The 248,501-nt window shown below is 38.7% G+C and overlaps 2 protein-coding genes and 1 long non-coding RNA gene across 10 annotated transcripts; 2 read left to right on the top strand and 1 right to left on the bottom strand.

Moving 5' to 3' along the window:
* Positions 1 to 91,868: 91,868 nt before the first annotated feature.
* Positions 91,869 to 97,645, bottom strand: Amigo2 (adhesion molecule with Ig like domain 2). Its single transcript, XM_021726111.3, has 2 exons — positions 97,513 to 97,645; positions 91,869 to 97,152 (listed from the first exon to the last, which is right to left on the bottom strand). The coding sequence occupies exon 2, from the start codon at positions 97,087 to 97,089 to the stop codon at positions 95,524 to 95,526; it is 1,566 nt and encodes a 521-aa protein (XP_021581786.1). The 5' UTR covers positions 97,090 to 97,152; positions 97,513 to 97,645; the 3' UTR covers positions 91,869 to 95,523.
* Pced1b (PC-esterase domain containing 1B) lies at positions 97,640 to 230,422 on the top strand. Of its 8 annotated transcripts, XM_078014830.1 has the most exons (7): positions 97,640 to 97,768; positions 123,263 to 123,337; positions 184,819 to 184,940; positions 188,189 to 188,291; positions 189,334 to 189,434; positions 204,094 to 204,270; positions 228,798 to 230,422. In XM_078014830.1, exon 7 carries the CDS (start codon positions 228,855 to 228,857, stop codon positions 230,118 to 230,120), a length of 1,266 nt encoding a protein of 421 aa, XP_077870956.1. In that variant the 5' UTR covers positions 97,640 to 97,768; positions 123,263 to 123,337; positions 184,819 to 184,940; positions 188,189 to 188,291; positions 189,334 to 189,434; positions 204,094 to 204,270; positions 228,798 to 228,854; the 3' UTR covers positions 230,121 to 230,422. The 8 variants fall into 8 exon arrangements, with proteins under 8 accessions (XP_077870956.1, XP_077870958.1, XP_077870957.1 ...); XM_078014832.1 differs by lacking the exons at positions 188,189 to 188,291; positions 189,334 to 189,434; XM_078014831.1 differs by lacking the exons at positions 184,819 to 184,940; positions 188,189 to 188,291; positions 189,334 to 189,434.
* LOC144364856 (uncharacterized) lies at positions 170,001 to 174,778 on the top strand. Its single transcript, XR_013422956.1, has 2 exons — positions 170,001 to 171,702; positions 174,545 to 174,778. It is a non-coding gene; the product is annotated as an uncharacterized LOC144364856 (long non-coding RNA).
* Positions 230,423 to 248,501: the final 18,079 nt, after the last annotated feature.

The following is a 248,501-nucleotide window of genomic DNA, read 5'->3' as shown; positions in this document are numbered from 1 at the left end:
AGCCCCAGTGGCCAAGGTACAGGAGCCATGAGAAGCAGAGGTGGGTGAGGGACTGGCTCTTCTGCCGCTGGAGCAGAACCCAGGGGAGACTCAACTGGTACAGATGCCCAGTGCAGACGTGAAGTAACTGGGCTCTGGAGGTGTACTGATTTAAAAGCTTCACCAAACATCATTCCCTAAAGTACCATGGTCTAACTAGACCCAAACCCCACCTGGGAATCCTTTCACAGAACTTTACAGTGACCCCCCTTGCTGTGAGTGGAATAAACACCACCCTCCAAACTGCCCCATCTAATACTGCTGAGAAGGGAAACTGAGAACAGACAACAATGATGAGATGCACAAAAAGAAGGAACTGACAGCCCCTGACTACTATTCTTGTTCACAATTCATATATCCCAAGAAAAGATGGAAATAAAGGCAATTGGGAACGGACAATCAACATAGGATATTATAGACAACTTTTTGACCATCACAAAAAAAAAAAAAAAACAACAATCTTTTACTCTTTCATCAAGAACTTTTTTTTTTAACTTTTGTGTGCTGAATGGCCCATGGACATCTGAACATATACATATTTGCCTCACTTCTTATCTTCTTATTTCAACCATTATGAAAGTAATTATTTTCTTGACTCTGCCTTTTGAGGACTAGGGTTTTTCATTAGTATCCCTTGGTTTTGTTTTACATTGTTTTTTGTTTGTTTTATATTGTTTTTCTCCTATTTCCCTTGATTGTCTTCCTCTTTTTTTCACTAACAGCCAAATTCTATTGTTCTCCTTTTAACTCTTTACTACTGCTCTCTTTCTCCCTCATCTCCCTCTCAAGTATTTCATCCTACATCTCTGCATTCTCCCACTTCACCCTTTTGAAAGAGCAAACACTTTTGTAAACATATCTCTACTGTAGGCAATTGCCTACAATACCATTTCTGTTTATACTGCTAATTAACATTGCACGTGCCAAAATAGGAACTAAGCATTTAGTTTAATGCTGAATATCAACTGTATTGGTTGTTGCTATTATTATTATTAATATTATTATTATTATTATTATTTGCCTCCCCCTAAAATTTGAGGTACTAGAAGTCTTCAGGAACACTATAAACTCATAAGGTAGAAGTTCTGCCACCTCAAGTTCTTAATGAAAAAAAAAAATAGGTACACTTACAAACATGAAAAAGCAAGAGAATAACCCATCCCAAACAATTCAAAACAGAATCATTAACAGAATCCAATGATGTCACAATGGAACAAATTTCAGAGAAGAAATTTAGAAAGTTCATAGTTAAACTGATCTGCGAGGTAAAAGACAACATAAGGAATGAAATCAGAGAGAAAATCCAAGAAATGAAAAATCACTTTATTAAAGAGATAGAAATCCTGAAGAAGAATAAATTTAAAATTCTCAAAATGAAGGAATCCAAAATAAATAAATAAATATTCAATGGAAAGCATCACCACCAGACTAGACCACTTGGGAGATAGAGTTTTAAGCAATGAAAACAAAATATGCCATCTGGAAAATAAAGCTGAACATTAAGAAAAGGTATTAAAAGTACATAAACAGAACTTCCAAGAAATATGGGATAATATGAAAAGACCAAATTTAAGAATTATCAGGATAGATGAAATTTTAGAGATAGAAAACAAAGGACTGCACAACCTTTTCAATAAAATAATATCAGAAATTTTCCCAAATCTTGAGGTTGAAATAGAAAATGAAATACAGGAGGCATACAGGGCTTCAAATATACAAAATTACAAAAGAACAACACCAAGGCACATTATTATGAAAATGCCCAACATACAAAATAAGGAGAAAATTTTAAAGGCTGCTAGGGAAAATGACAGGTAAAATATAAAAGGAAACCAATCTACATCTCAGCTGATTTCTCAACCCAAACCCTAAAAGCTAGGAGGTCTTGAAATAATATACACTAAGCTTTGAAGAAAAATGGATGTCAACCAAAAATACTATATCCAGAAAAATTAAGCTTCAGATTTGACAATAAAATAAAAGCCTTCCACAATAAACAAAAGAATTCACAACTAGAAATCATACAAAACAAAATACACTCAATAAAATATTTCATGAAGAAAAAAAATGAAAAATAAAATTGAAAACCAGTAAAGGAAGGAGCTTCACTAGAAAAAGAGCCAATCGAAGGAGAAACTAATTCAAATTAAAACCCAAAATAGTTCAAAATGACAAGAAATAAAAATCAATTCTTAGTAATAACATTGACTGTAAATGGCCTAAACTCAGCAATCAAAAGACACAGATGCCCAGGCTGAATTAAAGACAAGACCCAACAATATGCTGTCTCCAGGAGACCTCATATGCAAAGACATCCACAGACTAAAGGTGAAAGATTGGGAAAATTATACCATTCACATGGATCTCATAAACAAGCAGGGGGTTCTATCCTCATATCAGATAAAAAGGACTTCAAACCAGAGTTAATCAGAGGGATGTCATTTCATACAGTTTAAAGGAATAATATATCAACAAGATATAACAATAATAAATATTTATGCCCCAAATAATGGAGCATCCATGTACATCAAACAAACCCTTCTCAATTTCAAGAACAAAACAGACCACCCTACAATAATACTAGGTGACATTAACCTGTTTCTCTCATCTTTGTGATATATCATCCAAACAAAACTAAATAAGGAAGCTATAGAACTAATAAATACAATTAAAAAACTTAGGCTTAACACACATATATACAACATTTCATCCATGGATGATTGAATACACTTTCTTCTCAGCAGGGTGACAAGCACCCTGTGGGGATAGGTTCCTGCTCAGGAGATATGAGCCATCTGAGAAATATAAAGTCCAAAATAATTAGTAAGAATTAAAGACAGAGCCAGAAATTAGATAGAAAGGGGAGTATCTGAATATATATGGGTCTTCCAGTTCTCATGGGAGATGGAACTGAACAAATGCTCCAATTCTTTATTTAAAGAGGATTACATCAAAGGCAGGGATAAGGTTTTAGTGGGAAAAGCCTTGCTTCTCGGTGTAGTAGGCATCTTGCAGTAAATAGGTTGATTGACAATTTGGCAATTCACATCCATCTCTGAGAGGCTGTGTGGCTCCAATAGGTCACCCCATCTCTGATGCTGTGCTGAACTTGTGATGGAGCTAGATAGAACACATGAACCAGCCATTCTCAAACCAGCAGGATTGCTGCTGGGAGTTCCCAATACCATACTTTCCTGCTCAATAGTTTCAACATTGTTTTAGTTCATGCAGAGTTCACAGATGGCTTCCTACAGCACATGGTTCATTTTCTAAAATAGAACAAAACTTAGACCACAAAGCAACTCTTAGCAAGTACAAAAAAAAATAGAGATAATACCTTGAGTTCTATCAGATCATAATGAAATGAAATTAGAAATCAATGATATAATTTTAAAAATGGAAGCTACTCTAACACTTGGAGACTAAATAAGGTGCTACTGAATGACCAATGGGTAGCAGAAAAATATCAGGGGTGAAATAAAAATAATTAGAGATAAATTAAAATAGTGATACAACATATTAAAATCTCTGGGACACTATAAAGGAGGTCTTAAGAGCAAAGTTAATAACACTATACTCATTCATTAAAAGAATAGAAAGTGACCAAATAAACTAACATTATATCTCAAGGCCCTGGAAAAAGAAGAACAGATCAACAATAAAAGCAGCAGAAGATAGTAATTAGTTAAAATAAGAGTTGAAATCAATGAAATTGAAACAACAACAACAAAAAGAAAAACATTCAAAAAATCAACAAAACAAAAAAATTGGTTCTTTGAAAAAAAAATAAATAAAATTGATAAATCCCTAGCCATGCTAACCAAGAAATAGAGGGAAAAAAGTCAAATTTGTAAAATTTGTGATGAAAAAGAAAACATCACCATGGACACTACTGAAATACAGATGATAATCAGAAACTATTTTGAAAACTTATACTCCAATAACATAGAAAATCATGAAGACATTGACAAATTTCTAGACAAACATGACCTACCCAAATTGACCCAGGAGGACACAGAAAATTTAAACAGATCAATTTCAAGCAATGAAACCATTCAACAAATAAAAGCCCAGGACTAGATGGATTCTCAATCGAGTTCTAACAGACCTTCAAAGAAGAACTAACACCATTTCTCCTTAAACTACTCCTTGAAATAGAAAAGGATAGAACACTTCCAAACTAATTCTCTGAAGCATTAATTTCCAAGATATATAAAAAACTCAAATGACTTATTACCAAAAAGCCCCAATTAATAAATGGGCAAAGCAACTGAACAGACACTTTGCAGAAGAAGAAATAGAAATGGATAACAAATATATGAATATCTCTAGCAATTAGAGAAATGCAAATTAAAACTACCCTGAGATTTCAGTCTCACTCCAGTCAGAATGAATACAAGTAACAATAAATGTTGGCAAGGATGTGGGAAAAAAGTCCCACGTGGCTTGTGGAACTACAAACTGGTATGAACACTCTAGAAAGCAGTATGGACATTCCTCAGAAAACTTGGAATGAAACCACCATTTGACCCAGTTATCCCATTCCTTGATATATACTCAAAAGACTTTAAAACAGCATAGTACACTGATACAGCCACATTAATATTTATAGTGTAGCTCAACTCACAATAGCTAAGCTATGAAAGCAACCTGGGTGCCCTACAACAGAAGAATGGATAAAGAAAATGTGGTATATATACACAAAGGATCATTACTCATAAAAAATGATTTATAATATTTGCCAGAAAATGGATGGATCTAAAGACTATTATGCTATGAAATAAGCCAAACCCAAAAAACAAAAGGTCAAATGTTCTCTGATATGTGGATGCTAACACACAACAAAGGGGGAGGGAAATAATAGAATTTCAGTAGATTAGACCAAGGGGAATGTAGAGAAGGGAGTGAGGAAAGGAATAGGAAAGACCATGGAATGATTCTGACATAATTTCCTGTGTACATATATGAATACACCACAGTGAATACCTGTACCATGTACAACCACAAGACAGGGATCCTAATTAGAATAAGATGTACTCCTTGTTTTTATAAATAAGTTAAATTATACTTTACTATCATGTATAACTACAAAGAACAAAATTTTTAAAAACATGAATAGTCTATTTCTGGAATTTTTCATTTATAAATTTCCAGATAATGATTGACCACAGATAGCTGAAACCGTGGAAAGTGAAACAACAAATAAGAGGTGACCGCTGTACTAAGAAATATATTTTCAATATACATGGCAGAAAAGTTAATTTTTTATATACAATGAACCATCATGAATTAATACAAAAGAACATACACATTCAATCCAGTGCTGTGGCTCACATCTGTAATCTCTGTATTTCAAGAGGCTGATTAGGAGGATCATGAGTTTAAAGGCAGCCTCAGCAAATTAGCAAGGTCCTAGTGAGACCCTGTCTCTAAATAAAATATTTTAAAAGGGCTGGTGATATGGCTCAGTGGTTGAGTGTCCATGGGTTCAATCCCTGATAACAAAGAAAGAGGAGAAGTAGTAGGAGAAACATATTCACATGGAAACACACACACACACAAAGAATATATATCAATTCTGAGTTAATTTATAATACCTATTAATATAAGATATGTGAGGATTCAGTGAGATAATTTATGTGCCAATTTTCCTGGTCCAAGTAGAGATAAAAGTTGTGATCACACAAGCATATGAAGTATACTAATCATCTTCTTAGCAGTTACTCCACTTAATAAAAAAGGAAGTAAAGAAGGAAGAGAAGAAGAAGGGAGGAACAGAAATGAGAGAGGGGAGATGGAGAAAAAGATAGATTGAAAGAAAAAAGAGACAACTATTCTTGTAGGATCTTTCTCTCAATTAAATTTTTTTTTCTTCTGGATCCTCTCTGAATCCTAGCTCTTGCCAGTGAAGGACTCTAACATGGACCTCAGACATATATGAAAAAAAGCAGAGAACAGGGAACACTAACCCAGTGATTTGTGAATAAATTATTAGCTTTTGTAAGGTAAAGAAGTAAATTAAGGGCTGGGGTTGTGGCTCAGTGGTAGAGTACTTGCCTAGCATGTGTGAGTTTGATTATCAGCACCACATAAAAAATAAAAATATTGTGTCCATCTACAGCTAAAAATATTTTAAAAAGAAGAAGAAGTAAATTAATTCCTTTGAAAATGCTTACCTTCTTTGTGAAGTTTAATTCTGTCCCTAATTGTCTAGGCAAAAATCTTTCAAAGTTATGTCCTATACAAGGCTGATTCACTTTATTTAGTGTTGCAGTTTGGAACTGGAATGCCCCCCAAAATCTCATATGTTCAGAGGCAGGCTTTAGGGGAGTTATTTGGATCATGAGGGCTTGGAGCTCATCAACGAACTAATCCATTGATGGCTGAATGGACTCCTGGGAGGTGGGACCTAGTTGGAGGAAGTAGGTGTTCACACAAAATGGCTAAGCAGGGTGCAAACGTCATGGACCAGCACAGACTTTATTTAGCAGTGGAGTCATGTCCCAGGTGGACCCACTTTTCTGATGGAAAATGAGCCACTGACTAAAGGGGGAGCCTGTGCTATATATGTTACCCTGAGAGGTGACTTAATTATTGACAGAGCATGTCAGTTGGAGCACTCAGGAAACAGGTTTGTGAGAATTTGAATTTATTTTTACTGTGCAATATTTTTACTTGGAGAAGAATGGAGGATCTGAGGTCAGCATTCAGTGGGTATCTCTTTCCCTTCAGGGCCCCATTGTACTATCACTGGGAAAGGATTTATTGGGGGAAGGATCAATGCTTTGGCTTCTTACCAGAGACTGTCATTCAAGGCTTGATGGACATATCCTTCCCAGGGATTGATTTGTTACTGGATGATGTTTTCTTCCTTTTAGAGATTTCCTGACACTGGGAAAGGATCAATGTTATTAGTATGTTGCCTTCTTCCTCACTCCCTATTCCCAGGCCACGTTATTTTGGGGTTTGTCATTTTCCATATCTTATAGTATGTAACTAGAAGTATTTGTCTGTTCTCCAGTCTCTTCCTGCCCCCACCAGGCCCCTCTCTCTTTCCTGGCTGCCATGAGCTGAGCAGCTTTCCTTTGCCACCTCCTTCTTCCATGATATTCTCCCTCACCTCATGCTCATTGCAATGGGGTCAGTTAACCATGGACTAAAACCATGAGCCAAAATAAAATCTAACTGTTCTAGTCCAGTATTTGAGTCACAGTGATGAAAAGCTGACCAACACACTGAGCGTGAAAAATACTGGTTCGCTTCATATTCCTCTACAGGTGGTTTATAGTTCTTTGTAACTGAGGAAATTGGATTGGGGAAGCTTTGAAGAATCTAGGAAGAATTAATTACTCTTTAGCCGCCTCCATTTCAAACTATCTAACGTATATCTAAGATGTCTCAAGTTTTCTGAGCCCTGGGATAACCCATATAATTTCCTACATTTTTCACATGTGAGGGATGATGGATACAATTGATTTAAATTCGGTAATTAGGTTACATTATGAGGCAAGGTGAAAGGGTTTCACTGGTGTAATTAAGGTCCCTAATCAGTTGACTCTGCATTACTCAAAAGGGAGATTATCCTGGGCAAGCCTGGGTTAATCAATTGAGCTCTTTATAAAAGGGCTCAGGCCTTCCCTAAGAGACTCAAAGCAGCAGAGATGCTCTCCTGTTGGACTGGAAGGAGCTCTCTGATATGTGTAGAAAGAGTCATATGTCAGGAAACAGCAGGCAGCCTCTAGGAATTTAGGGGCCGAGACCTACAATGGCAAGGAACTGAATTCTGCCAACAGTCTCTGATCTTGGAAGAGAACTCCAAGTCTTGCATGAAATCTTGGCTTCAGCCCACACCATGATTTTAGCTTATGAGACCCTGAGCAGAGCACACAAGGAAGCCATATGTGGACACAACAACAGAAGCTATGAGATAATAAATGTGTGCTAGTTAGAGCTGCTAAATTGGAGATGGTTTGTTATACAGGAACAGAAAACTAATATACAAACACTGCAGAATTTACCTATTTTCCTCACTAAACATACCACAACCGTGATATTTTTATTTCTGCACATATCATTAAAGCAAAGTCCTGGAATAAGGACTTACTTGCTTTGCATGTCTGTGTGGTTCTTTTTCCTGCCCCAATCTTAGATGCATAGCTTGATTGATGATGGTTGCTCTTGATCTAAGAGGTCCTGTGATACTCACTACTCTCTTCCCAACCCCCTCAAATGCTAGAATCATTCTAGAATACTTTTTAACCTTCCTTCTGTCCCCAGATTAAGATATTCTAAAGTCCTTCAATCCATCTACAAAGTAGTCCTAAATCATGTGATATTTTTTCCCACTGTGATCACAAAGAGTGTGCACAGAAGCCCAAAGGAGGCTGGTCTTTGTAGCAGGTAAGGTCTTCCACTACTGCCCGTGTACTGAATGGATGCCCACTGATACAAATTTTCTCCAGATCCATTCATAAACTCAGTATTTTAGTCATCTTTTTCATCAATGTGACCAAAAGATCCAACAAGAACAACACAGAGAGGGAAAAGTTTATTTAGGGCTCACACAGTTTCAGAGGTCTCAGTCCATAGACAGCCATTTCCATTGCTCTGGGATTGAGGTGAGGCAGAACATCAAGGCCAAAGGGTATGGTGGAGGAAAGCAGCTCAGGATATGACAATCAGAAATATATACCCCAAAGGCAAGCTCCCAGTGACCCACCTCCTCCAGCTGTACCTTACCTGCCTGCAGTTTCCAGCCAGTTAATTAGATGATCACTCTCATAACCCAATCATTTTACCTCTAAACTTTCTTGCTCTATCTCACACATAGTGAGAGCTTTTGGGGAACATCTCAAATCTACACCATTACACAGTTAACTTTCCAATACAAGGTGGCCTCTGAGACCTCAGCATCCACCCTCACACAAGCAGGCCGGTGACTCTGTTTTGGGATTTACATACACAGAATGTTGGGTGTTCACCTTTCTTGACCAACTGAAGGAATGCCATTGAGGTGCTGCGGAGGGGGGAGGAGTTGGTGTACTCTGCAACACTTTAAAGGTGTTCACCAGCCTTGGGAGGATTCAAGATCACCCACAAGCATACACCCCTGCATGTGCACGCACACACACACACACACACACACACACACACACACACACACACTTTGGAAGGCCATCACATCACAGATTTATAGCCCCGTGGCTGCCCTTGAATGAACCCAGACTCTAGCAGGTATTTTGAGAAGCAGGGAGAAGAGGTGAATTGCTGTCACATGCATCATTGGATTGGGGCAATTACTTTTAATTCCCATAGTAAGAATGGTTATTCATATTTCCCTGTTGATACAACTCTTTCGTCTACTTAAATGGATAGCCAAGGACACTATTAGTCAATATTCAATTTAATAGTCTTATTAAAAAGACAGTAACAAAATAAATTTTAGTCAAATAGATGGCTTCATATAATTGGTATCTCCAAAATCTTCAATAACTAGACATATGATATATGAAGCTCTCCTAGTTTTCTTTAAAAAAACAGAACCAAAGCAGCTTTATCTGTAACACCCTACCCAAGAGTGCCAAATAATGGTGGTAAAATTACATCCCCTCTGGGTATGCAATAGCTCATTTCTTGTTTTAGATAAATATATCCTCATTTCACAAGTATTTTAAAAGCATTTGCTTGAAACTAAAATCTGAAAAATACCGTCAAGCAGGGATAACACCTGAGTGTCACCGGCACTCTCCTGGAAACTCATCTGCATATAACCAATGAAATCTCACTGGAGTGCAGAATATACTCCTAGAGAAAAGCAGAATGCAAAATGATATTGTGATCATAAACTGTTTCCTTTTTGTTTAAAAAAAATATGCTTTTAGAAGTGCTTTGTTGTTGATATTTTAAATGAGGAAATAAGGGCTTGAACACATGTAAACACTGCAGTGCTGGCATTGAAGATATCTTCCTTTGTAAAATTTATTTATTTGCATCTCTCTGGTCAAACACACTCCAAGTGGGGTAGTTGAAGAGGGTGGGGTGAAACAAAGCTGCTCACCCTATAGGTGGCAGGGAAGGAAGGGGTGTGGGTAGGGACTGGGGACAAGAAATACCCTTCTTGCAACCAGACTCCATCTCCCAAAGTCTCTACCACCTGCCACTAGTGTCACAAAATGATCAGAGATCAGAGCTCTCATTCTCCAGTCACTTCCCACGGCCACTTCTGAGCCTTGCTGCACTGGGGACCAAGTTTTCAGCACATGCACATCTGGGGACAGCCCAGATCCAAACCATAACACTGGGTCTGAAATAAGTCAGGCTCAAATTTCAGATATGAAGACACAAGCAAGATGCCTGCAGTACAGCAGCACCCTAAGGGTCATGGAAAAAGAAAGCCAATATGGAGAACCTGTGGAGGGACTTTAAAGTAGCGGTGGTTACATTTTATTTTTCTTGCTCATTTTATAGTCCATTCCATAATCTCCAAGTTTCCAATGAGGTTTTCTTTAAAAAAAAAAAAAAGAAAAGAAAAAACTAAATAGCTATGCTTTGGAGAAATGAAGACCCAGACCTCATTGTGGGGTGCAGTCGTAAGGCAGAAACCACCACAACCTGCAGGTGCCAGTTTTATTTGAGAGTGGAGCCACAGTTTGGTGCAAGATGGAGAGCTGAAGTGAACTACGTGGGGCTTTCTGGGACATGCAAACATTCATTGAGAACTCTCAGACATATTTGGTGAGGAGAACCAATAACTAAATGCAGTTGTTCAAGTCAGGGTCTTAATTAAGCTAGTTGGTATTGTTATGGTGAGATTGCCATAAATCACCAAGTCATTCTTAAGCAGGAGACCGAATTGTCTTTATTCACCAGCTGGTGGGCCACCAGCTGGCAGGACGAGGGCAGCCTGCAAGTCTGCAATCCTCGACCCCCTTCAGGGATTAGAGCACACCTTTTATACCCTAAGTAAATCATGTCAGTATATTAATCATAAGTGTCTATTGTTATGATTCAAAACTACAAACAAATATTATGAGATCTAAAATCCTAAGCAGAAGGGGAAGTAGGTCAAAAAGACCCTAGTTGAGTTCGAGTTAAGGAATGGTTACTAACATCTGGACAATCAATCTCTGACAGGGTACATTGTCCCAGAAAAATGGGAACCAAAAAGAGAAAAAATTTCACATTGTATAAGAAGAGCAGAACATTTGGGTTTCAAAGCAGGATGTGCTAAGCAGGATCGACCTGGCAGAGCCGAACTTTTCTCATGGGAGAAGCTTTTCTTAAGTGACATGGAGTCTCAGGGAAAAATGGAGTCTGTCTGGACATTGCCCATATAGCCTGGCAATAACAGTATCAAGGTTGACCCTGGGAGGTTAGCAGCCATGGGGACATGTGAGGTGCCCAGGGGAGAATGGAGGGCTGGATGAGAAAGGAACCTGGCATTGCTGCCTCCTGGTGCCACAGCAATTTCTCTCTTAACCCTAAAAGGAAAACCTGACAGTTCCGTACTTACAAAGGCAAAAGCATTTTGCCAGATGTAACCTCATTTTCATTTCCTCTCTGTTGTGTCTGAAATACTGATTATTTGTAGACATTTGTGAGAATAATTCATATTCAGATACTTTAAGAATTAAATATTTTTATAAATTAAAATATATTCTAGTGTGGAGGCAAAGAAAGAAAATTTAGATATTTTATTCTTTTTTTCTATCACTCTTTAAGTATTTGACAAATTCCCTACATGTTTTCCTTTCTTCCATTCCCCCCCTCCCAGTACTAAGAATGGAACCCAGTGTATGGTATATGCCAGGTAAGTGCTCTACCACTGAGCCACATCCCTAGCCCTTATCTTCCAGTTATGTTAACTCAGTTGCCTACAAAAAGCTTTTAATGTGGAAAGCAAATTTTTTTAAAAATCCCACCTCAGCAAATTGTATATCATTTGATTTAAAATGACAGTGTATGCTACTTCCAGATGGTCAGGTTTACTAACCCAACCAGAAAAAGCCTTACTAAAATAATGGCATAAAATCTGAAAAAAGAAACAAGATGTAAAAGCAAAAAGGCTATTTATTAGAATTACTGGTACATAATTTCCCTGGAATGCTAATGATCTAAAGTAATCTAAGGAAATGTTTATTTTGGTCTACTTGCAACTTAATATTACTCTAAGTATGTTGATTTGAAATGTTGAAACTGAGTCAATAAAAGAAACATCTGTGATGAAGTCATGGGTTTGCTATTTCCATTACAATTGAACAATGTGCAGAGAATTTCACTTTTAAACATCACCACCATGCCTTATGGGGACCACTCATTTCTGTGTATCTATAACCTCCATAATGTAACATAAATTGTAGGCTTTAGACAAGCTAATATTTTTAATAAATGAGAATCGAGAGGCGAACAAGGCAATCAAAGAGTTAATGAAGTCACCAACACATGTGCAAATTAGCCCCTTATGGAGCACTCACTGAGTGCCTTCTATGGGAGGGCACAGAACCAGAGTGGAAATGTGGTCAGGATGTAAGCCGTGTTGCCTTATAAAGCTGTTTAACCTGACATGAGGCAAATAAATAGCAAGTTACACAAGAGCGTATGGGTAGCCCAGATGTGTGTGGGATAGTAAAAGAAGCATAGGTGAGGTGTGGGGCAGCCTCAAGTGCCCTCATACTTGTGTAATTGGAGTACCTAAAAGAGGAGAGACATAATAGAGATATAATACCAGGATTTTTAAAAATTTGATAGAATTGTAAACACACAGATTCGGGACATTCAGTGAGGAGGGAGGGGAATCAAGTAAGGTTGATCTTTGGGTCCTGGAGTTGCATTAGATAGGCCTAAGAAGCTCTGGTGTGCTATCACACCAGAGAGGGACTCAACAGCCATTATGTCCTGTGTAATTTAAAACCAAACAGAAAGGATTTTGAATACTTTCACCATGAAGAAATAAAATTGTTTTGAGGAGATGGATATGTTTAAGCTAATTTAAACATTTCACAAAGCATACATGTATTAAAATATCACATGATACACCATTAGTATGTATGCATTTTATGATTTATGTATCAGCTATTTTTTTCTTTTTTTCTTTTTGGTACCAGGGATTGAACCCAGGGGTGCTTAATCACTGAGCCACATTCCCAGCCCTTTTTTATATTTTACTAGGGACAGGGTCTCGCTGAGTTGCATAGGGCCTTATTAAGTTGCTGAGGCTGGGTTTGAATTCACAATCCTCCTGCCTCAGCCTCCCCAGTCGATGTGATCACAGGCATATACCACTGCAGCCAGTTGCATCCACTATTTTTAAAAAACCCAGTCTGCAAGCACAAAAACCATGAAGAACACCACAAAGGTATATGATAAAATTTTTAACAAAGAAATGAAAAAGAGAAAATTTTTTAAAACAGTCAAGAAGTATGGAGAGGGGCACTATCAATAGAGATAAAGATGACCACAAGTTGCTAGTCAGAAACACCCAAGCCAGCAGAGTGGGGCAGTATCTGGAAAATTCTGGAAGGAAAAAAACCCTATCACCTGGACATAATTCTATATTCAGTGAAAATATTTTTAAAAATGAAGGCAAAATAGGTTTTCAGACCCACAAAAGATGAAAGAATTTTTCACCAAGAGACTGGTACTACAAAAAAATGTTAAAAGAAGTCCTTCAGGCAAAGGAAAAATTATACCAGATATCTAGATCTGCACAAAGAATGGAGAGTCCTGGAAGTAATAAATCTGTGGATGAAAACAGCATTGCTCTTATGAATTTAATCTCTTTAAGAGATAAGTGGCTGTTTAAATAAAATAATAATATATGTTTGGGATTACAAAATATGTAGAAATGAAACCTATGAGAACAATAGTACAAAGGAAGGGAGGGGAGAAATAGAAATTAATAGTGTATTGTTCTTGTATTTTACATGAGGTGGGATGACATCATTTTAAGATAACTTGTGATAAGATGAAGTTGTATACTATAAATGCTAAAACAACCACTAAAACACAATACAGAGGAATAGCTAATGGACTAGCAAAGGAGATAAAATGGCATCATTAATTTAAAAAATTAATCCAAAATAAGATAGGAAATAACAGAGAGAAAAGGAAAAAAGAACAGATGGAACAAATAATAAAAACAAGATGGTAGATGTAGTCATAACCATATCCACAACCACATTAAATTTAAGTGGTACACACCTCCTAAATTAAAGCCAGAGATTGTCAGATTGAGTTAACACAGTAAAACCCAATTATATACTGCCAACATGAAATACACTTTAAACATAGTCAGAGATAGATTGACAGTAAAAAGAATGGGAAAAGATATACTATACCATGCTACCACTGTCAAAAGAAAGCTGTAGTTTATTACATTAATACCAAAGTTGATTTAGGGGCAAAGAATATTACGTGATAAAGAGAGTCACTTCACATGATAAAGAGGTCAATTCAGTAAAAGGAAATAGTGATCTTATGTATTTATGCATTAATGATAGATTCAAAATACTTGAAGGAGAGAGGATGAGAATATCAAACAGAAATAGAGAAATTCACAATTACACTTAAAAATTTGAAAAAAAAAATCATCAATCAACTCTACCTAATTGACTTCTCTATAGCATTCCACATATTATCAACAGAATAGGTATTATTTTCAAATACATTTAGAATATTTTTCAAGATATATCTCACTGTGGGCCATAAAACAAGTCTCAATAGATTTCAAATCATTGAAAACACATGTCACCAGAGGGTCCAAGGAAGTCCTAAAGTAGAGAGACCTCAATTTGGAACCATTCAGGTTCTCAACATTCATCACAAGACAGAATTTCAGGACACATCATAAGCAAGGAACAGGTAAATAATTATGTAAGGACAGCAATGGAATTCACACTCAGAGAGTGTGGGTGACCTTCACCCTTCAGAGAGAAGAAAATGAGTGATTTACCCAGGTTTGAGATCTCTGATGATATGTGTGATTTGGGGTGGACAGGGATGTGTGGGATCCTAAGCAGATGAGCTGTTGTTAGATTTTGCTGATTTTGGAAAATGCCTACAAAAGTCTCCTGGAGATCAACTCCCTTGGCAAACATACTGTATTGGGAGGTCAAAATGTTCCTCTTTAGTCAAAGTCTAGCCATTAATCACTTTTGAACACATTGTGTAAGATTCTCAGGTGGGTAATATTTTAATTAATATATGCCTAATCTCTTATCAGCATGGATTGAAAGTTCTGTTTATCTCTAACCAAAGAAACAAGCTTGACATAACTTCTTATTTTCAGAGGTCTCTATTATTTTACCAAGGGCCCTCTATATGGGCCCATTTAAGTTTACCTATCTCACATAAGTCTCTTTTCATGATAGAATTCAATTATAAACAAGTAACAAAAACATATTTCAAAAGTTCTCAACTATTTGGAAGCTAAATAATATACTTTTAAATACTTCATGAATCACATAAGAAAGGAAAAGGGGATTTAGAAAATATTATGAATTGAATGAAAATGAAAAGACATGATACAAAATTTGCAGGAGGCAGTAAAAGCAGTACTTAATGGAAATTTTATAGCATTAAATGCCCTAAAAAATAAAACAAGAAAGGCCTCAAAGAAATAACCTCAACTTTTACTTAAAACAAAAAGAAACAAATGAACCAAGAAAAACAAGTATAAATTAAACTCAAAGAAAGCAGAAGACAACTGTATTTATGTGGTTTTATCTCTGTCTCTTCTATTTTGTACCATTGATTAATAGACTAATCAGGAAAACAAAAATGAAGTCACCAATTACCAATATTAGGAAAGCAGGTGACATTACTATAGATACTAAGAAATGATAATAAGAAAATATTATAAACAATTTTACATCAATAAATCTGATAACTTAAATGAAGTAGACACATTACTCTAAGCATACAAACTACCAAAGCTCACTCAAGAAGAACTAGATAACCTGAAGAGGATCATACCCATCAAAGAACAATTTTAGTTAACAATCTTCCCACAAAGATAATTTCAGGATTAGATGGCTTACTGGTAAATTCTACCCAAATTTTAAATAAGTAATAGCAATTCTGCACAAAATTCTTCAGGAAATGGAAGACATAAGCATATTTCAAACTCATTCCATGAGGCTCAGCTTACTTAGTCAGGGATACTATTAAGACATTATATCCCTCATCAGCACAGAATAAAAAATAACCATAACTAATTAGTGCTTATTCCAGGAAATCAGTATGGTTTCACATTCAAAAGGCTACCAATATAGGTCTGGGCTGTAGCTCAGTGGCAGAGCGCTTGCCTATCACGCAGGAGGCACTGGGTTCATCCTCAGCACCACATAAAATAAGTAAATAAAATAAAAGTATTGTGCCATCTACAACTAAAAAAAAAAAGTCTAATATAATTCTATTAACAAATTAAACATGAAAAATCATGATTATCAGATAAATGTAGAAAAAAGGACTTGACAAAAAAATCTAACATCTACTCTAATTAAAAATAAAATAGTCTTAGCAATCTAGGAATAGAACTTCCTTAATCTGAAAAAGAGCATCTACAAAAAACCCTACAGTGAACGTTGTACTTAATGGTATATTACCCCCTAAAATTCTCACCTAAACAAAAAATCGACTAAACGGAGGAAACTCTGACCTTGGCCACGTTCACTTTGCCTCCCGACTCCACAAAGCCCCTGGAACAACCAGGCTCTGCCCTTCCCTAGGGCCCCCTTGAGGCCTTAAGGTGGGGGCACACGTGGCCCTGCAGAGATGAGTGGTGCAGGCTGGCTCCCTGTCCGGGGTGAACTGAAGTAAGAGTACTCCTAATAGTTTTTAAAGTACTAAATATATCTCTTTCTAAAAAAAAAAGGGAGGGAATAAATAAGGCAAATGGAAAGAACATAGTATGAAATGTGAAATCTAAATATATAGATTTCATATTTATGTATGTTTAAAGTAAGGTGGTAGTTACGAAGGAAGAAGGAAGAAGAGTTCAGGGTGCAGAGTTGCAATTATGTAAGACAACTGCATATCTCTAGGATTCAATGTACCATACGAGGACTATATTTAACAGCATTATATAATTCAGTATATAATACAGTATGTAATACATTATATAATACAGTATATATACTGTATTATATTCTGATAATTAGCCAAAAGAATAAAATTTAGGTATTCTTACCACCAAAAAAAGGAAAAAGACAGAAAAAAATAAGGCAAGAACTCAAAACTTTAGCGTCTTGCTAGTGAAATAAAGTGATAAAAACAAATAAAAGACATCCAGTTAGTAAAGGAAAGTTATAACTATCTTTGGTGACATGACCATCTTTGGGGAAAGTGTTGTCGAACCAGCAAAAAAGCTACTGTAACTAATACATGAATTTAGTAGGTTTGAAAGATACAAGATCAATTCACAAAGTCAATTGTAATTCTATATACTAGCAATGAACACTATTAAAATGAAATTAAAAAGTAATTCATTTAGTAGAGGGAAGGGAACAGGGAAGGAAAGAAGAAGAAGGGAAAGTACTGGGGACTGAATTAGAACAAATTACATTCCATGTTTTTATAATCATGTCAAATGAACCCTATTGTCATGTATTACTAAAAAGAACAATACAATTTTAGAAAGAATAAAATAAATAAATACAAAGTTTATTTTAAAAACTATTTTTTGTAAAAAATTTATTCATCTTAGCAAAAAGAAAAAAAAAGAATAAAATATTTAGAAATAAATATGACTAGGGAAAGAGTTGTACCCCAGAAGTTACAAAACATCATTGATAAAAAAAAAAATAAAGAAAACCTAAATAAATTGAGGGCTAGTCCATGTTTATAAATAAGCAAACTGAATGTTTTTAAGATGTCAGTTCTTCCCAAATTGAACTATAAAATTAGTGCAATCACAATCAAAATCTTAATAGGCTTTTTAAAATAGAAATAAAGCTGGTTCAAAATTCACATGGAAATGCAAAGAGCTTTGAATAACCAAACAATTTTGTAAAAGAATCACAAAGTTAAAGGACCTTCACTACCTGATTTTCAGACTATAATAATCAAGACAATAGGAAGACAAATAGATCAATGAAACAAAATAAAGTCCAGAATGGATTCACAGAAATATAATCAATTGATTTTTGGCAAAGGTGAAAAGACAGTCCAGTAGAGAAAGGATGATCTTTTCAATAAATGTGCTAGAACAATTAATTATCCTTACCCAGATAAAAAAGAAAAGTCCAAGGTACTTTGATTGGTTCTTTGTACTATATACAAAATTATTTCAAAGCAGGTGATAGACTTAAATTTAAAAGCCAAAAAATATATGCCTAAGGAAGAAAACATTGGAGAAAATCTTTGTGATTTGGGCTATGTAAACATTTCTTTGACCTTGCACCAAAAGCATGATCTATCAAATAAGAAATTAATAAATTAGTGATTACTATCCCTGCCAGTTTTCAGAGATTAAATTCCCTAAAGTATATAAATATTGATAAACTATCCTCTAGAAATGTGCCATCCTTAACAGACAGTGTCTCTTTATTGTCCTCTTTTCTTTATGGATGATCTCATTTAATAAAAATATCTGCCTATTTAAAAAGGCTTATTCGGGTACCTCAGTGTTGCTTTAGCTTGTTTAAATTACAGTAAGAGTAGCTTTGTATACCTGTTTATTATGCTTTGGTGTTTCCTTTTTTGTCAATTTTCTATTTATGTCAAAGATTTAAAGTGACAATAGTTAGCCCCCAAACAATACTGATTTTCAGATGGTGGGAGTGGAAAAAGCAAAGTTTCATGAACTAGAATTTAAAATGTCCCCTTTCTATATTTATCCTATGTCCCCTTACTATATTTATCCTATTTAGTAACTTCAATACAGTTCAGTAATTTCTACAATAAAAAAGATCTTTAACCCAAACTCTTTTGGACAATTACTCTGATTTTTCTTCCCTATCTCTGCTAACACTCCAAGAAGGTGGAAAGTTTGATTGACCTCAGGCAGAGGGAATGATAAAAATGTGGCCCCAGGCTGTTTGACCTGCTCTGCTCTTCCCAGTGTTCATCATCCCCTGCTTGGTTACTTCTCACTCTTCCATTGCCTGCAGCTGAGGCACCACTGGAGTTGGGTTTGATTAGGGCCAGGTGGTCCTCTCTGTGACTCAGTCCCCAGTAATAACAGGTGTTGGATTTTGGTTATGGCTCCCATTCTGTCTCTAGCCCTGATAGTCCACCTTACTCGCCTGACCTGGTTGTCAACTCAGTGCACCATCATAATCCATTCTGGTTAACTTCTGAGTCATGCTCCCAAACAACTTGCATGCCCCGCTTCTATGTTCCATGCCTTATGGGTACCAAGAGCTCAGAGTTAAACAATCGTCTCTGTCATTACTTGTACTTGTAGACATCATTATTATGATGCAGCCTGATAAACCCACACCTTTGAGTGTCTGAGATATTATGGTGACAAGTCAGCCCTCAGCATATCCTTTAATCTACCTGAACACATTTCTATGCTGTGGGACTCAGAACTCAGCTATTAGCAAAATTACTCCCCTACACAACTCTCCTTTGCTCTTTCCCACAAGCTCCAACACCGAGAAAGAGGTGTAGTTTAAACCAAGATCACCAGTTAAGGCACAATTTAAACCAAGATCAACTCTGATCCAATTGGATAAGGCTGCATTTTGGTGTGTCAGAGGAGGAGCTCTGCCACATAGATATTTCTCTTTTAGCAAGTCCCCACTTTTGACACCATAAAAAAAAATCTAAAGATGCAAGAAAAGTAATATGGTTTGAGTCACAAAACTAATCAATTTATTTATTTATTAATTCATTCATCCAAGAAATATTTACTATTGGGCTGGGATTGTGGCTCAGTGGTAGAGCACTCGCCTAGCATGCGTGAGGCACTGGGTTCGATCCTCAGCACCACATAAAAAAAAATAAATAAAGTAAAGGTATTTAAAAAAATAAATATTTACTATCAACATTACCTTCTATATACTGAAGTACAATGGCATACAAGAAAAAATAAAGAAAGAGAAGACCTCATAGAGCTTATGTTCTAGTATGGAAGGTATAGAATACATATCATCAAATGTTAACCTAAATCCAAATGTTATAAGTTTTATTAAAATAAACAAGTCAGGGTAAGGTGGCAAAAAACAGTAAAAGAGGAAATAAGTGGGGCTTTATTTTTTTGTTTTTGTTTTTAAAAGTGTGATTCAATAAAATCTGTGTGAGATAAAATTTAACCCAATATCTAAAGGAGGTGAAGGAGAGATCCAAGCACATATCTAGAGAAAGCAATTTTGGGTATGGGAACAGTAAGAGAAAATGCAATGCCCTGAGGTGGTAACTTGCTTGGAGAGTCCAGGGACCAGCAGGAGACCTTTCTGGTTAAAACAGATAGTGAGAAAGAATAGAAATTGTTATGGGCAGAATTGGAGCAAGACATAGGAGCTAGCGCATGTTGGACTTTGTAGACCCACTGTTTCTCAAAGCATGGTCCTTGAGATTCCCCGGGTGTTCCACGAAGTCTTCCTTTTTCCAAATACTTTTTTTCTATAAGGTTAGATTTTCTTAATATAGAGCTATATTGCAAAATGTAGAAGCAAATGTGCGAATTCAGATGTCTTTAATAAAACCAGTTTTCTTTAAAAAAATTATAAAAATGTAAAACCGTGGTATTCTCCTCTTCTCATTTATATATATAAAGTATATCTATTTTTCATAAAAATGTTATTTATACTAATGTAATGGGTTTATAATTATCTTTTGATTAAAATAAATATTTTAAATGTTCCTAATTGTTATTTTCTCATTTTATTTTTCCTTTGTAGATTTGATAGATAGAAAATAGCTTTAGTTTTTAATAAATTACATATTGATTTATTACCCTCAATGAATTTGAAGAGTGAAAAGAAGTACTGAGACAAAAACTTTTTGATAGGACCCATACGGAAGACTTGAGCAGGACCCTGATAGAATCTGACTATTGCTTTTAAAAACATCCATCTGACTCTTGAGTGGGAAATTGACTGTAGGGAAGGCAGAAACGAGGAAGAAAACGCTAGCAGTTTGTTTTTGTTAGTCTAGGCAAGAGACCGCTGTGGCTTACTTGGCCCGGGATGATGTAAGTGGAGATAGTTAGAAATGTCAGATGGTTGATTGTCTTGAAGGTGGAAGCAGTAGAATGCGTTGATTAAATGGATATGGGGGATGAGGAAAAAGACCCCAGACTGACTCCTAGACTGACTCCAAGCATTCTGGTCTTGCACCTGGTTGAACAATAGTGAAATCTACTGAGAAGGAAAAGGAGTTGGAGCACAAAGCCTTATGAACCCATCTTGCACTTTGAAAGGGTACAAAGAAAAAGGGAAAAGGTATTGTTGAATAATTACAAAATGTTATCCTCTGCTACATTATACATACTCCCTACTAAACTATGATTTTAAAATGCATAGAAAAGGCCTGGAAGGAAATACCAAAATATTAACGGCAGTCATCATTTATTAGAGGTAACTAGAGGATTTAATTTTTCTCTTATGTAGGTATCTGTATTTTAAAAACATTTTATGGTGTTTATTGCTCATCTACTCAGAAGTACAATTATTCTTTAGACAACCACTCAAAGCTCAGAAGCAGTGTGTGGTATCTATGAATTTGAAGATTCTATTTGAAGTGAAGGCATGAATCAGTGGAAAATGCTTTCTTTATACACCAAGCATAATTTCCACCCTGTTTCGTCTGGGGTGTTTATGCCTTTAAAGAGAATTATTTTCCGCCACAATAGTTTCTTCAACTTTTAAAATGAAAACTCAACACAGTTTAGATGTGTCTCTTCTGGGTGATAAAGGAGAGTTCTTTATCAAAGACTCTGAAGCTCCTGATGATTACAGCCCCAAAGAAGTGTCAGGTGGTGCAAATTTGACCTCTTATTTCTTATGTCCCCATGACTGCAGAATAATGCCAGGTTTTAGGGAAATCTATCTTGGAAAGAAAACACATTTATCAGTGGGACTATAAACGTGACACTTAAATAAACAGAGAACAGAGAGAAGTGAGAACAAGGGTCTCACTGATGGTGGAGAACTGGACGTCCTAGTGAGCATGTCCCGACCCCTGGTTTTGATAAGCTTCTGATTATAAACCTTCACCTGGTGGCTGCTGCGATCAGAGGTCAAAGTGAGAGCGCAGAGGAAATGACTTCTGCACAGCTGATGAAACTCACTTTTCTTGCTTCCCTTCATTATTGCAAAACACCGTCCAAGTAATTTTTTTTTTTTTTTTTTTGGTTCTCAACTAAGAAAGCCTTCAGCCACTTTAAAGTTAACAAGAGTCAGGAAATAATTGCCTCTCAAATCTCCATCAGGGTCTTTAGAGTCAGGGAACATTGACCATGACCTTCTTTATAAAAACAGCCTTGGTTCACTGAGGTGATGCTGAGAGTTTACACATCCTTCACAACCTCCTCCTCAGGAACAGAGACTTCTGGAATTTCCAAGAGGTGATGAGAGGTGTGATGACTGCCCTGTGGAGCAGGAGGACAGGGTGGGTGGTCTTTGCACAGCCTCTCTTCTCCAGTGAGACCCACTCTGATGTCTGTCTTCTCCTTCCGTTTTTTTTCCGAGAAGTAATGAATAGCTGGTTACCTTGCCAACTGACCACTAAGGGAAAATGGAAGATTTTTAGAACATATGTAGAAAATGTAGGCCCAAACACCTATGCATGTCAAAGCACTTGATCTTGTCACTCTCATTTTTTGTCAGAGTTCACCCAACCCAAGCCATCTTGAGGTCCCCTTTTGTTTATCCGCCTGGCTGTTGTCCCAATGCCCATTCAGTCACTTGGCAAACCTAGAACACTCTCTCTCTCTCTGAACATCTGTCCTAGGAAAAAAAGTAATGAAGAGGAAATTAAATTAAATTAGCAAGACTATATGTAAATAAAAGGAACAATCACAACCTTTAAAAATTTCAGCTGAAATAAATGTCCAAAGAAATTTTTATATGTTATTTCTGCATTTAATTAAGAAAATAAGAGGTGCAGGCCTGGTTTTCTTGATCTAAGGCATTCACTCAGCTGCAGGAAGAGGCTTGGGCAAGAAGTTCTCTTTGGGTCTCTTTTAGGGCTGTGGTTTTATGTTTATACTGTGGAATTTGATCCCACCATTTGATCAAATCATCACAATGATGTAGTGGTAAATAAAAGTTTCATTTCGGCTAAAAATGCAGAAAGAAAATAAGTAAGGCTGCCCTCTAGAAGGGAAAAAAATGGCCTCATTTACATGAAATGAATGAGATCAGTCATCATGGAGATAAATCTGGAACTTAAAAATGTTGCATTGAAAAGATTTGACAGCAACCGAAATTCCAGCCAAGAGCATGGTGTGATCTCTGGAGTCAGAATCATAATAGAAATGAAAATCTAGTCAATTTTACTTACTCTACTATAGACCCTGTAAACCATAGAAAAGGAAAACTCAAAAATCATAATATTTGTCCAACTACCTCCTATGAAGAATTTGGCTGAAAACAGATGAAATTATTTAAATGCACATGCTCTGATGAGGCAGGAGTAATTCAGCCTCATCTCCCAGTGAAATATCCTCCTAACTTACCCACAGTCTTTTCCATTCACTATATCATTTATAATGTGACTTTCTAAGTGCTAATTCAGGTTCCCAGTTACCTCAGTATTAACAGAAGATATCCCAGATAGAAACACAGTCTGCTATTTGAATTAAAAGCTCTCATTTGAATAAAAATAAAATTCTTCTGTGGTATTTGTGGATAACAACGCAGACATCCAATTGGTTGTATGAAGATAAAAAAATGCAGACTATATGCAATAGACAGAACATTGAACATTTTTTATTCCATTCAGCCAGTCAATTATTCTGCTTAATTGATCATTCTTAATCATAAGCAAAATCAAATGACTTAGGTAAACTTTGAGGTTAATGAGGCATCCAGTTATCAATACCTAACAGACTTCCTTTTAATTTCCTATTAAAATACCCATGAGAACATATAAAAAGATGAAAACTGGCACAGGTATAATAAACTAAAGAGAAGAAGTTGTGTCAGGATTCCGGTGGACTTTCTACAAACTGCATCATTAGTGGAAAGGGATTGAGAAATATCTTTGTGGATGGCACAAACACTGCCCTTTGAACAACAGCAGCCAGAACACAACCCCAAGCAAGGGAAAGACTTTGACTCTCCCCACTGCCTGCCCCTTCACTCCAGGACAAGGGATGGCACTGACCAGAAAAAAAACAGGAGCCAGCCCCACTGACGTAGTTACCATCTGAGCCAGCCAACATCACAACCTCTCTTTCTGTCTCTCTTTAATTCCCTATCAGCAATTCCATTTCTATGTCTCTTCAGAGACCAGATTTCCCAGTGAGCAGTCAGCCTGAAATAGATGGAGCTGGATAATGGGGTAATGAGTACCAAGTAGGAGTTCCCAAGTAGGGGGCAACAGAAGCACTCAAAACTACATGTGGTAAAATAGTGGGGATAAGACAAGGAAGTGTTGTCATTCAAGTATCACAATTTCACAGGAGTTGAGCTTCAATCATTGTCAGTAATTCCAACTCCTTCGAGCAGATGTGTGTTGTGCCCATGAAGTATCATAGAACTTCCAACCGCCTTTGGCTAGATCTGGGAAGAAAAAATAAACAGTGCTTCAGCAAGCAGCAAGGGAGTGTAAGGCCACAGCACTCATCTGTCTGTTAGTAATTCAAAATTGGACCTTTGAAGCAATTTTATAACATTAGAAAATGGAATATTTATACTGGAGACTCAAAAGGGAGCTTATTTTTTAAATTATCACTGTAAAGGCAAATAGAACAATTCTTTATTTATTAAGCAATTATTTCAACATTTTTACTTGCTAAAACTTCTCAGGCTGTGGATTTTTCCTGGTTGGTTCTGCTCACATGGGTTGTTTTGGTCATAGTTTTTCACAAAAATTCTCCAATATAGACAATTAACTATCACAACTATATCACCTTTAATAGGTCTGTCAACGGGAATATAGCAGATATAATTTTCCAGCTATAAGATTGAATGTGTTCTTAGTTTGAAAGTGAAAAACAAATAGAAATCCCTGTTATGTTCAATAATGCATTAGACACAGAAAGGGTTGTTACCAGAAGGATTTTTTTTCTGCTTTCTCTTCAATAAGTCATGTTGGAAGAACAACTATAATATTCCAAACGGTTATATTACAGCAATCAAACTGGTGCTGGAGAGGTTTAGAATCTGGATATTTCCTTATACAATAACAACCTGAACAAATGAAAGGCAATTTAGAACTTACCCATTTCTCACTTTAACATCAAGGTAGTAGATAACTACATTGCTGATCCTTTATTTCTGCTCCTAAATTTAGATATATAATTTAATATATAACATATTAACATATAATGTTTTAGGAATATGTTAATGATTAAGAGATTCCACCCCCCCCCATTTTGTACCTTTAATGATTTCCCTTCAGGAACTGAGAGGTGGCAACATGGGTCACAGCTGACGCTTGCTGGGCATGCACTTACCACATGCCACACTCTGAGCTCAGCATTTTATATACTCCATCTCCTACCATCTTTATATCATTCTAGAAAATAGGAACACGGTTATCCCCATTCTACAGATAAGGGATGTGACCATCAGATGTCTGGAAAATGTTCTTCCAGAAAGAATATCTGTAAGAGTGGAAAGGTATTGGTTCACAGAATGCTGTGACAAATCAAATTTTACCTGTAACCAAGAGAGTTTCTACCCTAATCAATTAATTAAATTCAACAGGTGTTTACTGTGTGCACATTACGATACTCTTTTTAGGCACTTAGGGCTATGGTGTGGCCTACTTTGCCCAGGCCATAAATAAACAGAGGAACAAGCAGTAGGTTCTAGGAAGAAAATTGAGACAATAAGAGATTTGGCAGTGATAGGGAATACTCAGAGACAAGATGGAAGGTGTGGAAATAGTGGCTCTGGGTGGTCATTCTGAGAAGGTAGCTTTTAAGTAGGAAGTTCAGTGATGTGAGGGAGTGAGATGTAAGAAAATCAGAGAGAAAGTGTTCCAGACAGAATAAACAGCGGTTGCAAAGTCCCTGAGTCCAATATAAAGAAGGCAGTGAGGCAGGCCTGAAATCAGCAAAGGGAAGATTTAAGAAAGTTTACAGATGTGGCTACAGGCCCGACTTTGTAAGGGCTTTACATGTGGTAAGGATTTTGGGTTTACTCTGGGTGAGATGAGATACTTGTGAGGTATCCATCCTGATCTCTGTTCTCTATTTGCTACACTTAAGCAAGACCAAATTTCACAGCCTACATTGCACCTAGATGTGGTCGTGGGCTAGAGAGAAATAGCCAATGTAATGTGAGTAGAAGGGATGTGCACTGCTTCCAGGACTGAGATCCACCCATGCATCTCTATGCTGCTTCTTCTTTCATGTTCTTGGGGATGGAAATACCAGTAGCAACCTTCAAATCCATGAGTTGGATATGGTGAAGCCTGCATCACCTTGAATCCTAATAACCAAATTGAGAAAAGTCTGACCAACAACCAATTCAATCACCCAAAAAAAAAATACGTGAGAAAAAAATGACTTCCATTTTGTTAATCTATAACATATTTGGGTCTGTGTATTACCCTGACCGAATCTACCATAATACTCCCAATGTCAATTCTCCCCTTTTTGCTGTTGTAATAGAACTCAATTTCCAGCTCAGTACATGATTACATGTAATAAAGATCACCTTTCTAAATCTCCCTTATATTTAAGTGTGGTAACACAACTAATTTCTGTCCATTGGGTTTTGAGTGACAATGATATGCACATTTTCAAGCTTAAATTCTTATGGGAAGGGACATTCCCTCCTCTTTCCACTTCCCACTGACCTGAAAGCAAATATGGTACGATTGATGCATCTTGAACAATGTGGAAAGGGTTATGCACTATATGGTCAAATAGGGGTAGCCTGGCCCCTGACCCATCATTTACAGCCCTTCTAATTTGTTAAACCTGTAGTTATTGGGGTTTTTGATTTCAAGTTAACTGTGCTAAATAATCTAGAAGTTACCAGGAAGTTTTAAGTAGGAGAGACACAACTAAATATCATCTGGTCTGTATTTTGGAACTCTGGCTGCTGGATGGAGAATAAACTGGGGAACAGAGCAGAAAGGGGGGGATCAGTTAAAACTCTTTCCATAGGCTAGGCAACAAATGAGAGAGAAGACTGAGGGGGAAGAAAAGTGTAGGATTCAGGATATTTTTTGGAAGTTTGGCCAGTGATACCTGATATAGATTTGGAGTAAGGTGGTTGCCAGAAATAGAAGGAATGTCTCCACAGTTTCTGGCTTGAGCAGTTGGACAAGCGATGGTGCCACTAGCCAAGATAGAGAAGATTGGAGAGGAAGCAAGTTTGGGAAATGAAGTCAGAAGTTCTTTTTTGGTTGATCATACAAGTGGAGGTACCAAGTGAAATTCTATGGCGTTTAAGAGTTTTCAGACTAGAGTTTAGGAAGATTGGGGCTAGAAACATAAATATGGGAAAATCGAATTAATAAATTTATAAGACAACGTCATAGCATAATCTCAAGGCACCTTGTTTATAGCAAGAATCTAGGTAACACAGAGGCAATGTCATGTGGGATTGGCTCAACCTAAGATTGGATGTTTTCCTAGTTGGAAACAAAATAGGACTTCATGCTCACACATTTTTTTGCTTATTTTAACTGGTATGTAGAAAATTCGATATCCAGCTCCTTTAAAATATGACATAACATTAAAAAACATTTAGAGGAGGAAAAAGAATTATGGGTTTGATATTTTTTGAAAAGACCATAGTAAATTGTCTTCTCCTGGCATTTTTTAATCGTGTGAACTGTAGAAGCATCCCTGTCCATTTTCCATTATTTGTCTAACAAAGGAGAGGGAAAGCCTACTTCACAGGGGAGCTATACCTCCTGAAGAATGAAGAAAATAACATGTGTACCTCCCCAGGCACAAAGTCCAGGAGGCACCTCCCATTGCTTCCCTCCTTTGTCATCTCTCACCATTTTTATGAGCACTTATTCTCCACATAGTTGTTGACTCTTTTTCCTGTTTGATATTAGCTTCAACACTAATCTCTAGGAAGGAATTGAAGCACAATGCTGTCTTGAGGTTTCAGGACTCTCGTAAACCTTACCTACACAATGGGTTTTACTGTCTACACTTGAATGAACTTCCCTAGTTAAGGGTTAATGTAAATACCATTTACAAGCCCTGCACAATATTTTTGAAACAGTTAAAGATGTGTAGAGAGACCTTTGAATAGTAAATGACCAAAACAGCCCATTTAGTTGTGAGTGGCAAATTTCTATTAAATTCTTGAGTGACAAAAGGTGTCCTACATGATTTTCACTAATATTCTCTCTCACTCCCACATTCAATCCTGCCTTAATTACCTGAGTTATTTTATAGCACCTAAATCAGTAGGTTTCTGTATTAGTTTCCTAGTGATGTTGTAATAAATTACAGCTTAAACAACAGAAATCTATTCGCTCACATTCCCGGGGGCTATAAGTCAGAAATCAAGGTGTCTTCAAGGACACATTCCCTCTGAAGCTTTGGGGAAGAAGGTTTCCTTGCCTCTTTTAGCTTGTGGGGGAGGGGCTATAGGTGTTCCTTAACTGTGTCTTAATTATATCTACAAAGACTCCTTTTCTCAAAAAAACAAAAACAAAAACAAAAACATGCTTATTATTTCCAGAAATTAGGACAGGAATATATTTTGGGGGAGCCACCAATCAGTTCATTGCAATCAATCAGTAGACTCGCCCCACCTTCAGGCATTCTGGTTCCATGGACCTGGTTTATGTGCATGTTTGTGTTTAATGGTGGGAGATGTTAACTTCACCTGGGTCTATATTAAAAATCTCTGGGTGATTCTGATGGCTGTCATTCTTCATTCAAGATCTTGATTGTTGAAAATGTCATTTTTATTTGTTATATCATCAATGCAATACAAGACAACATGATATCAGGAATGGCCAGATGGTGCATGGGAATTTCTGGACTTGGGGATCAGCCAAGCATGAGTTTGAAATTTTGGATAATTACCCAAATTATCTGAGCTTCAGTTTTTTCATCTATGAAGTAAATGTTTACATTATAGTGTTATAGTAATAACTAATAGATAACATATATAAAACCCTAGCATATGATCAGTGATCATTTAAGTGGCAACTATTATTAGCAGAATGTGGATACGGTAGACTACTTTATTTCCATATAGCCATAAGACACTTATCCAAAACAACTTATTAATTGAAAGTCATAATTTGTATAATTTTAGTATACAAGAATAGTCTTTATCGTTTTGGGTATTAGGGATAGTTCCACAAAGCAGTAAAGAAACATAGTAGGAGACATTATCTCCTTATTTGCTATGGTGATGGTTTTCTAACTTCTATATAATTTCCAAAATCTTGGAAAATAAAAAATCCCTAGTGTTTGATTCAGTGACTGTACCTAAACCCCTGCTATGAATTGAATTTTGTCTCCCAGTTGGATATATTGAGCCCTAACACCCAGTGTGACTGTGTCTAGAGATAGAGTATTTACCAGGTAATTAGACTAAGTGAGATTATAGGGTGGGACACTAATTGGATAGGACAGCAGTCTCATAAGAAGAAGCGTGGGATCTCAATCTGACTTTGCCATGTGAGGACACAGTGAGAAGGCAGCAATCCGCAAGCCAGGAAGAGAGCCCTTATCAGTCCACCAGAAACCAAATCTGCTGGCATTTTGACCTTGGACTTTACAGCCTCCAGAAGCATGAGAAATAAATTCTGTTGTTTAAGCTAGTCAGTGGCACTTTGTTATGGCAGCCCAAGAAGACTAACACAACTCCTCATCTAGCCTGTACTCTTTTTAAGCATGATTCTAAAGATATGTCCTCAGAGTCCTTTCATTACTTCTTATTTCTGCTAGGTGGAATAAAGACAATAGAGGTTTAATGATAATCAGCAGTGTGTTTTCTAAAATGACTTCTAAGAAGTCAAGCTCATCAAGCATAAATTAAAGTCATCATTGCTGATTTCTCTAATGGGATTATCAGAGCCATAGTTTCCCTTAAATCAGAATCAGCATTTTCCCTGTGTAACAAATTTATTTTTTCTATGAGTAAATTCCTTGACCACCTGGATAGATGGATTGTTCCCCCCCACACACACAAAAAAAAAGCTTTGATATTCACTATTATTTTCAGAATAGTTGGAAAACTTGCCAACTCACAGTTTGGAGGACCTACCATGCCTTAGCTCCTACTCCTCTTTATGTGAACCCTCCAACAGGTCAAACTGGTGCACCCATGTCCTACTACTGACCAACATTGTTCTTCCACCTCCACACATTTTTGCATCTCATTTCCTCAGCCTTGCAGGCCCTCAAGCATAGCTATCCAGATACAATCTAAACAACCCTTCTACTTCACCTCCTACCTGCTCTGCGGAAAGATTTGCTGACCACTCCAGGCAATGACTCAGGACGTGGTGGCTTTCCTCTTGTGGTCTCACACTACTCCCAGCACTTTGCACAGGCAAAATTTAAAAAAAAAATCTAAATGCATTTCTCTATGTAAAGAGCCCTTGAATTTCTAAGGTGCTTCCTATCTATATGAGTTATTTGGAAATGAACCATGAATCTTCTTAGGACATTCCACATATATTTTTGTGACCTTTATTTGTATTTTCTCTTGTTATATTTTTTTCCCCATCGAAAGCTTCTTGAGAACCACATCCCAGGGATGAGATATCATTCAGAGCACAGGTTCCAGCCTGGATATTTCCACCTGCTAAAATTGCACCATTAAAAAGTTACACCTCACAATAAATTTTGTTTGTAAGTGGAAATTGCAATACCTACATCACAAGATTAGTTGATATACTATCAAGTGTCTAGCCTACATCTGTCTCATGGTAAATTATCATTATGTGGAACCTTTATTCTTGTGTCCTGCCAACCCCACACTTTATACAGGGTATAGTTTTTAAACTGTTCATTTAAATATATCTCTATATAAGGATAAAGTGGGAAACAGAATGACACATTTAAATTGTCCTGCAAGGCCTCTTCTAACTCCAGATTCCCTGACTTCCTGAATTTTCGAGTGTATGAAAACATTGCACAAAAGGCAGCTCAGGGGTGAACAATACTGCTCTTTAAAGAAGCTGCTGCATTTCCCACATTTCTTTTATTGTTCAGAAAATGGCTTGATAAGCCCACGAAAGCATTTGGAATTCTACTAGATCTTGTGAGCCCATTGTTTGCAATTCTCTAGTTGACATTTTACAGTCACTTTGGACCTAAAGGATACAGTCTGAAAATGTATTTGGAGTGATGGAAATTTCCAGTGGTGGAGCAGACTCCGAATAACTCAGAAACATCTCATTCCTGGAGATGTCTCAGTGAAAGGTTAATGTGAATGTAATTGCCTGTCAAAATTTCCCCATTATAGATTTGTTACTAGTTAACTTTTCTTAAAGATAGCAGAAGTCAGTTGTATACAGATTCAAATTAATGTTTCATTTAGATAATTTTTACCATCAAAAACAGAGTTCAAAGTGAACTGTCTTCTCGATTTAAATTTGAATATTCTGCTAGTTTTAGTTCTCCTTTGCCTATATTGATTCCATGACTGATGGGTGAATACTTCTATGGAACAGAGACGTGGAGTGATTTCCATGCTGACATCACAGGACACAAGAAGGCAAAGGGATTTCAGAAACAGCAAATCCCTATGTCACTCAAATATAATCTCTTCTGGTTTTCATTGAGCCTCAAGTTTCTACCTCAGAGTCATATTTAATATGGCAATATATTTTATACATTTGGTTTTTACAAAACAATGAATACACTCACACACATAGGAACACAATGTCAAATTGGAAACAGATATGGAGACATAAAAGGCCTACAAAGTAGTCCTGAAAAGAGCAAAAATAAGTAAAACTTTAAACTCCTGGTTGAAAATTTCATCTGGTACCACCCCCATGTAAAACCCCAAATCCTTTAAGTCAAATATCCTAAAACCCAAAAGCATGAGTCTGTGCTTCCGTGGGCTCATGGTCTTGTAGGTAGCTGTCACTCTTATGAACAAACTCTGCTTTTGCCAGACATCTTCATTATCTTGTTTCACTCGTATGCTCAACTTCTTTGTTCAGCTTAGTAGCTCTTGTTAGAATTTTAAAACATCTTCTTCTCTGATTTCCTGCTCCCCACTTTCTTCCATTTCCCTCCAGGGTTATACTGTAGTACAATAGTTAAGAAAGTTAGTGCCCCAGCAATGTCCAAACTCTCTGTTGCTACAGGAGAAAGCCTCAGCTCCTTGGTGTGACCTTCAGGCCCCTGTTGAAGGGTCTTTGCAGACCCATCACCTACTCTTCTCCCCAAGCACCATCCTCCAACCACACTCTTAGTCCACCTATTCCTTAAGGAACTCTCAGACATTCATACACACACACTCTCCACTCCCCAGATGTCCCTCCTCCTTTCCTCCCTGCTCAAAGCAATCAAATTCTTCCTGACCATGCTCGGCTAACACAGAGATGCAATGGGCAGACTCCGGTTACCACCTAGATGCCTATGACTCAAAGTTCAATTTTTTATTCCTACCATGTTACCTTCTATTGGAGTGTGGAACGCAGATTAAAGCTCAGTGAGACCCTGTCTCTAAATAAAATTCAAAATAGGGCTGGGATGTGGCTCAGTGGTTGAGTGCCCCTGAGTTCAATCCCTGGTACCCCCGGCCCCGCCCCCTGCAAAAAAAGAAAAGTCTCACTTTGTGAAATGTTTGTTTCTCTAAAACTGGTTTTCAACCAGAAGTGATTTTTACTCCCCATGGAATACTTAACAATGTCTGGAGAAATTTTTGTTATCTTGCCTTGAGGGGAGTGAGGGTTGATTACTGGCATCTGGTTAGCAGAGACCAAAGATTCTGCTAAGCATTCTATAACATGCAGGACAACACCATCACGGTTTTTAAAACTTCTCCTAATATTTAAAGTTGTTGCCAAACAGATTTTCCTAAAGCAATGGTTCATGTTGTTTGACTGGAAAAAAAAGATTTAATAATACCCTCCCCTTTGCCTAAAGTTCCAATGTCTAAGTTTGGCATTTAATGTTACTCTTGATCTGGAATCTAACTCATCAGTTCCATCTTTCTCTTTTTATCTCCTATGTAACCCAAAGTGACAGCCAGATTTAAATATTCTAGAATGTCAAATGACTCTCATATTTTCCCTATCAGTCTTTGACTTACTCAATCCTCTTCCCAGTAGTGATGTAAAATGTTCAAAGTCAGAAATTGCCTACACTCAAACAGAATTACCCAACAGCATATACTAAAGCTGTACTAATAAGTAATACCAACTAGCTCTTGAGGTTGAGAAGCTAAAAAATGGTAGCATGTAAAAATCATTTCAGAGAGGTTACCATTATGATGTCCATAGTACATACTAGCACTTAATACACAGTCTGTCTTTCCCTAAAATGGAAAAGGCACTCTGGTGGTTAAAATAGCTATTGTAAATAAATTAATTAAGGTAAGGTATTACTCCTTCATGACTTACACTGCAGAAACTTATTTCTCACTCTCATAAATTCCAAAACAATCATCCCTTATTGGGAGGCAGTGGAAGACAGGGTGTGAGCCTGAGCTCACACCCGTCACTGGGAATCTCTGCCACCTTCCACGTGTAGATTCTAAGATCAACCTGTTGGTCAAGATCCAGTTTGCAGATAGGGAGAGAAAGCCCTGGCACTGGAACTTCCTAACCATCTTGGCCAAGTAATGACACACATCATTTCAGCTCAGAGTCCACTAGCAGGAACTAGTCTCACAGTCCCACGTGCATGCAAGGGAGAACGAGGTTAGGAAACATGGACCCCTGCTCGCCAGGGCCTCACAGCAACAACTTTATACTATGAAAAGGAAGTCAGCCATCTCTGCCACAGCAGAGCACAGGGAGAGAGATGAAGCCCATGCACAGAGCAGGGCTAATTAAAGCAAAAGTTATCACAAATGCATGGCCAAAATAAGAATTGTAGTTTTTATACTAAGATTTTATCTCAAAATGGCAATTATCAAGAATACAAGCAAAAATAAATATTGGGGAGGATGTGGGGGGAAAGGGACATTCATACATGGCTGATGGGACTGCAAATTGATGCAACCACTCTGGAAGGCAATATGGAGATTCCTCAAAATACTTGGAATGGAACCACCATTTGACTCAGTTATCCCATTCCTTGGCATATACCTAAAGGACTTAAAATCAGCATATTATAGTGACACAGCCACATCAGTGTTCTTAGCAGCTCAATTCACAATAGCTAAGCTAATGGAACCAAACTAGATGCCCTTCAACAGATGAATGGATAAAGAAAATGTGGTATATATACACAATGGGATATTACTCAGGCATAAAAAAGAATAAAATTATGACATTTGCTGGTAAATGGATGGAACTGGAGACTATCACGCTAGGCGAAGAAGCCAATCCCCCCCCCCCAAAAAAAAAACCACAGTCCAAATGTTCTCTCTGATATGCAAATGCTGAATCACAAAAGGTGGGGGGTTAGGGAGTCGTGGAGGTTCATGGGATTGGACAGGGGGAATGGGGGAAGGGTGGGAAGATGAAAATGGAAAAGACATAGAATGAATCAAACCTGACTTTCCTATATTCATATATGAATACCTGACGAGTGTAACTCCACATCATGTACAACCACAAGAATGGGAAATTACGCTCCATGTATGATATATCAAAATACATTCTATTGTGGGCTGGGGATGTGGCTCAAGCGGTAGCGTGCTCGCCTGGCATGCGTGCGACCCGGGTTCGATCCTCAGCACCACATACCAACAAAGATGTTGTGTCCGCCAAGAACTAGAAAATAAATATTAAAAAAATTCTCTCTCTCTCTCTCTCTCTCTCTCCTCCCTCACTCTCTCTTTAAAAAAAAAATACATTCTATTGTCATGTATAACTAAAAAGAACAAATCAAAAAATAAAAGAAAGGAAAAGAAAGGAAACTGCTTCAGTTTTAAAAAAATGGAGTTTTATGGCAGGTGAGGAAAAGTTAGGCAAGGACAGACCACCAGAGAGTAGGAGACCAAGGACCCCGTTACTAGGAGCTTTGCTTTGGTTTAAGAAACAGCTGTGAATTAGACCTTGAAGTCTATGATAAACAATGAAGTTTAAAGTAAGTGCTGGAGCTCAAGAAAAAAAAAATGTTAATTTCATTATAAAATCTTGTTTTTTATTTCAGACATACTTTCTTTATATGGAAATTCATAACTTAAAAAAAATGAACGCTTGAATCATTAAGGATTCTCTTCACAAAATTCTTGTATCCCTTCCAACAACTAGTTTCAATCAATGTGTGTTCTTATTGCTTCAATTGCTTCTATGGGTTTGCAGAATCTGCTGCTGTGTTTGTTCATTTGCTATTTTGCTTTAATTACTACCTCCGCTGTGTTTGCTTCTCCTCCTTTCTTTTGGCTCAGACTGTTTATCTCTAAAACCCATCAGCATCCAGTGGGTGTTAGGATTCATTTCAGAGCAACTGAAGGAAATTACATCTGGCTGATTTTCAACCTATGTATTTGGTGTCGTTAAAATGTCGTTTATTTCTCAACATTTATGTGATGTTGTACCAAACATGAAATTAATCTTAAGTCTACAACATTCACTTTTGACATTTCAACACCTTTATTAAAATGTCAAAATAGAATTTTCTTTTAAATGTGTCAATATAAAAGAGTTGTTGCTCTCTTACATGATAATTTACTATATCGTCCACATCAATTTTTATTATTTTGAGAAATACATTTTTGATTTTACAATAAAAGTCAATGGGAGAAGGAATTTACTACATATAAATTCACATTGACAGTCAACTTTTTGGTGCATTCATTTTTCTCAGTAATACCATGTATACTCATGTAATCTACTGCTTTAATTTTCTGAAGATTTCAAAAATGTTATTTTTCTGCCTGATACTAGAGTATCACTGCGATTAGCATGCCATCTAGTGGCTTATGTTGTGATATTTTCTATTCTTTGTTGAGGCAGAAGAGGCTTTAAGTGTTATATAGAAAAGTCAAACAAGATTCACTCTTTGGAACAATACAAGGATAAGATAATTACATAAAATAGGCAAAGACAAAATGTAGAGTCTTCCAAAATTTCACAGATCATGTATAAATTCTTATTTAGAAATGAAGCTTCTGGAACAATTAAATCTATTTGTTAGCTAATTGTAAATCATGATACATAAACCATATGGGCTTTAGCAATATGCCCTAAGCCAGAATACAGTAAAATGCATTTGACTCTAAACTCAAATAAGATTTAATTTTATTCTTATTACTCATAGATCTATACTTTAAATATAGATTCTCATTGTATGGTATTAAAATTTTTTTGAGTTTTCTGTTTGCTTGGATTTAAAATTAAAAGTGATTCTGTATCTATAAAGAATCAAACCACTAGTACAAGTTCAAGCATAAAGACTAAGTTCAATTTTCTAAGGCTGCTAAATCTCTGACAGCATCATTGCATTTATTGACTAATCAGCTATGCATCTGTGTTGCACACCTTTGGGATTCTTGAAATATGGCACTAAATTTTATTTATGTAAGCTGCTGTTTGTAGAAGTTCTTATTACTTGTAGCCTTCTATATTAGGTTAAAATTCATGATGTGACCATTTGGGGAGTTGAAAAATGTTGAAGATCAGCAAATTCATATGATTTAGCCAATTTTGTGAGTTGATGCAGAATTCAAAACTATTAGTGTGTGACAGCATGTCCATCATTTTCATTGATGCTCTTATAGAATTATAACCATAACTACATGATCTTATATATTATCTTATTCATAGTGAATATTACATATAGATTGAGAGATAATAATAAAGATTTTTGTCTTTTGATTATATAATTACCGACATGATCCTATTTTCTAACCATCTTAAAGTGAAGGAAGAGATTTATTTAATTATTGCATAATTTTTCATGGATAAGTTATGGGAATAAATTGATTTGCTATTAAAGATGAAAGAAAAAAAGGAAAAATCATGTTCTCCAAACATATACAGATAGTATTGGAAAGAAGTACAAGAATTAGCTATTGCACATTTGCCCTTGGAAACGGTTGTTATGTTGTCATTATTTATAAAATCTTGTTATATTTTTATTATGAAACCAACAGTTATCACAAATGCATCATTTCAGAAAAATTTTCTTTAAAGCAGACATCAGAAAACAGAATCAATATCCCATTTCTACATATTAAGTTTTTAATATGTATTAAGTGCTTTATATACTTTGCCCCATTTAATTTCTTCAACATTAAAATTATTGTTTTACAAATGAAGCAATTGAGTTTGAGTTGGAAAGTAGCTTATTCAAAATCATATTGCCACTAAATGCTCACCTTTGAATCAAACCAAAGTGTCGGCTTCTGAAGCCCATGCTTATAAACATGACCAAAAGTACTTTGTACCCGTGTTATAAAAACATGCATTATATGTAATCCTCTACCAAGCTCAGCCAAAAGCACAGCAGATGAGCATTCTCTCCTATTTGCCGTAATCAAATCAATGTGAAAGTGAAGCATAAACAGTGGTTAACTCAGACTAGACTGTGACTTGGGACCGTAGAGTGGCTGACCTGCCATTACTGCCGAATCGAGACTGACAATTGTTTGGGTAACATGATCCTTAAATGTCAAGGAAGGTAAATGCCTTGTGGGAGTTTTTAAAGGATATAATCTTCACCACAGAGGAGTATATTTACTCCTTCCAGTTTCCTCAAAATGACCAGCTTTAGGATCCTTATTCAGAATTCTTACAACATACATCACCTTATATCATTACCTTCTCTCAACAATCTATTGGGCCAAGGTGCCAGGTTCATGATTTTATCTTAAGTCAAGGCTCCTCTCAATCATTTTTCAAGTTGTAAACAGACCACTGCGCCACGTAACGACCAAACTATGAAGGTGGAGATTTCAGGAATAAATTTTAATGCATGTGATCATATAAATTTTGCAAAACTTACTCATTTTTACTGCATACTTTCTTGAGCTTCATGCTAATTAGGCACAATGCTAAGAAACTAGTGTGAAAGATTAAAAATAACTTGTAGTACTCTGAAATAGCTAAACCGAAGGAAATGGAAAACCTCCTTAGAGTTTGTTGAAAGCCTCCTGAAGCTCTTTGGCTTCCTAATCCAAGGGCATTTGATAGATTCCATTTGTTGTCCTTCCTATCTCTGCTCAGTCTCCCCTCTCCCACCCTGTGGAACCTTAGCTTGTGCAGATAGCTGCCAAGATCTCATCTCATCTGGGAGAGTGGACTCCAGTGGACCCCACCCCAGATGCCAAGACTAATAGTGATTGATCTAAACCTGCTTAGTGATGTGTTCATCTTTGTCTGGGAGTGACCATATGACAGGGACTACTCATTTGGCCAATGAGACAGAAATGGAATTTATTGGGTGAGATTTCAGGGAAAACCTTTGTTTTCCTGATTAACATAGATAAACTTGCAGAAGATAGATTTTTGCCTTTCTGTGCTCTTCTGCCTAGTACAAAAGCATGGCCCCTGGAGGCACAACAGACATCTGTGACCATGAGGTAACAAGCATAAAGACTAAGTTCAATTTTCTAAGGCTGCTAGGTCTATACCAGCATCATTGCATGTGTTGAATATCCAGCTATGCATCTGTGTTGCATACCTTTGGGCTTCTTCTTATATGGCACTAAGTTTTATTTATGTAAGCTGCTGTTTGTAGAGGTTCCTGTGACTTGTAGCCTTCTATATTAGGTTGACATTCATGATGTGACCATTTGGGGAGTGCAAAAATGGTGAAGACCAGCAAATTCCTATGATTTAGCCAATTTTGTGAGTTGATGCAGAATTCAAAACTATTTCACCTCTCTGGCAGTCATGACCACTTCTCTCTATCCCTGCCACCCACCACCACCCAAAGCAGATTTTTAAAAACATATATTTCTGATATTTGATTAATGGTGAGCTGGTAAACTAGCTTGTGGGAGAAATGAGCCTTAATAAATTGATTTGTGTACTACAAATTTTTCTTCTATGGCCCATCTTAAGATACCAACTTGAGATCCTTGAATAAGAAGTTGGAAAGGGATACACATACACAACCATATCTTGTGAGCTGGTTCTGCAGCCAGTTCCAGAGCACCTCGCCTACACAGTGGCCTTGGCTTTTGGCTATAGTGTATTATGGGCTAATGTTAGAAAGTAATTTTGTATTCTTGCTATTATTTTGCTTTGTAGGATTAAGACAAAGATATGAAGGAAAGGATATAATTAGGACTTGGAGAAATTGACAATAGAAGTGTATGTCTTCCCCTTTGATTCATTGAGATCGTATAAGAAAAAGTAATAAAACTATGTAACACTAGTCACCAGGGAAACATGAAATAACACTTAATTGACATGAAGTTTTACAAGCCAGCTCTTCTGTCACCTAAATCTATTAGTTGTCTCTAAAATAATGGGTAAGAAAACCAAGATATTCCTCATTGGTATTCATTAAAAAAAAAAAAAAGAAAACAAAAAGCAGCTTTTTGCTGCAGTTAAAAAATGAAGCATTTAACTTCCATTTGGAGCAGTGACCTTTATAAATCATCCCACGCACATGTACAAACACATCATTTCCTCCAGCGGTTACATGCCAAATAACTGTCTAGTTTTCAAACACTGACTTTTTCATTAGTTTAGATAACTGACCCATGAAATGACTGAAATTCTTCCCAGTTCAAACCTAAAGTACTTGAAAGGACCCCATTACCAAGCCAAAGTCTCTGTATGCCTTGTCACTTTTTGCCTGACTTTGTCTTTTGTCATATTAACAATCCTAGTATCCTCAAATGAAGTAGAGCAGAATATATCAATAGTTATCGCTAGGACTGAACTTTTTTTTGGACTGGACTTGATTTATACCTTTGAACAGATTATCAACATAAGCTATCTTGTCTGAAGAGAAAATTCTACAATAGCACAGATTCAAGCATGCAGTGATCCCATCCAAACCTGATACAGCTGAGCATCTCTAATCAAAAAACCTGAAATCTAAAATGTTCCCAAATCTGAACCTTTTTGAGTGATATGATGCCATGGTGGAAAAATCCCACCTGACTTCATATGAAGGGTCACAGACAAAATGCATGTGCACTAAAAATATCGTAAAATTACCTTTAGATTATGTGTATAGGTGTATATGAAACAAAAATGGATTTCATGCTTAGACTTGGGTCCCATGTCCAAGATATCTTGTGATAGATATGCAAATATTTCCCAAAGTAGAAAAGATCTGAAATCCAAAATACTTCTGGTCTCAAGCATTTCAGATACTCAGCCTGTACTTTATGAAGTCAAATAACTGTGAATCAATCTACCTTCCTCCTCTCAATCAGGTTTAATCAGTTAATAATAATAACCAATATTTACTGAGCACTTCTACTATATGACAAGCAGAGGGCTGAATGTTCTTCCTGTGTTGTTTTAATCTCCACAATAATACTACTTCCATCTTACAGGTGAAGAAGCCGAATCCCAAATAAGCAACTTATCCAAAGTCATACTGTAGTAGGACGGCCTAAAAAGTCTGAATCCAAGCAGTCTGTCTCCTGAGTCTGCAATCTTTACTATTACTCTACTATGTTAGCAAATTATAGTAGATTCTCCTGTTTAATTATTTCTCAAATACTTTTGTCCCATACTCAACACAATTAAGGATTATCATCAGATCTTCTAGATTTTCTGCGAGAACCTCATAACTGACCTCCCTGTCTGGTTTATTCCCTGTTCTCTAATGCATCCTCCACCCAGCTGACAGTGTTTTGGCCAAAGTACTTCTGATCAAGCTCCTCCTTCTTGTAACTTTCCGGATAAAGCTGAAGCTTCTTGCCTTAGTAACCCTGTCTCTGTGTACTGTGGACCCTGCCCTCCTCCATCCCACTCCCCTGCACTTCTGACAGCAAAGTCCTATTGATTCGCCTCTATTCTTCCAAACACTTCGAAGCTTTTTACAGCAACTCTTTGCCTTTGGGTGTGCCTTGCTTTCTGCTTGGAATGTTCTGACTCTATTAATTTCACGTAGATAATTTGTACTAGTTCTTCAAAACTGTTGTTCGGGGCGGGGGGGGGGCACCACGCAGCCCTTCCTTATCTCTCACAGTGTCATGGTCATAGCCCATATCATAATGATCCTTTGGGGGCTTGTATTAATAGTCAACTTTCCTCTCTGTGACCAAAATACCTGACAAGAACACTTAGAGGAGGAAAAGTTGATTCTGGCTTATGGTTTCAAATGATTTTGTTCATAGTCAGCCAGCTCCAAGGCAGAAACCTCATGGCAAAATGACATGGAGGAGGAACATTGTTAACTGAGTAGTGGAGAGTGAGAGCCAGGGACAAGATATACTCCTAAGGGTACACCCTTAGTGACCTACTTCCTCCAGCCATGCCCCACCTTCCTGTACTTACCACCCAGAAGTCCTCTCAAATTGCTAATCCATCAAATGGATTGATCCACTGAGGAGGTTACAGCTCTTATAATCCAATATTATAATATCTGAATATTGCTGTATTGCCTAACACATGAGTTTTGGAGGGACATTCTCTCTAGATCCAAACCATACGGGAATTCTTAGTGCAAGAGGCAGAAAACAAATCAATTAACCCAAAGAAGTGGATGACCCTTGATTTCAAGTCACGGGTCTTGATATTCCATGATGCATAGTTTCATAGCATTCACAAAGAAAAACACTATTTGAATTGCTTTGCTTTAAATGTGAAAGATGCTTTGACTAGTCAGGAAGTCTTAGGCATGATGGGTGTTTCTAGATGCACCTGTGCAATTCTCCCCATTTGTCAATTCCACTGGGAGGAAAACTGTAAGGTCTTCTAACAGCAGTGGTAATATTTAGCTTTATTTCCCTTGCAGTTGTGGTTCTTTGTGGGGGTTTATTGATTATTATTATTTCTTGTTTTTTTTCTTTGATTTTCTAAAAATAATGAGGTTACAAAAATAACCATAACCAATGTCAGAAGACATTTTAATTCCTTAAATAAACTAAGTGCTGCCTATTGCTCTACTGTGTCATTATGGATATTGGACCCTGAACAAGAAGCAGGGAAAGGAAGTGGTTGATTGTAGGAGAACCAAATGCATTTTGGGGGGTCAACAGTGCTGGAATAAGATGAATCAACAGTAAATGAACAGTAAGAGAGACCAACCTGGAAACAGGGTGTGAGAGCAACGTAAGCTCCTGGGCAAGGTGATGAGCCACCCCTGTGCAATGTTTCACACTGTTCCACCTCAGTAGTCATTTTAATATTTTCTTGTGCTGCTAAAATGCCAAGAAATACAGGTTGCACTATACCAACACCATAACCTGGGTTGAAGATCACCTAGACACAGACTGTCCAAAATATTTGTTCTCAGAGTATATTAAGAGAGTAAGAGGCATGATAATGGATAAAAATTGTAGAATTCTTTGGAAGTAAAGCAAAGAATAAAAGCAGAGGTTAGCAAACTGATAAAAATCATAAGTTTTCCCATAACATAGGATGTCCGAAATAAAATATTTATGAAATAATGCCAAAGTTCTTCAAAAATATCTAAGTCTTATAACTCTTTGCAAGACTTGCAACCTTTTGAACACATTTGGACTGGATATTAACTATTGGTATTTGGGACCGACTGTGTATACCCTCTGTATCCTAACAGCTAGAAGTCTGACCATATGTCTCAAAATCACCTAGAGAAAGCTTTTAAATGTGAGTTGGTTTCTGCTAATGATATGTATTTATATAGATCTATAAAGCAGACTTGTAAGGAAACCTACTTTTGCAGTTATAAAACCCTGACAAGCAAGTGCACCAAAGCCTAAATGTGTGTGGAACCTGGACACCAGGTCTCTCAACAGTTCTCAGCTTCACCGATGTGAGCACTTGTGACGTGGCGGCTGTGCCTGCATTAGCTGTAGCAGTGGTGGAGTTAGACCTGAAGCTAGTCTCCAACACTCTATTCATACACTAATTCTGACATAACATCCAAACAACAACCTGAGAAAGCCTGACGCATCAAAGAAAAGACCTAGAATTCTACATCTGTGACTAATTCTGTTACACCCTTACTGCACGAGGTCAGAAAATAGACCCCAAAACTGGAGTCAGGGTTACGTGGATCCTGATCACGTGGTACTTCCATATACATTCTGTGAGTTAAAGTATGGGAGGCGGGTCACCATGATGGCACATGCCTGCAATCCCAGCAGCTTGGGAGGCTGGAATGGAAGGATTGTGAGTTCTAAGCCAGCCTCAGCAAGGGTGCCGCGAGGTGCTAAGCAACTGAGACCCTGTCTCTAAAGAAAACACAAAATAGGGCTGGGGATGTGGCTCAGTAGTCAAGTGCCCCTGAGTTCCATCCCTGGTACCCAAAAAACAAAACAAAACCAAAAAGTATGTGAGGCAGAACTGAGGAATCAATTGACCCAAAGGAATCTGTCTGTGGAAAGAGTGGCATCTGAACAATAAAAGGCCATTGTGAAACTTCATTTCTTATGGATCATTAGTGGCTTTTCCTCCTCCTCTCCCTTCATCCTCTCCTCCCTGGATTCTCCTTTTCCAGATCCTAACTGTTGAGGCATACCAGGGCCCACACCTTGGGTGTCTATCTGCACCTGTCACACTCCTTCCAGGTGAGACTGGTTATGTAGCTTTAAATGCCATTCTACGAGGATGACACCCTCAAAGTTCTTGCCTGGTGAGTTTCTCCATGGACGATCCATGCTGATACTCAGATGCTTTGATTCTTTTGGACTCATACGACTAATGAACAGTCCTCTAAAAGCTGTCCACTCTCTGAGGTTGGGAGGTGCACTCTAATTACACAGGCACTTCTTGTATGTTTTTAAAACAAAGGACAAAAAACAGGTTATGAAATTGTGGTTTGCCAAGGAATGATGATTGATCAATTGTTCTTATCATTTCTTTAGGCTCCCAAGTCCTGCTGCCCAGTCCTGGCTGAAAACTCATATTAAGAAGTACTGGGCAGGGACCAATGCACCCAGCTCTGGTAAACCAGACAGATTGTGCTCACTCGGAACAAAAGGAAGTAGAGTTGGGTTTACCACAACTGGCCTTCCTACCCTCTCCCACACATTTGCAATGTTAGCATCTTCCAGTATGCCAATTCTTTGACTAGGATTCCCTCTGAACTAAATTTAGTCAGGCTTCTCTGACTGAAGTCAACATGTTCTCTTCTTACTGCCTCTTCCATACTTTTTTTTTTTTTAACATTTATTTATTTTTTCTTAGTTCTTGGCGGACACTACATCTTTGTATGTGGTGCTGAGGATCGAACCCTGGCCGAACGCACGCCAGGCGAGCACACTAACGCTTGAGCCACATCCCCAGCCCCTTCCATACATTTTTTATTGGTTCTTTTTAGTTATACCTGACATTGGAATCTATTTGGATAAAATTATATGAGGCACTGGAATATATTTTATTCTAGTTAGGACCCTACTTTTTGGGGTGTACAAAACACAATGGTGGGATTCACTTAGGTATTTTCATATATGTACAGAGAAAAAATATTTTAGATTCATTCTACTGCCTTTCCTATTCCTATCTTCACACTCTTCCCTTCATTTCCCTTTGTCTAACCTACTGAACTTCTCATCCCCTCCCTGACACATACACACCCTTTTGTGGTTTAGCTTCCATCTATCAGTGAAAACACTCCACCTTTGGTTTTGGGGATTGACTTATTCACTTAGCATCCTAGTCTCCAGATCCATCCATTTACTGGCAAATGCCATAATTGTATTCTTCTTTATGGCTGAGTAATATTCCATTATGTATATATGCCACAATTTCTTTGTCCATTCATCTAAGTTGGATCCATTAGCTTAGCTATTGTGAATTGAGCTGCTATAAACATTGATGTAGCTGTGTCACTGTAGTATGCCAATTTTAAATCCTTTAGGTTTATGCTGAGGAGTGGGATAACAGGGGCAAATGGTGGTTCTATTCCTAGTTTTTTGAGGAATTACCATACTGCTTTCTGGAGTGGTTATATCAATTTTCAGCCCTACCAACATTCTTTAGCATGCACAAAATACTAGGCTGGGGAATCTTTTGTATTCTGTCTGGCAGCCCCTCTACCCTGAATTATTATCTATGAAAATTATCTCTCTTCATCATCAAAGCATATCTAATCTGTGTCTCTTCCACTGTCAGTGGGAATATAAATTTGTAGAGCCATTATGGAAAACAGTATGGATGTTCCTCAGAAAGCTAAACATGGACCTACCATCTAATCTAGCTCTTCCATTATGGGGTATATATCCAAAGAAAATGAAATCAATCAATCAAAAACACACCGGCATTCCCGTGTTTACTGCAGCACCATTCATAATAACCAAGAAATGCAATCAACTGTGGAGCTGCTACCACTGGTTACCAGTTACCTTGACGAGTCCCGCTTCTTCAAATGCTGAAGTATAACACTAAGAAAGCATGCCAAGACAAGCTTAGAGTAGAAAGTAAGGAGCTTTATTAAAACATGGTAAAACAGGGCTCAGATTGTGTTTCAGTGGCAGAGTGCTTGCCTCACACATATGAGGCACTGGGTTCGATCCTCAGCACCACATAAATGTAAGATAAAGATACTGTGTCCACCTAAAACTAGAAAATAAATATTAAAAAAAAAGAATAGTAAAACAGACTCCTCACAGGTAGAAGAAGGGGACCCAAAGGTGGAATCTGTGGGATGAGGAATTCCTGTCCCTTTTATACATCTAAAGTTTCCCTTGTTCTCCTGCCTTCTTCTCCCTGATCTTGTTCATTTCCCCTTCATCCTGCACCTGTGTAGTGACTGGGGGATGTTGGTGGAATGGCAGGGGGTGAGCAGGTGGGCTGGAAGGGCCTAGGTAGAGTGCTAGGCAGGAAGGGAGCGGCAGCCTACAGGGCTTTGATTAGCAGCTCCCTGTCTGCTCAGGAGCTGCTTAATTAACAACCTTTTGGGGAGGGGTAGTATCAAAAGGCTTTGGAGACAGGAACATTCCATGGGAGCTGTCTCCATCTTCCTGGACTGAAATCGGACTTCATTTTCTCCATCAGACTCTATTTACCTAACTACACTGATTACCGTCTTTAAATCTGGCTTTAGTGCCATTGACAGAAAAACCCTGGGGGGAAATAGGGTCCAGATTTGCAATGGAACAGTATTCTGCCATAAAACAGAATGAAGTTGAAGCAACACAGATACAACTGGAGGACATTGTGTTAAGTGAAATAATCCAGGCACAGAAGCACAAATACCATGTGTTTTCATGCAAATGTGGAAACTAAAATGTTGATCTCATAAAGGAGTGGCGGAGGGGGGAGGTTAGATAACAGGAATCAAAATAAATTCAAAATAAATTGATACAGGAGGAATAGATTTTGGTGTTCTACAGTACAGCAGGGTGACCAACTATAGTTTACAATTTGTTTATTTTTATTTTTTGTTGGACACAATCGCCTTATTTTATTTATTTATTTTTGTGTGGTACTGAGGATGGAACCCAGGACCTCGCATGTCCTAGTGCTTTACCACTGAGCCACAGCCCAGCCCTTATTATATGTTTTATAAACAGCCAGAAGACAGGAGTTTAAAGTTTCCCAACACAGAGAAAAAAATTAATGTTGGAGGAGGTGGAAAGACTAATTACTCTAGTTTGATTGTTACGTATTGTATACATGTATCAAATGATTTACACTGTACCCCATAAATGGGTACCATTGTTATGTGTCAATTAAATAAAACTCTATTCCTTCAGGGAACTGTTGCCATTTAAATATCCTGAAGGGAAGCAATCAAACATAGTCACTGTAAAGAATGAAATACTTTTAATAAATTAATGTGTCCTTTTTCTTGTTATTTGCATGTTTAACAGGAATCGCTGTCTGACTCCCAGGAAGCATTTTTTTTTAACTAATAACACTTTCTTTTTCAAGTCATCATACATGTACTTTGTATAATGATGAACATCACATTCTACCATCCCTGCCAATCCCCTTTCCCTCCCACCCCTCTTTCCTATACAAAATTAATCTAATCCTCCCATGCTCTACCTCCCTGCCCCACTATGAGTTACCCCCATTATATCAGAGAAAACATTTGGCATTTGTTTTTTTTTTTTTTTTTGAGATTGGCTGACTTCATTTAGCATTATCTTCTTCCACGCCATCCATTTACCAGCAAATGCCATGATTTTGTTCTTTTTTAATGCTCTGTAATATTCCGTTGTGTATAAATGCCACATTTTTTTTATCCATTCATCCATTGAAGGACATCTTGGTTGGCTCCACAGTTTAGCTATTCTGAATTTTGCTGCTATAAACACTGATGTGGCTGTGTCCCTGTAGTATACTGTAGCTATTCCTCTTCTCGGACTATACCCAAAGGACTTAAAAACAGCATACTACAGGGACACAGGAAGCATCTTAATTGTGGAAGTAACATAGAATTGAAGCTATCTACCTGATACTGTAAACGGGGTCAGAAACTCCAGCGCCTGTCTATGTTCCTGTGGATTTACCATCCCTCCATCTTCATCAGCGTGGCTTTATTTGTCCAGAAAACTCTGCTTAGGCAGATGGTTTGATTGCTTATTATAGGATGTTCCCAGAAGACCTGATTCCTCCTTGGTACCTCAGTGGAAAACCCTGACTAACAATTTGCACCTAAAATTCTTTGAATTCTTTTTGAGGGGGTAGGGAGGGAGGGAGGACTACTGGGGATTGAAATCAGGAGCACCCGACCACTGAGCCACATCCCCAGCCCTGTTTTGTATTTTATTAAGAGACAGGGTCTCTCTGAGTTGCTTAGTGCCTCACCATTGCTGAGGCTGGCTTTGAACTCGCCATTCTTCAAGTCTCAGCCTTTGGAGCTCCTGGGATTATAGGCGTACACCACCACCAATGGGTTACATTCTTTGAATTCTTGGCTTTGATGGTTTTACCAATCTTGACCATTAGATTCTGATCCCTATCCAATGCTGAGCCCCAGTTTGAAAGACTCAATTCAAATCACATGTCCAAATTCTCAGTAAATTCTGACTTTGCCTTCTCCTGCCTGAGATGATACCATAGCTGTGTGAGCAATAAACTCAGGTTTGTCTTATCAGAAAGTTGTATTGGTGATACTTAGGAAACCAGCTTTTGAGAGCCCAGGAATTTTGCTGTGGGAGAAATCTTTAACTATACCTTAAAATCATTAGGCCCTGCTGAAACGTGAGGACTGTCTTAGACCGATTTCTTTCAAACTGAACATTGTAGATAGGTGCAAATACTGGGAGCAGGAAATTCTTAGTTATCAGGAAAGACTAAAATTCCATTATCAATCTGCCAGATGCCAGAATTCCATCTTTCCCTCAAAAATTCAAAAACACACAGGTTATTGCACAGTCTACACTGTTTGAAAGAGAAGGCAAATAGGGTAACTTTTCATTTTGGAAGAAGAGAAAGGTTCTATGACATACTTGTGGTATATATGGAGATATTACAAGTATCTCATATATTCTTATTTCCAATACTGTTTTTAAAGCTTCTAAGAGGATAATTTGCAAATGTATAGAGATGATATTTTGGGTTTTTTTCTCCTCTGCCGCTTGGAGGTAATATTTAGTATTTTATATTTAAAAATAAATAAATAAATAAAACAGGAGAAAAAGCAGCCACTAGATGGCCCTAAAGCCCACCTTATTAAAACATACACAGAGTTATTATACGTATATAAAAACAGATCAGAAGCAGAAGAAAAAACTAGCCATTTGACGGTGAGTGAAAACTAGAAAATAGATATTTAATACATAGACATAAAGTGTATCCAGTGTTTACTTCATTGATTAAGAGAATTGTTTGTTCCTTCAGCACACTAGCATTTTTCTTTCTGGGTACCCACAGGTACCAGCTTCTCCCCACTCTGGCTGATTTCTGCAGATACTAACATATAAGTGGTTTGTTTTCCAGTGTTGACCAAACCATCAGAGTTTCTAAGCATGAAGTCTATACTAAAAAAAAAAAAATGAAATAATCAAATTCAGTTGGTCCACAACTCAGCTGAGTTATTCCATCTGCATAAGAAACAGTGCTACTCAGATCTTTCACAACCCTGTGCCAGCACAGTGGACAGAGCATCCTGGCTCCCATGGTCCGTAGTACTATATAATAGTCCCCCTCCTCAGGTTTTTGTTTTGTTTTGTTTTGTTTTGGGTACCAGGGATCGAACCCAGGGGTTCTTAACCACTGAATCACATCCCCAGCCTTTTTTATATTTTATTTAGAGACAGGGTCTCACTAAGTTACTAAGAGCCTTGCTAAATGGCTGAGGCTGGCTTTGAACCTGCAATCCTCCTGTCTCAGCCTCCAGAGCTGCTGGGAATTACAGGCATGTGCCACCCTGCCCAGCCTCAACCGTTCTTGACGGCCTATCTCCTACCCTCCAGGAAAAGGACTGTGGCTCTCTGGTTCAAGTTTACCTCTCCTTAAAGTTTTCTCTCATGACAGTGCCAGGCATGGAATAGGTGCCAACATGTATTCACCAAGGAAGCTTTTCCAGGTCCTATATAACTGTCACATGTTACTTCTATCTAGTGCCAAACATGAGTTGATTTATTCAAAGCAAAAATACAAATGAAATGACAGATTCACAATGACATTGATGCAACATAGAGATAAGGTTTTAGAACAAGTACAGCACAGAAAGCACAAATTCATCAGCATAGGAAGCAGAAGCCAGAGGTGTCCATGAGGACGGCAGAAAATCTCCTGGGAATTAGGAGAAATCCTAGAGAAGATGCTAGATTTTCCACAGGGCATGATATGGGTATCTGTGCCAATACGAATAAACTCTTCTGGGGTCAAAAGACCCTAGAAAATCCAACATTTTTACATAAGCATTTTAAAATAGAAACCAGGGAGGGCAGTGGGCAGCTGAAATGCGAGCGACAGAAAGGCTCTAGGTCAATTGGCTCAGTAGCCTAGTGATGCTGAAGGAAATGAAATCTGCCACAGGCAAAGGAGAAGGCAGATGAGGAAAGACAGTATCCTGAGGAATAAGCTTCGGCAAGCACATCTGTGAGGGGAGACAGCAAGCTGAACATCCCCTGCATAAAGCTGATAAGGTCAAGAACGCACATTTCTTAATCAGTCATTGCTCCGGATGATTTAAAATGAAATGCATGGATTCCCTGGCATAACAAAGGTCCATTTTGCACATGAGCAACCAGGTTAATAAAGGGAGAAAAATTATTCTGCCTTTTTCTTTTTTGTCATTCTTATTACTCCTTCTTCTGTTAAGGCTAATTCTATGTCCCAAAAGAGTGAATGTTTTCATTATCTAGTGAAAATGTCTGGGTTTTTCCATTTATTCACATACTTAGTTTTTATCATAATGCATCCAGAAATAAAAGAAGGCAGAAAAGTCATTCCTGGCTCATGAGCCTTTTTATTTATTTTTTCCAGATGCACCTGGTTTCTTTACAGGAGCATCACTTTGTTCCTGACCAGAACTGACATCTAGGGAATTCTTTCTATAGCACCAGGTTCTGATTTGCAAGTTCAATGATCACAGTATATTGGAAAGGATTCCCTCATCAAATGCCTACTGAGTGCCTATTATATACTGTAAATATAGAAATAAGTAAGCCCATAGCCCTACCCATAAGGAACTAAGATCTAGTAGAAGATAAAGAAAACTAATATTCATAAAATACTGTGGTATTACAATAGAGACTCTCACAATGTAAAGTTTTAGGTTAATCAATATTTATTAGGAGTGACACTAGTCAGTTTTTTGTTACTATGGTGTAAACACCCAGCAAGAACAACTTAGAAGAGAAAAAATTTTTAACTTTGGCTCATGGTTTCAGAGGTCCATGGTCAGCCAACTCGTTACTCTGGGCTCAAGGTGAGGCAGAACTTCATGGCAGAAGATTATGGTGGAAGAAAGCTGTTCCAAGAAGGGGGAGGGGGAGAAGGGAAAGGAAAATGTGGAAGATGAACACTTCCAGAGCATGCCCTCCATGAACCAACTTCTTCAACCTGCCCCACCTGCCCAGTAAGTCCATTCAAACTAATCATTTCACCTCTTAATATTTCTGCATTAATATAGGAAATTTGGAGGGACACCTCATATCCAAACCATAACATTCCACCTCTGGCCCCCAAAAGATCATATCCATCTCACAATGCAAAATGCATTTATTCCATCTCCAGGAGTCCATGCAGTCTTAATAGCTCCAGCATTGCCCAAAAGTCCAAGTCCAAAATGTTCTCTGAGACTCAAGGCAAACTTAGCAGTAAGCCCCTATAATGATCAAAAGCAAGTTACATGTATATGCATGTATATCAAATATACAATGGCATGAAGTAAACATTCCCATTTCCAGAGGAAGGAATAGGGACATAGAAAGAAGGTGTGGGACCAAAACAAGACCAAAATCCAACCAGGCTGATATGAGGTCCTGCAGCTCCACTTCCAGCATCTGGGGCACTTGGCAGTGAGATGCTCTCTCCAAAGGGATTGTGCAGCCCTGCTCCTTTGAGCTTTCTGATTGCAGCATTCATGCCCTCTCTCTTAGCCTAACTCTCCAAAGCTATTAGTGTCTTTTGGCAAACACTCCATGTTACTGGCATCTCTTAATTCCTAGGATCTCTATTCCAGCTTTGGCTTTACTTTCACAGCTTCATGAATCTCCTTCTCAGGGGCAGTCTGCAGGGATTCCAACTCTGCTACACTTTTAGACCTTCCTTTGAAATCTCAGTGGAAGCCTCCATCACCCCCCTAACTCCAGCACCTGAATTGTTGCAGAACTAGCACATGGATGACACCAAGGTCTACACCAGTTCAAGCAGTAGCTGGGCCCTCTGAGACCATGCCTGTAGCAGCCTGTAAGTCCCTGGGTAGCTGGGAACAGTGAAACAACTTCCCAGACCCTCCTATATGAGCAGAGTGTCCCCATAGTCTCTTCTCAAAGGAATTTTTACTTTTCCACCCTTCAACCTGTGATGTTTGTGGTCTTGCCATTTCCTGAGATGCCCTCAAGGAGTCTCTCCTGTTGTCTCTGTGCAACACACTTTACTTCTCCTTACTGGTGGTAATGCCTTCAACAATCACACCACCCTTGGTCCCAATGTTGCATATACATCCTGAAGGCTATGCTGCCTTGAAATTTCCTCTGCCAGATTAATTAGTCCATTACCTTTAAATTTGGCCTCACATAAAGTCTCAGAACATGAGAAATATAGAAATAAGTTCTTTGCTAGAATGTAACACAAAGGACCTCTAATTCAATTCCCACTTGAGTCCTCATTGCTCTCTGAAACTTCCTGAGCACAGTCTTTGCCGTCTACATTCCTATTGGCATTTGGTCAGCTGAAGTCTTACTATCATCACCCATGAAGCTCTGCTTACAAGCATTCTAAGGCTTCTTCACCCTACATCACTCAACTCTCCTGAACTCCTCTTGCAAACCAGTTCTAATGGCTTCTCAATCACATGATCAGGTTAGTCACAGCCGTGACACCACTTGTCGATACCAATTTCTGTATTAGTCAGTTTTTCATCATTGTGACCATAATGCCTGACAAGAACAACTTAGAGGAGGAAAAGTTTATTTTAGTTCATGACTTCAGAACTTTTGTCCATGGTCAACTGACTCCATTGCTCTGGGCCCAAGGTGAAGCAGAACGTGGTGGAAGGGTAAGGCAGAGGAACACTACTCACTCCTGTAAACCAGGAAGAGAGAGGAGAAGGAGCTACATGGAAGATGAACGCTTCCAGGGCATGTCCCCAGTGACCCACCTCTTCCAGCCACACCCTATCTTTTCAGTGACAATCCAGTTAGTCCATCAACCTAGTATGGACTGATTAAGTCACACTTCTCATAACTCACCCTTTTACCTCTTAATAGTGCTACATTAACACAGGAGCTTTTGAGGCACATCTCAAATCCAAACCATAACAGAAGTCCACTCAAAGGCAAGAAAACCCAACCAACAATCTCCTGAACAAAAAGGAGTTGGTCTCCTTTGTGTGTGTGTGTGTGTGTGTGTGTGTGTGTGTGTGTCTTACACAAAAGGCAGAGGTGGGTGGTCCAAAGTTGGTGCGGTTTCTGTGGGATGCCATCAGGAACCCAAGCTGATGGGTCCCTGAGGCAATCTTCCCTTCCTTCCTTAGCTGGGAAGCGTCTGTCTTCATATTTGTTTCCTTCTGGTTGTAAGATGACTACTATACCTTGAAACAGCCCATTTGTCTGTGTTCTAGGGGAAAAAAAACAAAAGAAAAAATGTGCATGCTAGCTCATCCTGTCTCTTTTTTAACCAGAAAAGCAAACTTTACCAGAAATCACACACTTGGATGTTCTCTTACATCAAATCTGTCAGAGATTTGCCATGGGGTCACCTTGGCTGGAAGGTGGCTGGCAAGAAGGGGGCGTGGAATAGGAATCAGGTTTGCAAACCCACCGTGTGTGACAAAGTTCTCTATTGCTCTTTTCCACTCACTCAAGCAACCATTGTCCTAGCAATAGTCCCCAAATATTGCTGATGACTGTTTTTTCAATACAGTTCACTGAAGTAAGGTGGTAAGCAAGGAAGTTTATCTTTTGGAGAATTTCATCCTGTTTACATTTAGTCTTTTTGAGTAAGAACTGGAAATTGAAAGAAGAGGAATCCCTGTGTCTCTTTAAATACATACACTCTTGGCCCTCTCTGGAGCTCATTATCTGCTTTCGGCTGATGGGAATTCAGTAATCCCAACTCCATTTTCAGATGTGGTGACTGAAACCTTATCCCTTCATTGGTATTCCCACCAGTTACAAGAGAACTGAATATCCCCTCCGCAAGGCAATCCTCTGCAGGGACTCCAATTGGCCCCTTACTGCTAAACAAGTAAATAGCACTCATCATGGGCCAGGTTCTATATTAAATTCCTAAAATTTTCAACAACAGTCTGTGAGGTACCGGTTTCATCAATTTAATGGTAGAGAAACCCAGGCACAAATAAATTAAGTCACTTGTCCCAGGTCACTAGTAAGTAGTGAAGCTACTTTGCCTTCTGTTGGGAGCTGAACAGAGGCTCTTAGGACTAATCACCTCTCATAGGCATACACTCTACCATTAAGTCACATCCCCAGACTGACACCCCCTTTCATTTTATTTTGAGGAAGGATCTTGCTAGGTTGCTTAGGCTGGCCTCAAACTTGTGATCCTCCTCCCTCAGCCTCCTGAATAGTTTGGGTTACAGGCATGTGTCCTGGTGCTTGGCAATATTTAAACCCTCTGAAGTGTTGAAGCTAGCTAGCTCTACAAAGAAGCTGAAGGGAGAGAAAAGAATGTTCTGAGTAGTAAGTGTGTACGTGTTTGTGTGTGTGTGCATGTGTGTGTGCATGTGTGTGTGCGTGTGTGTGTGTGTTTGGTGAATTGAAGTAAATTACAAAATGCCTGGGCAAAAATTTAAGGAGACCAAAAAGGTGGGCAGGGTGGAATAATGAGGAGCTCTCTGACCTTCTGAGTCAACTTAAGGTCAAGTGTTTTGTTACACATTTAGTGTTTTTTTGTTTTTGCTTTTGCTTTTTTGTTTTTATATTTGGAATCATAATGTAACTAGTAAACACCCTAATGTAGCTCATGTCATCTCTGTTCCTAAGTATCTTGTAACTTCATGATGTGAGCATTTAAAAATGAGATTTTTTTTTCTCATTAACTTTAAAATGCTTGGAAATGAAATGCCTAAATTCGAAAGCATTTCCTATGTTTTAGATAGAGGAAAAATAGGTGAATATCTATTATCTAGCAAAGCACTGTGGCCTTAGCTCTCTTTGGTTCATGATTACTGATGAAAGATGAACATACTCGACTCTTCTAAAATTTATTCAGAGGCCACTTTCAAGGGTAATTTAAATAAATTTAAAATAAATATAAATAAATTTAAAATAAAGCATAAAATAAATTAGAGTTCTTGCCAGAACATGGGATTCTGGACATTATCGAGATGGCTGATAGTCTCTCTGCTTCTTCTCCTTGCCCCTTCTTTGGCCCCTGGGCATTTGTACCCATTGTGTGGTTGCACTTGTGGCCAGTCAGCAGTGCTATTGCTGTGCAGAATCCTGGATACAAAATATAAAAAGCCCCAACCTTCCATCCCTTGGAGGGGTGAAGAATAAGTGAGGAGGTAGAGCCGTGAGAAATAAAGAGAGAGGTCTGATTTCTAAGTTATGTGGGTATATACTCTCTATGAAGGGGGATGAATGTAGTGTCCAACCTTGGGGTGATGTGGAGCTCCACCCCAGATAACCAGGGGCTCAGAGCTCTCTATTCACAGGCAGAATAGAAGCTGTCTAATTCTGAGATAACTCAGGTAAATAAATATGCCACGGAGACATGGTTTAAAAAAAAAAAAGAAGACAAAAATCCTTGCCTTCATGAAGCTCACATTCTAGTGTTGCAGATAGAATCTAGTAATATGTAAAACAAAGAATGTATTCTGCTACCACACTGCGTTTATTCCAAAACTGTTATCTTCAATTTTGGTCTGACATGAAAAAGAAATTAATTCATAGTAATTCATCACATTAACAAAATGAAAGATAAAAACTATATATCATCTCAGCAGTTACAAAAAAATATGTTTGGTAAAAACTTAATCATGAGTTTTAAAAAAAAATAATAGGAAACTTAGACTACATAGGAACATTCTCAACCTAATAAAAAATATTTACAATACAAAACAAACTTTGATAAATGTCAGACTTAATGGTGAAATGATGAAAGCTTTCTCTTCAAGATCTATAACAAACATTGTGTTTATTACCATTTATTTTTAATATGCAACACTGAAGGACACTCAAACTTCCAGTTGATGCAGTATGGAAAGAAAAATAAATGTCATATTTTTTTGAAAATTAACAAATAAAATGTCCTTATTCACAAGTGATATAGTTATGTATGTGGATAATTGAAAAACAAAGAACCTACCACCATATTAAGATAATAAATAGTGAATTTAGGAAAGTTACTAGAAAATATATTTAAAAATTTGTTTGAATTTTTGTACACTAGTAAGAAAAGAATCAATAAAAATATTGCTTGTAACTTGAAAAATACCAAAAACCTAAGAATAAATCTTTTAAAGGATATACAAGACTCTGTGCAGAAAACTGTAAAACATTGTTAAGATAAAATAAGTTCTTAATAATTGATGGGACATTCCATGTCCATGGAAAGAAATCATCAAAATTATAAAGAATAATTCTTTCCAGATGGATCTAAATATTTACTGTGAACAACTTTATTATTATTTTTGTTTAAATATTTTTTTAGTTGTAGATAGACACAATACCTTTATTTTATTTATTTATTTTTATGTGGTGTTGAGGATCAAACCCAGTGCCTCACACGTGCAAGGCAAGCGCTCTACCATTGAGTACAGCCCCTGCCTTTATTATTCTTTTTTTAATAAATGAAATTTGGCATTTGACTCTAAATTTAGTTAGAAATTCCAACATCAAAGAAGAACAAAACAATGTTTTCAGAAGAGAGCTGAATTTGTGATTATCAAGAATATGAAATTACAATGGAAAGACACTGACTCAACTTAATAGAAAGGGTCAATGATAGACAAATAAGAAAAGAACCCAGACTTAACCATGCTTGGACACTTGATTTACGAAAAAGGTGGCATTATAGAGCAATCAGGTTAGGGAGGTTCTCTTTAATGATTAATATTGGGAAAATTAAGTATCCCCATTATATATTTAAAAACCTTGGCCTGTAGTTGAACATTATAAACAGATATTAATTCCAGGTGTTTTTTTTTTAGAGCATAAATGTGAAAGAAAAAAAAGGAAAGAATTTTAAGAAGCTATGACAGTAGAATACCTTCATGAGTTTAAAATAAGGGAAAACTTTTAAATAGGATACAAGAAGTACCAATTATAAAGGTACCACATATTTAATCACATTGAAATACATAATGTCTGTGTAACAAAACATACCTGTGAAAGAGAAAAAAGAAGCCCAGATTACGAAATTATTTACAAAACAAACAATAGTCAAAAGGATTTTATCTCAATAATACAACTTCTACAAATTTTCTGCAAAGTAATAAGAAAAAGACAAACAATCCAATAAAAAAATGATAGCAAATCACAAAAGAGACACACAGATGCCCATTCAATTTTATGAGATTAAAATTCCTCACAAACAAAAAGCAAAATTCAACACAGTCCAGAAGACTTAAAATTGAGAAGCAAACAAATGAGAAGGAAAGAAAGCTTTGAAGAGCTTTGTGAGGGGGCACCAACACATGAGCTAAAAGAATTTGGGCAATATTCAATAAAACTCCACTATTTTTAATGAAGATTTTTGGGACCAGCCCTTGCTGTTGGAAAGTTTATCAGTTTTCAGCGATTCTTCAGATTCTCATCAATTTTTTCCCCTATTTACCTTATGCCATTTTATTCCAAATGGCTTCAGAAGCACTATATGGAAATAACAAATGACCACAGATCTATAACTGGTATAAGTTCCATTATAACTTTATATGTAAGGGTTATTGGTGAGGTGGAATCAGTATGCATATTATAATATTAAATAAAATGCAACCAATCATTCTTTGAAAGATCCCAAATAATGTTGTGAAAACTTCAGTTCATTTATGTATTTCAAAATGTTTTCCATAAAATAGATAAGATTTAAAAAAATGTTTTCTAAGGACCAATTTTGAGGGTGATTCAATTGGACTTTATTATGGAAAATCAATTCTTATGCATTACCTTAATATTCACATCAATATATCATAATAGCTGTAACTTTCAACACTGATTTATTCATTTTATTGGAGAGTAAAAACTAAAGCAATCTAAAATAAAATCAAAATTACCTCAGTGAAATGTCCTATTATTTTTTTCAATTTTGTAAATGAATGCCACAGGAGAATGCCAAACAATAGAAAATTTATTAGGGTAATGAAAGAAAAGTAAAGTATTCCCCTGAGCTCTCAGAAATAAGCTATGAACTCCAACTATTTTAGAACGGAAACTTTAAATTGGGTTTCGAGTTACAAAAGTGCATCTTAATTAACAAAAGTGGGGAAAATATAGAGAATTCTTTGTTCTAACTCCAGAGAATACTGGTATAGTTATGAATGAAAACACTGATATAACCATGCATGTGGCACACACCTGTAATACAATCTCAGGAGGCTGAAGCAGGAAGATCCTGAGTTCAAAGCCAGCCTCAGCAACAACGAGGCACTAAGCAACTCAGTAAGACCCTGTTTCTAAATTAGAAAATACAAAATATCAGGGCTGATGATGTGGCTCAGTGCTTGAGTGCCCCAGAGTTCAGTCCCTGGTAACCATCGCGCACCTACCCCCCCCCCCAGAAAAAATAAGAAAACACTGATAGGACAGCACTTTTTCCCCACATTAACTGACACTTGCAAAGATAATAGTAATGTATATAGGACTCTTGGGTTACCAAGATCTTACTGAAGTATCTGGGCAAGGCTGGCTTAGTGGATGTGTGGCTCACACACCTGCATAGGATCCCAAGCTTAGAAGGGCCCTGTACTTGGTTTACGGTTCTGCTGTCATTGTCTTAAAATTCTTAAAAATTTTTTAACAAAAAGTCCCATAGTATTTTTTAGTGGAACCCACAAATTATGTAGCTGGTTTCTCTTTCGTTCCTTCCTTCTTTCCTTCCCTTTATGGTTAACACTGGGGATTGAACCAGGGCCTCACATATGCTAGGCCAGTGTTTTACCACTGAGCCACAGTACATTCCTGTCTCTTTCTTATTTGGAAAACTGAACTGTGGCTTGGTCATCCTTTATATGCCCCATTCCTAAAATATTAAGGAAAACAGTTTTGACGTGGCCAAATGTAAATAGAATAAAATCTTCTATTTTCCCTTTCTTTCTCCTCTTCCTTGGGATTTTTCTCTTGTATTTGACATTGACTATTGTCTACGTGTATGTCTTTCTGAACTCTCTATTGTGCTCCATTGATTTATCCCTGTACCATAAAACACATTTTATTACTATAGCCCTAAAATAAATTTTAGTGTTTATACACAATCCCATCTTTTCTTCAGAAGTGTGTTGGTGATCATAGGCCCTTTGCTATTTTTTATCAATTTTAAAATCAACTTGTGATGCTGCAATTTTAGAAGTGCTGATTAATCATGGGACTTGACATCATCACAACACTGAATCTGTTTATCCATAATGTGGTATATCTCCCCACATATTTGGGTTTTATTTAATATCTTTTAATAAAACTTCATAATTTTCTACCATTATAGTGCTTTCACAGCTTCCATAGATTTATTTACCTGGATATTATATGCCTTTGTTGTAAAGTAGTATAAATACTTTTAAACTTTCCTATTTTTTAAATATTTGTTTACAGTTCATTTTTAGGTAAAATATACATATAGTAAAACGGACAAAACTAAGTATGCAATTTGATGCATTTGAACAAATTTAAACACAGAGTCTATACCTCCAATAAGAACATGTAAATGGAATAATTTTAAAAATAATAGTTTTAGATAATTGCTTGTGTATAAAAATATAATTGGTTTTTAACATTGCTTTGTAACCCACAATATTAAACTCTCTTATTGATTCTAAAAATATCCCATTGAACTCTTGAATTTTCTAAGTAGATATTTATGCCATCCAAGTAATGACAGCTTGTTGGTAATTATTTATTTTATTTCTGTTCCTGGTATAACTAGAATATTCCAATCATTTAGTAAAATTTTGAATATATATAGTGATAATGAACATTTTTTCCCTTTTTTATGTTAACTTTACACTTTTCTCTATTAGGTATAATACTACTGTAGGGTTTTTAATATACTATTGATCTGATTAAATAATCTTAATTTTATTGTCAGTTTTTGGCAGAATTTTATTTTTTTATTTTTTTTTGTTTTTTTGTTTTTTTTGAGTTTTATTTTTTTTATTGGTTGTTAACAACATTACAAAGCTCTTGACATATCATATTTCATACATTAGATTGAAGTGGATTATGAACTCCCAATTTTACCCCAAATGCAGATTGCAGAATCACGTCGGTTATACATCCACAATTTTACATAATGCCCAATTAGTAATTGTTGTATTCTGCTACCTTTCCTATCCCGTACTATCCCCCCTCCCCTCCCCTCCCTTCTTCTCTCTCTACCCCATCTACTGTAATTCATTACTCTCCTTGTTTATTTTCCCATTCCCCTCACAACCTCTTATATGTAATTTTGTATAGCAATGAGGGTCTCCCTTCATTTCCATGCAATTTCCCCTTTCTCTCCCTTTCCCTCCCATCTCATGTCTCTGTTAAATGTTAGTCTTTTCTTCCTGCTCTTCCTCCTTGCTCTGTTCATAGTTGCTCTCATTATATCAAAGAAGACATTTGGTATTTGTTTTTTAGGGATTGACTAGCTTCACTAAGCATAATCTGCTCTAGTGCCATCCATTTCCCTGCAAATTCTATGATTTTGTCATTTTTTATTGCTGCATAGTACTCCATTGTGTATAGATGCCACATTTTTTTTATCCATTCATCTATTGAAGGGCATCTGGGTTGGTTCCACAGTCTAGCTATTGTGAATTGTGCTGCTATGAACATCGATATGGCAGCATCCCTGTAGCATGCTCTTTTAAGGTCTTCAGGGAATAGTCCGAGAAGGGCAATAGCAGGGTCAAATGGTGGTTCCATTCCTAGCTTTCCCAGGAATCTCCAAACTGCTTTCCAAATTGGCCGCACCAATTTGCAGTCCCACCAGCAATGTACAAGAGTACCCTTTTCTCCACATCCTCGCCAGCACTTGTTGTTGTTTGACTTCATAGTGGCTGCCAATCTTACTGGAGTGAGATGGTATCTTAGGGTGGTTTTGATTTGCATTTCTTTGACTGCTAGAGATGGTGAGCATTTTTTCATGTACTTGTTGATTGATTGTATGTCCTCCTCTGAGAAGTGTCTGTTCAGATCCTTGGCCCATTTGTTGATTGGGTTATTTGTTATCTTATTGTCTAATTTTTTGAGTTCTTTGTATATTCTGGATATTAGGGCTCTGTCTGAAGTGTGAGGAGTAAAAATTTGTTCCCAGGATGTAGGCTCCCTATTTACCTCTCTTATTGTTTCTCTTGCTGAGAAAAAACTTTTTAGTTTAAGTAAGTCCCATTTGTTGATTCTTGTTATTAACTCTTGTGCTATGGGTGTCCTATTAAGGAATTTGGAGCCCGCCCCCACAATATGTAGATCGGAGCCAACTTTTTCTTCTATCAGACGCAGAGTCTCTGATTTGATATCAAGCTCCTTGATCCATTTAGAGTTAACTTTTGTGCATGGCAAGAGGAAGGGATTCAGTTTCATTTTTTTGCATATGGATTTCCAGTTTTCCCAACACCATTTGTTGAAGATGCTATCCTTCCTCCATTGCATGCTTTTAGCCCCTTTATCAAATATAAGATAGTTGTAACTTTGTGGATTAGTCTCTGTGTCCTCTATTCTATACCATTGGTCCACTCGCCTGTTTTGGTACCAGTACCATGCTGTTTTTGTCACTATTGCTCTGTAATATAGTTTGAAATCTGGTATCGCTATACCGCCTGATTCACACTTCCTGCTTAAAATTGCTTTTGCTATTCTGGGTCTTTTATTTTTCCATATGAATTTCATGATTGCTTTATCTATTTCTACCAGAAATGCCGTTGGGATTTTGATTGGCATTGCATTAAACCTATAGAGAACTTTTGGTAATATTGCCATTTTGATAATGTTAGTTCTGCCTATCCATAAACAGGGTATATTTTTCCATCTTCTAAGATCTTCTTCTACTTCTCTTTTTAGGGTTCTGTAGTTTTCATTGTATAAATCTTTCACCTCTTTTGTTAGGTTGATTCCCAAGTATTTTATTTTTTTGGAGGATATTGTGAATGGAGTGTTTTTCCTCATTTCCGTTTCAGAAGTTTTGTCGCTGATATACAGAAATGCCTTTGATTTATGCGTGTTGATTTTATATCCTGTTTGGCAGAATTTTAAACCCTGAATAGTTATTACATTTTATCTAATACTCTGTACCTATTGAGATAATCAAATGATTTTTCTCCTTTAATAACTTAATAAAGTGTGAGGTGTTTAGCCAGCTGTATAGTTTGAGGAGACACTGTCCACACAAGACCAGTATCACTTCTGACAGCAATTGCAAGTTTGTGGGCTTCCCAAGACCACCCTCAGTTTTGATGATCTGTGAGTACTCATGGAACTACTTAAGAGTTGTTATACTCAGAGTTGGAGTTTATTACAGAAAAAGGATATGAATTTAAAAATCAGTCAAAGTTGGAAGCACACAGGGCCGAGTCAGGAAAAGTTATCAAACTGTTTTGTTCTTCTCCCAGAAATTATGGACACGTGAATTTCCAATATCAATGTGTGACATGCCCAAGCATGGCCAGCAGGGAGGCTCACCTAAGCCTGGTGCCCAGACTTTTCACCAGGACCCCATGACACAGCTATGATTGCTGTCCATGTGGCTGATTTCAGTCTCCAGTCTCCAGCTCCCCAGGCAAAACCCAAAGCTCCTACCCTAAACCAGATTCTTGGGCTTTTGTGATGCAGGATCCTACCCTAAATCCTATTGTTAGAACATCCAGTTACCCAGGTCTGCCAGGAAAACAAAAACATTCCTGTTGAGCAACATTCCAAGGTTTTAGAGATTACCTTGATGGCCAGACTTCTTGCAGACAAGATTAAATTACTTACTACAGATGAGGTTAACAACATAATTTTACTTTCAAATATTAAATCCCCTTGGTATTCATGGAATGAACTCAGCTTAATCATAAATTATTTACTTTTTTATACTTTATGCAATTTTGTCTTATAAAATTTTCTTAAGGATCTTTTCACCTATGTTCATGAATGTAATAGGTCTATAAATTTTCTAGTTTCTATTGTTCTTGTCTAGGTTTGTTATCAAGATTTATGTTAACTTCAAAAAATGGTTTGGGGAATACCCCCTCTTTTCCGATAATCTAAGAAGATTTTTATAAAATTACAGTGATCATTTATTAACTACTTGGTTGAACTTGTGTATAATAATTGAAAGAACATGTTGAAGTTTTTCGTAAAACTCCAAAATGAGTTGACTTTCTTCTAATACTTTTTTCTCGTATCTATCAAGATTAACATATTTTTTTCTCTTTACAATGTGAATGTTATTTCTAATGTTGAACAATTTTCTATTTTATTTTGTATGTTGTTGGATTTGATTTGCAAATATTTTTATAAAATACTGTTCAAAGTATGATTAACTTGCTTTTTTGTTTTGCATTACTCTTATTTGGATATCAAGATTATACTAAATGTAAAAGTAAATTAAATAATTTTTCCTGTTTTTCTTTAGCTTTCATAAACTATTTAATCTAAATTAAATAGTTTATGAAAGCTAAAGATGATCTGTTCTTTAAAGTCTTGGTACAATTCACTGAAAGCAAAAATGACCAAAACAGGGAACAGACCTCAACAGATCAGCAAGCTTTCTTTATTAAGCAGTGGAATGCTACATATTTAGGAGAGAAAATGGTAATTGATTACAACCAGAATCTGATTTTTTTTTATTTGCTCTACTTAGTTATACATGACAACAGAATGCACTTTGATTCATTGTACACAAATGGAGCACAATTTTACATTTCTCTGGTTGTACACAATGTAGGATCTCATTCGTGCAATCATACATGTACCTAGGGTAATGATGTCCATCTCATTCCACCATCTTTCCTATCCCCATGCCCCCTCCCCTCTGGCTCTCCCTTTTGCCCAATCCAGAGTTCCTCCATTGATCCCATGCCCCTCCCCCCATTAGGAATCAGCATCCACTTATCAGAGAAAACATTTGGCCTTTGTTTTGGGGGATTGGCTTACTTCGCTTAGCATGATATTCTCCACTCCATCCATTTACTTTCAAATGTCATAATTTTATACTCTTTTAATGCTGAGTAATATTCCATTGTGCATATATACCATGGTTTCTTTATCCATAGGATCTTATTTTTATAAAGTTCAAGAGAGATTGGAATCATGACAAGTGAAATTTGAATTATGGCAAAAATACATTGGTTAGGTAGTCAAGGAGAACAGTTGTGCAACTTCAAATCAGAGGACACAATTGCAAAAGTTTGAAACCCATTGTTGCTGGGAAAGGGTGAGAGCCCACTGTTTACCTTCTCTCCCAGGTCACATTGTCATCTTCTCTCCCTGGGGGTTAATATTTCCCATTTTCTTGAGGGTTGTTATTTTTCATCCTTCACTCACTTTTAAAACCTACCAGATCTGATGCCTTTTGAGGAGGGAAAGTTTTGACCATAAATCATCACCAATGTATATTGGTATTTTTGTACTTATAAAATATATCTTTCTTGAGTCTGTATTGGTTACTTGTATTTTCTTAAAAATACTTATCCCATCTATGTTTTACCAAAATTATTTTCATAACTGTCATATGATGTTCCATAATTTTAAAATCCCTAATAGAATTTACTCCTTTTTAATGCCTAATATTTACTCCTATCCTGTATCTTTTTTCTTGATCAAAATTGCCAGAATTTTTAGTCTTTTTAACTATTTTTATGTTGATCATTTCTCTATGAGTTTTTAATTTAATTTATTGTTATTAGTTTTTATTTTACTGCTTAAAAAAATATTTTGGTTTTTCTCCCTACCTAGTTAAATTTTAACTTGAAAGTCATTCATTTTCTATCTTCTTATTTTCTATTATAGATTTTTTTTTTAATTTGTTTGGTTTTGTTTGTTTTATGGTAGTGGGGATTGAACCCAAGACTGCACTACTCAGAGCCACAGTCTTGGTTCTTTTTATTTTGAGATAGGGTCTCATTAATTTGCTTAGGGCCTTGCTAATTTGTTGAAGCTGGCCTTGAACTTGTGATCCTGCTGCCTCAGCCTCCCGATTCGCTGGGATTACAGGTATGTACCACCATGTCTGGCCTATTATAGGTGTCTTAATGTATATTAATATCCAAATACTACTTTACCTATATTCCATGAATTTGAACATTTGTTTATCCCCAACAAAAGTAAACCCTCCAACTCATAAACAAGCATGTGTTTGACAGCAAGGAGGGCAGTTTGATGGGAACTCAGCACTAAAGAAGGACCTGGGTCAGATCAGGTAGGGCCGTATAGGCCATTGCAAAGATAGGCTTTTATTCAGAGTGAGATGAGCAGGCTGGAAGGATTTTGAACAAAGAAAAGATATAATCTGACTAGCTTTAATAGAATCATTCTGGATATATTAATTGCATATATGAATTTTTAAATAAAGTCTAATAAAGATGGGATAAAATAACCTTACTATTTTGTTAAATAGGTCTGTAACAGTATAGTAATCCCCCTTTTATTTGCAGAGGATATATTCCCTCAATGGATGCCTAAAACATATATATATATATATATATATGAGATTTTTTTTCTTCTACATATATTCATATTTTTCCTATACATAAAAAAGCTTGATTTATAAATTAGGCACAGTAAAAGATTAACAACAACAACAATAATAATATAGAACAATTATAACAAATACACTGTAATAAAAGTTATGTGAAAGTGATTTCTTTCTCTCTCAAAATATTATTCTATGTTCAACTTTCTTTTTATGATGTAGTCATACTAGGAAGGCACTAAGTAACTAATGGGCAAATCCAAACACAGTGTAGATGTACAAGACAAAGATTCAAGTCTCAGGAAGGAAGGAGCTGAACTTTATGAGATTTTGTGATACTACTCACAACAGTGAATTATGAATTGTTTATTTCTGGAACTTTTCATTAATATCTTCAGACTTCAGTTGGCTGCAGGTAACTGAAACTGGAAAACAAAATCACAGATAAGCAAATAGTATGTTTTCAAAATCATCTACTCCACACACACACTAGGATCTTTCAATATGATGACCTTGTACCATTCAAACTGGGACACTTTAATGTCACCTACATCCCATGAGGGCTACGGATTCAGGGTCACTCTGCATGAATTGGGCTGGCAATGTAAAGACCACACAAACACAAAATACATTTTTCAGGGGTCAAGGATGGCTCTGAGACCTCAGGTGTCAGCTCCCACGCTGGAGGGCAAGAGGAGCAAGGGAGGCAAGAGAGCGAGTGCCCCCAAATTCTCCTATTTATTGGGGAGAAGACATTCGATAGAATATTCCACCCAAATAAGGTAAGGGATAGGATTTCAAAGAGTGGAGTCTTGCTTAATGATGTCTTGTGTTCAACAGATTGACTGACATCTTGGCTAGTCACACCCCATCTCAGGTACTGTTTGGGACCACAGGCAGAGTGGGAGGAAGGCACACTTGGGGCGCACAACCCAATCTGCACAACACCAGACCAGTCCCTTCATACACTCAAATGCGCATAGCTCACACACACAGCTGACTCATAACACTTTAAGAATGAAAGAGGACACTCTTGGTAATTATATCGGAAAAACAGAAGTGAACAAGGACTGCCCAGGGTCATGCTATCTGTTCAGCACTTAACTGTGACTTACCATGTGCCAGTCACTCTGCTGAGACTGAGCTTCGCTTGAGAATGAGAATGAGAATGGGCCCTCCCTGAACTTGAGGACAAATCATTCAACACTGTGTGATCCGTGTGATGGAGAATAACAGAACAAGACAAGTGGTTTCTTCGTCTTCAGAGACTACTTATGAAGAATAGCATCTTTTAAAAATTAAAGCACTGCTACCAGCAACATACTTTCAGATCTAGTAGCATCTTCCAGTCAATATTTTGTTTTAACTTTTCTCCATGTATCTTGTTTAATTAGCACACCACTTACTGGTAAACATGATTTCTCATCTTAAATTGTCTTTATATTGCTATATTAGTTTCCTAGGACTACCATAACAAATTACTATAAACTTGGTGATTTATTTTCTCACAGATCTGGAAGCTAGAAGTCAAAAATCATGATGTTGGCAGGATTGGTTCCTTCTGGAAGCTGTGAGGAAAAATCACTTTATGCTTCTCTATTACTATCTGGCGGTTGCTGGCCTTACTTATTCCTTCTTAGCTTGTGGTGACATGATTCCAATATGTCTTAATTTTTACATCCTCTTCTTTCCTGCGTGTGGTCTCTCCATGCCTCTTCTCTTCTTGGACATGAGTCGTTGGTTTTTAGAGTCCAATCAAAATCAGGATTTCATCTTGAGATCCATAACTAATTAAATCTACAAAGACCTCATATTTTTAAGCTCTGAATGGACACAATTTTTAAGGGAGTCTATTCAATCCACTCCAGTTGCCTGAAATACACAAAATATACCAGCTAGAATCCCAAAGTATAAAAGAAAAAAAATCCAGCCTTACTATTTCAGACTATTGAATTGCTTGGCACTTTATCATGTAAATGAAGTGTATTTGAGGTGGAATTGCTTTAAAAGTACTAAGTTGGAGAAAAGTAGATGGGTCAAATAAGAGTGTTAACAGCTATAGGTGGTGGCTTTGGGGGAGGAAAATTACTTATCAGATCATTATTTATCAAACCTGCTGGACAGTTTAATGTGCAAATGTAAATACAACTGATAATATCTCCATGGAACACTTAAAAATGCTTATTCAACATTTACTCAATATTGGGTGCTTTAGTATGTTTTGTGCCCATACTTGAGACTGGGTCAGTTATGAAAAATAGAATTGGCTGGGAATACAGCTCAGTAGTAAAGAATTTGCCTAACATGCATGAGGCCCCGGGTTCAATGCCCAGTGCAGCAAAGCAAAACAAAACAAATCACAGATTTATTTCTCACAGTTCTGAAGGCTAAGTCCCAGAGCAAAGCCCTGGAAAAGTCTGGTAAAGGCCTAGCCTCTGTTTCCAAGGGGATGCCTTGAATGCTACATCTTCTCGAGGGGAGGAACACTGCTCCTCACATGACAGAAGAGTATGAGAAAACCTTCTCTTGTGAGCCCTTTTCATAGCAGCATTAATCCATTTATGAGGGCAGAGACCTCACAACCTAACACCTTCCAGTAGGCACCACCTGCCAATATCATGGCATGAAGCTGCTAACAGAATTTGGAGGGAAAACAAACACTCAAACCATAACATTTGGGTTTCTGATGAAATAGTTAAGTGTAATAACTTCAGTGGTCATAATGGTAAATGTATTAGCACCAATAAGCCCTTCACTAAGTCAGCCTCAACTCTTTTCCATTGTAGATGATTAAGAGTCATTTGTTGGCATGATTTAACTTTAATCAGTGCTTGAAACATTAGTATTCAGTTCTAATTTTGATAATATATTTTAAAATATAACTATACCAACCACCTAGGTTAATGTCCCTTGTTCAGTGTATTTCTTTGGAAACAGTTTTCTTGGATTTCATGAAAGGTCCTTCTAGAAGAAGAAGTAGACTAGAGAACAGACTTAGAATAATAGGGGCAAATTACAAAGAGACAGAATAGAAGACTGTCTCAAAAATTTCCATTTACAAGAGCTTCCAACCAAGGAACTGCTGAATCTGAAAACATCTGAGCATCCAAGGGGATGCTATAAAATGCAGAATGTTGGTGTCAGTCTTTCTTAGAATTTCTAAGAGTCTATGATGTCCCTGAGCTTTGGGAAAGAGAGCTGAGTGTTAAGGTCTGTAAACAAGTCAAAATAACACCTGGCATTTTGCCAGGGGAATGTTAGAGTTGGTAAACAAGTGAGGATGGTGCCTGGCAAAATGCCAGAGGGAGTGGTTTGAGAAGTAACAAAAGCAAGCCATTAAGTGTGGAGATTCCTTATTGGTTGACTGATGTATCTAGTTTATGCTAATTAAGATAAGCTGTGCAAAATGTATAAATAGCTCTGTTGTCCTACAATAAACGGCTTCTACTCCTGCTGTATCAACGTACACAAGTTATTCGTCACCCCCTGGTTATTTTGCCCAGCCAGCCGGACTGCGGCAGCTGAGAATCAGCATGCCAAGTGAATGAGACTAAGACTAATGGGACTAAGGACTTAGCAGTGTGGAGGATTTTGCTTCGAGATCTTGTTTGAAATCTCTATCCCAAGCCAAAAGGTGGCCTAGGTAACAATAATCCAGAGTAACATAAAGAAAGTTACCATCTTTACAGGCAGCTAGATCTTTGAATCCTAGCTTCTCCATCTACAGCTCTGCATGTGACTCTGTTCCTTCATGTACCTCAATTATAGCTCAAATAAGATGAAATATGCAAAGAACCTGAACATTAGATGCACTACAAGTTGTAAGTGGTATTAATTCATTACCGAAAACGATGAAAGAAACTGCCATATAAATGGCAAAGATCCTAGTTGTCAATTAAAACTATTTATGGAAAACATATATACTTTGAAGATTTATGATATTTTCTTCTATCAGAAAGAGTAATTATATAACCTTAAAAGTGATCACATAGCCGGGTGTGGTGGCATACGCCTATAATCTCAGCAGCTCAGGAGGCTGAGGCAGAAGGATGGCGAGTTCAAAGTCAGCCTCAGCAAAAGTGAGGTGCTAAGCAATTCAGTGAGTCCCTGTCTCTAAATAAAATTCAAAATAGGGCTGGGGATGTGGCTCAGTGGTTGAGTGCCCCTGAGTTCAATCCCCAGTACCCCTGCAAAAAAGTGATCACATCAAGGGATCTATTTACACACATCAACATGGAAACTTCTCCCAGTGTGTGCTGTACATGAAAACACATGCAGTTGCTGAAAAATTGGGTAATTACTGGCTCTTTCCCTCCATTTCATATTCCAAATGAGAAAATATTTCATGAGCACTTGCATGGAAAGGAAAATATCCTTTCTTTGGAAGAATGAAATTCTTAGAAAAAGTGTATTCCCATTGTTTTTTAAAATTGTAATGCTCTCCTTGGTGTTGAGTTATTTTTACTGGAATGGATTAGAAAAACAGTTCTCTTGCTGAAAGCCTTAATTGAAACAAATGAATTGGTGTCTGAGTTTTCAGAAGCTCAGTTATCTTAGGTGCTTTAAAAATATAAAAATAGCACAACATTAGATGACTTGAATAGGGCAGTTTTCATGGATCTGTACTGTTGGGAGACAATTTCCCATGAGTCTCTCAACATTTTGGCACATCTTGCAGAAGCACCGATTTCCTTGGGTTAGGGACTATCTTTTCAAGGACATTTGTATAGAGAACAACCTTGACAGACAGAGATAGGATTTTCCCTCTGGAACAAAGGACAGGCTTGTCTGCTGTCCAGTATTATAGCTATAGAATTTCTCTATGGAGTAAAGAACAAGCATGCTTACTGCTCATTATGAAAGATTTGGGTCAGATTTCCTCTTTTTTAATCCAACTCACCCCATGTACAAGTCTTATCTGGCCATGTTTTCTCCCTCTTGGATGTTAGGGCTTTGGGGAACTGGTAAAAAAAAAATACTAAGATTCTGACCACTACTTTTGTTATGAATAATAAACTTCCCTTTGTCTCTGACTGAGGAGTCTTTGGGTCTTCTACTGGTATCCATGAGACCATAGTAAGTTAACTTGTTAGCTTATAGATCAGGTAAAATCTCAGCCTCTTTGCAGTTCTTAACATGCATCTGAAACTTTCATTTGATCCCTAACAGAAGGAACTAAGGGAAGACACATAATCTTTCCGAAAACCATATGGTTCTGGTTTGGGATATGAAGTGTCCCCCTCAAAACCTCCTGTGTTAATACAGGAATGTCCAGAGGTGGACTGATTATCTTATGAGAGCTGTAACCTAATCAATGGAAGGATCCATTTGATGATGAATAATTTGAGTAGACTAACTGGGTAGGAACTGTAAGTAGGTGGGGTGTGGCTAGAGGAAGTAAGTCACACAAAGGGTGTGCCTTTGGGGTTTATATTTTGTCCCTGGTGCCTCACCTTCACTCTCAGTCTCTCTTCTTTCCTGTTGCCATGGACGAAACCACTTTTCCACACTTTGCCCTTCTGCCATGATATTCTGCCTCACCCAAGGCCCACAGTGATGGAGTTGGCAAACCATGGACTGAGACCCCTGAAACTGCGAGCCCCAGATAGACTTTTCCTCCTCCAAGTTTCTCTTGTTGGATATCTTGGTCACAGTGATGAAAAGCTGAAAAAACACAGTCCTAATAGAGTGAGCAGGGACCTTGGAAGTTTCTATGTTGCAATGTTCACACTGAGAGAAATATCTTAATTATTTCTATTTCTTTAATACTGAAGGCCCTGGAAGAGGATTAGGAAAAAAAGAAATTTACTGAAAAGGCAAAAAAAAAGAAGAAGTCTTATTATAAAGAGTTTTGCAATCGGAACTGAGAATTTCAGGCCCGTGGATTTGAATTGTACCCCTGCCAATGGGGCTTTGGAAGAGTCATTTAGCCACACAGGTTGAGTAATGTGACTTTTAAAGTCCCTTTCAAGTTCCAAAGTTGTGATGATCTACAGTCCTCCCTTGTTATTCTTGAGATGAAGGGGAGAGGGGTTTTATTCTAGAACCCCTCTTGGATATCAAAATCTGAGGATGCTCAAGTCCCCTATACAAAATGGTATAGTGTTTTCGTATAACCAATACAGAACCTCCCAGATGTTTTAATCATCTCTAGGTTACTTATAATACCTGTTACAATGTAAATGTTATGTACACAGTTTTTATATCACATTGTTTAAGGAATAACAAAGAAAAAAAGTCTATATATGTTCAGTACAGACAATGTTTTTTTTCCCAAACTCTTTTGATCCACAGTTGGTTGACTCTATGGATACAAAATTCAGGGATATGGAGGGCTCCAGGTATTCTGAAAAGAGATTTTTGGCTTTCAACTTTTGTGAAAGTTACATCTCAATCAGTTGAAGTTTTGATGGCTCAGTTCTTAGAGTGACTGTACCTGTGACTTTGCTACTTACACAATGCCTTCAACATGAAGCCATGTACATGTACAGAGTTAGGTGTGGAACTGCCTGAGTCATCTAGCTGCAATTATGAATATCTGCATTTCTAAAGGATAGCATAGCTCAGTGGTGGAGAGTATATATGCTATGAAGCCAAAATACATGGCTTCCTAACTTGGCTTTGCCACTTAATTACTGGCCAGCCAACCTTGGGCAGATGACCTAACCTCCCTGTGTTTCAGGTTCTTCTACTTTATAGTAGAGACAGCTATTATACTTACCTCACATAACACATCAAGAACAGGGCATGGTACAAACTAATTGCTGAGTCGATGTTACTTCTCTTCATGAAACCATGTGACAGGAAATAATTAGTTCTAAACTTTGAGGGGAAAAAAAAGGCACAAATCAACAATTCCCCTGGGTAGACCCTTGAGCCATTGATTTCTTTCTCAAAAGCTGATAAGCCTGAGGGGATGAAGAGACCTCTTTCTTTCCCACTTTTGCAGCCACCTTAAGTGAAAGCCAGATTAAACCTGGGGAGTTTTACAAAGTTTTGAGAACAAAATCATTTTAGTAAGCTCTGGATGAATGGAGAGAATCAGCAAGGGGCCTTCCTTTCCCATCTAAAACGTATCCACAGAGAAATGTTTCAGAGCAATAGAAGGAAGCTGCTGCCTTTGTGATTCTGTTGATCATTAAGACTTAAGGTCACACAGAATTATGGGGCCACCTCCCATACCCCAGGACAGCATGATAAATGCAATAATAGTACAGCAGGCATGGCAATTTAAAAGATCATTCGTATGTTTCTCATTTGAGACTCACAACCACACTGCGAGGCATAAGAAGAGCATGTGACTTGAAGTTCCTGTTCCATTGTTTGGTAATTCACCAAGAATTTTCTAAGCTTCCAGTATGTGCCAGGCAGAGCACTAGGTGATAGAAATTCCATAGCAACCAAGATTTCCTTGCTGTGTGATCTATGGCTAGGCAACCAAAATCTCTGAGCTTATTGCTAATGCACAGGATTAATGCAAGCAACAAATGAGAGACTAGAGGGGGAAAAAAAAACCTCCTTGCAATTCATAAAGCCGTAAGATAATGATGGCTATGATTATTAGCCATGGATGCACAGGATTAAGTGCATTATGTTTTGTTTTGGCTTGTTTTTTTCCATGTAATTCTCCAAGAAGAGAGTACCATGACCTAAATTTCCAAGACAGGGGACTCAGCCCTTGCACAAAAGCACACAGTACTGTGTGGTGTTACTATTTAGAGGACAGACAGATGAGGAAGGTGGGAACACAAGGATAAGAGAATAATTCTATAAAATGGGCCCACTGTGCTGACCCTCACATGTTTTCTTTGCCAAAAATACTTTGCCTACAGCTCTGCGTGGCCTAAGTAGACAGGGTATGTCACATGCCTCAGCCAGCTACCTGTTATCTGCAAGGAAATGATAAAAGGAATCCAAGTTACTTTGAAGGGAGAAACTTTTGTGACCATTTTTACAGGCCAGATTTCGGAAGATACGGATAATTCCTCCTAACCAGAAAACCTGTCAAAATGAATAAGAATCCCATTAGCATGGCTGAGCATGGGCCAAACCTAGAATTGTTCATGTCTAGGTGCTTGAAAGTCTGTTGTCACCCTGCTGTCAGTCAAAAGTCAAGTGGCGGACCTCGTTGAGACTCTCTAGAAACTTCTCTGGGATTCCCAGTAAAGCTGGACAGCAAGAGGGGTACCCCCTCTCTCCCTTAAGAGTGTCCCATTTTCCTTTTCCTATCCCTTCAGTAAAATTCATGCCTGTTACTGAGCGACAGGTCTGAAACCTTTCTGACTTGAAAACAAGAATCGGGGTGGGAAGTGGGGGTCTGCCTCAGTTTCTCTGTAGGCCCCAGCTCTGTGACACTAGGACTCATGTCAGGTCTGAGGGACTCCACTTCCCAGGCTGTCCATCATCTAGAACACTGGTGCTTCTAGGGTCCTTGTCAGTGAACAGATATCCCCAAATGAGGAAGGATCTCAGGGAATGTATGATTTTCCCATAACCCATAACTGAATGTCCAAACCAAGGCTTTTCATTCAAATACCCAGATCTGGTAGTCTCCGCTTTTGCTTGGTTAAGAGCTCGTTCTTGTTCTAACCTTTTCTGACTAAATAGCTTTGATTGCAGAGGGATAGTAGTGGGTGTCTCTAAACACAGATGGACTGGGGACTCTGTAGCCTTCTAATTATGATTCTTTTCTGTGGGACATTTTTGTTAGTAGTGTGAGGATAAGATGCATAACTCAGTGACTAATTCACATTCTAGGATGCCTAGAGCAGACCAGTAAAGTAAATGTGACAATTTGTAAAGTTGGGTGTATGTATGCATGTGTGTGTGTGTGTGTGTGTGTGTGTAATTAATTATATATCTTTAGAAACCAGAGGATGTATAACACTTCCTATAACCTAAGATCTTTCTGAAACAAGGAATTGGGTAAAGTGATATTTAATATCGACTCTTTTAATTCAAAGAAATCAAAACCATAGTCCATGATATTTAGACTAATCATAATGAGAATGTTATTCCTGAAAATACATGAGAGACAATAACAACTACAAACCAATAAATAATTTTGACTCCCATATGGATTATTAGCTCTAAAATCAGCTCATAAAATGGAAATCACTTAGAGTAAAAATGTATTTTGAAAATACGCTCGTAGAGTATATGAATCAAACAGATTTTTCTAGAAACAGTGCAGTTCATTTCTTTGTCGATGGTTATGACATGTTTAAAACCAGTGTTCTTTCTCCTGAGTTTTGGAACTCTTACAGATGTTTTTCTAACTTTACTGCATCCTCTAAGGCATACATGGGATTGGTAATGCTGAGGAATGTCCACACAAGCATATAAAGCTGATTTAACAACTTTGAATATGCACAAGAAGTGGTTTCAATGTACACTTAAATACTTTTATTATTAAGCCAGATGAAAAGTCAATGTGATGAATTAAAAAAAAAACAATTTAAAAGAACTTAAAAATAGGAACAAGAACATAATAAGGCTAAAGAGAGATGTTTAAAAACGATTAGAAAATAAAATTGGTTGAATTAGTAAATAAAACATCAGGCTTTCAAAGTAACAAAAAATAACATGGAGAAATTCTTAGAGATCATCAATCCACTAATGTCAGCTCTATGAAGGCACAATGCCTGCCTGCACTAAACACTCAATAAATATTCTTTAAAAGAATAAATAAATTAAGAACACAGAAGACTGAAGAACAAATTGCATAAAAATATTGACATTTGCTTATTCTTTACACAAATGAGAGAGAATGGATGCAGTCTGATGTTGATGGACTAAAGGTGGTGAACATAATTTTTGCACATATTCGAGGGGCCAGGACCTAGTCACTTGGATCTCCTGGGGGCTGAGAAAGTCCATCTTTCTGTTTCCTGGTAGAGAATGAAATAATTTTGGTTTCTCTGGGCTGGACAATGCTTGGATATTGTCTTCTTTCCCTCCCACCTCTAAATATACATATTCCTTGTCTCTACCTCTGTTGGCCTTCACCACATGATTTCCTGTGCATCTTTTTGTGCCTTGTCTTTCCCAACCAGATGGTAAGATGGAGAGAGGACAATCATGTCATGTCTTAAACTTTTTATACTAAACAGTACCACCCCCAGCACGGGGCCCTGTATGCTCAAAAATTCCTCACTCCTACAGCATGCATTTCAATTTACAGAATGTCTTCACAGATTTATCTCATTGTTGGTTGTTGAAGTGAAAGACCAATATTTCTGACTTTATGATATATGAATGTTTGGATGAGCTGCAGAACATTGAGCAAAGTAAATGTTTCCATTCCATCCAGTTCAGCCAGGCCCACATAGGCATAACCTTTCTTTTTCTCTCCTAAAATAAACTCTCTGGGTCATGATATATTGTTTTATTACTGTTGAAATTTTATTTTATTTAAAGTTTTACCTCTATGTTCCTCAGTGTGTTTTTTTTTTCTTTTTGTGCTATCTTTTCTAAGTGTAGTATCAGAGTCATTTTAGTTAGAAACAAGTAACTCCAAGATGGCAGATCCATGCACCAATGGATCCTCAGTCTCTGAGTCTTTGCTTAGAGGATAGCTGCTAACCTGAGGTGGACTGTGATATGCATGAAAAACAAATTTCTGTTGGGGCAAGCCCTTGGAAATGTGGGGTTCTCGTTACAGCATCAAACCTTGCTTTTCCTGACTCACATCCTTGTCATCTCAGGTCTTGCCATTACCCCAGGTAGCATCTATGTCCATACAGATGACCCTTCAAAAGCCTTAGCCTCACAGTTCTTCCTACCCTTGTCACTGCATTTCCTTTATCACCCTTTAGCCACAATCCTAGAGCTGGTCATTCTGTAGAATACCCCAGCTACACTGGTGCTCCAGCCTCATCAAGTTCTCTAATCCACTTTTCTGTTTTCCTTTTCTGCCTTCAATTCCTTCCCTACTCTCTTTCTCTTATTTCCCAAATCTTCCCCACTTTCTTTTAGGATCTTCCCAACATTTTGGTTCCCCCTCATTCTCATCAAATGACCCCCTCTCTGTTTCACAGATGAGCACCCGTCCTCTCCCCTTCTTTCTACTCTGAAGAGCTCTCCTGCCTTCTTCCCATGCACTCATGGTCTCCCTTCCTGCTATGACATGCCTTTGCGTGCCACATCCCCAGCCCCTTTTTTATGTTTTATTTAGAGACAGGGTCTCACTAAGTTGCTTAGGGCCTGGCTCAATTGCTAAAGCTGGCTTTGAACTCTCAATCCTCCTGCCTCTGCCTCCAGAGCCGCTAGAATTCAGGCAGGTGCCACTGCCCGGAGCTTGCTTCATTCTTTCTGCCTGGTCTTAGCTAGATCCTCATTCTTGTCTTCCCTTGACTTCTCCCCGCTAGCAGTAGATATACCCAAAGCTTCAGAAATTCAGCAGCCCTCCCTCTATTCCGTGCCTCTCTGCAAAGCTCAGGCTCTATGTCTTGTTTTCCATCACTCCCATTCTAACTCCTTAAAAGAGATGCCTGCACTTCCTCATTTCTCATGCATTCCTCAACCCACTGCCATCTGGCTTACTCCTCCACTCAACTACTGTGCCAAGGTCACCTGTTCCTCAATCTAGAGAACATTTCCAAGCTTTCTCTTCCTTAATCTCTCTGAAGTGCTTGGCCCTGCTGGACACTGTCTCCTTGTCTACATTCAGCTTCACTAATTCAATTCTCCCCATGCTTTTGCTCCCTCCTTTTCTGGAGCCTGCTTTTCCAACTACTAAAATATTGCTGTCTCTGCTGTTGCATCCTCTTCCCCCCCGCACCCCCCCACATATTTCCTGATTTATTTTATCCACTCTCGGGGCTTTAACTCCTAACTAAATTCTGTTGACCAAGCTCTAAATCTCCAGCTCAGGTTTTCCTTCTGAGCTCCAGGCGTCTGCATGTATCTCTGTGCTGAACATTTCTTCTTTAATGCCCTGCAGGCTGCTCAGACTTAGCACATCGAAAATGAAACTCACTTTCTTCTATTCCCTATCTTGGAAAATGACATCATCCTTCACTGCCCAAACAATAAGTTGGAAGGGTCAGCCATGGTCTCTTCTATGTTCCTTCACCTCATCAAGCACCAGTCTTGTCAATCCTGTTATCTTAGCATCCCTCTAACACATCCCCTGCTCTGTCTCCATTACCACATTTCAGTTCAAACCGTCATCATTTCTTCCCAGGTTACCCTTATAATTAATTCACTGACTAGTCTGCAGCTTCTTCTTTACTACAGACAGAAAGCTCTTCCTAGATTACTAATCCATTTATTTATCACTTCAGCTGCTGAAATCCTTTACAAAATGACTCCATAGCTTTCAGAATAAGGCTGAAATGATGTGAGGTGTTACATGGGATCGTGGGTCATCTGACTTCCACCAGCTTTCCAGCTTCCCCTCTGCAGTCCCCACCTCTGCCTCAACTATGGTTCTGACAAAAGCAAACTACTTGCAATTCACTGGATACACTGAGATGTCTCCAGTCTCTCATCTTTAACCTCCCTACTCCCTCCAACTGGACCGGAACTCCCTTCTCCCACTCCACTTTGCCTTACAAAGTCAACCTTCAACTTTGCCTTGGGAGACTTTGCCTTAGGAAGCTTTTCTGGATGTATAGCACCATGCCTATCTTTGTTCCCTTGTAGTACCTTCTCCATATTTTTATGATTGCCTTTATTTATTTATTTTTTGTAGTTTGTAGTGATACTCTGGATTTCAGAGTATCTATCTATCTATCTCCTGTGACATTTTCTTTTCTTTTCTCTTGTTATATTTATTTTGGTTTTCTCTCCTTTTCTTCTGGTTATTTTAGCTAGTGTTTGTCAATCCTGTTTATCTTTTTAAAGATCTAACTTTTTGTTGACTTGATCCTGTCTATTTTTGTTATTGTTGTTCTTTTTAAAAATTTTTTATATATAACAGCACAATGCACTACAATTCTTATTACATATAGAGCTCAATTGTTCATATCTCTGGTTGTATATTCACACCAATTTGTGTCTTCATACTTGTATTTTGGATAATAGTGGGGGTGGCCAAGGACCTAAAGAGACACTTCTCAGAACATGATGTACAATCAATCAACAAACACTTGAAAAAGTGTTCATTATCGCTAGCAATCAGAGAAATGCAAATCAAAACCACTCTAAGATTTCATTTCATTCCAGTCATAATGGCAGCTATTATGCATACAAACAACAATAGTGTTGGCGAGGATGTGGGGAAAAAGGTACACTCATACTCTGCTGATGGGACTGCAAATTGGTGCAGCCAAAATGGAAAGAAGTTTGGAGATTTCTTGGACAATTGGGAATGGAACCACCATTTGACCCAGCTATCCCTCTCCTCAGACTGTAACCAAAGGACTTAAAAACAGCATACTATGGGGACCCGGCCACATCAATGTTTATAGCAGCACAATTCACAATAGCTAAATTGTGGAACCAACTTAGATGCCCTTCAATAGATGAATGGATAAAAAAAATGTGGCATCTATACACAATGAAATATTACTCAGCAATAAAAGAGAATAAAATCATGACATTTGCAGGTAAATGGATGGAATTAGAGAAGATAATGCTAAGTGAAGTTAGCCAAATCCAAAAAACCAAATGCCAAAAGCTTTCTTTGAAATAATGAGGCTGATTCATAGTGGGATAGGGAGAGGGAGCATGGGAGGAATAGATGAATTCTAGTTAGGGCAGAGTAGTGGGAGGGGAACAGAGGGGGCATGGAGTAATTAATTATGATTGCCTTTATGCAAATTTGATAATATCTAATTGCAGTCAGTTTCTAAGTTCTAAAAATTATGACTCTTTGTTATATATAGAATCTTCCCTCCTTTTGCTCCTGGGCCACTGTAGAGACCCCCTAATTGGTTTCCCTCTATGTGAGTTAGCGTTTCACTTTTGTGACCAAATACCTGATTAAAACAATTTGGAGGAAAAAAAATTTATTTGGGCTTTCAATTTCAGTCTATGGTTAGCCAGCTCCATTGCTTTGGGTCTGAGGCAAGACAGAAAATCATGGTTCAAGGTTTTGATGGAGGTAAGTTGCTTAGCTATTGACAGCCATAAAGCAGAGAGAGTAGAAGAGGCCAGGGACAAGATATTGTCTCTAAGGGCATGCCCCCACTTACTTACTTCATCCAACCATGCCTCACTTGCCTACAGTTTAACACCTCATTCCAGTATCCATTCAAATTATTAACCTAGCTGGGCAAGGTGGTACATGCCTGTAATCCCAGTGGCTCGAGAAGCTGAGACAGGAGGATCACGAGTTCAAAGGCAGCCTTAGCAAAAGCAAGGCACTAAGCAACTCAGTGAGATCCTGTCTCTAAATAAACACAAAATAGGGCTGGGGATGTGGCTTAGTGTTTGAGTATCCCTGAGTTCAATCCCTGTACCAAAAAAAAACAAAACAAAAAATAACTTTAGATTATTAACCCATAAAATGGATCAATTTGGGCCAGGGTTCTGGCTCAGTGGCAGATCACTTGCCTGGCATATGTGAGGCACTGGGTTCGATCCCTGGCACCACATAGAAATAAACAAATAAAACCAAGGTATTGTGTTCATCTACAACTAAAAAAAAAAATAAAAATTTAAAAAACGGATCAATACACCAATGAGATTAGAGTCCTCGTGATTCAATACTTTCCTAAAAACCTCCCTCTGAACATTGCTGCAATGGGGATCACACCTTCAACATGTGAGATTTTGAGGACATTCCAGATCCGAAGCATAACACTCTGCTTTCAGTCCAACTCTCTCCGGTCAAAACCAATCTCAATATTATTGCCAGAGGTAGTGTTTTCAAATGCAAATTGAATTAATATGTTTTCCCTGCTGAAAGGGGGCTTTTAAAGACAATTTAAATCAGAACAGGTAGATGTTTAGAAGGTCTTACTTTAACTTTGAATCTATGAAGGAGGTCAAAGATGGCTTCCTAGAAGTGGGACTTATGCTAGGCCGTTTAGGACTAATACACTATTGTTTGTGGTTTGGATCTGGAATGTCCCCAAAAGGCTCATGTGTTGAAGGTTTGGTCCCCAGCTGGTAAGGCTACTGGGAGGTGGTGAAAGCTTTAGGAGTTGGGCCTCGTTGGAGGAAGTAGATCACTGGGAACATATTCTTGAAGGGTATATCTCACCCTTGGTCACTTTCTCATTCTCTTTTTGCTTCCCAGTGGCCATGAGGTAAGCAGCTTTGTTCCACTACACCTTTCTGCTACAATGTTCCGCCCTAGACCATGAGTAATGGGGCCAAGCAACCATGGACTGAAACCTCTGAAACCATGAGCCAAAATAAACCTTTCTTCTCTTTAAGTTTATTTTCTCAGGTATTTTGTTACAGTGATGGAACACTAACTAACACAGACTATCAATCAATGTAAAATACTAAAAAGAACATTCTTTAAAGAACATTCTTTAACATTAAGGATTCTGAATAGGCCAAACTGAAATGGTTTTTTAGATTAAAAAAATGGGGGGAATGAACACTGTAGTAAAGGTTGTCTACAGTCAATCTAAGGAGGATTTTGAATGTAATCATAAATGATTGTGCCACAAAATGTGTTCTATGAAACAGAAAATTCAGTTCTTTGTCTAATTTTTCTACTTAAGATTAATGCACTTTAGGAAGTTAAATAGGAAAGGAAAGAAATGTTTATTAAGTGGCAGGTCATAGGCAGTGTCTCAAAAGACTGACTACAAACTCAATGTCATAGCAATGATAGAAGAATCCAAGAAGGACTTTGGGAGAAAAAAGGGTTGAGGGGTCAGATACATATACTTTTAAGAGATTTAATTTTAATGCCCTCATATGAAAATAACTGATACAGACCAATCTAGGGGGAAAAAAAAGTTTAGAAGAAAGCCATTAGTTACTGTAGTATTAGACCAAAGCAAGCACCTCTTTAAATACTTAATATTTAAGTGTATATTAATGTTATATGATAAAGGAAAAAATGTTAGACAAAGTACATTTAACAGAGTTTGAGCAAAAATGATTCACAAACTGACAGCCCTCAGAAGAGATCTAGAGAGCTCCACTCTGCAATGTGGGAAGTAAGTATTTATAGACAGAAAAAGGCTGAAGGGAGCAATAGCAAGCAACAATAAGTGGATCTGTTGTTTCAAAGTTACTTTCCTCATAAAGATCAAAGCAGAGGGAATTTTCTTATTATGATGGCTAAAGCAGGCCTATCTGAGGATTGGCTACTCTCTCTCTCTCTCTCTCTCTCTCTCTCTCTCTCTCTCTCTCTCTCTCCTGATTTCTCAGAAAAATAACTTAGTTTCTACTTGGTGATGGGGAACTTTAGTATGACATTTTGGTTGGTCCTCGAAATTTTACACATATACATATTAAAGAGGATGAAAAATATCTTTTCCTCTGCCATTACTAGGTTCATAGCTGAAACTCCTAATAGAAAAGATAGATTAACAAAGAGCACACAAATTTACTTAATGTATTTTATACAACTCAAGGCCTTCAGAAATGAAGACCCAAAGAAGCAGGTCAGCTTGTGTATTTTTACATTTAGGCTTGAAGCAGAGGCGGGCAGTTGTAGAGAAGTATGGTTGGACAAGTGGTGTGCTCTATGGATAATAGACTGGAGGAACGCAGCGAGGTCTGTTTGTTTAGATTCTTCTCTGATCCTCTGTCTTTGGAGATAAAAATGTTCCTTTCTTCCAGGAATAAAAGAGGCTGCCTCTGAGATGAGAGTTTCTCTTGGGGGATGAAAGATGAGAGTGACCTGCTTTGCTGTTTCCTCCAATGCCAAGGTGCCATATTTTGGGATAGCACATTCTGAACCCCAGTACTATTCAAAACTGATCTCACTTCCATGGAAATAATTCAGCCAATGAGAACAGACAATAACAACAACAACATTGCTGTAATTTAAGTAGAAAAAATGCAGCCCAAACGTTTTTTTAAGAGAGAGAGAGAGAGAGAGAATTTTAATATTTTTTTTTTTTAGTTTTCAGCGGACACAACATCTTTGTTTGTATGTGGTGCTGAGGATCGAACCCGGGCCGCACGCATGCCAGGCGAGCGCGCTACCGCTTGAGCCACATCCCCAGCCCAACAACCCCAACTTCTTGCCTCCAAAGAAAATGATGGTTTGTTTAAGACTATGTGTCTGTTGGGTAGAAGTTTGGTTGTCAGATTCAAATGCTTCAGAGAAAGAGTTTTTATTCTGTTCACCACAAATAAATTGTTCTGCATTATGGAAAGTTTCTGCTTAGTGTTATGAATCATCTTTGGCTAATAATTAAACTATGTGTGGTTTAGGGGTTTGGCTTCTTTCTCTCTCTCTTTTTCTTTCTTCTCTCTCTCTCTCTCTCTCTCTCTCTCTCTCTCTCTCTCTCTCTCTCTCTCTCTTCTTCTTCCTTCTTTCCTTCCACTGAGGATCAAACTTAGGGCTGAACTCATGCTATATATGTACTCTGCTGTTCACCTATACCTGTACCCTCAGCCCTAAACCATTGATTTTTAACCTTTTAGTCTACTTGAAAACTGGAAAAGATTAAATTAATGTAGTTTCTGCTATTATTTTTTAAAGTAAAAAAAAAATAGATTGAGAACAGGAACACTTGGATTAAATACCCCGACCTACAATGACCTTCAAACTTCATACTCATGCATTATATCACCAAATATGTGTGTCGTGCTGCTCTAGTTTGGATTTTAACTACTTACCAAAGGCCCACAGTGGCACTATTGAGAGGTGGCAAAACCCTTAAGAGGTGGGGCCTAGCAGGAGCTCTTCAGGTCATTGAAGGCATGCCCTCCAAGGAGATCAGGAGACCTGAGACCCCTCTTCATCTCTTTGCTTCCTGGCTCATGAGATAAACAATTTTTCTCCACCTTACTCCTTCCTTGATATACTTCCTCACCACAGGTTCAAACAAAACAAGACTAACCTACCAAGGGCTAGAACCTCTAAAATTGTGAGTCAAAATAAACCATTTCTTTCACAAGCTGATTATCTCAGGCATTTTGTTATAATGATAGAAAACTGACTAATACATTTTCTATTAAAGAAAATTTTAATTAGATACATATTTTGCAAACCTAGATTAATGTTGCATAATTATTCCTCAGAAACATTAAATATTAGCTATCATGATTCTGAATGTGAGTTGTGACATTATTATATTATGGAATACTTTATGACACCTAACATAACATTTAAGAGAAGATGAAATAGAGGTTTGGTGTTTTGACTGAGATTATCTCCCTCCCTCCAACAGATTGACATTCACTGGAATGATGACATCCTTAGAAGTAAAATAAAAAGGTAATAATCCACTGGTTATGTACCATTTAAGAAAGACTGGTGATAGCAATGATTTAAATTTAATGTTAGAAATTGAGCTGTATGATAAAATGTAATGTGTTCTCAGACTCCAAAGAGCAAATTCCAAACTGTGAGATGGTAAAGACTATTTGAGTCTATGAGAGAAGTACCAAAGCTTTTCTAGACTAATATTTAAATTTTTAGACTTTTATACCACTAAAATTATTACAAAAATAGGTAGAGATTTAATAAAAATGAAGGAAAAAAGATAGAGTAAGAGAGAGATAAGAGAGAAGGAGAGAAAAGGAAAGAAGGAAGAAAAGATGGGAGGGAAGGAGAGAAGAAATATGAGAAGAAAATTAAAAGGAATTGTCTCGATAGTTGGTGCCAGATTCAGTGGGATATTTTTCCATTTGAATGAAAACAATCGTAAAACTATAAACATGAATAATATATATGAATATCAATTCTGTGACTCCTGTCAAAACAATAATGCAGCTTCTATTTTCAAAAATATTTTATTGGATACATTCTGTTACTTTTATCCTGCTGTCAGTAAGTACTTTCTGGAAATTGCCAGAAAATGAATGGACGTGAGCATTTTAAACAGTGAATAAAGTCATCTTACTATATCTTTGAGCCTAAGGAAGAGGAGGTGGGCCAAATGCCTTCAGCGTCTGTCATTTTGGCCAAGGTGTCCAGGTGCCATCAAACTGGTATGTGTAGGCTATGCTCTTGGAATTGTTTTTCCAACATAAATGTCAGATTTATGGTGGGTATCTTCAGTCTTAAGGGTCTTCCTAGTGGACAGCGGTAGCATTCTTTTCTGAGATGGTTGGAGGGGATTCCAAAGAACCAGCCTGCTGTCTGTAGCAGATTGATTTGATTAAGCCCAGGAAGGAATCTGGCTTTGAGCTCACACTCACTCCTCAGTGGAGTGACAATCATTCTTAATTCTTCATTACAAAATTTTAGAATGTGCAATTAAGTTTTCTAGGTACCTATTAGCAGGTGGCTTTTGCATTGAGCCCTGCAAAGAGCACAGGCTTTGAAGTCAGGGATGTGGAATCAGATTCCCGTTTTGGCTACTACTAGCTAAGTTATATAATCTCAGGCAATTTTCCTACCTGAAAATGGGTCTATTAGTACTCATCCCACAGGGACGGCAAACCTCTTTGTAAATTATGTAAGCAAAGAACCTGGGTCTGTGCCAGGCCCACTGGGTGCAGTCACAGGGCCAATAGTGGTCGCTCCTGGCAGCTCTAACGTGCTGCTGCTCAAATCCTGATGCAACATCTATCTTTTTAAATAAAGCTAAAAATTATAGGATCTTTACGTAACATCCAGCAATCTCTAGAAGCCTTCTTCCAGCAATAGTTATGGTCATTCTGAATTTAGAATTTTAATAATGAATAATAAATCAAAAAAGAGTGGGCCTTACCCAAGGAGCACAACCAAGTGCTTTGAAGCCAGATAAACATGAGGTCTAATCTTACTGTCCTACTTACGAGCCACATGGCCTTGGTTGAGAACTTGATCTCTTTCAATTTTTTTATATGTAAAACGGGCAACAGTGCTTACTTCAGTGTGTTGGTGTCTAGATTAAATGAAGCAACCTATATGAACCCTGGCCTTGCCGTTTACCAGCCACGTGGCTCTGGCAGATTTCTAAATCTCTCTGTGCTTTGGTTTGTTCCTAGGTCAGGTGAAGCTCACAGTAATCCTAGGTCAGGGGTTGTCATGAGTGTCATGAGGGTTATCTCACAGAGCACACTTAGAACCATGGCTGCTTCAAGGCAGTGCTCAATAAATGATAGCTATTCCTTTTCCATTGTCACCTCTTCCTCACTGGTTTTATTGTTGATAGCCAGAAATTAGGTTGATGAGATGACAATGGCACAAACTTAAAAAAAAAAAAAAAAAAAAAAAAAAGATGGCTTGCTTTTTTTTTTTTTTAACAATATGGAGTATAATATACCAAGAGGATCTGCTTCCTGAAAGTGGAGTGCTGTCTACTGTTATCTTGGGGTTAGTACTATAGAGAAGCTCAATGGAAAGCAAAGACGGGTAGAGACTGGGGACAGAAACAGCAGCTACTCTGGAAAACACTGATAGAGTGAGATGGACACTCCTCAGTGCTGAGCCCCCTCTTGCCCCAAGACTGGCCCTGGCTACCGTCTTCGATGGTCATCCTCCTCTTGCCTTTCACAGTTCACACAGCACTTGCCATCCACTGTCACATGCCTACTCTCCCCATGCACCCCCACCCCGCTGTGGGTGTATATTGTGAGAGCCTGGCCCCATCCTGCCACCCCACTCAGGTTTCTTCTCTTTCTGGGTTTTTCTCTATGATAATGCCAGCTTCTCCTTATTCAGGAACTTATTCAGAAAATACGTTGCCATGGAAGTTTCCACACATTGACAGGAGAAGAGTTAATTGGCCCGTCAGACTGCACACCCTCCAAAGAGGTCACCTCTGATGGCACATCGGCTGTGACTGTGTAAACACTGCAGCTCGGCTGTTAATTCACTAAAGCAGCCAGAATTCCTCCTGACAGAACTAGATTCCTCAAAACCTGCTCCAAAGGTGGGAGGCATCTTATTAAATTTGTGTCAGGCCTACTGCCTGATACCTTTTAAGCCCAGTCTCATTCCTTTCAGGCCCTTGACACATGCTAATTAGCATTATTCTGTTAGCAAATGCTGTGAGGAGACAGGCAGGGGCTTCCTGCTTCTCCTGTACTCTGCATGACATCTTTTCATAAACACCAAATGGGATGCCTTAAACAAGTGGGAAGTATATGCTAAACGGGTACTTAGAGGTATTTAGACAGCTTATTCATCCCTGGATATGGCAAAACTCCTGGTGTGCTCTTTTGGAGGGTAAAGAAGGCTATCACAAACTGTGGGGCCAAGCAGAAAGCATGCCACATGGAAGTATTGCAAGCAGGACTGCCTAGGTGGCCTTGCTTCTGCTTCTGTTCATGACAGTGGGCAGCCATACAGGTTTAATTGGGTGCTCCTTCATTCACTCATTGATGAATACTTATTTGCTCGGCCAGGTCCTGTTTTTCAGCACTGGGAAAACAGTAGCAAACAAATGGACAAAAATCCCTGTCCTGTGGAAATCACACAGTAAATCAAAGGTACAGTATGTGCCTGTCAGATGGTGCTGAATGCCAAGGGGAAAAATAAAACAGGAAAGGGGGCTGGGCTGGGCTTGGGGTGAGCAGGGTTTTCAGCTTGCCTCCCTCCCAGGACATCTGAGCAAAGCCTTGTAGGTGGGGATCAGGAAGAAGATAGAGAAGCACAAAGCCCCTGAATGGGCATAGGGGCCAACAGACAAGAGTAGAGTGAGTGTGGGTCAGAGCCCTGGGAACCAAGGCTGGAGAACAAGTTGGGTGGGTAAAGGCTGAGACACCCCTGTGAGCTTTTAAACTAAGTGAATCAGAATCTCCAGGGTGGAGCCACACCAAGGAATGTTTTTGAAATTTCCATATATGCTTCCAGTGTGAAGCCAAGGGATTGGAAACACTGAAGTCATAGGTTGTGAGCAGAGGAGGAACCGTGAGCTGGCTTATACTTCAGAAGGGCTGTGATGGCTACAATTTTAAGGACTGCCCAAGGAGGGAAAGGGTGGGCATAGGGGGACCAGTTGGGCTACTACAGTCACGCAGTGAGGGAGGCTGGTGGCTTGAGGCAGGGTGGGCTGGAAGTGGTGAGAAGGAGTTAGACTCTGGGCAGAGTTTGAAGGCAAAGCCAAGGGAATTTCCCTGTAGGTTGCATATAGGATATAAAAGCAAATGGGAAGTCAAAAATGATACCAAGGTTTGGGACCTGAGTAACTGGAGGGGTGGAACTGCCATTTGACCAAGATGAGAAAGGTCATAGGAAGAACCAAGAAGGCATTTCTAGATCAAATACAAAACACCAGTGCCCATAGATAGCAGAGTGCTCAGTACCGGGCACTTGAAGGGTTCACTGATGCTTTTAAGAGACTATGGGGTGGGGCTGGAGAGTGAGTATCTATAGCTAAGTGTCTTTAAGGTGGTTTAATAATAAATAATAAACATGTATTCCAAGCATTTTTCAGGAGTGAGCAGAAGAGATGAAGATATAGTCAGGAAAATCTTCCCAGAAATGACTCTGCCTCCATCTCCTCTAAATCTTTAGACCTCGTGGGAAGAGACTTCCTTGTCACCACCTCTAAATTCAAGAGAAGTACAGGATGCTTAATCATGGTAGGTGACACTCCCACCTCTCAGTGTGCAGTACTTTAAACTGAATATGCTGAGAGATAAATGGCAGGCAGTCAGCTAGCCAGCTCACGATTATAGAAAATCCCCGTAGAGCAATGCCCGAGTTGAAGACTGGTCTGGAAAATCTCAGGCCCTGAATGGGGCTCCCTGTGATTTCATTTTTAAAAACACTGCCAAATTCTTAAGATGCTTAATGTCAATCAATTAAACAAGAAATAAAGGTAATAACACATTTGTCATTCATATCACTACAAAACTTAGCTAATTAAGGTCCTTGTTACAAATTGTATATAATAATCAATGATATGCTTTTCCAATTGAGTCCTTTTGTGAGTAAGATTTATTAACACAAATAGTTCCTGACAAACTTGGCCCAGGATCAAGGACTGTATTTCCTCTGGGTTTTGGGGAAAAGTCAAAGTTATTATAAATGGTTGCCAAGGGGAGATATTTGCTAGTTTCTCCACTGATTTGAAGTCAGTCCAATTGAGAGATGAAGGTTTCCCTAAGGTTGTAATTAAGTATGAATATTAAAAAACTGAGATTAAAAAAATAAACGACTTAGGCTTTCAATTCACTGATATTTCATTGTGTTTCCACCTCAGGCAAGATATTTTCTTTGGAAAAAGGAATACAGTTGAAAAAAATAATTTTTTAAAAAGTGTGCAGCAGCTTTACAAAACTAGATTGAGAAAAATTCACTCAAGCACACATGCTTTGGAGACGTATCTAACCAGGCAGAGTTGGGGCAAAAAAAGTGCAGAGGAATGGTCAACATGAGCCTGATTTTTTTTTTTATTTAATTCTGCAGGTCAGTCTGATATTTTTTTCTCCTTGAAAATCACATCTTTCTGTCTCTTCCCACCCCAATCATTCACTCTTATTAAATCGGCTTAGTCAAGTCAATATGTGGGCTGGCAATGTAAATTTAATTACAGTGAGGCTTGGGTAAACATTCGCTCTGAGACATTTCTTGGTCTATAGAGTGATAACTGAATTAAGTAGGATTATTTCATCATTATCGTGTTAAGCCCATATTGTTACACAAGAGAAGCTAATATTTCCAACTCTTTTTAGCCTAGCAAAAAATACTATAAGCATTTACATAAGCCAATTTAGTACGTTTTCCTCCTTGAAGAGCTATATAGTAGGAATACATTGCCGCTACAATTTCAATGCAGAGAGAGAGAAATGAGGAAGCTTCGCCCTGGACCCCATCCAATGGGACTAGTGATCAAACTGCTAAGAAGCCTCATTATAAGACAGTGTGTGGAGGCCTGCACCCTGGTTTCCTGACAGCCACCTTACTTGGATCCCCATGGGCCTGGAGCACATTCACAGTCGTACTTTCCAATGTGTCTGCACGTTTAAGCTGTGGAAACCAAACAGGAACTCTAAATGTGTGTTCCTCCTTCAGGAATCTTTCACTGATCTGTCTTTGGGTATTTCTACATCAGGGCACTTTCCTCATGATAAAACTGTATTTCTGCCTCTCAGAAACCTGGGAACAGCTTGATCATGGTGATCTTTGGACATAGTGATTGGCACGGATTAGGTAGGTGTTCTATACTGTCTATGAGTGAGTGAATGAATGAATGAATGAATGAAAGAAATTGAACTGCCAAGGCATGAAAGCACCTCCTATGTATTAGATGCTAATCAAGAGGAGATAGATTCTCTAGAAGTTGAGGACCTGGGTCAGGGAAATGAGGGATGAAAAGAGTAGCGGAAAAATAAAAGCCAATACTGGTTGAGGGCCAAAGTGGTGATCTGCCAGGGTTGGAGGAGAGCTGCAACGGAAGGGCACAGATTGGAATCTTGAAAACAGAACCAGACTATGACCGGAAGTTCACCTCCAACCAAGTAAAAGGGTACAAGAGAACCAAGGTGATAGGATGAGTAAAGCCCTCTTATGGAGATGAAAAGAATTACAGTTTAATATACCACAGAATACACATTGTAAGAGGACTGAGCTCTAAATCCACACGAAACCAGGTTCAAATTCTGACTCCCTTCCTACATGTTCTTTGGGTAAATTGGTTAGCATATCTAAGCCTCAGTTTCTCCATCTGTAAAATAGACATAAATAATAATCTTCTCATAGGAATGAGACAAAATATATAAAGCCTTTAGTATGGAGCTTACATATAAGAAATGAAATTATTGTTCTTATTCTCCTTCTTCATGGCCTGGCTAGGACACATTTAGAAGGCTCATCCCAACTGTGATGGAGGTAAGGTTGGACTGTGAGTGTAGATAGAAAACCAGTATGAAATTTTAAGTCCCCTTTCTCCTCTAGAATGGATCACATCAGTGGAACTTTTAAAAGAATTCCTACACTCATTTCAGAGCACTATGACTTGCTTGAGCTATCTCCCATTGGCTTTCTGAAGTTAAGGATCCTAGCAAAAGTAATATTCATGGGATAATTATCTATGATTAAGTCTGTGCCACATTAGCCTGGAAGTTGGGTATAAATAAGAATATTATCTTGTTTCCACCTCTGTTGACTGTTAGAGTCACTAGCAGGCAAATCAACTCTGAATTACTATTGAATTGCTGTAAGTTTTTTTTTTATTACCCTCCCTGTACTATAATGCCCTTTAAGAGGACAGTGTAGTTATTGCACATCATTTATGGTCTCCATAGAATCTAGCAATGCTCCATAATCTGCTCTTGGTTACTACTGGTCATTTATCACCAAAGTGATAAACTTCATCTTATGATTCTATGAGAGTAAGCTCCTATGGACACCTACAAAATTCCATATATATATTTTTTCTACTCTCTGGTAACATATTACCTTATAGAAAACTTTAATCCAGGAAGCTAGTGAGGCTGCCTTGTGAAATAATTGTTTTAAAATTCACTTGAGATATCTAATTTTAAAATTAGTTAGAAAAAAAAATCTCCCATGAGGATTGAATTATCTCTACTGCTGTTCTGGAAATGAAAAACAAATTCTTCGATCTCCCTCAAACAGAAATTTTTTTCCTCTATAAACTTGGGTCATTTTTAATTTTAAAAATATTGAAAATAATAATTTATTCATTTATAATGATAAGACAGATATTTACCTGGCATATTAACACCTTTCATGTGTGAATTGCAGCAGACTAAACAGTGGACTAGAGGAAGCCAGTCTACCAAACTCATACCTCTCTAGGGGGGTTCCAACTTTGCCACTTGTGATCCATCATGTTTTATAAGGAAGAAAAAAAATCATGTCACCCTTTATTATGATTTAGGATATCCATTTCCATTTCTCTTCTCCTCAGACTTGCTGTGAGCATTAGTTCATTCATATTCTCACATTTGCAGAGAGTTCACTTATGACTCAGGCTTAAAAAAGCCATTCTATTGATAAAACACCTATCTGAGTATTGTGGATATTTTTAAATGATTATCACAAAAAAAAAAAAAAACAGCTTATCAACTAAGTCACTTGAATTATTTTTCTTTTTTGAGTTTCTTTCCCCAGCTGCAACAGGTTAATATTACCCATCCTTGAAAGTTTTTGCGATGAAGAATAAAAACAAATAAATGCTACCTCTGCTTAACAAGTTAAAGCCAGTGTGAAGATCATGTGTACATTTTACAACTTACTACGTGTCTGTTTATCCATGTTCTGTTTATTCTGGTCCTTAGTATTAAAACAGCTCCCTTCCCTGGAATCTGTCCACACACAACAATGCCCCTTAAGCAGTCCTCTAAATTATTCAACAAGTTGTTATAAGAGTTTTTAGTTCTTTTTATGTATTATCATCCAATAATGATTACAAAGGCAAATAAATCATCATCTTTCCACACTAACTTCCATGTTATACTAAGTAAGAAATTCGAGTTTGGGGGTTGGCTCTTGAGCAGGGAGGGATGAGAGAATCATGAAAAGAATTTTAGTTCTTCCTTTAAAAAATATTTTTCTACTACCCACTGGAAAACAAAGACGTTTGGTTCTCTGTAGATGAAATCTGCTCTCAAATATCCTTGGGATATATCCTCACTTTACTATGATCTAACAAAATTTGAAAGCTTCAAAGCTCATTGTTATGAATCTGATCTGTTGTAGCTGCTTTCAAACTAAAAATAACTTTAAAAATATGAAAGAATCAGGGATTTAATCATCTCAAAGTAATTTTAGATTTCATAATTTAGAAAAATATAAATCAGAAATTATACACAACAATATACTGTAAGGTGCATTTGGTATCAGTGAACCAAACTCTTGAGTTATTTATTTGGGTTTTAAAAATATATATAATTTTTTAGAGAACTAGAATATTCTTTTTATTAATAAATCCATTAGCAAGTAAGAATAATGTGCTTTGCCACAGCCTCAAACACAAGATTTGCTATGGTTCCATTTCAGGATATGTTTCATCAAAATAGGGAAAATCAGAATTACATGGCAAATGAATTTAAAAAACAATACAACAGGCACATAGTATCTCAAACTCCCTGAAGCAGAGTCTCTGGTAGGAGTGTGTGAAGGGGTAGCTGCTGGAAACTCTTGTTTATTACATTTTCCCCTGAGATTCTATTGAGAATGCTGTTTTGGGACTTATTGCTAATCACCCCATAAACTAGATGACACTGAAAGGTGGCAATAACCAGGCAGCAGTTATGGTAAAGGAAAACCTGTGATGATGAAGGATGCTCAGGGTGTATTCTGTTTAACCAGTGCATAGAAGGGTGATTGATAATCGAATGTCGTTCTGAAATTTGGATAGTGTCTGCCTGTTTCTCTTATGTTTCCACCCCCAAAAGTTTCACCTATGTCCCTTTCTGAACATTTTAGAAAAATGTTTATTTAGAAAAATAAAAACCATTCTGTGCAAATAATTCAAACAATTAAAGTTAAAAATAAATATGCTAAAATGTATTTAATCCAGCAATGAGGACTAATACAGAATTTAAGTATAAATAAGAAAATCTTTTAGGCCATTCTTTCAGACTATAAATCTTAAAGGTGAATTTTAAAAATTTAACTCGCAATTAATTATAGTTATAAACATACAGAAAATAGTGGACCCAGCATCTTCATTGTAGTGAAAAAAATATGCTAAGCCTGGGAAAACTTCACTTCTCTGATTGTTGCTTCATTTCCCCTATTGGGGAACCTACAACATGAACAATACTGAGCGGCTTAAAGAACAACCCAGTTACATAAATCCAGATTAGTACTTGGAAGAAAAGTTACATGAAAGGTTTGAGTGAGACAAATTGATAAAGCATATATTAATTTTGTTCCTATATTTAAAATACATGAGATCAGGCTCCTGCTAAAAAATAACTGATACACCTAAAAACTAATAATTCCACAACATAACATTCAGTTCCAAGGTGTTTTTTTTTATCGCTATATCTTCCTATTTTTACTCAAGACATAGCTTTGTTTTCAGTATTCAGGATCTTTTGTTTTCTCATTTTGATTTTAAGTGTTTTGATTTCTATCTCAGCTCATCCTTAACTTTAAACTGGTGTTAGTATTAGGATCAGCCATTGAGCTCTAATACTGCCGATATTTCCCTGCAAATGCAACACTTATTTCCTAGGTTCAAGGGTTAGCTCTGCCCACATATGATATATGTCTCCCATTTTCTTTTCTTTTCTTTCTTTTTTTTTTTTTTTTTTTTTGTGGTGCTAGGGATTGAACCCCGGGCCTTGTACATGTGAGGCAGACACTCTACAAACTGAGCTATATCCCCAGCTCCCATTCATTTGACCCTTTTACCATTGCTATGGAAGTGCTGAAGCTCTTCCACCCCTGACACTAGTTCATAGTTCTAGCTTAGACAACATATGACCCTCTCTGGGCCTCAGTCATGCCTGAGAAAAGGGAAGGAACTGGACTTGATGATCCAGAATTGTCCCTCCCAGTTTACAATGCTATGCTAGTCTAGTTTAATCCATCCATTTTCAGAGATCTCAGTTTCAGAAAGCCAGTGTGAGCACAGGTTGGAGCTAAGACCACCAGGAAATCACAGATTTCAATGTGGGAAGAAAACTTAAACATCATTTGGTCCAACACCTTCATTTTACAGCTGAGAAAACCTTGGTCCAGAGAAGGTACTTGATTACCTCAAAGCAGAGATGGAAATAATGAGGACATCTCCCAGGCTCTCATCTGTAGCAAAATTGAAATTCGAGTATCTTCCTGATTGAAGTGCATAATGATATCAGAGTAAAATGTGATACAGAAAGCATAAATTGGTCTAGAACACATTAAAGCATTTTCTCCTTCTAAAAGATAAATTCTCTATTATAACTACAAGAATTTTGGAGAGAAATTTGCTATTGGTGGTGTTTGACACAAAATAACACATATCATATCACATAAAACATCTTAGATTTATGCTTTTAAATAGCCAAATAAAACAAAACATCAAGTCACAGAATACATATATTTACATTAATTTAAATGTCCAAAGCACACTACAGCAGGGTCTATTTAATAGATTATATAATTTAAGATTTACATATACACAAGCCTATGAACAAATATTAGTCTTCTAAAACAAAGTTTTAAGAAGTTACTCTGACATTTTGGTATTAACACATATTCTTGTCAACAAATGACGACTTTAAATTTTCAATGAGATCCTTTGTACAAGGATACAGAACGGAAAGAATGGAAAGAAGACAGTTAAACAAATGTACCTTCCTTGCACTACTTACTTAACACTGTAGAAAATATGGCATTATCCAGTAAATTCTATCAGTGCAGTTAGTTCATTCTGGTCTGAAATGATGATTTTGGCTACTTCCCAAATCTAATTTTATGCTTTATAAATCATTGCTGCTTGATGCTTCCTTTATATCTTTTGAAAAATAAAGCAGGACACTAATGCTTTTCCTTAAAAAATAAGTTAACTTTGATCCTAATAAGTTAGCAAAGTCTACTTTTTAAAAGAGCACTAATATATGTAGTTCATTTTTTCTTTTTAAGAGTCCTGCATAAAAGGATAATATCACCTTGGGCTGGCTTTGGCATTATCAGTGATGCTAAAGATTAAGATACAGTTATCTAGAACTTAAAACTTTGGAAAACAGTCCCATCTTTCTCTGGCACGTTGTGGGAACCAAAGTGCTTTACCTCATTTCCTATCAAGCATTTAATAGACTGTTATTTAGTTTGATCTCAAACAAACTACAAAAAAAAAAAAAGTCCTCCCACAATTTCTGCCCTACTATTTATTTTGGAGACTACCACACACAGTTAAATATGGAGAGATTAAATTATGACATCATACAATTACAGGCACACAATTAAGAAGAAGCCACAAAGGGTGTGTCTGAGAACACTGAATTGACTGAATCTGAGTCGGATTTCACCCTCGTGGACTTTAAGATGCCCTCCGCCATCACTGCCTCACTGGGAAAGCGCCTGACTTTCCCATTCTGCCCTGCTGCAGCATCCTTCAGAGGCTCCAGAAACACCACTCTTCTACCTGCACCTGCCTTCCGTTCATCAGCGGAGGCATCACTAGCAGGGCCGGGACTGAGAATAGATGAATGGGCATTGCTTTGGTTTAGCATATTTTTCTGTCTCTTGGTTTTACACTTGCAGGGACACGGTGTCAGATAGAGGTACAAGAGTACCAAAATGATACTGGCCACACAGGCAGCAAGAGTGGTAAAAGCTGTGTTAAATGCCTCATGAGCATGGGATCTGTTTACAGTGAAATTGCTCACGTTTATTGTGACATCCACAGTCTCATTTAACAGGCGTTGCCTATTCATTGCAATACAGGAATACACTCCAGCATCCTCAAAACGAGGATTTTCTATAACCAGACTTCCATTGTGAAACACATGAAAGTTTTCCACTTCTTTATCTGGCTCCAACAGTCTGTTATCTGGACCAACCCAGATGAAATCTGTATTTCCACTACTAGTCTTGCTGTCACAGTGGACAATCAGCCTTTCCCCGACCTGAGCCTCATGAATAAAGCCAAGTGCACGGAAGGAACCATTGATGACACTGTCAGAGCAATTCATAAAGCTATCTTGGAGCAGAAGCAGCTGATGGGAGTGCTTGGAGTCAGACCACAGGCGACAGGTGTAATCATTTTTAAAATCCATCACTGAACTAAAGTGCCTACGATACCAAAAAATCAACAATGAGTATAGGGAACAGTCACAGACAAATGGATTTCCATGAAGGTAGATGCCTCTTAGCTGTTTTCCTGACACTAAATTTATACGATGCATTGGAATGGAAGGGATCCGGTTATAAGAAACATCTAAAAACATCAGTTCTGGCAGCTTGAACCTTCCAACATACAAATCCATAGGAAACTGTGTGAGAAAGTTTCCACTTAGGTAGAGTTTTTGCAATTGGGAGAGCCCTCCAAACGCTGAAGGATCAAGATAGGAAATGTGATTGTTGTACAGCAGGAGCACTTCCAGAACCTTCAACTCCTGGAACACTGCGCTTTTCACTGTCTTCAGCTTATTGGATGATAAGTCAAGACACTTCAAATTTGGAGTCGTGGAAAAACTGCCTGTGGAAATGCTGGTGATGTTGTTATGACGAATAATTAGGGTGTTCAGCTTGACAAACGATACTGGAAGCCACTCAGAATCCAGAAGCCCAATTCTGTTATAGCTGAGATCCAGTCTCTTAATCAGTCTGAAAAGGTTTCCGGGCACCTTGGACAGATTTTTGTTGGTGCAGCTGACAATGTCAGTGGCACAAATGCAAGCGGTGGGGCACACCCCAGAGGCACCAGGGCTCACGGTCACTGTGATCACCAACAAACACAGCAGCTCTCTGCAACCAGGTCTGACAACTCCAGGCAGGGTGGGCAGTGTGCGTAACCGTAAAGACATTATGGTCGCCTCTGCGTCTTTTCCAGGAGTCTTTTTCTCCAGTTCAGCCTCCCACCAGTCAACCTGGTAAATAATTAATATGTAAGAAGGGGGGGAGTATAAGTTAATTATCGCTGGTTAACCCTCAAGAGTCATGCTATACTTTCCAATAACTTTTGAAATGGGGTTCATTTCATACTAGGGAGCTCTATGCTGCCTTTTTACTACTAAATGCATTTTTCCCTAGGTTATTCCTGCTTATCGACATTACAGGCACATTGTCTCAATATAACTGTCTCACCATCAGAAACTCAGTGGTTTTAAAGGGGTGCATCCTGTTCTATTCTTAACTCCCTCTAACAAACACAAAAAAATACACAAACGCATCCTACGAACAATTAAACGGAAATACTTAGCAAACCCCCGTCCAGAAAAACAACTCACAGAGCTGGGAAGCCTCACGGGTAGCGGAGATAGGACGCCGGCGGCGGTGTTTTCTAAAGGTCTGCGCGTCTGTTTGTCCGTCTCTGGCACCTTCCGAGATCCTTTCCCTTTTGCTCCCGGCGGGAGGCAGCCTCTCGCTGTCTGTCAACTTCGGGAGTTTCAAGCAGCCGCGGCGGCAGCAGCAACCCCGGGCGCAGCAATCTTCTCGGCGGGCTCCACTTGGTTCTCCCGGGCTTTTCTCATCGCACCGCTGAAGGTACCGCCTCGGCGCTCTGGCCACCCTGTGCCCGCGCGCTGGGCGCCCCGCTCCCGCAGCCCCGTCCAGGAGGCGGGGGCGCGGGCGGCGGGTCGGGCCGGCCCCACCTCTCCGCGCTCGGGAGGCCCCAGGGCCTGAGGTTCCCGCGCCCGCCGCCGGGGTTTTATCCCCACGCGCCCGGAGTCGGGTGCGGGCGCGGAGGTCGGTCCCGCCCCTGCGCGTCCTTCGCTTTCGCAGGACCCCACTCGGAAGCCGCAGGAGGGAACTGCCCGGCGCTCGGTAGGGGCCGCGGAGCTGGAGGGGGCGACGGCGCAGCCAATCGGAGAGGCGGCCGGCGTCCCCCTCACTCCCACCCCGCCGCCGCCTCCCGCCTCCCTCCTCCGGCTCCCCTCGACCCGCGGAGCGGCTTTGCAACGGGGATCCACACCGGAGGCCCCAGCTCGCGACCCTGCACTCTCCTGTCCGTTTGTCCAGCCCCAAACAGAGTGGTGTTGGAGTCGGGAGAGGCTCAGGGGGAGACGCCCAGTCCAGGAGGGAGGGGTCGCGATCTTGGGGACCCACTTCGCCGTGGCCATGTAGGTAGCATCTCTCCCTCACTAGTCCACGCAATTCCCGGACCTCTTCGCGCTTTGCCTTGGGGCGAGGGCCAAGGAAGCTTTATCAGCGCTAAATTCAGTTGGCATTAAAGGTTTACCAAACAGAAAAGCTGCCTTCGTCTCCGCCCTCATTTGGGGGAGGAGGCGGGGGGATGGGGGCTCGAGCACGTTTCCTCCTCCTGGGCGACCAGAATCTTTGCTTTGGGGAAAGAATGGAGAAGGCACAGCGAGGACACCCCTCTGCTCCCTGGAAAAGTTCTATCCCTTTCCTAACTCAGAAGGCGGCATCAGGGATGGTGCCCAAATCGGAAGGCGAAGGGCAGGAAATATGGTTCAGAGCGGACCTTCCAGCTTGAATGCAAAGATAAGAGCATTAACCTTAAAGAAAAAAATTCCAGAACCAGACCGATTCTTGCTTGTTTTGTTTATTTACTTATTTGTTTGTTTTTGACAAACTGCTGGCCACTCTGTCCGGACCAGGATCAGGACTGATCCCAGAAGGGGTGTCTGTGCTGGGGGATTTAGTCCCCTTTCAGAGACCAAAGTCCAGCAGGCATGGGAAGGTACAAGCTGGACAAGGCCATGCAAAAAATGAGGTAGAGGGCATGAAGCTGATGAGCTTTTCGATTAAAAACCCATTTTTGCTTAATTCCAAGATTTAACGATGGGATTTGACTGAGCCAAACGACCCATTTGGCCATTATATCCGGATTAAAAGAAACAAATTACTACCCTAACAGAAGATGCTAACCACAGCAGAAGCAATAGGGAAACCAACTGAAAAGCAGACTAAATTGAAAAAACAAAAAGCAATTGGAGTAGGGCACATAATATGTAATATTACATAAAAATAAAAACAATGACAGTGACAACCAATTTCCTCCACCCCACATTCAAACAACCTTCAGTTTAGTGAAAAGTTGTCCATCAATGAATTGGTGTGCTAGCACAAATCTTAGAGGCCAGTGCCTAATTTAAATGGAGTCATGTGCATTGTTTACTTAACTGTGGAATAAACCCAGAATAGCACTGGTAAATTCAAAGTGTTTTCAAGTGAGGGCAATTTGATTCAGATTAATTTCAGTTTCATGGAAAGTTGAATTTTATCACAAGAATGCAGCCTGAAATGCTTCATGAAACCATTCTTCACTTCCAGAGGAGAGGCAGAGGTTGAGGTTTTCTTCTAATAGGTCACACCCCCTGGAGTTTTCAAAAAAATTTGGTCTCTAGTTCTTTGTTTTTCTAGGATTAACATAGTTAACCAAAAAATAGAATTAAAATTACTCACAGTGCTCGAGTACTTTTTAAATGACTAACAAATGACCAGGTTTTTGCAGTACTTTCCTGAGTAACAGCCCATTCAGAGAAAACCATGAAGATAGGAGAAAGACCTGTGTTTAATACAAAAATGCTGTAAGAAGAATAAATGACTTTAAAAATGGAAACAGAAGATTATGTTATTATAGCTGAAGGCATACCATGGAAACATGCAGTGATTGCACAGCATAAGTAAACTAAATACACTCAAAATCCACAGACAAGGCTGTTTAATCACTGGAAGAACTGATAATTGGGTTCCCCACCTGTTAATGGGAAAGAAGATATGAAAGAGGTGGGTTTATTAAAGATGGAGAAAAGAAAACTGACTTGACCTCAATAATGATATAAATATGTCCTTATTTTATTTTTATCTTTCTGGTATCTTTTTAACCTTCTTCATCTTTTTTCTAACAGATTGCCTTTATACTAGTCTGTTTTCTATCACTATAACAAAATATCTGAGGCTCTGTACTATATAAAGAACAGAGTTTTATTTAGTTCACATTCTTTGAGGCTGAAAGTCCAAAATCAAGCAGCCCTATCTGTTTGGCCTCTGGTGAGAGTCCCCTTATTTGGATCCTGGATCCAGTAGTGCCTGAAAACCACTACACACTTATACTTCTTATTTGATTACATTCTCTTCTTTTTGCCTAAATGATTTTGAGGTGTGTTGTGTCACTTGTGAATGACAGAGTGTGGTGGTAATAAATATATATTGGGCCATGATTACATGCCAGGCTCTCAGTTGTGTGTTCAACATATATTACTTCATTTTCATGTTCACGCCAACCAAATGGTAAACAACTGTTTCAAATTATTTTAAAAAATGGAGTTGAAATATCCTTAAGGTTTCATTTGAAGGATTTAGATTAAACAGAATAAGAACGTTATTGCCAGAGTGGTTCCAAACCTGAATGGGTACTAAGACAGATGGTCAAGTTGCCTTTCCAGGAGTTTAAAATAGGACAGAGAGCTATTCCTCAGCCCTCTTCCACATGGTATAAGCTACTGGTATTCTGACCATTTGATAATGACTCTAATGGATAATAGAAAGTAAATTGACACTGGGCTTGATTTTGGATCTGATGTGCTAGGCAGGTGTGGTCGTGTGAACATCTCTCTGTGTTTGGAACAGAGGCAGTGATTTGAATGAAATCTCAGGGGTTCTTTCAGGCCTGTGATTTCCAGAATTTCTTAGGTTGTATTCCAAGACTTAAGGAATTAGAACTATGAGACAAGAAATTGTTACAGCACTAGTTTGACGATTCTCAGTCATCTTAACCAATAATGAACACCTTAATAGAACTTTTTATGCTATGAAGGACTTCCACTTTTTTTTGTCGTGATTGATTTTAGCAAGTATCCTGCAATCTGTAATTTGGATACCAGCCAATAGCTAGTCCCTCCCTCCCCCACCCTTCTTTTAAACCCAGGGACACTTTGGCTTAAGTCAGGAAATACATAGTTTTGCCCGCCAGTTCTGGAAGTGCCCCAGCAGCCCGTCCTTCTCTAGGCCTGCTTCAGCAGGTTTTTCTAAATTGCCCAAGAATTGCTATGGAATGAGATCTCTCACTCATACTATGTCTCCAAAACTATGGTCTCCAAAATATTTGTCTCCAAAAATATCTTCAGAGGAGACTCGGACTCCAGCCCCTGAGTTCCATGAGGTGTTTGTCAACTTATAGCTTATTTCTCGGGAAACTCCTTTACTTGGCTGGAAGTGATCAGAGAGGAGGCAGGTTCCTGCCCCAGGTAGAGCTCAGGATGGAGCAACTCTTTAATCAGTTCCCACCCACCCATCTGATTGGTCTGTCTCTTACCTTCATTAGCATAGGCTAGATACATTTGCTTTAAACTCACTTGAGATAAATAAAATCACATGACATAAAATGCACTATCTTAACCATTTTAAAATGTACAATCTAGTCACTTTTTTTAGTCTATTCACAATGTCGTGCAACCATCATCAGTGTGTGTGTGCTATTTATTTATTTATTTTGTACTTGGTATTGAACTCAGGGCATTTAATCCCTGAGCCACAGCTGAAACTGCCATTGAACCAGCAGTCTTGCTGCCTCAGCCTCCTGAGCCGCTGGAATTACATGCGTGCACCACCGATCCCAGCAACCACCCTTAAATTCCAGATTGTTTTTCATCATCCTGAAAAGAAACCCCAGACCCATTAAGTAATCATTACCATTCCACTTCCTTGCAGCTCCTGGTAAGCAGTAATCTACTTTCTGTCTGTATTTGCCTTTTCTGAACATTTCATATAAATGGGATCATGTAATATGTGGTCATTGATGTCTGACTTCTTTCACTTAACATGTTTTTAGCATTTGGATAGGGATTTTTAGCTAAGGGTTGCAGAACTGTTTGAGATCATCCTGGTGAAAGTCCTGCATATTTGGTTTAGTTGCACTTGAATTAGAATGTGGCTCAGGGCGCCCAAAGTCCCATTTATTCAGAGTCTTCAATTATAAAAGTATTAGACCCAGGATGAGTACGGAAATCTACTAGAATCACAAGGTGAGGAGACCTAAGATTTAGACTTGAGTAAAAATCTGTTAGCTTCCCACAATCCCAAGTGTTCATTGAGGGTGACGATTGACAATTTCTAAAGTTCCTTCCAATTCAAAAAATTAATATGATTTTTTTCATAATGATGTGTCCGCTGTTGCCCAAGCCCAGGAACAGACTAACCAATTAGAGCAGATCTAGGTTTGATTTCTTGTCTGAGTCAGTTTTTACTACCCTGGACACACAGGCTCCACTCTCTCATGTGAATGATGTCAATCCATTACTTCATTAAGAAAAACAACTTCAGGCAAGTTCTCCAATGCTGGGAGATTACTTTAATCTATTAAGTATTCAATTATAATGGGGGATCACATTTTCATTGCACTATCATTTCCAGCAGGAAAAAAATTAGCACATTCTTAATTTTTCACAGGGATTTTAGCAAGTATTCTGCAATCTGTAATTTAGATACCAGCCAATAGCTAGTCCCTCCCTCCCCCACCCAACTGGTACACTATAGTGCTCTTCAAAATAATGTGGAAGGGGAATATCTGGTGAAATAGCAAAACATTATAAAATGAACCAATTCTAATTTTCATAAAATAAAAATATATTTGTATATCAGTTCTATGGTATGCATAGATAGATCATAAAATATTTCTTCTTTCCTCATCCGTGTGTTATTCTATAATATTTTTGTGATGAGAAAAGTACAGTGACAACTTCTAGTTGGTTAAAGTCATGGGCATCAGCTTTTCATGGGTTTCTGCTTAATTGTGATTCCTACTTGGTGATTAAGTTCTATAGTTTCAGAAGGCACAAGCCTCCCTGGCTTCTCAGGCAGGAAATGAGATGGCCTCCGTCCTGAGGAACAATAATTGTTCTCCTACCTTAGCACAGGTGCTTATTTGGCAAATAATTCCTAAGTGCCTACCACATGTCAGTTGCTCCTCTTTAGTCTGAGAGTTATGTAAGTGCTATGACAACCACACACTCCTGGCTAAAATAAAGTGTATAAAAGTCACATGCATATTTCTTAGTGACCAGTAGTCCACATCCCAGGTTTCAGATTCAACCTCCTTGGTTGAGACATAGCTGTGGGTTCTTTCCAAAGGCATACCCTTAAGCCAGCCTTTGGTGAGGTAAAGTGCTTCCTGTTCCATTGCTCCATTTATTTTTTCAATGACAAACAAAAATTACTAAACACCTTTTTTCCTAATTTTAAAAGTATTGTGTGCTTAGTGTAGAAAAACTGAGAGGTATATGAAAAATAGGTAGAGTCAGAGAATGTCATCCATAATCTCACTGGTAAATTACAGTTTCTGCTCAAAGAATAAATCTACTGAAGTGTGGAACCTGAGAAGTTTGCAAAGGATGTTTTTTTTTTCCTCTGTCCTAATTGTGTAATGATAGAAACAAGCAAATCCTTTTCTTTAATACTCCAAAATTCTCAGCCTTAGGAATGAAATACTCAAATGAGAATTTGTTTTTAAAAACTCGGTGTGTTGAAACCATGAAACAAACCATTATGGTTACCTCTTAAGATTTTGGTCATAAACAGTAAGTGCTCTAATTTTCATTTTGCTCATTATTAGCCTGAAGAGATCATCTAATTGAATTCCTAAATGCTTTTCTATCCCTCAAAACTGGAGTTAATTTTATCTCTCTCATAAATACAGATAATATTTAACAAACCTGGTTTAGAAAACGACATGAAGCATTCAGACTCCTGTTTTATGTCTTTTAAAAATTGGATTTTCTGTTGAAGTAATTAATTTATCTTTGGTTCATAACGGTGAATCTGATTATTCAATCTGAAGCAATGATTATTCACCAACCACCATCAAGATAAAATAAAATTGAGAGAAAAAAAGACAAGCTCTCCCCACTAGATAGTCAGCACTATCTCAAATACTTAACTATTTTTAGCAAACATAAAGCCATTTTTGCTGGCTACTCCATGGGCAATTTGCTCTGGAACTCTGACCTTTGAGTTTGTGACAGTGAAAAGAAACATCATGTTAATACAGGAAATGGACTTCTGGAAAGATCACAGAAACCAGTCTTTTTAATTGCAAGTGGTCTCAGTCACACTATATACTAAGCTTCTCGTTTAATAATGTCTCCATTATCTAATGACAGCCATGGATCTGAACTGGTGTATGTAACTTGCCCAACATTAGTGGTAGATCTAGCTCTCTCACCAAAGCCTGCCTTGCTCTGGTTTCATAATTAACCATTAGTTCTAATGCTTCCCATTTAGGGAGTAGCAGGGTTAGCCATAATTTAAATTCCATTCAGCAAATATTGTTAGCCTTGGCTACACTCCCAGGGCCATAACATGGTTGCTCTTCTCTAGGAATCTGTAGTATTATTAGAAATAAATATCGGATATAAGACAATCACAGAATTCAGTTCCAAATTGGAGTTAACCAAGAGCCAAAATACCTGCAACAGACAATATGTACTTGGGGTATTCAAAAATTCCAAATACCTGAAGAATTTTAGATCTTACTCATTTTGTTGACTAAATATCTGATTCAGCAAGGTAAATTACATGCAAATCAAAACATAAATTAGGGAAAACAGTTAAATGGTCAGAGATGAAAATTCTTTCTATGAATTAAGCAATGATAACATGAACCCTGTGATTCATCTTCTCCATGGCAATAGCAATAAAGATTTATAAGAAAGGAAAGTAGTATCTCTCTCCTGGCATGCACCAAGGGTCTGAAACACTCTAATTAAATGCAAAATGGCAATGTCTAGAAAAAAAAAATGGTGATATGGCAAAATAGAGCATTGAAATCCCTGCAGTTTGGTCCCAGAATTTTTTGTTTATTAACTATGGGATATTAAGTGACTCAACCTTTCAGATTATCACCTTCTCCATTCATAAAATGGAAGTGCAGTAATAACGCATGCACTGCTTGATTCCACAAGATTGACTGAGATGAGAGATAAAAAGTGCTTTGAGAAGGAGAAAGTTGTAAAAGAGGATGTCTTGTTGCCCTTGTGCCTTGGACATGGCCTGATAGAAGCACAGATGTTTAATAAATGTTTGTTGAACCTAATGGCTGGGTTTATGTACAAAATAAACAAAGCTGGAGAGGTGCCTCACCACAATATGTTTATGCTAACAAAGTACAGCAGATCCTCATTTGGCTCAGCTCTGCCTTGCTCTCTGTGGTCCTCTGTCTCAGCAACTGCAGGCTGGAGTAAGTCCACCAGTCTGCATGCCTGGGCTTCTCCCAGTGCCTGGGGACTTGAAGGTGACACGTTGTGGGGAGCGTCCTCAGTGGAGACCTTTAGTTAGGAATGAAGATGGGCAATCTCAATACACACTGGAGAGTACCCAAAGGGGTTTTGAACTATAGGAAAAAGCAAAATAAAACAAATAATAATAATAATAATCACTCTCTCCAGTGAGCAATTTTGACATGCTGCTACATGCTTGTTACATTGTGATAAAAATACATGATAGGAAACCAGTGTAGGTTTCCTTGGCAGCTGTTGTGTAGAAGAGGTCAGGTGCCAATCTGAACAAGTTGCTGGAGGATGAGTCTGCTCACTGACATTTCCTTTTTTGTGGAAACAGGAGGATGATGGAAAACGTGCTTCTTGTGGCAGTTGTCCACATTTATTTTGAAGTAAGAATTTTCCATTCACTCAATTGTATTTATTAAAATGAGTCTACATATTTATTCTTCTTTTTTTAAATCCCGTTTGTTGGGTAGACACTGATACCTTGGTTCCTTGGCTCTATTTTTAGAAGCAGACTATCCATTGACCCAAGGAGTATTCAAATGTTTGCTTACTGGTTTTTAGGGTGAGCCTTGGAAAAATTGGGCCCTGGGCTCTCCAGGCAGGACCTCCTTGGTAGCTTCAACATAGCTCCTTTGGGCAGATCCAGAAACTTGGTATTTGGGGGTATCTGTTCATTTTGAACATGGAAAATTATTTGAAATATAAAAACAAAATAACACCTACTTATCAATTTAAAGTAATAATCAAGTGGATATGAACTTGATACTGGCCTAATCATTTTTCTCTAAAAAGCCAAATTTATAGATGCAAATATGCTTTGTAAATGTGGAATAATAAAGGAGAATAGTTTGTTTAATGGTTTCAGGCTATTATAGCATGACAAACCCATTGACATAAGAGGGATCTGTCTGCAGATTGGCTGCATGGGGTGTTGTCATCCCTGGGCAGAAGGTACAAAGCAGGTAATCAGTGGCACCCTGATTTTTTGCCCCAATGAGAAAAGTTTTCTAGTAAGATAATCTCTTTCTTTTCTTTTCTTTTTTCATTAGTATAATTACAGAGCACAGAAAGGTAGAGCAGCACCACATATAAGGTAGAATAATGATCATGCAGAAAGAAGCCAAAAGGACAAAGAGTAGAACGTGTGTCAGAAAAACATTATCAGAAAGCTCCTTGGAGAGAAAAGCCAGTTCCCTGAAAAAAAGTCATTAGAAGCCGGCATTTTGCAGAACCTCAACAAAATACAATTATAAATACGTATATTGAAAATAAACTGAGCAACATAAGCAGAAATTGAATTCTGTCCAGCTATTCCGATGAGAAGAAAGTTCTGGCAAAGAGAGTTATGAGACAACGTATGTAGCAGGCATGGAAGAGGATTATCAGAACAAGGGCTCCGTGCCCTTGTAACTGTCACCCAAGTGAAGAATCAGGACATTTACTAGCCCTTTAAAAGCCCTCATGAGTTTTCCCTTCCAGTTGCTAACCTTCCAGTGGCAACATTCTCCTGACTTCTAACCACAAGGATTAGTTCTGCCAGTTTTTATACTTTGGACAAATGGAATGAATACTCTTGGGTCTGGCTTCTGTTGGAGAAGTTCAGCTGATGTTTTGTGTGTCGTTGTAGATCTATATGCCTGAGAATGCACTTGCTGAGTCACAGGTCACATACATGTTCAGCTCCAGCATTAAATGCCAATTTTCCAAAGTGCTGTGCTGATTTATTCTCTCACAAGAGGTATATGAGATATCATTTTCTTCACATCCTTGTCAACACTTACTATTTTCCATTTTTTCTTTTTTCTTTTTTTTATTGGTTGTTCACAACATTACAAAGCTCTTGACATATCATATTTCATACATTAGATTGAAGTGGGTTATGAACTCCCAATTTTACCCCAAATGCAGATTGCAGAATCACGTCGGTTACACATCCACAATTTTACATAATGCCTAATTAGTAATTGTTGTATTCTGCTACCTTTCCTATCCCCTACTATCCCCCCTCCCCTCTCCTCCCTTCTTCTCTCTCTACCCCATCTACTGTAATTCATTACTCTCCTTGTTTATTTTCCCATTCCCCTCACAACCTCTTATATGAAATTTTGTATAGCAATGAGGGTCTCCCTTCATTTCCATGCAATTTCCCCTTTCTCTCCCTTTCCCTCTCATCTCATGTCTCTGTTTAATGTTAGTCTTTTCTTCCTGCTCTTCCTCCCTGCTCTGTTCATAGTTGCTCTCATTATATCAAAGAAGACATTTGGTATTTGTTTTTTAGGGATTGACTAGCTTCACTAAGCATAATCTGCTCTAGTGCCATCCATTTCCCTGCAAATTCTATGATTTTGTCATTTTTTTATTGCTGCATAGTACTCCATTGTGTATAGATGCCACATTTTTTTTATCCATTCATCTATTGAAGGGCATCTGGGTTGGTTCCACAGTCTAGCTATTGTGAATTGTGCTGCTGTGAACATCGATATGGCAGCATCCCTGTAGCATGCTATTTTAAGGTCTTCAGGGAATAGTCTGAGAAGGGCAATAGCAGGGTCAAATGGTGGTTCCATTCCCAGCTTTCCCAGGAATCTCCAAACTGCTTTCCAAATTGGCCGCACCAATTTGCAGCCCCTAAGGAGAGAAGTAGAAGAAGATCTTAGAAGATGGAAAAATATACCCTGTTCATGGATAGGCAGAACTAACATTATCAAAATGGCGATATTACCAAAAGTTCTCTATAGGTTTAATGCAATGCCAATCAAAATCCCAACGGCATTTCTGGTAGAAATAGATAAAGCAATCATGAAATTCATATGGAAAAATAAAAGACCCAGAATAGCAAAAGCAATTCTAAGCAGGAAGTGTGAATCAGGCGGTATAGCAATACCAGATTTCAATTTCAAACTATATTACAGAGCAATAGTGACAAAAACAGCATGGTACTGGTACCAAAACAGGCGGGTGGACCAATGGTATAGAATAGAGGACACAGAGACTAGTCCACAAAGTTACAGCTATCTTATATTTGATAAAGGGGCTAAAAGCATGCAATGGAGGAAGGATAGCATCTTCAACAAATGGTGTTGGGAAAACTGGAAATCCATATGCAACAAAATGAAACTGAATCCCTTCCTCTCGCCATGCACAAAAGTTAACTCTAAATGGATCAAGGAGCTTGATATCAAATCAGAGACTCTGTGTCTGATAGAAGAAAAAGTTGGTTTCGATCTACATATTGTGGGGTCGGGCTCCAAATTCCTTAATAGGACACCCATAGCACAAGAGTTAATAACAAGAATCAACAAATGGGACTTACTTAAACTAAAAAGTTTTTTCTCAGCAAGAGAAACAATAAGAGAGGTAAATAGGGAGCCTACATCCTGGGAACAAATCTTTACTCCACACACTTCAGATAGAGCCCTAATACCCAGAGTATACAAAGAACTCAAAAAATTAGACAATAAGATAACAAATAACCCAATCAACAAATGGGCCAAGGACCTGAACAGACACTTCTCAGAGGAGGATATACAATCAATCAACAAGTACATGAAAAAATGCTCACCATCTCTAGCAGTCAGAGAAATGCAAATCAAAACCACCCTAAGATACCATCTCACTCCAGTAAGATTGGCAGCCATTATGAAGTCAAACAACAACAAGTGCTGGCGAGGATGTGGGGAAAAGGGTACTCTGTATATTTTCCATTTTTTCATCTCAGTCATTTTAGTGGTAGTATTATTCCCTTGTGGTTGTAATTTGTATTTCCTAATGATTAATGAACTTGGGCAATTTCCCATATGTTCTTTTAGACATCCTCTTTTCTGAGTCTTTTGCCTGTTTTGCTGTTGAGCTGTCCATCTTTTTCTTATTGACTCTAAGACTTCTTTATATATTCTGGTTTGTGATATTTTTTAAAGTCATATACATGTGTGTAATACACATAAATTAATATGGAGATTAATATTTTCTCCCATCTGCAGATTGCCAATTCAGACACTTTGGGTGAACAGAAGTTCCAAGTCTTATCAAGTTTATCCCATTTTTGTTTTCCTTTCTTTTTATGTTTTTTTTTTGTTGTTGTTTGTTTATTTGTTTTATTTTCTATTTAAGAGAGAATTGCTATTCCAAGTTCACAAAGGTGTTTTCCTCAAAAATCTTTATTGTTTTACTTTCCATTTATTTCTGCAATCCATTAGGAATTGACTTTCCTGTGTAGTGTGAAGTAAAATCAATATACCTTTTTCCATTTACATATCCAATTGGCCACCACCATTTATTGAGAAAACCACCCTTTTCTCTACCGTGTTGTAAGGTCACTTTGGGCATAAATGTGTGATCCTATATATGCAGGTCTGCTTCTGTACTCTTTCTTCTGTTCCACTAATACCACTCAGTTCTGGGTATCATAGCTTTATAATCAGGGTTCCTGACATCTCATAGGGCAAGTCCTCTGCATTTGTCCTTCAAGAGTGCCTTGGCTCTTCCTAGTACTTCACATTTCCATATACAGTTTAAAAGAATTAGTCAATTTCTGAAAACAAAGAAACCTAAAAGGCAGACTTTGATTATGGTTGCTGGAAGTGTATATTAATTTGAAAGAATTAACATTTATATAATATTGAGTCTTCTAATCATAGCCATGTGTATACTTCCATTTATTCGACTCTTTAATTTTTCTTGATGCTATAATTTTCAGTCTTGTACATCTTTAGTTAGATTTATTTCCAGGTGTTTTGAGTGTTTGGATATGACTGTAAATAGATTTTATTTTCTCTTTGTTTATTGTCAGTATATACAGATATGAGTAATTTGTAGAAATTTTGTATGGACATGATCTTATTGGTTGGAAACAATGATTTTACTTTTTGCTTTCCAATTTCCATGACTTTCATTTCTTTCTCTTATAGATCCTCCAGTTACAATGTTGTGTAAAAGTGGCAACAATGGCCAATCTGGACTTGGTCCTAAGTTTAGGGAGAAGGTTTAATATTCTGCTATTAAGAATAATGCTTGCGGGCTGGGGATGTGGCTCAAGCGGTGGCGCACTTGCCTGGCATGCGTGCGCCCCGGATTCCATCCTCAGGACCACATACAAACAAAGATGTTGTGTCCACCGAAAACTAAAAAATAAATAAATAAATAAATAAATAAATAAATAAAAAGAATAATGCTTGCTTATACATATTTTATAGATTTTTCTGATCAAATTAAGAAAGTTCTATTGGTTAAATGTTTTCATCACAAATGAATATTCGATTTATTGGATGCTTTTCTGCATTTGAGATAACAGTAAGATTTTATTCGTATTTCTGTTATTATGTTGAATTATGTTTACGATATTTGAATTTTAAACCATCCTTGCATATCTGGATTAACCTGCCCCCTCAGTTTACAGTATCAATGGATTTGATTTCCTAATATTTTGTTAAGAATTTTTCAGGAATTTTTATGGAAAGTAGATTTGTAATTTTCATTCTCACAAAGTATCTCAGAATTTTAAAATAAAAATCATGCTATTCTAATTTTTAAAAAATCTGAGAAGCTCTTCTTTTATTTCTATCATCCTGCAAAATTACAAAAGACAGGCATTCATTCTTCCTTAAATATTTGGGAGAATTCATTGGTAAGCTATCTTAGCTTAAAAGCCAGGGCTTTTCTTCTGGGAAAGTTTTTATTTTTTAATTATGGGCTGAGTTTTTTAATGCCTATTGAAATATTCATGTTTTTTATCTCTGCTTCTGTTAACTTTGGTAAATCGCATTTTTCAAAGAATTACCCATTTTTTTATCAACATAAAGTTGTTTTTAACATTCCTTAGTAATCTCTTTGATATTTGTTTGATCTATAGTGATGTCCTCCAGGATATCATTGCTATTGTTGCTAATTTGTGCCTTCCGTACTTGTTTTTAGTTTTTTAGTTAAAATCGATCTTGTTAAAATTTTATCATTCTGTTAATCTTCTCAAAAAACTTACTCTGGCTTTTTTGACTTTCTCTAGTATGTGTTGATTTTTTATTTCCTTGATGTCTGCTTTTGTCTTTATCATGTCTTTCCTTAGGTTTGGTTGCTATTCTTTTTCCACTTTCTTATGATTAACACTTAAATAGTACATTTTCACCTTTTTTATTTTATAATACACATTTAAGGCTACACATTTCCTTTTGAGCACTGTTTAAGTTTGGTCCTATAAACTTTGAAATGTATATTTTTGTCATTCAGTTTAAATTATTTTCTAATTTTTGGGTTATCCATCTCATGTACTGTTTAAATTTTAAATAAAGTTGGGCTTTTTTCTACTTTTATTATTAATCTTTGTTACTGATTTATTTCACAGTAGTAAGAGAAGATATTCTAAAAGATTTCAATATTTTGAAATTGTTGAGACTTTAAAATATATCAATTTTAACAAAAAGTGTTTCTTTTGAAATGAGTATGAGTTGGTCACTAGTGGGTACAATTTTATATACATTTGATTTTATTATCCCAAGTAGTTATCCTAGAGATTACAACATATAACCTTGATTTATTACAGAATGGCTTAGTCTATTTGGGCTACTATAACAAAAAACCATAAATACATAGCTCAAACAAAAAGTGTCTTTCTCACAGTACTAGAGGCTGGGGAGTCCACAATCAGGGTGCCCACAGATTCAGTTTCTGGTGCGGGTCTGCTCCTCATGGATGGTGCCTTCTAGCAGTATCTTCTCATGGCAGATGTAGCAAACAAGCTCCCTACGTCTCTTGCATAAGGTCACAAATCCCATTCATGGGGCTCTAGCCCCATAGTCTAGTTGCCTCCCAAAAGCTGTTCACCTCATTGTCATCCCTGTGGGGTTAGAATATGCATATTTGGGAGCATAAATATTTAAACTACAACAAATCATTATTTTGTCATTCTTCTGATACTTGTAGACCCTTGGACCTTTCAAACTATTGACCCCTAGCAGGTGCAGTGACACATACTAGTAATCCCAGTAACTCAGGAGGCCGAGGCAGGAGGATTGCAATTTTGAGGCCAGCCTTAGCAATTTAGCCAGGTCCTCTGCAAGTTTCTTTCAAAAGAAAAAACAATGAAAAGGGTTGGGATGTGGCTCAATGGTAATGCCCTTGGGTTCAATCCCCAGTACTACTACTATGACGACGACGACTACTATTACTACTACTACTGCTACTAATAATAATAATAATGACAGTCTTCATACCAATAATAACAGAAATAATAAACTATGTGCCCCTCATAATTTTTGTATTCTTTTTGCCATGCAGATAAATTGTATATATTTATTTTATACTATAAATGACATTACAATTACCATTTTGTGTAGTCAATTGTAATTTATAAATATCTATTTATTTGCTCTTCCAATTTTTTTCCTTCCTGCCTTTCCATATTTCCATCTGAGATTATTGTTTTCTGCCTGAAGAATATCTTCTAGTTAGTCTGAAACCATTTTTATTCCACCTTATTTCTGAAGGATGATTTTGCAAGCTACAGATCTAGGCCAACAATCATTTTCTTTAGGCACTTGAGGTTTAAAACATTATCTTCTGGAATCCATAATCTCTGTTGATAAGTCAACTGTAAATCTTAGTATTGCTTCTTTGAAGATAGTGTCTTCTTTTTTCTTTTCTTTCCTTGTCATTCTGGCTGCTTTTAGGATTTTCCTTTTTATCTTTGGTCTTCAGTTTGTGACATGATTATTTGCAATTTTATCCTACTCTTGAATCTATGTAGTGAAGACTTTGTCTTTGAAAAATTCCTCTTCATTATCCCATGGCATGTTGTTTTTCTCCATTCGCTCTCATTCTGGGACCTCCGATTACATGTGTATGTGAAATTCTTCAAGCCTCAAGGTCTAGCTATTGTTTTTATTCTTTGTGCTCTTCCTTTTTGCTTCAAAGTCCTTTCCATTAATCTGGTTTCCAACTCACCAATGCAGCTCACTATCCTGTAGCTATTCTGTGTTCAATCTGTTGTATAACTAGTCCATTTGGGTTCCTAGTTTTAGATATTTTCAGATGTGACCAGAGGAATTAGCACAACTGTTCCAAAGCACGTGAACTACTTTCCCAAACCAATAGCTTCCTTTGCTCAGAGGAGCATGGGGCAAGCCTTACTTGGACAGGGCAAGACTGTTTGCTATGGCATAGAGCCAAGTTAAATAGTTTTTGGAGTATCTGCTTCTCCATCCTTTTTCTCCTTCTACTACAAATTTCACAAAAACCACAAACCATTAAAACAAACCACTGTTTTAATGGTGGCACAGCCACCACTCTGAATCTGTGAACAGTGTGCATCAGGGGACAGATCTAGGGACTGAGATACTTTTCATTCATTCATTCATTGGACTAATTTTAGCAAGCACCTACACTGTGCTTTGTGCCAGAAGATTCTTACATTCTCCAAAAGACCATTTTACTAATTGTTCTTTGGCACTTATGTTAGCTGGCTTTCCACTGAACTGAAAGTTTTTCACTTTCTAGTGATGTTCTCCTTTGTGTTAACCATTTAACTATGTTCTTTATCCTATTGGGGGGAGGCAGGGAGTGAACCCAGGAGTGCTTAACCACTGAGCAACATCCCCAGCCCTTTTTTTAATCTTTTGTTTAGAGACGGGGTCTCACTGAGTTACTTAGGGCCTAGCTAAGTTGCTGAGGCTGGTTTTGAACTCTTGATCCTCCTGCCTCAGCCTCCAGAGCTACTGGGATTACAGGTGTGAGCCACTCCACCCGGCTTCTTTATCCTATTAATGGGTATTTTATATTCCTTTTCTGGCAACTCTAATTTTTGGCTCATCCCTGGGTCAGACACTAGAGAAGCTTAGTCTCCAGCAGTATTCCAGGGCCTACACTTAACATCTACATCACTTGTCAGGAAGTAATTACATAAATACTCTCTGTATTTAATGCCTCAGTTTAGGAGGATGTTTATAGTACTGGTTTCTTCTTGTTTCTGAGCCACACCCTCATATTGGAGACAGGAGCCTAGAGAGTCACTGCCCAGACATTTCTGAGCAATGCACCTGCACTTTGACCCTCTGGTCTTGGAAAATCCATTTCTGGGCAGCATTATATCTGATCATTTGAAAAATTTTAGAAACATTTTACTGTCACTGCCATTTAGAGTCTATATCATATATTGGGCATTGGATGAACATAACTCAGTAATAAAAACATTATTTAGCTAATTGGATTAACTCATTTTAAAGATCTGTTCATCTTTAAAATTGATGTTGCCTTTACTTTAGAACAGAAGGATTAACTACTTATCAACTCTGTCAATATAGGGCCATGTTGATAGTGATGTAATAATGCATAGCTATACACACAAATGAATTCATCTCCATGTATTTAGGTTCCCTGTATCTTGTCCTTTTAAGCTCATTAAGGGTAGAGGCAGTTTTCTTATATTTTCTCACTCTTTACAGGTCCTAGCATAATACCTTGCATTGTCTGGATCAGAACGTCTATGGTTTGGATTTGTTGCAAAATCTATCCCTTGCTTTAAGAGAAACCAATATTTAAAAATCAGACTTTTCATTTAAAGGATATTATAGTATTTCATATTTTTAATAATTATCTGCTTTGGAGATGTATCTGCTTTTTAACAAATGCTTGAATTAGTTTCTGTTGTCTACTTTAGAAAATAAGCTTAGAGCACAGCCACTATGCAAGTTAATTGTGTTGGTTTAAAATATATTTGAGGGCTGGGTAAAGTGGTAAAGCACTAGCCTAGAATGTTCAAGGCCCTTGTGTTCAATGTCTAGCATCACAGAAAACAAACAAGCAAACAAAAAAATATATATACATATATATATACATACAAACAAGCAAACAAAAATATATATACATATATATATATATACATATATATTTGAGATAGAATTTAGTTAAATAATTATAAAAACTTGATGATGTAAGTTTGCACAAAATAACTTCAGTAGCAAGGCCAAGCAAGAATATTGATTTTTCAATAAAGTCTTGAATTTATTTGGTCAAATTCAAACACTTGCTGAATGGAATTTTTAGTTTTCAAAGAGCACTAATATTCAGCCTCTTGGTGAAATATTAATAATTTGAAGAATTAGGAAAAAATGAGAGAGAAGCAGAGGATCACGGGAAGCAAGGAACTTACATATACACTTTTTATAGGCAAAGGGAATTCAAGTCCTCTGATGGCCAGTTCAATTCCCTATCTGCATCAGCTAAAAATACCAAAAATAAAGTCTAAATACCTAAAAATAAATGTCTATGATTGTGTCTCTAGAAAGTACCTCCCTCAAAATTCACAGCTTAATTATAACTTCTTAAATGATCAGCTCTTCTCTTTCTTTTTCTTTATGGTTCTATATCACTAGATTTGGAAGAAATCAAAACACGTGTAAACATCTGTCCAGAGCAAACACAGTGAGTTTCCTGGAACCTCACATTAGAGCCATCAGTGGGGAGAGGAAAGCTAGGATGATAATATTATGTTTATTTTAGCCCTCTGCTTAGTTTTTGTTTCCAGGCACTGAACTGAACGTAGTTTCCAGAGCCAGAAATTATTATTGTTTATGTATCTGAACTTATTAATATTCTGCTTTTAGAAATCTTTAAGGTACAATAGATTCCAGGAGTATTTTAGGAACTTCTAAGTGGTGAAATTTAAATTGTGGTTCAGTGGAAAGCCAGCTAACACAAGTGCCAAAGAACAATTGGTAAAATGGTCTTTTGGAGGATGTAAGAATCTTCTGGCACAAAGCACAGTGAAGGTGCTTGCTAAAGTTAGTCCAATGAATGAATGAAAAGTACCTCAGTCCCCAGATCTGTCCCCTGATGCACACTGTTCACAGATTCAGAGTGGTGGCTGTGCCACCATTAAAACAGTGTTTGTTTTAATGGTTTGTGGTTTTTGTGAAATTTGTAGTAGAAGGAGAAAAAGGATGGAGAAGCAGATACTCCAAAAACTATTTAACTTGGCGTTATGCCATAGCAAACAGTCTTGCCCTCTCCAAGTAAGGCTTGCCCCATGCTCCTCTGAGCAAAGGAAGTTATTGGTTTGGGAAAGTAGTTCACATGCTTTGGGACAGTTGTGCTACCTCCTCTGGTCACATCTCTGTGATCCCTGCAGTTCACAGTCTCTGCTGGAAGGGCAGGCCTAAGTGACCCTGAACCCACCTTGCATCCCCTTTGCCCCAGTCTGATTAGGCCAGGGGTACTCCTGGATAGCAACATCAGATTCTGTCTCATGATTTTGATTCAAGTTACAGATTACAAGTTACAATCAGTGGTTGTGGACCACAGCTGAGAGCCTGCGTTCAGTTAGGGACAAGGTTGGCATCTGTGAAAACCCAAGTCCCATACAGCCAAACCCACTGGAGAGCAAAGTTATCATCAGAGGAAGCCAAAAATCTATGGGGAGAAGAAATGAGACATACTTTTAAAAAGTATGAGTCCCTGGATTTGATCCCCAGCACTGAAGGGGGAAAAAAAAAAAAAAGATCAGAATCAAAGAGAAAGAGTCAAAAACAAAAGAAAGAATAACAGAGAGAACCAAGACCAACCGGCCTGAAAAATCTAGCTTTCTATTTCCTAGCACTGGTCCTCTGAATCTAGTTGGACTTTGTTTCCTGCTCATGGATGTCTATAAAATCACATCTTTATCTTTACAGAGAATTCATCATTTAATTTCAGTTCATTGGAGTGAGACTTGATTCCTAGCAACCAACAACCTCTGTTGAAGGGACTTATCCCCCTCCTTGGGCACCCGGTACTTTGGTTCAACACTTCTCTCTGCTGTAAGGAAAGAAAGGCTCTGAAAAACACTCACTATCAAATACTTAGTTTGCTGACTCTTCGTGTAGCATCTTGGAAGAGCATAATGACGAGAAGGCCACATGAGACACAAGGAATAATAAGAATTCATGATGCCTTGCTTTGGCCTCAGCTGGGATGTATTGTAGGAGGAGCACCGAACACCTCCTGTTGTCACAGTAGCCGACAACACACACACTGCCTGAAAGGGCTACTTACTATCACACTTACACATTCCCCCCACGTCCCACACACCATCTACTACACCACCTCTTCTATCAAAACATAAATGACTTGAAAACAAAGGTGACATCCCCATATTATATGCTGAGCACCTCCATTCGGTGTCTAAGAGTTATGATGTTCTTTTGGATGGATGCATATCCTACGTATAATCTGATCTGAATATTCCGAGAACTTTAGGCCTGATGTGCAGAAACCCTTCTTTCCCTTTTTACCATTCCTTCTGGACTCCATCCACCTTTGAACTTACATGAGCTCTGCTAGAATTGTTTGAAGCCCATGAGGAAGATAAGAAATCATTATTAGCTTTTACTTAGCCCAGTGGGAAGGGAACCGGATTAGAGTTGGCCCAGTCACATCTATAAAGTGGTGGTTAAGGGAGTCACTATCTTTCTGCACCAGCACACCCTCCTATTCTATCTGTGCACTCCCAAACCAGGGTGCAGGATTCATCCCATGCCAATCACAAAGCTGCCTTTGCTATGGAGACCCAGCAGGCACACAGCCCAGGGCCACCAGGGCAGGACTGGGTGTGGGAGCCCAGATTGCCAAAGGCCCATGTGGTACAGTGTCCAACTATTCACTGGGAAGAGGCCATTCTCACAGACTCAATCTAAGGCTAATGAGGAAAGTAAAGGAACTTGGGACTATTCATAAATACTGTTTTAGAAAAATGATTTTCATTCATAAAGGAATGCTTTTTCTGACAGACTATCATTAACATCTTCTTTCCCTTTTCTTTATCATCAAAGACAAGAGTAATATTCAGAACACTGAAAAGTCATACACAGAAATAAAAGAAAATGATGTTTTGGCATGCTCGGTTCTCTACCATCTTATGTTCTTGTCTTTTCTGGTACAATAGTAGGATTTATTTGCTAAACATTCCAATTTTGCAGAGTGAATCACTGTTAAGGTAGAACCAAGCTGAATCATTCATCCTTCTGTCAATCAATTCCTTGTTTTCATTTTTCTTCGGTGCATTTATCATTGTACTAGAAAAGGTATTAGGAATCCTTCTATTTCAAGCACTTCTTCCTTTCATTTATTTGGTTTAGTTCACAAGTAGTACAGTAAAGCTATCCTGAACCTGTGTTGGTTCATATTCCTATTTAAAATGTTGGTTTAGAAATTTGAATCAGGCACAATTTTCAATATATCAGATCTAGTACCTTTTATATGGGAGGCAAGTGTTATCTGGAAAGGTAGGATGGAAAGGTCTTTTCTCACCTGGAGAAAGATCAATGACTATAGATTCTGATGATACACCTATGTCTTCACTTGTTTAAGTAAGGTTTGTTTTGTTTGAATATGAAGAATCCAGCTTACTCTGTCCCAACTTGAGTTCATTGTGATATGCTATTTTTAAGGCTCATCTTTTATTATTTATACCAGATACTTTCAAGAAAAAGAAGTATTAACAGTAAGGAACAAAATATTACTTGGAACCAAACTGTGATTTTGGGCGGGGGTCAGAGTATGGGAAGGAACGCTTGTCCAAAAGTCACAGAAGCTGAACACTGGTCACTGACAGTGTTTGGCTCACCATGAGGTGAATGGCTGCCACTCATTAGGGTTTTTTTGTGCTCCATCATCCCCCTCAATAAAATGAGTGCCTGATATCTCATTCTAAGACTCATTTACTGACCCATTTCTCATTGTTCATCATCGGACTCAAAACTTTTAACAAAATCTTCCCAAGTATTATGCATTTAACAATCCACTGTTCAGGATCCATTATATTTTCAATGCATAATCATCATTAGCCCTTTGAATCTTTCCTATTTTAACTAAATCGATGGAGAAAACTATGAATCAAAGGCAAAATTTGAATTTACTATGTATTATTTCTGAGAGAAGAACTTGGAGATATAATTTGTCCTAGATAGTAGCTTCTCTCTAAAGCCCAGTGATCAAGAAAGTAAATTCAAGTTATCCTTTGAATACATCCCTGGTTGCAGATTCATAGGCTACCTGCTTGTTAAAACACATGGTGTGGGGCTGGGGTTGTGGCTCAGTGATAGAGCACTTGCCTAGCACCTGTGAGGCATTAGGTTTGATGTCGATGAGCACCACATAAAAGTAAAATAAAGCTATCATGTCCATCTATAATTTTAAAAATATTAAAGAAAAATACATGGTGCATCAAAATAACATTTCAGCATCATTAGCTTTTCAGTACTCAAAATCATTTCAGTGCTTGGGAAAATCTGGTGAGCATGCTTACATGTGAGCATTTGATAGGATGTATCAAAAATGTATGTATACTATACTAAAGGATTTCTGGCATGCTTTGCCATTTTTTAGTTCAGTTTCACATCATGTCTTTTTCTATAATAATGACAATAATGGGTGAAAGGATAATAGATTACATAGCCATTCCCTCACCACCCCCACCCCAGATTATGTCACAATCTTCCAATCAAGGTGCTGCCAGTTTGTAAAGAGGCTTCATGACATCAGGAGGAGAGTCTGGGTGTCCTTGCAGGGTTGGTGCTTTACAGCATTAGGCTGAACCAGGATGATGCCATTATGGGGTCAGAAATAATGGATTACTGTCAGTTTCATGTGGCTCAAGCTATTTTGGGTTTGCTTTTCAGTCCTTAAAATCTTTTGTGCATCAGGTCCATTACCTAACTAACTGCTGAGCCTTGGTTTGTGACAGGAACGCAACATGTACTTTGCAGAGTTGCCACAAGGCTTAGCTATGACATGTAGAAGTATTCTGTTCGGAAATCCTAAATGTTCTGGAAATAGTTAATAATAGAAGGTTATTGTCCATATAAATAAGTTAGAGGATTTCCTCATTTTCTCCTCCAGCAATTCTGCATGTATGGCATGGATGATGGTTGCTATGGGAAAGAGAAATGGAAAATGTTTGTTGGCCCAACATGATTTTTAAAACCCCAATAGCTTTATAGGCTTTCTCCTTCTGTATGCTCTGGTATGTCCTAGTAAGGTCACAGATAAAGTCTGACATACTTGGTGAAGTATCTAAATAGGAAATGTACTGAAACAAACCAAGAACAGAGTTAAAAAAAAAAAAAAATCAAAGCCCTGAGCAAACATTCTGAACTTTTGGCAGCAGAATTGGGCTGCCCGAATCCCCATGACTCTCTGAGTTATTAATAGTGACTCACTTTGCCATATTTTGAGCAGATATATATTTATAGGTTATACAGTGTCTGTGTGTAGAGACTTGCAACATTTGATGGCCTTCTTGAAAAGTGTGTTGTCCCGGGAGAGAGTGAGACCAGGGTGCCGTCTTGTCATCTGGGTAGCACCTAGCTCGTTAAATGCTACGGGGAAAGATGGGTGCTGCAGCAAAGCCTGGAACACGGCTCCCATCTGCTCTGCCAGAAGCGCGATGAACTCAGGAGTTGCACAACAGTAGTAATTCGCAGCTATTTATGACCATTTTCATAGCGAAAGGTCTAGATTAGAAGGCTGTGTTTACATGCCGAGCAGCAAAAACGGTTCCATGAATCATCCCACAGTAACTTTTGGTCAAACCAATCAACCGAGTAATGAAAAACCAAGCAGCTGGTCTAGAAGCTGTGATGAACACACCTCATAGTTGCCTCCACCTTCAGGATGCTCTTCTGAATCTGAGATCAAATGGACTCCCACCCCCACAGGGTGCTGTGCCCATCATTAAGAAAACATATTTTTAGCCCATGTTTATTTTCTCCTGGTCATGGCTCCATTAGGTGACTTCAATTAGTGACCCCATGACTCATTTGCATCAAGACCGGTAAAACCCTTTCATTTGTCCATTTAAACTGACTTGAGGTTTTAGTTAATTACCACTTCCTGTCAGCCTGAAGGTCAGACTATTTCCCTTTGTTTCACTCAGCAGTTAATCCCCTCATTAAGGGCGATGGGAAATGAATAATTAAACATGTGCCATTTTCATAGTTCAGGTAGTGAGAGGCCCTCAGGTCCCAGAGGATGCTCCCAGAGAAAAAGTCAGGAAAGTGTTGAAGACCCTGTCTCCCCCAAACATGCAAGTTTCTATCTGCCTCCACGAAGGCTTTTCCCCTAAATTGAAGCAAAATGAAAACAGCAGTTATGGGGCAGGGCTGTGACCCTCGCTAGCTGTGGGACTTGAGGGGAAGAAGCTCACCTTTGACACTAGAGATTTTCTCCATTATATAATGGGAGTGATAATGGGAATTAAAAGAGCTTATGATGGTGGCTGCCACATAGTAGGAGATCAGTGAATGTTAGCTACGTGTGCTGTTCTCATCATCACGTGGGCAGTCACCTTCTGAGTGCTTGTGGGTTTTAGGCCTTAATCCAATACCCACTTGCAGAGTGTTTGGATGTTCACTGGGACAAGGATCAAGGGTAAATTTTGTTAGTTTCTGGAGAAAGAACAGAGGTAGCCACGTCTCTAGGGTGATAAGGAATTTAACTCCTACCAGATTAGGGCTGGGGATATAGCTCAGTTGGTAGAATGTTAGCCTTGCATGTATAAGGCCCTGGGTTCTAATCCCCAGCACCACAAAAAAAAAAAAAATGACCATTAACTTCAATCAAAGCACTGGAAAAATTTCTACCAAACTTCTGCTAGTTACTCTAACAGGGTATTTTGTATTTTTGAGGGTGGAGGCCTATAGGCAGAAGAAAGACAGTAGATGGGATCCAGAAGGAAGGGGAAGCCACCCATAGAAGCTTCCACTGGTGCAATCCAAATTCCTGACATAGAAGCCAGGTCCCACTACCTCAGCCCTCCCACTGCTTCTCCATTTCAGGAGGTCCCCCAGGGCCCAGCCAAAAGTAGATTGAGGAAGTCCTGGCCCCATCAAGAAATGCCTCTGAGTCTACCTTGGTCATTTCTTTTGCCAAGTCAGTCAGGGAACTGCACATAGTAGGGATGCCTACCTTCAAGATAGAGTTCAGAGAAAGCTCTATAGAGGAAAGTGGGTCTTAGCTGAGTTTGGAAGGAAGACTAAGACTTGGTTGGCTGTTAAATAGGAGATATTTCAAGTCAGTCAGTTCAAGAGCAGAATGGGAAGGGTCTGGGGTGTTCTTAAAATAGGAAACCTGTGAGACGGAAACAGGCTGCCTGTGGGATTGACATTGGCCAAGGCTGTTGATGAGGGTGGGAAGGTTGGATGAAGCTCTTGGACTTTATCCTGCCGTTGATACAGATGATAGAGGATGGAGGAAGGATTCTAGAGGGAGAGCGTAGTACTGTGCAGGCAGAATTGGTAGGGAGAGGCTTAATGAGAGAAAGATTAGTTCGAGGTCAAGGGCCTGAGATAAAGGGAAGCTGAGAATGAGAAGGAAAATACAATGAATTAGAGCAGCTCTATGATTATTGCAAAGGAGGTGGAAACTATTGCTCATTCCTGAGTCTTAAAATTCATTCTGTCATTGCTTTACCCCAAATAGTCATTCCTAGCTGGATTTTGGGGGGGGGAAATATTTTGCCATTTTAAAAAAGGTTCTAGTAAGAAGTAGCTTTGAAACTGCTCATGGAAGAATAAAAGTCACTGGGGGAGAATGAACAGAGTGTGAATGATTGAAGAGTGAACATGCACGGGAATTGATGCTCAATGTGACAAACACAGTCTCACAGCTACTTCAGTCCCCATCAGTACAGAGGAATCCTTTCTAGATTGTCCCAAAGGGGAGAAAAATATTATAATGATGTAGTTAACAAGTTGTATGAACTTGTAATTGAAAAAAATTATATCAGAAAATTAAACCTGGAGAACTTAAATATTCTTTTATCATTTTATAGAGGAATGACCAGAACAAAACAGTGAAGAAACACCCTGAGTCACCAGCCCATGAATATTGGATCTATTGCCAGAAGGTAAGTGTTTGGACTCTCAATCTAGTGCTCTTTCTGGTTGGCCACAAAAGTCCAGAGAGATCATTTCATGGCTGAATAGAAGACTTTGGTGGTTTGCCACAGTCTGGCTGGGCACAAAATCACGAGCCACTCAAACAGGAACAAACTTTATTTTTGAAACTCCCGCCAAGGCCTGTATGCTCCTGGGAAATTTGCCAACCCACACAAGCGGCATTCTCCAGGACACACACACCAACAGGAAATCCCTCCTCCGGAATTCCCTCCTACCGCACTTCCCCAACCAATGGGAACTCTCCAGGAGTCCCATAGCAGGCCGAGGTGGACAGCAGGGGTCTAATATCCATTTGAATGCAGATCTTAACATAATCATATCATCTCAATGGCTTGCTGGCGTCACCTTTCAACTGAAAATGCCATGCATCATTTTTACTTGGCTGTGGCTCTTAGCAGTGATTTGCATTTTCTCCTTTCAAAGTCAAAAATGTTTTGTTAGACGCATTTATGTCATTGCTCCTTACTGCATTATTTTTTCTTGTTTGTAGCATTAAATCACTAAGTGTGAGGTAATTCTTGTGATGAAGATAACTCCATCCAGGGTGTGAGTTGCACACACCTCTAGGCAGCCTCTGGCTTCCTCAGATGCATCCTCTTACCTCTTAGGTGTTCAGGGTAAGGTGAATTCCTGAGAAGCATCAGCAAACACCATCTCGGATCCCGCATGGATAGATGTAGAGCCACCTGCCAGAGTCCACAGGGTCTCTGGGTACCCCTCCCCTAGGTCAGAACCCCTCCTCCATCTTGGAGGGGGCCTCTCCCCAACAGGGCACACATTGACCTCAATTCCTGTTTCTCTGCTTTAGTTCCTCACTTATCCTGAGCAAAAGTTTAAAACAAACAAAAAAGCCTATCCAATCAGAGCAGGTTTCTTTTTCCTCCAAACCCTTTTTCTGCCTCTGCCTTTCATACAAATAATGGAGGGTAGGTTAGCGGGAGGAGTAGGAAGAGGACCCAAACATTCTTAGGGGCCTGCTCCCTTGTCTCCAGGCTGTAGCCTTCTCTCTAAGGCACCTTCCCCCCCCCCCAGACCTGTATGCTAAGAACTTTCGCTGGAGATGGTACACCCCAACACCCACCCTAGGTCACTGTAGACTGTTTTCCCACCATGTTAGTGATGTGCCCAAACTCCGACACAGGAAACCTTGATCAGGAAAGCTACAGAAACTCATTTGACAGAGGCTCAGACAAAGTGTTCATAAAGCAAGAGCATGTGCATCTGAAAGTCTGTGATTTTTAACATAACCCATAACATACTGAAGCAGGGGGATTGTCATTAGGATGTTGTTCCATTAACAGGGCATTTAAGAGACCTCTCTGGATGTCTCTGGCTTGATGACATTTCATTTTGAAATTGGGTCAAATAGAAATACAGTAATAGGTGGCAAGTGTCTTAGACTCAGTGTTGAAGTTTGAACATTGGAGAAACATGCCAAGGCAAGCATATAAAGCAGGGGTAACACAGACTTCTCCCAGGAGGGAGAAGGGGGCCCATAGCTGGTATCCTGGTATCCCAAGAAGTGAGGTGTTCTGCCCTGTTTATGTGTCCTCGGCTTCCTTTGTTCTCCTGCCCTCTTCCTCTATCTTTCTCCTTCCTGTGTGTGTGACTAGGCCCAGGAATGCTAGATGGGATGGGCCAAAAAGGTGGGAAACAGGTGGGCTGAAGGGGGAAGGACAGGATGGAGCAGCTCAGGACACATTACTTAACAACCTTATAGCTCCCCGTAGGGAGGGGCAATTCCTGAGACTGACCTTAGGGCTGCTCTCTGTTAGTTCCCTCCCTGGGCCAAGGAGAAGGGAAGAATAGAGTTTCTTCCTCTCAAGGCAGAGTATGTGCTGCTTCTATCCATTAGACCCGCTTGGGAAGCCAAGAAAATGGTCTTGAATACAAGAAGGTAAATTAAGGTGAACTGTTCATGTTTTTCCTATCTTTCCAGAAGAAGCAAAAGGTACCCTGGGTTAAAGTTAGAGCACTCGGGAGGGCCGGGGCAGAGTGTTTGACACCAGCCTGGGCAGAGAGACCAGATCACAGAAGGTAGTGGAACTGGCAGCAGAAACCCCTTCCTCAACTGAATCTGCAGCTGAAGTGGCACAAGGACCAGCGTGCAGACTGCTGGCAGTGAGCCTGGCAGGGAAGGCGGCGATGCCTCAGGAATGAAAGGAGCCTCAGGATTCAGGCTCAGCCTCTGGAGTCACGGGTTCGCCTCTCACACAGGAGCCTGTTCTGCAGGATCTGTTCAGATCCAATGTTCCCTGGAAGAGAAAATGGGTGGGAAAGTATGTTTTCACTCCCAAAACTTCTCTCACAGAGATGAGACTCCCAATGCAGAAAAATCAGGACTGTGACTGCCAATTGCCGGCTGAGTGTCTTCAGGAAAACCACTTAATCTTTCTGAATCTCCGTTTCCTCATCTGTAAAATAGAGTTAGAGATAATAATTACTTTCTGGGGTCGATTGAGGGCAAAATGACTATTTGAGAAAATGAAAAGCTATTCCGACCCCAGCAAGCACCCAATAAATGGCAGAGAGACACGTCCGGCAGCCCTGCAGTGGAAGGTTGTGATGGAGTAAAGGACTCACTGACCGCCCTGGCCATGAGGAATTCAAGATGGAGTGGATGGATGGATGAGCCTGGCTTTTCTTAGTTTGAGAACACTGAGATCTGGTGCTGAGGTGGGGACTGAGGATAGGACAGAGGACAAAAGGCAACAAGAGCAGCCCAATGCTGCTGAGCTTCTCAGGGGCCAGTTCCAAAACTGCCCATGTACAGACCTAAACATGCAGATTCAACAACCTCAAAGGAAAGGAACAGGGATGGTGAAGAACAGCAGGTCTTTTCTGTGACTTCCTCTCCTGCAATCTTTTGTACCCTGCACATTCCTGATGTCCAGATTCTGTCTGGAAGCTGACACAATTGCCACTGAACATTCCTCACATCTTTGTCCAACCTGGATAATCAACTTTTTACTTCTTGCTGCTCAGATAAATCAAATTGTCACAGATTCCTTCCCATTTTCCCGACCCCTGGTGAGACTGAGTGTCTTTTTGCATATTTATTGGCCAGTGGCATCTTCTCTTACATCTCCATTACTTGACACTTAAACAGAGTGGAATCATCTTTGGGATCAGTCCAATTGCTTTATTTTGTTTACTTCTGTACTTCATGCCTCTGATTAGTCCATTTAATTTTAGAAATGTATATAACATGTCCATGCACACACAGACCTTGTTAATCTTCCTTTGGCAGATTCCTGACAAGAGGTAGAAAACTCTTTTATCTTGCGGATTCATCATGTTCCGATCTGGAAATGAAAACTAAAGTAAACTTTTCACTTTGTCTTCCAACTCAACTCAAAATCATTCTAGGTCCAGTGAAAATCACCCAGTTGATAGTTTACTTCTGTTTTTGCACTGTCTAAGGAATGCTTTGGAGACTGAGTACAAAAGAAGGAAGTTTCGAGATGTTTCGCAAACTGGATTTAAAGTTTTAAAATCCCTACTTATCTCCTAGCAATCTTCATGCCTCTTGTAGCAAATCATTTAGCTTTTCTTTCTCTGTAAGTGGGGGGAAGGCGTTGATCCATGTCAGAGTTTCTTGACCCTGCCTACACATTAGAATTAGTTGAAAAAAACATTTTTTAAAAAACATTTAAATTTTTTTTCTTTAAAAATTTTTAAAGATGACACTGTAGACCAGTTAAATCAGATTGCAGTGTGTTTTTTTTTTTTTTTAAATGCCTCAGCTGGTTTTCATGTGCAGCCAAGAATGGGCGTCACTGAACATGATGATCTCTGATATTCTCTCTAAAGAACATCTCTAAGATTCTAAAGTATGTTAAGTTCGGACAATTTATCATACTCTTCAGTAATTTTTAACCTGTTAAAACGGAGATTCTGTTTTCCCACACAGTGCAATGGAGTTTAGAACTGGCCTAAAAGGTTGACCAAGAAAATGCTTGCTGATAGTCCAAATCATTCAAGAATTTTCCTTCTTCTCCTCTGATATTCATCTCTAAATGAAACATTATAATGGGCTTTTTTGTTGTTGTTATTGTTTAAGATGAAAAGTAGATGAGCAGAGAAAGGTAAGTGAATGGACAATAAAACATGTAAATGCTAATCCAGAGGATAGCCAGCAACCATTCTGAGGTTAAAAATAAAAAACATTGTGTGTAGAGATATCAAGTGAGCTTTGTAGACATTGCCAATAAAGATGAAAGAACAATGGAATTACAGGAAAACCCGCTTCAGTGGACAATTTTTTACTCAGTAGCCATTCAGTCAACTAGTTATGAACTGTAAACATATTTCACCCAGGAAGTGTTTGATGGCAGTTTGTGGTTGACAAGAACAAAAGGTCCAGCATAGGACCTGGCTCAAGTTTAACAGAGTATAATATTTCTGCTTAACATAGGACTTCTATTATTGAAGGGTCAAAAACCCACAAAGATACTGAATGTTATTGTTCTTAAATACATGATAAAGACCTCAAGTGCAAGAGAAACAGACTTACCTTGAACTTCAAATGATAAATGTCTGTCACCCTTCAGCAACATCATCACTGAAAGGGTCTGAGGCTCCCTAAAAATCTGCTTTGATCATGAAAACATGAGTTTCATTTTTGGATCAAACTGGCATTTTCCTTTAGGTGGTTATTGATCAGTCTCTTCTCTGCTGAGTCAATAACAGACACATACAGAGGTTGGTCCAACGTGAAGTTTGATTTCTCAGGCCACAAATGCAGAGAGCCACGAGGTCACAGCACCAAACGTTTGAGCTTTTCGGTTCAAAAACCATAGGTGGCATTAAAGAAGGTACTGGTGTTCTTTGAAGTTTGATTTATGTAACTTCAGATTTCAAAAAGAAATACGTTTCCCCTCCCACAGAATTCAACTGCTTTAGAAGTGTGGTTTTTAAACTGTGTGTGTGTTTTTTTTTTTTAATTGATTTTTGGTAAAGTGAAGAGTCCATTTAACATTTGAGTTGTCTTGATAAAAGGAAGCCCAGGGATGCTGTGAACCTCATGTTTCAAGGGCCTGTGCAAAGCTACAAGGACACAAAGATGAGGCCAACCTCACTCTGCCTGAGTAGTTCACTTGCTTTCCAGGGAAACCCAAACCACCAGGCAAGAGGATTGTGGAAGACAGCCTTCAAAAGGCTTCGTGACAGAAGGAACATCTCCATGATTTTCACTGACCCTCAGAAGAAATAAATGCTTGTCAGATTTTTACATTATTTATTTCTATACTTTAAGATTGTGACCGAATATTAAAAAACACAGAATTTACCATCTGAACCATTTTTAAGTATTTAACTCAGGGACCTTAAATCCACTCACGCTGTGGTGCTACCGTCATCACCAACCATCCACAGAACTCTTTCCATCTTGCACAACTGTAATGCCACACACACACTGAACAACAACTCCCCATTCCCCTTCTCTTTAGGACCTGGCAACTACCATTCCACTCTGTCTCTGTTGACTCCTCTGGCTACCTCATATAGTGGGATCAGCCAATACTTGTCCTTTTGTGATTGGCTTACTTCAGTCTTCAAGGTAGATGGTGTTTTTAAGAACTAGTACTTTGAAGTGTCTCATAAGCAACCAGTTGTCCTTGTTCTAGCTGAGGTATCCCTGTTTGTTATAAAGCTTATTAGAAAGTGGTTTCTGGGGGTAAAGGGAACTGATTAGATGTCACTTTGCACTCAGAGTTGTAGGAAATGAGCATCATTCGCGGATTGTCGGGACCCTTCTATGAGCTGGAAGTCCTGCAGCTCTCCCACCAAGGGGCCAGGGGGGAAGGCAACCGGCCTGACTTGGAGCTGCCTCCAGCCTGGTTCACACACCCTCTGCATTAGATTAGCATGCATTTCCATCTGGTATGTGGGTTTAGCAGGCAGAATGCAAGAATCAGGCTCTACGTGTTACATGTTGCTCTTATTTTATTTAACACTTGTTATATGGCCAGTGCGGCACCAAGCACAGCATAAAAGCTGGAATTATTTGATACACACTCTCTATTATTCAAGGGATGCATCTGCCAAGCTTGCTTCAGGGGATGCCTCCCAGTCCACTGAAAAGTAGCTTTATTTCCTAATGCCTTTCAAATCCAGAGTCTCGATTGTTTAAAGTCTAAAATCTGTACTAGAGAAATTTTTATTTTAACTAAGCGCCATTTCAATAAGAGCCTTAAGGCAAATTTCTCCACGCTTCATTATGTTTTTATTTTGGAGGAAAATATATATCTCCATATCCTATGGTGTTAGTGTGGGAAATGAAGCAACCATTTCCACTGATTTTCCCCGATTGTTTTTATTTCACAAAACAGTGATTTTAGCTGGAGGTTTGCTTGTGATCTGGACCTTAATAAAGAGAAATTTGAGAGTTTGTTTTTCATAAGGACACAACTTCCAAGGTGCATTATTTTACTTTTATGATTTACAATGTTGTAATCTTTTAACAAAGTCACATCGCTTGCAAATGTTTGTCATACTCATAATACCTGCCTTCTTCTTATCTCTTTAAAAGACTTCCCATTTCTCCTTTGGGCTCCAGGGTGCACTGGCATAATTCAAGCCCCTCCTCCCTTTAGCAAGTAGACTAAAGTTTATTTCTCTGGAAAAGAGTGTCAAGCTGCAGGGAACAGTAACAGCATCATGGTCATGGAAGTGACAGTCATGGACCTGCCCCCTTTTATGTACTGCCATCCTGCTGGGCGCAAAAGCACATGCAATTCCATTAGCTGATATCCTCCACTCTTGGGAGGTAGTCTGTTATATAAAATGGGCCAATAGAATTGACTTTGGCTTTTGTCCTTGACTAATTATTCTAGACTTTAATTTCTTAGGTGGCTTACACCCTCCTGAGCAGGAAGAAGAACCCTCTAACAAGATGGGGTGACCTGCTGTAGCCACACAGGACCTCTGAGATGGGTGTGACCTGCCAAGATGCCAATTGACCTGCTGACTGCAAGACATAGATGTCTTTAAAAGTGTACACAACCCCCTCCCAATTAGAGATACCTTCTTCATTCATTCTGGTGCCCAGAGTCACCAGAGAGGATCCTTGTCCTGAAGGAGTAGGGGAGAAGAATCACTCAATTACTATAGTACAAGTCAAGACAGAATACAAAATAGAAGCCAGTGGGAATTCAGAAGATGGGTAAATCTCTGGATTTGGAAACCACAGAGAAGGAATGAAAATGTCCAGAGCCATCCATGGGCTGTATGTGGACTACTATATTGGCATCGCAGGCAGTGAGTGGGTAGGTCTGGCATTGGGAACTTTCCGTGGCACCCCCATAGGGATAGACCACCTGATGCAGGTGAACTTCCCCCTCAGCTCTGCCAAAGGTCTCCCACAGCACTGGAGATGGGGTGACCTGATGTAGCCACACAGGACCTCTGAGATGGGTGTGACCTGCCAAGATGCCAATTGACCTGCTGACTGCAAGACATCATGAAGCAAGACTCCACCCCTGAAACCTTACCCCTGCCTTTGATGTACCCCCTTAAATAAACCACAGGAGCCATTGTCTAACTCCAGCTCCTGTGTGAACTAGACCTATCAGGGCTCCATCTTTTTGAAACTATCTTTCTGACTTTGGCTTTTGTTCTTTACTAATTATTCTAGACTTTAATTTCTTAGGTGGCTTATACCTTCCTGAACAGGAAGAAGAACCCCTAACAAGGTGCTGGCTGCCTCCCCTACCTTTCTTGAACACATGTTGGATAGCTCTGACTGCCCGGCTTTGTGCTTACACCGCACTATTCCATACTGATGACACTTTCAACTTCATATTCCATTCCCATGTTCTACCCTGACCCCACTACCCCAAAAATGCTTCTGACAACCAGTTTTTACCAGATTTGAATTGCCTAGAAATTTGTACTAAAAATTTGAAGGACATGTGTATAGACCAATATATATATAGGCCCAAAGGGTAGCCCAAAATGTGATTCTTTTAAAAGAATAGGGTTTTGAGAATCACTAGTGAAGCCCTTTGTATGATTGCATAATTCTTTCTTCCTTCTGTGGCTCCCAATGGGAAAGGAAAAACAAAAAATATCTAAGTTTGAGATTTTCTCCTGCTATCACTGGATCTACAGAGCTTTCTTGAGAAAGCACATGTTCCCATCCCAGAAGGCTTAAGGTTGCTGGACCAAGCCCTCCAGCTGAAGCAGGGATGGAGGCCTCCATATGGAGACCACCACCAAGGGACAGGCCTCAAGTGAGCCTCTGCCTCCTGAGCTGCTGGGACTACAGGCGTGTTCCACTGTGCCTGGCTTGCTCCATGATTCCTATTAGTACATTTTTTTTAATGTTTTGTCTCAAAATAAGATAGTATTGTCATAAATGTTTCTACTTTAAAATGACCTTCACTATTAACATATTCAGTTGCGTCTACATGAAGCCACATTTCCAGAAAACAAATACAAAATTTTATAATCTGAATAGTTGCAGACACACCCACAACATGATGAGTCTTGATTACAAAAGAGAGGTTGATAAGCTCTATCCACACTGATAATTACCAGTTTCCTTTAGAGAGCCATGCAGGCTGTCAAAACACTTGAATTATTTCTACTCTGCAAATAAGTCTAATGGAACAAATGGTTTTTAGGTCACAGTGTGGCAAAAGGTAACATCTTTATCATGAAAAGAGTGAAGGTTTGATTTTTAATCAGTATAATAAAAATAGATTGGCCTATATTTAATATTTCTTCCAGTTCAAAACTTGTATGATTTATTTTACTTTGAGATTTTGATATTCAAATTATAACATCAGATTAGGAAATGAGTCTTATATTTATCATCTACATTTTATCCTAAATAGTAAATAACACACAACTTTATAATAGTTTACTATTGGCGTAATACAAGCCAAAAAAATTAGATAAATTAGACTTCATCAAACTAAAAATTTTTGTTCTTCAAAGGATGCTATCAAAAAAGTGAAAAGACATACCATAGAATAGGAGGAAATACTTGCAAATCATATATCTGGTAGGAAACTATTATGGTTTTCAGAGGCTTATGTGTTGAACATTTGGTCACTAGCTGATGGTGCTATTGGGAGGCAGTGAAATCTTTAGGAGATAGGACCTGGTAGGAGGAAGTTAGGTCATTGGGGGTCATGACCTTGAAAGGTATATTGGGACTTTGACCCCTCCCTTTCCTTCTTTGCTTCCTGGCCATCTTGAAGTGAACAGTTTTCTCTGTCACCATTATGTTCTCCTCATCACAGGCCCCCAAAACAACGAAGCTAAAACCCACCAACTGATACCTCTAAAGCCATGAGTCAAAGTTAATCTTTCCTCCTTTTAAGTTTTTTTTTTCCTCCTCAGGTATTCTGTTACAGCAATGGAAAGCTGACTAGCACAGAGACTTATGTCCAGGGTACATGTGAACTCTTACAACTCAATAATAAAAAGATATATAGCCCAGTATAAAAAATAGGAAAAAAGATATGAATAGATATTTCTCCAAGCAAGTTATACAATAGCAATAAGCACATGAGAATGTGCTTAACATTATTAATCATCAGAGAAATGCAAATCAAAACCATAGTAAGATACCACTTCATGACACCTAAGATAGCTAAAATTAAAAATGCAAATAATAAATGTTGGCAAGGACATGTAAAGTTAGTGGGAATTTAAAATGGTGTAGCCACTTTGGAAATCAATTTGACAGTTCTTCAGCTAAATAAGGAGTAGCCTCATGACCCCAGCAATTCTACTCCTAATTATATACCTCCAAAATTGTATGTGAATGTTTATTAGCAGTATTATTAATTATTAATAATGCAATGCAAATGTCCATCAAATGATGGACAGATTGATTCATACAGTGGAATATTTTACAGTCATAAAAAATGAATTACTGACAGATGCTACAACATGGATGAAGCTTAAAAACATAATGCTAAGTGGAAGAAGCTAATCACAAAGGCCATGTATTTTAAGATTCTCTTTGTATGAAATGCCCATAACAGACAAGTCTATAAAGACAAAAGGTAGATTCATGGTTTCCAGGGGTGGATTTGGGAGCATAGTTAAAGAGTCTGGGGTTTCTTTTTGAGGTTATGAAAATGTTCTAAAATTGTGAGTTTCACATATCTGTGAAATACTAAACACCATCAAACTGCACATTTCAAAAAGATAAATTGTACACTATGTGAATTCTGTCTCAATAAAATTGTTAAAAAAATAAAGATGGGTTGGAAGTGAGGCTCAGTGGTCCTTGGTTCAATCACCAGCACCAATGATAAAAATAATAATAATAATAACAGTAAGGAAGAAAAATTTTACTCTTTAAACACTGGGAAGGAAATTATCACGATGATATGTTGGGGGTGGTTTATAGGTGAGATTTTGGCAAGAGGCAGGTGCTTATCTCATGGATTTGCAAGATGCCTTTCATGACTGCAAAGTTATGAATCATTAGTTGATACCACTAGGGTAGAACCTGCCCTAAAAATACTGACTCTTTAGAAACCAAACTACTTGACTTCGTGTAAAAATTAAAAGCAAAATGCATCCTGATGTAAATTGAGTTTTTGGATTAATTAAAAATATTGAGAATTAAAAAATTTTTCCCTTGCAATTTTTATTCAATGTGTAGGAACAAGAACACAAATTTAACATGTTCTAATGCATTTTTAATAAAATAATAAACTGATTCATTGTCCAGTCAGAGTTTTTTAGATGTTGACATAAGTTATTTAACATGCCTTAGAAAGCTCTGGCTGACTGGGGTAGTAAAGAAATGGGTAAGAACATCATAGACTCTGGCTTCTGTCCTGACTGTCAAAAGATACTCCAAACTTCCCTTTCTTCATCTGTAAAATGGGCATAATTATAGTTCAATTCTTGTGAAGTTATAAAGGCATTTAGTATATAATAATCACGCTAAATTTATACTTATTATTGTTATAATTTTAAATTAGGCATTCATCACTTGGCCTAATAAGAATTCTATCAGTGGAATATATTCAATCAATGATTTACTGTGGTCCCTTCTTTTAATTAAACACCACGGCAGATTTACCACTGTCTAAGTATTTATACCTCAGAAAGTTTTCTTCATTTGTAATTGCAGCCAATGTGATGTTTACCTGAAGATGGGCAGAAACAAGTGGATCCACACACATTCTTTAATCCAGAAATTGGTATTTCATGTTATCTTTGTGTGACTATTATCATAATTGCTCACACTGCATTTTGTCCTGTTAGAAGTAAATAATTTCCTTGTGTCCTCAATAATAGAGAATCATTAAACATTTTGCAATCTCTCTCTCTCTCTCTCTCTCTCTCTCTCTCTCTATATATATATATATATATATATATATATATATATATATATAATGAAAGACTAGGTTGATGGAGCCTCTCTCTTTTCAACTTCTATTCTCTACACCTACCCTTCTTTAGAAAACAAGCATTTTCCTCAAGACACTAAGAAGCTTTTCTGTAGGCTTTAGGAATGTCCTTCAAATCTGGAATGCAAGAATTTGGAGAGGGGTATAATCTTTGGAGCTTGAATTAAAAAATGATTTTAAATTTTTAATTCAGTTTTACATTTGATCAATGATCAATTTTGTTACACTCACCAAGTTATGGAATTGTTCCTTTTTGTTCTTTTGTTATTTTTTCTTACACAAAGATAACAAATTGTTCCATTACCATTTATGGAAAGAGCTATCCTTTCTCTAATGATTTGCCTTTGTACTTCTGTCAAAATTCAATTGACCATATATCTGTGGGTCCGGACTATTTGGACTTACCTCTTCTCTTCCATTGATCCATTTGTCTATCTTGATAGAAATACTGTGCTGTTTTGATAACTACTGCTTTTTAGTATGTCATAATATCAGGTAGTACTAGCCTCCACTTTTGTTCTTTTCCTTTTTTTGGTTACTGTAGGCCTATTGAATTTTCATATGAAGTTTAGAATTTTGGAAAAAAAAATTAAAAACAGAGCTTGCTGGAATGTTGAGATTGTATTCAATCTACACATCAATTTGAAGATAAGTAATGTCTTAATCATATTGCATCTTCTTACCCATATGTATGGTATATTTTTTCACATATTTAACTCTTAACTTTTCTCAGCAGTGTTTTATAGTTTTTAGTATAAAGTCTTGCACAGCTTTAGACAGTGTTACCCTTAAGAGTTTCATTATTTAATGCTACTATAAATGGAATTGCATTTTTTATTCAATTTCTGATTGTTCTTTGCTCTTATGTAGACATAGAAGTGACTTTTGCACTTTGGTATTGTATTCTAAACTTTGCTAAACTCATTTATTAGTTCTCATTATTTTAAAGTAAATTTCATAGAATTTTCTATATAAACAATCATAGCCAATCTGCAAATAAGTTGTTTTATTTCTTCCTTTACAATATTTTTTAAAATTATTTTAAAAGGACATTTTTTTTTCTTTTCTTATTTCATTGATGAACTCTCTCGTTCAATGTTGAACAAAAGTAGTGAGAGTGGACATTCTTGCCTTGTTGTCAGTCTAACAGAGAAAATATTCAGCATGTCTTTCATCATTGGGTATGATAGTAAATGTAAATTGTTGGTTTTTTTTTTTTTTGTAGAAACCCTTTTCTTGATGACTTTCCCTTATATTCCTATCTTACTGAGAATTTTTATAAGGAAGCATTTTGGATTTTACTTTCTCTGCATCTATTGAGATGATCACACATTTTTCATTTTAATTTGTTAACATGGGTAATTACATTGATTAGTTTCCTAGTGTTAAATAACCTTGCACTCATGGGATAAACCCAACTTGTTACAAAGTATTATTCTATAATTTTGGATTTAATTTGCTAAACCTTTGTTAAGCACCTTTGCATTGGGTTTTATGAAGGAAATTGGTACACAAGATTTTCTTTTCTTACAGTGTCTTTGGTTTTCATATTAGGATAATGCTCATCTGCCTGACTGAGATGAAAAGTATTCATTCCTCTGTAACTCTCTTGAAGAATTTTATAAAATTGGTATTTTTCTTCCTTTGCTATTTGTTCAGATTTTCCACGGAATTTTTGAGCCTGGAGTTTTCTTTGTTGGAAGATTTTAAATTCTACTCCTATTCCTTTAACAGAAAAGGATTATTTTAATAGTTGCATCAGTGATATCCTGAAAATTTTGATGTTTTGTTTGCATTTACAATCAGTTTGGAATACTTAGTAATTTCCTTTTAATTTCTTCCATTACCCAAGGGCTATATCAGAATGTTATAGCTTCCAAATATTTGGAAATTTTCTGGATTTTTTTTCTATTATTGATATATCATTTATTTCCATTGTGATAAAAGAACATACTTTATAGACTTAAAACCTTTAAAAGTTATTTAGATACATTTTATGGCTTAGAACATTGTCTTGGAAAATGTACCATGTGTGCCTGAAAGAGTAAGTATACATATTGTTGTTGGATGTTCTGTAAGTGACAATTAGGTCAAATTAGCTGAGAGTGGGACTGGGGTTGTGGCTCAGTGGTACAGAGCTTGCCCACAAGTTCAATTCTCAGCACCACATAAAAATAAATAAAGGTGTTGTGCCCATCTACAACTAAAAAAATATTTAAAAAAAAAAACCTAGCTGAGAGTTTTCTTCATCCATTGTATACTTACTGATTTTCTGTTAACACAGTTCAGTTATTGAAAGAGTTCACATACCATTTTGCATCATGATACCTTTTAATGTTTAATTAATACTTCATGAGAGAAGGATGCTGTGACTGTCATCTGGAAGATGTATTATTGTTGATGCATGAGAGCATCCTTCATTAATAGCAGCAGCATAAAAACAGTACTTAAAGAAGTTGTTCTATAAATTTAAATCTTGAAATGAAAAGTTTAAGTTTTTGACTGATATTCCAGTTGGCAGTTTCAATCAGATCAATCTATGATACACCAGGGTCCAAACTCTAATGATAATGCCCATAATTTCAACTTACTTTTTTATTTAGTTATAGAGAACTTTCCTTGAATAAAATGTTACCAGGCGTTTAAATATGTGTAACCCACAAAAGTGTTTTATCTGTTTAAAAGTGTTGAAGGCACAAAGGATAGAGATGGGCCATCTTTACCTGGACTCCAATTGCTTAGCCTCATTTGGGGTATGATTCTCCTTCTCTCAGAGACAACGCTGGAGGCACTTTAGCCAACGCCTAAGACACTGTGGAACGTTGAATTCCACAGATTTGCCCCAATACTCTGATAAACAGAAAGATGATCCCAAAGACTCACTGGAGTAGAACGGTAAATATATTTCAACCCTTGTGTCAACCATATGAATTGGCAAACTGCCTAGAGAAGTGTTTGAGAATGTTTCTGAAGTAAAAAAAAGAATATGCTGGGTGTGTAGTGCACATCTGCAATCCCAATGACCGCGGCGGTTGAGGCAGGAGGGTCACAACTTCAAGGCCAGCCTGGGCAACTTAGTGAGACTCTGCTCAAAATAAAATAATAAACAAAGTATGGAGATATAGCTCAATGGTACAGTATCTTTGGGCTCAATCCCAGGAACCATAAAAAATAAGTAGATAAATAAATAAATAAATGACATAAGAGAAGTTGTTCAATTATCAATGTCAGGAATTCCAATGTCATGCATCTGGTATTCCTGGTCTTGAGAAACATACCAATCTGATATTCAAATCTAGTTTCACATGATATCTGCAGGATTGAATTATATGTTTGATAAATTAGGAAAACTATGCAATGGAGTTAGTGAGGCTTTTCCAAATTGAAATCAACGGAGAATGCTTAGGTAACCACATAGGAGACAGATTTTTTTAAGGACACCTGGGAAAGAGGCTGTGCAGGAAACCGTCTCGGAGTTTCCCTGCAGGTGAGCTGGTGAGCTGGCCAGGGAACTCCAAACAGCCCGACTGCTGCTCTCTCTTAGTGCTTTGCTGTTGTTTTGACTCAGCTTCTCTCTCCTTCTCTTTTACAGCTTCTGCCATGACAAATTCTAGTTCTTTTTATCTCAAGGCTTCTGCTTTCTTTCTTTATGTCTCCCTGCTACTTTCTTCTCTATATACCTCCAGTTCAAATTCCCTGCAGAGAAAGTCAACCTTCCAGAATGGAGTGCCCCCTGGGGAAGAATTTTTATGCCATGTTTCTGAATCACCACTTGACAGCTCATAGAAAGCTTCATTAGATCAGGTGCCCACCCCTAGTCCAATCACCTGAGCTAAGGTGGCCGAACCACAAGGTACAGAGGATGGAGAAGGGACGCCTGTGTCTGGAAGGGATGCTGATGAATCCCAGCAGGGGGCAGTGTACCTGTCAGACATGGACATGGCCTGTCCATCACAGTGATCTTCAACAGTATAGTTATAGTTGTACACTGCCTGGACTTGCTTCCTATCAAATGGAGACCAATTTTCTTATCACCAGATAACGCTATGGTTTTCAAACTGCTTGGCAAAAAGTCTTGAACTCTGCCCAGAAGAGAGACTCAGTAGTATGTAGGACTCAAAGCTAGGTGTGCCCATTTTCAACCAGAGTAGTTTCATGTGATTCACTTTTATTAATTGGATTTTCAAATAAAATTTCACTTGGTGATGACATTCTACTATTCAAAAATAGTTTGAGTACCCCTGAGCCAGAGGAACAGAAAAACTTTTGTTTGGATAATTAAAAAAAAAAAAAAAGTAGAGTCATACGCTTTTTAAAAGAGAAATCAAATAGTAAAAAAGAACAAGATACACAATGAAATATGAAATATATTTTAACCAGTTTTCTGTAAGAAGATTGGGGAAAGGTAAACAGGTAAGTCAAATAAGAGTATTTCACAACATAATAGTCTTCATTACAATTGCTTTAATGTTTTAGATGTCCTCAAGGAAAATTACTTGGCTGTGATTGTTTATATATGCTTGTTCAGTAGGATCAATATTTTGATAAGAATGATCAGATCATGGGCTGGATTGTAGCTCAGTGGTAGAGCACTTGCCTAGCATGTGTGAGGCCCTACAAAACTAACAAATCCCAAAAAACAAAAACAGTGAATCAGATTAGAAATTCATAAGAGTTAAAACAACATGTCATTGGGGTTTATGTTTGACTCTGTTCACAGACACAGAACACTGCCACTTCAGGGTACAAGTCATATTAATTAGCTATTTATAATGAACTGATAGACTAAGTTGCATCATAGAAATTGCTTGTGTCTTACAGGTTAGGTCAATACATAATTGTTTTTACCATAGGAACCATATTCAATGCGCTCCGTCAACTGCCAAGAACAGTTTTTAGAAACAGAAGACATACCAGACATGGTGGTGCACACCTGTAATCCCAGTGACTCGGGAGGCTGAGGCAGGAGGATGGCAAGTTAGAGGCCAGCCCCAGCAATTCAGTGAGGCCCTGTCTCAAAATAAAAAAGGACTGGAAATATAGCTCAGTGATAAAGCACCCCTGGGTTCAATAGCCAGTACCAAAACAAACAAACAAACAAACAAAAATAAACACGGAGGACATCATGATGGTATTTACAAACCTGAGTTATTTTTGTAATTGAGGAAACATATCCTTATTCTAGAAGCTGGCACAGCAAATAAAACTATGGAAACATGTTGGGCATTTCACTCCTAGGGCTAAGGAAATCTACCCCTAGTCCATCCTGAGAATGCCCCCCAAGGTGTTCCTTGTTAGTGCCAGGACATTGGGCACTTTTCAGAGTCTACATGCATCCATGATTTAAGCAGATAATTGTTCAAGTAGTCTTACTTCCCAGAAGAGTTGTTAGATTGAAAGTGTAAAAATTTGCAACTTAGCTGTAAAAACACCCAGATGTGTACATGGTGGTCCCTCATCAGTCCTGGCTGAGATTACTCCAGAGAATTCTCACTGTTGACATCACTGAGCACTAAAGGGAGAGGGAAGGAAGTTGAAGGGAGCGACATGATGTGGGAGGTTTTCTGTCTTGCGTCTTTTAGAGTTTGATCCAACAGCCTGATTGGGCTGACATGATGTCAAGTTTGGATTCCTATTTGCATAAAAGGTGAGGCAGTTGGAATGGAAGCAGATGTTCGGGCAGTTAGAAAAACTCTACAAGGCAAGTCATCAACATCAAAGTCAACTAACAATGGCGGAAACACTACAATATTCCCACTTTTTTTAATAAATAAAACAATAACTGGCTTCCAGTACTTACATTAATAAGTAGTAAAATGCCCCTTCCCTTTTCATCATCTCTCTAGTTTGCATATGGACATCTAAACAAGTCAGTTGAGATGGAACTTTAATTTATTTAAATGGATGTGCTATAAACATAGTTATGGGGGAGGAAAACACAATAAAAACATCATGTTAATTAATTTTTATGTTTATGTGTTCTTAAGCACTCTGGAGCTTTGATCCTGTTTAACCAAACTAAAGACCCTGTTATCATTTGAATATGACTTAATCCTCTGAAATAAATCAATGTCTCAATGCTATGGAAGAATTAAATGACTTGCTCTTGGATGTATAATTCAAGGCTTAAATGCAGTCTTTATGTTGTTAGGAAAGCAATCCATCACATCTAGCATTGTCTCTGGCAAGTCTTTAGGCCAAGGGGCAGGCTCCATCCATGGTGAAGTTATGTTAGTGGTTGACTGAACATCTAAGTCAAGTTCCAGATGACCCTACTCTTAGCCCAGCTCAGCTACTTCAAATACTGTTGTCAGAAGGGACGCCAGAGGGAACACTATACATGTTCTGTCCAAATGCTTTGTGATTACTGGAGTAAAAGCCAAACCATGACTTCCTGTGGTTGGAGAGCCATAGTCTCTTAAAGTAACAGTCTCCAGCAGCATTACTACTAAAGAATGCAAATATTGATACCCAATTCCCCATTTATGGATTTCCTTTTATTTATGTTACCAATTCCCTGCTGATAGGAATTGGTTGTTTGCAGTTTATTGCCACAAATAAAAAAAAATGGGAAATAATGCCATAATTAATGTTTGGTATCCATAACTATAGATCTAGGTGGATTTCCATGACTATATCTACAAAATAAATTCCATACAATGGACTTAGTTCTTCAAAGGATATTCACAATTATGATTTTTATAGATAATGAATTTACATTCCAATTTACATTTCTACCAGTAGGGTACAAGAGCCTTTTTTCTTTCATCAATACTGAGTCCCACACAACTTTTTTGTTGTTGTTTTATTTTGCCTTTTTTTTTTTTTTGCCAAGTTGGTATATATGCATATATATCGTATTTTGCTATTTAATATATATACATGTGTGTATATATATCATTTTGTCATTCATTTCTTTTTTGTAAGCATCTTTCATGTCTCTATGAGCTATTTGAATTTTTGTCTTCTAACAATATCTGCACTGCTGATCATGCATCTTGTTCATTTTTCTATGATTTGCTTGCTTTTCAGCTCATTTCAATGAGCTCTTTGTAAAGCAAGAATATCAAGTGTCCATCTGTCAAAAGTTTTTAGTGGTTGAAATAAGTTATTTTCTTCCCTTTGTCTTAACAGATGGAATTCTTAAGCCCTCTTGTATGAAGAATTTCAGTCTGATTCTATTAAAAAACAAGATATAGGAAGTGGCAAGAGCCAAACTTTCACCTACATTAAAGGACAAGTGAATTGTAAGAAGGCAGCATGATGTACCCAACGGACACTTGAAATGCTCATCGTTGGGGAAAAAAGCCAAACATTCATGCCTTTGAAATCTGCATAAAACCTGCATGCCAGAATTCAAAAAACTCACTCTTTCAAGTAGCTGTTTAATATCTTTCAAAATGCTGAATCTTCCAAATTTTAAAAGATGCTGCTCACAAATTCTAAGGACCATTTTGAGCATCTAACACCATTGTGAAATAACACTGAGCAAATCTTTAAGTTGGGATCTGTCAATGTATCCTACAAGATAAGTCCCAATGCAGCCAGGGCAGTGTGTGCTAGAAAGGTTGTAAAGGTTGGTGGACTCCAGATGTGCCTTTTTCATTTTATTGCCGTATAAACTCAGATGACTCCCTCACGGGTCCTATGGCTCAGTCTTTTCATTTACAAAACGAAAATAATAACTTTTCTAAGCTGTCAAATAGGTTGTTTTACTCATGAAAAGAATTCATGGTAAAGCCTTTTTTCTAATCATACAGAACTCTCAATTACTTTAATTGTTAGGAACAAGACTTCTGTGGATTATTTTCAGCAATGTCTTTTGGGTTCTCTGTTTTCCAACTTGTGAAATGTTGTGAAGTACTTTTGACAAAAGCTAATATGAGAATTTACTATGAAAGAGGTGTAAACATATCCTTAATTTCATTTTATTTCCTTTGTATTTGAACAATGTCACATTTTGATTAAACTGGCACATTTTAGCTTCTTATTAGGTCATGTTCAATGTGTATCTTAAAAATATAAGAATGAACAGAATTGGTATCAACAAATCCAAAACAATCCTTTGCCAAAAATGACATATGTACTATGGGAAATAAAATATTTAAGGTATATAAAGTAAGATCTAAAAGAATTTGACTAGAGAGATTCTTATATAAGTGTTTCAAATGTGTTTCTCTCCTAATTTCTAAACATTTGGGGAAAGTTTTGTTTTTTTTTTTTTTTTTTTTTTTGTCTTTCAAAAGAGGAATTGTTTTAATGCTTAAAATTCACAACAGTTATATAGTCCCCAAATCCTCATTCCAAAGTTTACCTCAAATCTGAGAGGCCTGAGCCTCTTCAAAATGACTGGAACTTTAGACATAACCACTCATACTTTTCACTAAAGAGGGTGCTGTTATCATTTATTATTTAATTGTTGAAATTGCCTGTGAGTGGCTCAGATGATCTGAAAAGCCACCCTTATTCTGGAGCTTTACATAAAATAGGAGCCCAGGTTATCATTCCTAAAAGAATTATTTTTTTAAACCCATGAGTTGGGTTAATTGTACCAGACCTGGCAGAAAGGATACGCTGTTGGACATGTGGCATGACTCCAGAACATGTCTGCTCTTTTATCTTTCACACCCACATACCCAGACATCTCCATTTGGTGACTCCAGCACGAGAAGATAGAGAGGGTTTTGAGATCCTGAAAGGTTGTTTTCCCAGGAAATGGTGCTTCTCGGGTTATATTTTTTTATTAGTTGTAGATGGACAAGATACTTTTATTTAATTTAATTACTTTTATGTTGGTGCTGAGGATGGAACCCAGTGCCTCATACGTGGTAGGTGAGCTACAATCCTAACTCCCCCCACACACACCCCGTTTCTTTTTTTCTCAGCTCTAGTCTGCCTTTCTCAGCTTTTATTCCTTGGCCTCATCTAATGATGGCACCAGTGGACTTTTATCTTTCCAGAATAAGTAGAGATTGGGACATTCTTAGGTAGGAAGTCTGATTTTCGTCTTGTCTAGTTTGTAACCACTTTTGACTTTCTTTCAGTAACCTGGCTCCCATTTTTAGGTTGCTCATTACTTTCTCTGAGGAAACTGTATGTTTCTGGATTTTAAGTTTTCATTAGTCACCATCAGTAACTGACATAAACAAGAGTACCCAAGCTTTCTGATGGTTCATTGTGCACAATGCTTTGAGTGAATTTGGGTTCATATTTACCATTAGCTTCACTACAGTTATTCCTACCACAGAGTCATCACAACACATATGGGCCTTTTACACCATTTTTGCCTTGAGCCTGGACTCAGAAACTGCCTTCTTTTCAAGTCCGAATGACTCCCTTGCTAAATCTTCTGCATTCACATGCCAGCCTGACACTTGGCTACCATCTTGAATAAACAATATTTTAATATCGGGAGATTTCCAACCACGTTCTTTTGGGATAGTGTTTTTGCAATCATTCCTGGCTTCTTATTTCTGCCTCTGTTTTCCTCCCTGGGCTTTTTGTTTGTTTTGTTTTATATCATCAATCATTGTTTCAAATTGCACTATATATTTATTTTTGTCAGATTCTACCTGAATAGAATGTAAATTTCACGGATTTGAAGCTCTTGCCCTTATTGTTCCCCTCTGATACCTGGTATCTAGAATAATATCTAACATATTATAGGTACCTATTAAATATGGTTTGTGTGTCACAGTGGATAAATAGTGATTTCTATAACCTTGGGCAAGATACTTCTTTTGAGACTCCCAACTCACAGCAATATGAGGATTTAGACTAGATTAGGTGATTTCTAAGAACGATTTACATCTTATGCTTGATTTTCAGAGTGTAGGTCAGAAGAATGAGAGGCAGGAGCAGGCTGTCACAGAGACTGAGCTTTCTTAGGGCTATTCTAGATTGGCAGAGGGGGAAAATAAGAAAAGGGATTTTTTTAAAGGAAATGGAGCTTTCCGATTACATATGCAGGGAAAGAGAAGTTCTGACAGAGAGGACTACAAATGCAAGAGCCCGAAGGAGGAGTATGTTTGATGTGTTCAAGATCTGACAAGGAAAAAGATACAACTAAATTTAAAAAGATACAATGAGAAAGGGAAAGAGGATTGGAATCAAGATCAGGAATATAGCAGGTGGCCCGACTGTGTTTGTGTGTGCTTGGTATAAGAGAAAGTATGTGTGTGTGGTATGGAATGTATATTACATACATGGTTAAGTCTTGTATTTCTTTCACATGTGTACATAAATAGTTTGTGTATATGTGTGATATGCTATAGTTCGTGTGTTACGTGTATGCATTTGACATAACAGTATATGTATGTATGTGATGGTGTGTGTGGTATGGTATGGCATGTATGTATAGAGTGTGCTTGGCAGAGAGAGGAATATATATAAGGTTTGGTGTATATGTGTATAGCATAGTGTGTAGATGGTATGTAGTATGAACATGAATACTGGGTGTGAGAAGAGAGTATAATGGAGTGGCATGTGTATGGTGGTAAAAGACTCATCCTGCTAGCATGTTTGAAAAGAAAGGAAACATTCTATTTTTTATTATTTATTTCTGAACAAGTTCCTAGAATTAAAATACCACCATGCATATGTTAGTTTACACTATTAAGGAATTTTGCCTACTGAATAATTTAGGTTTTTAATAATGCATAGATACTTTCTGAAAAAAAAAGAACATTGTTTCACATCTACTAATCATCATGATCTTGGAAATCTAATACCTTTCAATATCATTAATATGTAATGCAACAAAGCATAGATTCCAGAACAAATCCATAACACATTTTAAGTAACTCTAGAGTTTTAATTTGCTCATTTATAAATCTGGTTAAAATGTAGGTTTGGAAGTCCAAGGACTCCTGGTCTATATTATCTAAGTCTTGAATGCCCCTGGTGCCTTGGGCTTCCAAGAAGTGTGGATGAAGGACAGCAAAATATGTTGTGATAATTTCAAATGTTTTATGAATTAATATCTGTATCTAAGCCTAATTCAATCGGTGAATGATATACCATCTCCATCTTGACCCACATAGAAAACACAACCAAAAATGAAAAACTAATGACTTGTTTTTCACAACCAATATTTCAGTTACCTCAGGAGTGGAAAATACTTCACATATTTGGCAAAAAAAAAAAAATTTTAAAAAATCTCCCTAATCATGATTGTGTTGGTTGTATACAAAAAAAAAGAAGAAAAGAAGGATATCCAAAATACAATGTATAAATAGGGAAAGGAAGCAAGAAAAGCAAACTTCCCTCCTCTTTTTAGTGCTGTTTGCTAGTTTGCCCCTAAATGCACAAAGATGTATTTGCTTACTAAATATCCTGAGCAAGAATAAAACAAAACCTTCTTAAGTTGACTGGTGTATTTCCTGAAGAGATCTTGTTCTAGGGATAGTTTGTGCGTCAGCTTTTCATCTTTGTGTCCAAAATACCTGACAAGAACAATTACAGGAAGAAAGATTTATTTTGTACTCACAGTTTCAGAGGTCCAATCCATGGTCAGATGGCTTCAAAGCAGAACATCATGGTGGAAGGGCATATTGATGGCCACCAGAAAGGGGGGAGAGAGAGAGAGAGAAAGAAAGAAGAAAAAGGAGAAAGAGGAGGAGAAGAAGGAGGGAGAGGAAGAAGAATAGGAAGAAGGAGAGGAGGAGGAAGAGGGGGGAAAAGAAAAAAGAAGAAGAAAAGGAGGAGGTGGAGGAGAGATAGGGAGAGAGAAAGAGTGAGAAAGAAAGAATCCAGGGACAAAATTTTGTGTATAATGGCATGCCCCTAGTGACCTACTTCTGCCAGCCAAACCTCCTCCCTAGTTACCACTCAAGAATCCATTCAAATTATTTACCCATCAAATGGATTAATCCACTGATGAGGTTATAGCACTAATCACTGCTGGAAAAACCCACCTCTGAACCTTGCTGCATTGGGGATCATACTTTGAAAACATGAGTTTTTCAGAGAAGATTCCAGACCCAAACCATAACAGTTACTAAGGCATTCTTGATGCATTCATACTTGAGAGATGGAATTCACTGGAAATACTTAAAAGAATGGATTGTATTGTGTCACTTGGCTACTTGAGCTCAATCAGAAGACTGTGGCCTGAGCCCTATGCTCTTTACTAGCTATAGAGCCTTGGAAATGTTGCTTAATTTCCTCCTCATTAAGTTTCTATTTAAGATAAACAAAGAAAGCAACATGGTGGCATAAGAGCCCTCTCCCCATTCATATTCTCTGACAGCATTAAGAATTTGGAAGTCATCAATGAACAAAAGTGCCTTTATGGAGGCTTTGGGACTTGGAAAGTTGAAAAGCCCAGACAGAGAACACAAGACTGAAGAGGGCTGAGCAAAACAAAATGAAGCTCAAAATATTGAGTGGACAGGCTCATGCCTAGGCAGCAAACTCACAGACCATGGTTCTGGCAAGAGATCCTTAAATGGCTCCATTCCCATGTGGACTTGGCTATAGCCCATGTGGCTTTGATCCTACCACCAGAACCATTCACCAAGAAGCAAGGTAGAGCCATACCTACCCAAAATGCCTCAAATTTTGGACTCACCAGCTACAGACCCTGAAGTGGCCTGTGACCTGGCTCCAGCCACTCTGAGGTTCAGCCTGAGAGCAGTCCTGCCTGCCCAGAGATTTTCCAGGCAATAAGCTCTATTGTAGTGACAAGAGGCAGGCCTATTGCTCTTGGTTCCATAGAAATGACTTGACTCCATTTCCTATCAGCTATGGTCTGGATATAGTCTTGCCTACCAAGGGACCTTCCAGGAAACACCTTCATCTGTGCGTTGGTGACAAATTCACCAACTTCATTCTCATTGCAGATCTTGAAGTGGTCCTAGAACCAACTTCATTCTCTTCCATCTGTGATCCAATAGCAGCTCTGACCTCCCAGAAATTCATCAGGAGGCATACTCATTTATGACCTGGGAGGCTGATCTTCGGAACTTGCTCCAAGATACAGACCCTCTAAGCAGTCCTATAATTTCAGTTGTAGTTTCTCTCTGCTATGATCCATGGCTAATTCTTCAACTTAGGAGCCAAATCAATGGTCTAGTGTGAGCCCTTAGAAAACCCAGAGGGAATCATATTAATTTGCACATTAACAGGTCTGCCATCTGCAGACAAAACTGCAGACCCTAAAGGAGACACTTGTCCCAGGATAAGCCCTACTGACCAAGGCCTTAAAGGTAATCCATTCTTTACCAGAACCTGTGTATCTATGCACAGTCTACTCCCTATTAACAGATTCACCAGAGTAAGTCTCTACTGCAAACCCAGCAGCAATCCAATTCCAACCCCATTGGCATATAATCCTGCAGGCTATCCCATCAGCTTGCAGAGCCAGTGGGAATAGTCCTTACCTGCCAAAATTAGTCAGTGAAAACTGGAAGAAGTTTATGCTCTTCAAATACAAAGACACCAATGCAAGGCTAAACAGATTATGATGAATCAGGCTAACATGTTGCCTCCAAATGAAACTAATAAAGCTCTGGTAATTGACCTCAACAACAACAACAAAAAAAAAAAACCTGGAGACCGATGAATTACCTGTCAGAATTCTAAATGATATTTTCTTTAAGTTCAATGAGATGCAAGAGAACACAGACAAATAAATGAAATCAGAAAAATAATGCATGAACAAAATGATCATCTTAATAAAGAAAGAAAAACCATAAAAAAGAACCAAACAGAAATTCTCATGCTGAAGAATATAGTGACAGACCTGAAAAATTTAACAGAGAATTTCAATAGCAGATTTAATCATGCAAAAGAATCAGCAAACTTTAAGATCAGTTGTTTGAAATTACCCAATTAGAGTGACAAAAATAAAACAAAAGGATGCAGAAGAGTGAGGAAAATATAAGATACCTATGGGATAACACCAATGAATTATGGTAGTCTCAGAAGAAAGGGAGAGAGAGAGAGAGAGAGAGAGAGAGAGAGAGAGAGAGAGAGAGAGAGAGAAGCAGAAACTTTATTAAAGACATATGACTGAGAACTTCTAAAACCTTGAGAGATGGATATCCTGATTCTTGAATTCCCAGAAACCTCAAGAAAAACTAATTCAAAGAATAACTCCCAAACATTATAATCCAACTGTCAAAAGCCAAAGAAAAAGGAAAAATCTTGAAAGCAGTAAGACAAAAAAGAATCATCACATACAAGGGAAGCTCCATAAGATAATTGGCAGATTTCTCAGCAGAAACTTTATAGGCCAGGGGGAAATGGGATGATATATTCAAAGTGCTAAAAGAAAATTCTGTTACCAAGAGTACAATATGCAGAAGAATTATCCCTCAGAAATGAAGGAGCAATAAAGATAGTCCTCAACCTAGGCCAAAATAACTCATAACCACTAGTCCTTCCTCATAAGAAGTTCTAGAGGGAATTCTTCCCATTGAAACAAAAGTATGCTAAATAACAATATGAAAGTATAAAAGTTACGGGTCAAGGTAAACAAACATGCAATCAAATTTAGAATACTCTAATACTATAATGGTAATGGGTAAATCATGTTTAACTCTAGGATAAGAGTCAAAAGACAAAAACATTAAAAATACTTATACAATAATTTGTTAATAAATGCATATTATAAAAAGATGATATTGATACCATAAAATGCATATGGAAGGAAATAGAGGTATAGAGTTCTTATATCTGATTGAAGTTGTTAGCTGCTTAAAACAGAATACTATAGCTATAAGATGTTTTATGAAAACTTCATGATAGCCAGAAAGAAAAAGACTCTGTTGAATTTCTGTTTGGTTCTTTTTTATGGTTTTTCTTTGTTTATTAAGATGGTAATTTTGTTCTTTTTTTTTTCTCGTATATATACAAAAGTTAAAGAGAAGGAAATCCAAGTATAGCACTTAAAAAAAAAAAAGAAGGAAAATAGCACATCACCATAGAAGACAGAAAAAGAGGAAGAAATAAAAGAACTACAAAAGTTAGAAAACAATTAACAAAATGGCAATCATAAGTCCTTTTATTATTAATTAATTAATGTCAATGGGTTGAATTATCCAATCAAAAAGAGTGACTGAATGAGCAAAAAAATAGATCAAATAATATGGTACCTACTAGACACTCGCTTTAGCCTTAAGGACACAAATAGGCTGAGAGTGAAGGGAAAGAAAAAGAGATTTCAGGCAAATGCTAACCAAAAGAGAGTAGGTGGAGGTGGCTATATTAGCCAACGTAGACTTTTGGTTAAAATTTTTCACAAGAGACAAAGATTATTGTATTATGATAAAGGGATTAGTTCATCAAGAGGTTACAATAATTATAAATACATATGTACCCACAATGGAGTACCTAAATATATAAAACTAAAATATTAACAGAACTGGGGAGTGGGGAATAGCAATACAGTAATAGTTGGGAACTTCAATACCCCACTTTCAACAGAATATTGATAGAAAATCAATAAGGAAACTGCAGACTTGAATAACATCATAGACCAAACAGACCTAACAGACAAACACAGAACATTCCATCCAATAGTGCCATACTACACATTCTTCTCAAGTTTATATGGAACATTCTTCAGTGTAGATCACATGTTAGGCCATAAAACACCTAATGGGTCAAACAATAAATTAAAAGGGAAATTAAAATGTATCTTGAGACTAATAAAAGTAGAAACTCAATATACCAACAAGTGCAGTAAAACAAGTTCTGAGAGGGACGTTTATAGCAATAAATGTCAATATAAAGAAAAAAAGAAATATCTCAATAAATAACCTAACTTTACATCTTAAGGAATTACAAAAGAACAAACTAAGCTTAGAATTATCAGAAGGAAGGAAATAATAAAGAGGAGAAATAAATAAAATAGAGACTAGAGAGATAATAGCAAAGATCAATGAAACTTAGAGTTGCTTCTTGATAAAATAAACAAGATTGACTAACATTTAGGTAGACTAACCCATGAAAATAGATCAAAATAAGTAAAATTACAAATGAAAGAGGAAACATTACAACTGACAGCAGAAATGCAAAGGAGCACAAGAGACTATGATAAGCAATTATGGACCAACAAATTAGATAACCTAGAAGAAAGGTCTAAATTCCTGGGAAAATATAACTTACAAAGAATGAATCATGAAGATGTTGAAAATATGAGCAGTAGGAATGAGATTAATGTGTAAAGAGATTGACTCAGTAATCAAAAACATTCCAACATAGAACACCCCAGGACCAGAAAACATACTGAGCATTTAAAAGAAGAGCTAACACCAATCTTTTTCAAATTCTTAAAATATTGACGAGGAAGGAACACTTTCAAACTCATTTGGCCAGACCAGCATTACTCTCACACCAAAGCAATAGAAGGATTCTGCAAGGCAGGATAATTAAATTACAGGTCAACATCCCTAGTGAACATGGATTTCAAAATCCTTAACAGAATCCTATTGAACCAAATTCAACTGCACATTAAAAGGATCACACATCATGAACGAGTGGGATTTCTTGCAACTGTGGTTCAACATGCAAATCAAAAAATGTGATGTGTCACATTAACAGAATGAAGTATTAAAATCATGTGATCATCTCAACAGATGCACAAAAATCAACTGAAAACGTTCAACATATTTTCATGTTAAAAATTTTAAACAAATTAGGAAACAATGTACCCCCAACATAATTAGGCCATATATGATAAGCCCACAGCTACCATATATGATAAGCTCACAACTTAACATCACACACAATGGTGGAAGACTGAAAGATTATTTTCTAAGATCAGAAACAAAATAATGACTCTTGACACATCTATTCAACACAGTGCTAGATGTTCTAGCCAGTGCAATTAGGCAGAAGAAAGAAGGCAGGTAGGCAGACAGGTAGAAATGGGGGGAGAGAGCGGAGAAATTCCAAGTTAGAAAGAAAAAATTCAAATTGTAGAAAACACAATCTTATATATAGAAAAAGGAAATAAAGAAACAATCCCATTTACAACAACATCCAAAAAAGTACTTAGGAATAAATCTATTCAAGGAAGTGGAAGATGTATACCCTGAAAACTACAACTTGATTAAAGAAATTGAAGACATAAATAAATGGAAAGAGGGGCTGGAGTTGTAGCTTAGTGGAAGAGTGCTTGCCTCGTATGGGTAAGGCACTGGGTTCGATGCTCAGCACCACATATAAATAAATAAAACAAAGGTCCAACAACGAAAAAGAATTTTAAAAATAAAATAAAAAAATAAATGGAAAGATATTCTGTGTACATGGTTGGAGGAGTGAATATTGTTAAAATATCCATACAAACCCAAAGTAATCTATAGGTTCAGTGCAATCACTATCAGAACCCCCAGTACTTTCTTTGTTAAGAAATAGAAAAAAAAATCCTCATATTTGTATGGAAGCACAGTAGACCCTAAATATTTAAAAAAAAAAAAATCTTGAGGAAGAAGAACAAAGCTGGAGGTGTCACACTTCCTGATTTCAAATCTACTACAAACATATAGTAATCAAAACAGCATGTACTGGGCGGGTGGGAACAACTCAATGGCACAGAAGAGAGCACTTAAAAATAAGTCTACATCTTGATCCCATTTATAGTCAACTACTCTTTGACAAGGACACCAAGAAAACACAAAAGAAGTGTCTCTTCAACAAATGGTGCTGGGGAAACTGGATATCCACATGTAAAAGAAGTTATTGGACTTTTATCTTATACCATATACAGAAATTAACTCTAAATGGATTAAAGTCTTACATGTACTGCCTGATACTATAAAAATCCTTAAAGAAAACATAGAAAGAAAGTACTTTGACATCGCTCTTAGGTTTGATTTTGTTAAGAATATAATACCTAAAGCACAGGCAACAAAAGCAACAGCAAACAACTGGGACTCCATTGAACTTTCTGTACAGCAAAGGAAACAATTGACAAAATGAAATGCAACCCATGGAATGAGAGAAAATATTTGCAAGCTATGCATATAATAACAGGGAGTGTTAGTCAGCTTTTGTCACTGACAAAATTACCCGACAAGAACAAGTTGGAGAAAGAAAAGTTGGTTTGGGGCTCACAGTTTAAGAGATCTCAGTCCAGGGTCAGCTGACTCCATTGCTCTGGAACTGAGCTAGGTAGGACATGGTAGAGAAAAACTGCTCAGTTCATAGTGGCTGGGAAGAGGGGAGAGAGAGAGAGAGAGAGAGAGAGAGAGAGAGAGAGAGAGAGAGAGAGAGAGAGAGAAGAGAGAGAGAGAAGCCATGGGCAAAATGTATTCCCAAGGGAAGACCCCCAATAACCTACTTCGTCTAGCCAAGCCCTGCCTACCTATTGTTACCACTCAGTAATCCATTCAAATTATCAATCCATGAAATGGATTAATCCACAGCTGAGGTCATAGCTCTCATAATCTCATAAATTCATTTCTGAACATGGCCTTATACATGAGCTTTTCTAGAGACATCTCGTATCCAAGCATGGAGGTTAATATCCAAAATATGTAAGGAATTCATACAACTCAACTGGTGGTCTTGGAGACCCTCATCACATTTAATGATTCACTGGAATGACTCACAGAAATCAGAAAGGCTGTTATACACGTGGTTATGATTTATTACAGTGGAAGGAGTCATATTAAAATCAGTAAAGGCAAAGTGCATTAAGCAGAGTCCAGGAGAATCCAGGCACAGGCTTCCAGTTGTCTTCTCATGGGGCAGCTGTACAGACAGTGCTTAATTTTCTCAGCAGCTATGCATGAAAACCCATTCAAAGTATTATTGCCAACCAGGGAGCTTCAGTGTCTAGAGTCTGAGCTTTGTTGTCCAGAGTTGGTATTGAAGGTCAGGCAGGTAAGCCTGGAATACCTGAGTGACTGTCCTTAGTGCTCCATCTCCATGCCTCCATAGGCCAAACTGATATAGCACACTTCAGGCTGCAGGTGGACAAACCAGCTTTCACCATAATCACATTATAGCCCAAATTATCTACCATGGCGTAGTTATATAAGGTTTCAGTTAGACACTGATGCTCTCATCAGAAAGGATGTTCTGTGGGCCCAGTCAAGGGCCAGTTCTTTCTTCAAAATAGGCAAGGTTTGAGCATCAGAGTCTGTTGAACTAACCCTTTCCTACACATGGCAGCTATAGTGCCTGGGAATCCTGAAGACACCAGAACACCGTAAGAGATGTAGAGGCAGACCCAGCCCAAATGTGACCCTACAAACTAATTTCTAAACTTGATCTATATATCAATCCTCAGACAGACTCTGCACATTTCTACTTTAGAAGGATTGATATTCTAAGAGTGTCACAGTCTGCCCACTCTAGGAGTTCTCCCACAGAGTAAAAGGGAGAGAAACCATATTGTCACTCAATAATCTCCACTGAAGTAAGAGTTTTATTGCTGGCATATTGAAAACTTCATTGTAAGAGAAAGACAATGAAATGTGTGGGATTCAGGTCATGGAAAACTCAACTCAGAATGGCTGGAACAGATAATGGATTTAGTATGTCACATCACAAGATGTTCCAAGATAGTAGAGCCCCAGGGTTGTTCAATTCAGCACCTTGACAACATCATCAGGAACACAAGTTCACTCATTTGCTCCAGCATTTTGAGAGTATTAATCTCTTTGGTCCATACAACAAAATACCATCAAGTGCTTAGTTTATAAACAATAGAAATTTGTTTCTTACAGTTCTGGAAGCTGGGAGGTCCAAGATTGAGGCCTTGGCAGGTTCAGTATCTGATGAGGGCCCACATTTTGCTTCCTAGGCAGTAAGATCTTGCTCTGGCTTCACATGATAGAAGGGGCAGGGGATTCTGGGGCCTCTTTTAAGTACACTGATCTCATTCATGAAGGCTCTGAACTCATGACCTGATCATATCCCCCCAGGCCCCACCTACAATCATCGCCTTGGGAGTAAATATTTCAACATATGAATTTGGAGGAAAAACAACTATTCAGACCACAGCACGGAGTATATTAATTAACTTTTCTTGTAGCCAAAAAAAAAAAAAAAAATGGTGGCCGCAGTTCCAAGAATCATGTCTTCATACTCTATTATATACAGGGGGTGGAAATGAGAATTTTTTTTTCCTGTCTTATTTATTTATTTTTGAGATGGGATCTTACTCTGTTGCCTAGGCTGGCCTTGAACTCATGATCATTCAGCCTCAACCTTCCAAATACCTAAGATTATAAGTGCAGGACACCGCACCTGATTCTTCTGTCTTTTTAAAAAAGCTAAGAGGCCTTTCCTAGAATCCTCCTCTGCTAGTTTCCCTCCTGTCCTCCTGGCCAAAACTGCTCTCCCAAAGCCAATCATTAGCAAAGAAAATGAAATGCTCATCTTTAGGTTAATATAATCAAACTTCAATGCTTAGAAATGGGAATGAGACTGACATTACCTAAAGTTCATGATTTCTTGGAAAAATGTGGATATAACAAATTCAGGTCTTGAGAACAGATGAAGCTGGTTGGGTAGGCAACCAAAGGTGTCTTGGGTTGCAGACACAGGCAGAGAGGAGCACCACACCAGAAGGATTCTCCACCATTTCTGAAACCTGTCCTCATGGGAGCCTCAGTGTTTGTTTCTGTACCAGTGTCCTGGGGTTAAGTAATTTCTAGTACAAACAACAAAAGCCTAAGAGCTGTATTTAATGTTCCTATAAGCTCTATTTTCCCACATTTTGTCCGGATGTTCTCCACAAAGCCCTCTACTCTAGAAAAGAAATATTCCCTTTGTTTCACAAATTTATGCATCATTGATTCTTTAATTTGCCTCCAGAGTTTGAAGATACTAATTAGATCTTCTTAAATATCACTTAAATCTGATTCCAGAGAGACCACACCTGTTTTTTCAACATTTGTCACCCGTAAGTCTTTCCTGTATCCCATGGGACTCTCCAAAATTAACTCTTTCTGTCTTTCCCAACTCTCAGTCTCAGGGCCCACAGACCTCCAGCTTGGTAACATTCCAAGGGAAATGGTGCTGCTGAGATTCTTCCCCAGAAAACCCAGTGGAAGATTCCATTATCCTAACAACCTCTTTGGCTAGTTCCAGTCTTCTCATTTTACAGGAACAAATCTATGCTTTCCACTGGAAAAACAACTTTCTAGCTACTATTTCTTAGTTTAGACACTCAGTTTCTTTCATAATTTGGTATCTTGTATCTGGCTTTTAATACAAGTTCAACTTGCCTTAAAAGCTTGCCCTCCAGAGTTTTTACCTCCTTCATTGTGTTAAAATGCAGGAAAAAGACATTGACATCCTGACCCCACTAGAGCTCAATCCCTTTTTCTTCTCACCTCTCTGTCCCTTTGCCAAGTTCCCTGAAAACCAGCACAATAATGACCTCCCATTTTCAACCACCTGTTGTTTCCTTCTTCTGCCTGTTCCTGTTAAGTGATTTGGGATAACTGTCTTTTTGAAGGTTGGCTTACATAATAGTAAATAGCTTGTCTGTAGGTGCAAATATACTCTGGGATAATTTTTTTTTTTTGAAACAAATACTTTCCAGTTGACAGGTTCCAGAATCAACTTTGATTTTGGAGCCTGTCAACATGAAAGATCCCTCTGGAGAATGAAGAATGAGAAACAGTATCACAATGATTCAAGGGTAGGCGAAGACTTAGGCTTTAACATATGAGTGTGTTGTTTTAATAGTTTTTGCTTCTTCTCTGATTATAAAAATAATACTTATTCATTGTAGAGTATCACAGAGGGGAAAAAAGTGTTTGCTTTATATAAGGGCAGGCAGCTGTTAGAAAAGATATGGAGGAGTATGTTGAAGGCAAACATTCTAATGAATAGACTGAATCACATACTGTACTTACAGTTGCTGTAATATGAATCCAAGGGAGAAATACAGATTGTTGGTCCTTATGTCGACAATTTGTTATCAGTTAACACTTACCACCAACATCTAAAACATTTAAGATATTTCCTACAGAAATATGAATCAGGTTAATTCAACAAATGTTTGATGGTAATGAGCTTGAGTGTGGTAATCATTTTACAACGTGTCTGATATCAAATCATCGGGTTGCGGCCCTTAAATATATACAATTTTTATTTGCCAATCATACCTCAATAAACTGGGGAAAACCCACTCTCTTTATATAGAGATGTATGTTTCTATATATTTTATATATGTATGTATGTGTATTTATTTATTTCATCTTACTAGCAATAGTTCCAGGTGATGTTCTAGATAAGAGAGGATGGCAGAGAACAAAACAAAGTTCTTATGGAACTTACTTTCTTATAACTAAGACAAAAAAACAAATGTATAAGGTGCCTCTTGAACAGAATTCTGAAGGAAGTGAGAAACTTGGTTACCTTGATATCTCGGGGAGAACATTCAAGCCAAGGGATGTGTGATATGTTAAAGGAATAGCAAAGAGGTCAGAGAACCTCGACTGGGGTAAGCAAGGGATTGGGTGTAAGGAGAGGAGGTCAGAGAGACATAGGAGGCCAGATCATGTGAGGCTCAGACCCTGAAAGGACTTCTAATTTGATCCTGAGTAAGATAGAAAGTCTTGGAAGGTTTTGTACACATACAATCAGGCTTAAGTCTTAAGATATAAATGGTAAACAATGAACCATCACAAATTAGAAACATAATCCCAATGAAGGGGATACAAAGTAAAAAGACTAAGTAATTTTGGGGAAATAATCTTTTCTTTATTTAATATGTATTAGTCTGTGTTCTCTGGGAAAATGAAGAGATTCATTATAAGGAATTAGATCATGTGGTTATGGAGATCAAGAAATCCCAAGATTTGCTGGAGACCCAGATAAACCAATGGCATAATGCTAGTCTGAATTTGAAAGCAAGAGAAGCAGGAAAGTTGAAGATTTAGTTCCAGTCCAAGAACAAAGGCCGGAGAACCAGGGGAGCTGGCCATATATGTTCCATTCTGAACCCAAATCTAAAGCAAGAGAAAATCAATATTCCCACATGGGGACAGTCATACACAGAGAAAGGATTCTTTTTTTTTTTTTTTTTTTTTTTTTTTTAGTTTTTTATTCTATTCAGCACTTCAGTCAGTTTGATGAGGCCCACACACATTGGGGAGGACAATTAATTCAAATGTTCTCAGTTCTCAGGCAAATTCAAATAATCTCAGTCTATTCATTCAAATGTTAATCTCACCCATAAACACTCTCTCAGGCATGCCAGAAGTAATATTTAATCAAAAATCTGGGTACCCTCTGGCCCAGTCAAGTGGCACATAAAATCACCATCACACATTCCAAGGCTAAAAACAAAGAGAAATATTTTTTTTTCTAATTAGTAAGTTTTCTCAGAGGTACGAGTTAGCGCCTCTGAAACTGTGCACATTACATGATTGTATACCTAATTTAAAAGGTTGTGAATATGGAGAGCCAGGTATAATATTAGAAGACAAAGAAGTTATAAATGGAAAGGAGAAGATTATAGTGGACTTGTGATTTGAAGTTGGATCAGAGATTCCAGTGTAAATCATGGCTTCAGACAAACAGATCCATAGATCAATAGAGATGTATTGGCATGTGTGTATACATACATGTATTTCCTAGTTGTTTTCTGAAAGGACCTAGAAGCAATGGCACCCCAATAATGATGAGCATACCTACCACCCAGATGCTTGCTTCTAAACATTATTCACCAATAAAAGCAGACCTGGTTCCTTAAAGAGGCTGATTCCAGTGATGGTGATAAGTTTTAAACAAGGTAAGTCTGAACCATACTGTTATGCCAGAAAGTAAGGAAATGCTAAAAAATATGATGGAGGCATGCCCAGAGGACTCAGGGGCCAATGTGAGGGAGCTCCCCAGGGCCAAATAGGGGGCCAATTGAATGAGATGATAAATAAAATAAATATCCATGAGTTTGTACTGATATAAATAAATGAATGAATAAATTATTCAATTCTTCTTTACAATATAATTCTAATTTATAAATGCAGAAGGAATGATAGAAATAGAAAATCCCTCTTGGGTAAATGCTATGATAACTATTTTAGTATAGCAATACCAATAGATGCTACGATTAGTGGACAACACTCTGCTGAGAAACAGGATATTTCTACAGTCGTTGTTTCTCTCCACAAAACACCTAGTTTCAATGTGAAAACTCAGTTCTGAAACCTAGTAGACACCACCCCAATCACATGATCAGAGCCAGCATCACCAAAAATGAGACACAGTACCATCACATACCTCCTGATACCATACACTGAGAGGGAAACAATACAATTTTTGCATTTTTTTGACAAAGATTCATAATCCCTGTAAAATCATGAGAAAATATCAAACAAACCCAAATTAGAAGACTCTAAAACATTGAAGGTTATAGAAAATAAACACTGAGAAATTGTTCAGGATGCAGGAGACTAAGAGATCATGAAAAAAATAGTAATGTAGGATCTCAAACTTTAAACAAGAAAGAGGAAATTTTAAGAGATGTAAATTATATCTACAGATTAGTTAATATTAATATATCTGTTATTTTCTAAAATAACAGTAAGCTTTTCGTTAGAAAATGTTTTTAGGAAAATGATAATTACATAGAAGACTATTATCTATTGTAATCATTCTAGAAAAAGAGAAAAGTCTTAGAATTTAGAAATTTAGACATTCAAAAATTCAAGTTAGCTAAATTACACACTTTAAAATTACACCAAAAAATTCCAATTGATTTGATCTGTACATTTGAAATGATTCAAGTTCCATTCATATTAAATCTGGTAACTCTATCTCCCAATTGAAGTCCTTTAAATATGAAGACAAGGAACTGTGAACTGATAACATAGAGAAAAGAAAGGAGAAGACCTCTGTCCACACAAAGGAATAAAAAAAATTTTAAAAAAATTAAAAAAACCTAGTTCTCCATAACTAAACTTTGAACCCATGGATGGTTTTTAGAGAAAGATTTTTTTTTTCCAACTACTTTTAAACATTCAATTTTATTCTTTCCTCTGAATCATGAAATGTATAATATGTATGTCTCTGAACAAAGAGGATAAAGATCTGTGGTTTCCTTTGTCCCATTTGCTTCTCCGGTAATTGACGTTTTCATCCAAGTTCCTTCCCATGAGACAAGTAAACCTGCCCTGCTGTCGGCGAGAGCTGGCCCATGAACTTTCCACACAGTCTAGGAATCTGTGCCTCGTCATGCTGATATTCCTTCTGCATGTTTCAATATGTGGTTGTTTAGTGGAGTGGGAACAGCTCTGTTGTTTTTCACCATGTCACATGCATCAACATTATGTCACCATTGGGAGACAATTCTCCAGGGTCTTCACATTTCTTTACATCTTGTAAGCCAAGTGCTGACTGGCCCTTTGTTCCACACCGTCATGGAGGTACAATCTCAGGTCCTGGGCAGTCCTTGGCTACTTTTACCTTACTGACCTATTATTAATTTCAGGTACAGAATTTATAGGATCAGTGGTCTGTACTGGAAGTGATACTCATGAGGACCACAAAAATATTCATTTGAAACAGGTTTAGCACATAAAAGAGTTGGGATTTTGTTTTGTTTTGTTTTAAACTATTTCTCCTAACAGCAAATGTCTTCTTTATTGGGTACAGGACCTAACTTATGTTTTAGTCACCCTGCAGAGTTGCTTTCAAAAACCAGAATTAACTGGAATTATACTCCTGATTTGTGATATTTGATGATATTTTAGTGTCCTTGTAAATAGATTCTTTAGGCAAGTACCTCTTAGCCCATTTTAAAATCAGAATCTGCTACCTAAAGGATAAAAGGATAAATGTGTGTGTGTGTGTGTGTGTGTGTGTGTATTCTTCCTGATACTAAATAGGTGACACCAGCAGCTCCAGGGTCATAAGTACCTGTCTCTCTGAACAGCTCCCTACTGTCTCCCCCAACAATAAGTCTTGCTGTTGTGATCAGTACATTTTCTACAAGCCTGAAAAATTACATTCATTACATTCTTGCCTGATTCTATTTTAGAAATAGCTTTGAAAATCTGAACTTAATTATTTTTGGTTTGGTTTTGCTTTAGCAGGAACCCATTTAGTGGGGAGAAGAAGGTTGAGGAGATATGGGAAGGTGGGGCCAGGTGGCATGGATCACACGGGAGCCTGAGTCGCTGGATGATTCTGACGTGCCTTCTCTTAGGAACAGATGTGTTGCCAGGTTGCAACAGTTCAGAAAGATGAGATGAGTACTTGCCATGAATCTTATCTTTTCTGTCAGATTTATTGAACAGGAATAGGATTTGGCTCCTTTTTTATGTTGGCCTGTAACCAAAATAAAGTGTTCCATATGCTGGAAGGAACTACCCTATTTCATCCAATGTAAGATTTCCTCCATTGTAAGGTGCTCTGTTATTCTAGGATTAACTAGGAAAGAAAAAAAATCACTATGAAATTATAAAACATCACCTGCTGTGAGACACATTCCAGTTTCAGGGATATTAAAACATGACAGCTCTTAGAACAGAAGGAATCTGATATGTAAATCAGGGATTGCAGACTTTTTTGCCTGGACCATTTCACAGCGTTTCATGATCCCTGTTATACTTTGAGTTTGTGACCACGATGTTGAACATGTGCTATGTCCCTGTCACATTTGCATTCGTTATCTGCAGTCCTTTCAACTAGGCTGCAAGGAAGAGGTATAAATCCCCATCTTACAAGCAAGAAGCTGAGCTGGAGGTTAGGAGGGTAGGATAGGCGATGCTGTCATGTGCAAGAACCGTGATTTGAATGGAGCCAGGTCTCTCTTCAAAGCTGAGATGCTTCCAAGTACTCTAGGAACTGCTTTCTTTGAAGAAGCTGCCAGAGTTGAGAGTGGCTTTGAGAATGGTACTAAATCTAAATATTTGTGCATTGTTTTAGAAACGAGTTTCCACCCATCACACAGCAACAATTGTGAGACCCAGCTCCTCTCTTTCAACTGAAATCAAAAATGAAAGGGGGGTGAGAAGTGGCTCTCCCCTGCCCAGAGACCATTATAGACAAATGGGGCTAATGCTTTGTGAAGCTGCAAGGTGCCTCGTCATTGTTTACCTTCTGTGGAGTCTTCTTAAGAGGGAGAAAGCCCTTTCTGCACTCTGCCTTGATAAGGTTTTTAGCCTTTCAAGTGCCTGAAATGTTGGAGCTTTGAATTCTTACAGCATATGCATGAAGTATTTCTAGTACATTATTTAAAATCTACTTTTTTATTTTTCTTTTAAGTCTTCACCATAGTCAGGAACAGAATTTTAAGTGATGGCAAAAATACAAAGCCCTGAGGTAATGTTTTTATCACTATTTATTATTGTATCCAAAGAAGAGGCCTTGACAAGTGTTGGCTTCTGCTGGGTTACCATGGCAGTAATCAGTCAAACAGGGATGGGGATTTTAAAGCCTGCTTAACCCTTTCTCTTACTCCACAGTGCAGAATGGATAGATTTTCATTTTGCACAATTCTACTGGATGAAGCAAATGTATCTCTTTGTGATGAGGTTCCAGCTTTGCACCTGGTCCCCAAGGTCATCGTGCCTCCCGGTCCCCTGGCTCCATCATACTACACCAGGCTCATTAATTGAGTGTGCTGTGATGTCTTGGACCTCTGAGCAACACATGGTTGCTTCTGCCCCAACCCCCTTGAGCTCCTTGCCTTACTCTAACCGCTGTGCATGTTCAGTTCTGTGAAGATGCCATCTCCTCCCAGATGCCTTCCCCATCCTTTCCTTTCACAAAGTATAGATTATGCTCCACTAACACTCTATTTACCTCTATCTCAGCACACGCCACCTACATTACAGTCATTTGAAAGTCTTGGTAAAGACTATCTGGAGCAGGTCTGCCTGGGTTTGAAGTTCTGTTTCATTTCTTCCATGTGTCAACTTGAGCAAATCATTTGACTTCCCTAAGCTTCTGCTTCCCACCATGCCAAAAAGGAGAATAATCATGAGATCTAGTCCCCAGAATTATTGTGGGGATTAAATGACATAACCTAAGTAAAATGCTTACATCAGTGAATGCTCAATAAACATTATAGTAAAACTTGTCTTCTCATAGAGTCTAAGCTCCCTGAGAATAGGAATCATGTCTTTTATCTTTGAATACTCAGGGCCCAACAAACATCAGGCACACAGAGGATATTGTCTAACACAGTATGATCAAGGAATGGGCTTCTCACATAAATGAACTTCCATGTAGGTAAAGCGTATCCTTAAACACATGCAAAATCCTTTATTATTTCTCATAAAATTAATTCATATCCATTGATGAAAATTGGGGAAACAGAATTATAAAGATCAAAATAAAAACCACCTGTGATCCTACCCTCCACTACTAATGTCAGACTATATCCTTTCACAAATACCCATTTAATGTGCATTTATACATTTATATCATATGAAACATTCTAATTTAACATTCTTTTGTTTATATTTTTTTCTAATACTGGGGATTGAACCCCAGGGGCACTCTAGTCCTGAGGGTTCTATATTCCCAGTTCGTTTTATTTTTTATTTTGATTCTGGATTTCCCTAAGTTCCTGAGGCTGGCTTCAAATTCATAATTCTCCCTTCTTGGCCTCCTGAGTCTCTGGGATTACTGGCTGGCTTTAACAGGCCCAGCTCTAATTTAACTAATTTTCAAATTGTTTTGTGATAAAAGCACATATCATAAAATTTCCCATCTTAACCATGGAAAGATGGACAGCTCCCATGTACAGCTTTCTAAGTGTACAGCTCAGTGATATTAAATATATCTGTAATGTGTGACCATCACCATCTCTGTACAATCATCCATCTCCCTAACAGCATGTATTAGTCAGCTTTTTATCACTGTAACCAAAATACCTGACAAGAACAACTTAGGGGAGGAAAAGGTTATTTTGGCTCAAGGTTCAGAGGTTTAGTCCGTGGTAGTTCAATTCCATTGCTCTGGGCCCAAGGTAAGGTAGCTTATCCATTCATCTGTCAATGGATACTTGAGTTACTTTCATGTTTTAGTTATCAAGAATAATGCTGCCACGAACATAGGTGTATAAATATTCCTTTGATGCTCTGCTTTAAATTCTCTTGGTTATATACCCAGAAATATAACTGCTAAATCATATGGTTATTCTATCTTTAATTTTTGCCCACAGTATACTGTTTTCCATAGCAGCTGTATCCTTTTATCCTTTTCATCAACAATGTACAAGTGTTCCAAATTCTCCAGTCTTAAAACAGTTGTTACTTTCTGTTTTGTTTTGTTTGTAGTTCTGGAGATTGAATCTAGAACTTTATGAATGCTAAGCACATGCTCTACCACTAAGCTATACCTGCTAGCCTTGTTTTAATTTTTATAGCTGCTATCCTGATAGGTACTATCTCCTTGATGGTTTGATTTGTATTTTCCTAGTGATTAGTGATGTTGAGCATTTCTTTCATGTGTCTACTGTTTGAATATCTTCTTTGGAGAAATGCTTATTCAAATCTTTGGCTGATTTGGATTAGACTGCTTGGTTTTTGTTGTTGAATTTTGGCAGTCTTCTATGTTATTTGGCTGATACAAAGATGTCACAAAATGACATCTTGAAATATTTGTGTCCAAATACATGAATTAGAATTTTAACACATTAGTCCCTTAAATGATTTGGAAAACAAAATGAAGAATGACAAGCCAAAGTTATATAGTGTTATCTCTTAGGCCAAAGCTTTCTCATGTATTAATTTATTATATAATGTAGAAACAAGTGGAATTATAAACCCTCGTTATAATAATACTAGCTTTTGTATTTGCCCATGTATTTATCTTTATTGAGATCTTTCTTTATATGTCTTCAAGTTACTACCTAGGGCCCTTTCATTTCACTATGCAGAACATCCTTGAGCATTTTCTTTTTCTTTCTTTTTGATTTATTTTCTGATGGAAATTGAACTCAGCTAAGCACATGCTTTACTACTGATGAATTCCCTCAACTTTTGTTTATCTGGAAATGTCTTAGCTTCTTTCTTACTTTTGAAGACAGTTTTACCAGATATAGGATTTTTGTTTGATTGGGGTTTTTTGTTTGTTTGTTTTCTTTTCTTTCTTCCTCTTAGCCTTTTGAATATATTGACTCAATCTTTTCAGGTTTCAGATAAGAAATCTACTGATAATCTTCATTTGTTTGTTTATTCTTTTTTAGTTACACATGACAGTAGAGTGTATTTTGACATATTATACATACGTGGGGTATAACTTCCTGTTCTTGTGGTTGTACATGATGTGGAATTACACTGGCCGTGTATTCATGTCGGAACATTGGAAAGTTATGTCTACTGAAAAATCTTATTGAGGATTTCTTGTATGACAAGTCACTTTTTTCTTAATGCTTTCAAGATTCTTTGTTTTTCCAAAGTTTGATTTAATGAGCATTAATGTGAGTTTCTTTGAGTTCATCTTCTTTGGAGTTAGTTCAGTTTTTCAAATGTCTGTATCCATGTCTTTCTTCAGATTTGGGAAGTTTTCACTCATTTTTTTCTTCAAATATTTTCTCTCCTTTTTTTCTTAGATTGCTACCATAAGTATGTTGTACTTTCTGTTCCTCAGTCTTGATAATTTTCATTATTCAATCTTCAAGTTTACTGATTCTTTCTTCCATTTGATCAAATATGCTTTCAAATCTCTCTAGTGAATTTTCATTTCAGTTATATTTTTGAGTTCTAGAATTTCTTTTTGGTTTCTCTTTAGGTTGCCTATTTTTTCATTTTGTTTATACATTATTTCTCTTGACTTTCTCCATATCTTTTAATTCTAACTAATCTAAAAGGCAGTGGTTTTAAAGTTTTTATCTATTAGACTTGTCATAAGGACTTTTCTGGGGATAGTTTATGTTGATTTGTTGTTATTGATGTTGATTTGTTGTTATTGATGTTATTTGTTAATGTTATTATTCCTCTGAATAGCTCATATTTTCATGTTTGCTTGTGTACCCTATGATTTTTTGTTGATAACAAGGCATTTGAATTGAATAATGTAGTAACTGGAAATCAGATTTCCTACTGCCCTCTGCAGGGTTTGATATTTTTGTTATTGTTTTTTTTTTTTTTTTTATTGTTGTAGGCAGTCTCTGTATCAAAGTTAAGCATGAGGCATAAGCTTAAGATCTCCTCAAGTCTTTTCTTGAGACTATGTCTTTCCTTGAACATGCATAGTTGCTTAATTTTCCCATATATGTGGTTGCTTTTGAATGTACTGGTCTCTGATATCTGACTTCTAAAAAGGCGGAGGGGGGTAGGCATTAACTTCAAATCTCTGGAAGTCACTACAACTGGAATGAGAGGGACTTGCAATAATTAGGAGAGGTACAACAACAGTGGTTGTCTTCCTTTTTGTCTGCACCTCTGTGATCAGAAACATCTATCAGTTCTCGGAGCATGGATTCCCGGTATATGGAGGACAGAGGATGCTTTGCTTATCTTGGCACCCGCAGACTGTGTGTAATCTGCTCCAAAAATACTCACCTACCCACCATGGAGCTTTGGGTATGGGGAACAGCTACTGTGTTAAGAACTGAAATTTATAGATATTAACTCCAATTTGCCATCCACTCATTGTGCTTAATGTACATTTGTTCATCCAACTTCCCCTGGAAATTGCAAGCTTTCAATTGACTGAAGGGTTCTACTTAATCAGGTAAAGTCTATCAGTATCATTGTTATCAAGATGGGGAGAAAGGCTCTTGCCTTCCCAGAATTCTCTAATTTAAATTTAAAAAATATATGTTGAATAATATTCCTCTATTGTTGGTTATTTTCATAGTATACATTAATACTGCAATGATTAGCTGGGTGTGGTGGCACAGGCTTGTAACTCCAGTGACTTAGAAGACTGAGGCAGGAAGAGTTCAAGACCAGCCTCAGCAAATTAGGGAGGATATAAGCAACTTAGCAATACCTTGTCTCAAAATAAAAATAAAAAGGACTGGGTGAAAGGAAAGAGACCATTGGGGGCGACCAGTGTTGCAGCAGTGAGAAAGAGAAGAAAGAGAGAGACAGAGAGAGAGAGAGAGAGAGAGAGAGAGAGAGAGAGAGAGAGAGAGAGCGCGAGCAAAGTAAGGGGGATGGTAAGAGAGAGAAGAAAGAGAGAAAGAGGGGAGGGAGGTGAGAGAGTATGAGAGAGAGAGAGAAGAAAAAGAGAGTAAGAGATGGGGGCCCAGCAGGAGAGAGTTTTTATAGCCAAAATCTAATAGGGTCTTTGGCCCTGCAAGCTGCCTGTTGGTGTACAGTGATTGGATCATACAGTAGTTGCTAAGGGTGTCATCTTCTGCCTTCAGGCAGACAGAGCAGGGGTCAGATGTGGGTTTCCGTTGCACCAGACGGATGGGGGTTGAGTGTTTAGCCTTGAGTGGAGTTGAGTGTTCAGACTTGAGGCAAACAAGCGATAAGGAACCAGACGGGTGAGGGTCGAGTGTTCAGCCCACCCTGCAGCTAACATTCGGTCAGCCTGCTTTGCAACTAACACTGGGGATGTAGTTCAGGGGTAAATCATTCCTTGGTTCAATCCCCAGTACCCCCAATAAATAAATAAATATCAAAAAATAAAAAATAAGAATATTGCAATGATCATCTTTGTACCACAAAAGCTTTGTAAGTATCTGACCTTGTTCTTAAGACTTGTTCCTAAATTGTTCACACAACTTCCAACAGTCTACAAGCAGTCTACTGTGCCCTAGCATCACCGGTTTTATCAAAAGGAAACATAGTTGACAATTTAAAGGTGAATAGTTATCTCATCCCCGTCCCCCTCTGTAAACCAATCACAAAGCTCCTCATTGAAACCCGTCTGATGGTTCAGTGTGGTCATTCGGAGCACTAGGTACTGCAGCCCTCTGTGTCTCCCTGCTGTTCTCATGAACTTAGGATGCCTGTGGAGCTCTTCATCCTTACACTGAACTGCTCTCGGTGATGGGTTTTCTCCTATGTTGGTCCTTTGATTTTGTGTCTTCCTACACTATCAGCCTCTATATGTGACTTCTTGCTGTTTCCAAAAGAACTTCTAATTCTCCGATTTTGATTCATCATGCTTAATGTGCATTTGTTCTATGCCTAGACTTCAAGGTTTTCAGAAGGATTTAGAAGTAAAGAGGAAGGCTGGGGATGTGGCTCAAGCGGTAGCGCGCTCGCCTGGCATGCGTGCGGCCCGGGTTCGATCCACATACAAACGAAGATGCTCTGTCCACCGAAAACTTAAAAAAATAAATAAATATTAAAATTCAAAAAAAAAATAGAAGTAAAGAGGAATATTTTATGAATAAGACATAGTAAACTACCTGCCCTGAAAAAGGAGACAGAGGTATAAAAAAAAACTAGGGAGAGAGGAAGTGCTGAGATAAGACTGAGAATAAAAGGAAAGGCCTCAAACTCCAATGTGGGATGCGTGCTTGCTTTAAAATTCTACCCAAGGAAATTAGCATTGTATGAAATCCTTCTTGCTGGTTGACATAGAAACCAAATAAACAAAATTAAGTCCTGTGCTAAATGAGATTAAATAAGCTTTGATTTGGGACTTGAGGGTTCTTCTGAGACAAAGGCTTTAAACCTGCTGGCACTGACTCTAGGAGCTTCAGTTAATGGTTCAAAGGACATTCCGGCTTATTTCTTGGGTCTCAGCTATATTTTTTAGAGGGGAGATTTGGTTCTGTCAATCTCCAATTAAATTAAATTAAATGTATGTAACAATGAGAAAGGATGATGTTAATGACATGGCTTATTTGTGATTGAACAAGCTGAGTGTCTTCCCTTTTGCCATCTCTTTAAGAAAGAGGCTTATATGGGGATGACCCAACTGGTTGAAATATAAATAACACTCAACATCTTACATATTTTATTGACGTGTGGCAAAAATATACATTTAAAGACTCTGCTTATGTGAATGCCTACTACGTGCCAGGCCAAATATTTGGCTATGAGTTTGTTAATCTTCATGTAGGACTATTTCATCCAATTGTCATCTTGACCTACTGGCATCTTCTGAGCCCAAATGTGGTCTGTTCTAAGATGATTACCCCTGCCCATTGGACCTTCCACCTGCACTGATGTAGCAAAACATTTATCCCATTTTCCTAGAGCAGATTGTTGCACATAGTACTGCCTATGACTGCAAAGATAAAACCATTTGGTGACAATAATGAATGAATGATGGGCACTTTCACTAGAATTGCTTTTCATTTTTGTCAGCTTTATGAAGGTTTTCGCATTTTCACACATACATTTCCAAAGAGTTTGTGTGCATCAGGCAAATATTTTGAGAACTAATTTGACACGTATTCTTTTAACAGCTCCAGTGAGAATACTTTCATTCCATCCTGTATTTACTTGTTCAAGGGCTTATTTATATAGGTTTTTTTATGACTAACTTCTTGAATTTATTATCACAATCTAAAGTTGGACAAAGTTGACTGAGTTACATGCTCACAAAATTTTGCTTCTCTGTTTCAAAAAAGTTGTTCCAGAAGGCTCGCTTAAGGCAATCATTTGGAGCATAACATATACATTATCGTGCATATTATTATGTTATTTAGGAATGTCTTCAGGGGCTACTGAGGCATGATATGCCAATTAGTCCTCTTAAATTAAAAAGTCATGAGCAATAAAAATCTGACTTTATATTAGCAAATGAAAATTTAAATTTAATGACAAAGCAGAGTCATTTGGCAACAGCTGTACATATTAACATCATTATTGTAGCATGATTTCTTTGGGTTACATGTTGAAAATTCTCCTTCCTCTCATCACAACTGATTTCTTCCTCACTCCCCACCCTCTACACATACATACATTGAGATTTAAACACTAGCATGGTTTTTGACAGCTCAAGGCCATGTCTCAGGGTCAACCCATCCCTCTAAATTAGGCCTGGAAAATCTCAAGGCTGTCAAAAGAATTTACTCTTTGTTCTGGCCAACACCTGCAGATAGGGCTCCTGTCTCCTGTCTCTGTGGGAGGGTAGGAGCCTAACTTTAATAAGTGTCTGTTAACAAACCCAGCTGGTCTAATTACATCCACCAACCGCCATACCTGACTTTTGTAATTTTCCACTTGCCTGATTCTGCTTGAACCTCCTGTCATTTCCCCTCCCTCCCTTTATTCTCCCTTTAAAATGCTCAGTCACCTCCATATGGACTGGAGTTGAGCTCATTTCTATACTGATATCTATCTATCTATCTATCTCTCTCTCTCTCTCTCTTAAAGGATTTAAATCCTTTTATTCCATATCTTTATTTTATTTATTTTTATATGGTGCTGAGGATCAAACCCAGTGCCTCACATGTGCGAGGCAAGTGCTTTGCCACTGAGCTCCAGCGCCAGCCCGACCTTTCTTTTTTCCTACTGCAATAGTTACTGAATAAAGTCTGTCTTTATGACCTTTAACTAGTGTTCAGCTTTGTTAGTTTATTTTAACCTATCCCGCCAAAAACTTGAACTAAACCAATTAAAGAATGGATGTGTAGAAACTTAGCTTGCCTCAGAAACATATCAACGGCCACGGTCTATAATTTAATATAGTTGAATGGCAACTGGCCATAGTTGTGACAGTAAGTGATTTACAACCCATTCTAATTAAAAAGAAAAAACACCTGAAATTAATGTTCTGCTCATCTCAATCAAAAAATTTTAATACAAGTGCTATATTGAAGTGGCACCCCCTTTCTCCACAGAAAGGCCCTTTTCACCATGGCTGATTTTAGGACTGTCAGCAAAAGAGTCTCTGTGAAAGAGTCCAATGTAGATAAACTTCCTATTTTCATGTCACCCTGTTTACTTGGCCACTGGCCGAGAAGATACCAGCCCTCCAGGTGCTGGACACCCCTTACTAGTTTTCACAAACGTATCCAGTATAGTACTTTGAAGAAATATGCAAACAAGGCCTCTGGCCTTGAGCTGGGCTTCACAGAGATGTCTACATTTTTAAGATAAATTACAATTGGGCTCCATGGTAACAGCTGGCAAGGGGAAGAAAGAAAGGGGAGCAGAAGCTCCCCCCTTCTCAGGTGTTGTCCTTGAAGAGTTAACATGCCCAGAACAGTGAAAGAAAAAAGCTGCTTTTATGTGAACCTTCTGCAGACTGTGAACTTCTGAGCCCCTCCCCTTTCATGCTGGGTATAAAACTCTGAAACTCCCTGAACTTGGGGTTCAGGGGATTGATTGATTACAGCAAAAGGAAATGAAGGCCCCAGGAAGCAGTTAGACCTGAGTGTTTTTCTACTAGATTTGATGAAAAGTGGAAAGTCATAGAAAAGTAAGATAGCATGAGGGAGGTTTGAGGTCAGAGTCATTAACTGAAGGACACTTAGCCAGGCCTGTTTTCAGGCCCCTCATCAAGTCCTATCTTGCAGGCTTTGGAGATGGGGATGTTCCTTCCCTCTCGGTGTAGGGAGGGTGTCTCTCACAGGAGTGTCCTCTGTCCTGTTTCAGGGGAGGAGGGAAGGTCAGAGGACCCTTCCTGCACCTGCCATTTCTCAGATTCCTTCATATGCAACAGCACCATATTTCAGGGTAGTATGTTTGGATAACTTTACTGTTTAGTTTCTGTTTATTATTATAACTAATTCTTCCCCCTTCACTCACTAGATTGGAATGGTTCTGAATAAAATTTTATCATTATTATTGTTATGGTTTGGATGTGAGGTGTCCTCCAATAGCTCACGAGTGGGACAATGCAAGAAGATTTGGAGGAAAAATGATTGGGTTATAGCCTTAACCTAATCCGTGAATTAATCCCTGGTGGGATTAACTGAGTGGTAACTGGAGGCAGCTGGGGTGTGGCTGGAGGAAATGGTTCATTGGCAGCTTGGCTTTGGGGTATGTATTTGTATCTGGTAAGTGGCGAACTCTCTGCTTTCTGATCACCATGTGAGCTGCTTCCTTCTGCCACACTCTTCCACCATGATGTTCAACCTCACTTGAGCCCTGAGGAATGGAGCCGGTCTTCTATGGACTGAGACCTCTGAAACTGTGAGTCCTCAATAAACCTTTCCTCCTCTACGGTTGTTTTGGTTGGGTCTTTGGTCACAGTGGCGGAAAAGCTGACTAAAATAATAATATAATAATAATAATTATTATTATTATTTTGATACTGGGGACTGAACACAGGTGCACTCTGACACTAAGCTATATCCCCAGCCCTTTTTAATTTTATTTTGAGACAAGTCTTACTAAGTTGCCTGGAACTTGTGCTCATCCTGCCTCAGCCTCCCAGGTAGCTAGAATTAATTCATGTGCCACTGTGTCTGGCTTAAAACATTAATTTTAATTCTACTTTTAATGAAATTCTCCTTGAATTTCTAACAGTTTATATATGTAGCTACTACTTTTTTTTAACACATACAAGATAATGATTGGTATATCTTTTACATAAATTATATTTTTTTGTCATTATATAATGCTCATTTTGACCTTCATTGGTTTTTGAAACTTAAGTTCTTTCTTATCTGGTATTAACATTAATTTCTAATTTCTTTTGTGATATCTCTTTGTTCATTTCTTTATTCTTTAATCTTTTTTAAAAAATCACTTCTTTTAAGCATTAAAAACAATATATTTCTGAGTCCTGTTATATTTGTTATCTAACTCAACTGTCAATTTCCATTTTTCAACAGAAAAATTTAGCTCATTCATATAAAGTATAACAGCTTTTTTATTGCTTAATGTTTACTTTTGGACTTGCTTTCTTTTCACTTTTTAATTTAAATTAGTTACTTTATTTTGCTGTTTTGTTCAAGGTAATCTGCATTCCCCAGTTTTCCTGTTAATTGGTGGTCCTACTAAACTCCTCATTCTATGGTAGTTACCTTCCCTTCTTCATGCCATACAGGTTTCTGGACTAATATATTAGTCCATTTTCTGTTGTTATAACAAAATACCTGAAGCTGATACTTCATAGAGAAAAACATTTAATTAGCTCACAGTTTTGGAGGCTTGAAGTCCAAGTTTGGACAGCCCCATCTGTTCATCCTCTGGCGAGCACCTTCTGGCTATCTTATGACATGGCAGATGGCATTGTGGTGGAAGCACATAAGACAGGGAGAGATCATGATAAGACAAGAAGCCAGAGACCAGAGAGGAATTAATTCAATCTGTAAAACAGCAATGAATTTCTGCTAAGGGACTTTTTTTTTTTTTAAGTATTTAAAGCAATACCCTTAATTGCACTTCCCCCCAAAACCCCTGTTCAGATTGTTGCCTCTCTCAAGTAGCAATTCTGTCTTGCTCAGAGCTCCTACTATGAAGGTTGTTTTCTCTCCCTCCATCTGTCTGAGAGCCTTAAGCTATTTAAGGCTTAAATCATGGCTTCCTCAGACTTTAAGCTGTATGAGGATCACTGGGAGCTTTTCAAACTGTAGATTCAAACTCAGCCATCTTGAATGCCTTTTCTTCCTTCCTTCTTTTCTCATGCAGTACTTGGGATTGAACCCAGGTCCTCTAGCATGATTGGCAAGCTCTCTAGCTTCAGACTGCACCCCTAGCCTAAGTATGGGCATCTCTAACAAGCTCAAAGGTGCCACCAGTGCTGCCAGTCCCTGGACCACAATTATGGCAGGTGGAAGAAACCAACCACCAGAAGAGTTGTAGATTCCCCTCAAACATATGCTTTTTGTTCCTTACAGCATTTGCAACTAAATAGCTATATACCATATATGCTTATATATCTTCATAGTAAACACATAATAGAATTATTTTAAATATGATATGATTCTTTAAGCCAGGTGTGGTAGTGCACACCTGTAATCCCAGTGGGTGGGGAAGCTGAAGCAGGAGGATTACGAGTTCAAAGCCAGCCTCAGCAATTTAGCAAGGCCCTAAGCAACTGAGCAAGACCCCGTCTCTAAATAAAATATGAAAAAGGGCTGGGGATGTGGCTCACAGGTTAAGTCCCTCTGGGTTCAATCCCTGGTGGTGTGTGTGTGTGTGTGTGTGTGTGTGTGTGTGTGTGTGTGTGTTCTTTAAAAATTTCTCAAATTTCTGTTATTCTGCACTTTCTGGTGTTTAGCATGGAAAAACTGAATCACAGGTTGTGGAAAAACTAAATTGCTATTTGAGTAAAATATTTATAGTTAAAATATGTATCTATCTGATCATGATAACTATTTAATTTAACTTTTTAAATATCATAATATACTAAACAAAAAGTAGACAAATGCCTCTAATCTATGAGCAACAAAAACAACTTCAGTGTAAAAGTATTTATCCACTCTTGGCCTCTCATATTTATTTGAGATGCTAAATTGATATTAACTTGCACAGTATCTTCATAATTAAATTATTTCAAGACTTTTTTTCTAAAGGAGCCAAACATCATTATTAATTTATTTGCTCATTATCAGAATATTATAATGATTTTTTAAGTTGGGTTGTAGCAATTTCTAAGGTACAGAATTTTTTTTCTAATGTATAATGTATAGTATGAGATTAAGAAACCTATGTATTTGCTCCTCTTAATGATGGCTTGTCTTAGCCAACATTTCTTTAAAAATTATTGCTCAGTGCTTTCCTTCTTAAAATGTAGCTGGATTTCAGACCTGCTAAAACCGGGACAACAATAAAGAAAGAAGCATGATATCATGACTTCTAATAAGAAATATATATTTGGTCTTCTGTGGGAGACCAACCTTGCACGTGACTGAGTCACACTCCCCGGCTGGGTACTGAGGTGCTCAGTCACAGAAATGTGGCAGAGCTTTCCCCACCCTTCTTGGGTTGAGGGATGGTGTCTTGTGCATGGGTGTGTCTTGCTATAGCCCCATGGGTGGAGCTAAGCTCACCTGTTCTTTGTAATATAACCCCTTGCCCTGTTTAGGATAGACTCTTCCATGGAAGTGCCTCCTGTGCGTCCCCTTCTCTTACTGTGCCCTTGGGTGTGGCCTACCCAGATGTCACTCAACCTGCTGACAGTGGACATCATGAAGATAGACTCAGCCCCCTGAAACCTGACTCCTTGCCTCATGAATAGCTTCTCCTCAATAAAAGGGGTCAGCGTTCCTGCAGACCCTTAAGGTCAGAGGAGACGTCACAGTGACCCCAATGAAAAAGATATTTGTGTCTCTTGTGTGGTTATTTTGCACAGCCCAGTTAGCCCAGTTCAACTGGAGTGACCCCTGAGCCTTTTAGTCGCGAGAACAGAAACCCGGCAGTCTTCATCTCTGGTTCCTGGCACAGAGTGCCTAACCCCCTTGGAAATTGCTGGGTGACAGGAGTGTTTTTTGCTCTAATGAGGTAGCTCTTGCTGGGTTCCTGGATAGGGGCTGGTCACCAAGAAGATCAAGCCATGATTAGGAGCTTAGAAACTTCAACACCAACCCCATCCCCTGGGGAGGAGAGACTAAAGATTGAGGTAATAATCATGCCAACATGATGAAGGCTCCATAAAATCCCAGAGCTCCGGGGTTCAGAGAGCTTCTGGGTTGCTGAACACAGGAAGGTATTGGGAAGGTGGCCTGCCCAGAAATGACATGGAGACTTCATGCCTCTTCCCCCATACCTTGCCCTATGCATCTCTTCCACATGGCTGTTCGTTTCTTACAAAAGACCCTTTATAATAAGTTGGCAACTGTTAGTAAGCTATTTTCCTGAATCCTGTGAGCTACTCTAGAAAATGTTAAAACCTAAATAGGGATGGGGGACCCCCGATTTATAGCCAGATGTGGGTCATCTGAGGACCAACTACTTGCGACTGGCATATGAAGGGCAGGTGTCTTATGGGACTGAGCCCTTAACCTGTGGGAATCTCACACTCTCCAGTGTCAGGATTGAGTTAAAGTGTAGGACACCCAGCTGGTATTGAAGAACTGATCAGCAGAGGGAAAACCCTACACATCTCTTCAGACCAGTATTGAGAAGTAGTAGGAAGGAAAACAGATTGTTTAAATTTTTTTTTTCTCTGAACAAGAAATCAAAGCTCTTCCCAAAGAGGATGGCAAGAAAATACAATTGTAGCTGAGTAATGAAAGTAGTAGAGTGAGAGAAAGCAAATAAAAAGTCTCTCCCTTTGATTAAACTGAGCAGTCCAACCTGCATTCACACCTGCGAACTCTGAGATGCCTTAGAGAAAAAATGAGCAGCTTAAGGCTAAATTTTTCATCTTCACGGTGGAGGAGCAGAAAGGGGATGCTCCCCAGTGACAGGGTGCCCCACAGACACAAATACTCATCTAGGGCAAGGAGGAATTGCCTCAAAGGATACCTAATTCCAGGCACTGGAAAGGCAGGTGGGCAATGCCCACCCAGGGGATGCACTGAGGGAAATTAAAGTGGTCCCCAACTTAGGATGATTTGACTTATGATAGTTTGGCTTTTTGACATTAGAAAGTAATACACCGTCAGTGGAAACTGGACTGTGAACTTTGGATTTGAATCTTCTAGTGGGCTAGTGAGGTGCAGTCCAGCCCTGTCCTGCCATGTTGTGCAGTGGCTGTGAGCCACAGCTCCCAGGCAGCCGCACAGATCACCAGTCAAGAACTGACCACCCACTCTGCTGTGTTGCTCCATATCTGCTAGTTTAGGTGTATTAGATGCATTTTCAACTTACAGTATTTTAGATTTACTACAGGTTTATTGTAAGTTGAGAAACACCTATGGATTGTGGGGGGACCGAGGATGTTAGGCTTTGCTCATGTGTACACTCACCCCATTGCCTCACGTGCTCCCCATCACCCTCACACTAAACCATATGCCCCTGGGGGTGTATGTGGAGGCTTCTGCTTTGTGACTGAGATGAGGAAAGAGTTTAGTTGGAGATAATATGCCAAGAGAGGAAAGAGATGAGGATTCTGACATGTGCACCCAACTTCAGCTCAGACTGGGGTGGGGCTGGAGGTTGCAACTAGAGATCGGGGACTGCATTTGACAGACCTGTATAAGGCCATTGGGAAGTATCCACATTTGGGAGTCCCCAACACAAATAGGGACCCTGCGGGAGGGGTTGCTAAGTTACCACCTGAGAAGCCGGAGTATTGCCACAGGAACTTCTATGGGTTGGGGAGGCCAAACAGCATCAGGCTCAGACTCCAAACAATAGACTAGCAACAGATAGATATTTCCTATGGCTCTTGCCACTGTTAAAAATTAAAGAACAAAAAACATGAAATGATGAAAGCACCTCAACTGTACCAGTGTCAGGAACTGAGTGGAAAATTGACTGACTTTGTGCTGATGATATTAAAAATTCGTTGCCATCATTTTTTAATTTTGAAAAGAATTGGTTATGTGAATGTGTACCTAGATGATATAACTTAGAAATGGAAACATTGCCAAAATTTGCTTTGATTTGCTTCATGAAGTGCCCTTACATACCATGAGGTTGCAACCACAATTTAGACCATAACAATTTCTACCTTTCTTTTGTCTCTTTTGTAGATATACATTAACAAGAGAATAAACTACATCTCTCTCTGAACATATATAAATATGTACACACAATATGTAGTTTATTCTCTTGTTAATGTATATCTACAAAAGAGAGAAAGGAAAGGAAGAAATTGTTATGGTCTAAATTGTGGTTGCAACCATATATATATATATATATATATATATATATAATCAACTATTTAAGCCATCATTTCAGGGAGCTGGGTTCTGGTTGGTTAAGGTATTTTCAACTGAATTTTCTTGATTGAGTACAATGAGATAGAAAAACCATATGTATTAGAAAGAATGTCAGATCTCTAAATTCTTTTAAACTTGGAAATTTTTTCTGTCTCATTTAGTCTCCTCTACTGGGAAAAAAAAAACATTAAAATAACTCAACTCTCTGTCAGTGCTAAACAGGGGACAACACATCATTACCAACCATTACACCCTTCTGTCACAAGAAACATCCTGTAATTTCCCCCCTTCAAAATCAGAACTGAATCCAACAAGATCAGAGCAGAGCTGGATGCTAATAATAGTCCACTCCCACTGATAACAGAAAGGCTGAAGGCTTCACAACCCTTTTCAGAGAACAGATTGATGTAATTTTGAAGTCACAAATAGTTCTGTTTCTCTAGGCAGGCATGTTTCAGAGGACTGAGTCCCATTAGAAATCCTTAAACTGAAGAGAGGCAGTGAAACATGAAGCTAGCCCAGAAGAGAGCAGCAGCAGTGATTGAAAGCTTGGGTGATCCTCCTGGTGAGGAGATGCTGGAGGAAATAAATTTATTTATCTCAATTGGTTGGATAAGAAAAAAAGAAGCCTTAGAAGAATTCAAACGTGCAAGGCAATGAATCTCTGTAAGCAAGAGAGCTAAAGTTAAAGAAATACTACATTGTGTGCTTTATTTTTATTTTTTTTTTAAGGCTTTCCCTGGCCCAAGAGGCAGACACTTCTGTTATTATTCTCATTCCACAGTTGAGAAAAACTGAGGTTAAGTAACTTGCACGAGTCTACGTGGTAGTAAGGGCAGAGCTGGAACTTATACCCACGCTGGCTCCAGAACCCAGCTCTTGGTCACCACGTCACACTTCCGACAGAGGAGACACATCCAGCTGCCTTGTGAGGTTGTTAGAAAACAAGGACATGTAAACAAACAAGACTATGATGTGTTTCACTCCAGAGACTGTCAACACAAAGGGAATGTCTCATTGGGATGAATGGGGGTTCCTTCTGCCTAACAGCTGAAAGCTAAATTAGAATGGCTGTCAGCAGTTGAGGTAGGGTGCTCTCTTTCTTTCTGGTAATAAATGAAAGGATGATTTTTACTCTGTCATTTGAAAAACAAGGTTAACATACAGGAAGTTAATGTCTTGAATAAATATTATTTGATACCTTGGGAGTGTTAACTACCCAATTAGGGAGTAAACTTTTGCCAATACAGGGAAGTAGAGGAACTACATTTGGGGTACTCCAAAATTCTAAGAGTCATGTGGGAGTATGTCATAGTGATTCTATATAGGTAAAGAAATGGACAGAATACACACAGAAAAATTCTGAACTGTCCATCTCTCACTTCCTAGGAATGGAATTCCTTAATATATTTTTGCTTTAATACCTAATAGAAAAGACTCTCAAGAAAATTATTTGGAGCATTTTAAGAAATCTAGGGTGACAGTGTGTTGATATTTCCTAAAATAGCTCTGTGGAGCACTTATTATAGGTGATGCACCTCAAAAGTAGAAATAGATTCACAAGCACCTCAGTATCAAATTAAAGGCTCTGAGAACTTGCACAATAAAGAAACCAGTTGGCTTGGGCTAAACAACATTTTCCAAATCTATTAGCTACAGAACCATTTCATATTTTTAAACACCTACAAACCACCCATTGAATGAGTGTTTTACTGAACACACTACTGTGAATTATTTAAAACACAACTGGTGATTTTTACTACTTGAAATTAAAGTGCCTTTGTTAATGATGATTTCTTGCCTGGCCATCTTAGAACATGTACGCGTGACGACAGGGACCCATCTGTCTACACTGCTGAATATTTTTGTGTTCCAACAGCATTTTCTTTCCAAAGTGTTCTATAGCTGTGGAATCTCTGATAATGACTCCTAAGATAGCGGGGCCCCCTGCACCCCCTCAGTTATGCTAGGCAGTGGGATGTTGGTCACTAGAACAGATGATATATTTCCTGCTGAGACAGAGCTGATGCATTCATGAGGGAAATGGACCATCCAATGACTAAACCAGCACTGAGAACACTTTTCATTGTGAATCTATGAATTGGTCAATGAAGTCCATATCAATGTCGTGTGTCTTGTGTGATGCAAGTTGTACCTGGCATGCTTGCCCCCCCACCCATACATGCAGAGGCAGGTTCCAGGCAGTGAACAACCAGCTTAGGAGGTGATTTATAGCATTTGCAGATTTCCATGATGCAAATACTCCCACCACGTTGGGTTTCAGGCTACCAAGGTGATGCCAAGCAGCTTCCTGGAAATTCAACCATCTGCTCTTGTGAGCTGCTGCCAGCGGCTCAAGCACACTGTGGGCTCTAGGCCTTACAGGGCAAGTTCAGCCAGCATTCTTCTCAATACAGAATTTTGGAAATCATAAGCTAAATTTTTTTTTTTTTAATTTTCAGATAGACAAATTTCTAAGATCTTTTTTTCCCCTGCTTCTTTCCTTTCTTCACCAAGCCAGGACACTATAAAGCAAATGACAATCTATAATCACCAACCATCATTTCATAAAGGATATTACATCATTCCCATGTTTTGGGTATTCAAATATCAGAAAAAAGAAATCGAATGAATTTAGATTTGTGAAAATTGTATTGTCTATTTTTCTGACTTTATTATGAACTAGGGGGAATTTGGTGTGTCCATCAGGATGTTTTTGACCTCAAGTAACAAAAATACCTGGCAGTGGATTGGATGACTTGGGATCATTTTCCCACATTCCAGAGTCCTCGAGATTAGTGGCTGCTGCAGTAGTTCGCCTGCAGTGATGCTTGGACTCCTGCCTTTCCCCAGCTTTCCTTTCCACCATCTTTTTTTTTTTTTTTTTTTTTTTTAAATAATTAACTCCAGGGCTGGGGATGTGGCTCAAGCAGTAGCGCGCTCGCCTGGCATGCGTGCGGCCCGGGTTCGATCCTCAGCACCACATACCAACAAAGATGTTGTATCCGCCGAGAACTAAAAAATAAATATTTAAAAAAAAAATTCTCTCTCTCTCTCTTCTCTCACTCTCTCTTTAAAAAAATAATTAATTAATTAATTAACTCCAAGTCAACTATTTTTTTTAAAAGAGAGAGAGAGAGAGAGAGAACTTTTTAATATATATTTTTTAAATTTTCTGCGGACACAACATCTTTATTTGTACGTGGTGCTGAGGATCGAACCCAGGGCCGCACACATGCCAAGCGAGCGCGCTACTGCTTGAGCCATATCCCCAGCCCCTCCTTTCCACCATCTTTACCTGTAGACCTTCTTTCTCACACTGGAAGCTTCAGAGTCACAAGATAGCTTTTGCGCTTCCAGAGAGATGAAAGGGAAGGGACAAAAGGTCTTGGGATGGATCGAATTGTGTCTCCCCCACCCAAAATATGTCAGGGTACTAACTCTGGGTATCTGCAAATGTGGCCTTATCTGGAAACAGGGTCTATGCAGATGTCATTAGTGAAGATGAGGGTGTAGTTCATTAGGGTAAGCCCCAATCCAATAACTAACGTTCTTCTGAGTAGACAAGAGACAGGCACAGAGAGGAGAATGCTGTGTGAAGGCACAGACACAGCAGAGGGAGGACAGCCACGTGAAGACAGAGGCTGGAGTGATGAAGCTTCAGGCCAAGGAATGCCAGGGACTCCTGGTTTGGAGAAGGGAAGAAGTCTTTTTTTCTCTCCCATGTTTGGTTCTGCAGTGGAGCCCTGCAGGTGAGACAGCTTACGTGAGGAAAAGGAACACTTACACGCAAGAGTGCTTGGTGATAAGTAACTCATAGAGGTCGTTAGAACTTGAACTTACTTAGCAAAGAATAATTTTGTCGAGAAGTGAAAAGACAAAGGAAAATGACTTACTAAATTATCTTGAGTACTAGGGTCAGCAAATTGTGGGACAGTAAATGTATGGGGAAAACTAATTAATAGGATTTGTTGGAAGAGGTCCTGCTAGATGCCATCTTGTGTCCAGTGATAAGGTTACTTACCTTATCACTGTTCCTGGTACCGAAGCAAAGGTGAAACCTTAGCAAGGGGGTTCATGTTCTGTTTTCAGGTAGGTAGTGGGACTAAGAACTCATCCTGCATCTGATTTTTCTCATTTGCCTTAAGCTCAGAATAATTTATATGCGAGAGTGGCATATTTTGGAGTGGTCTACTCCAAATCCCTTCATTGGCAGCCATAGGAAGTAGGAAGAGGTGAAGAAGGATGATCTCTCTACAAATTTCAGAGGGAGCACAACCCTAAAAACACATTAATTTAGAATTCAGACTTTCAGACCTGTGGTACAATAAATTTCTCTTGTTGAAAGCCACCCAGTTTGTGGAACAATTGAGCGTCTCTAATCTGAAAACCCAAAATCCAAAATGCTCCAAATTCTGAAACTTTTTGACCGCTATGGGCATGATGTCACTAGTGGAAAATTCCACATCTGACTTCACTTGATGGGTGGCCGTCAGAATGCAGGCACATTGGGGCTGAGGTTGTGGCTCAGTGGTAGAGTGATAGCATGTGTGAGGCACTGGGTTCAATTCTCAGCACTGCATATAAATAAAATAAATTAAGGTCCATTGACAACTAAAAAAATATTTTTAAAAATGCAGACACATTAAAATATTGCATAAAGTTATCTTCATGTTATTGTGTATAAGGAGTACATAAAACAGAAATGAACTGGACACAGTGGTACATGCCTATAATTCCAGCTACTCGGAGAATTTCAAGTTCAAGGTCAGCCTGGACAATTTAGTAAGACCCTGTTTCAAAATTTAAAAATAGGGGGCTGGGGATGTGGCTCAAGCAGTAGTGTACTCGCCTGGCATGCGTGCCGCCTGGGTTAGATCCTCAGCACCACATACAAACAAAGATGTTGTATCTGCCAAAAACTAAATAAATAAATAAATGAAAACATTAAGAAAAAAAAAGTCATCCTCTTAAAAAAAAATTTTTTAAATGGCTGAGGATACAGCTCAGTGGTAGAATGCTTGCCTTGCATATATGAGGCCCTGGGTTCAACACTATGTACTACCAAAAAAAAAAGTATATTTCTCAAAATAAAATGAACAGGGCTGGAGGGGTGCGCGAGCTCACTACTATTGAGTTACAAGGCCTTTGGTTCAATCCCCAGTACTACAAAATTGTCATCATTGTCATGGTCGTCATCATCGTCGTCGTCATCATCATCATCATCATCATCTTGTCTTCACTTAGAACATCTCCAACTGACTTTTTGTTTTTTTAAAATATTCCATTGGCAAGAACTGGGCAGACCCCCAAACAGAATATCAATGGCAAAAGAGAAGAAGATTCCCATGAGTTATTAGACCTGTCCCCTAGGCCTGGGGTAGGGTACTCTCCTTGCCATCAAGAATCTGTCCCACCACCTGAGCCTCTAGGGAGGCAGCTGGAAGTGACAGTCACATTGGAAGCTGGACTTCTGTGCTGCTGTGTGGGCCACATTTAGAAATGCTGTCTAACAGTGTTTGAGATTCATCTCAGAAGAGATCCTTACATTCTCCAGAAGCACTCAGGAGTTTAGGTAAAGGATCCAAGTAGAGGGATCCCAGCTAAGAAGTTAGACGTGCTGAGGGAATCTGAGGTAGCACTCATGGGGAGACACCATGGACTCACCTAAAACCAAGAGACAGATATTAATTTGAGTGAAAATGAACTGAAGTCAGGAGTTGGAAATTTCAGAAAGGAGAAAAGGCAGGAGAAGTAACCTGGTGCTGATGAATCCTCCCATTCCAGGGGGAAAGTGCTGGGGGGCAATATTGGCCAAGTGTATTGTTACAGTGCAAGTATGCACAACTATAATGCGACAACTGAAAACTGTGGGGAAAAAGAAAGAAAATCCCCCATTTCTGCTCCAAGGGAGTTATCCACCCAGTTTTAAAAAAAAAAGAATGTGAGAGAGAAGAGGGCAAACACGGGTGCTGTTTTAATGGTAAGCAGCAATGGATGCAGTAAGACATGTTTTTAATCTTCAATCTTCAACTATTTAATTTAAATAGTTAAACCCAACATCACTGCTAAGATGAGGGATAAGCGTCCTAACAAATCCAGCTCTCAGGAGCACAGGAAGTGGGAAGAACATTCCATATCCAATTCTGGAATCCATCAATCTCTCTTCCCTCCCTCCCTCCCTCCCTCCCTCCCTCCCTCCCTCCCTCTTTCTTCCCTTCCTCCTTTCCTCCTTTCCCTCCTTCCTTCCTTCCCAGTGCTGGGAATTGAATCAGCACTTCATGTACTGTGCACAATAGGCAAGCACTGTACCATGGATAAACCCCCATCCCTTGTTCTGGAATTCTTAAATGTTAAATTGTCTTCATTAAAGGAATATCTAAGAACTACAGTCATATGGAGGCCAAGTCTTATGCTGTGCCCAATAGCAGTGTGACTTTATGGGTTACCGGATTGTCATGTTCCCACTGGAATCTTCCTCCTATATGCCAGCCAAACCCGGCTGTTACACCTGAACCTGATTTTTCCCACCTGTTCTAACAGAATTTAAATAGGCCAACTGGTCTACCTGTATCTTTTGACTGCCTCAAGGCTGGTTTATTTCCAGTTTGTTCTGCCAGGAAGCACCCCTTCTTCCTTGGTGTCCTCTCTATTCCCCAAATATATATATATATATATATATATATGTAGGATACCATAACATTTTATGTCTTTTATTAAATTTTGTATTATTAGCTTTTCATTGCTATGACAAAATACCTGAGATAATCAATTTATGAAAATGAAAAGTCTATTTTGGCTCACTGTTTTAGAGATTTCAGTCCATGGTCACTTGGTTCTGTGGCAGCACAGTATATCATAGTGGGAGCACATTATAGAGGAAGTCTATCCACCTCATGGTTTTCTATAAGCAAAGAGAGAAAGGGACCAAATGTCCCAATATCCCCTTCAAGTGCATGCCCTTGATGACCTAATTTTTATTAGGTCTTGCCTCTTAAAGATTCTACAACCTCCCAATCGGGCTAACAGGTTGGCAGCCAACTCTAACACATGGGCCTTTGAAGGACACTTATCTAAACCATAGCACAGGCCTATCTCCTCTTGGTAAGGACTCTAGGGACAGTTACCATGCCCTAGGTATTTTTGTGTGACTAGCATCTAACACAATCAGGGTCTATTAAACATTGAGACAGTAAAGAAATTATTAAAGGCTAATCTGAATGGGAAAATAAAGTGTCATAAATTTCCTAGCTGGAATTCATAGGAATCCATAATGTCCCACCCAAATGCTCTGTAGGGATAAGAATTCAGGAAGGGTGTTGGCCATAGGCCTTCCTGGTCTGTGGAGAAACGGGGTGGGGGGGTGGGGGGGGGTGTACACTGGGAGCCATAAAGCAAATATCCCTGGAGCTAATCTGTTATATCTCTGTAAAATTTTATGCCTGGGTATTGTTATTCCTCTCTATGTTGTGCTAATGTTGCTATCCTAGGAAACTGAAAAGAATTTGAGCCATTTCCTATGTTGTTTTAGGACCAAATTGCTCCTCAGAGTTAAGGGCTTCTTTCTCTGGATGTGTTCCTGAACCTTCAGAGTTAGGAACAGCAGATGCAAACACTAAAGCAGCTCTCGTCCTCCAAAGGGAAATGTGAAAGGTAAGCTGTAGCCGCCCAGCCTCACTGTGGTGCTGGAGGGGGCCCAGGAGGAAGGGAGCCTAGATGGAAGTAAAGAGGATGGTTGAAGCACACTCCTCTGACTCTTCTCCCTAAAAGCAAACCTGTTACTGGAAACGTGGACTCTTTCCAGCCTTGGTTATCCAATTGTCCGACTCAGGTGCCAGACTCACTTCTTATTGCAATATGCCTCTGTATTGTGTTTTGCCCTCATTTTATTTTGGCTGCAGATTAGGTCACTGTGAACTTTCCCTCAAGTTTACTCATAATACCAGAAATATGTGGGGGCCACCTCCTCTTATCTCAAGACCTACCATTCCTCGTGATTTGTCTCACTTTGTTGTTATTTTCCAGTTCTTTTACCTGATATTTTTATGAGTTTTATTCTCTAACCCCCCACACATCCTCCCTCTCTCTCCCTCTCTGGCTCTTGCTCTTGCTCTCTCCCTCTCTCCCTGTCCCACTTCTTTGCTCTTCTTATTGGTTTCCTACCCAGGGTCTAGAAGTCACCCTGATAAGTGATCTAAGTAGAAGAGAAGCATTGGGTTTTCAGACCTTCAGAGACTGGGCTGCCACTACCCCATGGGGTGCCTTTGTGTGACCTGGAAAAAGACATCCCTTCCTCTGGGCAGGTGCATCCCCACACCAGTGTGCACAGCTCAGGGAGCAGAGGGCAGACTGAGCAGCACTATTCTGATGTGCCATGAACGTGTCCCTACCAGAAGGGACAGCCCTTTTTAGAGAAAAAACATATAATCTTGCTTAAATAAATCATTACAGCAACCATGGTCCTCATGATGAAAGTATTCTTTAAAGTTCATTTTATAAACAAGTGGCCTTGGACACTTTGTATAATAGCTTTCTGCAGCCAGAAACATCGAGTCCAATATGCCATGGCCTTATTTGCAAAGCCATTTCCCTTTGTGGTGCTATATTTACCTTTGTCTCCATTTCAGCAAACAATTAATGAATGTGGACTGGGAGCCAAATGCTTGAATCCCATGTTCGTTTCTCTCCAGCTGAGCATTTTCACTTCATCTAACCCTATTACAAAAGGTGCATCCTTGAAACTTCCAGGCACAAGCCCTCATGGATGTGCGGATGTGAAGGCAAGCCCTTGGCATAACTTTCTACGATCCCAGGTCTGAGATCTGCAAGAGCTGCCTCCAGCCCTGGCCAGCATTGCCCTTGCCTTTTGTTGCCCTCCTCCTCCTCGGGAACCCACACATCATGATGCACTGTGCTCAGAAGCCTACTCAGAGTGCACAAATTAGCTCAATATCATTTGAGGAAATCTCTAGATATAAGCTCAATAGAAAAAAAACAATGCTAAACTTTATTCACATGGTATTTTGCAATTTAGAAAACATTTTCACATGCATCAGCTCGTGTAATTCTGAGTTGGAATTAGCAACCAAGAAGAAAAAAAAAAAAAGATGAATGTAAGAAAAAAAAATGACTAGTAAAATTCAGTTATCTTTCAGGTTGTCTATTCTACCATCCTTTTCCATGATGCTGATTGATTCATAAAAGGGAACGAGTGGAAGCCCATGTCAGTGTGACTCCAGTTTCTGGGCCTCAGCCTCCAAAATGGGTACAGACCTCACCCCAGTTTCATCTCTTCTACCTACTTCCTCCCTGCTCTAGAGTCTTCCTTTGGCCTCCAGACCTTTTCTCTGGCCCCCTCCGGGAGGCCTTCCTTCCAGTTCCCCACAGACTATGTGATTTCCTGTGGACTGGAGATCCAAGGCTCTCCAGGCCTGTACCAGTTTTCTAGAGAAACCCTCTTAGGATGCAGCCACCCAAATCCCAAGTCTGGGATACTATAATTCATTCATAGGGAAGGTTCATCCTTCTCAAATAACAAGAGTACCGTCAACTGTGGCTGCCTGCAGACAGTCCCATTTCATCTTCACAACAAACAGACGGCTAGCGTGACCAGGCCATGTGCAGCTGTTGCTGAAGTTAAACAAGGTCCACCAAGCCCGCCCTCACTAGCCCCAAAGCTCTGAGCAGGTTTTAAACTTCTTTTGCTCTTTGGTTTTCTGCCAGCTACACAACTCCATAATTTAATTAAGTTCCTCAGAGACGCCCTATTTTTACTTAAAAGTTCTTGGTTTCTTCTTGGTGCTGTATTACCCTGCATTAGCATTCTGCAGTCCTTCTACTGGATCTCAGATGATCTCTCCCAAATCCTTACCTTGACCTTCCCCAGGCAAACACAATATTCACAATCCAGTGTATTCTCTTTGCTCTTATCCTAGTCGAACTCAAGAAAGCCATGTTTTCATTATAGTCAGGAAGAAGAAACACTCACCACAGGCCTGCTTCTTTCTATACAGGACTTATAAAGATTTTCTATCTGGTCAAGAACTGAGGTTTGCTTCCTGGGTTGCACATTAGAATGGGGGGGGAGGAGCATCCATAAAGCTGGAAACCTGGGCTTCCCACCCCCAAGGGTAGCAGAATCTCTGGGGAGATGGAACCTAAGCACAGGCGTTTGAATTTTTAAGATCTAGTGATGCTAAGCCACTGCCTGCCTCTCTCTTTGCCAGTCCACCTCCATTACCATTTTCTAGAGCAGTCTCAGGAATCGCTTTCTCCAGAGTCTATACGGATCTCCTAGTGCAGTCTTTACAAAAAAAAAAAAAAAATTGCTTTCTCTTCTTTTATTCTCATTTTCTCCTGTCCAAGAGAACACCAATTTAACTCATCACTTTGTGTGAATATATCCAGCCACCCATGTCGCTGTGGAATATCTCTGCATTGTTCTGAAATTTTTGTTTTCTCATTCCATACAGATCTGTTTAACTATGTCACAAATGGTGGCTATGTGGTGTAATCATTTTCATCACTTTCCAAACTGCCAGCAAACAGCTTCTAAACCAGAAGACAATAATTGAATGTTGATTATAAGTAAAACTTGTTGGCACAACTATAGCCATCTTCCTTTCCCCCACCCCCATTTTATAACTACTGTTCTTCTTATTAAGAAATAATTGCCAGGGGCTGGGGATGTGGCTCAAGCAGTGGCGCGCTCGCCTGGCATGCGTGCAGCCCGGGTTCGATCCTCAGCACCACATACAAAGATGTTGTGTCTGCCGAGAACTGAAAAATAAATATTAAAAAATTCTCTCTCTCTCTCTCTCTCTCTCTCTCTCTCTCTCTCTCTCTCTCTCTCTATCTCTATCTCTCTCTCTCTCCCTCTCTCTCTCCTCTCTCAAAAAAAGAAAAGAAAAGAAAAGAAAATAATTGCCAGTTTCTGTTCTTGAGAAATGGAAACCTGTCCGCTTCTGCCCCTAAGAAATAGAAACTTGCTTTTCGTGAAATCAGGTACGTCTGCTGTGCCAACCTCAAAGACTAACCCTACCTCAAACAGAGTCCCTTTCCCCTTAACCATGACCTTGCTTACAAAAGAAAACTCTAAGAAGGAAATTGCTGTTGTTCCCTGTGCGAGGCAGCCTGTCAGACTTCTGACAATAAACTTGCTTTGCTTATCTTTGGTGTGTCCAAGTGGTCAGTCCTGTGGCCAGTTTCCTTTCAGAACTTATTCTGTTTACTTTTATTTTCCTTTGATACGAAAGTCAATTAAATACCCTCCAGAGAACTGGGTGCCTAGAGGTATGAAATAAGAGAAATATATATAGCCTAGGAAAAAATTGAGTTGTTCAGTTAGCAAAAGTGAATCTATATATACAGACTGGCTATCTCCCTGGAAGTAAGTAACCCTTTTAGATATGAGCTCCTTCAAATGTCGAATGACTTTATTCAAAACTTTCTTTTGGAAAAACTCAATGGAGTACCCACTTTACACAAAAGGATTCCATTTTATCTTTAGTAGAAAAGTGGGGTTGGAGGAACATAAAGCTCTACTTCCGTTTTGGAGCATAAAATTGGCAGCCTGAATCCTAGTCTAGGCTCTACTATTAGCTGTGACCTTGATATGTCCTTGAATCCAGCAGAACTGAATGACTCCCTGAGTTCTCCAAAGAGAACAATGGTAATAGAACAGCTAATGTGCACAGAGATCTGCTGTGTACCAGGCACAGTTCTGAACATTTTTCATGCATTATTTCACTTAACCCTCAATATCTCTCCTTGAGCTGGATGCTATTATCCCCAGATGAGAAAACTGAGACCCAGAGAAATGAATGTGTCCAAGTTCACAAGTGAAAGTCATTTTGGAGAAACTGTATTTGTTTAAGCCTAGCTCCCATGGCCATTCCTCTTTCCCTCATCCACCAGAGGCCTTTCTGTGGCTCCACATTTGTAAGCAGAGTGCATTATTTTGGACTCCTCTAACACCTTATGCACGCTGATATTTTAGTGCTTCTTGCATTGTATTGTGTTAATTGTTTTTGCATATCTCTTCCAGCTAACAGAGAATACTTTGAATTCAGAGGCCGTTTGCGTTTATTATTCTCAGCACTTCCTCCAGGACTCGGCAATTACTAGAGACTCAATATAAGCACCAAGGTATAAACTCTCAAGTTTGTGTCTCATTTAGTCCCCACAATAACTTTGAGAAGCAAAATTATCCTTTTTGGCAGATAATGACTCAGAGAGGTTAAGTAATTGACTCAAGTTCGAAGAGTGAACCAAATTTTGCATCCAGGCATCAGACAGTCCCCTTTCCTGCCAGCACTGTCCACTCAGTTATCTGAACCAGCCCAGAAACCAGGGAGCCACTATGTTTTCTTACTCATGATCTATTACTCCCACCTCCAAGTCACTCTCCTAATTCAGATTACTGCCTTCACCTATATGGATCACAAAAGCTAGGGAATTTGGACTTTTGGTTGACCCCTAAAACAAAAGGTTAAAAACTATGGGTGACTCTTAAGCACAAGCATTTCTTATGATCTTCCTTAGAGACAAAGACATACTTCCACCCTCTCAACCCAGAGTAGCTTAAATCGTGGTCTTTTAAAAGGTTAGAATTATATCTTCACCCTGTGACATAAATTTCAGCATGAGGATCAGGGGCACATTGCTCCAGTCCTATAAATTATATGAGGCAACCAGACAGTCTCCAAGATTTCAGTTTCATTGGCAGTTCATATTTTCAGACTGCACCTCACCTGGTTTTGTTTTTGCAGAGTATCTTCCATTCTCTCTTCAATTCTGGCAGCTGTACTTTGTTTCCTGTGTTTTTGTTTTTAACCCTTCTCATTGCTCAGTCGTCACCCGTGCTGGGGCTCTACCTTGTTCTGGCCCTCGATAAGTTGTATTCCTGGTTTTCTTCCTTACTATCTTGATCTTGAGTAAATGTCACATGTTGTTTTATGTGCTCTGCCACCTGGAAGGAATTTGGTGACATGTTAAGACCTCCCTGCAGAACTGGCTATTTGTCCCTGGCTGCCAGGATCCTTCAGATCACTTCCCTCCATCTCCTGGAACAGGTGCATCTGCCACAACCTACCTTGTCATGGAGCAGGGTGCAGGGGGTGCCTCTTTACAGATATTGGAACTAGTTAAGAACTATTAATGTCCCTTGGATATCTACTTTATTGCAAACATAAGATAAATTTGTTCAGAGCAAATGACATCAATCATTTCTGGCAGACGCTTAGACTCTCAACAACGAGGCTTCTCAGAATATTAAGATTTCCTGCCCCTCTGGGAGCCCTGGAATAAAGTACTCTCGTTAATATTCCCAGATGACCTGTGAAGAAGAAAGTCTCACTGTAGGAGCTCCATGTGCTATTTAAAGAATAGACCTTATATCAGAGAAGCAGAGACAGAGGGCCTGGATTTTCAATGAGGATAAAAAAGGTGCCACCTGTCTAAGTCAGATAGTAAATGAAATTGTATGAAAAAGGCCACTGACCCCATGTCACTATTCCCCTTAAAGTTATTGTCTTCGTTTTGAATGTTGTGAATTATTTATTAATATTCTATATTTAACTTGTTAAATGAGGAAATGTGTTCTTGTGGGGGTGGGAGTGTGTTTTAGTCTCTTACAGTTAGTCTTTAGAAAGAATTCTAAAAGTTAGAGCTATGTCTCAAGGGATGAGATGAGGATGAGGAGAGAATGCGTATACCCTCTCTGTATTATGTTTATAATTCAATTCCATCTACTGGCGGTTTAAGCTTATTTCTTTTCCCTTCACCATCCTCTTTCCTCTTCTGATTATCTTTCTAAATCCAGAGACAGAAACTATCCCCAAACACAACACGCTAGTAGGGCAGAGGATGGGTGGGTATTATGTTAAGGAGGATGTGGTCCCTGTAAGTGTCATGCTACAGTGAGCACCAGACACAAGATTACTCACGGAAGCCCCAGGGTAGTTTGAGATCAGATATGGAGGCAAGTCAGGAAGGTCTCAGAAAATCATGCCTGAGTCTAGCAGAGCTGTCTGTTCTTACTTTTTCTATTTTCCACTTTCTGACCTTTCATCCAGTTTTTTTTTTCTTTCTTTCTTTCTTTCTTTCTTTTTTCTTTCTTTCTTTTTTTTTTTTTTGGTATAGTTAAATATTCATTGTTTACTTCATTATGCCCATACAGGCAGAAATCACAACAGAGTGTTATAGTACACTCTGATTAGACTTTTTGAACCACTTGCTTTTTTTTTTCTTGAAGTTAATACAGATTGAGCATCCCTAATCTGGAAATCCAAAATCCAAATTTAGTGCCAACTTGATGCCACAAGTAGGAAATTCCACATCATGAAACCTCGTTTCTTACACAAAACTGTTAAGATATTATATAAAATCACCTTTGGGCTATGTATGTAAGGTGCATATGAAACACATATGAATGTTATGTTTACATTTGGGTCTCTCATTCCCCCCCAGATATCTCTTTCTTTCTCCCCCCTCCTTCCCCTCCCTCCCTGTGTGTCTCTCTCTCCCTATCTTCCCCCCACCTACCCATATGCAAATATTCTGAGATCTGAAAAAATTCAAGCTCTAAAACACTCTGGTTCTAAGGGACATTCAATCTATAATTGCCTTTTTGATAAAAGGAAACTGCTTCGTTTTCTTTATCTCTTGTGCAATTATTTCCACATCTTCCAATATTCCATCAGCCTCATTTTCTTTTACATCAGTCAAACCAGTTAACATCAACCCTATTCCAAATTGAAGAAGTTGTTTTAACTTTTAAAAAATTATGAAATATAGCTATTATGTTATAGAATTTGAAAATCTTGACATTTTGGAAGTCATGTAATGAGTACAACTTTTTAAAATATGTAAAACACACAAAAAAATGTAAGCTTATTTATTTTCCCTTCACCTACTTTCCTTCCTCTTCCGATTGTCTTTCTGAATTCATTTAGAGACAGAAACTCCCCCAAGCACAGCATGCTAGTACACATGGGTAAGTAATATCGTATTCAAATGGAGTGTTTTGCTAAGAGGCAGTAGAATTTAGGGGCTAAGTCTGCCTTCAAATCCTTCCACTCACTAGATGTGCCCACGTTTTTTTGTGAGGAGAGGGGTCTCTGGGGATTTAACTCTGGGGCAGCCTACCACTGAGCCTCATCCCCAGCCCTATTTTGTATTTTATTTAGGGACAGGGTCTCACTGAGTTACTTAGTGCCTCGCTTTTGCTGAGGCTGGCTTTGAACTTGCAATTCTCCTGCTTCAGCCTTCCAAGCCACTGGGATTACAGGCATGCACCACTGTGCCTGGCACAGATGTGTCCACCTTAAACAGGATATTCAACCTATTTGTACCTCAGTTTTCTGATTCATAAAATGGAGATAAAAATACCTCTAGGTTTAATTGAGGTAAATCACTCTATATTTTACCTGATACAGAGTAAATGCCTATAAACTTTAGGTATTATTTAGCACAACAGCAAAGGACAAAATAATTTAAAAATACTGAAAGACTTTTTAGCTTATGTAAGAAGAAAATATAAAAATCAAATTATAGGAAAATAAGAAGTTGGAATAAAAACATGTGCAGCATGTATGACAGGTCAAAAGTTTAGCTGCATTTAATATACAGTAAGCCTTAGATAGAATGGAAAAATAGAGTACATACATTGGCAGCTTAGAAAAGAAATAAAACAGGTATACAAAAATATATCTGCACTCATTTATAATAAAAATAGTATAGCTAAAATATAATAATATACAAAATGAGAGAAAACAGAAATTACTAATATCAGAAATGAAAAAGGGGTCATTATTACTGATTCTATGGATGTTAAAGGAATAACAAAGCAATATTAGGAGTAACTCTATGCTCACAGATATGATAACTTGCATGAAATGGACCATCTCCTTGAAGAGATTCAGTGCAATAGAAATCCAAATTCTAGCCAGTTATTTGTGAATATCAGCAAATTTATTCTAAAGTTTAGAAGGAAAGGCAAAAATCACAGAGCAGCCAACATAATATTAAAGAAGAACAGAGGTGGAAGATAGACACTGTGCAACCTCAAGACTTGGCCATAAACCTGTAACGATCAAGATAGCATATTAATGAAAGAATAGACAAATAGATCAAAGGAGAGTACTAGAGTCCAGAAGTAGACCTATAAAAATATAGTCAACTGATCTTCCACAAAGGAGCAGGTGCCATTCAATGGAAAAAGGATAGTTTGTTTATTTTTTAACAAATGGACATCCACATTAAAAAAGAAAAGAAGGAAGGAAAAGAAAGAGAAAAAGAGAAAGAAAAATTAACACAGACTTTACACATTTCACAAAAGTTAACTCAAAATGTATCATGGACCTAAGTGTAAAATACAAAATTAACAAAACTTCTAAAAGATAACATAAAAGAAAGTCTAGGTGATGAGCTATTTGGTGATGAGCTTTACTTCAATACTAAAAGCATAATCCATGAGAGAAAATCACAAATGGGACTTTGTTAATATTGAAAGCTTCTACTCTGCAAAAGAAATTTTGGGGGGGTTTGGTTTGTGATACTGGGGCTGGAACCAGGAATGTTTAACAACCAAGCCACATCCTCAGCCCTTCTTTTTTTTGGGGGTGGGGGGGAGGACAGGGTTTTGCTAAGTTACTTAGGGCCTCCCTAAATTGCTGAGGCTGGCCTTGAACCTGCGGTCCTCCTGCCTCAGCCTCCCAAGCCTCTGAGATTACAGGCCTCCACCCTGCAAAAGATACTGTTAAAAGAATAAAAAGCAAGCCACAGACTGGGATTTGCAAAATACATATTAATAACTTTATCCAAAATATATAAAGATGTCTTCACACTGAACCATAAGAAAGCAAACAACCCAATTTTTTAAAATTCAAAAGACCCAAACAAACGTGGCTATATAACCAATGTGATCCTGCAATCTGTACATGTGGAAAAATAAGAATTCATACCCCATTTGAATCAAATGTATGATATGTCAAGATCATTGTAATGTTTTGAGCAACTAATAAAAAAATTAAAAGAGAGAAAAAAAAAAAGAACTAAATAGACACCTCACTAAAGAAGATAGACAGGGCTGGGGATGTGGTTCAGTGGTTAAGTGTCCCTGAGTTCAATCCCTGGTACCAAAAAAAAAAAAAAAAAGAAGAAGAAGAAGAAGAAGATAGACAATAAGAAAATAGACAATATAAGATGGAAAATAAGCATATGAAAAGATGCTCAACATCATATGTCATTTGAGAATTACAAACTAAAGCAATGATATACTATTACACCCCTATTAAAATCTAAATCACTGAAATCACTGACAACACCAAATGCTGGTGAGGATGTGGAATAACAGGAATTCTCATTCATTGCTGGTAGGAATGCAAAATGGTGCAACCACTTCAGAAGACAGATGGGTAGTTTCTTACAAAGCTAAACATAGCCTTACTATAAAATCCAGCTATCATATTCCTTGATATTTACCCAGATGAAGTGAAAATTTTTAGCTACACAAAGTCCTACATTTGAAAGTTTTTAGCAGTTCTTTCACAATTTTTAAATCTTGGCAGCAACCAAGATGTCCTTCACTGGTGAATGAATAAAAAAATCATGGTACCTCCATACAATGGAATATGATTTAATTATAACATGAAATGAACTATCAAGCAAAAGCATGGTGTAGCCTTTCATACTTATTGCTAGGTAAAGAAAGTCAGTTTAAAAAGGTCATGCTCTTTGGACTATCTGTGGGGTTATATCCCAATGAACTCATCAGAAGTTGAAAATAGCGTGAGTCAAGAATGCACTTAAGAGCTGGGGATGTGGCTCAAGCGGTAGTGTGCTCGCCTGGCATGCGTGCGGCCCGGGGTTCGATCCTCAGCATCACATACAAACAAAGATGTTGTGTCCACCAAAAAACTAAAAAAAATAAATATTTTAAAAAATTTTAAAAAAACAATGCACTTAATATTACCTTCCCCTACTGAACATCATAGCTGAGCAAACACCACAGCCTAGATATGGGTTATTTACTCTCCCGATCACATGGCAGACCAGAAATTGCAACTTATTGCTGCTGCTTATCATCACAAGGAATGGTGTACCACATATCTAGCCCCGGAAAAAATTTAAAATTTGAAGTATGCTTTCTACTGCATGTATACCAATTCTGTACCGCAATAATGTTGAGAAACTGCGAAGTGAAACTATCTTCAGTTGGGGCCTGTCTATATACTGTGTGACTCCAACTTCATGACATTCCAGAAAAGGCAAACTAGAGAGAGCGAAAAGAACAATGGTAGCGAAGGAAGGAAGGAAGGATGGGATGAGCAGGTAGAACACAGGGACTGATACCAGTCTGTACGAAACTGTAATGGTGGAGACGTTTGTTGTCAAAATCTTGTAGAACTTTACAGCTCAAAGAAGGAACACTGCTAGACCCTATGGACTTTAACTAATATCATATCAATATTGGTTTATCCATTGTAGCAAATTAATACAGAATGTTAATAACAGAGGAATGTGAGGGGGAAGTAGAAGAAAGGGCATTTTTAATGGATTGGATCTGGAATGCCCCCCAACAGCTTCTGTGTTGAAGGTCTGGTCCCAAATGCAGCAGTGTTCAAAGTTAGGGTTTGGGGGAAGTGGTGGGATCATGGATAGGTTCTGATATTGTCAATGTATTAATTCATTGATGGTTTCATAGTCAAATGGATTGTTGGGAGGTGGTGGAAATTCAGGAGGTGAGGTCTATTAGAGAAGTTGGTCACTGAGGATGTGCCCTAGAAGGGTACGTCTTGTCCCCTTCTCCCCCTCCCTCTTTCCCTCTGACTGCCATAAGATGAGCAGCTCTGCTCCCTCACACCCTCCCTAACATGATGTTCTGCCTCACGTCAAGCCCACAGTGTTGAGGCCAAGTGATTATGGACTGAAACCACGAGCCACAATAAGTCTTTCCTCCTTTAAGTTGGTTTTCCCAGGTATTTTGTTGTTTAACTCCTAGTTAAACTGGGCTAACTGGGCTGCACGAAATAACCACACAAGAGACACAAATACCTTTTTCTTTGGGGTCGCCGTGACAGCTCCTCTGACCTTAAGGGTCTGCAGAGAGAGAGAGAGAGCACATGCTGACCCCTTTTATTGAGGAGAAGCTATTCAGATGAGGCAAGGGGTCAGGTTTCAGGGGCTGAGTCTGTCTTCATGATGTCCACTGTCAGCAGGTTGACTGACACCTGGGTAGGCCACACCCAAGGGCACAGTAAGAGGAGGGGACACACACAAGGCACTTCCATGGAAGATTCTATCCTAAACAGGGCAAGGGGTTATATTACAAAGGAACAGGTGAGCATAGCTTCACCCATGGGGCTGTAGCAAGACACACCCATTTCTGTGACTGAGCACCTCAGCACCCAGCTGGGGAGTGTAACTCAGTCACCCATAAGGTTGGCCTCCCACATTTTGTCACACAACAAAAAGCCGACTAATGCAGGTATATTAGAACTCTGTACTTTCTACTCAATTTTTCTGTAAACTTAAAAATTTTTTTGTTCTAAAAATAGAAAATTAATGTTTAGGTGTATCATCATCTATAGTGATATGCCATGTTTCACCTATGAGATTCCGAAATCATTTTAATATTGTTTTTTAATATTGCAATATGCGCTTTGGGTGAATAAACAATCTATTCTCCATTCAAGACTACAGTTACCTTCTTAAAAATTATGTGTGTGTGTGTGTGTGTGTGTGTGTGTGTCCCTGATTTAAAGCTTCTATTTTCTTGCCGATACCTTCTACAAAAAAAATAAATAAATAAGAAACATTTTTTGTTCCTCTTCTCAGAACCTAGAGCAGTGCTAGTCTATAAATACCCAATAAATATTTGCTGAGTAAACGTTGAATGATATGCTGAATATGGATGACTCTGATCACACTGACATGCGCTCTTATTTAGTCTATGCAAATGTCTTCATCTTATCTATAATGCTAAGGCTTTGCAAATGCCTGGCTGCAGTCAAGATATAATGTGCCCACAGCATTCCACTGCTGTATCAGACCAATAAACTGATCCATCTCCGTTGAGCTCATTGAAAAGTAAGTAGAAAAATTGAGACAGTTGAACAAAACAGGACATGTGTGATATGGATTGAAAGGTCCAATTGTTGACTTAAATTCTACTTCCCCAGGGTTCTAGAAAACACTGATTTGTTTGAAGTTGTATGAAAAGTGTTATAGAAAACCCTGGTCCTAGTGTTTGAGAACTTGTCACCAGATGTGGAAGGGGCTAAGAGACAAGAAAGAGGCAGGCAGATATCCAGGACTGCACAATGAAAAGAAACTGTGTGGCCTCCGTGACAGGTACCACACGCACAGTTGACCACATTAATGACTTTGTTTGCCCTGTAGGGTTTGTGTTGTATGCCAGGGTCACCTGGCAGGCAAGACAGTGATTATGATCAAGGTGACTGGTCTTTCAACCTGGACCCAAAGAAGGTTTTTAGACAAGGTAGTTATTGGCACTGCCCTAACACTATTTTATAATCATTATTTTTTAGCAAAGGAAGCAACTTTGTTGGGGGGGGGGTTGTTTGTTTGGGTTCTTTTGTTGTTGTTTTGTGTTGTGTTTTGAGATAAGAATGTGCTAGGTTGCCCAACCTACCTATGAACTCTTAGGCTCAAGTGATCCTCCCTCTTGAGACTCCTTAGTAGCAGGAAGCAAATATCATATATATATATATATCTTTATTTTGTTTCTTTATTTTTTGTGGTGCTGAGGATCAAACCCAGGGCCTCACACATGCTAGGCAAGCGCTACCACTGAGCCACAACCCCAGCCAGGAAGCAGATATCTTTAAATTCATCTTTCAGGAGTAATCTATATAAACCTGAGCATCTACTTGAAAGCAGCCACTCAGATCAATTATTGTATGAATATATTGGTGTTACAAGTATCCAATTATCTATATTCATCCACCATAAGCACCACAGATAAAATATAAACAACACCTAAAAGATACTTATGAGGCATTTAGGTTTTGAGAACCTGATTCCAAGTTAAAAACATAAAGACGAGGAGAACTCATTAAGAACTCTTTGCACTTAATAGAAAGGTTGAAATGTGCTGCAATAGGAAGTTGAGACCATCTCCGCTCCCATTCCTGGTTTGGCAGTCTCTGGGGAATCGTGCCAAAACCTGCCCATCAAGAAATGAGGCAGCATTGCCGAAACACGTGAGCTTCCAGACTGTGCCAGACCGGACGTTGCCCGGGGAACCATTGCTTGTTTTGCTCCAACTAGAAGAAAAAGCCTGTTCCTGAGGCAAAGATGGGTTCAGAATTCTCCACTGCTCCCCCTTTCATAGCCTCTGCACCTGCCTGTCTTCTACCCACTGCCCCACTTTGATTTGATGCTATGCGGTGCCTGATTCCCGAATATTTGCTTAAATTGGACACCTTTACCGTCTAGCTAGAAGTGTAACCCAATAAGTGCAAAGCCACAAAGCTGTTTGATTTTACCCGTGTGGTGTTTGTGTGTGTGTGTGTGTTTTGTGTTGTGCCAATATTTAAAAATCAGGATATAGTTCATAAAATCTATATATCCAGCTTTTTCTTCTGAAATATTAGAATATCTGACAGTATTGAAGACGTATTGTTACAAAACCTAGGTTCAGAAGCTCATCCCACAGAGGCAGGAATGATGAGAGAGAGGGAAAGGCTGATGTATGGGAGGAATCCTCTTGTCTTTTCTGAGAACAGGTGGAGACATTCCAGAAACTCAAAGGCCACCTCTTTTCACTCCTTTCATGGTCTTATACTTCCAATAATGGCTGTTGGTAGGTGTCTTTAGCCCTAGAGGGAGGAAAGAGAGACTAAACAAGTCTAGGACCAATTATCTCTATATTATAGTTTGGGACAAGACATTTCTCAAATGTCCAACATGTCCACATGAAGAGCTGAGTAGACTCCGACCCATCATAGGCATCAAAGGAGACAGAATGTGAAGGCAGAGATTCCTTTTTATCCCATTCCTATCAGACATCAGCAGGTCCAAATGAAGAGTTAGTGTTTTCAGCAAAAGCAGTCTTCAAGTCCAAAAGTTCCTAAGTTAGTATTTAGGCAAACATTATTATCATAAGCCACATGCCAGAGGTATTGACTACAGCAAGGTCAGTGAGAGACTAATAATGCATTGTCCAGGTGTTTGGCCTCCAAAATTAGTGATTTCTAAGTCAACTAAGAACAAGTGAAACTAAAGGGTATAATTAGATTCCCCCACACACACCAGTATCAATACTTCCTCAAGAAGTAATCTGCTAAAAGAGAATGGCTACTGTCCACTTAATTGGCATATGCATTCTCCAGTTTTCCACAATCCTCACCTTCCCCTATTGTCTCCAGCACTGAGGCTAAGTATTTATTTTCACTTACCACCACCATGCTCTCATTTCTGTTTCTTCCTTATAGTAGAGAACCATTTTTCTTTTCCCATGTATATATAAAAAGTGGCCAAAGAAGAGATATAATGAGAGCTTTAAGAATTTCAAGAAAAAAAAATACAATTCTTGGAAGAAGTGAGGACTAATCTTCCATGTTTAATACGCAAAATGAATATAGTTACCAAGAAGAGTTACTGGACATTTACTCACTGACATCTCCTATCTGGCCCCACAATTATTATGTGCCTTTGAAACTCCTGGTCTGGTGTTCTTAGGGTATTTATGCTCTGGATTTTTTCCCAGTCCTAGTTTTCCAAATCTGCCACCGCCTACTGTCCAGAGAAGACAGTCGGGCATATAGAAGAGGTTCTAGGTGGCCCTTAATTGCTCCTCCAAATTTGCCTCCCTGATTTTCTGCAAATGCAAATAACCTGATTTCTACAGATGGATCATAACCATATCATTTCTTTCTAATTTAGCAAAAAAAAAAAAAAAATGCTATTCACACAGTGATTCTTCCCATAAAAGAGTCGGAACAGTCTAACTTAGTTAATCTCCTAACCACTTGATTTTCCTTGTAATTGAAGTTATATGTAGATACTGTAAACATAAATTAATTTATCCAATAATTTTTGTTTGGATTTTATGAAAAGGAGGAAAGGAATGAAGGAAGGGGAAGGGGTAGAAAGGGAAGGTGGGAGGAAAAAGCAAGAAGGACCATGGGCAGCACTCAGTGGATATGAGCATAATATGGTCTACAGCTGGCTTGGGGCTGAAGCCAGAAATAGATAGACGTCAGTGTAAATAGGTAAATTGAGTCAGGTCGGATCTAGGAGGTCAATTTTGAGTCAGTCTGGGAAGTTGAAGACTGTCCCCTGAGGGTGACTGTTTACTCTACCAAGATGTAGGGCCTGCCCAGATAAACCTCCAACTGAGGGAACCATGATTGGTCCCCAAGTTTCTAGACAAAGGGGAGAATGAGAAACTGATGTGACTCCATTTTTGAGAAACCAGCCTCTACCTCAGAGCAAAGCCTGCCCAAGGAAAGGGGAGTGACCCTTGTCCTTGGAAAAACCCCCAGAGCACTCCTAGGCATATACCCACCCTGCTGAGTTGTTTGTCTGCAAATAATAGTAGAGATCTGCGGTGCCAGGTGTCCCTGACTCAGTTAGGCTAGGTGAGGACCTATAGCAACCCCCTAGCAACCACCAATCGGCATGAGACAGGAAAAATACTTGGGATGCCAGATGAACCCCATGTAGTTTATGGTGGTTGATAACCTGTTGGGAAACTATGTAGTTCAGCACGTACTCCCCTTGTGGCTTAAACCAATCAGTTCAAAGGAATCCCCCTCTTGTACTAACCAATTACCCCTACCCAACTTGTTCCTGCCAGTGAATGTGCTAATCAATGTTAAGAGTTGTTGTTTGACTTTCCTGCGGTGTGAAATGATTTGCTGTGAGATGTTGTGACGCATAGAGTATCCCCCCAAAACCTATAAAATCTCACTGAGCAAAGGACCGGGACTCACTCCCTGGGACCGCTGCATTGGAAACGGTTGTGAGTCCAGGCTCGAGCTTGCAATAAAGACTCTTGTGTGATTGCATCGGATTCGGCTCCTGGAGGTCTATTGGGGTCCCACGAATCTGGCACTACAGGGCCTGGTGGTTTTGCTCTGCATCTCCCTCCTTGGCAATTCCTTCAATCTTCTGGGGACAAGCAGGAGTTTCTTCCACTTTCTTCAGCCTCTTTTATATGAATTCATCAATTAAAAAGTCCCAGGTATTAAGGACCAACCTTGGAAAAGAAAACCAAGAAACAGATCTGAGTGTAGTTAGGGTGCTTCTCTAGTTCCACTGTTCCCTAAAACACCAACACCCCCAAAACACATAAATGGTGACTAGATGGCTTAACCAGCGTCTGTCCTCCTAAGTGGTTTGGCCTTGAATGACCAGGAACTTTGACAGTCTATCATTCAAACCAAAGCTGGAACCAACTTTGCTGGCATCAGAAGCAAATGCCTCATTGCACAGGTTGGAAGGGACTTTGAAGGGATTGCTAGCAAATTATTAGATAATTCGAAATTATTATTAGGAGAGTGCACATAGAGTTACCACTGTGGTCTCTACTGGACCTAGGTGGAAACCCCATAGTCAAAGCACCTGAAAACAAAGGGGCTTTGGCTTGAAAGTGATAGATGAAGAGCTAAATTAGCTTAGGTACTTTTTCCCCAAATATGGAAAATAAATTGCTGGTGTCACAGGAAAACAGGGAATGAAACTCTAAAGCTTGGTTCTTATGTTCCGATAAAAGAAATTTTAAAGTCAGACACCAAGAGCCATGCAAGATAATTTTATTACAGAGGGTTAAGCAGAGAGCAAGAGAGAGAGAGAGAGAGAGAGAGAGAAAGAGAGAGAGAGAAGAGAGAGAGGAGGAGGAGGGGAGGGGGGAGGGGGAGGGAAAGAGGGGGGAGGGGTTGTCTCTGAGCAGACAATGACAAAGGAGACAATGCTGTCTCCAAGTTTATTACTGTTTGATGTTTACTGGGACAACTGGAATCACCTTCTATACTCTTTGCCAATCAGGTGTTCAACTCCTCCTTCACTTCAGGAAGTGGAGTTTTTGACTTTACTTGGTCCTCTCTGGAACTGTCTTGGTGGCTACGCTATTTAGGGGTGTTAGTGCAGAAAGATCAGGACAAATGCAGACTTCACAAATCAGCTCAGAGCTTTATTCAGGAATGAAGTTTCACTCAGGGGCAGGGGATGCAGGGACGAAATGACGCCATGGTGGGACCCACTTTCCTGGTAGAAAATGAGCCCCCCCCCAAAAAAAGAAAGGGCCTGGGCTTCCATAGGTTATTCTGAGAGGTGGTCTAGTGAGCAAATCAGTTTTCTTTGGGTGCCCAGGAATTTGGAGTTTGTTCTATCAATCAGTGAAGGGGTCAGTTTTAGTGCTTAGGAATTTGGGGTCTTTTTTACAGGGCAAAATGGGAGGGAGTCTAGGGTCAGTGGTCAGTTTCTGGGATTTATTTTACTGGCCTGATGGAGAGCCTGGGGTCAGTGGTTGGTATCTGGAAAGAAGTTTTTACAGAAGTGAAGCCAGATTTAAAGATAGGTAGGTAGTGTAGTTAGGTAAATCGAGTCTAATATAAGTAAGATAAATAAAATGGAGGCCATTATTGAGAATGGAGTCCAGGAAAGCAAAGCAGCACTTGGGGAAGTTGAAATGTTAATGTCCCCAAGGCCCTGGAGCCCTTCCTAAGGAAATGTTAATGAAGCAGCTCCCAGCAAACTGGGAGGTGCTAATCCAGAAGCCGCCCCAGCCCTTTCTGCCCAGATTACTCCTCCAGCCCACCTTTTGGCCTTCCCACCTGCATTCCATCACTGCAAGATAACAGAAAACCAAGGACAGGAGGGTGGGGAAGCTGAAAGAAGACTTTAGCTATAAAAAAGGGAAGACTCCCCCTTCCATGGATTCCAACTTTTGGGTCCCCTTCTTCCTCTGGGGAGAAGTCTTTTCTACTGTCCTTTAATAAGCTTCTATTTTCCACTCTAAACTTGCCTCGGCGTGCTTCTCTGGTGTTATACTTCAGCATTCGGGGAAGCAAGGACTCATCACAGGTAAACAGCAGTAATAGAAGGATTAATGCTTTGACCTCTTCCCAAAGACTGCCTTTCCAGGTTTGACGGACACTTCTTCCTCAGGGTTTGTTTTATTCACCAGGAAAGAATGTACTGGGAAAGGATCAGTGCTCTCAATGTATGGCTTTCCTTCTTACTCCCCTTTTCCCAGGTCTCACTACTTTGGGGGTTTGTCATTTTCCACATGTAGTAAGGGGTGCTTCATCTACAAGTCAATCCCATGTGAAAGTGGGCGCTGGGGTCAATAGCTGGTCAGAAGTTACCTTAGTGTGCTATTAAAGGAATCTTCCTTCCCAGATAAATAGAGACAACTCTGGCCGTAATTCCTAGCTCCACGTCAACATCAATGGACCCTATCAAGTTTACCCCATTAATTCTTTTCTCTTGACATGTTTTCCCCTTAGCTCCTTTGTTTCTGCTTATTTACTTATTTTATGAATGAACTACTACCCTTTGCTTTCTACCGCCCTTTGCTAGTTACTACCTAACCCTGGGATAATATCACTGGTTGGTTTGAGTAGCCTATTAGATTGCTTGAGAAGTAGGGGGGTGCTAGCAGCTGGGCTTATCTGGAAACACCAAGAAGAGCCAAAGCAAAAATTGCATCTAATTAGCTTCTTATGAAAGGAAGGCCCGGCTGCCCCCCCTCCCCCCCAGAGCAGCTTGAGGCCACTGGGACATGCCCTCCAGCCACCCAGCCTACTGACGGAAGTGCTGTCTCTCTTGATAGGTCCAGGATGACTCAGCCGACCAGCACGTGACCAAGCAGAGCTCCCAACAAACTTTTTCTCCTCTTAGCAAGGGTGCCAGTGTGCCATGCCCACAGACCTCCCTTCCTTCCTCTTCCCATCTCCTCTGGACCCAAGGATGAATGGAGCGGACAAGGAAACCTTCTTTGCACAAACAGGTAAGGATTCATTCAGCGCCCAAAGCAATTGCATCCACCCCGTGACATACACTGAGGACTTACTCAGACAAAACATCTGGGGGCTTTTTTCCATTTGGGTTTTTCCATTTAAAGAAATCGTAAGCTCTTTCTCTGGTTTTCTCTCACAAACTAAGCATATGACAGGCCAGGGTTGCAGATTTTTTTTAGCCTACTTCCTCCTAAAATATCAGTCTGCTGTGGTTAATCAAGCTCTCTGAATGAGAATTTCTCCTTCAGACATTGTGGGCTAACACGGTTCTCTGAACCCCCACCATTTGCTGGGTTTTCTTTCCCCTCTGAGGAGTGTAAGCAGTCACCAGAAAGCTTTAAAGAAAGGAAGTATAAGAAAAGTTTTCCATGTTCCTGACCCTTTGAGTCTACAAGTTGTAGGACTCCTGAACCTGCTGTCTCTAGACTAAAGCAGCCACACACTGTTGACCTAGTGTCAGCCCCTGTTCCCCTCCCAGTAATAAGTCAAAGCAGCCTGCTTGAGGTGGCTACAGTTAATTTGCACATACATCACTACTGCAGGTGTGGCATCTGTGCAGTGAGGCATCTCATGCTGGTGGTGAGTGGAGAGCAGGGCAGGCAGACCCCAGGTTGATTCACACCTTGTTCCTTACCATTGGACTGACTGACCTCAAGCAAACCGAGTTCTTTTTCCCGTGGAGACAGTAATGCCTACCCTGAGGGTGCTCTGAGGTAACTAATGGATATATTATGCTTGGATATAAAGGAAGCTCTCAATAAATGGCAGCAATATTTATTATTGTTGATTTTGTAAAAAGAGTTACTACCCCTAAAGCACTTGGAACAGTCTACTGAGTAATGTTGGTCATGACTGTTATTATCTAAGGGGCTGGGGACGCCTTGTCAACAGGATCTTCAGGCTTCTCCTAGGAATGGTTCTGGATCTGGCTCATGTGCCTAAGGCAGAAAGGCTGGTCTCTTCAGAAACATTTCAGTGTGGTTGAGGAGGTGAAATTGGGCCTATGGAAGGAAGTGAAATTGTAAGGTCTGCATCTTAGAAAGAGCAAAGACCACAGATTAGAGAACGGACCGGAGGAAGAAAACTACTGGCCAAAGAATTAGGAAGCCACGGCAGGAGTCCAGATTTGAACTGGACTCTTGATAGAGGCTGTGGAGGGGAGAGAAGTGGACTGTGGATCAGAGTGGTTTCAGAGGTATGGTCTACTCTTTTATGGTGGACAAAGGGGAGGAAGGAGCCACAGAGGATCTTGAGATTTCTGTCTGGTCCAATCAAGTGGATATTGATCTCACTTATTGAGAGAAGGTACAGACTTGAGAAATAAAATAATTCACTTAGCATTTATTTTAAATGGTTTCTTTGCATAGATACAAGAGTTTATTCAATCAGCAGCAAAGAGACATTCTTGCTAGGCTCAGTGGTATTCACCTGTAACCCCAGAAACTTGGGAGACTGAGGCAAGATGATCACAAGTTTGAGGCCCACTTCAGCAACTTAGTGAGAGACCCTGTCTCAAAATGAAAAGGCTGGGATGTAGCTCAGTGGTGAAGCACCCCTGGATTCAATCTCCAGTACCAGCAGGAAAAGAGAGAGAGAGAGAGAGAGAGAGAGGTTTCTTTGCTCTTGGTAATTCTTGTATATTTTAGAACATTGGATATCAAGTATCATGCCTTGCTGAGAGAGGCATCAGGTGAATATATTTTATCTAATGAACAAAGAAAGGAAGAAGAGCAGATACCAAAAATATTAAGCTATTTCTACCTTACTGGATGAAACAACTTCACATTCAAGAATTTAGCTGTTAATAACATTTTTTTAAAATATATTTTTTAAAAATTTTAGGTGGATGCAATATCTTTATTTTTATGTGGTGCTGAGGATCAAACCCAGTTCCTCAAGCCATAACCCCAGTTCCAGCTAATAACATTTTTAAATTTGAGAACATTTGCTTTATAAATATATATCTTTCTATAATCCCAGCAGCTAAAGAGGCTGAGGACGGAGGATCACAAGTTCAAAGCCAGCCTCAGCAATTTAGCTAGGTCCTAAGAAATCTAGATGTCTCAAATAGAAAATTTTAAAAAGGGCTGGGAATGTGGCTCAGTGGTTAAACACCCCAAGTTAAATCCCTGGATTAAAAAAAAAAAAAAACTTAATAAATAAATGTGTTATGACCAAGTTTTAGATAATTTTAAAAATTAGGAAAATTACTGCATCTGTAACGCTACCACTTAAGTAAATGAATGGTTGCATTTAGTTTTAACAAAGATAAAAGCACCACTGTTATAGTTAATTGATAATGCCACTTAAAAGCACCAAGTTTTTTGAACATCCAGATTTCTTAAATTGACAATGTTGTTGATAGAGCTGTAAAGTATGACAAGTTAAAAATAAAGATTAAAGGCATTTTTAAGAGAAATTTTTGGAGTGCAGATTATGAGTATAAACCATAAAGAAGATTCTCTGCCAGCTTCTGCTGATCAGGTCCTTCTGATATTTTTCAGATCTAAGGGTAAAACTTCTTTGTGTGCATGGTTTATGGCAGCATGGATTGAGGAAAGGAAAATGTGTTGTAGCTAAAAAATAGCTGTCATCTGACTAGAAATAAAACAGAGGATCTGAGAGCTCCCAGACTGGGATTTGACAAAGCTGTGCTCTGAAAGATGTAGTAATCAGGTGAATGTAAGGGAAGTGGACAATGGAATAGGAAGTTACCAGGGGCTAGGGAGTGGGGAGCGGGGAGCAGGGAGTGGGGCGCGGGGCTGTTCACTGGTACAGAGTTTCAGATTTGCAAGATGAAGAAAGGTCTGGAGATCTGTTTGACAAGTATGAATAGACCAAATACTGACCTGCACATTTTAAACAAGTGGTTAAGTCATTAAAAGAGAGAGAAAAAGGAAGGAGAGAGAACTGGAATCAGGAAACTATTAAGCTAGTGATTTAGTCTTCTAACGCAATATAATATTATGTAGAGATGAGGAATAATGCGACATAATGTAAGGCCCAGTTCTCCTTTCTCATTAAATTATTTAGGCTTGGTAAAAAAGGTTTATGATCTCTTTTTTTTTTTTTTTTTTTTTTTGTACCATGGATTGAACCCAGGGACACTTAACGACTGAGCCACATCCCAAGCCCTTTTTTAAAAATTTTATTCTGAAACGGGGTCTTACTAAGTTGCTTAGGGCCTTTCTAAATCGCTGAAGCTGGCTTTGAATTTGGGACCCTCCTGCCTCAACCTTCTGAGCCAAAGGTTTATAATCTTTAAAAAAATAAATAAATAAAATCATGAACTGTGGCTGTGGAACTATGGGACCAGGGTCCAGGAAGCCGGGTCCCTGGTCCAAGTTCAGCCTGACTGTGTGGTTCCAACAGTTGCTCAGTCTCCCTGAGCCTCACCTGGCCTCAGGATGGTTTCTGTAGTCTTCTCTCCTGCAGAGACTGTTCCTGCAGGGAGAAGGTCACACAAGTCCACGGAGCTGGGCCTCTCAAATAGGGTGCCTGTCGGTATTTATGTTTTATTTTGTACTTTGTCCTTTAAAGTATTGTTTTATACTACAAAAGCATGGATGTCCGTATACTATTTCAGAAAATCCCAGTCCCAAGGGCACGCATACCAGCTGCCGAAGGCAGCAGGAGATGTGAGACCAAAAACAGAGGCAGATGGATCTATAGTGCACAAAGGGAATTTATCAGAGCCTTAAGGACAGAGAGTGTCTTGGGCAGTAATAACACTAGTGAATCCCCACACCCCAAGGCAGGAGGAAGGGGTTTTTGCACTAAGCGTGATAAGGGTGGGCTATAGTCAACTGATAAACCTGCCTTCTCTCAAAACAGTCAGTTAAGAAGCAGACTGGAGCCGGGTGCAGTGGTATATACCTATAATCTTAGAGGCCCTAAGCAACTCAGTGAGACCCTGCCTCTAAAATACAAAAAAAAAAAGGCTGCGGGTGTGGCTCAGTGGTTAAGCACTCCTGGGTTTAATCTCCAGTTCAAAAAAAAAAAGAAAGAAAGAAACAGTCTTGGATGTCAGTGGTCAGGACACCACGCTCGGCTGACTATCCTAACAACTTTCTTTGTCTATAGAGCTTGGAATGTATGCCAGGGTCACCTGATAGTCAAAAAGGTGGCTATGACCAAAATGACTTAGTTTTGTTGAACTAGACTCCTCCATCTACTAATGCCCAGAATGAACTGAGCATTTACTAAGTGCCCAGCATTCTACTTAGCACTTTGCATGTTCATCTTTGAAATCAGAAAGGACACAGAGGGGTTGAATATCATTCCCATAGTCATACGGCTCTCGGGTTAAGGACTTTGGGACTCTGAACTCGACTTTTTAGCCTGCAAAGTCATGCTCTGAACTACTAAGCTACTAAGCTACAGAATGCAGGATTTGCATAAAACATAATACATCTAAGAAAACTTGTAGAAAGGTTAAAGAAATCCTGACAGAAGAGGATCTTTTATAAATTTACTTTTCAGGGCTGGGGTTCTGGCTCAGTGGTATAATACTTGCCTACCATGCATGAAGCCCTAGGTTAAATCCCCAGCTCCACAAAAAATAATGGTAATAATAAAAATAATAAATAAAAATAAATTCACTTCTCATCTCATCCATCCTGCATAGTGAAACCTCTGATTTGGTTTGGGATGAAACCTCTGATTTGGCTTCTCAATCCATAACCTCCCAAATCCCTACAACCTTAGCCTTGCAATAGAAACAAATTATTTATTCTTACGTCCTTGAAAGTGCCAAATGCAAATGCTTTGAAGAGAAATTATCAAAAGCATGCAAGCTGTTAAACTCATACAAGAAAAAAAATTGTTTTGTGATTTGCCAAATTTTGTCACGTTTTTAAGGTAACTAGGCATGGATCTAAATACAAACACACACCAACTGGCTGTAATAAATGCACCTATAAGTAAATATTTAATGAGCTGATTTGTGGCCTGTGTATAGCATTCCATTCCAAGAAGATAAGAAAAATAATCATGTTCCTTAAAATAGAAAATGTGGATAAAATGATCGTGGCTTTCATAAAGTTCAATTAATCTGTGACTGAAATTATTAAAAGGTTGTTGATATTAAGGGAATATTATTTTTGCCCTTATACCCAGAATATTTTTCACTGCCTAATTAAAATTTTTCATTTTTATGGTTTTGGTTTCAAATAAATCATCATTTTAAGTAAATTATAATTTTGGAACATCATATGAATGTACATTAATACAGACCAAAAGGCAAAACTCTTAAGCTTGACTATAATTTTTTGCCTACTCTGTGCCTATACCCATGTAGCTGGGTCAGAGGAGAGAAAACCAAGGGACGCAGCTACAACCCTGGCGTGACCTCTTCACGTTGCTCAGAGTTACAGCCTCTCTCATGCTTCCCCAGATTAAGTATTTCATGTCTCCTGTTTCTCCGGCTTCTAATATCACCTTCACCACCATCACTGTCAGCTGATGACCTGATGTGTTCCTGTCCAAGGACAATCAATCCTTCCAGGTACTAGATCACACCTTTTTTTTTTGTTTGTTTTTTAATTTTTAGTTGTAGATGAACACAATACCTTTATTTATTTTTACGTGGTGCTGAGGATCAAATCCAGGGCCTTTCATGTGCTAGCCAAGTGCTCTTCCACTAAGCTAACCCCCAGCCCATAGACCACACCCTTTTTTAATCAACATTGCTCCATCAGTCCTGCCCTATTCCCCATCCCCCACATCATCTGCTTTTCCCTGTTTACTGGATCATTCCTGTAAGCACACAAGCCAGCTATCATCATTCCCATCTTAAAAGCAGATAAAACTTTCATAACTCCACTTTGCTCTCCAGCAGACAATCCGATCCATTTTCTACTTCTCTATTTGTAGCAAAACTCCTTGAGCCAGGTACTGTCTCCAATTCTATTTCCTACTCTCTCTTGAAGCATTCCAATTAGCCTTTGTCCCCACCCTCCATCAAGGCCACCAATATTCAACATGCTGTTATTACCAGTGGTTTTAACATTCCGCCTGACTTATCAACTGTCTCTTCTGAGTCTTTCCAGGAAACACTTTCTCTTCTTCACTTCCAAAGCCCCACAGTCTTAACGGTTTTCCTGATTCACTACCATGTCTTCTCAGAATCAGTCACAGCTTCACCCTCATCTCCCAGCCTTCCTATATCTGGACTGTCCTGGGGTTCAATTATTGAGACTCCATTCTTCTCTAGTTTCACCAAATCAAGTTGAAATTCCTGGTAGGACCTCTCTAAACTCCAGACTTGTAGATTCAAATGCCCATTCAACCTCCCTAACAAGCTCCAAATGAAACACTTGACTTTCACTCTCCATACCTGTTTCTCCCTGTTTTTTTCCTCCTCAGGAAATGGCAACATCACACTTGCTATTGCTCAGGCCAAGAAAACCAAGGACCCCTCCTCGTCACCTCTTCTTACACTGCACCTCTCCCCACTGGCAAATTCTATCACCTCTATTTTAACACTACATCCAGAATCAGACCACTTTTCTTCCCTTGACCACCAAAGCCACTCTGATCTAAGCCACAACTCCCTCAATATTCAGGAACCTCCTCCTTTTTTTTTTTTTTTTTTGAAAGAGAGAGAGAGAGAGAGAGAAAGAGAGAATTTTAATATTTTTATTTTCTTTTTTTAGTTCTCGGCAGACACAACATCTTTGTTTGTATGTGGTGCTGAGGATCGAACCCGGGCCACACGCATGCCAGGCGATTGCGCTACCGCTTGAGCCACATCCCCAGCCTAGGAACCTCCTTCTTGCTCCTCTCAGCCACAATCTTTGCCCCCTACAATTTTCTTAATGGAGCAACACCCATGACCATGTTAAAATTGGTGAGGAGTGGGCTGGGGATGTGGCTCAAGTGGTAGCACGCTCGCCTGGCATGTGTGCAGCCCAGGTTCGATCCTCAGCACCACATACAAAGATGTTGTGTCCGCCAATAACTAAAAAGTAAATATTAAAAATTCTCTCTCTCGGGGCTGGGGATGTGGCTCAAGCGGTAGTGCGCTCGCCTGGCATGCGTGCGGCCCGGGTTCGATCCTCAGCACCACATACCAACAAAGATGTGTCCACCGAGAACTAAAAAATAAATATTAAAAATTCTATCTCTCTCTTTAAAAAAAAAAAAAAATTGGTGAGGAGTGTCATTTTTCTGTTCAAACCCTTCACAGTGGCTCCCCCAAATAAAAGCCCGTGTCTTTTAGATGGCCTGTGATCTGTCCCCCTTTCTTCCTTGATTCTTTTTCCTTCCCACCTAGTCAGACTTGCCTCCTGACTGCTGCTTCTCACAGAATGTATCTTCCCCAGAGTTCACCATAGTTTGCTCCAACACCTTCCTCAGGATTTTACACATTTGTTGTCTTCTCCAGAAGGCTTTTTCAAACCACTTTTATTCAAAATGCCAACTTATGCCCCAAGCAGTAGCGGTTGACTGTACTCATAGCAACTCCAGAATCTGAGGCAGGGATATCACAAGTTTGAGGCTGGCCTCAGCAACTTAGTGAGACTCTGTCTCAAAAAAAAACTTTAAAAAATGGCTGGGGGTCTAGCTCAGTGGCAGAGTGCCCTGGGATTCAATCCTAAGTACTACCAAAATTTTTTATTTAAATAAAAATAAAATGCCGATCATAGTTCCTGCAATCTTCTCACCCAGCACTTATTATCCTCTGGTCTTTCACCTATTTATTATTTTATGTATTATTTAATTGTCTGCCTTCCCCAACTCAATTATGTAAGGTCAAGGCCTTTTTTTTTTTTTTAATGTTTTTGTTTTTTCTGCTGTGCGTGGTGGCACATGCCTATAATCCCAAGAACTCTGGAAGCTGAAGCAGGAGGATTGCAAATTTGAGGCCAGCCTTTGTGCCGTGGTCCTGCACCTACAAGATCCAGGGAGTCCTGGAGGAAGAGTGGTTTGGTAAAAGAAGCAAGACAGAGTGCTTGCCTTGCATGCACAAAGCCCTGGGTTTAATCCCCAGCACCACCAAAAACAAAATTAATGGGTTGGAGTTGTGGCTCAGTGGGAGAGCACTTGCCTGGCATGTATGAGGCCCTGGGCTTGATCCTCAGCACTGCATATAAATAAATAAAATAAAAGATACATTTACCAAAAAAAAAAAAAAAATATATATATATATATATATATATATATATATATATATATATATATTAGAGAGAGAGAGAGAGAGAGAGAGAGAGAGAGAGAGAGAGAAGAAGCAAGACAAAACACTGTGGTTGCAACTTCAAACAGTCTTTAGAAAGATCTGCTGCTTCCTGGGGAGCCTTTTATTCTTTTTTGTTCTTATTTTTTTGAGGGGGGCGGGGTTTCAGGGATTTAACTCAGGGGCACTCAACCACTGAGCCACATCCCCAGCGCAATTTTGTGTTTTTTATTAGAGACAGGGTATCACTGAGTTGTTTACAGCCTTGCAGTTGCTGAGGCTGGCTTTGAACTCACAATCCTCCTGTCTCAGCCCCTGGGGCCCCTGGGATTACAGGCATGCGCCACAGCTCGAGGCTGGTGTATTCTGAAATACACTTTTTCAGATAGTTAACAGGTGGCCTTATGGCCTGATTTTCCTGATTTACACAACCTTTTAGCATGCATTCTACTTTTACATGGAACATGGATCACGCTTCTATTTTTGCTTTTCCTTTTGATCTTTTACTAAGCTATGATTAACCTTTTAAACTGCTAAAGAGTTTCTTTGTTCCTTGGTCAAGGTACACCAATTTTTGAACCTTTGTAACCCCTAACTAAAGGGCAGATTCTGCACGTCAGTCCATTTTCCATTTACATTAACTATATGTCTTCCATTTTCGTCAGGTATTCCCATAAATGGCAAGGGAGGGTCTGTGGGTAAGGGGAATGTATTCTGATTAGCTTCCCTGCCACTAGGAGGGTACCATAGTCTTCCTTGAACTAAACAAGCTATAAAAAGCGGGCCTTGCACTGTTGGCACAACAATCCTTTTCCTGTGATTAGGCTTACGCACAGGTTGCACTTTTGGATCAGGAGACCTAGTAGAAAATGTCAACTGTGGAGCAAAGAGTTCTTGTAATCTACGATTTTCCCAGAAATCCTGGTCTGGGACTATGTATTTGTGTTTACTTATATTCCAGATAATGTTAGTCTTAAAACAAATCTCAGGACATTTTTTTTTTTTGTCATATTCTTAGTCTCCTTCTGGGAACTTTCCTGAACATTCTAACAACATATGTTTTTAGTTTGGATTGAGATGCTTCCTGTTAACCACATTAATATTCCCAGGATCAGAGAAGCCATAGCACCCCATGGTTTGGGTTTCCAGATGTGTCGGCCCTGCTGCAATATCTCCCACGCCATGACCCTGTCAGACAGGAAGGGCAGGAACACCTTCACCACCTTAGCAACTTGGACCCTGTCTCAAAAAAAAAAAAAAAAAAAAAATGGCTGAGGATGTAACTCAGTGGTAAAATACCCCTGAGTACAATTCCCAGTACACAAAAGTCTTATTCACTACTTTATCCTTACTACCTAGAATAATGCCTATCAGAATTATTTTTATTTATTATATTTTATTTTTTGACTGAAATAAAGAGAGAATGACTAAATGGGCCATGGTTAATGATACAGAGCTCCTTTTATATACAGTCCTGTGGACACCGAATTCTGGGTTTGTTTTCTCAATCTTTGCATCTATCTAGGTTGTGTTATTATTATCACCATTTTGTAAATGAGAAAATAGTCATAGGGGAATTGAGTGACTGCCAAGGTCATGCAGCCATATGACTAAAAGGGTTTTTAAACCCAAGTCTGTTGGCTGCAAAGCCAGAGACTCTCACAGCTCACTTGCTTCACAGCATCACACCTTTGGCTTCAACCCATTCCATGAGCAGACATGCTATCACCACGGCTCACCATAGGCCCAGGTTGGTCATGATGCTGCCTCCCAGAACAGATTTGTCTGCCTCCTGAGGCAGGCTGCTGTGAGGAATGGGTTTCCTATATCATTTCAAATATCTGCATGTTTGAAACAATCTGTTTTGCCAAAGCATTTCTACAGTTTAACATCCATTCTAAGTGAAGCCTATACCCAAACAACTGCCTTTAATAAAAAGCAATATTAGATCTTCAAGAAGAAAGGAAGAGAGATATAGAACATCTATATAGAAGCTTTTAGGCACAACACACAAGAAGAAAGTGGCAGGCAGTATTGCTTCTAGAAGAGAAACAAGGATTTGGAAAACGAAAGTGTGCATGACTACTTCTCACTCATGCTTCTTATGCCCTTTGAAGTTTTGTGCCATGTGCATGCATTACCTTCTAAAAATGAGCAACATAATTTAAGAATGACAATGATGACAGTGCACCCTGTCTGGCCTCCCACTGAGGAGGCAGCAAAGATCACACACTGTGCAGTTATAAGAGTTGGCTCCAGCCTGCCTGCTCTGTCAAGATCACACGTCACTCAAGTTCTGTTCTCTCCGTGCCTGTTTCATCATCTGCAGAGTGAAGATAACAACGAGAGCTGACTTTATGAAAGAAGGTCTGTATGAGACGCACATTTGAGGGACAAGACATTTATAAGTTGTCATCTTTGAGGAAAAAGTCAAATGTGGTGAAGAAAAACAGACAACTCCCCAAACTTTTGGAGAATGAAATGGAGCCAGAATCCCAATAGAAGCTGGAACAGTTATCGTAGCTGTTAACATTGTGTTAGTCCTTTTTCTGTTGCTGTACAAAGTAACCTAAGAAAATCAACTTAAAGGAGGAAAGATTTACTTTTGGTTCATGGTTTCAGAAGTTTTAGGCCATGGTCATTTGGCTTCGTTGCTTCTGGACATGTGGTGGGGAAGAACACCATAGTAGGGAGCATATAGTAGAGCAAAACTGCTCACCTCATGGCAGCTGGGTAGCAAAAAGGGAGAGAGAAAAGAAGAAAAGACAGAGAACAAGATAGACGCTTCCAGGGCACTTCTCCAAGGACCTACTTTCTCCAACTAGGCTCCACCTCCCAAACTTCCACCAATTCCCAACAGCAAAATAAAGTATGACTCCATCAATGAATTAATCCATTAATGAAATCAGGGCTTTCATGAATGAAGGCTCCAAAGACTCCCACCTCTCAACTGCTTCCTTGGGGATCAAGCCTTCAACACATGAGCTGTTGAGGTACATTTCAAATCCAAATCGTATTACAATGTTCTTTTATTTGTTTATTTTATTTTGTCCTGGGGATTGAACAACAGGGCTGCTTCACCACTGAGCTACATTCCCAGCCCTTTTCATTTTTTATTTTGATACCGGTTCTCACTAAATTCGTCCATTCTGTCCTTGAACTTGTGATCCTCCTGCCTCAGCCTTGCAGTCGCTGGGATTTGATATGTGCCAAAGTAGCCAGTTATCATGATTAACTCTTTTTTTTTTTTTAAGAGAGGAGAGAGAGAGAGAGAGAGAGAGAGAGAGAGAGAGAGAGAGAGAGAGAGAGAGAGAGAATTTTAAATATTTGTTTTTTAGTTTTTGGCGGACACAACATCTTTGTATGTGGTGCTGAGGATGGAACCCGGGCTGCGCGCATGCCAGGCGAGCGCACTACTGCTTGAGCCACATCCCCAGCCCCATGATTAACTCTTAGAAGCAAGAAAATCTTTTGGATGACCTTAAACAACTTCATTTTAAATTTAAACAGCATAAGCCTGATTATCCTTTGCATTAGTCCAGTTCTTCTGTTCTCTGTGATGATAAGAGGAATTTTACTCATGCGCCCGTAGCTTGTTATTTTATTCTCACAGTGCACAGGCTAGCTGAAATCTAAAACACTTGAAAGATTTGCCACTCACAGAATTGCTAGGATAAAATAATGGCAGATTTTTCGAGTTATGAAATGCGAATTTTAAAATATCAGGGGTTCTAGATTGCAGCCCTTCAAGGAGACACAGTAATGATTGCATTCAAATTCATGGGAAAGAATGTTAAAGTAATTTGACCCATGGCTCTAGATAGGAAGATGAAAACAATGAGTAATGAAAACTGCACCATTTTATAGGTCATCTTATCTAAGTAGCATAGTATTTAAAAAACAAAATCAAAAACAGCATGGAAGGCATGTAATTCAGGACTGTTTTGGAATCTGTTAGTCTTGTTTTTTAATTATTTTATACCATTTAATATTATGGAGGTTTGCAGGTAAAGCTCAATGATAGAGCAACTGCTTAGCATGTGCAAGGCCTGGGTTCAATTCCGGGGGTGGGGGGGGAGAATTAATGTAATGGAAAAATTCTCTATCCTAAAAATGTTTAAAACACTATAGAAGTCTTACTATTTTGAGAAGAGTTTTCTTAAAGCTTCGTTTCCTTTTTTCTTTTTTTTTCTGATTAATTTCCTCCTTTTCTTTCATCTTGGTTTTTGTACAAGAGGTGATAATGTTTCTCCCCCTAAATACTACCATTCCAAACAAAAAACAAAAGCCCTGTGCTTATCTGCACAATCAAAGAACCATTTCCTTGTAAGCACTTGGTCCTGCTTGAGTTACCTGCTGGTTTTCAATGGAAGCAAGGGAGAAGCTTGCTATGTTTAGCTGGGGACTTAGCTCCGTCCTTTAATTTTGTTTTCCCCTAGCTATTCCCTTAATTTTGTTTTCCCCTAGCTATTCCCGGGGCTATTCTTCCAACAAGAGGGCAGAATCAAGTAAAAGAATTTGAAAATGTTTTGTAAACCATAGGCGCCACACTAAGGTTCAGGATCTCTGTTCCTAAGCACAAGTTAGAACACAAATACCATCTCCCTAGCAGTCCTTTCTCACTTCCTCCCTCTGGCTTCTAACAACCCTTTTGGCCTTGGAGGCACAATGCAAGCGAGAATAATAAGAGCTGAGGAACTGACTTAGAATAAGAGAGTTGAGATGAGTTACATTCCAATTACTGAGAAAAGTGAAGTGAAAACAAGTTCACAGCCAATTTTCAGGAAGATTCTGGGGTTTGGGGGAATTTTTTTCAGTATTTATTTACCACTTCAGGTTTTTATATACACCAAAGCCTTGAAGTCATAATTCATCCACTTTCGAAAGCAAGAAACTAAATGCTGACCCGTGTCATTTGCCCCACATGCCACCGGAAATGGCATCACTCCCCAGACGCTGGTTTGCAAATGTAGCACCACCCAGAGGTGAACTTATTTACCCTGTATGCCAGACTCTAGGCCACTCTGATCTACAGCCTGGAAAGCTCTCCATCTAGGGAAGAGATCTAGAATCAACTGAGTGATAACATTTTTAAAACCACCAATTGCTTCAATGAGTAAGTACTTTGAGGTTTTTCCCATTTTCTTTTAACATTCATTTTGCATTTCTAACTTCTTACAGTAAGTGCCCAAGAAAGGAGGATCCCAGTTCTTGGGCACTTAGGAAGGTATCACTGTCTCAGCCAGCCTCTCCTAACAGCACGGAAGAGTCAGTTGTATTAATGATTGATAAACTACTACATTTCTAAAAATGGGGTGCGCCAGGAAACAGCCAGTTTAGTTGTGAACTGGAGAAAGGATGTGAAGTGCCTATTTTTCTGTGCAATCTTGTATGTTGTGGTTGACCACAAAGTCTTGGCCTCAGGTTTGATTCACAGCCTTGTGTTTTGTAAAATGGATGACCATGACCATAGGCAGATAACTCCCATCTTTTAACCTTGATTTTTGATGTGTAAAATGGAAAAAGATAATGTAACAATTTCTTAGCAGTCTTAAGAGGAATAAATAAACAAGCAGATAAAGGACTTAAATCCTGTTGGAGGTAGACTAAACAATGATTCTAAACCACTACTGTTGCTAAATAGTTAAGTACTTAATGTAACTGGAAAGCTCTCTTTGACGCTAAGCCCACCCCCTCATATGCTGAGGTAGCTCAGAACAGCAGTGACACTGGACATGTGTGGAGCTCACAGAGCATTCTATTTGATTTCCACAATTTACTCCAAAGTGGGCAATGCAGAACTGTTGCTTGGTTTTGGGGACTGGGGGACATGGGAGGAGCAGATAGTTCTGCTGGGCATGACCACAGAAAGAAACACTCCAAACTTGGAGCTAAAGAGAGAAGAGCCATGGCTTTCCTCACCCCCTGAACCTTGTCCTTCCTCCTGTTCTGAGGCATGAAGCTTGAAACCAGGCTAGTCGCCAGTCCCAGGAACAGATAGATGAGCAGTGGGAACACAGGTCTCCAGGTCCCTCTATGAGACAGTGTAGGTAGAGACAAAGCAGGCAGAGACCTGCTCTTAAGAGACCTTTTTTTTTTTTTCTCCCTTGGTGGTGACAGGGATTCCATTCCTTTTGCTTGTTAGGCAAGAGTTCCACCACTGAGCTATGCCCCCAACCCCTGAACCTCATTTTTAATTCAGAATGTTTTCCCACAGAAACACTATCGCACATAGAACTCAAATACTGCCGTGTTGAGGACTACAACAATAATAAATCATGCTCATTTTTAAAGCACCTTTGTGTAATTTCCCTGAAAGAACACGGGGGCTAGTTCTTCCATCACTAGACAGGCGGAAACCCAGGCTTGCTGACTCAGCCCTGTGTTCCCGGCACAGATTGAATGGGCTTTTGTGGCCAGTCCTGGAGACACAATTTTCAGAATCCAGCTTGATGACTGGTTGAAAGCAAGCAGTCATTATTAGCTACCCAATGTTTTCTTCAACCATGGGAACTTTTTATCCAGTCATGGGTGAGAATCTCAAGTTGTAACATGAGTCTAGAATTTCTTGAAACAAAAATAGAGCTTCAGTGCAGAACTGGGTTTTCCATTGACCCTGACGAGTTCTAGAAGCCAATAATCTGATGAAAATTTAACTAAGTTAACTTCATGCCGCTTTGTTTCCTCATAGAAAAATTTTAAGCTGTGCACAAAGTGTTATTTTGAATAACAAAGGTAAAAGGTATACATACAGATTTTTTTTTCTAAATAATTACTTTTCCCTCCTAATTTCAAAAGTATTTATAGTTGAGGTTTAACAAGCTCAGGGCCTGGTGCTATATTTTCTCCTAAAGAAAATAAAACCTTAAGCTTTGAGGGAGGCTGAGGCAAGAGGATCTCAAATTCAAGCCAGCCTCAGCAACTTAGCGAGATCCTGTTGCAAAATTAAAAATTAAAAGAGCTGGAGGTGTGGCTTAATAGTTGAGTACCTCTGGGCTCTGCAGTGCCACCAAAAAAACAAAAACCAACCAAAAAAAAAAATTTACTGTCAATAACAGACTAGTTCTGCCAAGATTGTAGGGCAATCTTGGGCAATTTACGGAACCTCTCTCTGCCTCTCTTTACTCACCTGTGAAACAGAGGTGTAGCAGAAGTTCCTACCCCGCTGGGTTGTGAGAACTGAACCAGCTGGCACTGAGCCAATATTCCATGTACTCATGTCAGGACACTAAAGCCTTGGGCAGTCAGGGGACTAGGCTGGGTGAGAGCTAGTCAGCCATCACAGACTAGGGCAGGCTGGAATTGAGAGGCACACAGGTAGCTAAGTGTAGTACAAACTAAAATCAAGTGTTAAATAAAGCCCTTTGGCAGAGGAAGGAGAGATTTTTCTGTCCAGGGGAATAGAAAAGGTTCCCTGACAAATTTGCCTGTTTAAAAAGTCAGTCTTGCTGGGTTCAATGGTGTACACTTGTAATCACAGCGGCTTGGAAGGCTGAGGCAAGAAGATCCGCAAGTTCAAAGCCAGCCTCAGCAATTTAGTGAGGCCCTGAGCAACTTAGTAAGACTCTGTCTCAAAATAGAATTTATTATTATTTTTTTAAAGGAGGCGGGGGCTGGAGATGTGGCTCAGTCTTTAAACACCCCTGGGTTCAATCCCTGCCCTCCCCCACCCCCCAAAAAACTATATCATTTTAGAAATAATATTTTAATCAAACTAAGACAAAAAAATTTAAGGATTGAGAAAGATTAGTGAAAATAAAAATGACTAACCGTGGACTTACAACAGAAGAAATTTGTCACTGTCCTCAGCTTTTCAAAATATATTGAAAATATATCCTCCTTTGTAAAGTATGTTTTCAAGATACCTATGTGTATATGTATATCAAGAAATGGTTGAGTCAGGTGCAGTGATGCACACCTGTAATCCCAGTGGCTCTGAAGGCTGAGACAGGAGGATTGCAAGATCAAAGGCAGTCTCAGCAGAAAGGGAGGCCCTAAGCAACTCAGTGAGACCCTATCTCTAAAGAAAATACAAAATAGGGCTGGGGATGAATTTCAGTGGTTGAGTGCTACTGAGTTCAATCCCCGTACTCCCCCCACCTAAAAAAAGAAAGAAATAGTTGAACTGACATATATCAAGGAACTCATCCAAGGATTTTGATGTCCCAGGAATAGTGAAAACAGTCATGAAAAATAAAAATGACTTGCCCCAAGCATTTCAGAGGCAGTTTATTTCACCCAGTTACATATCTCCAGTGTTTTAGAGCCATATTATACAGCAGCTCTCCAAAAACCCATGGTGAGAATATGCTGCCCCTATTCCCATCAATGAACCATATTTACCTTTAGGAAGATGGTTCAAAGGTCAGGAGAGAATCATCTCAGGAATTCAGCCACAGTTGGATGGGAGGATAAAATGAGTATCTACAGAATTTGTTACTTCTCACTCCCCAGTGAACTTTAATCTACACTTGAATATGTCTGGGAGACCCGCCTGGGCTAGAGAATAGCTGAATTCATTGAGCATTTAAAATGTGGCGGCTTGGTGCTAATGACCTTGCCAATGTTCCTTTCCCCTGGCTTGTTAAGAAATCCACCGTAAGACTTTGCTTGTTAATGGAACAAGGCTTCCTCAAAGCTGGGAGGCTACTCGACTTGTTAGTGAGACAGGATATGAACCCTAGGGGTCCAACTCCATGGCCCTCCCTCTTAAGCACTGGGCCTCCCCACCTCATTCCTGAGTCATCTGCATACAAATGGTATTGCTATTGATAAGGTGATTGGCCAATTGTCATGATTCAAACTAGGACTCCAGAGCAGGGAGTGGGTGCTATTTATTATTATGCTAGGGAAAACAGGCCCAAACCACTGTAGCAGGCTGGCGGAGAAGTGCTGTCTCCTTACTGCCTGTATGTCTGAGAGTGGATGAACAAAGAAGAAAACTGAAGGAGAAAGAAACCAATTAGTGGACTTTAAGAAAGATCAAGTTTGGGGAATTCCCAGAGATCGAGAAACCTGCCAAGGATCCCGAGAAGAGATGCAGGATTGTCACAGACTCCTAGTTTCAGCCCAGTTTTTCAGAGGTGGCAGTCAACAGCACCCCAGCCTCAGGGGCTGGGAACCCTAAAAGTGGCCACTGAAAGGGGCAACGAAGAAACCAGTGACGATCTGCAGACAAACAGCTTTGGTTTTGTGGAGCTGGAAACCAAATCAAAACCAGAGGAGGAGTGAGTGGGAGGTAAGGACAGGGACGGGCCAGCGCAAACAACACTTTAAAATGTGGCCTTGAAGCCCAGGAAAAAGATAGGACTGTCCTGGGGGTGGAGTCAAGAAGTTTCTTTTTTTGAAGCAAGAAATTAGAATGTATTTAATAATGAAAGCAAGGAGCCAACCTAAGGAGAGTTAAGAAAAGGCAGAATGCATAATTAGCCCCTCATGGGGACATCCTGAGGTGGAGTCCCTGAGGAAGCCGGAGGAGGAGGACCCAAGCCAGCGTGGAAGGATTAACTTGCTCCTATGTAGGTACATTTCTGCCTTTGTGCATGGGTGGGAAGGGGCTTACGGGGCTGAAGTTTTCAGCAGAGATTCTGATCGAGGTCCTATGTTTTCTCTAGGAGCCAACTGGGGACGACTTGCTGTGCCAGAGGTTATTAAAGGGGCTTAATGTTTGGTGGGAGCTGAGCTGGCCCTAATATGGGCTCTCTTTCATCTTCGCTATTACTCAGACAGGTGATCACATACCTGTTTTACAGAATGGGAAGGTCAGGAAGAGAACCGGGTCACTGCCTTCTGATGTCTTTCATTCCTGTTAGAGGGGTAATAGGTAGCAAGTTAGCAAATGTTGTTTTCTTTATTGTGTGGTGCTGGGGATGGAACTCAGCATCATTCATGCTAGGTAAGCCCTCCACCACTGAGCTCTATTCCCAACTCCGAAAATGTAGCTTAAATAATGGCTCACAACATAATATGAACGTTTACCATAGACAACATATGATTGATATCAAATTTTTATTTTTATGAATTGCTTTGATTATTTACTTTAGGGGATCCTTTTGTAAAACAAACAAACAAAAACAAAAAACCAACTTTTCCTTAGTAAGGCCATTTGAATAAGTGCTCTGTAGTTTATCTTTTTCTTTTTTTTCTTTCCGGTACCACTGAGCCACATCCCCAGCTTTTTTCTATCTTTTTTTTTTTTTCAATTTTCCTTCTGAGACAGGGTCTTAATAAGTTGCTGAGGCTGGCCTCCAACTTGCCATCTCCTGCATTATTAGTCTCCACATCCAGCTTATCTTTTTTGTTTTTATTAAAAAATATCTTTTTATATGGCACCATGAACTTGTACTTCATTCTTTAATTGATTTATTATTCTAATTAGGTGTACATGACAGCAGAATGATGTTCCCTGCGTTTCTTTCTATTCGGAAATATTTTTAGTTCCCCATGATTACTATGGGGGAAAACATTCTGTTTTCAGAGTTTTTGAACTTGTTAATTTTCAGATTTGAAGTGTTTGAAATTCTTCCAAAGATATTTGTTGCAAAAGAATCACAAGTTTAAGAACTGTAGGGATGATACAACTACAAATTAGATATGTGCACAGTGATTCCTGCCTCCACAAAAATGAATTTGTGGTCACGTGGTACCCAGTTTGGAGATCATTATTGTAGTTTTTTGGTTTGGGGCTTTGCCACTAGAAATTGAACCAGGAGTGTTTTAGTACTGAGATACATCCCCAGCCCTTTTAATTTTTTAACTTTGAGACAAGGTCTCTCTAAGTTGCTGTGGATAGCCTCCAACTGTGGTTCTCCTGCCGCAGCAATCTGAGTGGAGTCACTGGGATTACAGTTTTTTATTTATTTCACCTGTCAGACCTTATTTGTGTCTAAGAACTACCTGAATAATCAAGTTAGGGATGTGGAGCTATATACTGGGGTTTATAATGCAGGGTAGAGGAACTACTATGATGGTTTGGCGGGGGTGAGAATCAAATTTGCAGGCTGACTTTTGTCACAGCCCTCAGTAGACAAGGGTGTTCTCTAAATTTTTACTGAAATAATAGGCTGCAATGCTGAGATCTATTTAAGAGGTGAGGTCTTTGGAGGTGGTGGACTAGAATTGGTCTTTCTGGCAGCTGTTTGGCAATGATTTCTCTATTGCATTACTTACCTTAGTATCTTACAGTACTTCTATATAGGTATTTTTATTTGCTCTTAAAACCTCTTTTTAAAATAGTAGGCCTGCATTATCTTCCCCACTTGAGGGATATATGGATAAATGGATATTAATGAACTTGTTTCACATTAAAAGATGAGTCCAGAAAACACTCAAAACATAGGTCATTAAGCTTTTTCAAAGAGAAATTTTAATTGTTAGCTCTTTGTTTTTCTTTTAAAACTTTATATGACATTCAATTTAATTTTTGACAAGTTTAAATAGAAGATGAGGCAAATGCCAAGAAACCCATAATTCAAACAGTTGAATTCATGAAAAATAATTAGACTTTTATCTGTACCATTAAAATTTAAGGGGATCTTGGAAAGTTCCAAGTATTGGTTTGATTTCAAAATAGGTAGTCAGAAGAAATGAACTCTTTATAATTTCAATACCATGTTGCATTAAGATAGTCATATGCCAGAAACTTTTTAAAATAGCTAAGTACTTCCTACAAGTAATCAAAACAGCATCCTAATTGTTAATGACCATCTCTGACTTAAGACTTATCTGCAGGGTCTCCGGAGCAACTAGACTGTTTCAGTGTCACTCATCCTCAAAAATTAACCTAATTATTATATTGATTAATGAAAAATAAATGCTATTTGGTTTGTGATGGTTATAAAGCAATAGTTAATGGTTAATAATTCATGGCTTATGAAGTTACTAAAAAATTAATTATCCCCAGGTGGAAAAATATAGGCAAATTGCTTAGAAGTAATTTATCATAGAGGTAGCCATTAATACTGCATATTTCTTGCCACCACTTTAGTCTAAGGCCAAATTTTGCTTTGAAAAAAGACAAACATGGAACTTTTATAACCATGAGGTGGGGAATCACCTTGAAACTTTGTTTTTTATTTTTGATTTTGAGATAGTGTCTTATTAAGTTGCTGAGGCTGGCCTCAAATTTGTGCTCCTCTTGCCTCAGCCTCCCAAATTGCTGGGATTACAGGCATGTACTACCATGCCTGGCAAGCATTTTTTTCATATTTCACTTGTAAGTAGGACTATTAAATCCTCCTGCCTCAGCCTTCCCAGTTGCTGGGATTATAGGTAGGTGTATGGCACTATGCCTGGCTGAAAAAAAAAAAAAAAATCTTTCAATCCTGCTTTAATTTAAGACTGAAATAACAGATTGCATGGCTCAACTCTTCCAACAGTCCAGGAGACTTCATTTGCATACACCACCATCCAGCTCTTTCTTTGATATCTATCTTTGAATATCCATTTCCTTACCTCTCTCCTTGGGGGATGAGATTGTCTTTTTATACCCACTCTTTGAACCTCCTAGCACAATATCTGGTTCTCCAGGATTTTTAATAATTAGCTTATATTAAGCTTCCAAAACTAATGAGTTTAGCAAATTTGAAGCAAAGAAATAAGCCTAAGCTTAAAAGACCACTGGTTTGGCTTTCAAATCCTTTTTGTTTCACTTTTTTTTTTTTAAATGTTTCTTTTTTTTTCCCCCCCTTTTTAAAAAAATTTTTAGTTTTCAGTGGACACAACATTTTTTTTTTTTTATGTGATGCTGAGGATCGAACCCAGGCAAACGCGCTACCGCTTGAGCCACATCCCCAGCCCCTTGTTTCACTTTTTATAAATAAAAAGCCTGAAAATAGAAGTTATTTGCCTTAAAAAGAGAGAGAGAGACACAGAGATGATTTAACCTGTCTCAATTCTTTTTTCCAGCTCTCTTACTTATCCATGGTTTTAGTTTGTTACACTTTGGTTTTGACACTTGGACTCTTAGATTAAATGATCCTTTCCCACAGTGGGAGTCCAGTGTCTGATTTTGTTAATCCTGTTGGAGTTGCTGGTGTTCTTTACCAAGAAGTTCATGAGTTTCCTTTCAGTTTCAGCTTCTTGTGAAAATGATCCTTCCGTCACCCCCACCCCCACCCCTTGTCTCACAGTCACATCTACGTGTCCCACTGGTGAAGAACAATGAGAAATTCTTGGTCATACAGCAGAAATATTGTATCCCTATTTTATAAATGATTAACCTGGTGTTCTGCAACTTGCTTAGGAATAATAACTATTATCAGCACTTGCTATTTGTCAGGCATTATTCAAAACATTTTTCATTTAATCTCACATCAAATCTCTAAAGTGGGTACTTAGAGTCTCAATTAACAGATGAATAAAAATAAGGCACAGAGAGACAAAACAATTAGCCTAAAGTCAAACAGCTAGGAAGTAGTACCATATAAGCTAAGTTCTATTTTAAGTATTTCTTTGTTTTTTGTTTTAACACTGGGAATTACATCCCCAGCCCTTTTTATTTTGATATTTTGAGACAGGGTCTCTGAGTTGCTGAGATTGGCCTCAAATTTGGGATTCTCCTGCCTCAGCCTCCCAAGTCACTGGGATTATAGGCATAGGCCCTACATGGTACATGGCTCAGGGTTTTCCTTTTCTTTTTTTTTAAAAATTTTTATTGTATTTTTCTGATAGTAAAATTATTCTATGAAGATGAGGATGATGAACCAATATTCTCAAATAGTTTATAGAAATTTAATATTCTACCTATTTTCATCTTTTAATTTTTTTACTTTTAACCATTAAAACCACAAGTAGTATGACTTTTAAAAATTGAATTTGGCCAGGCACTGTGATAGAGGCTTGTAATCTCATCAACTAGGGAGACTAAAGCAGATGACCACAGGTTTGAAGCCAGCCTCAGCAATTTAGTGAGATGCTATCTCAATTAAAAAAAAAAAAAAACTGATATAGCTCAGTGATAAAGTAACCCAGGGTTCAATCCCCAAACCACCCCCCCATCCACCCCCGCAAAAAAAAATTGAATTTGTAATTGAATGATAACCGTCCATCTACACCTATTAAAAATTTTACAACTGTCAAGCCTTAGTGGATTTTAATCGCTTCTGGCTAAGTATTTAAGTGGATGCCATGTTCTTCCCCAATCAGGATTTGTCAGCAGTGTTTCTCCCATAGTCAGTCATTCCTGAAGACAGCCATAAGTGGCAGCTTGAAAAAAACAATCCAAAGTTTTGAAGATGAGTTTCACAGCTTTTAACATTTTCATCCAATGTGTTGGAAAGGAAAACCTTTTTCTCTACTTTTTAGTTCAGCCCCTGTGGGCATGCAAATGAGACAGATGAACAGGAGTAAACTCAGAATTTTAGTTAATATTTATATGCAAAGAATGCACAGAAAAGAAGTGAAACTCAACACTTAGATTTGAGGATTTACACATATATATATATATATAATTTTTTTTTTTAACAGAAAGCTGAAAAATGCACAGGCAAGAGTTAATGGAAGATAGGGACTACTTTATTTATGTAAGATCAAATAGTTGCCAATTTCCACACCTGTCTGAAGTTAAGTGATTGAAAGAAGCTCTTCCTGGTTGAGGGGGAGGGGGTGTCACCTTCCTCAAAGGGAAATTTTTGCCCAGACTTCAGACAGATAAAGGGAGGTTGGGGGAGGGAGGAATCAGTTTATTAATTTAACAAATAAAAATAACAAGAAATTAAAAAGGGGACATGGTTATAGAATTTTCTGCATCTGTTTTCAGTGGAAAATATCCCTTACCAAAGGGTGTATTTTGGGATGGCATATTCTGATCCTTTTCAAATGGAAAGCAAAGAATATAGCCACACCAAAACTAAATTTTATCTTGATTAGTATTTTTCAGTCCTCCTGATAAGCAGCCACTTCCTTACTAGATAAACCTTTTAATATTTTCTGACCTTGTACACATAACTCTTTTCTGTTACTTGTTGCATTTCTTTTTTAAGTTACAAAAAGCAATATAAAACTAAAATATATTTAGAAAAAAGGTGGAAGACAACTCACCCATAATTCTACTACTCTTACAAACTATGTTCTTACATATTTCCTTTCAATGTTATTGTTGAACCCACGATGCAAAGAAAAGACCACTGACTCCAATTTTAAGCCAAATTAAAGCAAGCTTATTTTGTGTACATGAGGGAGATGCTCAGCCACTGCCTTGCCTAAAAACATGGCCAGAGGACACTGCCTGGTCTAAGAGCAGGGAGGTTTTTATAACACAAAGTTACAAAGGTGGGTATATTGGGAACTTACAGCTTACAGGGTTCTGGTAATAGGAGGGCAGACAGCAGGTTAATGATCTACATGGCTTAACATCTCAAGGTGGGGAGTAAATTCAGATTCCAACATCAGAATTAAGGAGGAGCAGCTGAGATCTCAGGGAGGGTTGTTATCTGGTCAGGGAGAGTCAGGCAGGGTAAATTCAAAGCACAGGCAGGAATTCCAAGCAAGTTTAAAATATCAAAGTATAGTCAGGAGAAATAGAAATCTTAGTATTTTACAGTAAAACAGAAATGAATTTTTCATGACTTCATAACAAGATGGCTCCCAATCTTAAGATGGAATTAGGTGGGGTTCATCAGTTATCTGTATCTCACAGAATTGTAGTGATATGGGCACACAATGAATAATATAACTTTTTTCAATAACATTGCATTACAAACATTCTCCATGTTCTTAACCTCAGTCCTCATATTATTTCATAGCTGCAAAGTTTGCCTGACTCTTCTCTAGTTGTTAGGCATCTTGTCTACATTTAGATTTTTTTTTCCCCCTTGTACTAGGGATTGAACCTAGGGCCCAGCACATGCTAGGCAAGGGCTCTACCTTTGAGCTATATACCCAGCTCTTTTTAAAAAATTTTATTTTGAGACAAGGTCTCGCTAAATTGCTTAGACTGGCCTGGAGCTTGTGATCCTCCTGCTTCCTTCTCCCAATATCTGGGATTAGGAGTGTCCGACTGCTTCCATGTTCTCATTGGGTCATCCCGCTGTTATCAGGGCAGGGCTGTTTGGAGTTGGCCTCTCCTTTCTGGGTGGAGCCTGAAGCTCCTAGAACAATTTGCCTAGTTTAAGAGGTCAAGTCCCAGGCTAAAGGGCAGCCAGACCACCAAGGCTCCCAGGTCTCTGTCATTGCTCTCTCCCCTTTTGGAGGCCCAGATTTGGTGGCGCTAGCCAGGCAGGCGCCCCAGGCGCACTTCCTCTGGGCAGAGGCCACGACTCCCAGGGCTCTTCCTTGTTTTCTTTGCTTTCCCTGCCCTGGCGAGGGGTGAGTCCCTCCCAGCGCTCTCTCCTTCTGTCCTAGTAATCTGCAGCGTCACCCTGTGCAAAGGAAGGAACTAAGCTGCGCTCCCCAGGCATCATGGGCCGTCTGCTGGCCTCCGAAGTACAGCAGCTGCTCCATAACAAATTTGTGGTCATCCTGGGAGACTCGGTGCAGAGGGCCGTGTACAAAGACCTGGTGCTCCTGCTGCAGAAGGACTGCTTGCTCACTCCCAGCCAACTCAAGGCCAAGGGCGAACTGACCTTTGAACAGGACAAGCTGGTGAAAGGAGGTCAGCTGGGCCCCTTGCACAATGGCACCAACTACCGCGAGGTCCGCCAGTTTAGCTCAGATCACCATCTAGTGCGCTTTTACTTCCTCACGCGCGTTTACTCCAAGTACCTGGAGGCCATCTTGGAGGAACTCCAGTCTGGTGAGCATGCCCCGGACCTGATCATCATGAACTCCTGCCTCTGGGATGTCTCCAGGTATGGTCCGCACTCCTGGAACAGCTATCTGCAGAACCTGGAGAACCTGTTTGGGCGATTGGGCGAAGTTCTGCCTGAGTCTTGCCTCCTGGTGTGGAACACGGCCATGCCTGTGGGTAAGAAGATTACCGCACGCTTTCTGCCACGCAAGCCCCTGCCCTGGGCCATCCCTCTGCGAAGGATCGTGGTGCATGCCAACTTCTACAGCTCCATCAAGGCAAGTAATCATGGCTTCGATGTGCTAGACTTGCATTTCCACTTTCGTCATGCTTGGAATTGCCTGCAGTCAGATGGGGTGCACTGGAATGAGCACGCACACCGCCAGCTCTCCTACCTGCTGCTGACCCACGTGGCTGAGGCCTGGGGTGTGGAGCTACCCTGCCGCCCACCCGCACCCATAGGCGAGCTGATCCAGGACGCTCCTGAGAGGCAGCCCCAGGCCAACCGAGATCAACTGGACTTATCTCTGTCCCCGCCCCTGCCCTCTCCCAGGCGTCGCCCCCTGCTCCAGACCCCACGGCCCCGCTTGCGCCCCCTGCTGCCCCCTCCGGTTCCCCCACATCACATGTCACCCCCGTCCCGGCACTATCCCCAAGATTGCTACTTTTCCTCCGACCATGTTTTCCAGTCGGATCAATTCTATTTCCAATCAGATGTCCCCTCATCTACCCAGCCAGGATTTGCCTTCGAAGCTGACTTTAACTTTTGTTCCCCTCCACCTATGGCCAGCTTCTCACCCTGTTATCAGCAGCGGGCCCCAGTGGTGTACAGGGGTTTTTCCCGTTACCTAGTTCAAGGCCCCTATATGCCCTGGAGAGGGCAGCACAGACGATCAAAAAGAGGGGCCTCAGCCCACCCAGAGTCAAGGCGCCAGTAGGTCCACCTGAGGGCCTTCATTCTCCTGAAGGCGAATGGCGTGGATTGTTTTGACCCTTCCGTTATGTTGGCACAGGCCGCAATACACTGACCTTAAGCCTTAATAGTTAGTCCATGTTTGGGCACCTTTGTGTTCATAGCTATTACAGATTACAGGACGGAGACCCGTCTGACCCCTATTTGTTTCTTGTCTTCTGCATGGGGTAGGGCAGGAGGGACCAAGCATTATTCCTATCTCCCCATCCCCTATTGCCATTTATTTTTTGTAAAAAATAAAATTGGTACACAGAAATTGTTTCACAAGATAGTTGTGGATTTGTGTGTGTGTAATTAATGGATGACTTTCCTTACAGTTTAAAAATTAGCTCTGTGAAAACAGGACACTGTTTACTGAAAAAGAATAGTTGTGGATTGGGGATATAGCTCAATGAGTGCTTGCTTAGCATGCACAAGACCCTGGTTTCAATCCCCAGCGCCACACACAAACTAAAAAGAATAGTTATGACATCTTCTTAGTGAACTATTCAAAACTGGTTTGTTCAAAGTAAATTCTTCTGAGCAGTTCCATAAGAAATTTAACTTTTTTGTGATCATATTTTCCAGAGATTCTCAGAGAGTCATTTAGAGTTAGGAAAACAAAAGTCATAAAACATAACCAACACTTAGCGAGAAAACTGAATACAAGAAAGATAAGTGACTTATTCCAAGTCGATCAGACAACCATTATTCCACTAGTCTTGACTAGTTTACAGTGGTCTCCTTGGTCCTGAGATTTGAAAGCTAATGTAAAACAAGCAGAAGTCCATCAAATGTAGTCTCACTATGCAAGTGGTGGCAAAACCATCTCTGGGACCATAGCTGGATGTCTGTTACATATATGATGAATTATGCAAGCTAGAGGGGAATTGAAGAGTCCTGATTTTCAGACTTAAGAAAATTAGATAAAAATAACCTGGGTTTTTCTTGTTTTCTTTTGCTTTTTTTGGTACCAGGGATTAAACTCGGGGGCCTTAACCACTGAGCCATATCACCAGCCCTTTTTTATATCTTATTTAGAGATAGGGTCTCGGTGAGTTACTTAGAGCCTCGCTAAGTTGCTGAGGCTGGCTTTAACTCAGTGGTCCTCTTGCCTCTGAGGTTACAAGCATGGGCCACTGTGCCTGACAATAAGCTGTTCTTAATGACCATGTAATTACCATCATGGAATAAAACTACAAGTTGGGACAACCCAGTCCACAGATCCCTTCTCCTTCAACTCTGACGGGTGCCTACCATGGCTGTCACTCTGTTTTGTAGAAATGTTAACATCACTAAGATTGTTTAAATGCTAGACCCCTTGTCCACAGGACCAGTGAAATGTTAATATTTAAATAAAATAGTCAAAGATAGGATGTTTTACTGAATTGATTTGACTGATTTATCAGTCTCCAATACCACTACCCCTAAATTTGATAAGAGTGAGGAAATGTTAGTCTGCAAAAATGAAGATCATGAAGTCACAAGAGATAGATGATATCAGGTAGGGATGGAAGAAAAACACAGTGGCTCTTAACCCTCTAAAGGAACATGTGATTCCTGGAGAACAGGGCCTTGATCTCTATCTTTGTGTATAAAATCGTGGCAGTGCTGAGCACTTACCAGTTATTTTTCAGTGAATTAGGATGTAAAGAGGTGGCTTATAAATATGTTGATGATTGTCTAAGAGATCATGTAAGTTGGCATTTAGTCTCTGTAGCCCCTCTGAAGGAATACTGCTAAAACAGCATGAGATGGTGGCTCTTCAGGACCCTGGAAAGAATGTTCCAGCAAGGTCAAGAAAGAGAGACATGCTTGGCCATGTAAATGTTCTAGTGCACTAGACAGATTCAGTAACATCGGCCCTTAAGATGGGCCAGTTGCCTTCCTCTGGGTTCACACTTCTCAAGCAGCCTTTAGCTGCTGATCTGAGTAAATTGAAGCACTTAGTACTTGTATTTCCAGAAATTGGAGTTCTGGTTACTAGCTCTCTCATGAATTAGGTTAGCACGTGCTAATCCTCCATAATCAGAACATGCCTGATAAATCAAGGAAAATGAGTTTTTAGATATTCAGTGCTGAGAACCATACATGATGATCTACTGTTGTATGGATTAAATTGCGCCAATTACTCAACAACAGTTCTTTTTTTCTCAGGTGGGTAGGAATTCAGGTAGATTTGGAATGCAGGGACAATCTTCCTTCACAGGTATATTAACTTCATATGGCTGCTGTAAAAAATGCCAAGAATGTGATAACACACATTTAGCCACGAGTGATGGTGCACCCTTGTAATCCCAGCTACTCGAGAGTCTGAGGAAGGAGGATCATAAGTTTCAAGGCCAGCCTGGGAACTTAGTAAGACCCTGCTCAAAATAAAATTTAAAAAGAGGGGGAATAACTCAGTGGTAGAGTACTCCTGGGTCCAATTCTCCATAGCATTAAAAAAAAAAAAAAAAAAAGGAAAAGGAAAAAAGTATCTGTGTCTCACAGTTTAGGAGGTCAGAAGTCTGAAACAAACCCATTACTCCAAAATAAAATTCTTACTTTACCTATGCCGTAGTACCTGATCAGACTTCTTTCTGCCCTGCAATGTTATCTTCTGGAACTCTCTTCATTATTCTTAAAGCTTTACCCAAGTCACCCTGAGTGGCTACCCTTCCCCGCTTTCCTGGGCCCAACCCCCTAGCCACTGGAGTCAGAGCCTGATAGCACATTCAGTGGATGCTTACATTTAATTTCATAGTATGTTGGCCTTTCTTTCAATCTAAAGCTTTCTTTGCCCATTTTTTGCTATTGTCATCTTGTTCCTTAAAATCCAGAAACCTAGCATTGCAATCAAGCTATTGTCTGATAAAAAGAGCTAAAATTATTCAGCATTGATGAGAGAATTTATTTCTCTATTGTTCGGACTTAGAATGCAGGGTTCATTTGGCCCAAACTGCAGCTTCAAGAAATGGCAGCACTCAGAGAGCTTTTCATACTCTCAAGTTTTCCGGAAAAAGAAAAACAGAAGTAAAATTAATGATTAAGTTGACATTAAGCAAGCAGTGTACGTTTCTCACAAGATTCTAGAAAACTATTATACCAAAGACCAAAACTTTAAAGCTATAACTGTATTTTTCCATAAGTATGAAGAAAGCAAGGCCCAGCATTTGAAAATAAGTGGATCCTTCCCTCCTGCTACAGGAGCACCATCAGCCCCTCCTTCACTAGTCAGCCATGGAGCCCTCTGCAGTAATATTCACATTAAATGCTGGAGCTGTGCAAAGGGGTAGGTCTCTTTGACAACTGTATGTTCTTGAATTCTGCAAAGGTAAGTTGTTTTGAAAACAGATAATTAAAACTTATGTCAGAGCCAGGCACAGGTGCTTGCTTGTGGTCCTAGCTACTTAGGGAGGCTGAGGCAGGTGGATGGCTGAGCACAGGTGTTCAAGACAACCCTGGACAACCTTGTCTCAACCAAGGGGTGGGGAGAAAAAGGACTCACTATTGTTTTAAGCTATTATATATTTATTTCTATAAATTCCAGAAATAATATTCTTATCCTCACAGCTTCATGAAGGATTTCTATCACTGCATGCTTAATAAGACTTTACCACTTTTTTAAATATTTATTTTTTAGTTGTAAGTGGACACAATACCTTTATTTTATTTTTATGTGGTGCTGAGGATCGAACCCAGTGCCTCACGCATGTTAGGCGAGCGCTCTACCTGAGCCACAACCCCAGCCCAAGACTTTACCTCTTAAAGAACCATCTCCTGAAACATGTCCCTTTGAACCATAATTCTCTCTATATATGTACTCTAAGTGCAAGGATGTTTGCAAAATGAGTCATTCCATAATAGCCCAATATGGACATTCACAATGAAGCTCTGAGTGCCTGCCTCACATGGACAAAACCCTGGGTTCAATCCCCAACACCACAAAAATAAATAAATAAATGAATAAAAGAATAAACAGGATGCTGAAGCCATGCAGATAGTCATTTGATAATATCACCCCCTTCCAACATCTAAGGACAACATTGTTAGGTGCCAGATTCTGATCCCAAGGAAAAGGTCTTAGAAGAACAAGGGCGCCAGCAAGAACTGCCGTGGCAGGTCAGACACGCGATGCAGAAGCAACAAGCAGCCTGTGTCCTCTGACAATGCCTCCTCCAGACAGCTGCCTTCCTTTGGGCTGCAGTCATGACACCTCCAAACCAGCGGACACATGGCTGCTTTAGTGTCATCGCTTCTCATGTCTGTGTCTAAATAGCATTGGTTGAGTTTTGCTGTACGTTTTCATCTTATATTTCATCTTGGCAACTATATCACACTACCAGGTTGACCTTCCCCTAATCATCCTCTCTAACCCCAGCCTCTCCAGGCCCTGAGGCAGTGATTATCAATGGTATTTAGCATCAGAATCTCCTGGTGGGCTTGCTCAAACTCCATTGCTACACAGACACCACCCCCAAGCTTCAATCCAGTATGTTCAGAGTGGGACCCTAAAATTTGCATCTCTAGGAAGTACTTTTTCAGAAGATAAGGATCATACTTTGAAAACCACTAATCTAAGAGTTTTTTGGTTTAGATTGGTTTGTTTGTTTGGTTTTTTTCCCCTCAAATAAACATATAAAAACTATAGAAAAACCTAAATTTAGGTTATGGCAGGTATTCCCACTCATGTAGTCATAATCTAGATTTAATCATTGTTAACATTTTACCATATTATTTCTTTTTGAAAGTGTTTTTGTTGTTGTTGTTGTTTGCACCTGGCATTGAACCCAGGAGTGCTTAACCACTGAGCAATATCCCCAGTCCCTTTTATTTTTTATCTGGAGAAAGGGTCTCACTAAGTTGCTTAGGGATGCACTAAGTTGCTGAGGCTGGCTTTGAACTTGTGATCCTCCTGCCTCGGCCTTCCAAGCTACAGGCATGCCATGACCAGCTTTTGAAGTATTTAAAGTAAACTATTTCATAATATTCCATCCATAAATACTTTGTGGGAAGTAAGGATATTTTCCTGGATAACTAGAAGATTAGTATGATGTAATTTGCTGATATCATTTGATACCCAGTCCCCAAAATATTTTCTACAGCTATTCCAACTGAGATCCACTGAGGAATCACACATTGCATTATTTGTTGAAATTTCTTTTAAACTAGAAGACATCCACTTGCTAAAAAGACTTGTCCTATTGAAAGTTTCATTTTTTGAATTTGTCTAATTATTTCTTCATGGTATCATTTAACTTTTACTTTATCCCCTGTGTTTCCTATAAAGTGAATGTTAGATCCAAGAGCTCAATTATATTCAAATGAAACATTTTTGGTAGGATACTTCATAGTTGAGGTAGTATCATGATAGTATCAGTGTATCACGATAGGAGGGACATACACTGGTTTCCCAGTATTAGATGCTAATATTTAACACGGGGAGACAGGTGGGATCCTACATTTTAAAGTTAGGGTTCCACATGTGCAACCAGCAAGTATCCTATGGGATGATACAATGGTGCCATGTAAATTTCCCAACTCCTTCTCAATCTTTCACTTATTGATTTTGGAACCCATTAATAATTCTAGCTTGAAAAAACATGATATCATTAGGGATGGGAAAACTGTGATTTTCCTCATGTTATCATTACTTGCACTCCCTCTCCCATCCTTGTACTGGGGATTAAATTGAGGGGCACTCTACTACTAAGCTGTTAGTTACATCTCTAACACTTTTTGTTTTTTATTTTGAGATACAGTTTTGCTAAATTGCCAAGGCTGACTTCAAACTTGCAATCCTTCTGCCTCAGCTTCCCAAATCCCTGGGGCTACAGATGTATACCACCATGCCCAGCATCTTGTATGTTGTAGCTAGGTATTTTTTGTTTTGTTTTGTTTGTAAGATTCCTCACCCCCCCACCCCCAATCACCCAGAGCTATCTGGTCATCCTAAGACATACCCCCTCACCTCTTACGGAAAAGCCTGGCTGTCATGAAGCATGACAATGAGTATAACTGGACCCCCCCCACACACACACACCCAGCACACATACACAAGGACCCAGGTACATGAAAAGAGACGTGACACTGGTATCTGAAATGTGGTTCTAGATAAAAACAGGTCTTTGAAACAACCCAAGGACCCCATCTCTCAACACTGAGAAATAAGCTCAGAGCTAGACTAATAGCAAAGATACAGACTGAGTGGAGACGAACCTATAGATACATAAGTGGTCTTGTTTCTAAGATGAGAAGGAGACAATGGTTGATGGCTAGGTAAAACTTTATAATGGACATTAAAAGTGGAAAAAACTTCCTTTGCTTGTGAACTCATCTTCATTGTGAGATTATGCCTTTCCTAATCAAACAATAAATGTTTGCATATTGAAATGAGGGTATTTATGTATCCGTGTGAGTTGGCAAACGATGTATATATAATATATATTATATACAAATGTATATTTATCAATAAAAATGTTTATTTTGTATTAAGCAAGCATTACATTTCGTGGCTAAAGATTTAGATAAGAAAGCTGTATTATATAAGAGTATTCAAGGAGATTACTACTAGGGAGAATTATTACTAGGTAAATCCTTAATACCATATTCTCAAATCTTCCCAATGAAATACTTCTAATGAGAAAGAGACTGAACTTACATATGTTTGCCTATAAAAATCTAACTCAAAATTAAATTTATTTCAAGCCCTATATTAAAATATTAACTGAATTTCTAGGTTCATTTTACATAGTATCACTTATTTTATAAATAATAATAATACTCTTCAAGAGAATGAGTAAAGTCAATGCTACAAAAATACAGTGGGATTCAAGTAAAATATAAAGGATGAGAGAATCTACCTCATAGGATGATTATGGACATCAACTGAGCCAGTGTTTACAAAGCCCTTAGAATTGTGATCAGTGCATAGTTAGTACTATAAAAATATTAGTTAAGTAAAATGAAAGCTGTATTCCATATTTATCCTATTGTTTTAGCTACCACCTTGAAATCACCTCCCAGGGTTTGTAACTCAGTTGGAATATGATTTTAATTTATAAAGATATAATTATGGTTGCAGTAGAAGAAAAGAGAGAATGCAAGTATTCATTAGGGAAAGGGTGGAAGACTGGAGGGTAATGGCCTGAAGCTCAGAGTGTTGGCAGAGGGTAGCCACAATGGCCAGGCTGGTAAGGCAGACATTTAACACCTTGGACCACTGGCCACAGACCCAGTGCAAGGCACTAAGGACCATGGAATGAATAAACATTTATTGAGATGATATGGTACAGTATCTCTTAGACTACTGTCACCACAGTCACCTCAGGTATTTGTTAAAAATGCAGAGTGTGGGGCTGGGGATGTGGCTCAGTGGTAGACCACTTGCCTAGCATGTGTGAGGCACTGGGTTTAATCCTCAGCACCCTGTAAAAATAAAATAAAGGTATTGTAGCCATCTAGCTAAAAATGATGTTTTAAAAAATGCAGAGTGTGCAGCCCCACCCTGGATAGTTAGAATCACCAGGCATGGGCCCAGAAATCAGGATGTTAGACAATCTCCAAATCCTTATGTAACTAGAATGTGAAGGTCATTGTTGTAAAGTGCATTGCTCAGTGTTAATGCCCTTTTCTCTTTACAAAGATAAATTTTAAAATAATAGTTTTTACAACATTAAAAGACATATCTTTTTTTATCACGTTAGAATAGCCTAGAATTTTTGCCTGAGAGAAAATTTAGCAATCACTGAGTTCAGTAATTTCTAAGTCTGGTGTCACATTATAGTGACCTGGACAGTTAAAACAACAACAATACACAAAGCCCATTCCAAAACAATTAAATTCGAAATTCTAGAAGCAAAAAATCTGAACATAAGTGTATGTAAAATTCCTCAAATATTTATACTGTGTAGTCAGGATTAAGAATCAATTAATCTATTTCAACTCTTTTATTTTGTAGATTAAGAATCTGAGGAAGGAGAAATTAAATACTATAACTTAAGTGGTAGAGCTTTCTTCAAAAAGGTAATCATGCAAGACACACTCATTATGCACTAGTGTAGTATTTCTCAAAATAATGATCCATTATGGAATTGTGAAAATATTTCAGTGCTTCCTGATCAGAATTCTTTAAATACTGTATTGGAACTGAATAAGAAATATCAAATTTAAATCAAGTAGTAATGGTATTCCATGGGATGTTTATATATGTGTGTGCAATGTGTGCATATACTCTGACTAAAACTAAAATTTAATTATTATGATGGATTATTATAGAATAAAATTTGAAATTACTGCTCTGGAGTATCATTGAAATTCTAATATCTGAGCTGGTGCAATGGTGCACACCTGTACTCTCAATTACGCTGGCAAGGAAATTGCATCACTGGTGACACCATCAGCAAAAATATGCCAGCAGTACCACAATTCGCTGCACCAGACGATAGTTCACAATGCATGCAACTGATATATAGTCCAGGCAAGTTCTGCAGGCAGTTCAAATCGGAGGAGTCTATCAATATGTCCATTTCCTCCCAAAGTAAATCAAGTCCTTGACTGAGCATTACTTGTTGAGTTATATTCATTGATGCATCAGTTTATACAGTTTACTGTGGTAGCTATCATAGAAGCTGTAGTTTGGTTTTCTTTGTCTTCACCGGCACTGGGATGGAGATGGGAATTCTGGCAATGATGTTAAAGAGACATTATCCTGAACAGAATTATTAAATATAATGAAAAGGAAAAGTGAAAGTAAACAAACAGATCTGTTAATCACCTTTAAAAACAATAGTAAGCAAACAGATCTATTAACCACCCTTGAAAACAATCATTAACAGCTGTTTACCTAATTAGATTACACCACTTAAATCACGTGAATAAAAAAAAAAATTCAGATCCATTTTTTCATGAGCGCTCCTCATATAAAAATATGGACATACACACATACTGACATGCAACACAAAACAGGGCACACATAACATACAACATATAAGACAATAATAACGGCCTTGTAGCTTTACCTAGGTAAAATCTCCATTGCAATGTTTAAAAACTCCACAGTCAAAAAATAAAACATAGTCAAAAAACAAAACTGATCAGAAAAATATTAACCTAGGTTTGTATGAGCTCAAAAAATAAAATAGAACTTTACGATGTGGGAAAAAGCAATAATAAAATAGATATTGAAAAAAGGCACCGTGGTTAATCACTGTCGCAGATGTAAGAATAGCCAAGCTGGAGCTCTGGATTTCAGCTGTTATGGATTTCAGTCAAATCATCTTCTTTTTCTGTAGAAATTGTTTTGGTTAACCTCTCTGGAATCCAAATCGGCTGCTGTTCTCCCTGTGGGAACACACAAACGGAACCCCGACTCCAGACAATAACTGGGTCGGGACCTTTCCATTGTCCTGTTAGAATATCTTTCCAAAGTACCTTAGGCTTATGTACATTTTTCGGATACATGTCTTTCCGCAGCACTAGGTCCTGATGAATCCAAATTTAGAAAGTTTAGAGTAAAAAGGGTTATTTTAAGTTTATCTTTGGGGGATATATACCCCTTAAAGATCCTTTTAAATTTAAGTCTTTCAAAAGCATTTTGCCTTAGTTTTAGAATTACTTTAGTCCTTTTAATTTTTAGATGTGGTTTTAAACCATAGTTGTCTTAGCCTTTTGTATTTTCTATCTGAAATACCTTTACTTGACATTTTCAACCTTTTCTATCTTATTTCTATCTTCTAGTTTTCTACTAAGGTTTTTATATTTACCCTTAGTAGCTTTTTTCTCTCCTAGTTTTCTTTTGTTTCCTATTTTGTGGGTTTAAATTCTTGTCTTTCTACATCTTTTTTATCTTCCTATATCTTTTTATCTTTCTACATCTTCTCTCTTTTTTTTTTTACCTTTCTGTACTTCTGTTTTTGAAGTTTTCCACTTCAAATTTTTAATCTTCTTTATCTAAATCTTTTATCTTATTATCTTCCCATTTTCATGGGTTATTTTTTTTTCTCCGTCATGAAGGCATCTTAACCACCTTCAATTTAACCTTTTAAAGCCTTTAGCAACTTATTTAGATATTTTACAACCTTTTACTTTACCACACAAAGATTATCTCATCTCCCTCTTTTTAGTTTAATAAATATATTTTAATAGTTAATAGTTTGAGTAAAGCAATCTTTTATCCGCCATGAAGGTATCTCGACCACCTTCAATTTAACCTTTTAAAGCCTTTTAAATATCATCTATACTGTACTTTTAAATGTACTTTTTCACCACCTACAGCTTCACTCTTTTAAACGAGGCTTATATTCTGTTTAAATCGCTTAATATTAGTTTACATGGCTGCCCTTCAACCAAAGGCTTTTTTTTTTTTTTAACTCCATTGAGAAGCTTTGTCTCAATCTGCCATGTACAAATACCTTTTTCTTCTTTCTTCCTTTCTCAAGCTTTTAAAGTAAGTCTAGTTTCTTCAAAATCTTTTTAAATAGCATTTACAACTTTTTAATTTACCACACAGAGATTGTCTCATCTAGAAACATTTATTTAACCTTTAACCTTTTATATTAAAATATATTTCCACATCTTGAACCTTTTTATATCCCTTTTTTAACCGTTAACGCTTTTTATAAAATCACATTCTGAAACAACCCTTATAAAATTACTCCACTTTAATAAGATGAAATACTTTTATGTTTTCTAAGGTACTATTATACTGTAATTGAAACCCAACTGAAACTTCTTATACTCTCTGTATATAAATTACACATGATAGAATCTTAACACTTAGTAACCTTGTTTCAGCAAAGACACAGACCAAAACAATATTAAACCTTTTTCCATTTACCAAATTATGAAAACACACATAATGTTTAAATATATTACCTTATGGAACTTAATAAGTAAAGAGTACTTAATTTCATATCTAGTGGTTGAGATTTTAACACTTTAGCTTTGTAAATTAATCAGATGTCTGTAGAAACCAAGATCTTAGACAAGTATAGTAAACAGAACTAGCCATCTCTTTCTTGTTGAAGAAAAATCCTTCTACAGGATACCATGATGGTCCCATTGATATACTTAATAACCCATCTTTAAAAAGCCAAGGGCTACATTTTTGTATTGTATCAACATATGCCCTAATTTTTCTTGGTCTTACTGGGGTGCCTCCTTCCTCTAACAATCTATCTTCCTCGGAGGCGAAAAACTTCAAACCTTGAGTCAACCATTTTCCCCAGTTTGCCTGAGAAAGTTCTAGGAACAGGCAACTTGAAATAAAAACAAAATAAATCAAAACAAGAACACGTTGTTTTTTGAAATGGTCACCCATTTTTTTGCTCTCCTTCAGGATCGAGCAAATTCACTTACCCCCAAGCTTCAGACATCCCAAGTACGGGCCACCAAAATGCCAATGCCAATGTCTCGGCTTGGCACCAGAATCACGAGGCACTCACAGCTTTGTAGGTTCAAACAGCAATTCTTTATTCCCGCTCTCACACCGCCTCCACACAGGTCCAGGGGCAAACACGTTCTGCTGTCTCCCGCACAAGCCACCTACTCCACGAGGCTATCTCCAAATCCCATTTTAATCTCACGAGAACTCAACGGGAACAAGCAGCAGGAACACCCTAATCCCAGCAATAATCTTCAACCTCCAACTTCCCTAAAACCCATTATCTTAAACTGGCAACGCCTTAAACTCAAGGAGCAGGTTACTTCCTCAAACCTGATCAGCTCTAAACCCGGATCTGCCTTGGTCCTTGAGCAAGGTCACCTCATTAAAGCATGCATGCAATGTCCCATCAAATGTCCTCTAAGCAGCATGGGGTACGCTTGGCAAGGAAATTTCGATGCGTCATTCCTACTTGGTAATGGCCCTCAGCAGCAAGGGACAGATTTAAGACAACACAAATATCTTTTAGTTCGGGACAACAGAAGTCTGAACTGGGTCTCACTAAGCTACAACTAGGTGTAAGCAGGACAGTGTTTCTTTCTGGACTCTTTGAAGGAGAATCTATTTCCTTGTCTTTTCCAGTAAAAAACTGCTCACATTCCTTGGCTTATAGCCTCCTTTCAACTTCAAAGCCAGCAATGGCCAGTGGGGTCTTTCTGATGGCACATCACATCACATCACATCTTCTGTCTCCCATTTGCAAACTTAAGGGCACTTGTGATTACTTCGGGCCAACCAGGTGATCTGGGCAATCTCCCCTTCAGTATCAGCAATCCTATTCTACCTGCAATTTTTTCTCCCCTTTGCTATGAAACCATGTATTTATAAGTTCTAGGCATTGCCACATAGATACTGGGGGGGGGGGCTTTATTTTGCCAACCATTGGCTAGAACCTCAAATTGAAAGACCCTGAATGTCATCCTCATTCTTCATGCCAGGGAAGAGAATACAGTATTCTCATGTTTTCAGATTAAAGATGGTTTCGGGGCTGTGATTGTGGCTCAGCGATAGAGCGCTCGCCTAGCATGGGCAGGGCCCTGGGTTCAATCCTCAGCACAACATAAAAATAAATGAATGGAATGGAGGTGTTGTGTCCAACTACAACGAAAATAATAATAATAATAAATATTTTTAAAAAGATGGTTTCAATTCGAATATTCACTTGAACTCAAAAAAATTTTTTTTATCTGGAATTATAACAATTCAGTATAGTAACTCAGGTTGATTCCTACTGATTGGATGTTCTGGTTGGCAGTTATAGATGACTTTGATTAATAAAAAATGGGGAAGTAAATTAAATATTGATAAATGCAGTTTGGTGTCAGCTTTTCAAAACAGAGAGCCATTTGGAAGAGGAAATCATAAAAGCAGATCTCAGCATTGAAAAAAATTGGCAACTCTGCCTGAAAAGGAAGTTCTCTGATTGTTCTAGTTGGTCCTCCTGTGTATTCCTGTATGGCATTTTTCTCTATTGGTGATAGATCTCTAGAGTTAGAGGTCAAAAAGTTTAAAATTTTTTTTTAATAAACTGATTTGGTAATTGTATTTCATCTTCCAATTTATTTATGGGTTGATCAATAATTCATCCCTTAGCATCTGTCTCTTAAAGACTCTCTAGTCTGTTGTCATTATGGATGACAAATCAGGATGTTGGGGAAACAAAATATGTTCTTTTTAAAGCACACAGCATCTCAGATGAAATGTCCCAAAATTTATAGCCTATAGATAAGAGAAACAGAAGACTTCAAGCTGTGGAACAGAAAGAGAAAAAGCTTCTTGAAAAGGCTGGGAGGACAACTAAGGAGAGACAGTCCATCTGGACTTGGGCACTGAGCTTGTCAGATGGTGTTTATTTATTTGCTTATTCAATTTGAAGATTCTCCCTTTCAAAATATCATTTAAATTAAAATGTTCTACTATGGGCTTCTGGAATGTATGTTTACACAGCTGTTTAGCAACCTGAGCATAGATACCATTCTGTTAAAGATGTTTGTGTGGAATCAGCTTTCTCAGATTCCTGGTGCTTACCTTTCGGGTTGTACACTCTGAAAAATCTAGGTGGGGAGAGGAGTGTCTGCTGGGCACATGGTCTCTGGCCTGTGCAGTAGCTTTTCAACACATAACAGCTAGCACTTCTTGAGCACTTACTTTGCACCAGGCACTGGGCAGAATTAACAATCTTTACATTCACTCTGTGAACCATGCACTGTTTTTTATCTTGTTTCTGATGGAGAAACTGAGGCTTAGAGATTCACTAATATTGAGTGAAGGAACAGAAGAGAAAGTTAATCCCTGGGCTGTCCTATTTTTTTTTTTTTCCTGGTGCTGGGAAGTGAAACCAGGGTCTTGTGTATGCTAGGCAAACTCCCTATCATTGAGCTCTGTGTCCTGTTGTTTTTATATTTTGAGACAATCTCTCACTGAGTTGCTAAGGCTGGCCTTGAACTTGTGATTATCCTGCCTCTGCCTCGGGAGTAGTTGGGATAACAAGTGCTGCCATTCTGGATGTCTTCTACAAACAGAAATGAGCCATTTCATTCCTCTTGTTTGTAAATGTTATCCCTTTAAACCTCAAAATCCTGTGATTCTTGTGCCTGGTGTAACATTAGAATTACGTGGGAAGCTTTTACACAATGCCATTGTTGAGAAACCATTCTACTTAAAAACAATTGTAATGACAACAGTAACGACGTCAAATGCTTACCATTGCCTTACTACACGCCAAGCATTTCTCTAACATTCACACACACAGAGTTTCATTTAATCCTCAAAACAACTGTGGGATAAAGTTAAGTATCCCCAATTTCCAAGAGAACTGGAATTCTGATTCCAAGCAGGCTGGCTTCAGGTTCAAACTCAGAAAACAGAGGTTAAACAATCAAATGAGATTAAAACAATCAAATGAGTCAAACAACTACCATAGCCAAAAACCCATCACTGAAACATCTGGATGATGCTAGAGAACCACCCCACAATTGTTAAATGGCAAACAGAGAGGAAGAATCAAGCATTTATCCTGCCTTTACCTCTGTAAACTATGTCTCATGGTGACCAGCAGAGGAGAGGGAGAGAATCTATTGTTAGGAGAAAGCCAGCCGACAGATCAATGAATGGTAGAATATCATTAATTATGACCCTCAAAGAGATCATCTAGACAATCAACAGATGCAAACTTCTCAAAAAGAGATGTCCAGACTTTTTGTTCTTCCTGATAGCAGCACTCAGTGGCTCTTATGAAATGTTCTTGCTAGAAAAATCCAATTTCTTCAAGCTTCTAGAATAAAATACCTTTTCAGATGAAACAAGGAGTCCAGGGCACATGTTACATGACACATGGGGAATGCCATCAGAAAAATCCAGATTGGGGAACTTGACAGATTTTAGTTCCTTCACACGCAAAGAAAGAGAAAACTAGAGAGAACCTATAGGCTTAAAAATTCATATAAACTGGCTGCAATGTATGCCTGCATCATATTGGACATGATTTAGTCAGATATCTATAAAACTGAGAAAATTTGAATATTGACTATATTTGATATTATTTAAATAATTGTTAATTTCCTCTTGGTGTGTTAATTATATTATAGTTATGTTTATTGAAAGAGTCCATTCCATTTATAGATAAACACTGAAATATTTATGGATAAAGTGGAAAGTATTTATAGCAATAATAACTATTTAATATTTAAAGTTGTGTATTTAAAGCAGACCTGATTTGATACCTGGATCTATTTAGTACTACTTGTTATTTTCTTTAAAAGTTTGAGATCATGATTTTCAACATCATCATTTTATAAAATACTTTTCATATGGCAGGTTTTTAATTAGTGATTTTTAAAAATTAATGACAGCAATGACCAATTATGTGAGATTAGAGTGAAGCCCCCAATCCTTCTCTCTAGCCCCCTGACCAAGTGAGTGCTATTTAATAATCATTGACAGATTCACATAAACTTCTGAGGGGTTGTCATTCCTGCTCAGACCTTTGAAGTCTGACTAAAATGGGCAGATAGGCAAGGGTTGGATCCAGAGTATGGAGGATTGAAATGTTAATTCCTTCAGAGCCCTTCCTCCATGCTTATCTAGATAACCTGCCCCTGCTCCAACCTGTTGCTAAGGTAACCTGTCCCAGGGATTGTCCCTCCCTACAGGGAGTTATAAAGGTTGTTAATGATTGCCCCCTTTCTGCCCAGATCACTCCACCTTGGCCCCTCCAGCCCATCTGCTTCTCACCTTTTGGCCGTCTTACCAGAGCATCTCCTGGGCCCACTCACATTTGTGTATGTATATGTATGTACACAGGAAGGAGAGAGATAAGGGGAAGAGAGCAGAACAAAAGAAGCCTAGGTCATATAAAAAAGGCAGAACATGCTCGCTTTTTGGGATACCATGATACCAGCTATGGTCCCCTTCTCCCTAGTGGGAGAAGTCTATGTTACTCCTTTTTAAATAAACCCCGCTTTGGGCTGGGGATGTGGCTCAAGCGGTAGCACGCTTTGCCTGGTATGCGTGCGGCCCGGGTTAGATCCTCAGCACCACATACAAACAAAGGTGTTGTGTCCGCCAAAAACTAAAAAATAAATATTAAAATTCTCTCTCCCTCTCTCTGAAAAATAAATAAATAAATAAATAAATAAAAATAAACCCTGCTTTATATGCTGGCCTCTGCTGCTTCTCTAATGTTACACTTCAACATGTGGGGAAGCAGGTAACCAGTAACCGGCGGTATCACCTTCTTGCTTTCACCTTTTATTGACTTCTCAATCCTATTTCCCAGGTCATAGTTCTGAAACTTTACTTTCCTCAACTCCTCACATCTTCTTTCAAGAATCAGAGGAGAGAGGCTAAAGTCACTCGGAAGTTCCTCATTTTCTCTTCTGTACCTCTGGAAAGTCTCTGTAACATTGTATTTATTTTTTCCTGCATGCATTTGTAACAGGGGTTCACTTGATGCTCTGACTCTATCCCTCATGGCTTTGAAACTTACATGTTTTTCTTCTTTTTTCCCCCCCAATCTTCTTTTCCCTAAACTTCTCCTCTCTGATCTTCTTTTCCCTAACCTTCTCCCTGATCATCTTTTCCCTGATCTCCTTCCTATCTCTCCTCCCTAATCTCATTTTCTCTGAATCACCTCTATAAAAGCCCCCTGTTCCTGTGGATCGGCAGAATTACAGCCTTTGGGACAGGAGTCCCCTGTGTTTCTGCTTTGCTAGAATAAACCTTCTTTTTCCTTTTTCCTTGTCTTGTTATTGGATTGGCATCAAGGATGAGGACTGAGCTTTCGGTTACACATTCATTCATTCATTCATTTGTTCACCCATTTATTCAAAAAACATGTATTGAACACCTAGGCCAGGCACTCACCTGTAATCCCAGCAACTCTAGAGGCTGAGGTAGGAGGATCATGAATTCGAGGCCAGTGAGGCTGTATTTCAAAATAGTAAAAATAAAAAGAGCTGAGGATGTGGCTCAGTGGTAAAGTACCCCTAGGTTCAAAGAAAGAAAAGGAGAGAGAGAGAGAGAGAGAGAGAGAGAGAGAGAGAGAGAGAGAGAGAGAATATAATAAACGAAGGAAGAAAGGAGTGAAGGGAGAGAAAGTTCATCTAGTGTGCACTGGCTCTGAAGATAAGATAGTGAAAAGACAAAGCTCTTTGCCTGTTGTTTTTTGGAGACCATTTGAATACATTTTGCTATCCTCACTCTTCTTTATCCTTTTCTCTCCTCCCTTCAAAGACTAATACCTCCCATTTTCCCCAGAAACTTAAGAAAAGTCAATCCAGTCATAAGAAAAACAAAACCAGCTAACATTAATTTGGGCCAAATCATGGTTCTACCACTATCTGTTAGGTTTATGATTTTGAGCAGGTTAAGAACGCTCTGAGCCTCTGCCCTGATCTGCAAACCCCAAACAAAACAAAACAAAAACACCACCTCACTCATGGTGCTTTGGGAAGAGGTAAGAGTAGATAACTGGCATTGGGTAAGCACTTGATAAGTGATAGTTATCATTATCACTATCACACCATCGATTTCCCCTCTCACGTGTATGTTTAATTTCACTTTCTCAGTTGTTCCTTCTCCTCCGTCCACCATTAGGACAAGGCCACACCACTATGACCCACACAGGAGTTTCTCTGCCAGCTTCCAGACAGCGTCCACCAGGTGTTCCCCTCTGAGCCAGCCTCAGGGTCTCGGGGCCTCGCCTTTTCTCATCTCTCTGCCTCTCTGGCACATACTTTCTGCCTCTCATATTGAAGGGACCAAAACATACACATAGGACCTCTGAGGGCCCAGTGACCTTAGAAGAATAAACCTGTTCTTTCTCTGGCACTGGCTGTCATACTTGGTCACCAGGGAACAATGGTCTGCATGTAAAAGGTAGGGCTTTGAACTTTTGGGTTGGTGTTTTCAATTGCCTCTTTATCATCTACTCAAATTCATAGGACTGCTCTTACTAATGTTCCCCAGGAGTGAGAAAATTGAGTCCCAGAGAGGTTAAACAATTTGCCTAAGGACAGGCAGAATGGTAGCAGCAGGAAGGCCACTCCATTCTTTCTGGAGTCCATTAGCTAAAAGAGAATGTGATTTCCCTAATCATGTCACAGAACAAAGAGTATCTTGCCTACAGATAAGAGTCTGGAGGGAGAAAGAGGGTAAAACAAGAGGACAAAGAGGTCAAAGGAGAAGGAATTAAAATCAGGGTTGGAGAAACAAGAGGAAAGGACTAAAACAGCATTTTTTTTAAAAATTTTGTTGTTGACAGACCTTTATTTTATTCATTTATTTATATGCAGTGCTGTGAGGTAAGCACTCTACAACTGAGCCACAACTCCAGCCCCTAAAACAGCATTCTTAATATTTATTTATTGGTACTGAAGATTGAACCTAGGAATGCTTAATCACTGAGCCACATCGCTAGGCCTTTTTTTATTTTTTAATATT

The sequence above is a fragment of the Ictidomys tridecemlineatus genome, chromosome 6 (assembly GCF_052094955.1).
Source record: "Ictidomys tridecemlineatus isolate mIctTri1 chromosome 6, mIctTri1.hap1, whole genome shotgun sequence".
NCBI lineage: Eukaryota > Metazoa > Chordata > Mammalia > Rodentia > Sciuridae > Ictidomys > Ictidomys tridecemlineatus.
The sequence above is the reverse complement of the archived record's forward strand: the minus strand, read 5'-3'. Positions and strand labels throughout refer to the sequence as shown.

Excerpts from the sequence above, each read along its gene's own strand:
- Amigo2 (XM_021726111.3), bottom strand. The coding sequence starts at position 97,089 with ATGTCTTTACGGTTACGCACACTGCCCACCCTGCCTGGAGTTGTCAGA.
- Pced1b (XM_078014831.1), top strand. The coding sequence starts at position 228,855 with ATGGGCCGTCTGCTGGCCTCCGAAGTACAGCAGCTGCTCCATAACAAA.